Genomic DNA, 244,988 nt, shown 5'->3' with positions numbered 1-244,988 from the left:
GTGTCCATGGTTCCCCCTAGAGGGTACGATTAATTTAAACAGGTGGAATAGAGTAGGAGATGCTCTTAAGGACTATTATGAAGTTTTTGGTCCAAAAAAGGTTCCTGTAACTGCTTTTTCATATTGAACTTTAATCTCTGAGCTGCTGGCACAACGTCACGCAGATCCCCAGCTTGCGGAGACGCTTGCCCAGGGTGAGGCTGCGTTAGCTGCCTCCTGCAATTATACTCCGCCACCACCAGTCTTATCTAAGGCACCCAGCCCTCCCAGCTCTGTCGTCCTTGAGATCCCGGAGCCTATTCAAGATGGCGATGTGCCGACACTCCCTTTGTCTGGAGACCACGAGGGTCCTCAAAATGGCGCCGCCACGGCCCCTCCTCCATACCGCCCTATTTACCCTGACCTTTCCAGTGGCCAAGAAGTTGATTGGTCACAATTAGCAGAAGAGGCTGCCCAAAGCCATCCCCACCGGGATTTATGGCCCTCTTCCCAAGGGCACTCGTGGGTTAATTCTTGGACGCGGCAGCACAATATTAAAAGGGTTACAAGTTGTTCCAGGAGTCATAGATAACGACTATACTGGCGAAATTGTTGTCATGGCATCCTCTATCTCTGGCCTAGTTTCCATTAGCCAAGGACAACGTATTGCTCAGTTGGTGCTGCTGCCTTTAGTTCAAACTTCTAATGCAGCTGTGGCTTCCTACAGGGGAAATTCTTCCCTTGGATCCTCAGATATATATTGGGCTCAATTCATTTCCAAAGATAAACCCCTTATGTCTTTATTGCTTAATGGGAAAAGTTTCTCAGGGCTCATAGATACAGGTGCTGATGTAACAGTCATTAGAAAGGAGGACTGGCCTCCCACATGGCCCTTAGAAACCACTATGACGCATTTACAAGGGATTGGACAATCTAAAAATCCACAACGTAGTGCCAGTCTACTTACCTGGAATGATAGTGAAAACAATCAGGGGCACATACAGCCCTATATTATAGAAGGGCTACCCCTTAACTTGTGGGGCAGAGATTTGCTAACTCAAATGGGAATGATGATGGGCAGTCCCAATGCTGTAGTCACCAAACAAATGCTCACTCAGGGCTTCCTTCCTAATCAAGGTTTAGGCAAACGAGGCTCAGGCATTAAAGTGCCTATTTCCCCAACTCCAAACCCCTCTAAAGCAGGCCTAGGCCATTTTCAATAGGGGTCATTGACCTTCCTGCGGCCCATGCAAAAGAGATTACTTGGTTATCAGACAAACCTGTTTGGGTCGATCAGTGGCCCCTTACCTCTAAAAAGCTCGCAGCTGCACAGCAGCTGATACAGGACCAGTTAGATGCGGGCCACATTGTCCCCAGTGATTCCCCTTGGAACACACCCATCTTTGTTATTCGGAAAAAGTCAGGGAAATGGAGGCTGCTACAAGACCTTAGGGCAGTAAATAAGACCATGGTCTTAATGGGACATCTGCAGCCAGGACTCCCTTCACCCAGTGCCATTCCTCTGGGATTTTTTAAAATTGTCATTGATCTTAAAGATTGCTTTTTTTCTATTCCCTTACATCCAAATCCAAAATACAATCAGCCCACTACAAATCCTGTTACTACTGTTCAAATAACTACAGTAAGTCCCTCAGCCATAACAGTTTCTCAAGCTCCGCTACACCAGACAGATCATGTACCTGCCCCTCAATATTCACATTCTAACCTATTCAGTTTGATTAAAGGAGCATACATGGCTTTAAATCATACCCAACCTGATCTCACCCAATCATGTTGGTTATGCTTGGCTGCTCCTCCCCCATATTATGAAGGAAAGGCCCTCAATTTAACCTTTATCAGTTCTTCTAGCTCATCTGCCTGTGACTGGAACAATCACCACAAGCTGACTCTCCCTGATGTCTCAGGTAGAGAAACTTGTCTTGGGGATTCCAGCCGTCCACCAGCACTGGCAGCACAACTCTGTGCCCAGCTTCATTCCAATTCAAGCCAAATAATTACCTCATTCCACCCCCAGGAACGTCTTGGGCCTGCAATTTTGGCCTATCACCCTGTATAGCAACTGCTGTTTTTAACAAGTCTACAGATTTTTGTGTTCTTGTACAGGTTCTTCCACGCATAACCTTCCACCCAGGAGACTACTACCTCCAGGCATCGCAGACCAGCTATATATCTAAAAGAAAACCTGTGACATTCACCTTAGCTGTGTTACTAGGGTTAGGAGTAGCAACGGGAATAGGGACAGGGACCACAGCTCTAGTGTTGGGAGATAAGCATCTAGCTCAATTACAGGCAGCAGTGGATCAGGATTTAAAAGAAATAGAAGCATCTGTGACAGCTCTACAGGCGTCCCTGACGTCTCTATCTGAGGTAGTCCTGCAAAATAAAAGAGGACTAGACCTCCTGTTTATGAAGGAGGGTGGCTTATGTGCAGCCCTCAAGGAAGAGTGTTGTTTTTATGCTGACCACTCGGGAGTGGTCAAAGAGTCCATGAATAAACTGAGAGAGCACCTCGAAGAGAGAGAAAAGGAGCGCATCGGAGCAACCACCTTCTCCTCCATGTGGGAGGATCTCTCCCCTTACATTGCCCCCCTCTTGGGACCCCTAGCTGCCTTGCTGTTGCTGCTTACTGTAGGACTTTGTGTTTTCCAGAGGATCATAACACTCATTAATAACATTAATAACAAGGTTGACACATTTATGGCAAAGCCCATTCAGGTATATTACCATCGGTTGGAAATGGCAGAACAACAAACTTATCGGGAAAATTCACCCACTGACGGCCCACATGATGCTGTGGCCCAGACGCCCTGAGGCACTGGACAGGCAGTCAGAGACGGGCAACTAGGACACATATGTAATGCCAATCAGCCACCTAAGACAGGTCCAGGACCAACAGCTGTCCTGCAGGCCCATGACGGGTAAGGCTCGATTGGGTTCATATGAGGAGTCCTTGACCCAAGGCAGGCGCTGTCCTCCCAGGGCCTGCCATGTTCCAAAAAATATATATAATAATAAGGGAGGAGATGTAGGGAGCGGTTTTAAATAGCTGCTGCTGCCCTGCCCCTCCTGCCTGAGGGCATTTTGTGTGTCAGCCTACATTTCCCATGATCCTCCCCTTGCCTGCAATGCACATGACAAGCAAACTTCCTGTTTCAGCCTGCCTACATTACCCATAATCCTCTCCTGCTTACATCATATATCCGGATATGATGATGACCTATCAGATTAAGCCTTCTTCCTGCCTATGGCCCGCCCCCACCCTATATAAGTTGTAACCATTTTGAAAATAAACGAGACTCGATTGGAATCTCATCCTGTCTCCATCTCTCTTTTCTCTTGTCCTGCCCCCATCCCCGATCCCCTCTCCAGGTTGAGACCCATAGATTGGTCCACAGGCCGGATCACACTCCGTTAGTAAAATTGCATTCTAACCCCAAATTTTACTTACTTAAATGATTCTATTAGGTCCAGGAGGCAAAATATCTTCGTTTCATATATTATAACTTTAACCTTACAGTGGAAGACAGTGGGAAAATCAGACTCGCTTTCAGCTCTGTTGGACCACAGCACTGTCCCCAAAGTTCCATGGGCCAGACTGTTTTGGGAGAGTTTTACATCATCAGGAATGAAATAAAGAGGGCAAAAGAGAGGTAGGTACAAATGTGGGGGTAGAACATTTTTTAGAGCAGTACTGTGATCGTGGCACTGTGCTAAACCCTTTGCACATAATCTTACCCTCATTAATGCTCTTACCAAGTTCTAAGAAAGGTATTGCTGGCGATGTTCCCAATGTTGTATAGTTAGTGAGGGATCCTGGTCTGACTTCAAAGACATATTCCTTCCAGAGCACAATGCTAGAATCTTGAGAATCCCCTCACTTAGTTTTTCTTATTGGTACATTTTAGGTAGACATAAAGACCAAATTCATCAGAGGGACTTTGTACTTACACATGACGTATCTTGCTGTTTATTTTTCTTCCTATTCCCTTCCCTTTGATGTAAATGAATTAAACTCTCAACCTCCTAGATGTCTAAAACGTCAAGTTTGTGTTCTCTAGAACTGAGGAGTGAATTCTAGGAAGAACTGATGGAGAGAAAGAAAGCTTCTGTCTGAGAGTGACAGAAGGGGGACTGCAAAGTAGGTTGCCCCACAATCTTGAGAAGTTTAAAGCCATTAACTGACTTGTATTTGGGTTATAAATTTTTATAGTATTTTGTAGTATCCCTGTCCAAGAATCACCTGTAACAATAAAAAAGAGAAGTAAAAAAAAGAAATCATTCCCCTCAGAAAATTCCTGTTAACACTTTAGAGAGACCCTCTTGGCCATTTCTCTGCATATGCACAGAAAACATAGGTACATATATATGTATTTTAACACACAAGTGGGACACTGTCTGTGCGTTTGAACCCTACTCACTCAACAGTATACTTCCTTTTGGGTGAATAAAGATCTACGATCCTAACAACCAGTATTCTATTATATACAATTACTCATTTACTCTAGCCTACATTAGACAATTCTTTTATTTATTTATTTATTTGGTACTGGGGATTGAACTCAGGATCTTGTGCTTGCCAGGCAGGCACTCACCGCTAAACTAAATCCCCACCCCCTCTTTAATTTTTTTATGTTTTAAGCAAAATATGTTGTCTGTTTGCTGTCATGGGATTATTCAATTCTGTTTTAAAGGAAAAAGGGGTACGTACAATTTGTGTTAAGGATAATGCGTAAACAAACATCTTGTGAGATAGGCAGAACTCTTTTGAATTAGTGGATGTATAAGATATGTAACAAGTCTCATTGATTTGGGAAAGTGGTACATATATGAATCATTTCTTGATCATTTTTGATCCTTTTCCTGTTACCTCTCCCTTGCCGATCCTTTTGCCTACTTCAAATACAAAATCCTATCATGTTTCCTTTATTTTATATTTTGAGATAGGCAAAATTCTTAAGCTATATCAAGTGTAGATCTGACAGAGAGGACAAATGGATTACATGTAAAAAGTATGGACTAAACAAGAATGCTATCTAAGGGAAGATGAAAAATGCCAAGCAGTAAGGTACAGATGATGTTCCCTTCACACAGACAGCTACGCCAGCTCTCACGTGGCCAGCCACTAGTGACTCCCTTTCTCTTCTCTTCCAGAAACAGGCTAAAGCATGGCCCTCGGCAGGCCACGCTGCAGGCACACTTCGGACAGAATAAGTGGATGTTGGCTCTAAACCCTGTTGAATCATTCTCCCCTTTTTTCAATTTCAACTGTGGTTCTCATGGCAAAACTGCCAAAAGTCAAGGCTTATGGAACACAGAGGACATGATGACACTGTAGCACAGGCTTCTGGTAATGTGGTCCTCTCCGCACCTCTGGGCCCTGTTCCAATGTGTTCTCCTTCACCCTACTTTCCAGCTTCTTTTAAGTGGTCAACTGCGTACTTGGAGCATCCTAATCTGCACTGTGAGGTTTCTCTGATAGTGCAGTGGAGGTTACCACTGCACTAAGGTAATGCCTGTGTCACTTTGTTGTGCACAGGTCTTCACATAGATGTGCAAATATTTCCTAGAAATTATTCTCCCGATATCATTTTTTTTTTTTTTTTATTGTTACCGGGGATTGAACTCATGACCACCTGCTTGCAAGGCAGGTGCTTGCGCCGCTGAGCTAAATCCCCAGCCCATCATTTGTTTTTTTTTTGTCTGGCATTTTCCTCACTACAAAAGCTCTTGTTAGCTGGGTGTGGTGGCTCACACCTGTAATCCCAGCACTCAGGAGGCTAAGGCAGGAGGATTGCTTCGGGTTCAAGACCAGCCTGGGCTACAAAATGAGCTCAAGACCAGCTTGAACTACACAATGAGAGCCTGTATCACAAAGACAAAAAACAAAAAGAAAAAAACCTTCTTGTTTTAGGATATATACATATATGCCTCAGGTAATTTCTTTAGTTGAAATTTACTCCGGGTAAAGTTTTTGTTTGGTGTTTTCTTTCTTAGTTAAGGAGCTTGGGTAACACAATCACTATTATTACTCCTCATCTGCTATTCATCGAAACCCAAGACCACATTCCCGAGTGCTTCCCTAGGTTCTTCTAGATGAAGTCCTGTGCCTGGCCCACACTTTCCCTGCTTTCATAGCACCTCAGTGTCACTTTCTTAACAAGAACTTCCCTGGAGTTGCAGATCACTCTGCATGTCCCTAAAATATGTTCAATCAGCTCTTCTGAGTAGCACCTATACACATTGTAATTTTATAAGCCAAGGTTTCCTGTCAGATGTCCCTTTTTGAGTGAAAAATGAAAAAGCACATGGCATAAACTGGTATTATACTTTTACTGTAATCCTAACACACACTAATTAGTACCCAGATTTGATTACAGATAATTTTTAAAGGTATCAGGGCCTCTATCTCATCTCCCATGGAGAAGTAAAACCAAAAAATACTTTGTCAAAAAATGTCTGTATCTGTACTGAGATTTCAGTATAGCAACATAACATCATGGAAAGGATAGCTTGGAATAAAGTGTTTTGTGGTAAAATTATAGTCAGGGTATATTAAATATTAATATGATCAATATATGCTCCACAATTGTTTTGGAAACAGCTCAGGGGCAATATAAAACCAGGGGCAGTCTAAAACCTTAGGATTAGTGGTACTTGTTTTCAACTTCCTACTTTAAAATTGTGTTGATGTAACAAAGGTGTAGAACATACGGATGAAAGAACATGGATGCAGAACAACAGCATAAAACTTTCTAATGTCAGAAACACAATTTATAAAGTACATTTATTTGACTTTATGTTAGAATATATTTGGCGTTACTATTATGGTCTTTTATGGAATTCAAGGAAATGGAACTCCAGCAATCAAAGAAATAGAACTAAAATGTTTTAAATCCATTTTTACATGGCAGTAGGGAACTCTGTATCACTGAAAACACAATTGTTTTTAATGGAATCAAGTATTGCTAATATGGCTAATGTATGATTGAGTATTTTAATGTAGCCCTTTCTCAGTTTCGTTCTGGAACTGACCATTGCTAGTCTTTTCTTTTTTAAAGCCATTTTATAGCATTCCTACAATATGAATCCAAGTACTAGGCATTTAGTGATGTGGGTATTTCAGAACTCATGTTTTGAGAACTGATTTAATATAACCAACTAAGCTTTGTAAATTCCCTCTTTGTTTTCTTATTTCATAATGCTTTCCTCATTCTCTTTCCTATTCAATCCTATCAGCTTTCACATTCGACTCAAGTCATGCTGCCGAGAAAGGCTTGGCCTCTGACTACTCCAGGTATTTTCTGAGCCCCTAGAAGAGTTAGTTATTTTACAAAACACTTGGAATGTTACATATGAATAATCATGATGCAGTATTATAGTATTTTAAATGAAGCAACATGATTGAATATGCTTCAATATTTTAAAAATACTGATGTAGTATTTTGAGATCTGTGACTCAGAGGTCTAGCTTTATTTCAATGTTGACTTTAATAGTTATCATACATGGAAACCTATGGAATTTCTTAAATTCAAGAGAAAGATATCAAAAAGTATACTTATAATTATGTTATCAATTTTGTAAGAGTCATCAATATGGGCAAAAGATTTTGCAGACATTTTGTTAAAATTCAGTAAACTTACATCTTCCCTGGCCAATCAGTCTCATAACCTAACCATAAAAGTATTGTATTTGTTAAGAAGGTATTTTTAGGGGGCTGAGGGTTTAGCTCAGCGGCATAAGCACCTGCCTTGCAAGCAGGCAGCCGTGAGTTCAATCCGTGGTACCAATAAAAAAAAGAAGGTATTTTTAAACAGGTAATATATTTATATGTTACAATATTCAGGTGTGAAAAAATGAAGTCTCCTTTGTACCTCTGTTTTTGCTCATGGTTCTGCCAGCTCTACTCACACATGGGCATTTAGAAGATGTCTATATTATTTTCTGACTCATTTTATATTTACTTCAATACTGAATGCAGAAAGATATAAATGTCCTATGCTGTCCTGTATCCCTATCTTGTTTGATGGGAATTTAATTAGTTACTGCTTAATATGATGACTACAGTTATAATAATAATGTTTATGGGTCAAAGAGTACTCAAAACTACTCTTACATTTTACATAATCCCTTCAATTTTTGTTTTCAAAATCACTGACTTCTAGCAAGGCGCTGGAGCTTATGTAAGCCTCAGTATTGCAACCATCTGCTCTTAGACCTTCGGGTTCACCCCTGGGAGGCTAAACAGCTGATGCCTCCTTTAGTATCATTTTAGGCAATCAATGATAATGGCGGCTTTTCAGCTAAACAAAATTTAGTCAGATTAACATTTGCAATATTAACAAGGCAAGTACATTAGTCACGGTAGCATAAGTAAGGCACTACTAATTGTTAAATTCCTGCATTTCAGAAGTTTAATATGGTAGTTTATTTTTGGCTCATATTAAAGTCTGAGTTACTCATCTCACTAATGAAAACAACTGAAACGATAAACTCAGCAGATTGCATCCAATTATCAAATTCAAATATAGTCATTGGCTAAATTAAAAAAAAATTATCAGAGACATATTCTCCTCTCAACAGCAAGGTGACACACAGGAAATACTTCATAGTTAGTGCTCTCAGACATCCCCGAAATCTCACAGATATGGCTCACCGGTGGACTAATATGGCCGAGGCACACACAAAGTTGTTTTATGATCTAAGAAGTTTACCTACACTTTCAAGGCTTTTTTGCATACCCTTATAATCCATCTGAGCCAAACTACTTCCAGCCTTGATCTCTGTGTCACTGACTTTGGATCTCACATATCCAACTTAAACCCGCATACAAAATGTTACACATTTTATCTATTTCCTTGGCCAACTGCCTCTTGTTGGTTGTACTTGTAGGAGTGTGCCCTCTACATGTATCTCCACAACCCTAAGAAGGATGCCCCACTCAGCTGGATTGAGCCTCCACCATGAGCCATTTTCTAATGTTTCAAGAGTCAGTGTGAATTAAGATTTAGAATCAATTCACATAACCCTAGGGAGCCTTAGGTTACTCTATGCCTTAGGTTAATCTACGTTGATCCATATAACAACTAGTTTTAGGTATGGTATTTTGGGTAATCTTACATTCCCAGGGTCTAGACCACAGTAGGTACTCTTCTGTATTATTGGTTGATGGCTAAACTTCTAATAGATATTAAAAACTAATGGGTTGATCTAAAAGACACTGCACTTTCTAATGCCAGAGCCAACTGTAGAAAGGCATTCATTAAACATATAGACATTTATTCACTAGTAAGAACATAACTTGTGACTAGTAAGATCCCTAATTGCTTTAGTAATTTAGTTTAATATCCAAAGATTGTTTTAGAGAAATTCTTTAGGTAGGTGTTGGTAGGTCCGGCAGGAAAATCCTCCAGAAAGGACCTATCATCTGTCCTTCTACCATGCAAGAACTTTTTCCTATTCTTAGGAAACAGATGAAATTAAAAAGACCGGACTGAGGTTTATCTGGACACTTCACCAGAGACTGCCCCTCTGCACTGAGAAATGTCTTTGCCTAACTTATTAATGTCTAATGTTTTAGAAATCTTACTTTCTTATGACTTTAATAATTATTTTGATAAATGGGAGATAAAATTCATCTGTTTTAATCCTAATTCTGCTGACTACATTACTACATTTAACTGGAGTTACTACATAACTACATTATACTCGCCCACATAGGGAGAGTATAAACTGGTAAATTCACAACCAACTCTAAGTCTCTGGCATATAAAATGTCAAGGCTTAAGGCTTATTCTGGCCCTTATTGTTTTATGTAATCTGGGATTACTTAAAAATATAAACAAATGAGTTCAAAAGTGGGTCTTGACTTAATGATACATTTTTTTCTTCAAGTGTGTTTCTTCTCATAAGATGCCAAGACACTTCCTATGAGAGATACTCCACAGACATAGACAGTGTATCTCATAATTCTATTCAGTACTTATAGAATGTGGAATGTGCCTTAAAAGAAGCAGGATGTATTTCATATGCTGAGCATAAATGACCATACTATGTTCAGCAGATACAGAGATGTTGGTTTATTCAGCTGCCAGGCTGTGGGAAGACTTCTTTACAGAGTAAATAATAAAAATGTATTCATGAGTAAGGTACCTTTATGCGCACACACACACACACACACACACACACAGAGAGAGAGAGAGAGAGAGAGAGAGGAACATAATACGGATACAAAAACATCAATATACTTTAACTTTCAGATCTCTTCCATACTTCTTCATATGCCCTTAAAAAATAAAACAAAACAGGAACACTTTCTTGTAATGAGTTAAAAATCAACTTCATACAACATCTACATAGGAACAGTTTCTGTTATACTAACAGTATGGTATAGTTTCAGGTCAATAATTTCAAAAAGAAACTTCTTTTTTCTATACACCACAGTTTCTTCCTTTTCCCTTAAGACAAAACAACTAAAATACTCACCAGAAATACTCTCTTAAATTATAAACAGTCTTTTCTCTCCTTACACTTACTGTATATTTACAGATTTGTGATTCCACACTGCTTTTTTGATTCCATCTTATATATAGCATGCAATTATGTAAATAGGAAAAAATAAAACTAAAATAAAGAAGATATCTGATATGCTTTTAACAATCTGTTTTCTGATTCCCATTAGATGCCAAGTTATTCAGAATCACACAGGATTTATATTTTATCAGGGTATGTGAGACAATTTAATATTTTCATGCATTTTGTTTTATATATGTTGTTTCTAGGCACTGATTTTTATATATGTTAACTCATTTAAATAAACATTGCAAGATTTATTATAAGGGAACATACTGTTCCTCGGTCAGGCAGAAGAAAATCAAAAGCTAATCTCCTGAGAGACACAATGCCATTTAAACTCTAACTTCAGGTTGAGTTAGGCCAAGATTTTCTATAGAACCTTTCTAACTTTAAAGAACCATTTGTCATGGATGTAGAAAAGGGTATAAATTTCTGTCTTAGGAAACACTATATACATGGAATATTTTAATCTTCTGGTAGTTAATACTCAAAGCATGAGTTCTCTCTTAATCGTTTTCCATTCACCTTTTGAAATGTATTTGGTTCTTGCAAAACCCTGGGTGCCAAGACCCAGGAAATACATTCTTTACAGAACAGGATTCTGTTTAAACCCAAGGGATGACCTTACAAGCCAGTCTTGCTGAAGCCAGCCAGGTCTATAATACAGAATGTTCATGCTGTAACTGCAGGTTTTAGAGTAATGTAGGCTAGATTTAAGGCTTGATTTCCCTCTTCAAAAGAAACAGGAACTCTAGACTTTCCTAAACCTAGGAAAATATATAAGTGTAAATTCATACTTCTATCATTGTCTTTTCTGTAATGATCCAATTTCAGTATCTCCCTAGAAATGAACGTCAGAAAAGATTGTGCTCAGAAAGATTTTTGTGGGGGGTAGCCAACTTATTGCTTTCTATGGTTGAGCCCTACCTCTGTAATAGTTGTGTTGGTTGAGTAATAAAAAGAGTGATAGCCTACTTTTCCCTTATCATTAATTATCAGATGTCTAGTTGAAGTATATTCAGATAGGAAGAGCAAATTGGGGTAGGGAGAGTACCTAGTGTGGAGAATATTTAACTTATCTTTTAAAATATGGGCTCTTTTGCTTACTTCCTGGCAGCTTCATTTTATCCAGAGTTGGTCAGAAGGCATGTTTACAACGCACATTTTCTGTAGCTGAATTATCAAGCTCTTGGGTATATACTCAATATATGGCAGTATTTCTCTTGTCGGCGCATGGCATGGTCTGGTTGAAAACGCATAAGTTTTTCAATTATAGACTGTACAGTTTAACCCTTTCTTTTCTTTTCTTTTTTGGTACAGAGGATTGAACTCACAACTTTGCACTTGCCAGGCAGGCGCTTATGCCACTGAACTAAATCCCTGGCCCTTTATCCCTTTCTTAATTAGTAGCGTCAGAATATACCAGAACAAATGATGATCTTTATAGCGATGCAGTTAGGAGTCTGTTAGCTATCTTCTGGAAGCCAGTGCAGGAGTAAGTAGCATCAATAGGTTGTTTCCTAATCAATTTAGTTAGCCAGTCACAGCAACGACAACAGGTGAGTCTGGAACCTGGTCTAAGTATTCAGGTATGGGAGTAGCTTTACTCAATATTTGGCTTCATTGTTGGGTGGCAAGTTGCAGTGCTCCACTTAGAACAGCACAACCTCTAGAGAAGGCCAGGGCCTCTAAGGCATATTTGAAAAGGTGAGATTGGAGCAAAATTGAGAGGGGGTCAGTCAGGAATTGGTTCCGGTTAGGAACACCAGAGGATCAATGGAAGACTCTTAGACCTATGTCTTGGAAGTATGTGGACTGGTGTACTTGGAGCCAAGATATAACCAAGAGTTATGATTTAGGGTTTTGAAGCTATAGAGTGTTTTAAAAGGCCCTTCACTTGCCAGACAAGATGCTTTCAAGGTATGTTGCTAGGTTGGGTGCTATGGGTTCTTCTTCAGAGGAATCTCATTCTCCAGAACAGACAACATTTATGTGCCAAGGAATTTTCTTCCTCTGATTCACTTTCTGATTCTGTTAAGCAGTCAGGAAAAGGAGTTCTAGGACCTATTAGAATAAAACAGCGAGGAAGCAGAAAGAGTTAATAGTCTAAGCTAGCAGAACACGGATTAATACTGATAAATAGAAATGAGAAGTGAAAAATCATTCACCAAAATTAATTTGTCTGAGTCCATTACCCAGAGTCTATAAAATATACTTCAGGCCCATATCACTGCATAGTTCATCAAGAATATGTTGCACACTCTTCATTTAAAAAGAAAACATCTTAGTCCTCAGGACTAGTTCAGAGTGTAAAGTGTTAGTGACTTAACAGTGGTACAAGTCAGGGAGTATCACCTTCAAATCCTGGCTACTCAAGGAGAAGGTTCTTCACCTAGGCACTGGCTCAACTGGTAATGATACTATAAAGAGACACTTGGTACCCTCTGTTTCACTGGTAGTGATAATATGCTACTTGGTCACATAAAGAGCTCAGCAGTTGCTTGTTTGCCTGTTGGTGTACCAACTTTTGTGCAGTGGGTTAAAGAAGTCTGATGCACAAGGATACGATGTTTTTCCAGTGATTTAGTGGTTGGACTATCTAGAAATGTAACTTTCACCTATGAATAAGACTGGAGACATAACTAAAGCCTGAAACCACTACGTCAGATTACTGTCCATTCAACCCTAGGGTAGTCAACAGTACAGATGCTGAACAGAAAGCCTTATAGATCCTCCTCTACTTATATTGTAAGTCTAGGTCAATGGTCCTGTTAGGAATGGTTCTTACAATCACAAAAGTGGGTAAGAGTCTGGGACTGGGTCAGCTCATTTTTAAGTATGCAGTTCTCACCCAGAAAATTATTTCTGCAAAAGCAGACCTGTTATGCCCAAAACTCTAAATAAGGTTATAAGGTTATCATTTTACCTCTAGAGATGTGCTTGTGGGAATGTTAGGACTAGATGTTAGCATTCCTGCTGGGATCTCAGACATTGTAGTCATATACCCAATTTTATATGAGCTGTTCTAGAACAAGAAAAAAAATGCATGAAAACTGAATGATTGCTTCTAAGCATAAAACATTCATTTCAATCTAGAGGCAAAGAAAAGGCTCATTTTACTTGTAAAATGGTAAATATTCCTTAACAGAAACCAATAGTACTCTAAAGAAAAAGGAATGTTATCAACAGGTAAAGTTTATCTTAGAAAGACTAGCTCAAGTTCAGAAAATTTAAGCTTTAAAAATTCTTAAAATTTTTATTTTAAAAAGATTAAGACAAAAGAGGACAGAACAAAGCAGATCAGAATAGAACAATATAAGCAACACTAAGCTTTTAAAATTAAAGGAGAAAAAAAGGATAACTTTAATCTTTCATAGTTACTGTGAACACTGTTTTGTTTGTTTGTGGGGTGGGGGTTTGAATCCAGGGCCTGCACACTCACAGAACCCAGTGCTGTGATTACAAGGACACATACCACTACACAAGGCTTCCTGATAAATACTTACACATGCTTGAAAAGAACAAAACAAAACACCTCTACCATGCGAGAAAGAGATCCTTTCCAACTTTGTAAAGCTCATCTACCTTAAACTTGAAGCAATATGATCCTAAATGAAATTAGATATAGTCCCTTTAAAAGTGAAATTAGGTAAGGATGACCACAATGATTCAATACTGTCTGATATGGTACTGTACTGAAAATCCCAGTCAATGTGACAAATAAATGACAGCGGTATGAATTTATGCTCTCAACTTCTGTACCAGGAATTCTAAGTAGGAAATATATACCTTGCCAAAGGAAAAACAAAAAATCTCCAAAGCTACAGAAAATATAGCAACTAATCATATAAGATCTGGTAAGATGTATAAGATTAGAAATATTTCATGCTCCTGGATGGAATACATATAAAGGTACCAACTTTCTCTAAATTGTACAATAAAAAATTTAAAGAACTCTATACTTGAGCTTTATAGTTTATATGGTAGGAATACAATTCTACACACAAACCAACTGTTTAAACTCAAGGATAAAGGGAATTCTTGACTTTCAAATAGTAAGACCTATTATAAAAACCACAAGAATTAAAATAGGGTGAAATTAGCAGAACAAATAATCCAATAGAACACAGCAGAGCTTAGAAAGTCACATATAGTTTGAGAATATAGTACAAAATAAGGTTGGTACATATGGGAGGAAATTGCCATGTCTACATTTATTGGTGCTATTATTGGATACATATAGATGAAGAAAATTTAAATTTTATACCTATATAATGTCATGTATAAAGGAGAAGGGATACAGTAGAATGGTTAAAACTTCAAGTTACTCAAACATAATATAGTAGAATACCTTTATGACTTCAGTTCAGGGAAAGACTCCTTTAAAAAATGCATGACCAAAAAATGATTAGTAACACGAAAATTAATAACTTCTGGACTGACTGACCTAAAGATTATCTTTTTTAAAAAACTAATTACAAACCAATTTTGTAAGAAGATAGCAACTTCATAGGGTTAGGCTATCGCTTAGTGGAACAGAACTTGCCTAGCAAATGTGAGGCCTGCCCTAGGTTTGATTTTCAGCACTGCAAAGAAAAACTATGTAGCAATTGCAATAAAAAATGAAGGACAAGAATATCTAATTAACAGAGAAAATCTATGATCACAGTATGCTATCAGTTGATAAAAATGAGAAAGCTAGGAAAGTATTAATGAGTTCCCTTTAGGAACTGACAATGCTGATGGGAATGTACACAGTGGAAACAAGTATGAAAAGAATCTGGTAGCAGTACCTAGCTGAACTATCTTTTCGTCATAATCTAAGATTCTGAGCGTAGGGCAAACAAATTCTTCATAAGAACAACATATAGTAGGATACACTTTCAAGCTTCATCAGTGATAATTAAGAGAAGTACTCTATGTTTCCATTAGTGGAAAAGACAATAGATAAAATGTGGATAGAAGCAAATCAGAAGAAAAAGTAGCAACATGGTCAGACTTTAGGGTATAACACTAAAATCAAATACAAGTAGTGCTACATGGCCTTTATGGGTGGTTTCTGATCAGGAAATTTCTTCTAATGAATATTTTCTGGTTTCCATGCATTCTATTTATATATTTCAGTTCCTAGCACAATGTTTGGCTTGTACTAGGAGGGATCTTTAAGTATATCTGAAAAAATTCATGAGAGAATGATTAAGGCCCACAGTAAATAACTACACTACGTTTAAACCATATTGTTTAAGGAGAGTAGTCCCAAATTATATTCTGATGATTTAATAATATGCTACACAAAGACAAGTGAAACAATTTTTAAAGTAAAATCAACAAAGATGATGCTATGATAGCAAAACAAAGGAAATTGCTAATAACTTTGTAAATTATGAATATAAACATTTTTAATTTCAGCTTTCAAGATTACATGGTTTAACTGGAAAAGCACATACTAGCCTGTGTCACACATAGAAAAGTTTTTATTTTTTTCCAAATCATGAGAACAGGTTGGTTTTTAATTATTTTGTCCTCTTATATTTTATTGTTTTCATTTTAACCAGGTTGCAGCTGCAAAATTAACTTGTTACACTTCAGTCATGATGTTACTCAAAGCACTCTTTAAAAGTCTTATTTTACTTTTAAAATCAACAATAAAGTCTAGTGATAGGCACACATAAATTCTAGACATATGACATAACAGTAAGTCGAATGTTTTTCTTTTTTTACATTCCAGGTATGTCATTTTCCCACACCAGAACAATCACATTTACTCTATATACTTAGATGTATAAGTTAACTTTACAGAATGGCAGCTTTGAAATTTTGGAAATTGACAACCCTAAATTTGACAATTCTTCAGTTATTTCTTGAAGTTCGACAAGAAGAGGAATAAATTCACTCCCACAATCACTATCATTTATCTTTCCATTCCACAACATTAAAAGCAAAAATCAAGAATCAAACAAATTTTTTAGCCATGAGATGTTTAAATTTAATTCAGCGTCTTCCAAGTTAAGAAAAATATAGTTAGGCTGACCTCTAGTGGCCAGATGACTCATCCTTTAGCAACTGACAAAGTACTATGAAGTTTCTCATTGGTGGGTGAGATAGCCAAAAAAATATAGTAAAGAAATAATTCTATTTGTAATTTAGTAACATAGCAGATGTAGTAAGCACCTAAAGCATATAAAGAGGAGCAGTTAAAGCCCAGAAAAATGAGAAATACGTCACCAAATATGTGACTTTACATTAAAAAATGATACATTTGGAGGTTCTCAAAATATGAATAGTTCTGTGCTGCTCAATACTACGATGATTACTAGCCATATATATCATTGAACACTTGAAATGTGGCTAGTGTAAATAACATCTACTTTACAAGACTTGAGAAAAAGAATATGTAAATTATTTCAATTTATACACATTGTTTACATGCTGAAACATTCTGAGCATATTTGGTTAAAAAATAATGCTCTTTCTATATTTCTCTTTCACCAGAACTTTCTAGGCATTCCACTTTATAGTGTTACTATAAATGTTACCAGTTTATTACATATATTCTCAGACTTTTATGCTTTTGCTCTGGTAGATTAACCTGAATTCACCTTTTGGTCTTTTCTGAAATTAGACATTTTAAATCCAAAACTACAGACAATCAAATGCTATCATGTCCATAATTTTAGCATTTGAATACCTACACAATTCCAGAAACTAGGAAGACGAAACAAAGAGAATTATGGCACATTTATCCGACAGAAGCCTACAATAAACTGTCTGGACCTCAGTTAGTTGATCTTAAGACTGAAGCAGGGTGTGATGGCACCCTCCTGTAATGTCAGCACTATGGAAGGCTAAATTAAGAGGACAGCAAGTTTGAACCCAGCCTGGATAACTTAGGGAGTTAAAATAACAACAGGCTGGGGATATAACTCAGAGTAAAGGCGTTTAGTTCATTCTCCAGTGTTAACACCAAAAATAAATAAATACTGAAGTTATCTTACGGAGTTGTTTGTAAAGATTAAATAAAAGTTCTTGGAATGGTGTCTGGCAAATAAGAGCCAACCAGGAATAAATTACTATCCCATGTAAGTATGAATAAATCTAAAAACCCTTATTATCTGAAATCAACTGTGCTTATGATTATTTAAACAGTATAATTTATTCATTTAGAACTTTATTCAGATAGCTACTATATAAACATTTGTATAGTGAAAATTAACAGTAAATATTAACAGTAAATCAACCTGCGTGGCAACATAATTTGAAAAGAAAAAGGTGTGGTTTTTGGTTTTGTTTTCTTTTTTTTTAAGGTGTGCAGTTTTGCAATGTCTTATTTTTTGAGCTGGTGGTGATACAGAGTGTAGCTGGAGGAAAAAGTAGCTTCCCTCCACTCACCTCTTTCGTTGGGTTATAAACCGATGTAACACATTAAACAGAGAGAAACAGCATATTTACTCGTGTTCTTAGAAAAAGTACACAAAGCTAGAAGGACGGTGAGATAACAGAAACTTACATTCCAAACTGAACAGCAGAAAGGAATCGAGCCTTGGGGCTTCGGGCCCTGGGGTTTCTGCGGCAGCAGCTGTGATTTGACATACGAAAGGGTCAGGAGAGGAAGTGTATGGTGAATAAAACTTGATAGGTCACGCAGCTAAGATGCCCAGCAGCAAAAACTGTCTGGGAGCAGCCCTCTTCCTGATACAGACACTTTACTAATGCAGATTTTTTTTCATGTCTGTAAACGTCTTCTACAAAACGTCAGCTTTTCACAGGAACGCTTGTGTTTTCAGGTTTTCAAAACAGCCAGCCCAATTTATGCCAAATATGTATCTTTCGGGGTGTCAGATTCTGGAGTGGTGTGTGCTGAGCCTCAACAACGTTCGTTTTGATCAGAGAATTTCATATTTCATAAAAAATTTCAAGACTTAGTTCTTAGTCTTATTTCAGCGACGACCCTGAAAACTCTTCCACTCTCTATTTCCGTCTTTGTTTACTACAAGCGTCTGCATACATGCCTGCAGAGCAGGGATGCAGAACTGGCATATTCAGAACCAACTGCAGCAAAATTCAATTGCACTTTTTTGCTCAGCAGTTCCCAGGCCGCCCTTCAGGGCGGGGCCGAAGGCCATCTCCACCAGAACTGGGAAAGGACCCCGCCGCAGGCCTCGCTCCCGCTTCTCCACGCCTCCCCAAGCCTGTCCTTCCTCTCAGGATCTTCCGCCCTTGTCCCTCCAGCTGGAGCAGAGATTTTTCCCTCAGTATATTTTCTGCTCTCACCAGGAAGGATTCTTTCCGCGTTTTCACCTCCCACCCAGCGGTGCAACTCTGTCACATCTAGCGCCTGCAGCCCTGTCCCGAACTTAGTGCCTCTTCTCCTGGATGACTTCACTTCCGGCTTTAGCACAGCCACTTCCTACCGGGAAACAAACAATTTGACGCAGCCTACGCGCATGCGCTCAAACAGCGGGGTCTGATAGGGGCGGAGCCCTCTCTTCCCGCTTCGGCTCCCGGGCTTTTGCGAAGTTCTCGCGGCATTTCCTTCTCTTGCGAGAATTGTTTGAAAGCTTTGGCGGTAGCCTAGTCGTGCAGGCGCCAGGGCGGTCTCCCAGGATTTTGCGGAGACTGGGGACCTGGGCTTTGGGGCGATTCCCAGTGCTCATCCAGGCGCCATGGGAGCAGAGAAGAAGCTGCTGCCGGTCAAGGAGGCCTTTCGCCTGTCTCAGCAAGCACACCAGAACCAGGCGAAGCTGGTGGTGGCGCTGAGCCGCACCTACCGCACGGTAGGCCCAGGTGCAGGCCCCCCGGGGAGCCCTTCGGGGCTGGCTATTTAGCGACCTGAGGTTTGCGCTCCCCGCGGCGGTGCGGGTAGTTAACTCTCAGGCCGTGGCAAACTCTAGCCGAGTAGTCACCGAGCGCGGAGCCCGAGAACGCGCAGTTAGCGGAGATTTCCCCTCGGGTCTCCGCCCACAGCCCAAGAGCCAGCTGTCACCTTATTCCTTCTTTGTCCCACTGTTACCAGTTAGCAAATCCAGTTACCAAATATCTAATTGGTCACTAACACCTGGCCCTTCCTGTTCGGGTAAATGCTCTGTGAAGGTAGCCGCGGGAAGAATGGGATGAAATGTGGGCAAGATACATTATCTTACTGTAAAAGAAGACGGTATTGATTTTGAGGTGTTCTGAAGGAGCGTACTTTTATTACACTGACACTAAAGGCAAACTGAGAATTCAGACATCTAGAACGGTGGAAGGAATCCTCATCGCCGAAATACGTGCTTGTGTACATCAGAAGGAGTGAATAATAACCTGGAGAGAAATTCGTGTGGACTTATTTATTTGTCTCCCTTTTACCTGGTTTGGATAATTTGGGAGTTTATTAGTGCAGTTTGTGAGGTTTGTTTTGTCTTTCAGGCGGATGATAAAGCAGTTTTTCATGAAGAGTTCGTACGTTGCCTTAAATATGCGATGGTGATCTATAAGCGTGAACCAGCGGTGGAGAGGGTCATAGAATTTGCAGCAAAGTTTGTTACTTCATTTCATCAGTCTGATGTGGAAGACGATGAGGATGAGAAAGATGGTGGCATTTTAAATTATTTGTTTACTTTTCTCTTAAAGGTACTGTGAAAAGTTCCATGAAATGTCTGAATGTTTTATAGGAAATCTTTACGTGTCGTTAAATTGAAAGGTGGGCTTTATCAGCATTAAACTTTTGATGGTCTCTTTAAGCCAGTTCTCAAGTTGTAAATGAGTTATTTTAGAAAAGTTCCTACAAAGAGGAATATGTTTTTGTAACTTAGCAAATACTCTTTTCAGACTGAGACTATAAAGATATATTTAGTATGTATATGCAGAGTTCAAGTGATAGTATGTAGTCATGTGATGTTATTGGGACTTCTGATTTTTTTTTTTTTTAAGCATCATGAAGCAAACAGCAGTGGAGTCAGATTTAGAGTCTGCCAGCTCATAAACAAACTTTTGGGAAGTATGCCAGAAAATGCCATGATTGATGATGATTTGTTTGATAAAATTAATGAAGCCATGCTAATAAGATTGAAAGATAAGGTTCCAAATGTGAGGACACAAGCAGTTCATGCTCTTTCACGACTTCAGGATCCCAAAGATGATGAATGCTCCGTGATTAATGGTGAGTGTAGCTTTCTAAACCTCTTCAGTTTTGTTGATTTTGTTAACTTCTTAGTAGTTGAATGCTTTGTTATGAACTATATATATTGATGAGTATAATACCCATGTAACAATCATCCAACTTAAAAAATACTGTTCATTATCAGTCTGCCTTGCATCTCATCCCATTGCATCCCTGCTCTTATAGGTAACTGTTACCTTGACTTTGGAATTAATTATTCTCTTCTTTATTAAGGTTTGGTTTACTATTTTATTATTTTAATGTTAGTTGTCCCTTTAGTTGTTTCCGGTTACTTTGCTACTTAAAACTGTTATTACCAATTTTCTTACTATGTGGTTATGTTATTGGATTATGTATTTACTAAAAAGGTTTATAGATTTTTTTATTATCAAGTGTTTGTGCATAATTATATGTGTTATGCTTTTTTATCAACTGCAAGTGCTTTGAATTTGCTTAGACCAGAATCACCACAAATATGAGTAATGCATTGCTATGTGATGTTGCTGCAGCTGTCACTACATAATAGAACCTTTCAACTCCATTATAATTTTATGGGTCCACTGTTATATGCAGGCATGGTTGTTTCTGTATGATGCCTGTTAGTGTGTTTTGGCCATGTTCCCATTAAGCTTTTATTTTAAGATAGTTTTAATTGCTATTTTGGAGTTTTTATATATTCTGAAAGGAAATCCTTGGGTATTAATGAGTTATAGCTCTCTTGCTGCTTTAGATGCTCATTGTTTTATTCAGATTATGTATGTATTGGGCGTCTTGTTGAACAGAAATGCTAATGTCAAGAGTTATTTTACCTGTGGGGTAAAAAAGGCAGTCAAACTTTTCTGTAGGTGCAAGGTATATTTTGGATATTCTTACGTTTTACTTTTTCCTTTTCTTCTGTTACCAGTTTTGTAATCAGTTTTGATGGTTTAAGTAGTTGATATTTTGGAGTATTGAACGACAGTAATGTATGTGTGAAGTAGTGAGCACATCCTAGATAAAAGTGCAGACAGTGTGACAAGTTCAGGTAAATATTTAATGGCATGCAGTGGGTATAAACTGCCCATGATAGTAAACTTTTTTGGACTATGAGGATTGGTTTCAGTTTTAGCCTTCATTCCCAGTCTGCTAATTTTTCATTCTGTTCTTAAGGAAGTTTGTGAAAATATTTTTTAGCTAAAGATTTAAAGTATGAGTAAAACACGATATCTTTATCATTTTAAAATATCTAAGCATGGACTGTTTTAACTTTTAAGAAGTTCTTTAGTACTAAAAGGTATTACTCTATTTTTAGCATATATTACTTTGATTGAAAATGATTCAAATCCAGAAGTAAGGCGGGCAGTATTATCATGCATTGCACCATCAGCAAAGACTTTGCCAAAAATTGTAGGGCGCACCAAGGATGTAAAAGAGGCTGTAAGAAAGCTGGCTTATCAGGTAAGTAAGTCCAGCATATTGTATAGGCATATTCTTAAAAGATAAGAAACCATTTTCCTAATTCTTGAAATACATTTAGCATATAGTAATAACTTCTTCACTTAAGATTACTGTGGGGAATATAGGTAATTTAAGTAAAACTTTATTTATTAAACATATTCACAGGTATTAATTTTTTTCCAGAGAACCCTATTTTATTTGTTTTTTTAAATTTTTAAATTTAGTTTTATTGGTACATTTTAGAATATACAATGATTACAGTCATCAGAAGGAATTTATACCTGTGCATAATATATCTTGATTCTTTTTTCCCCAATCCCCTCTTCTCCCTTCAACCACTCTTCCCTTGCTTATTTATAAAAGCTTTGAGTCCATTTTTTTCCTTTTGCTTTTTCCTTCTTTCCTTTTCCCCTCTTCCCTCCCTTGGTCTCCTTCCCATTTGAACATTTCCTATTTCCCAATATCTGTTATACTTTTTTTTTGAGACAGGGTCTTGCTATGTACTTTAGGTTGGCCTTGAACTGTTTAGCCCAGGCTAGTCTCGAACTTGGGGTGTTCCTCCTATATCTGCCTCCCAGTGCTGGGATTACAGGTGTGCGCCACCATGCCCCACCTCTAATCTACATTTTGGTCTTTATTTACTCTTGATTTCTCACACCAAAAAAGCAGTGTGATATTTAAAATGTGTGTGTGATTTATTTCCCAGAAATGTCTCAAGTTTATCCCCTTTTGCAGAATAGTACTCTATTGTATTTTTTTAAAAAGTATCTTCTTTATCCATTCATCAGTTGATAGGCATTTGGGCTGTTTCCAAGATTAAGGTGGCGCAAACTGTGCTGCTATAAAAATGGGTGTGCATATATCGATGTAGTATGCTTTCAGTTCTTTCTAAAAGATAGCAAGAAAGGGAATAGCTGGGTCAAGTGAAATTTGTTTTAGTTTTTTGAGGGGCCTCCAAACTGATTTTCACAGTGATTGCACCAATGTACACTCCTACCAACAATGGAGATGGTTCCTTTTTTCTCAAGCCCCAGCAGCATTTGTTATTGGTTGATTTCTTGGTAATAGCCATTCTCTCTGGAGTGAGATGAAATCTCAGTATTTTTTTTAATATTGTTTTAATTTGCATCTCAAATGACCAATGATGTTGAACATTTTTTGATATATTTGTTGTTTTTACTTCATCAGATTGGGTCTTTAAGTTTGGGGGAATCTGGTTTTGTTTTTTTTTTTTTTAGTTCTTTATAAATTCTAGATATTAGTCCTTTGACAGATATTGACTTATTTGCATATTCTGGTTAATTGTCTTAAGTGCTATATTATTAGGTAAAAAATAAATTGTATTGATTTAATGACCATGTTTTTATTTTTTAAGATTTTAGCTGAAAAGGTTCATATGAAAGCTATGTCCATTGCTCAAAGAGTAATGCTTCTTCAACAAGGTCTTAATGACAGATCAGGTAAAATGTACATCTTTATATACAAAGTTTAGTAGATTTTCAAGTTGTATTAAGCCTGTGATTCCCATGGTTGGTGAAACTCATCTTGATGTATTATATAGAAAGGACCTCAGGAGATTAAGGATCTTGGTATTTTGAAGAAGCAGAGCTTATTTCTTTCACCTTCCTGTTTCACAGATGGAGAAACTATACTTAAGCCTACGGAGCTAATCTGCTTATAGGAATGATACAGGATTCCCATGGGAAGGCCAAGATGTCTCATTTTGCTATAGTAACGAGACTAACTTGAGTTGAAAACATTGTCAGAGCACTAATAAGGAGAAAGACCTTATATCTAAGAATAAGATTTGTTCAATGATTGTTTATAATCTTTTGTGATTTATTATTGCAGATAGCAATGGGGTAGTAAATGAAGCCAGACATTATATGATCTGGGCTAACACCTGAACCGAGGGGAGAGGGAATACAAAGACTTTTGTATGCTATTGCAGTACTTGAGTATTTAGTGCTAAACCCCTTACATTTATTTGGAAGTGAGTGTCACTGTCACTTTTGCAAAACAATTGCCTGATTGCTTTGAAACTTAGCAAATTTGGTACTTGCTTCATTTGTGAAAATTTTGTCCCAGCGCTTGTCTTTTGCTTGGTACTTGATGTATATGGATTACCTTGTGACTGCTTGCTACCCTCTCCAGCCATACAGTTTGGTACTCATCCTTTTTGGTACTCGTGGTGCCACCTCCTGGAACCAATTAGCAATAGAGTACCAAAGTGCCACTATCTTGTTTTTTTTTGTTTGTTTTTTAATCTAATATGCTTTGTTCTCCCTCTTAATCTCTATTGTGGATATATATCAATTTTATGTTATTATTGATCTAAAAAAGTTAATTAAAATAGATAAAAGACAGGAAATGAATGCCTACCAAGGCCTTTGCTTAGCTATTTCAAATGACTCAACAGATGCTGTTAAACAAGCAGTGCAGAAACATCTTCTCCAGGGCTGGTTGAATTTTACCGAAGGAAATATTTTGGAATTGCTTCATCGATTGGATGTGGAAAATTCTTCTGAAGTGGCAGTCTCAGTTCTCAATACTTTATTCTCAACAACTCCTTTCAGTGAACTGGTGGGAGTCTGTAAGAAAGATGATAACAGGTACATAAGGGATTCATTATTTTAATGGAGCTATTGGTGTACTTCTGCATTTAAAGTTAGTTTTTCCTCCCTGATGTAATCAATGATGTGAGGCAGAGACCACCAAGCTTGCCTAAAAGCAACATGGTGTGGAATTTATTGTGCCTGGTTGCAGGGAGACAAAGGGTGAAAAGGCCATCTGTAGGGAGCAAAGAGAAGTGGGCTTTTCTTATAGGGCTTCAAAGAAGACAGGGGACATTGGGAAGAAAGGTCTTAGTAAACATCAGGAGTCAAAGTCCTCTAGATGTCTTATGCCTGGGGGGCAAAGTCCTTGAGCTGGTTGGTGTAAATGTTTGGGTGTCTTCAGATGCCTGGGTGTTTGAAGGATTCATTGATCCATCTTCTCTCTTATGCCATCTTGTATTTGTTGAGAGCGCCAGTGTTGAGCTGTGAACAGTGTCTCTGCTGGTAGACAGGTTGGGTATTGGCAGAGTCACGTTGGAATCGAGCTTTACACCCAATAATTCAGATTATAACAGTATCTTGTGTCTACTCCTCTTTTGTTTACTCTGATTTTTCCCCTTGTTCTGCCCTTCCCTCGTTAAGAACTCATTACTTTATCATGATAGCTAACTTTAGCTATTTCTCTCTCTGTCATAAACTTTTTTACATTAGCCTACTATGAAAAAACTTCACCTCTAATGTGTGTTTGCTCATTTGAGTTGTTCCCTTTTCCTTTTTGTAATTTAAAAAATTTTTAAAGTTCTGTTTTCCTTCTGGTCTGAGTTTTTTCATTTCTGTTTGTGTGGGTAGTGTAATTTGTAATTGAAAGAATAGTGGTTATAAATTAAATCTGCTTATTTTAATTTTTTTTTCAGTTTTTAAGCAGGATATACATATTGTTTTCACTTATTCTTTTTTTTAAATGAAGGAAATTAATTCCACTGGAAACATTAACTCCTGAAATGGCTTTGTATTGGCGCACTCTTTGTGAATATTTGAAATCAAGAGGAGATGAAGGTGAAGAATATTTAGAGCAGATTTTGCCTGAGCCTGTAATATTTGTAGAATATTTACAGAGGTAAAATTGTTTTCTTTTGGTTTGAACTGTGCTTGTGTTGCTCTGTGTGTCCTTCTCTTAGTGGCCTCATCAAAGTCATGTCTGTTTGGGGAAACTTTTTTCTTTTGACCTGTAGAGATAAATGAGTGTGTGCAGTAAGTTTCCGGGGTACCCTGTGCTGGTCAGTCCACTGAAGAAAGCGAAGTCAGCATGTCGAGGATTGTTTCTTCAAAACCGTGAAGACATAATTTTGAACATTTCTCTATAAATACTGATGTGTGTTGCTTTCTGAAATTGGCTAGTAAACTTTTCCTGTGTCAGACAGTAATTATAAACTAGAAACCACCCAAAAGATAATACAAGTTTGTGAAATTGGCATTTTCTCACTTTTTTGAAGAAAGTATAATTATGGAATACTTGTACTTATTATTACTACTGTTTTAAGCAAAAGGAGTTACCTAGGCATGATGAGCAGACTAGATTTGAATGACTAATTGAATACTTGGACACAAATTCAGAACTTTATAAATGGAGAATGTAATCCGGGCATTAAAATTACTTGTGAGTTTGAGAGACATAAATAATGCACCTTTTGAAATTTTTCAGTCGAAAATTGGAATCAATGGGAATACATTTCTAAAATTCTTTTAATTTGTCATTGTTTGTTTATAAAAGTTTATTACAACAGGATAGAAATTACATGCAATTATATGTATTTAGACTAATATGAACTGGGGAAGATTCTTTGCTAATCTCAAGGCAGGAATCAGCTCCTGTTTGGTGTTTCTTAGTCGATTCTGCTTTTTGCTTGTTTCAGTTTCATCCAGAGCATTCCAGTAATTAATGAAGAACAGAGATGTGATTTTTCCTACCTTGGAAATTTGATGACAAAAGAATTCATAGGTCAGCAGTTGATTTTAATTATCAAATCTTTGGATACCAGCGAAGAAGGAGGAAAGTATGTCTAAATGTTAATGTTTAATTTTCTGATTTCTTTCCTGTATTTAAATATAGTTTTGTTGCAATACAATTGAATGTATTTGTCCTAGCTCTCTAAAGTGCTGTGAAGATTTTTTGTTGCACTTTCCTTCTGTGTGTGTGTTGGGGGGCTGTGAACATGCACATATAGTCGTGTCACTTTGGTCACTCTGTAACAAGATACGTTCTGAGAAACCTGTTTAGGAAATTGTATCAATGTGTGAACATCATCATAGTGTGTAATATTTACACGCATCCGGATGATGTAGGCCAGTAGTTTGTTGTGGTTTCTAGGTGCAGTCAAGAGACTTCACACATACAAGATGTCGAGGCTGTGGCCAGTATAACACGGGATAGTGTTTTGTAGTAAATATTTCTTTCAATAAGTCAGAAGTATATTGTAGTGATAAAAAGTGTAGTATTGCAAATACATTAAACCGATAGCATAGCCATTTGTTATCATAATCAAATATTACATACTGTACACAGCTATCTGTGCTGCACTTTGATATGAGTGATGGTACAGTAGGTTTGTTTCCCGTGTCACCAGAGACTAATGCACTGAGCCACCTTACTATGGCTATTATATCACTAGGCATTAAGTATTTTTAGCTCTACTAATCTTACAGGGCTACCATCATACATATAGTTTTAGTGTCTGAAAAATAACATTTGATGGCAATGTATATTATATGTCTAATTCTAGTTCATTTTTCTATAATATATCAAACTACCAAGTTTTTAGTCAAAAATCTTTCTGTATGTCAGAGAGCTTTAAGGTTTGATTTCTCTCTGGCATTTTGTTGTTTTATTACATTGATTTCCTAAAGACCATAGGATGGTTTATAACATATTTTTGGAGAACATGAATGTTTTATATAGTCTATACTTAGATTTTCTTGCCTGTTATGCTGAACATAAAGAAAATACTGAGACAAATGTAAGGCTCCAGGGTAAGTGAAATGTTAGGAATAAAACATGTTCTGTCAAATGATACTTAAATGATCCTTTTAACTGTAGGAAACGGCTGCTGACTATTTTGCAGGACATTTTGACTCTGCCTACAACCCCAGTATCCCTAGTTTCATTTCTTGTTGAGCGACTTCTGCATATTATTATAGATGATAATAAGAGGACACAAAGTGTAAGTACTTTTCCTTGCTGCTGATAAAGAGATTTTGGTTAATGACATTGAAGATTATATTAACTTCTCTTTAAAACTTTCTGATTTGTCTTCTCCTCTTGTCTAACAAATCTTAAAGTTTTTAAAACAACTCTTATCTCTAGGTTGGACTCAGACACACACATTCTGTCACACATGCACATTTTAAAAATATCGTCCTTCTAGTGTGCCCTGCACTGTGTTGAATCAGTTTCAAATGGAGCCAGTTTGGGAGGAGGTGAGAGACAGATGAGGCACCGAGCGCTAGACTTCTAAAGCTGGGTCAAGTTCACATATCTGGATTTGAAATCCTCTTGGTGCTTTCTGACTTGGTGACTTTGTACAAGTTATCTAGTTTTTACTCATCTGTAAAATAAGAATGATACTTGTCCTTTTTTTTTTTTTTTTTGGTACCAAAAATGGAACTCAGGACTTTATACTTTCCAGGCAGACACTTGTGCTGCTGAGCTATATCCCCAGCCCAATACCTACCTTGCAATGTTCAGTGATGTAATAATGCTTATAAAATGCTTGATAAATACAGAAATAAATTTTATTTACTACAATACTATTTCCAAAAGTGTAAATTTTTTTCTGAGTTAGCAAAAGGGACGAATTTGAGTTCTTGTTTTAAAGTCATGTAGTTTGAATTGCCAGTTAATTTAGAAGTCATCTCTTCCAACTTTTACACATATATCTGTTCTACAAAATCCCAGGTAATGATTTTCCGGCATCTGCTTCTGTACTTGCATCTGGAATGTAGCCTTTTCCTGAACCAGCCGACTCAAGTTCAAATGGCTCTGAAAGAAAAGCCATTCTTTGTGCTGTCTTTCTGCCTTGTGTACCCAGAGAGAAGTAGGATATTCTGCATTCCTGTATTTAATTTTCATGGAGCTGAACAAAGGAGGAATTGAGAAGTTTAGGCAAAGACTTTTAATTTATCGTGTCTAATCTTAAGCATAATAATGGATTTTTCTTTTCTTTTTTTTCAAATTTCATATATGAGAGCTAATTTGTCTCCTATGTCTATGTGCCTGTTTCCCTTCACATAGTTTTAGTTTTTGATCAGGTGTATTGCTCAGAGATTTTTCTAAAATTAATCTAGCAAACAAGAATATAAGCTACTTTAATCTATATGTTGCTGTTTTTTTAATATATAGTAGATTCTGCTTAGAGTTTTAAATAGCAGTTTGGCATTATTGATGATATAGGATATCAATTAAACCTTGTACTCTGAATTATAACTTCCCAGGTTACAGAAATTATCTCAGAGATTCGAGCACCCATTGTTACTGTCGGTGTTAATAATGACCCATCTGATGTGAGAAAGAAAGAACTCAAGGTATTCTTTTTCTAAATTAAAGAAATACTTGAGTAATGTAGTAGTGCAAGTCTGTTTCTTCTTGATACGTAGTTTTCAAATGTCCTTACGAAACCAATTTATTAAGTATTAATTATGAGAGTATTTAAAGTGTTACCAGATTATGTCAGTCTGCAAGATTTGCTGATACACATACAAAGATTTACACCTTTGTATGTGTCTGACTGCTTAAATTCTAAGTCTTTAAATTATGACATTCTCTTGAGTTTGCTACAGGTTTTCATACTAACATTTTTATTTGGTGTTGATCAACTTGTATCTTTTCTTAGATAGCTGAAATAAAAGTTAAACTTATTGAAGCAAAGGAAGCTTTGGAAAATTGCATTATTTTACAAGATTTTAATCAGGCATCAAAATTAAAAGAAGAAATAAATGCATTAGAAGACGCCAAAATAAATCTGTTGAAAGAAACAGAGCAACCTGAAATTAAAGAAGTCCAAATAGAGAAGGTATAATTTTTTTATGTTAAATCTCAACTGCTAATCTCAGCTAAATCCTATGTTCGTTAACCCATAAAAATTTCAGAATATAATATATTTATTTTGGAGGAATTTTTTAACAAGTTGAATTAAAATAAAAATATTTTTTCCATTTTTTGGAATTTGAAAGGCCTTAATTAAATTTTATAGTTAGATTTTATTTGTTCCCTTGTCATGGTGTTTACTTGAATCAGAAGTCTTTCTCCCTTGCCAGGGAAACTAACCTTCTAGGCATTTACTTCTGTATTTTGTTTGTTTGTTGGCTTTCTGCTTTTGTGTACTTGGGTGTTCTACCACTGAGCTACACCCCCAGCTCTTTTTATGTTTGATTTTGAAACATGATCTTGCTTAGTTTCCTAGGCACAGCTCAAACTTAAATATTCCTGCCATGTCATCCGGAGTACCTGGGATTACAGGCACATTCTGTTGTGCTCTGTTGTTTGTTTCATAGATTAATTTTGCCTTATGTTTTTAATTAGCTTAGGAGATTTGTTATTTTTATTGAAAAAATGTCTAGTAACATTTAAGGCTTTTTGATAGTCCTTTTTTATAAACCTCAGTTGTTTGATGAATGTCTTTTTTTTTTTTTTTTTTCTTTCATACTGGGACTCAAACTTAGGACAGGTGCTGTGCCTCTGAGCTATATCCCCAGCCTGATAAATATCTCTTAAGTGGATTCTTCAAGCTTATTTTAACATAAAGTAGAATGATTTCAATGTATTTGATACTAACTTTAATTCAAATTTTTTAGACTCTTACCTCCGTAGGGAACATTTTTTATTATTTTACTTTTGATTTGAGGAATGCTGATTAGACTTTTTTCATAAAGAGAATGCTGACTAGGAAAGTTTACTGTGTAAGAGAGTTTAGTAAGTTGTATCCTTGACTTCTTTGGCCATAAGTACCCTAACACTTCACCTTCCCAATGAAAATGACTAGATTCATTTTCATAGCTAGTAGCTTAATCTTTTTATTTGCAAAAAATCTGGATTATTATGGACCTTTAAATTTGGGAGACAAATTTAAAGCATTAACAGGGAATATAATATGAAAAATAACAAACTGGAAATCCAAGTGAGGAAAATATCAGGAAATGGGGTCTATTATAATTAATAGCTGTTTTACTTGTCTTTCTTTGATCATTTGTGTGTCTGTTTTATTTAAGGCCTATAATTATTATAGTACAATTATAGCAGAGGATAGTGGATACTGTGATCATGATCAGAGAAATACAGAAATTTTATGTCAGAGTATCTAAGCCAGGCATAGTGTTGTTTCAACCAGAGACCTGGATAAAGATAATAGTATATTTTAGTATACTTATATATATATAGTAGTATATTTAGTAGTATATTTTAGTAGTTTAAGGACGTTTTTCCTGTGGTAATCACTCCTTCAAATACTTATAAATGTAGATTAATCAGATTCTTTCTGTAACTATATCAGGAGGTACTATGTAATATTTATTTTAAAAGGGTATCATAGAGGGCAGGGGTTCTAGCTCAGTGGCACGGTCCCTGCCAATTTGCGAGGTCATAAGTTCGATTTCTGGTATCAAAGACAAAACACAACAAGCAAATAGACAAACCAATAAATAAAAGGGTATGTTACTTATCCGAAATATACTGATAGTAAAATGGTAGAGTTAGGATTCAAACTTAAGTAGCAGCTCTAGATTGGTAACTAATACGCTCTTGGTTATCACTCCTTAATGAATTATTTATGGAAATGTTGTAGACAAATGGAATGACAGTGTGTGATGGCAGACTTAGAGTACATGTTATGTTTTAAAACTATGAATTACGTGATCACTGAATTGTGTGGGAAAGGTGTAAGTGGTAAATTTGGAGAAAAATGGGAGCTGTGATAAGCTTATATACACAATATTAAAGAACTTGTGCTTTGCTCAAGGTTCTCAGTAAACCTCTACTATTTTAAGTGATAGAATAAGAACTCTGTCTTAGAATAATCATTGTCATTCAGGAAGTGGATTGAGTGTGATAAAGGAGTAGACAGGCACCATAATTGGAAGACCTAACGGTAAAGTAGATTCAAAATGATGCCAGTGTGAACAAGCTGGCAGTAGAAAAGAAAGCTGTGGAAGGAACTACAATTTGCACGGCATTTGGGAGTTTGTAATAGGGCAAGGAGAGATCAGGATTGTGTCCTGCATCTTTCAGACAGCTGCATAGATGGTGGCACTTTAAGAAAATTGTGGGGGAGGAAGAGAGATGTGGGTACAGTGAGTTCAGATCCCTTCGGACGTGATGAGTGTGAGGAGCTTGTGGAACCTCCAAGAGGAAGTGCCTTCTAGTCGGTGTGTGTGTGTGAATCGGAAATGTGGGAAGTAGCAGGGCTGGCATTTATATGATAAACGATGGTGTGTGTGTGGCTAGGTAGGTTCACAGGGGATTCATATAAAGTGACAGTATGCTCTAGACAAAGCCCTTGGAAGGCAGACATGAGGAGAAGGCAGAAAACACTCTTACTCATGTTAACTTTTGTTTGTCCCTGTAGAATGATGCTGAAACACTGCAGAAGTGCCTTATCTTGTGCTATGAACTATTGAAGCAAATGTCCATTTCAACTGGTATAGGGGCAACTATGAATGAGCTCATTGAGTCTTTGGTACGTTGGTAGCCTTTGAAGCTTTATTGTCCACCCCTCCCCATTAGTTTGTAAGTAATATATTCATTAGGGTTCAAAAGAGGAAAAGACTATTTTAAACATCCAAAAATATAAATAATAAAATGAAATACAATGCTGTTTCATATCATGAGGATTAAATAAGGTAACACATTTTAGGGATCTAGTACTTAAATTATAATCGTTTCTTGGAGGGGTTATGTAATCCAGCCTGGCTTTGAACTCACGGGGATCTTAGCCTCTGCTGGGATTACAGGCGTGTGCCCTTATACCTGGCTGTAATTTATGGGTTTTTTTTTTAATTACTTTACATTACAAAGATATCAGAATATTTTGATTCTTTGAGGAGCAAGAGGAGAAACTGAAAAATACTAGGAATATTTTAAGTACTGAAATCTTGCTTAGTAGAAGGACTAGAAGAAGGTGATATTGTGATCTCAGAAAGGAGTTTATTGTCCTCTCCACTCCCTCTGGAGCTGGAACCCATCTTCATTCTTATGCTCTTGAACATAGGAACTCAGGCTATTTCTGCCATGGATTTTAAAGGGCGGTTGTATAGCCATATGTAAATTTGTAATAACATGACATCACCTATTCATGGAGGATGACTCGATCTGATATTTGAGTAGATATTTGCTATGTGAAAAAGGGAAGAATGTTTAATACTAGCCATGCATAGCCATTAGTTGAGATGTGCCACAGGAATGACTTTTAAAGATTTTAATACAGATAATAGAATGTAAATTTCCTTTTAAGTGTTTCCTAATGACTGCTTGTTACAGTAGTCATATTTTGATTATGTTGGACTCTGTAAAATATCAATAAATGAGAATCCAATGTTGCTTTCAACTTTTTTCTTGGTACTTTAATGTGGCTGTTGGAATGATTAAAATGGTACGTGGTTCCCATTTGTGGCTACTGTTCTTTCAGTTGGATGGTATGAAAGGGAGGCCTCAAAACCAGAGCAGCTAGGAGAAGGAGCAGCGTGGGATGGGGGGAAATGCTGCATGGTGAGGGCCAGGATAGCTCACATTAGGGAGTTCATCTTGTTCTGTAAGCTTCAGGGCTCCACTGAGTTATTTTAACAGGTATGCTGGGTATCCATGATCTGACTCTGCTATTATCTGTTTGAAAAATGTAATATTTACCTTTTAAAGGAAAATGATTTCTTTGAGTTACTGGACAGTATGGAAATGAGACAGATTGATAAAATCACATACAGGTTAACATTTTGACCATGACTTCAACATACTCTGCTGAATTTCTTGCCCTGATTGCAAATTATTTTAACTTCTAATTTGTTTTAGATTCTTCCAGCCAGGGATTTTGCTCAGTGGCATAAGCACCTGCCTGGCAAGTGCTAGGTCATGAGTTTGATCCCCAGTACAAAAATAAATAAATAAATAAATAAATAAATAAATAAATAAATAAAAAAGTTCTATTGTTTTAGATTCTTCCTGGAGTAGTAAGTATCCATCCTGTAATAAGAAATTTGGCTGTTTTATGCTTGGGATGCTGTGGACTACAAAATCAGGATTTTGCAAGTAAACACTTCGTGTTACTATTACAGGTAGGATTTACTTTATGGCAAAATCTCAATTATATTTCCTGAAATGCTCTGTATCTATGGAGATAGTGCTAAGAATTTATTCTGAGGCTCAATGATGACTGTAATCTTTAGGTACTCAAATTTTCTTTTGATTTCTTTTTTTTTTTTAACTTTTTATCGGTACCGGGGATCAAACTCATGACTGCCTACTTGTAAGGCAGGTACTTATGCTGCTGAGCTAAATCCCTTATGAAAAAATGTTTTCATAAAGTGAAGTGCTAATTTAGCATATTTTATTTATGTAGCACATATTTATTGAGTGCATGTTATGTGTGTCAAGTGCCTGCACTGTTCTAGTCTTAGAGAATGTATGACAGGCTGCAAAAAAAAAAAAAAAAAAAAAATAAGGTGAGAGTTGTGCTAACTGAACTTATATTCTAGTAGGGGAAACACACTGACTGTTAAATAAGTATGCAGTATCTCAGATGAAGAAAAATAAAGCAGAGAAGAAGAATAGGGGCTGAGAAGAGGTGCTAGGGAGTAGTAAATTGAGGGCCTCAATTTTAATTTGACACTGGCTCCATACCATAGTGAGGTGAAAAGTGAACTGTAATGGTGTGTTTAAAAAGCAAAGATAGACTGCACAACATAGAGAGTAACAATAGGGAAAAGAACCTGCAGGATGTCCTTGTCTTCTGGGAACTTAAAGACTGTAAAGGTATTAATTTCGGCTATGACTGAGGTGGGAAGAAATTGAAAGGAGGTTTGTTATGGTCTGACTGAGTATAATGTTAATATATATCCGGAAAGGGTTGTAGACCTCTTCTGTAAAGGACCTGAGAATAATTTTAGATTTTGTAGAACGTAAATCTATAACCCATAAGCTATTTTGTTGTAGTGTGAAAACAGTCATGGATTGTGCATAAGTGAATTTAAATTTCATGTGATTTCCACGTGTAATGAAATTTTTTAACCATTTGAAAATATGTGCAAAAATAGATGACCCTTGTGTCATAGTTGCGGATCCTGAGTGTAAAGTATAGAAAAATAAATATAAAGCAGGGAAGCTAATGAGGAGGGTATTCGATAAGCCAGGGAAGAGGATGATGGCTTGGACTGAGGCTATGTTTATCAGGAATATGAGAAGGTGGTATATTTAGGCAGGATTCTCTAGAAACCTAGAATCAATCACAAATACATATATGCTAAACACCCACACATGCACAAACACGTGGTGTGATCAGAAATTACAGTGAACATTTAAATAAAAATGTATGAAAAATAGTGAAAAAGACACACTGCCAAATGAAGATGATATATTTGTATAGTGAGAAGAACCCAATAGAAAGGAAAAAATAATAGAGGATGAAAAGGTAGTTGCTGCAGTGTTATTCTCAAGTAGAAAAGTAAAATTTACAGAGATTAGAGGTGGACAATTCACTACAACTAAGGAAATGGCATAGAACTGCTTCAAAGGATATTTAAATTCACTTGACCTTTGAAGTACAGTTATTGAATTGTGATCCTTTTAAGTTTTGCTTAGCAATAAGTGCACTGGTCATTTCAGAATGAAAAATTGCAATCCGAACGTAATCTTAAAGAGGTCCCTGGAGGATACTGGACTTACTCACCGGAGACTCTTCTTTCCTCCTTGACTAAGTGACCTGGATGCTGTTTAGTTTCCTCTAGTGATTAAGACTTGTTAAAAGCAAGCTGATATCAGCGTTCTTCTCAAGACCATTACACAACTTGGCTTTTTTAAAAATCAAACTAGTCAATAAAGAATTAAAATATACTATTTATTTAGACCACTGCTATCTCTAAACTTTTAAACTTGCATGTCTACAAAGATAGGTGGAAGATTGGATTTGACTGTTAATGTTTGAAAAAAATTTTTATAAGTTAAAAATATTTGTGAGATATGTCAGATTCAAATGTAGGAAAAACTAGTACGTGAAATTCATTGACATTTTATATATTCTTTTGGATTCTAAATTTTATTTTTATTTGGCCCCTCAAAATGGGTCCATGATCAAAAGAAGTCTACCATTAAAGAGAGAGTAAGTGAGTTATCTTTATAAAAATATTTTCACAGCTGTTATTAGAAGATTTTAGATCTGAGAAAAGTAGCTGTCTTTTGGGGTATGAAAAATTTTGCTAACCTTCATTATAAAAATTGCTTTAAGAAATGTCTAAATACTTTATAGGCAGGCAGAGTAAGTTATTTCATTTAAAAAATTTTATGAGTTCAATGTTGAGGGCTATTGCTGCTCAGTTAGGGACAAAAGTAAGAGCAAGGAAAGCTGAGTTGCTACCAAGATAGTAGCATACTTGGAATTTCTAAAGCACACTCATGAAAATATGTTGTTATAGGAATTTGGCTTTGATAGATTTATATATTTTTGTCCTCAGAAAATATGTATTAGGTATACTCCTGAAATTTTCTTTAAAGTTTTCAAAATTTCAAGCATATTTTACTAATTTGACCAACTTACAATAGGTGATTTTTATTCATTTTTATAGACCAGGTTATAAACCCAAGTTATATTTTAGTAACTAAAATTTAATTGCATTATACAATACAGTTAATATTTCATAACAGAAATATTGGGCTCTCTATATTTTCTTTCATGACTTGACATTTGACTTACATAAACTGCTGGGTTGTGTGGGTCACTACAGTTCCAATTGTTACAGTACAAATGAAATTTAATTGTACCAAAAAGATTTAGTTATACTTCTGAGAAGTGTTTTCTGTTGACTTGACACTGTCATTGAAATTTGACTGAGAAAAATGAAGCTATATCTTCATTTTACTTAGAGAAAACAGAATTATTACACTAAAATTTTTTCTGGTTGGGAATGTCTCCATTAGGTTTTGCAAATTGACGATGTCACAATAAAAATAAGTGCTTTAAAGGCAATCTTTGACCAGCTGATGGCATTTGGGATTGAACCATTTAAAGCTAACAAAGTGCAGATCTTGCCCTGTGAGGGTACAGAACCAAACAGTGATGATGAGCAAGAATCAGCAGAAGTTGAAGAGACTGCTACTGCTAAGAATGTTCTGAAACTCCTCTCTGATTTCTTAGATAGTGAGGTAAGAAATAATCCAAATCCTGATTATTAGATGTTATTTGCAGCATGTGTTTATGATCTTTATATTGATATTTTTCATACTGAAGTTTAAACTTGGGACATTTTTTTAAGTTTGACTTTTTAATATCTTAAATCTCAACTTTCACTTCTAACAGCAAATTTCTCACTATCAAAAGATGATGTGTGATTTAGAGACTTTAAATTTTTTACCTGAATTTTAAGAAATGGTTCAAAGTAATTTTACATTGAGTTGGTGGAAGGTATGAGGTAGAATGTGGGGTTAGATATTTCTCCTCAGGCTATTTTGTGTTGTTGTTCATTTGTCTTTTTGAGACAGGGTCTCGCTTTGCAGTTCAGGCTGGCCTTGAGCTCACTTTGTAGCCCAGGCTGGTCTTGAACTCACAATGATCTTCCTGTCTCAGCCTCCCAAGCGTTAGGATTAGGTGTGCACTACCACAACCAGCTTCTCTGACTGTTCTTAAATTAAAATTTTTAACATATATGAGCAATTAACCAACAATTTTTTATACCAATTTTTTATTGAAGTGAAATTAATATAATAAAATTAATAATTTTAAAGTGAACCCTTGCCATTTAATCCTCTCACCATGCAGGGCAATTATCTCCAATTTTAAAAGCCTTCCTTTTCTCAGAGAAACTCCTCACACCAGCCCTTGATAATAGTCTGTACTTTGTCTAAAAAATAGCACTACTATGCATGTTTCTATAAACAGAATCACAATGTGTAACCTTTAGTGTTTTCAAGGCTATCCACATCTTCTCAGTATCTCATTCCTTGTGAGAGCTGAATAGTATTCCACTTTGCCTGTTTATTGTGTATTTGACTATCTGTTCATCCAGTCATCCATTGAAAGACATGTGTGCCGCTGTGAGTGGCACTGCTGTGAACATGCATGCTCATGTATTTAAGAACCGATTTTCGATTCTTCAGGGTATATGGAGATTGGGTTGCTAGGTCATATGGTGATTCTGAGAACCTACCGAACTTTTCTACAGCATCTGAGCTATTTCACAGAACCACTTTCAGTTTCTCCATATCTCTGGCAATACTTATTTTCTATAAAAACAGTAGCTATTGTAGTGTATGTGAAATGGTGACTTTGTTGTGTTGATTTGCATGTCTCTAATGACTGGCAATGTTGAATGTCTTTTCATCTACTTGGCCATTTGTATATCCTGTTGAAATATCTGTATAAGTTTTTTGCCTATTTTTTAATTTGGTTATTTTTAGGAACTTCTTTATGTGTATGTATAGTGGTCTCTAACAGCTACTTAGATAATGTGCAAATATTTTCTGTATTTTTTGTGGTCTTTTAACTTTCTTAATAATGTCCTTTGTTTTAGTCACTTTGCTTGCAGAGACACAGTACCTAACATCCACAACTTAAAGGGGAAAGTTTAGTATCAGAGCTTACCTGAAGGTTCTAGCAGGGATGCAGCTATTCCTATACCCTTGATGGGGTGACCGTCCTCTTCCACTGAGCACCAAGCAGCTTTGGAGGGACACACATGGCACCGTGAGGTAGGAAGGGGACACTCCCTTGCCAGTCACATCAGCCAAATCAACCCTGGTGATCCACGGGATGCCTGATTTCACAGCTAGATACATATCCAGAAAATGTATTTTGGTTCATGTTTTTAGTCCATAGTTGGCTACCCCAAGGCTGGAAGGCATCATGTGTCTGGGAGAGGAAAGCTGCTCACCTCATGGCTGGCAGGAAGCAGAGCGCAAAGGGGGGCGTGGGGAGCGAGCCATCCCCTTCCAGGCTGCGACTCTGCCGCCTGATACCTTCTGTCAGACTCCACCTGGTCACAGCCAGTCAGCTGTGCCAGTCCCGGAATTCAGTCACCTTCTGAGAGGTCTGTCTGTGAGTGCAGGACACTTTGGAGGAGCATCTAGGTATAAACCATCATGTCCTTAGATAGCTAAAATTTTAAATTTTGATGAAAACTGATTTATGTATTTTTCCTTTGTTGCTTGTGCTTTTGATAGTTTAGAAAGGATGCATTGCCAAATTCAGATCAAGATTTATCCCCTGTGTTTTCTTGTCAAAGTTTAGTGGTTTTACTTGTTATATTTAGGCTATTGGTGCATTTTCAGTAGATATTTAAATATATGGTGTAAGATAGAGATCCAGTTTCATTATTTTGCCTGTGGACATTGGTCTCAGCACTGTGCATTGAAGAGACTGTTGGGTATTCTTATTGAGAATTCTTTAGCTTTAGAGGTATAGGTTATATTTTAATACTGTTGTTAGGCTTTTATTTTCTTATTGATGTCCCCTACTTTCTTTGAGGTAGTGAAGTTTTCAAGCTGTTATCATAGAGCCTGTGAGACTATTATATGGTATCTGTAATTTGTTTTTGTAACTTTTTTATCAATATCTATTGTCCTTTGTATCTTGTAAGAGTTTGACTGCAAAATGGCAGAATTGATTTCTTGTAATTTCTTAAAATTTAAATGAATTGAGTGCAACAGAAAGGTCAGACATAAAAACAAAATGAACAAAAAAACAAGTTGCAACCATTTTGTGTCTACCATAAACTCACTTTAGATCCACACACAAAAGGGTTGAAAGTGAAAATGCCCTAGGCAAATAGTATCCAAAAAGAGCTGAGCAACTCCTTGTTTAGACAGTATTAGACAAACATCCGCGATTTTGAGTTGTTATTCATGTGTTATCTTAAGTTTCTGTTAGGATTGTCCGGTTTCATAGTCTTATTCATAATGCCAAGGTGGGAAACTCTTGAACATTCAAACTACTTCATAGTAAGTGAACGATCTTTGTTTTGTTAGTAGCTAGTAAGTTAAATTTCTTTCTGGCTAGATTCTCTTTTATTATTTTTTATCATTTCTGAAAACTCTGTAGACATCCTTGCTGGGTGTGGTGACATCCACCTGTAATCGCAGCACTCAGGAGACTGAGGCAGGAGCATCACCACGTGTGTGAGGCCAGCTTGGGCTCCATAGTGAGTTTAAGGCCAGCAAGACCCTGTCTCAAACAAAACAAAACAAAACAAAACCAGCCAAAAAACTTTTAGGCTTCTTTGACTCTCTTTTGGGCCTTACATCACAATTTTTCTCATGCTTTTAAGACTTGTAGTTCTTTCTGGATACAAATTCTTTAACTCCTGGTATCAGGAAGTATATCATAGTTAGGAGTGTAAACTTGTGGACTTGTGTTCTCATTGCATTGGTTTGCTCACCTGTAAAAAAGGCACAGTGATAGCTAGTGCTGATTTAGTATCATCTTGCTTTGAAGTCCCATCAAGCTTTTATTCTTCTGTCTCCATCTGTCTTAACAGGTTGTATCTTATTGGATTTTATTATATGTGATAATATAAGCAAAAACTTTTATAGAGATTATACAGAAACCATTGTTCATTTTCTGATAGTTGGTTCTAAATACCCTGTAACACTGTCATTCTCTTGAATGGGTTTACATTGTCTTGGTATGTTTGGTGCTACACTATACGAAGTTATACTCAAAGATTTCAAGGAAAGAGACACTATGGTAACTACTTTTATGTCAGGATATCTTGTGGTGAAACACTATTTTGCTTAAATGGTTATGCTTTGACCTATGCTGTTTTGTTATGCCCTCTTTTATCTCAATCTCCTTTTTCTTATTTACTTTTTTATTTTTTATCTTTTTAATTAAGGAAAAAATAAAAAAAGCAGGATACATTAGAGTAACCCACTTTGATTTCCTATTAACTTGATTTGAAACCCTGTATAACCCTCACCATCTTGCTTTGACTGACTTTCCTCTATTCTGCTTTGCTTGATAGTACCAAGTTCGAAAGTATAGGCAAAACTGTGAAGACAATAGGATTCATTATGACACCCATTCCGGTTGACTATTATCTTCTTTTAAAGTCCTGTAATGTCTCCAATGTTTTGGTTTTATTCTTTACTGTTTTGTTCAATTTTATTTTAACTGATGATATAGGCAATTCTTTTTAAGATAGCAAGAGGCAGTATGGTAACCATTGTTGATCACTTTGTATTTTGTTTTTACATTATGTATTATGTCCATCCTTTTGATTTGACTGACTCTGTTATGTTATGTCACATTTGGTTTTACTCTCTTCAAAAAAAGTAATAAGAACTGTGGGAGTAATAAAACTCAAAATGTGTAATTGTCATTGTACAAAAGAAAGGAAAAGGAAGTGCTCTAAAGAATATAACTGCATGTATATTTAAGTGTATAAGATAGATGACCATATTACTGAGTTTTGTTGGATCATTGAACAAAACTGTTTCCAGTCTCACTGTTTGAAAGTCCACTTTATATGCTTTAATTTTGTAACTTGAACAACTATTTCTAAGATAACAATATGTAATTTATTAACTGGTGATTTCCTGTTTATTTTTTCTGAAATTCTGTATAACTTGTACCCTTTTTCTGTTTTTTTTTTTTTTTCTTTTTCTCCTTAAATAAAAAAAAAAAAAAAGAAAGAAAGAAATCAAAAAGGCACAGTGGTGACTGTTCAGTCAGCGGATGTGCCCACCACCGCCTGAATGGGTTGGTGTGTGGGAAGCACATAGCAGTGCTCTTACCTGCTACAGTTTTGAGTCTGGAAAAAGTTTTTGAGCTAGCTCTTATGTTTGCTCATCCCAGTGTTTTTATTTCTCTCCCTAACTGAAACTTGCCTCTCATTCTGTAATCTCTAGTGATAACTTTCCTGAACTGTCACTTAAATCTTGTGTCCTTGCCTTTTCAAAACTTTCAGAGGCCCTATACTGTAACACATTAAGCTTGAATTTTTTAACCTAATTTTCAGGGTCTGTAATCTGATTACCATGCAAACTTATATTCTATCACAATATATGTGTTGAGGCTTTACTGTGCGGATGGCACTTCTAAAGAGCTTTATGCGTATCAGTTCTGCCTTGTGTAAGTCATGTGACAAGTCCTTTTGTTACTCTCTTTCTGTATGAAAAACTTAAAGCACAGAAGTTAACATGAACAGGATTATGCAGCTAGGATGTGCCAAACACTACTGCTGTTGCATTTAGAAAATATTGTTTTGATTTTTGGTTTCCCAACATTTGTAAAAAGCTTTTATGTTTCTAAAGTTTTCTTGGCTGGACTGATTTGTTTAAAGTCATTAGTTGGGCTGTGAAGGAAAATCTTTTCACATGCCTTTAACAAATTCATAATGAGTGATTTTTTGGTTCATTTAAAAATACTGTAGAACAGTAGGAGCTGGGAGTTTAGCTCAGTGGCACAAGCGCCTGCTTGGCAAGCACGAGGTCCTGAGTTCAATCCCTGGTACCTAAATAAGATAAATAAATAAAGTTGTGATGGGTTTCTTTAAATAAACAAATAAATAAATCTACTTTCTATTTAAAAAATACTATAGAACAGGCTACCTTGTGAGACCTAATAGGAAAATACAGATAAAAAATTCTGTTTGGTGAATGTCATCTCTACTAGGTGTCTGAACTCAGGACAGGGGCTGCAGAAGGCCTGGCCAAGCTGATGCTGTCCGGGGTGCTGGTCAGTAGCAGGATTCTTTCTCGTCTGATTTTGCTGTGGTACAATCCTGTGACAGAAGAGGATGTTCGACTTCGGCATTGCCTCGGGGTGTTCTTCCCCGTGTTTGCTTACACAAGCAGGTGAGCGGTCACGTGGGTGTGATTTGAGGTTCTGTATCTGTAATACCCATTTTTGGGACTCTTTCTTTAGTCAATAAATAGTGACATGAGAAAAACTTCCGTAGAGGGCTGGGGATTTAGCTCAGTGATATAAGCGCCTGCCCTGTAAGGGTGAGGTAAGTTCAATTCCTGGTACAAAAAAAAAAAAAGAAAGAAAGAAAGAAAAACTTATACAGATTTACTTACCTACACAAAATTTACTCTATCTTGGTGGGATGAATACTATACATAATATTTTTTAGTCTTGCGCTTTTCTCTCCTCTGATAATATTCTGCCAATATACTTTCAAACTATTCAATAGGACAAATCAGGAGTGCTTTGAAGAAGCCTTTCTTCCAACTCTGCAAACCTTAGCCAACGCTCCTGCGTCGTCCCCTTTAGCTGATGTAGATATCATCAATGTTGCTGAACTGCTCGTAGATCTAACAAGACCAAGCGGATTAAATCCTCAGGCCAAGAATTGCCAAGATTATCAGGTAGATGAGTATGTTAGCTTGTGGACAGTAAAGATAATAACTGTATACCAACCACAGTTGCTTTTTGTAGAATAATCGTTCTTACAGATTGTTTGAAATAATGAAGAGCCACCTTTTGGTTTTGAGACTTTAGTCTATATAGTGGTTTGTAACACACAATACAAAAGAAGAAAAAGATCATTGCAGAAATATGAAAAAACTATTAAAATAGAAGTAGTCAATTCTTACATTTTTGCTGAGAAATTATTACAAATTCCTCACCTTCTCTATCCCCTTCCTACCCCCCTAGTCCTGGCTATTAATCACTGTGTAATCCTGGACTGAGTTTTCAAATATTGATTTACCTGTGATGCTGCCAATAAAAGAAGGGACAATTCAAAGAATAGAACTTGAACCAAACATATTTTTGAAGAAGAAAAGTCAACTGCAGACTGCCTCATAAAATAAGCTGGATTCGAAAAACCCTTAATTTGGTGAAATTTCCTACCAGTTTTTGAATTTAATGGATTATTAATGATGTCAGATGCCTATTAGAGTTGGAAATACTGATTCCTACTGTTTATGTGATATTTAGTAACTGTATACTCTTCACAGTATTACATGCTATTGGGAAGATAAAATGAAAGATATGTGGCAGGATATGGTGAAGGTCATTATAGCTACCAACTGCTTTAGTTCTTTGGAGAAGGGCTAGACAGTGTGATAAGCACAGCGTTAACAATTTTAAAACTCATTGTGAGTAAAGTTCTCTTGGGCCTGGCTGAGCTATAAGAAATAGTTGGGTAGAAAGAAAAGATGTGTAAGTACAATAGTAAATGCAGATGGTTATGCAAATCTTGTTTTAAGGGTAAGGTAGAGAATTTGGATTTGGCCTTATTTCAGTGACTAACTAAGTATAGGATGAAAAACTACTTAGTAGGAAGATTAGATTAGTGGTCAGGGATGGTATGATCTGAATTGATGAGAAAAAAAGGAGAAAGTATTCATAAAGCAGTTAAATTAGATGTATGATTAGGAGATAAAAGCTTATAGTAAAAGGAGTTGTAGAAAGTAGTATAAATGGAAAAAATATAAATTAATATAGTTTCAAAAAAAGTTATGGGTACGAGAGCTTAAAGGAAAGAGATCAAGATGCAAGGGCATTATTGAAAGGGTCCAAGCAAACTGTTAGGACTTCATAGGACTTGGTCTGGGGACACTGTCATGATCGGCTTCATGGAGTGAGAGAAGTAGGCTGGTGACAGAACCAAGTCACCCAGGGCTCCTGCTGTGCAAGCAGAGCAGAAGCCTGTGCTCATCTACAGGGACTTTGAGACTTGGGATGTTCTCCAAAGTCATTTAGATGGAAGCAGCTGAACCACTGCAGCTGTGCACTGGATGTGGCCTGAAGCTGTGGGGAGGAGGTGTGGTCTTAAGCAGTGCCTCTCATATCGGCCTGGATCCGTTCTGCTGCTGGGAACTTTGAGCGCTAAGCTCGAAGCCACTGGGAAACCCCCTGGCTTAAAAGGGTGGATCTGGGCTCTGTCATGGTATTCACGAGAATGCAAAGAGGAATTTCTTTTGGGAGTGGAGGAGATGTTAAATTTGGTTTTAGACATTTGTGTTTGGGATTAGATGTGTAGAATTGCATTCATAGCATTTTCAGTTTACAAAGATTTTCTCTTGAAATTTCTAGGCCTTAACGGTACATGATAACTTGGCTATAAAAATTTGCAATGAGATCTTAACAAGCCCATCCTCACCAGAAATTCGGGTCTATACAAAAGCTTTGAGTTCCTTAGAACTCAGCAGCAATCTTGGAAGAGATCTTCTGGTTTTACTGAATGAGATTTTGGAGGTAAAGTAGTTTCTTATTACTGTTAACCTGCTTGGGTTTATATTGATCAAATAATTAAATGGTTGCATTACATTATACATGTCAGAATATTGTGGTTTTTTATTTGAAGTATTTTCTTCATAAATCTCTCATGAAGTGTAAGAATATTTTTAAACAATTCCATATTGATGTGAACTTTCTCGAACTTTGTTTTTAAACAGCAAGTGAAAGATAGGACATGCCTGAGAGCTTTGGAGAAAGTCAAGAGTCACTTAGAAAAAGGAAATGAAGTTGGTGACCAGTCCCTAGCATCCCAGGATGCCAGCACAACTGTTTTTCAGAATGAAGATGGTAATGACACACTGACCTGAATATCTTTTCCATCATTACAGAAATACACTTTTTTTCCTCCTTTAATGTGTTTGGGTTCAGGAATCGTGGAAATCTTTTCAAATTAATCCTCTTGGAAAGTATTACTGCTGTGTTTATTCTGCTTGTCAAGTTTTATTGCATCCATTTGTGACCACATAGCCACCTTGTCAGTTTTGTTTTTGCTGCTATACACACATTTTTGGGGGGGGGATAGTGGCTTAGGTGAGCCACTGTTAATAGGGCTATTTGCCATTTAGATGAAAAGATTACCTAAAACGCAGTGGTAACTCAGTTTATGAACTTAATTTGTTTTTGCACTCTGGAGAAATAGCTGCATCTGTGTCTGTGTAGACAAGATGGCTGGGGTCAAGTTTGTCCACCAATGCGGAGTTGGTCAACAGAAGCAAAATTTTGCTGAATGTTTTGTCTTTAAACCGAATGAATTGTTTGCAAACAAGTGTTCATGAGCCAACATATTACTTTCATAAGACTGTCTTCCAGTTACGTTGTTGTATTATTTCCTTTAATAGAAGAGAATAAAGAGGTATATATGACTCCCCTTAAAGGCATAAAAGCAACCCAAGGATCAAAATCCACTCAGCAAAAGACTAACAGAGGTATGTGGATTGACCCCTTAAAACTTTAACTTTGTCTTCTGGTGAAAAACATTTTACCTGTAAGTTTTCTTTTGTTTCCTTAGAGATAAAAATTTGTTAATGTCTTAGGTATCCTTAACTTTCTTTTTAATTGTTTCACTTGGTAAGTTTGTGATTTATGTCTAAAGATTATAAAATCAGTATTGGTCTAAAGTGCTTTTGATTGACAGAAATATACAAAAGATCATATTGTAAAGGACAATTATATTGAGTTAGTAATAGTTCTATATTATCATGTCTTTTTCTTAATTTATTTTACTAAGCATTTTCCATCTTTTCTCTTCCTGGGATCTTTTTGTTTTCTTTTGCCATCGTTTTTTATATTTTCCTATCTTAATTTATTTCTCAAGGGATATCCAACAATATAGGATTTGTTGGAATAAAGTAAATGTTTACTAATAATGGATCACTTGGAAAAAATCTGAAATTCAAGATTTTTTTATTGTTTTATTATTTACTTGTTACAAAAGCAGTACATGCTCATTACAGAAGAATCAGAAAGTACATCCAAGCAAACTACTATGAAGAACACTAAAAATCCCACCCAGTGAGCCAACCACAATTTTAATATTTGAAAAATATTGAAGATCTTTTCTACACAGATTTAAATTTTTTTCTAAAATGGAATCCGACCATAAAATTGTTTTATAAGCAATCAGTTATTTAAACATCAGTTATTAGATATTGCTCCAAATTATTCCCATATTGTTGGATGCCTTCTTAGGGATAAATGTGTTACTAAAAGTAAATCGGTAAGGAACATCACAGGCCAGGTTTTGTCTTACTATATAAATTTCTAGCAAGTGGAATGTTTACAACTCCCAGTATACAAAGGTTCTAGTTTTTAGACTGAAATATATTTTAGAACCCATATTTGAATTGGCTAAGAAGATATTTAAATATTTTACACGAAGCCAGTGTCTTGCTGATTAAATTTCTATTCCAAAGGGGGCAGGTGGTGCAAGCCTATAGTCCCATTAGCTCAGGAGGCTGAGGCAGGAGTTGGGGCTGAGGCAGGAGTTGGGGCTGAGCCCCGTGTGAGATCCTGTCTTAAAAAACTGAAGTAAATAAAGTCCTATTTCATGACCTGTTCATGAACTTAACCTACCTTTCTAACCATAGTTTTCATTAATCTGTCCATATACATTGTACTCTAGTCATAATAATGGTTCTTTTTCATCTAACATGTTTTCCATAAGCTCTGTCCCCAGATGCATTCATTGAACTAAAACTTCTGCTTAGTAACTTGCCTGTAGTATTTTCCCTTGTCTATTATTAGTGCTTAACAAAATCATGTACATTTTAATCTTGCTTGTATTCTTTTCTTCTATATTGATAGTGATAATTGGCATCAAGGTGTCTGGTAATAGGAAATGGGCTGAGAATTGTATTGCAAAAAGGAATTGGGGAACTTGGAAACTACCTTGAAAACCATAAACCACTGATAATAGGTTTCCATAATTGTACTGTCTTTAAGGGCGGAGAAGAGTGACGACAGCATCTCGGACAAGCAGGAGGCGGCAGACTGCGGAAGCTAACTCCGAGGGGTATGCTGTGTCTAGAGAGAGAAAGAAGCCTGTCTTTTCTTTGTGTCAAGTAGTAGAAAACATTTTAATTTTCTTCTGTGAGAGAAGCTCAGTATATAACAAGACAGTAAACATGAGAAGCTGTGACTTTGATACAGTGTCTTAAACTCCATTTGTGTATCAAGAGCATTGTCTTTTATGGCTTGTGTGCTTCTGCCTACTGGCATAGCCTGTAGTATCACTCTTTAGTGTGTTCTCTCAATTTTTATTTCCATGTATTTTCCTAGTTACATGTGATTCCTTGAATTAGCAGACTTGATTTAGATAACGTTAGAGTCCTCTGCGTTTACTGTAACAGAACAGTTATATCTATCCTTTGCATATATTTGTGGTTTGTGTGATAGTCTTTATTTTGGGTTTCTGTCAATTAAGCCATTGTTGGTACTAAAAGTTTGTAGTTGTCTTGCATTCATCAGTTCATTGGTAAAGTTGTGTATATTTTTACTACATATCTTTAGGTTAAGTCTGCTCAACTTTATAAGGTTCATTACAGACATTTAGTGTTTCATTTCCCTGTATAACAGATTTCAATAGCATATAAAAAATCAGCTAGGGTTCGAGTGGCTCATGTTGGGTCACCAGGGTATTCTGGTTATTGTTTGAGATTTTAGTTGAAGTTCTATGGAGTCTGGCTATCAATTACACTCTGACAGACTGTCAGAAACAGAACATTTTATTTATAAACAAATGGGTTTTAAAGCTCTCATCTAAATGATGTATTTTCAACATCTGTTTAGTGATCGTGAGGTTCCAGAACCAGAATCCGAAATGAGGAGAAGATTACCAAGACGAGCCAAGACAGCAACAATAGAAAAAAGTAAACTGAACCTCGCACAATTTCTCAACGAAGACATAAGTTAGGAGAATGGAGGTGGGGTCTTTTAAATTTATGTTCATTTCTTTGCTTTAATAAAGTTATACTTGTATCCAAATAAGAAAAAGCCTGGTTCTTTCTAAGATTCTGCGGCAGGGTCAGCTGACTTGGGGCTGCACTCAGTGAAGCCCGAGGACATCATTTTGCAGTGTAATCTAAAGTCACTGCCTCAGCAACACAGATTTGCTTTACCAGAATGCTTGGCTTCCTGTGAAGTCATGGCGCTATGAAAACTTCTAAGTGAAAGTAGCTAGCAGCTTGCATTTGAGAAGCTTACACTTAGCGGATCCAACATAGATGGAAATGCTTCCAAACACACTTTGACATTTCGGGGGAAAATGGAGCATCACAAACTGGCCAGAAGAAACTTAGGACCAGTGAGAAGAGCTAATGTACTGAACCAAAGTGCTTATTATCGAAGCTGAAGAGTTATCTGACACTTGTTTTTGGTATGGCTATCTATATGGGTTTCTTTTCTAAAATACTTGTGTTTAGAACCCACTGTTTGTGAATGTTACTGAGCCAGAGACTCATCCACATACAAATCAAACTGCTTTCTGGTTTTGGCATAACAAAACAAATATTTTATTTACACGAAAAATAACAGTGGGAAGTGAAGTGTTAATATTGTAACTTGGGAGTACTTTTTCTCCTCTATCAGTTTCATTTATTATCTTTTGAATCCCTCTGATTACCTTTCCTCTTTATTATTTAGAGTGGAAGTGTCTTAACATGGATTTGTTTTATTTAATTGTGCTTCTTCAGATTTACTGACTAGATGTTATTAAGGTGATGTTCTAAGATGGAGCCAAAGTAATATTGCTGGTTTTTAGAACCAAATTGCTATATTATTTACATATATGTGCTTTGTAGAACTCGGAAATCTAAAGGCAGTAAAAATTTCAAAGCAAGAATGCTTACTAAGCAAAAGGAAAAGGCAGATACGGTAATGATAGAAATCACCGATTGTTACTCATTTGGTTGGCTGTTTCTTTTTCTGTGCTTCAAATTCTGTATATCTTTTGTCAAATCCCTGCCATTTAAAAAATAACTTTTGGGAGGGAGTAGGAAGAAAGGAGGATGGAAACGGTATATAAAATGTGCTATGAGTCTTTAGACACAATAAAATTCCATTTGCACGTGGCCAAGCTATGCAAAAGGACAAGCCACATTCATATGTGGACCCCTATACCGAAGCTTGCTTTCTCTGGCAGAGAAAAATGAATTTAAGCACCAAACTTAGTATTTTCACTATTCAAAACCTAGACAAAATCACATAGCCATTGCTGAAGATATGCTGTACACTATTAAAGAATATTAACCTGTTTCTAAATTATCCCTTTAAACTTTAAAATAATTGGCTAAAATGCAATAAAACCAATAAATGTAAATCCATTTACTATTCATTCCGAATTGGTAACTTACGGCCACCAGTGTTGTTACAGAACTACCCAGAGTGGCACAGCTTTGCTGAGGGTAAACATGCACCCGGGCCTCTGCGCTCACAGCTGTGCAGAGAGCGGACCACCTCCAGTCTGTCCAGTCCAGTGCGTGGAGACATGCTATCTGACGATGAGTTACTGTTGATCTATACATATATAACTTTGAAGATACGCACTTCCAAGAGATACCTTTGTCTTTTTACCAGTTTGCTTCGAGGTAGTTGGTATCCACCTGTTAGACAACTGTTCATGGGTCAGGTCACCATCACAAGTCTTTACAATGCTACTTTCTAGGTTACATGATGTGTTGTATATTGAAACTGCACAGAAGAAAAATGGGACAGTTATGTATTTAAACTTAGAGCATAAAAGTACACAAAATACTAAGAGAAACATCAAAGTCTACTGCAGAATTCCACAATGGTCGTGTATAACGTAAAAAAATACAAAGAATATAATAAAAAGGAGTAATGCTCATGATTTAATATAAAGACATCACAGGACTAGAAATATTTCAAGATCAATTGGTAAATGCTTATTCAGAAAGAATATTCACATACAAAATAAGAACTGCAATCTATTTGTCTTCACTTTTGAGATTTTGGTTATGAACTGTACAGCTCGCTAGGGATGCTGCTGTCAAATTCAGATTCCATTCAATGGGATGATTAAGGCACATCTTAATTGGGCTCAAAGGGCAACTTGCTGTGTTCCCATCAGACAAATTCAGTTTCTCATCAGTTTTCATTTGTAGCATGCTGAAAAAAAAAGTATATGGCATTTTAGTTTTACTTCAATTTCAAAGAAATTATCAACCTTGTAAAAGAAAATTCAGTAGTACTATTTAGACCTCTAAACATAGTAGATAAAGCATTTGTCATCCTGAAGGTACAGTTTGATCTCTTCTTACTGTAAGAACACAGTGACCTACGCCATGTGGAAGCGGGGAGCCGCATTCACTCACGGCAGAGAACATCTCAGCGTAAATGAGTGACATTGGCACCCATGAGGAGAGACACTTAGCCTACTGGCAAGATCCAGCCCTTGTTCCGTAATGCTCCAGTACCAGAGCCATTTGGAAAACCAAGCGTACTGAATGCTTCTACATCCTAAGCACCTTTACATGTTCACTGGACAATGAGAGGTACACGTAATGAGCGAAAGCAGTCTCAGAGTTAAAACACCCAGATCCTGAGGTCCTATTGTCTGTGGTCTGGAGTGCGAGGTATAATCCTTGATTTCTCTCTTCCAGCTTGTCTACTAATCCTCTGACGAGGCTGATAAATGGTCCGTTTAGTTGGTGGCCAGCTTGTCAGAGGAATCCCCGTGGCATCCATGGTTCTGGCTGCCTGCTTCAAAGAACATTCAAAGGTGCGGGCTTGGTTGGTCAGATCTCTTCAATCGAAGCGCAGAGCGTGAATCTCTTGTGCAGACAGCTCGTGGACACAGTCCCATCTGCAAAATGTTGCTTCCACCTGGGAACCTTGCCCTTCGCTTGTTTAACCAAACTTGTTTCAAGGATTGACCCAAATTTCACAACATCTTGATCATGTTCTTGGTATATAGTAAAACATTGTAAACTTGATTGTAAACTTCTGGGTTCTCAACTATTATTTGATAACCGGTCACTGACTTGAATGAAAAGGTTAATATTCTTGTATCTCTGGGAATAACATAGTAGCTGCTCACCTAAAATTCAGTAAACAGAAATGATGAGACATCTGGAATGGCACAACCCTTCAGAAGCAGAAACTTGAAAATCGGAAGGGTAGCAAGTCCCCCTTGGGTTTAATGCTCATGTGATCCCTAGTCTTCAGTAGGAGGCTTCTGAACGGTTCACTTTCCTGTTCATTTGATGTTAACTCTGGCTAGCTGTCTGGTCTGCATCCCTAATGTTTCTCGTACAGCGGCCTGTGTATGAATTCTCCCATCAGAAACGAGGGCACTGAGGCGCCCGCGTGTAAGTGGCTCGGTAGAGGTGGGCGGCAGCAAGGTCCGGACTGCAGTAACACTGCGATTCGTCCTGGCAGCATCAGCCAGCGGATCCCTTTGGCACCCCGCTAACCAGCCCTTTCCCAGGGGCACCGCCAGCTTTCTCACGGTCTCTCCTGACAGTCCTAAGCTCACAGAATGATGTGGCTGAAGTTTGCATCACTAGACACTAGGCAAAATGACAAAATGTGAGTTGGCTTATTCCTCATCAAAGTAGTTAAAAGAGATGTGAGATTACTAGGAAAGCAAATTATATCAACATGAGACCAGTCATTTAAAATATATTTTTGTGTCAAAAATGTTGATTTCTGGAAAATTTTATTTTTACAGCTAGACTGAGGTCTTCAGGGAACTCAAGTTTTTGTTTTTATAGAAAGCAAAACTCGAAGCAGCATTTGCTTTCCTATAAAGACTGTTAGTTATATTTATTTTTTAGGAAAAAGCACTTGATAAACATTTTTGTGAAATCATGGCAACCATTAAGTACACCATAATCAAAATAGGTTACCAGGTAAGCATATCAAGTATTAAAAAGAACACAAAACAACAAACATTTCATCTGAAAATAGTAAGTACTACATTTCCCTTTCAGTATGTATACATTTTAGTACCGGGAATCAAACTCAGGACCTCAGATTTTCCAGGCAGGCACTGTGCCACTGAGCTCTATCCTCGGCTCTCCCATTCAATATTTAAGGCAGTTCTTTAAAAATGTTAACTTCCAGCTTGGGGTCCTTTAAAAATGGGGTCCTTTAATTCCAGCTTGGCAGTTCTTTAAAAATGTTAACTTCCAGCTTGGGGTCCACAGACCTCAGGGATGGACACAACTGCACATACATATAGGAAGAAAATAATCAGTATTTATTTATTTTTGCAACAGGGTCTCACTGTGTAACGCAGGCTGGCCTCATACTCAAGGTAGTCCTCCTGCCTCAGCCTCCTGAGTGCTGAGAAGACAGGTGTGTGGCACCAGGCCTAGCTAAAGTATCAGTTTTGAAAGAACTAAATGTTACTGTTAATGTACAGATTAACATGTTTAATTCATATGCACTTAAACAAGTAAGCTGGGGCATTATGGATCTGTAGAAAATTAACAATAAGAGCTGTTTCGTGTGGGGCGGGAATCAAAGGTGTTAGAACATTGGGACTAGAAGACATTTTTTTTGGCCTTTTGTTTAAAAGAGGGAGGCTAACGTACAGAACACAAACCTGCTCTTTTTCGGGATATCCTAAGTCCAGATGTATGTGGACTGGAAGTGGAACCTGATTCTCTGATTAGCAATTAAGAGGACCTCTCCAGAGTCAGTGAAATGAACAGCATGCCATAAGTACTTCCGCCACACAAGATGAGGAAGGTTAGGCCATGATTTCAAAGTTTGCAATCTATAGAGGAAATGTTAGTAAGTATTCCTTCACATTTGTAAGTTCAAACTTAGTAGTTAGGTTAATGTTATATACATATGGTATATATTGATTCTCAGTGAAAGATTAATGTTTCTCCCTTTTGCTTAACAATATTTTTGTCTTTTCCATGTTTTAAAGTTGGTAATACATTTAACAAAATTGCCACAATCTGTACAAATGTTACCAGGAAAGGAGGTCTACCATCGCTCATCCCTCTTCTGAACAACCTCTTGTCACTCTCATCTGCACACACACTGTGTATTTTGACTATCTCCTTCCCCTACCCACTTCTGTATACGTAAGTTCTGTATGCATCTTTTTAGAAAATGTACTTTAGGTATTGTTATGTATCTGTACAATGAGTATTTCTAACAGCTACAGAAAATTCTCCATGGCTATATCAAAATGTATCCCAGTCTCCATGGATAGAGCAGCTATTTTAATCTTTTCTTTAAAAAAGCAACGATATAGCTGGGCATGTAACACACACTTGTAATCTCAGCACTTGGGAGGCTGAGGCAGGAGGACTGCCTAAAGTCTGAGGCCAGCCTGAGCTACAAACTGAGTTCAAGGCCAGCCTGTTCTACAAAGCAAGACCCTGTCTCAAAAAACAAATCACAAAGAAGCTAAATATGTCCAATGTTTACTAATGTGTCAGTATACCTGTAAAGTTGATGTATCCAATAGTTGACTCAAAATGTTCTTTAATGATTTTGACAGATACAGTAGTTTCCTTATTTGTAGCAGGACACAGGTTACAGAATCTAGTGTACTCTAAAACTTTATATAGACTTATGACTTTTGTGCAGTAAGTACAGGAAGAGGTGAACAGCAGCTCTGTGAAGCAGAGCTGTTACAGTGGTAACAGCATGGACGTCTACCTGACTAAGGGCGGGGCGCATAGGCGGTGCGTGCACCAAAGGGGAGCTGGGCGCCTGGGCGCCACAGGGCTGGAGTGAGACTTCACTCACCCTCGGAGGGGCTTGCAACTCAGCGCTTAGCACTGCTCCCTTCTGAACGATTCCATATTATTTCGTGGGGCCACAAATGACTCTGGGTAACAAACTGCAAAGCAAAACCGTGGCTGGAGTGTGACCACTGCATTACCAACAAGGCAGCATTTTACACTGACCAATGAATGACGTGTGAAAATGTTCTTGTGCTCTAACCAGTAAAGGAGAATAATAAAAGTTGCAGATTGTTGAAAATCTGTGGGGTTAAAAAAAGTGGCTAATATTGTTTTATTCACATTTCTCTTAAAATGGCCACCCGTCACTCACTTCTTTTTGGTAGTGGTACCGAGTGCAGGCCCTGTGCATGCTAGGGAAGCATTCTGCCACTGAACTACATCTCCAGACTTATTTCACTCGTTCATTCACCCACTCACTCATGCATTCATTCTTCATTTTGACACAGCACTTCATTAAACTGCCCAGGCTGGCATCAAACTTGTGATCTTCCTGCCTCAGCCTCCCAAGGCACTGAGATTATAGGCATGCCCCACTGTATCCGGCTTTTTCTGTGTTCTTTGCCAGTTGGGATGATGATCCTTTCCTTGTTATGTAGTTGCAAAAATTAATCCTTTGTTCTATTCTGTTTTGCAATCCCACTCCCTCCTATCCAGACCAGCTTGTTAGTACATACTTCATTTCTGCTTATGGTAATTTTGAACACATTCTAAATATTATGGCATCAGATGTACCAATCTTTCACTTCATGATTTTATGTCATGATTAGAAAGCAAATATACCATATTTATGTGAGAAAGAGTATTCAGCTATTTATATCCTGAATTGAGATGAACAGTCAGCAGTAGGGCTGGTAAACACAATGCTACTTGATAGTAAAAAGGGAATTACGATACAGCTGACCTCGTTTTGATGATATTAACCTTAATATCCTCTAGTCTCTCTTCCTTCACCTGTAGGAAAAACATGGGAGACTGTTTCCCTGCTGACCTTACAGCATTGTCATGATACAAGAAAAGCCAGTCAATATGCTTTACACCCAAGGAACTGTGTATAAACACAGGGCTATGGAGCCTTGCACAGTGTGCGGAGGGGAGGAAGATGTGCAGGCACAGCCGCCTGCCACACTGGGCTTTCCTGTCCTTATCACACTAGGCACCCTAGCGGAGGGTGCTGGTAACGCAGGCAGGAGAGATGGCAAATGGTGCCCAGAGGCCCAGGGCCGTTCTCAGCTCTCCTGCTTCCACCTTCTGAGGGGAAGCTGGTTGAGTACACACATCTGTAGCGGACAGAAGGGGGACACCTGGAGGTCACATGAATCCAATTATCATTAGCTACTTGAAGTGATTACTAATTCCAATTTTAACAAAAAATGCAAGTTTAATGTGTCTAGCTAATAACTGATGTTCTACTTATCACTGAAGATATGTGATGGCTCATTTCTGTCACCAGAGACAGTAAACTTCAATGTTAGCTAATTTGCAAGAAAACAAATTTTGATATGATCCACACAGGTCTGAAAACATCACTTGCAGAAGAACTGCTACATATCAGGAATTGTACTAAAAAGCCTCTTAAAAATATAACCTCATTCAAGCACCTAAGCACCACCTACTGAACACCAAGAACTAAAATGACTTACCAATCACACAACCAGTAAGCGGAGGCCTTTAGGGTCTATAGCATGTCACTGTGTGCCTCCTAACCCCTGGGTTGTGATCCTGTCATGATGCCTCATGAAAAGACCATGTGAGATGTGGGCAAGTGTGCAGCATAAAGTATAAGACAAAATCCTAAGGGCCACAGCCATAACCCCAGCCAAGAGAGCCACGTGCTTAGCGTTTGTGGGTTTTCCACACCAATAGCTAAAAGGAGCTGCTGCTTCAGTTGTTAAGGCCAAAAGAACAGTTGTAACGTCGACTAACATTTTGGGTCAGGAGGTTTCAGGGCACACCAGTCCCTCCTCAAAGGGAGAAGCAAGTCACCATGTTACATGCACGGATGAAGTGGACTTGGGCTCAGGATGTGCAGAGTAGTTACCGTGATGTAAATGGCACTGTTACATCTGAATTCATCTATTTAACTCTAAGTTCTAGATGGTGATTTACTTTTCTAGGGAAGTGTCTTCTACATGTTGAACCAGTAGAAATTTGCTGAATAAAAATATATCTTAGCTCTGTTCTGTAGACTGTGGTCCACAAACCGATCCAAATACAGTAAGGTTGTTAAACATACAAAGCGGGATCGTGGGAAGCAACTCCAGTGACTCCCTTTGAATCCAAAACAATTGCTGTGACTTTGATTACTTGGAGACTCATTTCCTGATACTGATATGTGAAAGGCTGGCTAGAGTATTTCTTTCTCTCTTCAATTGGCTCTAAGCATTGCAAATAAGGCTAGCCGAGGTGCTAATGTGCAAAGTCTGGCCATCAGACAGTCCTGTTTCCTCGCTTGGAGCTCTCCGCAATGCAGGATTGAGCTGGCGAGATGTAGAGCAATTGGCTCCGGGAATGTCAGCTGGGTGAGCCTCAAGAGGATATGACTCCTCAGGGCACAAGAGTTTGCACATCAGAAACCGAAGCAACAGCTCCCCAAAACAATTCCACTGTTACCTTAATCAGGTTATGTAAACTGATGCTTCTGCATGTCTTTATCTCTGCAAATTACAGAGATGCCATCCTTACACCTGGCCAGCCAGCTCGTTATGCAGTAATCCCTGACATCCTCACTATCACTCATCCCTGAGTGACCTGCCCCCCCCCCTTTCTTCACAAGAGAATAAATGCTGGGAAAGGCCTAGGATCGAGGCCTTTGGCCACATGTCCTCATGGGAAATGGACTTGCGTCCCCTTAACTTGGAATATGTCTTGGTGTCTTTACTCTCACTGTGGGTTGCATTGGTGGTGGTAGATTAAAATTGACCGGCTGGGATTCCAATAACGTCTCATTGGGATTACAAATATAACTTTTTACATTGTGAGCAAAGCTAAAAAGAAGATTACAATACAAAACTCTTTTATTTAGGTTTACAATACGGGATGAGGGGGAACTTCCACAAAGTGGACAGGTAAATTCCCAGTAACAAGTTAGAAAAACGGTCACTGATTTGCTGGACTATGGCAAGCGAGCCTTCAGTTCTACGGGTGGCGGTGCGGATCCAGCAGGCTCTCCCTCCTCCTGCAGTCCTCTAACCAAGGCCTACCTGAGAAGGTGTGTGCTGGTGTCGACAAGGGCTGCAGTGCACTAAGCAAACAGGTCAAAGGTATTCATAAACTACACAAGTAAAAACGAACGCAGTACATGTAAAAGGAGTGTGCAAGGCCCGAGGGACTCCAGAGAAGGGAAAGATCTATGCTTACAGGCTGGGGAGGCCAGAGGAGTAACACTTGAAATGGGCCTTCAGTAAAGGATGAAGCTTTTCATAAACGGGCTGAGGGTTTACAAACCTGAGTTCTGATTCTGAATCTAGCTAAATACACATTCCTTAACCTTTTTTAGGCTTCGATTTAACTGGAGAACAAAGATAATAGAAGCTGCCACTTTAGACTAAATGTGATTATTTTGTCAGTTTAACTGGCATAGAGAATAACATGCATGTAACATTTCTGACCCACTGACTGGATTTTAATACAGTCTCAATAAATGAGTCTATGGGAGTATTAACAAAAAACAATCACAGAACGGCACAAGTGCTTTTACTAGAAATAAAATACGGCAGATATATATAGAGCCTATTTCTGCAGTATCTACCATTTAGACAGTTTGCATATTTGTATACAGCTAATAATTTGTGTAGACAAATGATGTAATAAATTTTAATCTCTGGGCTTATAGAGGGTCAGATGTAAAAGGCCATTAGGATCTAGCCAGGTAAACAAAGTTGCCTTTGTGACTACGAATGCTTAAATTTGAGTAAATTTTTCTCTTCTTGGCAAACTGCTAAGCGATTACAGTTTTTTTTCCTTTCTTTTTAAAAATTTGATTTAACCTCCATTTTTAAAGACAGACACAATCAGGATACTGAATTTGAAGACTCAGTAGATTAAGCAGGTTATATATTTTTCTCTGACTTATGATTATTTGAAGGAGTAGAAAAAGAATCCTTAGAAGCCCATTAGACCTGGAGTAGAATTCATGCCATGGTCAAACAAATGGTTTGCCTCCTAGGGCGCATGTGCCAAAAGCTCACGCCCACTTAACAGTCTTAACAGAACATCTCAGAGGCAGGGCCTAGAGGTAGCCAGGGGGTCATGACTGCCTTAGGGAGGGCTGGTGCCAGTCTGCACGTGGGCTGGGTCTCGGAGGAGTGTTCTGGTCAGAGCAGGTTGCTATATAGTAGTAATGGTGGAACTGTGCACAGTAGCCTGTGTGCAGTGGGGCTGTATCCTGTATCGCTGCAAGTTGTAAAAGAGGCCCGATCACTACTGTTATCAAGGTTGGCTCCTCCCCAGTCTACCTCTCTCCCTCCTTTCTTCTCTCTGTCTCTTTCTCTCTGTGTCTCTCTCTCGTGTATGCTCCCACCTGAGTAGAAATCCGTGCTGCCATCAAGGTACCAACCCTCCAGAACTGCAAAGTAAAAGCCTCTCTTCTTTACAGACTATTCAGCTTCAGGCATTTTGTTAGTTACACAAAATGGACTATGGCAAACCTAGATTTGTAATTTGCTTTGGCTAGTTTTAGGAAAATTTTACATTAAATTTCAATATAAATACAGATGTGGTGGTGTACATCTGTAATCCTAGCACTTGGGTGGCTGAGGCAGGAAGATCACCATGAGTTTGAGGCTACCCTGGTCTACAAAGTGAGTTCAAGCCCAGCCCAAACTGCATAGTGAAACTTTGTCTCAAAAAATGTCATCCCCCCAAAAAATTTCAATTTAAAGATACAAAAATTGGTACAGAAACCCATATATATACTTAGTATGTACCTGGCAACTGATGTGACTAGTAGGGTAAACCATGATAATCAGGAATTCACAAGAAAACATCATAAATGGAAAAACAGTTTAGATCAAGGGCACAAAACCAGTCATTTCCAGAAGTCAATGAATAGTTTGCACTGCTATGCAATGTAGAAATGACCCTTGGCCAGAAGCACTTTTCCTGAGCTGTTTAATGAACTTGTGTATTAAATTAGTGTAGCAAGCTGACTTGTGTCTCAAGTAGTATGACAAGTATTCCAGTACCCAACAGGTATGTAACTCAGCTACATTTATAAAAAAGAATGAAGTAAATTTTACCAATGTAAATGTAAAGCAATTAGCAACTGATACTTTTAGTACCAACCAGTAGTAGACGCCCAAGAACCTGAGTTGACTTGCGAGCATTTTGGATCCTGTTCCCATCTTCCTTCTTAGCAGTAGATGAATGATGGTCACACTTTTTATTTCTTGTTTGGACATGTCGTCTGCAGTAAACTGATCACACTAATTACTCCAGTTCTTCACTCATCCCTAAAATTCACCTCCTTTGGCCTAACTGTACTATTCTGCTTTACCATGTGATGGGCTTTAGCCAGAGGGCTGTCAGCATACGTGATAAAAGCTGAAGCCTGGAAACTGCTTAGGCTGACTTGCCGGGTTGAGGTGAGAAGCGCCTGACCATCTGGCAGCCAGCTAACACCCAGACAGTGAGGGAGCACAGACAGAATCAACACCCAAACCCTAACTGCCAGCCACAGACTCTCAAATAGAACAAATGCTCATTTAAGGTAAAAAGTTTTGCAAGTCTTAAGTCAGTATGGTTGGAGGGATAAGTAACCGACTGGCCAGCGTCAAGTGGATCCTCATCATGATGTTCGAACAAGGGCAAGATCTCAATCTTTTTTTTTTTTTTTTGTCATTTTCGTTTTTATCGGTACCAGGGATCGAACTCATGACCGCACACTTGCAAGGAAGGCGCTTATGCCATTGAGCTAAATCCCCAGCCCCAAGATCTCAATCTTGAACAAGCCTTCCATCTTCTTTAAATTTAATAGAGCTAGATTAATGAGTCACCCTACACTTGTTTTTTTTTTTCCTTACCTTCACACTCCTTAAAACTACAGGCTGCTTCTAGCTGAAGCTCAATGAAAATGGCACTTACTGAAATCACCAGTGCAGACACAGTGAAAAACTCCATGATCTTTAGTTCTTAATCATTCAATCCTGCTGCCACTTCCTTTGCTGTGGACTTGTGTCCCTCCACCCCTCCCATCTGCTATCTGTCGGGGCTATCACTCCCCATGTGACTGTATTTGGACAGGGCCTTTAGGAGGTAATTAAGGTAAAGACCTAAGGGTGGAACTTTAATCTGACAGGCCTGGAGTCCTCTGAGGAGCAGCAGACACCAGTGTCCTCGGCCATCTCGGGACAGTGAGAAGGCAGCTCTTCAGCGTGCCAGGACGAGAACCACCACCAGAAACGAGACTGCTGGTCCCTGGTCTTTTACTTTCCAGCCTGCAGAACTAAGAAAACCACTTTTGGGCTTAACCATCCTGTCTCTGGTATTTGTTGCAGCAGAGCAGCACAGATACCTTGTTTCTTCACACTCACTTCTGCCTCACCACCGGCTTTCCTTGGTCTTTTCCACTGCAAGTCACTCTACTCTATAAACGCAGGAATTTTTCACGGACATCCCAGGCATTAGCTGCTTATTCTTTCCTGCCTTTAAAGGGCAGTAATCTCCACCCAAGATTTTGTGGTCAGCGAGCTTTACCCTGGACATCTTAACTCCAGCCACAGTTTGTGCATTACTTCCTCATGAAGGATTTCCCCAACCAAATGTGACGTGCACACCACTCCCCGAAACTCCTCCTACCATCCAGCATCATGGATGCAGAACTCGTCACTGTTTCAGGGTTTTTATTTAGTTTTTCTCTCCCACTGGTATAAGAGCTTGACCCTCATTGCTTTTGTTCAGCATTTTTCTCCAATACTTAGTACATAAAAAAAAGATGAGTACAGCTGGGAGTGGTGGTACACAGCTGTAATCCTAGCCCTTGCAAGGGTGAGGCAAGGGATTCCAAATTCAAGCCTAACCTGGGCAATTTAGCAAGATTCTCTCTCAAAATCAAAACAAAACAGGGCAAATTCTTGTTGAAAGAATAAACCTAGAATTCCTGCTTTGGGCCATGATGAAGTAAAAGCAGCTGTATTGATTCTTTTTTTTTTTTTTTTTTTGCCTTTTTGAGATGAGTGTCACTATGCAGTTCAGATTGGTTTTGAACTCACTTTATAACCCATGCTGACTTCCTGCTTCAGCCTCTTAAGTGCTGGGATCAAAGCAATGTGCCACCACATCTGGCAACCCTGTTACTTTTTTAAAAAGAAAAAACCAGCCTACTTTTCTTTTTTGGGCATTTTTTAATGTTTTGAAACAGGGTCTTGCTAAGGAGCTGAGTTGTTGAGGCTGGGGGTAAACATGTGACCCTTCTGCTGCACCATCCAGCGAGGCGGGACGGCAGGCCTGCACCACCAGGCCAGCTTGAAATGGTTTTATGACATGAGGCAGGCAGTGCACAGTAAACAATGAAGACAGGACAAGATCAAAGTCCTAAAAACTGTTCTGGCTGTCCACAGGCAGAGTTTCTGGGCTGCATCATATGGAAGAAAGCCAAGAGGCCTGGAAGTATTACTGGGCTGCAGAGACACAGTGGAGAGTCAGGAAATGCAAGGGGACTAAATTAGCGGGGCTGAGTACAGAAGAGAAGTGGACAAGAGGGGCTGGCCAGCAATGCAGGCTCCAGAGGGCTCTCAAGTCTGAAAGCAAAGCTGCCCTATGGCCAGTGCATGAGTGCTTCTCATTGATGTGCAAAGACCAGTGAAAAGGACCACTTAGAAAATCCCTAAAAAGTATGTAAAACTGGATGTCCTTTTTGTCCCCACCAGCCGGAATGGCAAGTCCTCCCAAACACATGGGATGTTTAGAAGGGCCGTCAAGTGACTGTGAGTTGCCTTCCTAGTGGTACCAAAATAGCCCGAGAGTGGGTTATTACTGACATGTGGGGCCAGATAATTCTTGTTGTGGAGGACTGTTGTGGGCATTACTGAGAGTTAAACAGCCTTCCTACTTCTACCCACTACATGCCAGTAGCACTTCCTAAATATGACAGCGATTAATGTCTTCATACATTACTAATATCCTCTGTGGAACAAAATCATTGCTCTCTCAGAACCATGGCCTTTGGTGTACACCTGTAACCCCAGCACTCGGAAGCTGAGACAGGAGGATTGCCACAAGTTCAAGGCCAGCCTGGCCTACACAGTGAGTTTATGATCAGTAGAAACGACACAGGGAGATCCTGTCTGAAAAAAAAAAAAAAAAAACCCACAGTGCTAGAAGTCTTGAAAAAATGTAAGTATTGGTCAGTAAGCTAAGAACATCTAAAATACTTAAACACGGCATGCAACAACATGGTCTCCCACCCCAAATCACCAAGCATGCCAAAGGTAGGAAAATGTCCACAGTGAGAAGAAAAAACAAATGTAAGAGATAACACACATTATTAAATTAGTGTATGAGCATGTCGCAGCTATCTTTTTTATTTTTGAAGTTTATTTGTCTATGTAGTTATTTTGCAGCGCTGGAGATTAAACCCTGTTTTAAATGTACTCTACAAGTTCAAGAAGTTGAAAAAGCATAAGCATGATGGGAAAAGTATTATAGGTACAAAGACTACATTTATGAAAGGCAAAGTATCCTAGATATTGCCAAATGCATATCAATGTAAAAGAAATTATTAATGATCATGAAACTATAGGATTAGTACTATCCAAAGTGAAATAAAGAGAAAAAAAATTTGAACAAACATGAATAGAGTACTGGTGACTTTTCCAAGATATTGAATGAACCCTAAGCAGAGAAAATATGAAGGCCACCATACCAAGTCCTTTAACATCAAACTACTGATGGCCAGTGATAAAAATCTTAAAAGCATCCAAAGGAAAAAAATACCACACAAATACAAGATCAAATATAAGGATGATGGCAAATTTTACTTCAGAAACAAAGCAAGCTGCAAGATATCTTTAAAGTACTGAAACAAAAGGGGCCATATTCAAGAAAAATATGTTTCAAAAACAAAAGAGAGCCTGGGCATGGTGGCACATTCCTGTAATCCCAATGCTTGGAGGCTGAGGCAGGAAGATCACTTTGATTTCAAGGCTAGCCTGGACTGTTTCAAAAAACAAAACAAATAAACAAAGAAAAACAAAACAAAGATTCTTTCAGACATGCAAGGGCAAACTAAACACAAGCAGACCTGTCCTATAGGAATCCTAAAGGAAGCTACTAAAGGAAATAACTTTGTATGGAAATCTGGATACCTACAAATTACAGACCACCACAACCGTTAAATTCATAAAAAACTCAGAATTTTCCTAGTTTTAAAGTCTCCTTGAAAGTTAACTGACTGGGAGCCATAGTGTGAGTATGGCTCAGTATGTCCCTCAGGTGCTCATGAGCTGAAGTTTGGTCTTGGGGTAGCCGTGTCAAGGTGGTTGAATCCTTACCTATTGGGAGCTAGTATTTGGGTCACTGGGGTGCCTTTGGAAGGGATAAATGTGGTCTCATAGGACCCCAGTCAATGCTCACAAGAGTAATCTGTTACCCTGCAAGTGTCCCCCAAACACTTGACCTCTCTGAGTTTCCTTTTTCCCTTTCTGCCATGCTGTGACCGAGCCACAGGGACCTTTATCACAGGCTGAACAGAGGGAGCTGGCCAAGCTTAAGCTTTCAGTCTTTAAAACTAGCCTAATAAATCTGTTCCTTTCAAAGTATCCAGCTTCTAGTATGGCCTTATAGCATCAGAACTTGAACTAATCCGCTGTGTAAACCACAAATAGCAACAAGGGTTTATAATTACAGTAGATGAAATGTGTGACAACAGCACAAAGCTTTGGAGAAATGAGACAGAAATGTTCAGTATTAAAAGTCTTTAAGCCATGCATGAAGTGGCACAGCATTACGTGGAGGTGGATCCTGACAACTAATGGTGTGCAGTGTAAACCTCATAAAAAAAACTGTTTTTTGGAAAGCAAATTAAGAAACTAAGCAGAATAGTAAAATATACTCCAAAGGAAGGCAGTAAAAGAGAAAAAGGAGGCAAAAAATAGGATACACAGAAAATGGAAAAGACTGATTTAAATATAACCACATTGGCTGACTTAAATAGACCTGCATAAATAGTATTAAATAAGTGATTTAGTAAAAGCCAAGATTATTAGACTAGATAAAAAGCCAGCCTCAGTTATATGCTACTCAAAAGAAACTCCTTTTAAATATAAAGGTAAAATCTGGTTAAAAATAAAGTTATCAGAAAAGTTACATCATTGTAACACTAGTGAAAAACTGGAATAACTATCATAGTATCAGATAAAGTAAGATTTCAGAGTAAGGCACTTTTCCAGGGACAAAGAAGTTTGTTTCACAATAAAAAAGAAATCAATTCATTAAAAATACATAAGAGGGGGCTGGAGATTTAGCTCAGCAGCATAAGCGCCTGCCTTGCAAGCAGGCAGTCGTGAGTTCCATCCCCGGTACCGATAAAAAGGAAAAAGACAAAAAAACAAAAACAAAAACAAAACTTGTTAAAAAAAATACATAAGAGTTGTAATTAGGTATGTGCCCAATGAGAAAGTTTCAAAATATATGTCAGTTACATGTGACAGAAGTGAAAGGATAAACAGAAAAAACCAGTCACAGCTGTAGATTTGGAAGTGCTTCTTTCATGCACAGATGAAAGCACACTGAAACCCAGCACCAAGACAGACTTCAGCGTCACTGACCACACTGAGCTCCCGGCTCCTCACCGGACGCCTCACTGCACAGCTGCAGCCAGCACATCATTTTGAGGAAAACAAAGAACATTCATTAAGATTCAGATAGATTCTGGGATATAAAATAAATCTTAGCCAGTTAAAAAAAGACAATTCATATAATGTGTATTTTATAACCACAATTAAGTCAGAAACCAGTAACAGAAAGCTATCTGGGAAATGATCAGATATTTTGAAATTAACACAACTCCAAATAATCCATAGGTTAAATCAGAAGTTGCAAGAGAAATAATATTTTAAATTTAATACAAACGAAAACATAGCAGAGCAAAACTTGTGAAATATACCTAGTGTTGAGAGGGAAACATTATACTAACACTTGTAAAGAATTAATCTGCTACCACACTTTATACACCGGTTCTCAAGGTGTGGTCCCTGTAGCAGCAGCTTAGGTAACACTCGGGTCCCCCCACACCTACGGAAGTCAAACTCTAGGTGAGGACCTAGAGGACCTCCTGGAACAGGCCATTCTGGGGGTTCTGATGCACAATGCAGTTTGTGAGCTACTCTAAGAAAGTACAGCAGTTCTCATCGAGGCCACTAGGCCTATGCCTTCAGTCTTGCCCATTCATTTATCTGCCACAATTAGAGATCCTTTAGAACAATCTGAAGATGCAGGGGATCATCCTTAATCACTTCCAGTTCCACTCTTTTGAGTGCAGTAGAAGTGCACTGACAGCACACACGCTTCTCGGCATTACTGGTAAAGGCTACCTGCTATGTTCCTTTACTTCCCCCTGGTTCTCACTGTGTTTGTTGTCACTTCTTTATATCTTGATTTTATACACACAGGCCAGGTATCACCTCTCTAACCTGCCAAGATCACACTTCAGCATTTTTTCATATGTAGTTGGCTTCTCCTGGTAAGTCATTGCTATCCTACTGGCTCTCTGCCACTTTGTCTAGTTAATTCCCTTTTACTCTTTACAGCTCAGCTTGATGGGTGTTTCTCTAAAGAAGTCTTTCTTCACTTTCCTAACTTGATCAAAATGTCCCTATAATAAATTCTCAGAACATCAAATATCAATTGAGAACATACTAGATTTGTGGAATTAATTACTCCATGTCTGTCTCTCCAAGTAAACCACCAGGGCAGTAATCACATCCACCCCTTTCCATGTGTTCAACACAATGCCTCATACACAGGAAGCAAACACTGCTGAAAGCATACATCAACAGAATGCAGAGATACAGCATTTTAAAATTTAGTTTTCTTTGTAGATCACAGAAACTAAGTAAGAAACATGAATTTTCCAGGTTGCCTAGAACTGGGGGCAAGGGGAAAAAAAGCCAAGCTTCAGTTTAAAATAAAAAGAAAAGAAATGAAAAAAAAAAAGACAAGATGAAATCATTTAGACACCTACCCTTCCTCTTTTTTATTGGTAATTAGCCTACAGGTAAATTCACTAATGTTTTGATAACCACAGAATACTCAGATCCACAATGAGGAAAACTGTTTATTGTCTAGGAAAGAAATAGTAAGCAGGAGAGCTGAACTAGGAATTTTTAATTCTTAAGTGAGGAGACAGAAAAGGAGACCAGTGTGTTAACATGTGCCGGTAGTTTCATCTACTTGGGAGGCTGAGGCAGGAGGATAAATTACACCTGCGACACCCTATTTCAAACAATGAAATAAACAAATACACAAACAAAGAGAACAAAGAAAATCAAAGAAAAAACAAAGAAAGACCTTAAGGCAGGTGTAAAGTAATGAAATCAATTTCCAACAGGTAGCAGCAGCTAGCTAATGAAGAGAAGACAACCCTTGAACTTACCTCAGACAGAAAAAGCAGATTTGGAGGCTGCAGGGAGAGAATAAAGATTTACAAAATGGAATAAATCTCACACTTAAGGCTTCCAGCACCACTCTACTGGATAAAAATTACTGTTCCATAGTAACAAAACAAAATGACATGGAAGACAGCTCTTGTATTGGGACAGACAGCAGATCAGGCATGAGGATAAGCAGGCTAGAATGATCTTAATCTATTTTTAAACAGCCAATAAATTTTTCTAGCCATATCAAATAAAAATTGATCTGATATGTACACTGGATAGCAAACTTTTTTTTGCAAAGAGCTACATAGTAAATATTTTAGATTTTATAAACTTTATGGCCTCTGTTGCAGCTATAGGATTTAGCTTCTACAGTACAAATATAACAATAGACTATGCATATGAACGAGCACTGCAGTGCTCAAATAAAACTTTATTTACAAAACAGGCCATGAGCCAGATCATTCAATTCACATTAATTCTACATTTGAAAATAATTCTGTTTTTTATAGTCGCTAGTATGGTGGAAAAAATCAAATTATCTTTCAAGTTATGTTGCCAAAGTAAAAACAACTTGAAGTAATGTTTTTGAAGCTTCTTGTGTTTCTTAATACAATAAAATCGTATTTGTTGAATAAACTGAATGGATTGTCTATGAAATTAGCAAAACAGAATACCCTGAAACTCAGCAATGACTGACAATGCAATGGGATATGGCATATTCAAGAAAAATTCTAAGAAAAATACATCAAGAACAAAGACTATCAAAGTAGTTTTATATTTTAAAAGTTTTGGCAAAAGTTACAAATTCTTCAAAACAAAACTTTTACTCAGTTCCTAAAAAAACTGGAATAAAAAATTCAGTAATAAAGCAGGCTTTAATTAAAATACGTAATTTCATTAGAATACTTTTAATTTTATTTATGACACTGGCACTAGCAAATTGGCAGTATGAGGCCCATATAGAAAGGAATATGTCAATGAATAAATTTTTACATTTAAATATCTTTCATTCACCTACTTCTGACCAAATTAAGACTAAGAATATAAACTTGAGAAGACATTGATCTTACACTGTCCCATACCCATAGTTGAATGCTTTCTCATGGTTTGTACTGCAGATGGTAAGATTCCAGAACTGATGGCTAACATAGCTCACTCTTTCTTAATATGAAAAACTCTAATAAGCAAAAATAAAACAGTGATCAGAATGATAATTTTTGGGTTAACAGGTTATGTTAATGGGGAATGTTAACAAAGCCCTTATAATTTTGAATTCCTTAATTTATATAACAGGATCAAATTTAGTATATAAATTAAACTTTTACAGTCATTATTTTTTTTCTGGAGATAGCACAATAAATATAAAGAAACTCTAGCAGGCAATTATACAAAGCAGAGTTTCTAATTATGTTACCGAAACCGTTCTATGTGCTACACAAAAGGTCTGGGAAATACAATTTAACATGCCACTGGGCCACTGTGACTCCGTAAGAGCAGGACACAGAACTGGTTTCAGAGCCTGTGCAGACCCAGCATAGGGCGGGGCAGGGCGGACGGCAAGTACTCCTTAGGAGCCCTCTCTGGAGTGTTTGTGTAGCACTCTAGATTAAATGACTGTGAATCATCGGGAAATGTTTTTCTACCAAAATTAAATTTAGAATATCATCTCTGTGCTTCAGTTTCCTCGTTAAACTATAATTATGTTGAATAAAACACATTAAGGAACTCTAAATTTCAATGATGTCTGAGAACATTCTGTGCGACAGGCTGCTTCAGCCATAGAAATTTAAGAGAACATCTTGTGTTCAGTGTTCAGAAAGTGTGGCAAAATGTTCATAAGAAGGAACAAGGAGGATATGTGGTCAGGTAGTCAAGAAAAATCACCCATCAGTTATAAACCTGTGTGAAAAGCCAGAATTCTGAATAGAAAATAATGGATACTCCGTCATTTTTGAGGACAGAATACAAAAGAGGAGAAGCTGACATATTTAGAATCTGACTTTAAAGTGTCAACAGAATTGTGTGCATTTATGAGAAAATTTAGTATTTTAGGATAAGCACTGTTAATCAACAGTGCTTTAAGTCTATATTTGATTAATCTTAAAAATTTCCTCATAGTGTTTAGATCAGTTTATCTCCAGATATTAATCGGGCGTTTAATTGCTCTGGGAACTCAAAAAGTACTGATACAGTATTTAAAAGTCTATATTACTTTCAGCATTCACACTCCATTTTAGGCCAATATTATCTCAATTTCTTCACACACACTACTGCCAAATCTGCTTTTTGTAGTAGCACTAGGAAAGATTATCTAAAGCTCAACTCTGACCGTACGTACAGCTTCTTACTATTCACAAAATTAAGGATACATTCTTGTTTTTGATCTCTGTCTTTCTATAACCACATGGTGAAACCAAATACTATTAAACCTAGTAGTTTACATCCTGAGATAAAGTCACACCGCTAATCTATCCTGTATTTTCTGAGATAAGTATTTCAAACCTAATACACATTACCCGGTACCCAATTCTACTATATCACTCTAAGATCACCTCTTAATTCACAGAAAATGAGCCCCACTACCTCTGTTTTCTGTTAATTATTGATTTGCATTGCCATTTATTATTTGCATCACTCTCATGTTAGGAGAAAAGTGAATCTTTGGGCCAAGACCAATCTCGTAATGCTCCAGATCCTAAACCTGGGAATCTACTCAGAGGCTGTACTCTTATCCACTGCTGGACATCTGTTTTGTACATTCACCTTTTACTCTTTAGGGCTGCTTTCCACTGACATCTAAACATTTCTGTAAATCTACCTTAAATTCCAATGTACGCTTAACTATTTTTCTATCTCTTCATCTTTTAGCCATTTATAGTTTTCTGTGCTAATTTTTTTCCTTTCTTCTTCCTCCAGTACTCACTTATCACTGAACTAGACTCGGGCTCTACTGTCCACTAGAGTTGCTTTCTCTCAAATCATGAAAACAACCTCATTTTAAATTCAGTGAAACTATTTCAGGGCTTATTTTCATTACTTTCTTAGCAACAATCTACACTCTTCCCCCATGCTGGGGATACAACCCAAGGCCCGTGCATGGTGCTACACAAGCGCTCTCCTTCTGAGCCGCACACCCAGCCCTGTCCTCCCTTGCTGAAATATTTCCCTGCAGCACTCTCTCCAAGGTTTCTTCTTTGACCTCTTGACCACTCATCAGTTTTCCAGTGCTCACCTTTTCTTTTCCTTGTATCTTTGGGGCTCTGAGATTCTAGGATTTTTCAGTCATACACTAAATACTATGTCCCAGTCTTATGACATCAGTTATTTGCCAACTCCTCAGTCTGCACCTCAGCTCAAGCCTCGTTCCTTAGCAAGAGACCTAAATTGCCTAACTGCACAGTAAATGTCCTTTTTATATACCCTAGTAGACATCTCCAATCCCTTATGACTAGAACTGAATCTTCTCAGAATGTTCTCTTGTATCTCAGCAATGTTGATGTTCCCAGACATTCAAGGTAAAACCTGGATGTTATCTTTCATTTTTCTACCCTCCAAGATACTGATTTTAATTAACACATCTTTCTATTCATTATTCTTAAAACTAGGGCTTAAAACCTTTTTCATCAACAGATGTTGCTATAATTTGGGCCACACTTTCCTCAGTAGCTTTATCTTTTACCATTTTCTACCACCAACACTGCTAACCCATGAATCCTATTTTACATATCAGTTTTTATAAACCACTCAGTGCGCCAAGTTTACTCTCTCATCACCCACACTTTCTACTATGCAGCTAGCTCTGCCTGAAACTCTTCTACCAGCTTCCAATATCTGAGCACCCTTTAACTCTTGGCTTATTTATGACAATGTAGGAAACTTTGCCTAATTCCCTAAATCTGAATTCATTTTTCCTATGTAACCACAATTCACGTCCCTCTCATTATGACACTCATTCTTCTACTGGGATTCCTGTTCTATTCCCCATGAGATGGTAAGCTCTGTAAGGATAAAAACCATAGCTTGAACCACTGTGTTCCCTTACAGTACACGATATCCTGCGTAAGACATAAAATATACTGTATTTATTGAATAAATACATGTCATAGGTCTTCTTTTCTCACTTAGAGGGAAAGGGAACTTTCTGACTCTTCCACAGTGACCAACAGGACGTTGCAGGAATTCATTAAATATTTGTTGAATTAATAATAAGATGAAATTGCATTTTTCTTCCTCCTTTCCATCTTTACACTTGATACAGAGCAGTACAAATTTAATTAAATAGAAAATTAAAAATGTTTACACTATATCCATGTATATAAATGTACACTGTAGTATCAAATTTACAAAACATTCATGGTAGAAATAAAACTTTTCACCAGTAGCAATATTTCAAAATTCGTAAGTACACTGTCATAGGCACTTTTACTGGAAAATTACTGTGTCTTCAGTCCTAATTATTCTATGAAGAAAAACACATATGAAACTAATAATGAATTTTAGTGTCATTTCAAAAGGGTAAAAAGAAGTATGGAATACTAAGAATAATGAAAAAAACATGACACCATAAGGAAACACTTAAAAATCAGATAAATATAACAAATACTGCCATAAAAACAACTTTATAAAAATAATGTCTGTTGATAAAAAACAATGTTAAAAATAAAGAAGGAAAGTTATCAGTAAAAGATAAATAAAATTTTAAGCAGAGCAGGAAGTAGCACTAGTAATTTTTAAAATGACAAAGATAAAAAACATTCTTCATATGCAACTAAAATTTCTTTAAATACCCAAACATGATTTTAAAATTTGAAAAAGTAATAATTAGCCTCCTTTTAACGTTTCTAGGATGATTTCATATTAAGTGGGAGTGAAGAGACAGTAAAATAAATTTTACGTTTAAAATACGGTTCTGTTGTACAATGAATTAATGCAAATTTTCTTTGATAAACTATAAGCACATGAAATGAGCATGATATAAAGAATTGAAGGAAACTTTACTTTTACTCTTCATAAAACACATACATATTTTTAAGGTAAGTTATAAATAAAAAAAAATCATTATCAGGATTTTTCTACCTTCTTTTCCTAACACAGTATTTGTTGAGCTGTATTGAGGACCAAAAAACAAAGATAATTCCTTTTAGGTTTGATTCATATTTTATAAGAAGATTCTACTCTGTCTTTAAATTTTTAATCTTTAATATTTAAAATTTTAATCATTATAAGCTAGTTATTACTGAAATAGGTATTTTAAAGTTATTCAGTTAAGCAATTGAATTTTAGGGGCCATAAAAAATCAGTGACCTTTTAAAGCTCTAGAATTTAATTATTGCATTTAAGTTTTTAATATGAGAACTGGTATTGATTTTAGCTCCTACACATCCTTTTTAAAATGTAACAAAACCAAACCCATTACTTCTCAAAGGACACCCCAAAGATTACAATGTAACAATGCAGCCATATGATAAAATATTCTTAAGTTTCCAAATGCAACCTGGCACTCTTTCATCAGAAGTAGTCAGGAAGCCCTCTCACACTCCTAAAAATCCTGTATTGTCTAGCACCCATTAATAAGCAGAAATGTAAAGGGCTATCCTGGGACTCAGAATGTCTGTATCATATTTTTGCTAGATTCCAAACTGTAACAGTTTCTTTGCAATGTCACATCAGTGTAACTGAATGAAGCACATAAAATGCTTATGTGCATTTTCAATTTAGCATTGCTCTTTCAATAACACATATGTGACTCTTTGTTTTGCTAGGCTATGAAAAAGAATTTTTATCTATTTGTGGAAATGAGCTCAATGTCTGATAGGAAAAAAACTCAAATTTGCTGATTTATTGGAAAAAACATCATTACACCACTTTTCAAATAAGCAAGGTCTTCAAGTAGGTTCAGTACAGTACCAAATGGCATAACATCATGATGGTGAATGGGAGACTGATTCCTTATGATTGTAATGGTATGGCCCTTATCAGTGAGAAAGCCCTTACTCTTTCTTGCATGGCCTCACAGTTATCATTTATCAAGAGAATAAATATGTATTAGCATGTAATATGGTAAATTTGTAGTTACACAGTCATATTTATCCAACTGTCTTTTGATTTTATATTAATCTGTTAATGTAAGAGTAGATAATATAACATATTAATGATACATATTTTAAAAACTTTCTATGCCTTTACTAAACATATTTTTAATGTGCTTGAAATTCTAGACACATTGTGGGGAAGGGGGAGTGCACTGGTACGTTTAGCAGCACCTAAGTTCACGAGTTTCATACTAGGTGCCAAGAAATCATATTTTAGAAATAAAACTTAACCAGTTGTTTCTTTTCTATTTGCTTATTCTTTACTCAAGGCACCTACAATGAAACTTTAAAATTAATTAGAGAAAAACTTACCTAGTTGGGATTTTGAAAAATAGTTTGCCATTTGTCCACTGTTGCAAGACTGCCGTTTATGTCTTTTTGTTGACAATTCTGTGGTCTTCCATGGTGGTCTTTTTCTTTTGTTCAGTTTGTTAAGAACTTCAGAACTATCAGAAGGATTCTTGTCAAAGTTTACACATTTGCTTAGCTTATTACCGCCAAGTTGATCAGAAAATTTAATGGTTGAAGCATTATTTGATCTACCATTTTCTATTTCTTTAGTTTGCTTTTCAAGAGAATTTTGCCTAGCAGAATGAGATCTTAAAGTAAGATACTTTGATCCTTCTATATGTGTATGAAGATTACTTCCACTGTCAACAGATTCAGGAGAGTAAATGATTGTATTTAGCTTAAAAGTATTTCTGTGTTCAAGATAGTTGATCTTCCTCAAAAATATTCTACAGTCTTTTAAGGTTTTTGACCTCCAGTTATTTGGATATACATTTCCTAGTTTTGGTCCCTTTTCAAAATCTTTTTGGCTGCAATTTATTCCGTTCTCCTTCACTTCTGACTTAAATTTATTTTCTACACTACTATGTGTTTTGAAGTCAGGTACTGCCACCCTGTCTTGAAAAAAGTCACCCTTGATCGCAGGTGGGAAAGTACAATTGTTACCTCCTGTGGTTTTTCCATGGAGTGGAATATCAGCATTTGCTTCCCCTTCAGTCTTACTTAAAAATTGGTTCTGGCAGAAACACCTTAAATTCCTCCTTTTGGAGTTCAAATCAACTCTTCCATGGTTGTGTAGTTTTCCCTCTCTTCTCCATCTTTCATGGTGCAACCTCTTAAACTCAGTCCTTTTCAACCTAGCTAGTGTTAAATTACTTTTCACATTTAAGAGTGGAGAGCTAACCATTTTATGCAGTATGTGCAATTTCCCTGCTGATTTCGAAGGAGAAGAGAGTGCAAATTTTTTAAAGTGCTTTCTGAATGGGCTGGTACTAAAATCACAATACTTGGCCCCTAACTTAATTCCCTTGGTATTTATTACTTCCAAAGGGTTTCGAGCATTTGCTTTTCTAACTAGTGAGAGAGACTGTGTTTCTGTTGTTTGCATAAACCAGGTACAAAGTTCATTCAAATCATACTTTTTTTGAAAAAGCATTTTAACAGGTGAAACTTCAAGTTCCAAAAGACAAGTTTCCAAAGGGTTTTCTATTTTAAAATTATCATTTTCAATGTATTTTTTATGATCAAAATTCTCAGCTTCATCTCCACTCACTTTCACCCAAGCATTTGTTATTTGCTCAAATCTATTGTTTAATTCCTCTAATAAGGAATCTTTTGAAGCAGAAGTAGCCCACCATCTAAGCAAAGGGTTTGATGATATTATAGGGTCCAAAGATACTTCAGAAATGGGTTTTAATTTGTTATCTTCCAAACACTTTTTTGTGTTCGTTGGATGGGTAGGACCTGAGGTATCTTTGGAAGCTATTCTTGACTGCCTATATTTTTTCTTTAGGCTTTTGCCTTTTCTCAAATGCAACTTGTATGATTTATGAAGCAGAGAATTCCTATAAATAAGTGAACTAGAAGACGTTAATGAATGTAAGAAGTGTAGAGATCGTTTTCTGTCCCTGACAGAATGTCTCAAAGGTACAGTAGCAACCATACTTTTTGATCCATTTTTTAAAATATCAGCTTCAGTGTGCCTTGTTTTATCCACCTTACTGCATTGTTGATCATACTTTTCTTCAGAGAGAGTTTTTTCTAATGTATTTTCCTGTTCTAAAGGAGGTAAACAGCTGCTAATACTTACTTCTCTTTCCTGAGGAGAAATTTTATTAATAGTCACAGATATGCCAGATATTTTCACTTTTGCAGGTCTACCAGGCTTTCTAATTATTGCTGAAGGCTTCTGATTTGGTTGTGTAATGTTCTTGGAAGGCTGAAGTATCACAGACTTGTTCCTGACAGGTCTAACATAGTCAAAGCTAGATCTCAAGCTCTCACATTCAGTGGTCAAGCTAGACTCTGTATTTATTCTTTGATCTGAGTCAATTTCATATTCTCTAAGGCTTCTGAGACCACTATATTCAGCTGAAAAATCAGCAACATTGTTTAAAGATGTAATATTACTGTTTACATTTCCTTCAGATACATGCCTTTTAGTTCTTCTTGATCTTCCGAAAATCACAGTCACTATAATACTTCTCTTATAAACACCTTCTTTTGCTTCTGATATAAGAATGTCTCGGTTTTTCTTTCCAGCACAAAAGGACTCATTTTGGCAAATGGAGAGGTCTGCTTGATCAGTTTTACGTTTTGGTGGTCTTCCAATTGGTCGTTTAATCTGCTTCACAACTTGAGGGCCTAATTTTTTAGGTCTTCCTGGTTTTCTTTTAAAAGATGAGTCAACAGCATTGCTTGAATTTTCCAGAGGTTCTTGTGGCTTATCATTATTCAAATCATCTGTAAACAATGTGGAAGATTCCACAGTTTCTTTTGCACAGGTAAATTTGTTCAGTTCTCCATGAAATGTGTCAGTATCATGATTAAAACTGTAACTTTCAGAGTTGGCATTTGGAGTACCATTTGTTTCTCTTTTTTTTCCAGTTACACGATGGGTTGCACTTTTTTCAGAAGGATGACCAACATTTGGTTGAGAAGTACCAACTGAAGTTAAAGTATACTTGATTCCTTCACTGTTTTTAATCTCAGATAAAAACATAAGTTTGACAGGACTAGAATAGTTAGAAAAAGAGCTGTCACTACTTCTGTATTTTGTTGGTACACTTTCAACACTGGCAATTAAACTACCTGACTCTAAAATAGATGACTTTTTCAAATTATCAAGTCTTTTGTTATTTGAATCCGTAGTAGGCATCAAAGGATTTTTGGTAATGCCGCTTGGTTTGGCCTCAGATTTTAATAAGCCTTGCTCTTTATTTATTCTACTTAAAGTGAGACTCATATTTCTCTCAGTGGTTTCATATTTCCCATCAATTTCTACCAACTTATTGGATGCTTTATACCCTTCTGGTATTGGCTGATTATTCCAAGATGTTTTGGTCTTATGTATTGTGTCTTCCAAACGCTCCACAACAACTTGAAGCTTAGAATTCATTGCAATTTTGTTTAGGTCTATATTCTGTGGGCTTTCACTTCGAGCATTTTTCACTGGCTCTTTATTTTGTGTGGATTGAGATACTCTTTTTGCTTTAGGTGATTTTTTAAAAGCACAATTATTTGTCACATATACAGAATACCATCCTGGAGGTACAATATTTCGTTTAGTTCTACTCAAAAGTCCAGGAACGTTATTTCTCAAAGGGGTTTGAATTTCCTCTAATTTTGGATTGTCCCTATTATCTTTCAAATTTTTTATTCCAGCTGCCAATTTCCCTTGAAATTTTATGTTCATTTTCTCAGGAGAAGTTGTTTTCAAGTTTTCTGGAAATTCATTAAAAGCCAAGTTAGTTTCTAAACTATTCAAAGGTAGTTGCAATGATTGTAATGCGTAATTTGGTGAAAATGTTTCTGCATGATTTTTATCTTGAAAGCTTTTAGAACTCTGTAAAGATGGTTCCTGGCAATGAGGAAATTCTTCCTGATCTGATGAAAATAATGCATCATTACGCACCAATTTCCTTGAGTTTTTTTCAGAGTATTTTTTTCTTACAAAATTTTCATCAAAACTAGCTAGTTCTCTTTTTATCTGCAAGGACTGCCTTCTAATCACAGGTGAATCAGGAGAGTTATGCAGTGCAAATAAGGTTTGTTGACGCTTTTGAAATCTTGTCTGAATAATTTTATTTTCTATCTTTTTATCATGCTGACTCAGTAATTCCATAAAACTATAATCACTGGCCTTTGCGTTATGCAGGAGAGATGTTATTAAATCTCCCAATTTAAAATCATTAGCTGCGGTATAATCATTGCTAGATAATTTTACAAGGTTTGCCATGTCTGTGGTTTCTATTGATTTTAATTTTTCATTAATGCGATCCATTAAATCTTGAAAAATCACAGTAGCTTCACCTTTTTCATGAGTTGTAGTACAATTACTACTGGCATCTGACAGCAAAGCATCAGAGTTACTGGACTTTTCAGTTTTATGTATTTTGTCGTCTTCATCACTATAATTGCTGCTTATTTCTGCTGGTGTTAGAGATGGAGGCTGGTTAGTAGTTGTTTCAAATGTGTTATTTTCTAAGGTTGAAAACTCTGAGATGACATCTTTCAATTTTTCAAATCCTTCAGTCTGTACAGGTGACAACGGAGGGGGTGAGGGACTGCGAGATCTACAAACATCATTAAGACTCATTGAAAGAGCACATACTTCCCCTGACAAAAGCGGACTCGGAAAGGGTGATTTTGTAGAGTCAATGTTTGGTAACAGTTGAGAAGAGCACCTATGAGAATTATAACAGTTTGCAATCCCTCTATTCATTACTGTCTTAATGTGTTCAATAGTTACAGAATGGCAAGACAAACAAAGTAATTCTTTAATACAGACTGGCAGAGGCACTAAAACAGTACTTTGTTTTTCATTTTCTAAACACCCTCTTTCTGCCAGTCTATATTCACAACTACAGAATAGAACATGTATATCATCTTCAAACAGGGGCTTTTGAGAGTCTGAAGACACAGCACATGAAGCATTACAACAGCAAAGAGAAGTAGCATTCTGCTCCTGGACTAGAAATTTCAACATAGCCAAAACTTGTTGCTGGTGATGTATGCACAAAGACTCCAAAACTTTGCTTAATGCTGATTTTCCTTTTTCCATTTTAGTAGCTTCCTCTGATTTTGCATCAACAGTTGAACTAAAAATAAAAATCAAACAAAAAATGAATTACAGCAAAAATAGCATGATACGGGGTTATAATTTTGACAGTGTCTGAACACAAGACATTTTGATAATGCTGGACTCCTGACTCCTACAGAGCTGCAATAATGACAGAGGATTGATTATATTTACAAACGGACAGTATTTGGTGTTTTGGACATATTAAGTTAATGTTTGGTGGAAAATGCTTCAGAAGGAGTTAAAATTTTTGTAAAGTAGGTATTTTATTTACTTTAAAAACTATTAGTTCATGTTAGTCCAAATAAGGAAATAAAATATAGGAGTAAAATCTTTTAAGTATTTTTAAATAGCAAAATGAAATTATTAATAAAGAAAGCTCTGTGTAGTGACAAGGAAAATTAAAGAATTTAGATTTCATAAAAATAATAGAGTATCTTTTTTGAGATTAAGCTGCAGGCATTTTTACCTAAGATGAAAATAAAGAAACGGAAGCTATTTAAACATTAAATTTATTTTTGATTGATTTTAAATACTAAAGTAATTATAGGGAAACTGCAGATATTACTTACCTAATTATTAAATTTCAAATGCTGGAAAAAGCCCCACTGCAGAAACTAATGTATATCTAAGACTCAGGATTGTATTCACCATACAATAGTCTACAGAAAAATTTTAATTTGATATCAGCAGCAAGAAGAATAAAATATATTAAAAGAATTCTGTTTCAGAAAAGTATCTGTTTTAATTAAACATATCACCAAACTCTGTACATGAAAATAGCCTTTCACTTATGAATTACCACATTTATTGTTAATTAGTTCCTGTTTGTGGAAATTTTATTTAAGACTGGAAGTGGGCTATATTGATTATGAATTGAAACTGAATTTATGCTTGTGTATTATTAAAAATTACAGGATTTTTCTTTTAAAACAAAATGGAGAATTTTTATTTTGCTCCCTGAAATTATTATAACTTATTTCACAGTTAATGCTCAATATTTCACTTTTTATAAAAAATTGGTTTAGTAAAAATACCAAAATGAATTTTGAATATCTGATCAAAACTCTTCTTAAAAACACAACTTTACTACTTTTTACCAGTATTTCAGTAAAAGTAGCATGTGATGTGACATTAAAAGTCTATCAAAGTGAGGTGAAATCAGAATATTAAATTCACTGCCACCTCTAGAGAGATGAAACACATGACCTCAATATGCTTTCCTTTCTGTAAATTTTGCAACAGTGGGGAATGTAAAATGGTAGTACTGACTCACAGAATTCAGATCACAAAGTTAAAAAAAGCAACAACAAAAATAACCAAACTACAGACTAAACAAAGGCAAGAGGAAATGATAAGTATCAAACATTAAAATACACTCTTTTTCCAGCAGATTAAATTTTTACATAAGCAAAAGAAAATCCAAAATATTAGACAGACACACTTAGGCAGATTTAAAAGTAATATTATGGTCTATTGAACATATTTGCTTACTAATAATTAATGAAAATTTATGTTTCTTGGAAAAATGTTACAATGTATTTTAAAGATTTATACTCTTTCATCACAGTTCCTAAAATGCTCAAAGGCATTTTTTCTGTTAATAAAGTCAGGGATAAAGTAGAAAAAATCAGAGGCAGAGGATATAGCTCAGTGGTAATTGTGCATACTTGACACTCTGTTCTGTCTCCAACAACAAAAGTAAATGAGCCTATTAAAATGGAAATAAGCAACTTGTGTCAAATAATCTGAAAAAAATTTATGTAACTTCCATTTGATCAACACTGATGAAAAACACTGATTTTTCTATCCCTTTTCTGACAAATTTCCAAGGAAATTTATACTTAAATTTATTACATTTATTGATGGAGTTGCAAAAATATCACAGTGGCCAGTGATCTCATCTAATGTTATGTGAAGAACAACTTAAGGTACCAGTTTTGTATTCAGGTATTAGATTATTTCTGTATCAGGGTAGAGAACTAAGTTTTCAAATTTGAGAACTCTATGATATACTTGTTTGGCTTTGAGTCTTCCTTTACCTTACTTCTTGCATGCCAAAGTCTCAAAGAAAAACCTAATACACATGTAAACTGAAAACATGTCTCCAGTCTAATTATCAAGAGATTAAAGATCTTAAAATTATACTTTTTATACATCTCGTGTTTGTTATAGATGTTAAATTTTTACTAACCCTTTTGCTTCATTTATAAACCGAAACATTCTGGCTATTTTTTGGAAGTTACTATTCATTTTTTTCCATTAGAAGTTTGTTGAAATATTTCTTCAGAAATAATTTTTAATACTAATTTTAATCAAACTTCCTACAGGAAATCAAAGAAGTCAGTGTAGTCAGGTTCTTCTCTTTTCTTTTTTTATCTTTTACTGAATGAGTAAATCAATCACACACCAACAGTGTTGTAAATTTAAGTGCAAAAGCATTGAAGTGCTTTACTACAAATTACAACCTAGAAACACATTAACTGAACAATTAAATTCATACAATCAGATTTAGATATTTAACAACACAAAGTAGAAACAGAATTACAGTACATTTACAACACAAGACAGATACATGAATTCATTAGAAAATATTGTAATAAATAATTCATGAATTATAGTGCAATTGATTTATGCATAAATATAACTAATTGCCTAACAATCAGTTTATATTAACAAAATCTGTCAAAATCAAGGCAGCCACAGAGTTTTACTAAATTACTGCGACAATGGAAATACTGCAATTAAAAAACAAATACAGGTATTTGTACTGTAAACAACTAAAAAAAATCAGTCTCACTAAAGTTAGTATACAATTTAATATAAAATTGTCATTAGCTACCAGAAATGGTTTTAAACAACTTTACTGAGCAGTAGTTTTCTAAAAACAGAGGCACTGTTTTTTCTTTTCCTTTTTTATTTTAAATATAAAATATTCGAGGAACATTCAAATAAGTGGAAAGCACACAAGGGTTGCTTTCACCTTCATTAAAAGTCTGCTGAAATGGGATTTTTCAGAAAATTCTCAATTAAATAGTAACTGGTAACTAAATTTATAAAGTACTTTGAAAGTTTAACATAAAGAATATCTTAATAGAACCATGGGGGAGAAGGGGAACCCATAAATTTCCCTGCCTTTCCTAGTTTGTGTAATCAAAAAGTTAACTCAATAATAGAAACATTTTGTTTCTTTTAAAAGTTATGGGTTGATCATTACTTATAAACTATCAAAAAATATTTTTAATTTACTATTTCTGACCAAAAATAAATAATACAAGTACTAAAATGCTGCAAATTAACTATAATATTACCTATAAAACTACTGATCACTGTGAAGTCAATAGCAAAATGATCCCTGATTTATGAATCCTGTAAAGTTTTTGGTCAGGTCATCTTTTAAATGATATAAAAGTGTTCTGTAAGTTTCCCTTTACTATAAACTTCTCAATCAATTTATTAATGTAAATATAGTGTGAGGAATAAAAAAGCTCAATACAATATAAATATTATGTAATGTGTTCGAGCCCCCAAAATTTTGCAAGTAAAATTCTGTATAAAGAGGTCAATACAATTGTTTTGAAACATTAACTTTGTTTTTCAATGGGGGAGGGGGAAATATATTAAATAATCCAAGTTCTGGCCCTCACAAAATATGGCTTAATTCTTTAAAAAGAAAGATGACCCTGACATCTGCTGTTTTGTAATCTATTATGTATATTTTATTGGGGATGGGGGGAGCTAGAGAATTCATACCCTAGTATGCAGATTAACTTTTAACAGCTGAAAAATTTTCAGTACAGATCTTAGAGATCAAATAAAAGCTTGGTTTTGTATATTCTCACTGTTTAATTTCTTTAACTACATGTAAGCAGTTTTTAAATAGCTGAAAATCTTTTTACTATTACATGTATATATGATCATTAAATACATACAAACACAAGTGTAGAAACACAAGTATTTGACAAGGTGCACTTATTTCTCAATTTCAGCCGTAAGAATTTCTTTTGGGCATAGAAAAACTGGATTAGAAAAATGATTAGAACCTGAATTTTAACAGAGAAAAGGGGGCACTGGGAGAATTCTGAATATATAAAGCAAACCCCCATTGTTTATATGGAGGCACGTGCTTTAGAACATTTTACCACTAAAACTGCATACTCAAATTCAACATGAATACTCTGACCCATATTTTAAAACTGCTATATAAAAATTACTGGTCTCTCTTATGAGTCTAGTAAAAGTTAAAATGCACTGCCCAGCTTCTAACTACCCAATTAGAGAGTTTACATTACTGAAAGTTCAAAACAGCTTCAGTAAATCAGCTTCATCTGTAAATCTATTCAAGACCCTGAACGAACTGCAAATTTGGTTATTAGCAAAATGATAATGTATCGCCCACCAAAATGAAATCTGTAATTCATTTTGATAAACTGAAAATGTTTTGAAATGTCACAGCAGCAAATATTAAAGTTACACTGAGGTTTTTCAATAGTAGGAGTGTGTCACAATCCTTAAAATTTAAAGTAGTCATAACATCAACTAACCAGCACATTTAAACCAAAATTATCATTCTCAAACTTTTTCTGTGCACATTATAAACATGCTCTAAGTTGCATTCCAACTTTCTTTTCTAACCTTACACATTAGCTTATTTTTCAAATGAAAAGCAAAATTAAATTATTTTAATAATTAAATTTAAATTACTTTTTATTCTTAGTATTCCATCTTATATTTAAAGATTCTATAGCTGCTGGGGTTAATTAACTGTGTCAGTTTTTTTTTAAAAGCATAAACCTTATAAACCCCAACTTTACGCTAAATCAACTATTAAATGATAAATATTAAATTTCATTATACATATCCTTTAAGGTTTTCTTTTCTATTCCTGGTATATGCACTTGAGTGCATTTTGTATTTCATAGAATGTACTGTAGTGTATTAATACTGTATATATTAATTTTTCTTAGTAAGGAGATAGCTATTTAAACTTTGATTGGTTCTTTGACATACTTCTAATAAGTATGTTATGTAAAATGTTTATAAACTATTAATGTCATATTTCCATTATAAGATGGTTCCACTGAATGGCTAGAATGTTTTTTCACCAATAAAAATGTTTCACTTTACAAGTACTTGTTTTCCCACGCTTTATGCTATTGACTACTAAAGAAAACCTGAATCTTTTCACCTATTTATACAAGGATTAAATACAAACTACCAGAATTAAGTAAGCAACTATATAATTCTGTCCACAGTGAAAACCCTGAATAAAACTTTTTTTAAAAGGCATGTAAGTGGTTTTTGAACTGTAAAATTTCATGTCTCCTGTCAAGGTGAGCGTCTGTAATTCCCACACGTGTGTATGTAGACACACAAACACACACTTGTGTACATACACACAAAAGCGCACGTGCGCGCGCGCACACACACACATACACACACACACACGCGCGCATTTCCCTAACAAATAATCTACACAGGCTTGCTACTGTTCTTGCAGCTGCCAGTCCCTGAATCTGTCATATTATATAACCCAGTGTCTGGTAATCGGAGTTTCTTCTTCGGAGGAGTCTTCAGTGTTCCAGATCTTTCTTTCACCTTGTATTCTAAAGTGCTGTGAGGTACCCCATAAATTCCTTGTGCTTTGGAAACACTCATTTTTCCACTCATTACCATTGCAATAGCCTCTTCCATTATTTCATGATCATACTGCCGATAGCGGCCACGTTTTTTCCTGGGCTGCTTATTATCTTTTCGATCCAATCCATCTTCAGTATTTTCAGAGGCTGCATCAACTGTTCCATTTTTAGAATTAAGACACAAAGGAGAGAGGTCCCCATGTAGAAAGTATGAGTCAACACTTGAATGAGTTACAGGCCCAGAATATTCTATCTTGTTCTGTTTCGGGAGTATATTTTTCAGTTTTTGGAGAGCTGATCCTTCTAGGACTGAAGAGGTTTTGGAAACTTGATACATAACGTCCAGCAGACCAGAACCATCAGGATGTGATTTTGAAACAGAACTTACACGTAGTTGAGGAATTTTTAACTGTACAGTAGGATTTGAAGTTTCATATTGAAGGCTTTCATTTTTTTCTTTAAATTGAGTAACCATTTTCTGTAGAGTTAACTGATGGAGGTAACTGGAAGCTGTTGGGAATTTTAATTCTGAGGTTTCAAGTAGATTGAGTTTACTTTTTTCTGTGCGCTCTGCTTGAGCTCTTGCCCACAAGGCTACTTTTTGTAGTACTGCACAAGTTTCTTTACTGTCTTTATATGAGTAACTATCATTGAAATCTCGAGTTTTGTTTTTAAAAGATGCAGGCTTCCCTGCTGGTAAGGCTTCTAAGTGGAGAAGTAAAGTTTTTTGAGGTATGCCATAAAGTATGCCTGCTTTATTTATGTCCAGTGCTCCAGACTGAATGTCTTTCAAAGCTTTTGAGAGCAAACCATCTGCAAACTCAGCACTTCTTTCCACATAGTCCTCTCTGTTTCTGTGTAGTCTCCTGGATGGATGGAATGAAACGATGGTAAACTGATGCATGAGAGACTCTCACACAGCTATGGAAGGGGAGGGTCCACTCCTTTATTATACTCCTTGCTTAGGTAACATCACTGCTTATGACACTTTTAAGTCTGTGAGATGTAGTAGTTACTCCTTATCAAAGCAAATGCTACAGTCCTGGTAGGACAATCGTGTCAATGGTACGGTGGCCTCAACGGGCAGACCTTCCAAGAACATAAAATCCTAACTCAGTATTTGTAAAAATATTCTCATGATGCTAATTCCTCTGAAAGATGCTTGCAGAGCAACACTTATAATTTTTATTTGTACATTTAGAGTTCCATTATAAAAAAAATACCCAAATCCTAAAGGAGTTTTTGTTAGTAGAAACGTGACGTTACCGCTAAACAAGTAATAAAAGAGTCAACCCATTTAAAGGAAATTTGTAGCAGCAAGAATATTTCCAAACACAAACATCCCACATTTCCACAAAACTAATTTTCCTCTAGAAAAAAACTTAAAATCTGAAATGGACTGTATTTGAACACAATAATTTCACTTTAGATAATATAAAAGTTATTTCTGTTTTGGAAGCATCACTGTAATTTTCAGTTTCCAGACAGAAAGCTTACTGTACTTTGTAACTCAAATCCTACTGAAGCCTTTCTTGATCAAGTTATGCTCTACAAGTCAGATTTAAATATGACAAAAAAGCTTTGTATGTAGTTAATGGGAAGATGTAAAAGTCACAAAAAAAAAATCCAAAAATTCAACAGAACAGCATTTCACTAGTAATTATTTATTTAAATTAATTTAATGATTGCTTTTCAAAATATCAAAGGGCTTTGTGGTGATTACTAGATATATTAAATTGTTTGCCACCACATCTAAGTACAATGAAAACTAGCTTTAAGAATTAGTAAGTACAGTACTTTTAGAATCTGTTCGCTGATTTTAAAAATTAAGTGTTTAGATTACATAGCTCCCTTAAAATCTCTACCTGAATAGTTAAAATTCTCTTACTCGTCCTGCTTCTTAGTTTGTATTCTATGATTAAGTTGGTAGTTCATTTTAGTAACAAGAACTAAAGTTTGGTGATTGTTCTGATAACTTTTCTTTAACAGAAAGAATAAAACAGAAAGAGAAAGGACAAATGAAAGGTATGAGAGAGACACACTATGAGTGAAAAAATTTAGGAGGAAAACTACATTTGTTGTTACTATGCAGAATAGCAGAGTTCTCTGTAGAGATAATTTCATATTAATATTAACTTATATTTCCTAGATATTGCTTACCCAGCCATTGAATTTTCAGAAGAAGGATCACATATGGATGACTCTTCAGATTTTATGCTGGTTTTCTTTGTAGAGAGATCTAACACTCCATCCCCTATAATTTTTGCAAGAGAAAAAACTTTATATTTGTAACAAATAGGCATCCCTTACATTTTTACCATTTCATATTTTACTTATCTACTAGTTTATGATCTAAGAATTAACACTTGTATTTGATATGTGGCCATTATCTATTCATTATAAATGATTTTAATAACAGGACATGACTGGGAAGGCACTACATAGGAAAACAAGATCGGGGAGTGAGAGCTGGGAATGCCAGATGACTTGAAGAAACTTAGTAAGACTATAAAATATAAAATCTGTTTTAGAATCAACTGTGGGTCACCTCTTCCATTGTTCAATAGTGAAGAGCCATAAACTATTCATCCAAGATTGTTTTCCACTCAAGGTTGCACAGATTATGCTTGAGTAAGTAGAGGAGATGCAAATTGTACAAAACCATAGAAATGTGATGATGAGTAAAATAACTGAATGACTAGTATTTGGCTAGCACTAACAATATATGGCACATATACTTTAGGCAAAGTGCTAACTTTTTAACCAATATATTTTCTAGAATTTTGTGTAAAATTGCATCATTTTAAATTGTTGAAATGTCCAATCATTTAATCTTTGCCGATTTAATATATTGCAGCTATGCCTTTGACTTGGTGAAATTACTTATAATGACATAACTTTAGGAAAAAATAACCTGTTATATAGCTGCTCTTAAGTATTTGTATTTAAAATGAAGTTATTTTAATACTATTATAATGTTGGGTTTATATAAAACTACAGTGATTTACACATTATTAACCTGACATGCTTCAGGATGAAAAACAACTATGAATTTATAACCCAGCACTACATAATACTATGTCTTCACTATTAACTCAAAAATTGAAAATTTTGTTACAAGAAAGTATGTTTTTTAAAATTTTATTTAAAGAGAAAAAAACAGTAAAAGGGTACAAGTAAGAAAATATGTTTAAAAATACGTTAAAATTTAACTGGGTCAAAAACTGGGCTTTATTTTAATCATGTTAATTCATGTAACACTTTAAGAAACCCATGAATATATAGTGGAAAAAATAAAATATCCTATCCATAACCTATGTAGAATTAGTAATAATATGAGTGCTTACAACTATAGATGAGGCATTATTTTAAGCATTTAGAAAAGCAGCACTAAAAACAATCATATAAAGTATTCTCATGGTGCTTAGGATCAGTGAGATAATTCATACAACACTATAGCCTCTAATTACGATAATGCTACTCAGAAAAATAATGTGCAGTAAACAGATAACATAGTGAAGGTGGAACTGACAAGTCTGCTGCTTTATTAAATGTTATCAATGTAGGACTCTCTGATTGAAGAAGAGTCCTGAACAAGCTGAGAGTTACCAACCAACCAGACATGTCGGAAAAGGCTTCTAAAAAGAACAGTTTGTGCAAAGACTATGAATCATGGCATATGACTATCAATACTCAGTATGGAACCACGTGTGGAATGCTGGAGGACAGCAAAGAGATTACAGTGACTGGAGTAGTATAAATCAGGGTAAGAGTGTGATGACATCAGACATACTGTAAGAAGAATCAAATAGGGCAATCTGGACATGGTGGAAACTTTGAATTTTATTTTCAGGGAAACTGGAAGTCACTGAAGGGTTCTGAGCAAAAGACTGACATTTTTGTTTTTTGTTTTTGGTACCAGGGATTAAACTCACAACCTTGTACTTGCCAGGCAGGCACTTATGCCACTGAGCTAAATCCCCGGCCCACATTTTAATTTTTTAAAAAGGTCAGTCTGCTGTGCAAAGAATGGACTACAATGGGTTAAAAGGATAGGGCAGGGAAGCCTGTTGAGAAAGTGCTGTTTCTTCTTATCTCTGGCATTTCACACATTCACTTGGTCTTTCTAGAAGCTCTTTACTGCCATTCCTTCTGACCTTCATGGTCTTAATTCTAATTCTCACCAAATCTTCCTCATTGTTCAGTCATTCAGGATACACTTGGACCTAAGCTGATGTTCTTATGCTAGCAACATTCACCGCATTATTTAACATTTAGGCAGGGTGTATATAGTTGCCTACATGTTACCAGTGTTAGGTGCAGACTGTAAGCTGCGTAAAGGCAGGGATCATGTCTACTTTATTCACTGATATATCTTCCATGTGCTTAGGATAGTGCCGGGTGCACAACAAATATTCAACAAATATTTGTTAAATTTTGAAGAAATAAAACAAATTCAATAGTGATTAGAGTGTCTAGATCAGAAGGTTAAAAGGGGAAACTGGAGAGGTGAAGAATCTGGAGTGTAGTATTTTTAAAAATTGCTAAAGTGAGGCTGGGGGTTTAGTTCAACGGTGTAAATACCTGCTTGACAAACGCGAGGTCATGGGTTCAATCCCTGGCACACACACACAAAAAAACAAAAATGAAAAAAACCCCACAGCTGTCAAACCATTTTTTGGCTGGGGATTTAGTTCAGTGGCATAAGCGCCTGCCTTGTAAGCACGTGGTCATGAGTTCGATCTCCAGTTTAAAAAAAATAAAAGAGAGTAAGTTATAAAAATTGCTAAAGTATCATGCTCCAGTTTATTCATCCTGCTTATTTTTGTAGTTAGTCTTCAACTCATCTCAAATCTTGTATTTCTTATGTAACTATGTGAAGTTCTTCTCTCAAGCTGCATTAACATCATTTCCTCTGCCTAGAGGAGTGATGCCAAACCTTTTAGAGCTTTCACTGATAACAGCCTACTATGGCACACATGTCATAGGTTCACCTCCACTGGCCTAGAATATTGTTTTCACCTATTTGACTTGCTGAACATACTCATCTTAAAGACTCAGATGCTACCCCCCACCGTCCTATATTATCTATGAGATATACGGATATATACATACACACACATATATATATGTATATATATATATATATATATATATATTTTTTTTTTCCTCCCATGAGACTGAATCTTTTCTTTTCATACCAGGAATCGAACTAATGACCCTGCACTTGCCAGGCAGGTGCTTATGCCACTGAGCTAAACCCCCGGTTCAATTCTTTTTTTTTGTACTGGGGGTTGAAATGAATTTCTTAAGGTCAAGTATCTTGACTTACTCATTTGTAGCACATTAAACAGTGTTAAAATGCTAGAGCTTACTAAAAGAAATGTCTTCTCTATGCTTTACTATCACTCTGCTATCCTTCAAACAATTAAAATTTTATTTACTTCAAGCAATTGCTAACTATAATCATCAGTATGCACTAAATTTGATATTGTTCATGTTTTACATACAACTTACAGCATGTAAAATACTTCTGTTTGTAATTCTTAGTCAAAGTTTAGAGTAAAAGAAATTAACCAGTATCTAAATTCTTCCATATTTTCCATGTGTACAACCAATATCTAATTAAATAATGAAAAGAAGTACAGGGAACACTGTATTTTTCTCATTTATACAAACTGTGTAAAACAGGCTATAGTTTCCTTGATAAGGCAATAAATTTCCTGTCTGTTCTGAAGCATTGTCACACATAGTTCAGGATGAGCTAGACATAAGTCACTTTCAGTGGTTGAGAGACCTATCCAGATCCGGCCTATGTTTCTGATGCTTTCACTTTAGGAAGCCTAAATGATAAGCCCAGTATGCAGTCTCTTCTCCATACCTATACTACCTGTATTAGGATTTGGTAACCACATTCATATATGACAATCTACATTTGGTGAAAATGCAAAATGTACAACAAATTTCTGTCATGTTAAATATTTATATAGCACAGTAATCATAGCAAACATTTATATAGTAAATATTTACATAGTAAACACAAGATATATAAATATGTAATAGTCCTAACATGCATTAAAGGTTTTTAGGTAAATTTTAGTAACCTGTAAAAAATATCTCCTTTTATTAGTGGTATTACTACTTACACAAACGATTTTGTTGATATCATGATTCTTTTCTTTTTAAAATTACAAATCTTGTAGTTCAAGAGTTGAAAATATTGGGGCTGGGGATTTAGCTCAGCGGCATAAGTACCTGCTTGCAAGCAGGCAGTCGTGAGTTCGATCCCCAGTAAAAACAAAAAAGAAAAAAAAAAAAAGAGTTGAAAATATCAAGAGTTACCTCTAGAATTGAGGCAATTAGAAAAGCAAAGGAAATGAAAAGGAGAGAGACAGCTTAAGAAGGACAGAGAAAAAGAAAGATGAAAGGGTAAAGAGTATATTCTTCATTGTGCTGGTGATTTATAAGAGCTGAATAGTGATTACAACTATCTGTGCTAGGTCTTACAAAATGGAGTGATCATAACTAAGCTACTTTATATGTATTTATTTACAAAGTATTAATAATTTACTCAGTAGCTAAAAACTAAGCACCTATTATGTTCTTATAGGGTTGGTGATCTAAAACAAGTAGAAAGGGGGATAGGATTATTTTATTTTTACCACACTGCAATCTCTGCATCCTCCCTTATTTTTTCATGTATTGGTAGATACTTAAATTGTTTTAGTTTTCTGCTATTACAAACCATGCTGAAATGCACGTCCTTCTAAATGCTTTCTGGTGTTCATGTTATAAGGATCTCTAATACATACACCTAGAAGCCTAAGTGCTAGATGCTGAAATTTGTACTTTGAACTTTAGCAGACACCTCCAAATTTCAGGAATAAGAGTGTCTTTAGCATGCTATTTATGTACATTTTAAAAGTATACGTGTATACTCACATGTACAAACTTTGCTTACAGATAGTGTCAATGATTGCTCCTAAGGAAAATGAAAGGATAAAAGAGATCCTAAGAGATCTTTAGTTTCTTAAGATAGTACAAATCAGAAGTAAATATGATTGAATGACACTTTAATTCCAGGTGACTGGTATGCACACAATTATTATGGTATACTTTACTGTGTTTGAAAATTTAATGCATCATTGTTATCATTTTACTGATTGCAGGTAGAACAATCAATATTATAATTTAATTATTTCTGAGCATAATATAGAATACTATTGCATAATATTCAGAATTAAAAATAGGCCAGTATAAATCTTTCAATAAGGCCAGGTAATTTTATATGTAACACTACCACAGATAACTTTAAAAGTGAACTGGTATTTAAAAAATTGAAGCCATGATCAAACTGAACACTTTCCTGAGTATCAACAGTTTTGTTTTTTGGCTAAAATTAAGATTTCAATTATTTCATTTACAAACTATCTCTTCTGAATTTCCATGCAAATTTCTGATAAAGAACCCATTCAAAAGGACAACCACAATTCTCATAATATAGAATTGTTTCCACTCCTCCGAGAACATCATTCCTTTTCATTTTTTACTGGCCTTTTGTCTATTCTCAAAGTTAGGCTCTGTTCTCTCCTGGCCTGGCTAATTCTACACATCCTTCAGCCTCACCTCTGTAAAGAAAGTTTTTAATTCTTCTTTTGCCTTCTTTTTCAATACTAAGCATCCTTTACATTCTTCTACTCTACATTTATATCATATTATTATTGGTCTAGTAAGTCCCATAGTGCCTTAAGGGAGTTAATAACTATGCTTGGAGTCTACATAAGATTTATATTTAAGTATAATTTGATATTACTCACAATACTCATTTTCCTAAGCAAGGGACTGACAGGAACAAACCCTTTATTGACTCATTAGTGCCTTGTTAAACTCAGTAACAGAATAATTAGCACGTAGTAAATCCTACTAAAAACTTTGAAATTAAAAGTCAAGGTTGGCATCTATCTGAAAAACACAGCTTTATACAAAAACCCTTTTAAAGTAAAAGAGGCCAAGAGTAATTTTTAGTTATCAATTTCCATATTTGTTAGATTTTAACAAATATTTTTCTACAGAAATGTCAAGATTAATGACTATTAATTCCTTTTATATGAGTATTAAATGTGTTAAATACATTCATTATTAATTCCTCTCAATACTACTAATTTTCAGTTGCTACACAAGGCAAATCATGTGCTAGCTATGTAGTAACTATGAACATGAGTTCAAATGGGTGAAGCTCTGTTACTTATCAACATTAAACATAAATACTATAAGATTCAGTACAGGAAGGCCAGTAAATATTCATTAAAGCGAAAATACCACATATATTTTATGTAGTCTGTTCAAAATAAAAGTATTTCAAATTGAATTCCATACACTAAAATAATCACGATACTTCAATCACAATCACTACTGAACATTGCATATTGTTTCATACAAAATCATATTAAAAGTATTAAATATCTTATTGCTCTTTCCATCTTCTGAACACTTATCTATTGCTTGAAATGAATCTTCTTTTTTTTAGTCCCTCAAAGCATTATTTTATTCACTCTTTGTCTTTTTGTAAATTTTTATTACTGTTCTTGCTATGATAGTCCTATGGTTTCAATTGTTAATCGCACACATTCAACTAATTGTTAGAAATTAGTAACTTACATGAAATCTAATATATAACACTATTTTTTCTAGTGTCAAGTGTGCAAAGCACTACTTGTAACTCGTTTAGTTCTCACAATTCTAATGTAAGTTTTATTAATTTGTAAATTTTAATGACAAACTAAAATTGAAGGAGTTAATTAAATTGCACAAAGGCAAAGCTCTAAGCTTTGAAAATGGCATTCATAATCTAAAATCTGTATTAACTAAAATTCTAGTTTATATATTTTTAAAAGACAGACTATAATGTTGATAATAAATCTGGCTTATCAAGTACTACTAGTAGGAATTCACTGTTTCCAGGTATCTGTTAATATTTAACCAGGAAATAATTTCACGTTCAAAGATACAGCACATTTCATCATCACAAATAATTAAATTTTCTGAAAATCCTGCATACTAAAAGATTAAACTACAGCACTACCACTTGCTTGAGAATTAGACTTAACATACTCATTAAAGGAATAAAACATAACATGCAAATGCTATAATAATGTTTTAGAAAGTACAATAAAAACCAACAGAAACGTGAAACATGTTAAAAAAATCAAAATGTGGGAATGCACAAAATGAGAATAGTAATTGGCTGTTAAACTTTAAGCAATTAAAATATGAAAGTGTGAGAGAAAAGGTAGCATCTCCCAAGAATTGGCCATGCTGGGACTTGGAAGACCAACCAAGAAGTCAGCCAGCCAGCCTTCCTGGTAAGCTGTGCAAGCCATGCACGTTCCAGGGAAAGAAAAGTCAGTACTTCCCTTGAGCCTACTGGTGCAGGGGCTGAGAATCAAACACCGTCCACCTCTGTCCCCCACTCCTAGCCCCTTAGCAACCCGAGATGATTCTGAGGACAGCCAGAGTTGATAGCAACTAAGGCACATAAAGCAATTAACTGCTTGTATTGTGGGTTGATTATGCAGGTCTGGGGCCAGAGGTCTGAGCATTTCTTGGGAGGATGACAGTACGCAATATAGCAAATATGGGGGATTTCCTTCTTCTCTATGAAGTCTAATATCGTTTTCACTGTTTTGCTTTGTTCTAATTGTTTTGTTTTATTCAATATTCTGTTTGACTGGTTTTATAGTGTTTTGTTTTTGGTTTGTTTCTGCCATACCTGATGGAATGGACAACTATTGTGAAGATAACAAGGTATGCTACGATAGCTATTATTGTCTTGCTCTGAAGTTCTACACCAATTTTGCTGCATTGTCTTGATTGGCTTTGTTCTGTCTTGTTTTGTTGGATTTTACTATCTTTAAAATAAGAAAAAAAAAAGTGTATTTGTGCAAGCCTACTTGCATGCATTTACATATCTATATCTTTGTATATCTATCTACACACACACACATATTCTTCTCTGTATTCTACAAGTTTCTTATAATGAGTATATATTAATAATGCCCCAACTTACCAGGAAAAAAAACCTACCAAACTGTGTAGGCATTTCCTTAGTTTTAGCCTACTTTTAATTTTTTTAAATGTTATTAGTTTAACTATGATGTTTCAGTCACAGGAGAAACAATCAATACAATTTAGGAGTTGCATATTAATCAAACCTGAAAACTGACTTTTCCTTCCCACATGTCTGCCTTCCATAAGCATTTTTTACTTTTAAAGGCAGTCATTTCTTTCCTAATGTGCTTTACTTTGGGCACATATATAGCTGAAATCTGATGAAATTCATTCTTTTATTATTTATTGATAATAATAAGCAACAATATAAATCAGAATAAATGCTTATTGAGAATTTAAGAGTTTAAAACTCACAATGACAAATTAGGATAATGTGACTGGTGAAATTAACACAAGGTTTCAATATTTTCATCAATGTGATTTAAGAATTTCATTACAGTAATACATTCTTCTTCACCTTTTCTTGCAAATACTGAACTAAATTAAGGTTTTAAAAGATTTGAAATCAGTATCACTGAAAAATAAAAGCACATCATCTTTTAACTTTTACATCATACTACTTTACTCTCTCTATTCAAGTGGTTTATCTACTTCAAAACAGAGATGTATATTTATTCAAATAATTTATTGGGGGAAAATTTTTTGACTATACGTTTGGTCATCTTTATGTTCATGAAAACGACTCATTTCTAAAATTAAATACAATGTGATCCTTTCACAAAATAAAATACAATTCATCTAAGTATATCAATTTAAGCATTAAAATGATTTTGTGGAAAAAAACACATTAACATAAGATTTTTAAAAAATCTTACTTTGAAAAAAACAGGTTATCCATGATGATCTAATGTAGAACTGTCAGGCAGGCACTGGGGAGAATGGAATATATGTATGCACATGTAGACAACCAAAAAATAAATGGCAGAGATTGAAAAGAGAAGTAGTTGCAGATAAATCTGGATGGATGAAGAATTGTAACTGCTGTTCTTCATTTTCTTGTTTCCTAGTTTTTCCTGTTATAGTCTAATAGCTGGTTTATATTTATGTTGAAATTTCTTCTACTGAATTTAAAATGTCTTATTTTTGCAGTATTGGTGATTGAACTGAAAGCCTTAGCACTGAGCTGTATTTCCAGCTGTTTTAATTTTTTTCTTTTAAGTTTTGAGACAGGGTCTCAGCTAATATCTAAGTTGGCCTAGTTAGGCTCAAATTTTTGATCCTCTTGGCTAACCTTCTCAGACTGCCTGTGTCCAGAGGCCTGTATCATCAGGTACAAGTCAAAACATTATATTTACAGTTGGGTTATGCTCAACTAGGATAAAAATATACAATATCTGTATGATGCTTGATTCTTAGCATCATTTGCAGTAGCCTTTCTCCCAGTTTAAAAAATAATGACACTGATTGTTTAAAGAAGATCATGAGTTCTACTGATGTCTTAAAATTATGGTTTTCTGTAGTGTAATTTACTTTTATTCAATCTCATAATTCGGATAAACTTCCAATTCAGCTCTAAAGTAAGTACCAGTTGTAAGATTTTAAATGTTATTATCTTTTATTTTCGATTCTTAAAAATCACTGTAGAGTTCAAAATCTTTTATGTTAATTATATCTACTGAATCTTACCATCAGAAATTAAACTGAAACATTTAAAATACTCAGAACAATAATTCTATAAATGTTAACATTCACAAAAATACTTATGAAAACCGCTTTTAAAATAAAATTACGTCTCATTTAGTTTTGCAGATTTCTTTAATTTCCATACAGCTGGTCTCTGTTGATTTCTAAATTTAATATGCTGAAATACCAGATACCATTTCATTTAGTGACTCCACTACACTCTTGTGTGTATGTATAATTGCTGGTATGATTCCCTGAGTACACATACAATTTTAATATTTACTTATCCTATATAAGGACAGTACCAGTTTGTGTTCTCACTAGCACTGCATGAGAATGTCTGTTTCATAACAGTTTCAACAAAGTACTTTATGAAATGTGAATGCTTACCAGTTTGAAGGGCATGAACCATGTAAGAGTGCAGTTGAACTTGTTTCCTGATGTTGAAAGGCTTTTAAAATTTCTTTTCAAAGGAACTAACAATATAATTACGTGTATTTTTGCATCAGGCTGTCAAGTTTTTACTTTTATTTTTTAAAATGCATATATTAGTCCTTCATTTTGTAACATAAATTGTGAACGCTTTTCCCAGACTGCTAATATCCACTGATTTTTCTAATGCTGTTTTCATTTGTATTGTACACCAGGTTTTAAAATTTTTATCACTGGAATTTATTCTTCCTTTATTGTTAAAGTGACATTGTAGCCAAGACAGAAATAAAGAAAGGGAGCAAGGCTTCGAAGCATGAATATCTAACAGCAGACTAACCCAGCTAAAGGAATCAACAAAAATTAAGATCCTCAAGTGCAAGGCATTTGGCAAGCATCAGAAATAGACGGGTGACACCCACCAACTAAGACAGGAAGAAACAGAAAGCACAAAGTCCAGAGGTAGGCAGGGAATGTCTTAGCAGAGCCTGATAAGTCATGAAAAGGAATTTAAATTTTGTTCTTGAAGTAACAGAAAACTAACAGTTCTTAGTATAGAAGAGTAGCCTTACAGTTAGATAGAAATCATGAACTCTTGAGTGTTACTGAACAGTAGAATAACAAATAACAATTATGTACTGCAAATCTCAGAAAGCTAGAAGAAAGAATTTTGAATATTTTCACCATAAGTAATGATAAATATTTGAGGACACAGATTTTTTTAACCTGATTTAAACACTGGACAATGTATACAGGCATTAAGATATCACATAGTATCCCATTAATATGTACAACTTTTGTGTTTTTATATATTGGTCAAAATTAATAAAAGAAAAAATGTAATGACAGAACAGTAGCTTTACTCTCTTCAGCTCTAGCTTGAGAACAACATTTGGCGCATTGGTATCTTCAAGGTTATGGTGAGGCAAATATGAAACTTGTCTCCTTGGAGGAGACAATTACAAGAGAAAAGCAAAAACTTACATGGTTAATGGCTATTTATTTTAATCTAGCACAAATGAGGGGGCAAATGGGATGGCTATAAAGGACACAAATATATTCTTCTTTTTTTATTCATGTGCCTAATTAAGTTATTCAAGTGACATTTCATATGGAAACACTTATGGACCTTCTGAATTTAAAGTGCACAACTGTTTTATAATGTTATTCTTAATAAAGAAAAAAAATTTAGCTTATATATACTGTAACAACTATATTTCTTGACACTTTATAGTCTGGCTTTATGGGAAAAGCTTTGAATAGTTTCTTGATTTTTAAGTGACCAGTCCAGCCTTCGTTTAGTTCCTTAACTATATCTGATTCAGTATACTCTTTTGAGTTAATGCTTCTTTTACCTAAAATGCACTGTCCTCTTCCCACCATATCTTTATAAGGAGGACTCAGTTTCAGCTCAAATTCACTTCAGCAAAACTTTCCTGACTGCTTTACCTAAAATAATTTCCCACTTATTCTTAACATCCTTCCTGTTGATCCTTTCATAAAGTTGCAGGCAGCTTGATAGACATACTTTAAAAAAAAAAGCTTTTGAAAATCAAAAATACAATGTCAGTAAAATAGATGCCCAAATATGAGATTAAATACTGATTAAAACAGCTTGAGAGAATTAGTGATTTGGAAAATATTTCTAAACAAATTAAAAAGCATATATCACAATGAGACAAATTACAAAAATTTATGAGACATGGAAGACAGAACGAGAAGATTCAATGCTTCACTCAAAGAATTTTGATAAGTGATAAAGTGAAAGGCTTATGTAAAATGATGAGTTGAAAACTTACCACAACTGCTATAAGACATTTATTAGTTATATACATTATAATACTCTTTAATCCAAAGGAGAATCTGGGGACTCTATTACCCCTTAATTAAAATTGTTTTTCTAATGGTGGGGATCCATAGGGATGGATCCCCTATTTGTGGGCAACCAAATGCCCTGGATCTGTTTACTGAAGAGCAAGCACATCCTCCTCTGCGATTTATAATGACCTCTCTCATACTAGCATTGGTAATATTCGACCAATTTCTGGGCTTGCTAGTCTATTTACTGATTTGCAACTGATAACAGCACCCTGTTATAGTAATCACAATTGATAGGTTTTAAAGAAAGTTCCTTAGTACTTTGGGTTATTGTTGGCTCTGTAAGTTTTCCTTGTAAATTTTTTTTTTTTTTTTTTGTACTGAGGATCAAATTGAATCCATGCTTGCCAGGTAGGCACTTATTCTGCTGAGCTAAATCCCCAACCTTCCTTGTAAATTTTAAGTTCAACAAGTCATAATTATCAATAAACTCTAACAGAATGTGACTGCAGTCAAGCTGAATTGCAAGCACATTAAAAGTAAACAGTCATCTTTTGATCTTCCCATTTATTTAAATTATGAACATTTATTTTGGAAGTCTACCTTTCTATCCTTCAATAGTTACACAAATTTTTCCATAAGGTATTACACAGTTTACTCATTTCACTCAAGATTTTTTTCCCCCGGATTGCTGTTGTTTTTAAAAGCTGAATTTAAATTGAGGGGTTAAGAACCTCAAAATATGTTTAAAATTGGTGACTATGTGCATTTTTTGTCTTATTCTTTACTAAATCAAGTTACAACATTTTTGTAGTGGAAGTATCGATCTATTCCTTGGTTGGTATCTTTGGACTCTTCAACACCTAGATTTGCAAAAAACAAATCTCTATCAGTCTCTGACATTCAGTTATAACAGCACCAAACAGACTGTAAGATTACTCACTGGGATTACAGATTATAATTTAATTTGAATTAAGAAACTCACAAAATGAAAAACTGGCTTAAATGAGAATTATTTGAATATTACAGAGTAAAAACGACATGAAAAATGCTAGGCACTACAAATAACCACAAAAAAGACTGAACTACTACTGACATCTTTATTAACTATAAGGCAAGAATAGTAAAATTGGGCCAGAAAAAAATTTAATTCTTAAGAAATGTATTTAAAATATGCACATACACATTGTTATCACTGTCAATGAAAGATTTACACAGTATGTAGAGTACTGTGTATTAAGGCAATAGCAGTAAAGCCATCAAGATTAGTAAGAGATTTAAAAACTATTTTAAATGCTTATTTAAAACCTGAAATTTTTAAGTTGTAGAAGAATCATACATCTTAGGGAATATATACACAGATACAAACATGTCCAAAGTTATGTGGCTTCCTTGAGTTTTAGTAAGCTAATCTGAGAAACTAGCTGTACCATGGCAGAATGGTTTTATGAAATAAAATCAGATCTTGTCACTCTATTTCAAATGGTCTTAGCAATTTCTTTTTTCTTTCTTTCTTTCTTTTTTTTTTTGATACCAGGGATTGAACTCGTGACCTCAGACTTGCCAGGCAGGCTGAGCTTGCCAGGCTGAGCCAAATCCCCGGCCCAGTCTTAGCAATTTCTTGTGGGCCCAGCAAAGTAAAACTCCTTAACCTTTTACGATTTTTCTCATAACCTGGTCCCTATATATTTCTTTGGCTTCATCTATCACTATTTCTCTCTTGTCCTCCTTATCACAAATCATATTACACTAAATGATTTCTACTCTAAAGATCACTGAAATCATGACAATTTATCAGATTAACAAGTATCATTATTCTTTCCAACCTCAGGATGTTCAGTTACAGACTTTGCCCAGATTTTAATAATTTAAATATTTTAAGTTACTTATTTTGTTTTTACTAGAATCCAGGGTACCACTTAATTTCACAGAACCAAAGAATCTAAGTGATCACTTTTTTGGTACCTGGAACCAACTCAGAATCTTGTGTTGCCAGGCAGGTGCTGTGCTGCTGAACTATATATCCTGGCCCTCACTTATATTTACTTTAAACTGTCATATCTCCTAAGTACTTAGCTGATGCTTCAGAACACCTCGAATAATGAGGCAACCAGGGAATTTTTCCCCCTTTCCATTTTTAAGAAACGTCTGAGTCCTGAAAATATTCTTTCTTATATTGATCTGAAATTTATTTTTCTCTTTTAACTACTGAATTCTACTTATTGGATCATTCAGAAGAGGTTCAGTCCTAGTTTAGTGTAACAACCATACAAATATTTAAAATTTGCTATCATTTTCCTTATGAGGTTTTCTTTTTTTGTGGTGTTAAAGAATAGGAGGTGAATAATATGGATTGACGAGGTGTTCTAGTACCTTTAATGAGTCTGTTAATTTATATTCAATTCTCATGTTGTTCTAATGAGTGTAAAGCTCTGATACATAGTTATGTATAAAAGAAGCTTAGGTGGTAGAACTGAGATTTTTGCACAAGTTTGTCATGTACCAAAACCTATGTTCTAGTCAATTTGTTTTCATTAGTACATATTTCCAGCACATAACTTTTACAATAATCTCAGAGACTGGGTACATGCACTTCCTACATGTAGTCACTTTAGAACTGTATACCACCTCTCTAAAAGAGGAGGAAAGATAAATAAGTATAAAGCAGGGATAGCAAATAAAGTTATAAAAATCCTCTGCTTTTTCTGTATACTGGTATTTTCTTTCCTTAAGTCTTACAGGATAATGATCTTTGGTATTTTTGTCTTTTCATCTAATTATTTTCTTAATACTTCTTAGACATTTCCACATAAACTCATGTAATCTAAAATTAAGAAATAAAGGCAAATTATTTCCATATGTCAGATATTCCATTTTTATTTGTTTTACACACTGTAAAGACTATCATCTTTAAACTCTGACTAGTATACTAGTAGAAGTGACCCCACCTTCTAGGTTCGATTCTTCTTCTTCTTATTTTTTTTTTTTTTTTGGTGGTACTGGGGATTGAACTTAAGGCCTTTGTACAAAGGCACATCTCTACCCACTTTTGTTTTCTATTTAGTGGCAGCATCCTGCTTAGTCTCTAAATTGCCTGAGCTGGGCTGGAACTTTCAATTTTCCCGTCTCAGCCTCTTGGAGTGCTGGGATTACAGGCCTGTACCACTATCCTGGCTCTAGGATCAAATTTAGTACTAACTTTTTACAACTTCAAAGATTTGAAACAATCCTCCTTTTTTTTTTTCTTTACAGAATACTTTTTTTTTTTTTTTTTGTCTTTTTGCTTTTTATCGGTACCAGGGATCGAACCCACGACTGCCTGCTTGCAAGGCAGGCGCTTATGCTGCTGAGCTAAATCTCCAGCCCTTGAATACTTACTTATTTTTTGTGAAAATAAATATCTCCCCCAACACATACTTAAAAGGCTCTGCGCTTGTCTTAAAAATATTCCTTCTGCTTTTCCTGTTAAGGCACAGTTCTCCATTCCAACATATCCTATCTCATTCAATTCCAACATACATTTTATCATTCCAGTTTCTTTTTAAAAACACTTCTGTATAATTAACTACATGATTGCATTAGATTTATCACATGTATTAATTCCTCTTTTTCCAATTATATCACAAATAATTGGATGATAAGTCATTTTTTTTTCTTATCTAAGTACAAAACACTGAACATTTAATGTTTTCAGCTGTCCACTGTAAAAAGTAGTTCTCAGAAACATCTTTTTACTTATATCTTACCATGTTTAGTGAAAGAAGATAAAAGTAACTCAAATTTTCCTTTAGAAACAATTAAAAATGAAATACAAATTCTAAACTTTATGTCCATATTACATAAAGTAATAGTACTTTTAAGTTTCCCTGTGAATACAACTTAAATATAGTTACATATTTTAAAACATAAAATTATATATTACACATACACACACACACACACACACACACAAAATCTTACCTTGCTGAGTATTTTGTTCTTGCATTCGATTCACAGTGAGGTCTAAGGGGCCTTCCTGCTCTTCCTGAAGGGAGTTTTCTGCTTGATTCATTTGAATACTTTTACATATGAGATTTGGTCCAATTGAACCATTTCTATTCTCTTGAATTTTACCACTTTTGGAAATGTACTCAATTGCAAACTGACGTATCATCTTTTTCATTAATTCCTGAGCAACTAGGGGAATGTTAGGATCACAGTTCTGAGGAAGATCTAGGGAAGAAATAATATGATAATCATTAAAAAAGAAAAATGCAAAGTACTATTATTTAAACGTTTAAAAACTTACAAATTATTAGTAATGTTTGAAGTCTCTTAGCATCAGCCAACAATTGCCAATAGTTTCTGGGACTTAGTGACAGAAACCTTATACATTTAGTTTTATGATTACATATCTCCCCAAAACATGGTTTATCTACTCATTTTGTTCAGTCTTTGCCACAAACTGAACTACAGATTAAAAAAAAATCACAAAAACAAAACAGACATTTCACTAATATTCAGCATGTATGTGCTAATATTTCCTATAAAGTGGCATTATTATTATTACTGAATGTCTTAATCCCCCCAAAATGTTGATCAGTATTAGTGTTAACACAGTACTTGTTTAAAGTAATTGTTTAAAGTACTTGTTTAAATGATCTGAAGGGAAATCTTTCTAACTAGCATCTATAATTACAGATCCACGACTCTAACAGTAACAAGGAACTGAAAATGTACAATTTAAGAAAAGGAAAGGCACAAACCTACCCCCAGCACCACCACCTCTACATTTGGTGACAAAGTGTGACCTAACCAGAGCGAGCCTATAGTAGTCCTGTATAAATATTAATAAATTTGATCATAGATCATTGTCTCAGATATGTTTTAGATATTACATAACAAACATTATATAACCTCTGTCAAATCAAGTTAAGTTTCACTCCTGATAAACATCAGAGAGAATGACTACAGGCCTATAACAAAAGAAACCTTTTAACCTTCACTTTTATTCTTCAGCAAGAAGCTGGATGGGAAGAACATGGTTTCTTTTTGGCACTGGACTAAAGACCTAGCTACAGTTGGGAATCTTAGCCATTTTTACATACATATCTGCTCCATGTTCTAGTCTCTCTACTCATTAATATAAAAACAGTTTCAGAAATTGTAGTAAGGCCTGCTTACAGAATGTCATAAGGATTATAAAAGGTTGCAGTTTAAAACACTGAATACTGTATCAAGCATATTAACACTTCAGTAAATGTTAGCTATTATCAGAGGTTATAGTGGAAATCATAACAGAAGCAAAAAGATGCAGACTGAGTAGTTACATTTTATTTAAATCACAAAATGGCAAATAAGCATTAACTACATCAATAACTGGGATATTAAAAAATCATAACATGTAAGCCACTGTGAGATTTTGGGGGGGCTCAGAATAAATAGTATTGTTAAAGCATTCTAAGTAAAGTGAAATATTCCAATAAGTTTCCACATAGTACAGAGGAATTCTAAATATATGAGGTATGATACAAAAATTATCTGTAAATTTAAAAAGCTACCATAAAAGATATGTTGCCATTAACTCCTCAAAATACTACTTATTTTGAATACATATATCACATTGTTCTTGCAACTTCATGAAAGCCATCCTGGAAGTCCTTTTATGAGTATCTTTAGCTACGGTGTCTGGCTATCTTAATGTCTTGAATCAACAAAAATGTTTATCTTTCAAGGTCAAAATGACCTTGAAGAAGAGCCAGAAGTGACATGACGTCAGAAGTGACACGGTGGATGATGTTTACTGGATGGCACTTGGTACAGCATTTTTCATCATTATCTCCTAAAGACATTCCCAAAAGAGGATTTCAGAAAGAATGAAGGAAGAACTATGGGATATGTGTCTTTGAAGCAAGAGACAAGAATCTGTGAGGGATTAATAGTAATGTGTCTTTGACAGTCGTAAGTTGTTTTTTAAAAACAAGCACACCTTTGTTTTGATCAGACACTGTACACTATTTCTTAGTTACTATCCTTGGGAATCTTCAAAGGCTTCTACAAATACTCTTTTCAACTACATTTTACTTTACACTATGTGTTTAAAGGAAATAATGGCTTTACTTTTAAGCATTTAGGTAATTGTCCTGCCATTTCTGATTAACAGTATCATTGCATTAGTTAAAAATGACTGAATTTGTCAGAAAAAGAAGAGCCGTGATTAAATCTTATTAACCATTTTATGGCTAGAGTTAATTTCAGACTGAATGTAAAGCTAAATTAAGCTCTTTTATATTCACCTATTTACAGTTGATCCCTTTTATGCTATACTTTGGAATTAGGTCCACATATGAGAAGAAAAAAGGAGACAAAGACAATGCTGCTCAGTTGCTAATTAGTAGTAAGTCTCATACATCACTTGTAAAATCTGTTATAACTAAATAAAAGCAAATGAAAACTATTCAGGTTATAAAGAGATTGTTATAAAATGATGTAGGTAATTTTTTAAAATTTTACGAGGCTGGACAAGCAGCATAAAGGGAGAATGTGGTTATTTGTGGACACTTACCATTTTATATAAGGGTCTTGGCAGCATACACAGATTTTATTACCTGTGCATTTGTGCAAGTAGATTAGGAAGTAATGATCATAAAAACTGAGGGGAAAATGTTATTCGTATAGGAAGGAAAGAATGCTGCCACATGGAAATGAAGAAGACAGATTTACTTATTTTTGTCTATTTTTCCTTTTCAACACTGAATTATTTAAAAGCATTAATTAGTGTGACAGCCAGCTTCAAGATGGTCTTTAATGACTCCTAGGCCTCCTGGTCTGAGACAGGTGTGCAGCCCATTCCCTGCTATTATCTATCGTGGGGAGTCTGTGTGACCAATATTACACTGTGCAAGTATGCTACTTCTAGAACTAGGTAAAATGACTAAGATTCCCATCATGCATACTGCTGAGCACTGCTTTTCTGTCATTTCTATTCTGTCCCTCAATCCTTTCTCATAATTTCTTTTTTCCCCTTTATTCTCCTGTCCCTCCCTTTTCCTCCCCACTCAATTGAGGAAGCCCAACTGTAAGGAACCTCATAGCTAGGCTTACATGGAAAGGTACATAGAAAGGCTTCCTGACAGCAGCCAAACCAGTGAGGCTAGAAGTTTAAACTCAGCTAATCCCTGGATTGCCTTCTTCTTTATAAGAAAATGAACAAAACCATCCAGCTGAGCCATCTTCAGAGTTGTGAATCACACAAAATATGAGATAATAAATGTTTGTGTAAAACATTTTACAGATAATTTGTAATATAGTAGGTAATTAAAACAGATTTTGATACAGATTTGTGGGAATCTGCTGTAACAAAAGCCTCAGATACAGGAATGGTTTAGAACCAGTGAGGCTTTGGGGATAGAATTAATGAAAGCCTGAAATAACTAGAGAAAGCCGTGAACAGAAAACTCACACACTTTAAGAAAGCTGTAGAGTAAAAACTGGTAGAAAAAATTTAGAAACTCAAGAGTAAACTATATAATGGTTATAATGTAGGAAGTGTCATACTACTGTTTTGTATAGTAATTTGAAAAGTAGAAAATGTGCCTAATGAATTGGTGATCCTTCTAGGCAATTTTCAAAAATACGAAAGCTGCTCACTGGTTTCTTATTGCTAACTATAGTAAAATGCAAAAAGAGATAAACTACAGGAAGAAATGCTTAAAAATATAGCAGGCCTTGGTTGTTCCAAAAATTCAGGCCATACAGAAGAAAGGGTTATTTATAAAAGAGCAAATTAGATAACTAGAAAAATAGCTGGTTGGTTTTCCTCAAATTTGATGCTGTTAATATAAGTTTCCTGTGAGTTGTTGATTTTCATTTGTTGGTTTTGGTCTTTTCTTGGTGGGGAAATAGGATGGTATTTTTCCATTAAAATGAAGAACACTGGGAATTAACCAAAGACTTAACAAATTTTCAGGAAATGTTGACTCACAAAAATTAGCTAGGATAGATATATGGTATTTCAAACATTTGTGTGTTTCCACTCTCCCTTCCCAACACACAGAACGTAATAAAGACAAAGTTTTAAGGTTCTGGATATATGAGGAAATCTATGCCTAATCACTAACTGGCCATGAAGCTATCTAAGAAGAGAAGTCAGTAGAAAAATAATAAAAAGAATGCCAACTTTATAACATTACCTCTGAAAAGTACCTAAACAAACAGTATCTACAATAAATTTGGTGTGGAAAATCATCTCATATCATTACATTACATTATTTCAAATATTCAGGCTTTAGAAAAAAGATCCAGATTTTAAAAAAAAATTTCTGGGTCATATAAAGAAACATTTATGACCCCAACATGGGGGAAAGAGCCAATGAGAAATGTCTCTGGGGAAATTCAGACGTTGGACTTAATAGGCAAAACCTTGAAAAAGCCACTTCAAAGGAGTCGGAAGAACAAAAGGAAATCATGCATAAAGAACTACACAAAAGCATAAGTAAAATCTCTCTCCAAACAGAAAATATAAACAAACAAGTTATTTTTTAAAAAAGAACCATACAGAAATTCGGGAGCCACAAAATGCACCAAATGAAAGTTCACTAAGATTAATACAAGAACAGATATAAGATGATCAAAGAATCAATGAATCTCAAGGTAAGTTTACAGAAATTATTCAGTCTGAGGAGAAAAAGGAAAGAGGAAGGAATAAAAAGAGGCAAACAGAGCTTCATAGACATGTGGATGCAATCAAGTGTCCCAATATTTGCAAATGATAGTTCCAGAAGGAAAGAAGATTTAAAAAACCACTATTTCAAAAAATAAAATGCCCCCAAAATTTAGCTATACATTAAGATCCTTTGTCAATTAAGATCCTTTGTCAATACAGACAAAGGGATACACACTGAGAGATTTGTATTTAGATGTACCTTGATGAAACCTCCAGACACTAAAAACAGAGCAAATCTTCAATGCAACAAAAAATAAATCAAATCATCATCCAAACAATCTTCAATAACATTAAAAGACAACTTCACATTAGAAACCACGGAGGCCAGAAGACAGTGGAACAGTATATTCGAAGTACCACAACAAAAAGATTGATAACCTAAGAATCTGATACTCAGAAAAATTATTTTTTAAGAACAATGTAGAGAATAAAAATTAGGCTTTGGAGAAAGATTATGACAAAGTAGAAACAGTTTTTAGGCTCTCCACCACTGAAAATGAGACAACTAAAACAGCAACTCAGCAAGGTAGTAAAGGGTTAAATACTACACACAGAGGCGTTAGGGATGGGAGAACCTCAGAGATTCAGATTTCCAGGCCCGAGGGCTGGAAGGATCGTTTTTGTGCTGAACCTGTGCCCACAATGGCAGTCCAGAGCCACAGCAATGTGAGGACAGATACAGAGGGAAAGACTTGGGAGGGCTGGGGGCAGGAAAGCAGATAAGGGGGTGTGGGTAGGGGTAGCAAAAGGAGTCTGAATTTATCTGATCTCAGAGTTTTCTACTAAGCAGATGTTCCAGAACTGTCCAGCAATTATCAGTGGAGCTGTAGCAGGAAGGCATCTTGTGAGAATTATGCTTGAGCCTGTTGCTTAGGAAAACACAGCCCTTGTATTTTTCTTTCTCCTGAACTCACAAGTATTGCCTTGGTGTTCTGGCTAGTTTGCCTTGTGACTAAATATGGAATACTACTGAAGCAGGTCCATTTCAAAATATACACAGTGAAACTCAGGTCAGCTCCATAATAGTGGAGCTTTCCAGCCATTTGGGACTGATAGCTCCAATGACTGCAAGAGGAATAACTGGAGCTAAGCAAATGCAATGAGGTACATGGGATCTGGATGATGTAAAGGATGAAATGTGGGTGGCTGACCACATGGGACGGACCTACGGTGGTCCTCCAACCCAAGGCAGTAGGGTGTCTGCTGAGCAGGCCTCCCTCAAAAACAAACAAACAAACATCAATCCAAACAAACCTGGGATTCGCAGGGCTGTCAGAAGTTCAAGTCAAGTTCTGTGTCAAGAGGCCACTGAACCAAGCTGTCTGGAGTAAACCCAGAAAGGAAATGTAACATTCCATGCAACATTGTAGTTGGTGAGCAAAGAGCTGGGAATCACTTCAACTATCATGGGCCCCAAAACTATGCAGTTGGCAGCCAAGAAAGCAGCACAAAAGAAGGATGGTACAACTAACTCACAACCCTTCTGCCCATAAGAGCTATAAAACACAAGAAAATGTGAACACAAGTACAGACTGGTATTAGGTAGTAAACATCCCCAGTTGGACACCTGTTCCACTACCTCAGAAGAGACAGTTCTTTCATTATTAATATCTCTGTGGACACTGATTTTCTTTTAAAAATATTTCCTGATTAGTGGATATACAATTTTTTTCTTCTGATTTCTATTTAATTGGTATTTAAGATTTTTTAAATAACAGGTCTATCAAACTAAAATCTGTGCACCACGTAATTTACAAACTTAAAGATTCAGTAGATTTTACCACACTGATAGAGTTGTACAACCATGACCATAAATTTAGATAATTTTTGTTATCCCCAAAGCACTACCCATTAGCTATCACCTCCCAAACTCTGCCCCATATCTAGCCAATACTCAATACTTCTAATAATCCAATTATTTAAATTACTCCCTTTTTATTTTCTAATTTTCATTTTATTTTTCATTCTTTTTAAAATTTCTATTTAAACGTATTTTAAATTTTGTCCATTTCTGCCCTCAAGTTAGTACCTTCACAGTAACCGATTCCAATGACATCAAAATAGAGGAAGTATCAAAGAATTCAAAAGAATTATAAAAATAATCAGAAAAAGCACAGTAATACAAACATAGAAGAGATAAGGATGTAACACAACACATGAAAGAATAGCTTGATAAAATATTAGGGAGTCTCAAATAAACAGAAAACATGAAAATGAAAAGTTCAGTGAGCCAAAATAAAACATTCAGTGATGAAGCAAAAGACAATCTTAGGTCTTGATAAAGGTGACAAGTTACTTCATTTAGATAGCAATAAAGAAAAAAATAAAATTATAAAAAAGTAAGACATATGGTATATGGTTTAAAAACAATGTGAGGTGTCTTGAGAACACAAGAGATGCTTGAAATGCAAACTTAAAGGGATACAAAAACTGATTCACTGAAATAATAGCAAAACAAATTTACAAATCTTAAGAAAGATACAGACATGCAGGTACAGAAAATATTTAGAGCCACAATCAGATGTGACAGAGAAGAACCTTCCCATGTCCTATTATAAGTTAAAATGTGGAGAGAACACAGAGCAAACAGATGAAACCAAAAGCTGTAAAAGAAAAATTTCAGATATTTTATAAGGGTAGATATATCAAAATATTATCAGGTTTCTCAGCAGAAACTTTAAAGGCCACAAGGCCATAGAATAATATTCAAGCTCTAAAAGAAAATAATTACCTGTCTAGATTAATATATCTAGCAAAACTACCATTTAAATCTCTCTCTCTCTCTCTCTTTTTTTTTTTTAAAAACATGGAATTGAACTCAGGACTTATGCTTGCCAGGCAGGTGCTGTGTCATTGAGCTATAATCCCAGGCCCTAAAACTGTCCTTTAGAATTAAGGTAGAAATAAAAATTTTCTAAACAAAATAAAACTTAAAGAGAATTTATGACTACTAAGCTGGTACTTCTCAAAGTAAAGGAACACTATACATAGATAAAGAATCAAATAATACATTTGTATTAGGAAAAAAAACCAAACATCACAAAAATAATGAAACTGTAGGAATTAAGGATGTATCTTTCAATAATGTAAATAATCTTAGTTTTCCAATTAAGACATATATTAGCGAAATGGATTAAAAAATAAGGTCCCCATATGCAATCTACAAGAAACACTCACCCACAAAGATTTAAACCCAAAGAGACATTTTATACAAATTGAATTAGAAAACAAACAGGAATTATATCCAATGAATAACTGAAGTCAAAATTAAGAGACGAAGAAGGTCACTACATGCTAGCAATAAGATACAATGATAGAAAACATATATGCACCAAATGTTGAAACAGCCAATTTCACAAAATAAACATTATTGAGAATAAAGGGATATATAAATGTCAATACAATTATAGCAGTTTACCTGAAAATCCCACTTTCTACACAGATATGTCATCCAAACACAAAATCCACAAAGAAACATTCGATGTAAACTACACACAACAGACAAAATAGTCTGAAAAGGTATCTACAGAATATTCCATTCCATAGCAGTGGAATATAATTTTTTCCAGCAGTTCACAAAACTTTTCCCAAAGTAGACTGTGTCTTAGGTCACAAAGCAAGTCTTAAATGCCACAAACAAACAATGAAATAATCTTACATCATATCTTATCAAGAATAAAACTAAAGACCAGTAATAGTGAACAACAAAATTACAAAAATACAGTAACGAATAATATGATTTTGAACAATCAGAATGAAATGATAATGGAAATATAACATACCAACATCTGTGGGATACAGAAAAAGCAATTCTCTCTTTTTTTTTTATTATCACTACCAGGGATCGAACTCACGACCACGTGCTTGCAAGGCAGGCGCTTATGCAGCTGAGCTAAATCCCCAGCCCAACAAGGCAATTCTCAAAGGAAAATTTATAAGCTCTTTGTGTCTACATTTAAAAATCTGAGAACTCTCAAATAACCTGATGATGTAACTCAAAGATTTAAAAAAATAATAACAAATCAAACACAAAACCCATAGAACAAAGAAATAATAAAGATCAGACGTGAAATTGCAATAATACAAAGGATCGATTAAAGGAACAGTTGGTTTTTTGACAAGATAAACAAGATTTGATAACCTCTTAACTAAACTAGCCACAATAACAGCCAGGTTATTTAGAAACAAGAAAGGTGATACTACAGCAGTATCATGGAGACTCAAAGAACTCATGAACCTCATAAAAAAAACTTACACTTTTATTAAACTTACAATTGGAAAAATCTGGAAGAAATGGAAAAATTTCTAGATACAACCTACAAAACTTGTAGTCAGAGGATATTAATAAACCTAATCAGGATAATGAAAAGCAGGGAGATGAAGAAGTAATGTTTTCTAACAAAGAAAATTCCAGGACTGGATGGATTTACTGTGGAATTATACCAGAACTTTAAAAAAGAACTGGTATCAGTACTCCTCAAATTATTTCATGAAACAGAAAGAGGAAGGATACTTCCAAATTCATTTTATGAAACCAGTACCATCCTTATGCCAAAACCAGAACAAAAACAAAAAAAACTATAGACCAATATCCATGATGAACAGAGACGCAAAAGTTCTCAATAAGATTCCTGCAACTATAATCCAACAACATATTATAAAAAGCATACACTTTAATCAAGTTAGTTTCACTAAAGGGATGCAAGGGCTCAACATGTACAAATCAATAAACATAACACATCACATAAAATCAGAGATAAAAATAATATGATAAATTCAACAAATGCAGAAAAAGTCTTAGATAAAATTCAACACCCTTTCATGATAAAAACTCTAAAAAAGCAAAGAATAAAAGAATTCTATTTCAATACAATTAAAGATATGACAAACACAGTTAACTGAAAGCACTTCATATCAAATCAGGAATGAGACAAGGATTCTACTCTCACCACTTCTGTTTAATACAGTGTTGGAAGATTCAGCAATTGTCATTCTACAAGAGAAACACAAGGGATACAGATAAGAGGAAGTCAAATTATCTCTACTTGCAGATGATATGAGTCTTTAAAGATCCTAAAAACTCTACCAGAAGACTTTTAGATTTACAGTAATAAACTCAGAAAAGTAGCAGGTTAGAAAGGCAGTAACAAAAATCAATAGTTTTTTCATATGCCAATAGTGAACCTACTGGGAAAGAAAGCAGAAAACAGTTCTATTCACAATAGCTTAAAAAATAAAATAAAATATTTAGGTATAAGCCCAATCAACTAGACAAAGGACCTCTATACTGAAAACTATGGAATATTAAAAAAAGAAATTGAAGATGATACTAGAAGATGAAAAGAGCTCCTATGCTGATGGACTGGCAGAATTCATGTTGTTAAAATGGCCACATTTCCCAAAACGAACTATTCGATGCAATCCTTATCAAGACACCAATGCCATTCTTCATAGAACTTGGAAAAAACAATCTTAAAGTTCATATGGAAGCACAAAAGGCCTAGATTAGCCAAACAATCCTGAGCAAAAAAGCTCAGTGCTGGAGAGAGCACAATGCCCATATTCAAATAATAGTAATATAAACAGTCATAGTAATGAAAACAGGATGATACTAGCATAAAAATACACAGACCAGTGGACAGGATAGAAGACCCAGAAACCAAAATTCACTCAACTACAGCCATCTGATATTTGAAAAAGAGGCCAAAAATATGTTGGACAAGACAGCCATTAACAAATAGTGCTAGGAAAACTGAGCATCTATGCACAGAGGATTAGAAGTAGATCTTCAATCCTTACCATGTACAAAAATTAATTTTAAATGGATTAAAGTCCTAGGTATAAGATCTAAAACTTTGAGACTCTTAAACACAAGGGACAGCCAAAGACTTTCTGAATAAGAATTTCAATTCCTTAGGCAATAAGAGCAAGAATTAAGAAGTGGGATTACATCAGTTTAAAAGATTGTTGCATGGCAAAGGAAACAACAAAACTAAAGAGGTAAGATATAGAATGGGGGAAATCTCCACTATCTACTCTTCCAACAGCAGATTAGTATCTAGAACATATTAAAAAACTCAAAATACTTGGCACTAAAAACACAAGCAGCCCAATCACTAAATGGGAAAATGAGTTGAACAGACACTCTCCACAAGAAGAAAAGCCAGTAAGTACGGGCATACGGGAAAGAACACCAGGAAGTAAGTCAAAACAAGTATTTTTGCCTCAAAATTATAATTTTTTACAACTTTTCTTCTCGCCTATTTAATTTATAAAGTAAATGCATAAAGCAATAAGCATGCATATTTTAGTGGATATATAATATACAAATTAAAATAGATGAAATGACACATAAGTAGGTTAAGGAATGAAGAGGTTCAGGAACAAAGATTTTGTGAAATTAAGCTGGAATTAATTCAATGAAGATTATTATAAATAAAGATGTTAATTATAATTCCCAGGGCAATCACCAAGAAAATAACTGAAAAAACACAGTAAAGAAACAACAAAGGAATTAGATAAATAGATTAAACATTTCTAGTAAGGCAAAGAGTATCAGATTTAAAAACTTGATCATCACTATCAAAAGCATACTTTAACTCCAGTGACTCAAATAGGTTTCAAGAATGATAAGAATGACAGTATGAAAACAGTAAGCAAAACAATGCTAGAAAGTGAGATCATTTTATAATAAGGTTCAAGTGATCAAGAAGATTTAAACATATATATATATATATATATATATATATATATATATCACACCCACACACACATCTAGTAACAGCACAAAAATGTATGAAGGAAAAAAACTGAAGGAAGAGATACAATATTCAAGAATAACAGAAACGAATACTTTTAACTCTAGATATTAAAACAAAACCAGACAAAATCAATATGGAATACTTGAACGCTACCATTAATAGCTCAGACATATACTGAATACTTGTTATGGTTTATACATTGTGTCAACTTGAGAAGTCTAGAAATTTAACTAAGGGATTCAGCAGCTCTATATTCTGGGGTGTAAGGGAGAAGTCTTTACCATTCTAGGATACTGCTCACTGTTGATTTGGGAAGGTCAGAGTTTAACTAAGTGATTTAGCAGGGGGGCTAGGACCTTAGTTTGAAACATTTCAGTCTGTGCAGGAGCAGGGTACCAGATGGTGTGAGTGCTACACTCACCCCAGGGGAGCAGCCTGCATACCATAAAAGGCAAATGAGGATGAGCTGAATGCTAGTTCTTTGGAGGAGTTCATCTTGGTCTTCAGCTTGGATATCATCTCCTGGCTTCTGGTACAGTCAGACTGGCTTCTGCCTGGGACTCTTCAGTTTTCATGTAGAGTCTTCAGCTGTCTGTCACAGATTCTTCAGTGTTCCGTGGCAGATCCACAGGCCTCCTGATACAGACTTACACAGGACACTGCAGTAAGTTCCAGCCCTTGGGCTGGATCCTTCAGCCTCCAGCGAGTACATATTCCCTGCACTCTCCCACATCTGACTTTGTGGCTCACCACTGGAAGCCAATCTTATAATTTCTTATATATCTGCATATCTTGTATTGTATCTGTTTCTTTAAGTAAACCCTGATATAATACTCCAATAACTGTGGAATATAGATTTTTCTCAAGTGCACGTGGAAATTCTCCATGACAAGCTGTGAGGATCCAAAACAAAACACAAGAAATAAAAAAGTAAAAAAAACCAAAACAAACCTCAATCCCCCACTTCAATCAAAATGAAAGGATTCTAAGTATGTTTTCCAATACTAATGAAACAAAGCTACACACCAACAACAGAAAGAAATTTGGAAAACTTACAAATGGATATAAAAGCATATTTCTAAACATCCTAAGTGTCTTTTAAAGATAGAGTCATAAAGAATATTAGACAACAGAAAAGGTAAGTGAAAATAAACAATAACAAGACAATCTACCAAGAGGTATAAGATGGAACTAAGTTAATCCTTGGAAAGCAATCTACAGCTGTAAACACCTCTATTAGAAAAAGAAAAAAAAATCAAACTGATAATATTAACTTTCCACTTTAAAATAACACAAATGAAGAACTAAACCTGAAACAACTAAAAATAAACAAAAGGCTAGAGAACAAATAAAAAATTAGAGGTTAGAGAAATCAACGAAACTAGAATATAAGATTTTATATCTTATTTATTCTCTCATTTTCTTATAGTAGAAAGATAATATGGTACTTAGACATGTGAGTTATTTATTTCACTTGTAAGTCTGGTCTCAAATAGCACCCATTTACTGATAAAAGCATCAATGTGATCCTCCTTTACAGCTAAGTAGTACTCTGTTGTATAAAAATACACATCCTTTCTATCCATTCCACAGCTGATGGGCATTTAGGTTGTTTCCAAGATTTGGCTATTACGAATTGTGCTGCTTATAAACATGGTGACATATTTCACTGTGGTATACTTTCAGTTCTTCTGGGAATATGCCTAGAAGTGGAATAGCTGGGTCAAATGAGACTTCCAATCCCAGCTTTTTGAGGAATCTCCAGACTGACCTCCACAGTGGCTGCACCAGTCTACTCGCACCAATGGTGTAGAAGAGTTCCTTTTCCCCCATAGTCTCTCCAGCATTTGTTATTGGTGGTTTTCTTGATCTTGGTCATTCTTTCTGGAGTCAGATGGAATGTCAGTGTGGTTTTAATCTGCATTTCTTTAATGACCAACCATGCTGAACATTTTTTCATGTATTTATTTGTCATTTGTATTTTTTCAGCTGAGAAGTGCATCTCAGATGCCTGATATTGGATTAGGTCTTTGAATTTCAGGACTTGATTTTAAAAAAAATTCTTTATATGTTCTAGACAGAAGTCCTTTGTCTGAGGGACAGTTGACTAAAATTTTTTCCCAATTCGTGGGTTTCCTTTTCACTCTGTTGGAGATTTCTTTTCACAATCAAAATCTTTTTAATAAGATGAAATCCCAGATGCTGATTCTGGGAAGTACTTCCTGTGCAATTTGATTTTTGTTTATGGATTTTCTACCTACCCCTATGTCTTCAAAATTTCTACCTACTTTGTCCTACAGAAGATTTCATGTCTCTGTTTTAATATTTAGATCTTTGATCCATTTTGACTTTAGTTTACTTCATGGTGATAGGCATGGGTCGGTCTAGTTTTAGTTTTCAGCATATGGAAGTCAGCACTTCCAGTACCACTTAGCACCACTTATTAAAGAGGATATCTTTCTTCCACGTTTGGCCACTTTGTTAAAGAGTGGCTGAGTGTGTTTGTACTTGTGGTTGTATCTTCTAATCTACTCCACTAACCTTCAAGTCTGGTTTTATTCCAGTAGCTTTGTAGTATAATTTCAAGCCAGGGATTGTGATGTGTCTCCTGCCTTGCCTCTGTTGCCCAGAATTGCCTTTGCTCTTCTAGGTGTCTTTTGATTCCTCATGAATAAGAGTTATTTCTCTAGATCTGTGAGGTATTGTAATGGTATTTTCATCGGAACTGCATTAAATCTGTCTAACAATTTTAGGAGAATAGCCATTTTAATAATGTTTGTTCTTCCTATCCATGAACAAGGTATGTCTTTCCATTTTCTGAGATCCTCTTCCATTTTATTTTTCATAGTAGTGTAATTTTTACTGAATAGATCTTTTACTTTCTTTGTTTAGTTGATTTCTTCATTAGATCGATTACTTCGTTAGACTGATTTCATTTTTTTGGATGCTACTGTGAAAGGTGTGGTTTCTTATTTCTCTCTCAGTGTGTTTTTCTGTTTGTATACAGGAATGCTATTGATTTTTCAGTGTTGACTTCGTATTCAGCTACATTACTGAATTTGGTTATTATACCCAGGAGTCTTTTGATGGGAGTTTTGGGGGTCTTCTATGTAGGGTATCATGTCATCTGCAAATAATGATAATTATTTCTTTCCTGTCCTTATTCCTTTTAGTTCTCTCTTGTCTAATTTCTCTAGCTAATGTTTGCTGCACTATAGTGGACATCCTTGTCTTGTTCCTGATTTTAGAGTGAAAGCTTTCAGGTTTTGACCATTTAATATGATGCTGGCTGTTTGGTTTGTCATAGATGGCATTTATCAGTTTGCAGTAAAGACCATCTATTCTGATTTTCAGTAGGGTTCTTACCATGAATGAGTGTTGGACTTTATCAAAAGCTTTTTCTGCATCTATTGAAATGAACATGTGGTTCTTATCTTTGGTCCTACTGATATGGTGAACCATCCCTGCATTCCTGGGATGAATCTCACTTGGTTGTGATGTATAATCTTCTTGATGACTTGCTGCATTCTGTTTGCCAGTATTTTTATTGAGAATTTTTGCATCTATGTTCATTAGGGAGATTGGCCTGTAGTGCTCTTTTTTGGTTGGGTTTTTCCCATAGTTTTGGTATTAGGGTAATACTTACTTCAGGGAATGAGCTAGGGAGAACTGCTTCTTTTTCAGTTTCACTGAAGAGTTTTAGGAGGGTTGGCATTAAGTCCTCCTTGAATTTCTTGTAGAATTCAGCTGTGAACCCATCAGGATACAGGCTTTTTTTTGGTAAGGTCCTAATTAATTTTCAGTTTCATTAACTGATATTGGGTTATTCAGCAGTTTTCCATCTTCTTGATCCAGCTTTGGTAATTCATGTTTCTAGGAATCTGTCCATTTCTCCTATGTTATCAAACCTATGAGAGTAAAGGTTTTCAAAGTAGGTACTGATGATCTTCTGTATTTCTACCGGGTCTTTAGTGATTTCATCCTTTTCATTCCTTATTGCATGATTTTGAGTTTTTCTTTCATTTTTTAATGTTGGCTAGGGGCTTATCAATTCTAGTTATTCCTTCAAATAACCAACTTCTTGATTCATTAATTCTGTGTATTGTTTCCTTAGATTCTTATTGTATTAATTTCTGCTCTAATCTTTATAATTTCCTCTTTCTTTTGGCTCTGGGTTGACTTGTTCTTTTTCTAGATGTTTGAGGTTTGTTTTCTTTCCGTTTTCCTGATGTGGGAATTCGCTGCAGTAAATTTCTCTCTGAGGACTGCTTTCATTGCATCCCATAAGTCCCGGTAAGATCTATTTGTATTTTCACTTGCTTTTAGACACTGTTTAATTTCTTCTTCAACTTTCTCCATGACTCATTGATTTTTCAGGAGTGTATTATTGAATTTCCATGTGTTTATGGAGTTCTGAAGTTTCTTTTGTAGTTAATTTCCAGTTTTATGGCACTATGATCAGATAATAAGCATGTTATAACTTTGATTCTTTTGTATTTACTCAAGCATACTTGATGGGTAAGAATATGGTCTATTTTAGAGAATGTCCCATGTGAAGCTGACAAGAAATGTATATTCTGATGTTTTTGGATGGAATACTCTGTATATGTCCACTAAGTCCATTTGTTCACAAGTTTGAATCCGTTCTGCTCTTTGTTGATTTTTTGTCTAGCTGATCTGTCTCTCTGTGTCAATGGGATGTTAAGTTCTCCTGTTACAATTGTTATTGCTTATTTGATTTTTCATTTCCATTAATGTTTTATATAGCTAGGTGCTCCCATATTTGGTGCATATATATTTAAGACTGTTATCTCTTCCTCTTGAAGTTTTCCCCTAAGGAGTATGAAGTGACCTTATTTTCTCTTCTGATCATTCTTGGTTTGAAGTTCACATTGTCTGCAAACAGAACAGATACCCCTGCTTTGTTTGAGTTCCTACTGCATGATGTATTGTTCTTCATTCTTTGACTTTTAAGTCTATGAATTTCCTTTTGGGCTAGATGGTATTCTTGGATATAGCATATGTTTGGATACTGTTTCTTGATACATTCTGCCTGTCTGTTTTAATGGGTGAATGGAGGCCATTTACATTAATGGTTAAAACTGATATACATTGGCTTGTTTTTGTCATGCTATTTTTCTGCTGTAGGGTCTTTACCTTTCTCCTCTGTTTGCCCTGCTTGTTTTTTTTTTCTGTTGGTGTTCCTGAAGTTGTAGTTATTTTTATGTCTATCTAGAATACCTTTCAGTATTCTCTGTAGGGTTGGTTTGGTGGTCATGAAGTTCTTCAGCTGTTCTTTGTCATGGAAGTATCTTATTTCTCCATCAGTTTTGAAGGAAAGTTTTGTAGGGTATATCAATCTGGGTTGGCGGTCATTTTCCGTTAGGATTTGAAATACTTCACTTCATGCTCTTCTTGACTTGACTGCTTGTGTTAAGAAGTCTGCAGTGATTCTGACGGGCTTTTCCTAGGTGATTTGTTTCTTTTCTCTAATAGCTTTTAATATTGTATTCTTATGCCAAATTTCTGGGATGTTATTATATGTCTAGGTATAGATTTGTTTTGGTTATGGTTAGTTGGAGTTCTATATGCATCACTTATTTGTGTGTCAGTTTCCTTTCCCATGTTTGGGAAATTTTCAGCTATTACTTCTGTAAATAAGTCTTTCTATATCATTTGTATTGTCACCTTCATTTACATCTATCAATCTTAGTTTTTTTTACATCATCTTGCAACTATTGAATTGTTGTGTCCTGATTCCTTGTTAATTTTTAAAATATCTTTCCTGTTTACTAGTTGCAATCTCTTCTTTGAGTTCTGAAAGTCTATTTTCACATTCATTGAGGCAGTTTTGCCAACTCTCAATGTAATTTTTGATTTCCTGGATATCTCTTTGAATGTGTTTCAATGCATTCTAATTCTTTCTTATATTGTTCATTTAAGACTTCCATCATTTTGCAATGCTCCTCTATTTTTATAATTATGTCTTCTTTATATGTATTTAGCATTTCTTTCATTATGTTTATCATTTCGTGTTTTACTTGGGAGATTATTTCTGCTATGAGTTCCTTTATAGCTTCATGGAGGTGTTTCTTTACTTCATTGCTATCATTTCAGAAGTTTCAGGTGTATGGCTTACACTTTCTTCTATGTGCATCTCTCCTAGGCTTTTTGGGATGGACTGGAGGTTTGAAACTGCATTCTGCTCTTTCATTTTGTCATTTTCCTGTATTTCCCTGAGGCAGCTGAATGCAAAGTCTCAGTTGTTTCCTGGGTTGAAGATGGCTGTCTATTCTGCAGGGAGCTTCCTCAGTTGAGTGGGGATTTTTAGGCAGGCCTTACTGGGTTCGTAGTGGCACTTTAAGGCTCCCTGAATTAGGAGAGTAAGCTTGGCAGACCTCCAGCATACCCCATGTGGCTCACAGAAGCTCCTGGCTGCTTGAGGTTGCTGGGCAGGGCTCTATAAGATTCTGAGTGGTGTACCAGGGCTGTATAGCCAAGTGTAATTTTCTGTGCACGCTTTCAACTCACACCACACAGCCCCCTGAAGTTCCCCAGCTGCTTGGGATCACTAGGCAGGGCCCAACCAGCCACATACCAAAGGTCCCCAACTGTTTGGAGACGCTAGACAGGGCTCTCCCAGGTTCTGAGTGAGGCACTATGGTTGCATGGCCAGGTAGAGTTCTCTGTGCAGGCCTGCAGCTTGTGCCACTTTTCCTAAAATAACTTATTAAACAGTATTTATCAAGTGTTCTGAAATGCTGCCACATTATTTATAAACTTGGTATATTCCTTGATGAGTATGCTTATCTATTCAGGTGTCAGGACTAGTTTTAATTATAGAGGTTCTAATAGCCAGATGATCTGGTACCAACTTTTTATTTGGTCTTTCTCCTTTTTATTGGTACTGGGGATTGAACTCACGACTGCCTGCTTGCAAGGCAGGCACTTATGCCACTGAGCTAAATCCCCAGCCCACCAACTGGTTTTTAAAAAATAAAAATCTCTATTAGGAAAAAGGAAGTTGACATTAATGTACTAGTCACTGTAGGAAAATAAAAAGATTTAACTCACCTATTAAAGATGTTCAAAGTGTTCACAAAGCAAGAAACAGTTAAGCACAACTAAAAAAATGATATGAAAAGGCTAAAAGGGAAGATCAGCGGTATAACAGGAAAATAAAGTATGTTCAATTAAATTTCTAATGTCAGCCAGGGTGGATATAACTTTTTTTCATGCACAGGTTAAAAACAAATGAACAAGCAAACAAACATAAAACAAAGTAGGCTACTTTCTAATGTTAAAGAATACAACTCACAATGTGGCTATAACATTTATTAGTACCCTCTATGTTAATATATCAAGTAACATAGGAACACCATCAGAGATGAGAAATGATAGCAAATCCAGAGAGACAAAGATTTAACATGTCACTTTTACTCTAAGTGAAATGGATCTAAAATAAGTCACAAGTACAGAGTATTTTTACATATGTGAATACAAAAATGCTAAATAGAATTCTGCACTACATGAAGAAAGAAATGAATTATGGTCAAGTGAGATTTATTCCAATCCAGAGTTCAGTTTTAGGAAATCCATTAATATAATTCACATGTTAATTAAGAAGGTACCAAAAGTGAAGTTCATCTTTACCAATGCTAAGGTAAGATCTCTGACATACCAGAATGTGTTTCTGATAAAAAAAAAAAAAGAACTCAAATGAAACAGGAATTCAGTTTTTTCCTTATCATGATAAATTACATATATCCCCAGTTTAAATAAACGTAATACTTAATGCAGAAACAGTAGCAGGAGTCCTACTAAAATTAAAAGAGGACATTATTGTTCTCTGTCTCTGTCAACATTGTGCTGGAAGTTTAGGCTTCTTCAATTAAGCAAGAGAAAACTGTTTTAGATGCACAAGAACTGGAAAAGAAGAAACAGAACTAGTTCTATTTACAAATGCTAACAAAAAACCCAGAGAACTGATGTTACTCAAAAAATAAAATAATTCACTACAGTGTCAGAATAAAATGGACTATGTAGTTTCAAATATTTAATTCCTTAAAAGTTTCCTGGTTATAGTTTTCATAATAGTGTTCTGTGTATTTTTAGAAGAATGATTTTTTAAAAAAAACAGTTAACAAGGAAATACAGCACTGTCTAGCAACTATATAGATTTGTCTTCGTTTTTGTGCGCAGTACTAGGGATTAAATTCACACATGCTAGGAAAGCGCTATACTACTGAGCTATATCCTCAACCTGAAGGGTGATTAATTTTTATTTTTTCTAGATTGAACCCCTGGCCTTCTGTATACTAGGCAAGCACTCTTCCACTGAGCTGTATCTCCAGCCCCTTGTAGATTTCCTTAATGTCTGGTTTAATGGAAGACTATCACACATACTTCTGTATTCAATCCATTTGAGAATTTATTTTAATGACTGAATATGATGAAAATGTAGGGTTTCAAAGAGAACAGTTGGTAAAGAGAAGTATACTGTAATATGTAATACCCTTTCAGGTATGGATGGCTACTCTTGGTAGAAGTATGTTAAAAAATAGTTGCAAAGTAGAGTCTAAAATCATATCATTGAAGATTTCATAATTTGAAATCTTTAAAATATCTTACACTAATATTCTTTCATCTAACAGTATGAATCTTTAACCCATGCATGATTTTTGGTATTATCTATTGGTCTTCTAGAAAATGTTTCACTGTGATACACACATTTTCCTAAAGTGAAAGTCTGTATATATTGTAGATCTATAAGTTTATGATGGCAAAGTCTTCCATAATTATAACTTCTACTGGAAAAGTTGAATTTTATCACTGGAAATAAATAAAATCAGTGATTGTACCACAGGACACAAGGTGACTTAATTCTTGATAAAAAGAGAGGGTTATTGTTAGACTGTAATTAAAGTCTAAATAACAACAGCTTACCTGTCAATTAAGTAAAAATGGTACGTAAGAAAAAGATGCTAGTTCAGTACAAAACTTTAAAAAAACAATCAGCCAAATGCTTTCCCTTAAAACAAGGTAATTCCACATAAAAGAGACATTATTTTACGAATATTGGCATTTTATTGCACAGAACAGCTTTTTTAAAAATTCCTTTACCAAAGGCACATTTAAAAAGTAGAATGCTCATTTTTACAATGTGTACGCTGGGGTGAAAAACATGAGGACTACTAGATTTGGTTTATTGCTACTGGCTTGATTCATCATAGGGTGCCAATAATTTTAAGCAACATCAGAGGCCTCTACAGTCAAGGTATAAGAGGGCCCACCACTGCTTGAGTTGGTGGCAAATGTTGGTGTCAACAACATAATGCTAGTTTTACCAGGAAGCAGAATGCGAGAGTTGTGAGTTCAGGGAGGCTTCCACTCATATTTCTAAGGATGACCTAGAAGGCCACTAACAGGCAGTGTTTGAAGCTGTGGAATTGAAGAAGCTAATGGTGTAGTGGAGACCCCAGAAAGTGAGATACTAGGAACATGGGATGTCTGCTGAGAAAAACTGCAGGTTGTGAGTGAATCCAGTCCATGAGAAAGGTCATCTGAACTGCAACCAGCAAGACTGCAAGAGTGGGACAATGCAAGACCTTTGGAACTCACAATTTACTACCACGGGCCCCACCTACAGGATTTAAAGTTTGCCTTGCTAGGTTTTGGTCTTGGACTGGTCTGACTCTTTTCTAACCTCCATTTGGAGGGGGAATATTTTACTTGTGCTATTGTACCTTGGGATTATGTAATCTTTTCATTTTACACAGGTCCACAACTAAGAGTTTGCTTTGGGTCTCAAAAGAGACTTGGACTTCAATTTTACAAATTTCTGGGACTGTTCATACTTTGGGGAAAGGATATTGTGTTTTCAATTGGCCACAATACAGCTGTATTATATTAGATGGTGTTACAAACTTGTGTTTAAGGATTAAGCATGTTTTAAGAAGATATGTTTGGGTCTCAAATTGACAATTTGGCAGATGTGATGGTAAAGCCTGATTGTGTGAACTTGATTTGTTTAGAAGCTGCTTAGGGAACTGGCAGAGAACAACTCCTTGGTGTGTCTGGTTCAGTCAAAGAGGCATGACCCTGGGTACTATGCATCTCCTTCATCTCTGGTGCTGTTTCCCTGCTCTGTGTCCTGGCTGCCATGAACTAGGTAGGTTTATTTTGCCACATTATTCTGCCATGTTTCTGCCCTAAGGCTAGCTGACCATGAATTGAACCCCTTAAAATGTGAGTCAAAATAAACCTCTCTTCCTTTAAGAGGGTATTGGATACTGTGCCCAGTGATAGGAAAGTGAGTAATACAATAACAAAAGAGAAAATTTAAGAGGGCTTGGGTTTGGTAATGAATTTTTAGATACAGCAAGAAAAGGGTGATTCAATGGAGGAAAGTTGCTACAAATGAATTTGTTTATTACTAGTGAGAATACAAAATGAGAAGCTACTTTAGAACAGTCTGCCAGTTTCTTACTAAGTTAAAGACAATCTTACCATATGTTCCTGCCATTACACTCCTAGATATTTACCAAGGCTGAAAACCTATATCCATAAGAAATTTGTGTTTGTAACAGTTTTATTCATAACACCTTAAATTGGAAGCAATCAGATGTTCTTCAGTGGGTAAATGAATAAGCAAACTGTGAGACATTCATAGCATGGTGTACAGTATTACTCAGCAATATAAAGAAATGAACTGATAAGTCATAAAAAATATGGTGATACCTTAAATGCGTATTAATAAGTAAATGAAGTGAATCTGAAAAGTTAAATATTATATCATTCCAGCTATATGACATTCTGGAAGACATGACTATGAAGTCAATAAAAAGACAAGTATTTGTCAAGAGTCAGGGGTATAGTGGTGGGCAGCATAAACAGATCAAGTACAAGGAATTTTAGGACAGCAATACTGTGTCTGATGGTGTGATGGTGCATTAGGCAAAACCTGTAAATGTGTATTTGCAAATAAACTAATTCTAATGTAAACTATGAGCTGCAATTAATAATTTATCAATATTGGTTTATCAGTTGAAGCAAACATTAACATACCAATGAAAAATATTAGTAATAGATGAAACTAGACGACAGAATGTGGAAACACTTTGTATTTTCTGTTCAATTTTTCTATAAACTCAAATCTCTGGAAATTAATTTAAAAAATAAAAGGACGAAAAAATCGTATTAATGAAAATCCACAATATGATTTCAATTTTTCCTTTAAAAAACATTCAGTAGATGGCACCAGAGATCTTCAGAATAAGGAAGATAAGATGCACTGTGCTCTTCCTGTTTAGTTTGGATGTTATATGTAGAGACTTTTTATTCATTAGTGAATATGACGGGTGCTAAGAAAGGTGTGTTACAGATAACTAAAGTCAACTGCAAGTTATACATTCTATATTTAGGTGGATAATCTTGGGGATGTAGGAATGTATATCTGAAGAACTATGGCGCAAGAGTAATTCTACATTACAGATAAATAAAAAGGTGGTATATTAAGTTTTAAAAAACAAATTTCAGTTTGCATTTTTACAACTACACAGACCTTCTATTTGACATTTTCTGACTACTAGTAAGCAAAAGTGTTTCATTAGTAAATTGTCTTTCTCCATTTACTAAAAACGTTCACTAACCATGCCATCAAGGTATTTCAAAATTTATTTTCTCTTCAAGTTGTGACAGAATAAAGTACTATTTTCTAAAAAACAGAGTGAAACACATTGATCACCTACCAAGTAACTAATCACTCACTCACTGGCATTCCAACTGACATAACAAGCAGTTTTACAGAGAAAAAAATGAAGTCTTAACTTACAAAAAACAAGTTTTGCCTCTACCTTTTAAATTTAGGTCACTTAAAGGTGGTCTTACATTGGTATCCAATTGTTAAGCATTTTACCCTTTGATGAAGACTCACTATTACATATGGCCACATGGGTATGAAAAGGAGGAGGAAATCAAAGTAGTAGAGAAAAATATATTCTTATTCATCTACATTTACACTTGATCTTAGCTGAAAAGTCAAGAAGTGATTCATCTACATTTACAATTAGATTCTCAGAAAGCAGATTATCATGATGGCAGTACTGAAATAACAGAAATCAACCATACTAACCATTAATTATCATTATAGGCTCAGGTTTTAACTTTTTCCTTCCATGAAAAAGTACAACAATTCCAAATGTATTAACCAGTGAACTTTTAGAACATACATTAACTTAGTTGAAGAAAAATAAAACAAAGAATGACATTCAATGTACCATAATTTAAAAAGGAACCTTGATAAGTGAATCCCCTAACAGTCTATTAAACATTCATGAGTAATACAAAAAATGGCAACTGATAAATCTGCCTGCTCAAAAATAAATGTTTTAATTTTCAATTATAACCATAGGCTATTTATCCAAACCTTGGGAAATATACCTTAATATTACATTATAAAAGATTATTATATATATAATGATTTCCTATCTTTATATTTTAATTTCCTATTTTTAATTCAAAGACATGGCAATAAGATGTGAGTAGCTTGGACTGTCAAATTTTATGAGTAACAGTAATAACAACTTGATGTGAATGAAAAGAAAACTTCTGTTTGCTTTACTTCCTTACTACAGATAAATTTGTGAAATATAAAGGCTCCTCAATGTGTTAGAATTAGTTTCTGGACTGTTGTCCAGTTACAGGACAATTATAATTCTAATTTACCATATTTTAGATAAGATAAAATCCAAACTCACTGTAAAGGAGCAAACAAAAACCCAGGAAGATCAAGTCAGACACAGTGACAGACCTTACAGCAACAGCTTCCTACCTGCCCGATCAGCATCCTTTCTATTAGATCATGGTAGTCCTCCTAAGAAGAACACTAGCACAAGTATCATACATCTTATTCAACCCTATTTGGGTCCTAGTTCACACACAGTCTGAAGAACAGGTAGAGAAAACAAGAGTATTGTAGAATGAAAACCTACTTGGTTCCTAGTTTTTTGAAAGCAAGACATTTATTTAAAAATTTATCTGAAATTATTTCATTCCTGAGGTCAGACAGAGTTCAAACAAAGGAAGATCTGTACTTTATGCTAAGATAATTTTGATACATCAACTTCCTTATTACACAGGTGTTTCTAATTCTGGTCTTGACAATTTTGAAAAGTCACAGTGACTGAAAAAGTCTATTTTTCTTTAGTTGGGATAGTGTAACAACTTAGTTTACTTACAAAAGATCATTTCAGTTTCCCCTAACTCTGAAGGTCTCTTCACCTACATAATTTTGTAGAAGGTTCCCTATCACTAGCAGCTGAGGTATACAGAGTAGTTACCTCCTATCTATGGGAGATATACTCCAAAATCCCTAGTATATGCCTAAAACTGCAGCTAGTAGTACCAAACTCCATATATCCTGTTTTTTTCCCCTATGGATGCATACTCATGATTAAGCTTATCAGTCACAGTAAGATATTGACAGCATAACTAATTAAATAGGTCTATTACTATTTATTGCAACAAAAGTTATCTAAAACTTAAAATTTTTTCATTTCTATTACTTTCTATTGAATATTCGCAGACCATGATTGACACAGCAGACTAAAGTCATGAAACATGGAACTACAGATAAGGGGACTGATGTACAATAAGGTAGACAGGTTATACTGAACAAATACATTTTAGGGACTAATATGTTTAGTATTCATGGGTTACATTATTTTGCAATTTAAAAATTATAGAATTTTACCTGATGTAATTTATAAGATTAAAAGAACTGTAACATGGCATTTATTAGCTGTTATAATCCTCTTGAACAATTCAGAGATATTTATCTTCAGTTTAGGTTGAGTGTCTATTTTTGTTACTGCCAAAATAACATTACTCTGGGATAACATTTCTATTCTTTTTTGTTAGTACATATTTGCAGTGAATAATGTTTAAATTCCTTGTGTGAAGCTGGTGCCTGTACCTAACATGTCTTAATTCCTTTTTTCATCCCTTCTCTTTCACTCCCTTCCTGCCCTCTCTCCATCTCTTGATCCTTTTCTCTTGATCTTTAGTAGAAAGATCTATCTAACTACTTTCTATTATCTATCATTCACTGTGTTATTTATAATTTGGGCTTCTCACATAAGAGAAACTGTGATATTTTAAACTTGTGTGTCCGATTTAGTACACTTACATTACAGTCTCAAAGTATATCCATTTTCCTATAAATGACTCACGTTTTTCTTTCTTTCTGGCAGAGTAAGTACTCCACTGTGTGTAAATACCATATTTTTTCATAATTCTCTAAAGAAAATACTGTACATTAACAACTGTGACACTCAGGAAACCAAAGGGAAAATAGCAGCACATAGCCTTGTCCTAACAACTAAAAGATCTATCTATTTAAGCAATATAAAAAGGATACTAATACAAAGTTACCATATTAATTATCAACTTACCTACCGATAAGTTAGTTGCACATTTTTTAAGCGTAATTCAGTAAAACAAAGAATACCTACAAGTCAAGCATGGCAGCATCCTCCTTGAAATCTCAGCACTGCAGAGGCCGAGGCAGGAGGATCACTGAAAGTTTGAAACCAGCCTATGCTACAAAGTGAGCTCAAGGCCAGCCTGAACTGCCCAGCAAGACTCTGTCTCAAAAACAAAACACACAAACGAACACCCTACAAATCAATGACAGTAAATCACCCTACTAAAAGTAGTTAAATAATTGATTTCATCATATCCTCTGAAAACACACATAAACTGTTTACATGAACTTGAGAAAGTACTCAACACTATCAGTCATCAGAAGAATGCAATATAAAGCAAAGAGAAATACCATTTCATGCTCACTAGTCTAGTGGAGCAACTGAAATTCTCATGCATTTTACTAAGGAGACTAAAATGACAAACTTTAGACAATGGTTTGACAATATGCAATATATCTTAACTACATAATAATCTTAAGACTCAACATTCTACTCCTAGGCGTTTTCCAGAAGAACACAAACTTACCCCAGAAGAGTTGTACATGCCATTAAAAGGCTTATTTATTAATAATCCTTGTTAATTAATGAATTCAGGGGGAGTAGTACAGATGAAAAATGACTTTTGCACTTTAATTCTAGGTAAGATGATGTATTAGCTACTTTTCTTGTTGCTGGGACAAAATGACAGCCACAATTGAAAGAAGGAAAAATTTATTTTGGCTTATAATTTATAGAGGTTTTAGTTGTCTGGTTTTAAGGCAGGGCAGTGAGGCAGAGAGAAACAACTCAAGAGCATGGTAGCATGAAGTACCCTAGTGACTCAACTCCTCCAACCAGGAGTCACCTCCCAACGTAACATTTAGCAACAAACTCATCAGTGGAAAAATCCAATGATGAATCTCCCATGATATAATCACCTCCAAAAAGCTACATTTTGATTGTATACAGTTTTGGAGGGAGGGTAGTCAAGATATAAACAGTAACAGATGCAGTCAATAGTACTAATTAATGGGAAACAAAGAAAAGCAGGTGTTTACAAGGAAAATAACTTTTAGATTTACTGTGTTTAAACTTCTCCCCACAATGCATACAAGGAGATGTTCAGACATTGGAATTGGAATAAGGTCTGTTATGGTTTAGATCTAAAGTATACCCCAAATGTTTCACGTGTTTGGAAGGTGATTAAACCATGGAAGCACTACACTCATCAGCAGGTTCATTCATTGATGGATTTAGTAGCTGAGAATGTGAGTGAGTGAATGAGTGAGGTGTGTATCTTCATGTGTTACAAGGTAGCACCTGGTTGCAGATGCATCACTCACCGCAGGCATCACCTGGAAGGCTGCATTCTGTTTCCAGTTCCTCCCTTCTCTCTACTTCCTGGCTACCATGGAGGGAAAGCTTTTGCACAGTGCCATTTCTGCACTGAAGTCAGCCTACCATTGACGGGGCCCCAAATAAATCTCTCTTCCTTTAAATTATGAGTATCATTTTGTTGCTGTAATGGGAAAGCTGACTAATACAAGAACATTCATTAATTATTTACACAAAGAGAACTTACTGAAAACAGGAGAGGGAATAAATATGTGTTTATATAAATCCTAAGGATATTACGTTGAGGTACAACATCCTGGGGAAAACGTGAAGGTCAAATTGTAAAAGAGTCAGCATTGTTAAACACTTTTATGCAAAGACTCTTTGGTATTGTGGTAAAGCTGGTGGGCTCTTCAGAATCATGTTTTTTTTTTTTAATAAATCCATGATTATACAAGAAACCCATTGTACTGAAATACAGTGTCAATTTTTTTAAAACTGAAAAATAGTATTAGAAATAGTAATATACAGAATTCTTTCTTAATGTACTAAAATATATCCAGTAGTAAGTCAACATCTGTGATAACTTAAGTAAACAGTATTTTAAGATGTGACATAAAAAATACTTATGACACCCATTACTGGGAGATTCATCATTGAATTTTTCCATTGATGAGTTTGTTGCTAAATGTTACGTTGGGAGGTGACTCCTGGTTGGAGGAGTTGAGTCACTAGGGTACTCCATGCTACCATGCTCTTGAGTTGTTTCTCTCTGCCTCACAATCACTGTGATTTTTTGTCTACGTTTACTGTACAGGTAAAGGAAATATTAAATTTTAACTCACTGATAATGATAATAAAAATTACTTTTTTTCCCATTCAAATTCATTAATACATGAAATGCTACTCAGGAACTTTCTGGGGGAGTATGTAGATCCCTTTCTTAAGAACCTCTGAGCTAGGAAGTAAAATTATAGAGACATATAAATTAGACTGACTATAATGGGAATGATAACAGCAAAGTAGTATATGCTAATTTTATATTGCAATGACAAAATACTATTTTTTGCTTCATTTTTTTACAACTGTGAGATGGAAAAGAGTGTTCAAAAAACAGCTTAGTAAGCAAAGTAAGGTACAAAAAGATTCATAAGTTTCCAATATCTTCAGAAAAAGAAAACATAGCTTTAAAAATGTACCCTGATCAGAAATCACTGATAACCACTACCTACTGACGATACAATCTTATATCCATGTAACCCAGACACTCCACTCCCATGCTGCTTCATTCAATGACATTTCTTACACAGTGTACTGACACATTATACTATGACAAGTTCAGAACAGATGAACACTGGTGCAAATTCTTTTTAGTGTGGCCTAACTGCTACCTTAGATATATAAGAAACATTTCACGAAGGAACATAATGAATGAAGCATTTTCCTCCTACAGGGACACAGAGAGGCAATTTGCTTTAGGCATATGAGTTCTGTGCTCATATCTCTACACAACCATCTGTGTTGTAGAGGAAATGCAAGTAGAAATTATTTGTAATGTCAAGCCATTTCCCATGAGGAGCTCTCTGTTTCCCTGCCTCCTTTGAAGCTATGTCATTTAATTTAGGTAGCATCAGTCTCTGACACAACAATGTAGCTGTTTATGTAATGTCTCATTCCTTTCCTATCATAGCTACCTTCAACAAAGTTTAGAAGTCACTGACCACTGACTGTGAGGAATTACAGCAGGGAGTGCCATACTAACTCCAGCAAACATAACACTCAAAAGAAACCCACAACTTTAGATGAGTTTTAGATCTACTATAGCTGGGGTACTACTAGAAAAATAGAAACGAAGTAAAAATGTTAAAAAGCCCTCTATCAAAGAAAACCTAGAGCAGTAACAGAATGAGACCCATTAGAGGCAAAAAGTTTATTTCCAATCAGTTAGATTTGATAAGGGCTGCTATAGATTGCTACAGACTTTAAACATACTCTTCTCTCATCATAATAAGACCATGTAGAATATCTAAATGCTCAATAAGGTAAAATAAGGAGTGAAGCTTAATACTTCATTTTCCCCAAAATAAGATTGAGTGAATAAAGCTCTACCGCCAAAATAAGCTTGTTAAGATCATCAGCCAGATGGACACATTTAGTATATTCATTGCAACACATGTTGGATATATCAAATTATAATATAAATAATATTGACATTAATACTTAAATGATCATATAAATTATAATTAAATATATATAAATATCTACACAGAAACCTTTGAACAAGAAATGCCTATGTAACAAATGAACTCAATACTTTCTGCCAAATGAGCAATAAGTGTACAAACACAATGCACGAACAGTATGTGCACTTGATAGCGGAGGTGGCTGTGCCTAATGTGAGTCTTTATAATTCTGTATGTTGTATGTTATAATGAATGTATTTAATAGATGTGTGAAATAAAGACACATTTTCTGAATTTTATTGGCTGCAAGTTTTTGTTGCTTTTGTGCTGACCATCATTCTTAGCTGTCATCACTACTGTTACCACTCCTGTTTTGTAAGTCTTCAATTAACACTTGTTTTAATGGAAACTTTGTGAAACCTGGCCTCACGAGGTCACGACTTAGATGAAGAACTCATGAGATAAAAATCAATGACTATGAGCAGGCTACATGAACAAGAAGTACAGTTAAGAACAGTTCTATTGCTGAATGTGAGAGACTAAGGCCTATGGTTCTAGAGGAAAAGGAGTCAAAAGATATTCAGGCTGGAATCTGGGACGTTATGATTATGTTCCTAAAAATAACATAGGTATATTTGAATAAATGTAGATTTCTATACACAAATGTAGATTTTTGTACATAAACAAATGTAGATTGAAGTATAAGAAAAAAGATATAACTAGAAAACAAGTACAACTGCATCTTTTGGAGCAAACATTAAATGTAAGATCTGGTCTAATTTTTGGAGAATCACAATATTCAACTAAGTGCTATTACTGCTTTCTTGCCTATTGAATATCAATTATGAAGACACTTCCAAACACTGTTTTCTTATCTTTATCATCTTTAATTTTAGTTTTGTGTTGTTGTCTTTTTGTACCAGGGATCGAACTCATGACCTCGCACTTGCCAGGCAGGCGCTTATGCCACTGAGCTAACTCCCCAGCCCCACCTTCAATTTTAAATGGCATGAAACTCTTAGACAAAATGAAAATAAATTACTGGTAACATGTATTTTTTAAAACCTGTTTAACCTAGAAAACAGAAGATGGCTATAAAAGAACAGAGTTACATTACAACTAAAGAACACCTTTACTTTTTAACGAGTGAAGTTACTAAAAATCAGTTATCAACTTTAAACTCATCTAGGTATGACAGCACATACCTGAATTCCTAGCTATTTGCAGATGAGACGGGAGGATTTCTTGGACCCAGAATTTACAGCTAGCCTACAGTATTTTGAGACCTCCTTTCTTGAAAAAAAAAAAATCAACACAGTATAACCATTTTTTCAATGTAATAAAAGAGAAAGAATGTATATATTCTGCTCTCAACCTAGTGTCAAAGTCTATAATGTAAATTAGATAATATATTTTTTGAAGGAGTAACTTAAGGCTCATTCTATCTTTAATTTCAACACTCCTAAGGAGAGTACTACTGTAATAGGCCTGTGTTTTCCTTAAATATTATGTCTTATGTACTTGGTGATCTACAATGGTAGTACAACATGGTAATTCAATAAACATTTCAAAATGACTCCTTTTTTTTGTTGTTCTGGGAATTGAACTGAGGGCCTCGCACTTGCGAGACAGGTAGTTGAGCTATACACCCCTGCCACAGAATGATTCTTCACTCTTCAAAGGAACAGAGACTGCATTAGCAACAGTTGAACAATAAGGTAACCGTAAAATTTATAGTTCATAGAAAAACAAGAAAAAAGCCTATTCTTTTAGTTTTTCGTATTTTACAGATCATATTCACTGAAGGGAGTTACTGGAGAAAAAACCGGTTTTTTTTTTTTTAAACTGGAAGGCTTATTAGCTATTAGCTTATTAGCTATTAGCTTATTAGCTATTTTCCAGTGCTGGGAAGAATGAACACTTTACACATTGCTTTCAAATGTTACATATTAGTTATTTCACTACTCAACATACACTACAAAACATAATATAAAATCAAAGGGAGAGGAGAGGACATGGTCTCCCTGAAGCCTCTTTTTATTCCTGGACTTCATGATCTCAATAGCCCTTGCAGAATGAGAAATCTGGTAAGTAATAATACAATGAGCAAAGAATCCTAACAGCTTTACCCTATTTGACATTTTAGGATGGGGGGAAGGTTAAGCAAATAAAAGCATTATTAACATAATGGAAGTCTGTAAGAATAAAATACATCTTTAGAGCAGAGTTTGTCAAACTTTATTGAACATTTACCTCAGGAGTTAACAAAAGTCAGAATCCTCCTTAAATTCATATTTATGAAATGTAACAGTGATCTTACTCTTATGAGCCAAACATCTTAAGCACAGTACATAATTGGAGGAAGATTCATCAATGTCATAATCTTTCAAAACCTTATTTATTTTGTAAGACTTATTTTAGATTAAAAAATATAGTAGAATATGTAAATTGACTTAACTAGGCCACAGCACACTTTAAACGCAAATCAAAGATGAAAATGCCATAATATACCTCACTTCTTCGAAGAACTGAACTTTTACTCTCCTTTCCTCAGGGTACTAGCCTTCTTTATGTGTGACCAGGGTCATGTAATATACAAAAATAGTAAAGTGGCATTGTTAGCCTGTCAATAAGTATCATTAAAATCTAGCTAGTTTCCAATTTTTTATTTATAAATTTCTTAAAACTGAATTTCAGCGTACACAAAATATTCAAAAACAGCACAGGAGCTTTTATATATCCACCCAAAGCTTCTCTTAACGTTAACACTCATTATAATCACAGTAAAATTATTAACACTGACAAAACACCATTAACTACACTATGTTTTTACAATTCACTAGTATTGCACTATTATCTTTATTCTTGTTTAGAATCCAAACCAGATGCTGTATTACATCAAGCTGTCATGTTTCCTTCATCTATAATCAGTAAAAATTAGTCCTTCCTTGTTTTACATGACCCTGACATTTTTGATGCATACTGTATAATTATTTGGTACAGTGTTTCTTAAATATGTACCTGTTGCTTTTAGTTTAAGGTTAGCCATTTTCATTTAGAATATTATAGAAGTGTTATGCCTTTTTCCATGTACCATAAAATGCAGTATTAGATAAGTCAGATTATTACTGTTGCTCTTAACCATGATCACTGTTTTAACCTGGTTATACTGGATTTCGCTACAGAAAATTTACTATTTTTCTCTATAAATACTTTTATAGATGAGTAACTTTTAGACTGTGCAAATATCCTGTTTCTCATGAAAACTGTGCCACTTATTTTAGTGGCAAATGATTACTGTGATGTTCTCATGGTGATTTTTATTTCCCTCATTCCTCCTATATTCTGTAAGCTCAGAAAACTTCTATAGAAAGAGCTCTTATTCCTTATTTATTCATTCACTTACACATTGTCAATATGAAAACAGGGATATTATTCTATGGGCTATATTGCAATTCTATGGTTAGTTTGATGTTCCAATTATTGCAACTTTGTTACTGTTCCCTCCTCCCCATCCTTTTTTGAACACTTACTTTTTGGCAATTTAAAATACTGCCAGTTCATCCTGTATTTTTCCAGCTTAAGCCATGGCAAAATTACTTCTCTTCAAGAAAGTATGGTTCAACGTACTAGAGACTCCTTATTTTATAAAGGATACCTATCAATATAAGTAGACATTCTGTACATCAGTGAATACCTTGTGCAACTTCTGACCATATTTACTCACTATTTTAGAGAACACTTGTCTCAGTGTGTTGCAATACCAAAATATCTTACATTGGGTAACCAACAACAGAAATTTATTTCTCATAGTTCTGGAGACTGGGAATCTATAAAGCCTTTAATGAAATAAAATAAGTATGCTGTGAATATAGTATAAAAGTAGACAAACAAAATATTAAATGGTAGCAATAATTCATAATTAGATGTAAACTAAAAATGATGACATGGTAAGTTATAAAACTAATCAAGTACATTTCACAATCATAATGTTTGAACATTTAATCACATTTTCTGCTAGAATCCTAAGCTCCTTCTCTCTTTGGTAAATAAGCAGAAAGAAGTAAACTACCTCTTAGGTTCCAAAGTGGCTTAGGAATAGGTAATTCTTTAAAATAGAATTATAATGATATCATATTGCCAAATGATGTGAGAGAAATTTATGTTAGAGCAATGTAACAGAATATTACTTCTATAAAAATCGCATTTAAAGTAATCTTGAAACAAAGAATCACTTTTAAAATTATGATAAGACAAAATTTCAACCTATTATAAAAAGTTGAAATGCTATGCTGCTTCATCGCTGGCATGTAATTCAAGTGTTTTTTTCTTTTTTCACTAGGATGCATCATCCACTACACCACAGTACTGTAAATAAAGAAAAATATCAAGAAAAAAATAGCTGACCCAGCAACATACCAAACCTCATCATTTTTAATGCCATTCAGGGCATACAAAATACTTCACTCTTAACAGTCAACTTAGTCATATAGTTAAATGACCAAAGAGAAATACAATTTTAAGAATTGTGGACTATACTTAAAGATGGATTACTTATAAGGGCAATCAAAATTTTCTTTATGCTTTAAGTACAGTTTTAAATAAGTGAGGTAAGAGATTTGTCAAAAGTAGTTTTATTCTAGACTTATCTAACAACTTTCTATTTCTAGGTAAATAATGAGAGCTACTAATTTTAAAGTATGCAAATTAGTAAATGTGGTTGTTTAGGCACCATTTAAAGTACCGTGAAGAGAATAAAAGTTTAAAGAGGTAAAATATGAAAAGAAAAAATCGGAGAAAGTCAGACCTCTTAATATATAGAAGGCTCCACTCATAAATGTGAAGGAGATCTAGAGATAGAAGGAGGGAGAAACATAAAATAAAAAACAGGAGGATGTGTATAGGTTACATGCAAGTATTATGCCATTATATATAAGATATCTGACTACCCATGGACATATGAATTTACAGGGATCTTAGAACTAATCTCCCATGGATATAAAGGGATGGCTGTACATCACATATTGAAAAGTATATTTTATTGATTTTTGTTTTATAGCTTTGACTAAAATTTCATTCAAAACAAATTCATAAAAAAGAAACTGAAAATAGCACCTAAAATAGATAAAAGAAAAAAAAAACATTTTGTAGAGTTAAAACTATCCCTTAAAATATCTCAAGTAACACTTAAATATGGTCTACACAATATTTAAAGTTTACAGATCTCATAAATTATTGTGTTATGAAACATATTTTCTCTCTCTTTCTTTTTTGAGACAGGGTCTTGCTATGCAATTCAGGCTGGCCTTGAACTCACTTTGTACCCCAGGCTGGTCTCAAATTCACAACAATCCCCCTGCCTCGGCCTCCCAAGTGCTGGGATTACAGGCATGCACCACCATGACAGTTCTTGAAACACATTTTTTAAGACACAGGAATTCCATTCTATATGCGGAGATGGTTATAGTATATAAGGCATACATAAACCAAAGCTATTAAAAGAACAATAAACTTACTCATCTCCTGTATCATGGTTTCTATGGAGCAGGTTGTAATCTAGTACACCGTGGACAGATGCCTACACAATACAGGGTTTTATTTATTGTTATATTCTCTTTTTGGCAGGATGCATAAAGTTCATGTTTTGTATTACGTATGTAATGTTTTAAGAAATCTAAGAAGAAAACCTTCACTTTTACCTGGTGGTACTAAACAGAAAAATAGAAAAAGGATGAGAGAAGACTAAATATTTTTTTCTTGAAAGTCAAATTGAATTCATAAAGGAGGAAATTAAGAGTGAAAAACTGTATGTATAGTGTGCTTTTGTAGTTGATACTAAGCAAAATAAAGTAAAACTTTTTCAAGTGGGAATAACGGGTTTGTTTTTAAAATAAAACTAGTGATAAAGGGCCATAGCAAAGTCAAGAAAATATAAACGGCCATATATTCAATTAAAAATTTATTTTTAAAAGGAATTTTATGGACCTGCTGGATTGCCTTATCAACAAGCACTTGGTGCTAGTCGTCAAATTGAGATATGGGCTATTTACATGAGGATTCTAGATGCAGAACAGGGTCTTCAGATTTTTTTAGAAAATGGGAAAGGAAAAATTCATTCAACATTTTATTGAGCAAAAATTTGTGTGCTAAGTACTAGAAAAATGTGATAGTAGCCCCAGAAGAAAAGAATCTAACAGGAAAGGGGAATGTAGGACTAGAAGTAAAAAAAAAAAAAAAAAAAAAAAAAAAAACAAACTTAAATTTCCAACATTATTTATACATGTAGCCACCTTTGAAATTCTGAATTATAGTTGGAAGAAAACCTTAAGTAGACAGAAATAAAAACTTGACAAGTCAGGACTAATGACACAGACTTTTCTGTAAACAGCAAGGGTTTAAAACTTCCGATTATCCAAGGGTGTGCATAAAATTAAGAGGAGGCTGAGAACTGAGCCTTAAAAGAAAACAGCATTTAAGAGCTGAAAGAATAAGAAATCTCACTTTAGCCCCACTTTATATCAATGAAAAGAGAAAAGGAAACAATGTTTAGAGGAATAAAAGCAATGTGTAGAGGAATAAAAGCTATGGCTAAAGCTATTTGGTGAAAGCCAGTGGAAAATATCACGAGAGAGTGAGGAGTGCTCTACAAAGTCAAGAAGCCCAAGGGCTGCAACGGTGCCCTTGGGTTTTGAAATTAAAGGCACAGTGGACACTTGGTACAGGCTGTGGGGGAAGGAAGTGGCTCACGCATCCAGAATCTATTTATCTCATCCCAATTTCCTTTTTTGGGGATTTAGTTTCTAAATAGAGAGCACCATTAAAAAACACAATTACCTCATCAGACAACTCTACTGACTTTTACATAATTGACTTATTTGGGGATATTCACTTCCTAGAACTAGTTTTGTCTTTTTACTACCTGTGGTAAGACATGGAAGAGGCCAGATTCATCCTCTCACTGCTTTAGTGGTGCTAAGAATGGGCAGTAAAGATCTTACATTCAGCCAAGTGAATGATTCCTCTCAGGACATGAAAAAATAAGTATGTTAAAGAAAAATTATTTATCATAATACATCCTTGGATGAGATTCCTCTGTATTCCCAGGTTCCTTCTTACATGCCAAGCTCGGTCCTGTAACTGCCCAACAACTTTGAAAACCCTCAATATTCAATAGCCTCTTGATAACTCTCTTTTTCCTTAACTACTATGTAAAATTAGTAACTCTGAATAAAGAACTATGATTCAGGACCTATTCATTGTTCCTTGCTTCTTCTACTAGGAAAATTCTGCTCAACTGTTTGTTGCAAAACCTGTTCTTGGAACAATACACCTTATTTCTAGCTCTCATTTTAAGTAAGATTATTTGGATTTTTTTTTTTGTAGTTCTGCAAAAATTTCTCAAATGCTATTTAGTTATTTTTTATGTTTTTTTAATTAAGGGGAAAATTAAAAAAAATTAGCAGGATATATTATAGTAACTTTTTGATTTCCTATTAACTTGATTTGAAGTCCTGTAATACTTGTTTTGACTGATTAGACTCTGTTCTGTTCTGTATGATAGTATCAAGTATGAGGGTATAGGCAACTACTTTGAAGGCAATAAGATTCACTAAGATGCCCATTCTGGTTTGACTATTATCTCCTTTGGAAGTCCTGTAACGTTTACAATGTTTAAGTTTTATTCGTCTTGTTCTCTACTGTTTTGTTCAACTTTATAATACCTGATGAGATAGACAATTCTTTTTAAGGAAGCAAGAGGCATTATGGTAACCACTGTTGATAACCTTGTACTCTGTTTTTACATCATGTACTATGTCTATCCCTGGTTTTGACTGACAGCTTGGTTTTGCCATATTTGACTTTATTCTCTTCCCCCCCCCAAAAAGTAATAAGAACTAAGGAGTAATAAAACCCAAAATGTGTAAATTTTGTTGTAAAAAAGAGAGGGGAAAAAAAGTGCTCTAAAGGATACAACTGCAAAGTGTGTTTAGGGGTGTTAAATAGCTGACCATATTAATGTTTTTGGTTGGATCACTGAACACAACTGTTTGCAGTTTCTCTGTTTGAATGTCCACTTTGTATGCTTTGATACTGTGACTTGAGCAACTATCTCTAAGATGATAATGTGTAATCTATTAACTGGTGATTTCTTACTGTTTTTTTTTTTTTTTTGTAGTTCTGTATTACTTGTACCCTTACAGCACTTTGTTTTGTTTTTTCTCTTTTTCCTTTTAAATAAAATTAAAAAAAATTTCTCAAATGCATAGAATAATCACAATGTATTACAGTATACATTGTATTACAATACAGGCAGTGATTCAGGGAAAGTTTTAAGGAAGTCTAGAAATATTTGAGAAATTTAAGAACTACAAACTATATAATTTGAAGACTGAGTGGAGCAATTTCTGCTCATAGTGAACCTGTAGTAGTATTTGCTAGAAAAATTCAAAAACTGCTGACAAGAAATGTTTAAATCACCAAACACATTTCCAATATTTATGAAAAAGATATAGGTTTTATGCTGTATGAGGAAATGGTACCTCCATGCTTTTTAGACAAAAAAGAATGCTGTATGACATGATGTTCAAAGATAGCTCAAGACTGCTATTTAAATGGACATGGCAGAGATGACAGTAGACAAAAGCCTTTGTTGGTGTACCACTGTGAAAACTCCAGCACACTCAAGATAATGCTAAAGAGGCTTGTTTCAGGATGTTCAAATCATAAAGATGGACACAAAGAGGCAGTCACGATGTGAAGAATTATTTATTCTTTAGGAGTTATCAAAGTGCATATAAAGAAGGAAAACCTTCCACATAAGGCTGTCCTAGTAACAATAAATGCTCATATAAACCTTTTTCTAGTTGTTTTTGAATATAATATTTGAAGGTTTTTTGCCTATCAGTTAAATTTCAAAGCAGCTGTAAGTAACAGAAATATCACAGACTTCAAGCTTATTACTATAGAATATCTAATGCAGTGCTAATGCATTTGACAATCCTTTGATATAAGATTTATGAAAAGAGTTCTGATAAGGTATTGTAAGTGAGCTACGCTTGGACATCAGTATTATAATAAACAATTTTTTTAAAAAAGAAAAGGTCTTGCTACATACTGTAGGCTGGCCTTGAACTCACTATGTAGCCCAGGCTGGTCTCAAACTCATGATAATCTTCCTGCCTCACTCTCTGAGATTATAGGCATGGGCCACCACACTCAGCTATCACAATAAAAAATTAGAAAAAATGGAGTATAAAAGAATCTAGCATTATTTTTGTAAACTTCAGGAGCTAAAGAAAATGTTGACTATAAAACTAAAGCCTTACACCTTGATAAAGGAGGCTGGATTTAATAAAGTAAATAATGAAAATATGAAATAGCCATAAACAATCCAGTGAAAAATGTATGATTAAGAAAATTTTTCAATTTGATGCTCAAAGTTAGCCAAGTAAAGATTACGATGTCAACAATATTTCACAAAATCTTTAAAAGAAATTTTGGATTTTGCAGATGAAATGGTACTTGTTACAAATGATTTTTTACTGTGATATAAAAAGACCTGTCCCATTAAAAAATAAAATTGCTAGCAGAGTCTTAGGTGATAGTAAATGAAAAACTATAGGTAAAGGAAACTTAAACAGTGAACTGGCTGGTTTCTTGTTGTTTTGTTTTTCATCTCATTTCTTTTACTGGCTTCAACTGATGTTTCAGAGTTCATTTGATAGCCTGAGCAGGAGCGAACCTCAGGTATTTACTACACTTCACTACTTCCCTTTTTGTATCACTTTATTCACCAACAAAGATTAACAAGAACTGTGTAAAGTCTCTCCCTGCTAACCACTAAATTTCACTTAGGCAACTCTCCAAACCTTTAACACTGCTTTCTTTTGGTGAGTACTACTGGCAATCATTAATTCCATCATTCGTTTACATTTCAGTACACATTCCTTGGTTAAACCAATTAACTGCTCTCTTTTGTGTTTATAAAGGAACAGAGATGAATAATCCTTAACGTCTTCACTGGCTTGAACCACCAGTGGTACATGTATGACTGTATATACACAGGGACAGCCTGTGTCACTGGTGGTGCAAATTGATCTCATCAGTTTTATCAAAATCTTTATTAATGAAACTAATAAAAAGTCTTCAATGAATTGAATTCAGTTGCTTGAAATTAAATAATTACTGCCTAAATACAAATATTATTCATTCCAATTAAAATTATTTCAATAAGCAACAAATTCATTCATTAAATTTATTTATATTTGTGAATTTCTTTAAAACATTTTATACAGTAAGAAGGCTGATCTGTGCAGAATGTGCGAAATATCCAAATACATTTGGCATTTTTTGCAGCCACAGAAGCATCCAATTTTTCAGGTAATTTTCAGTAACATTTTCTACATCACTTGTGTGCGTTTCTTGCTTCTATAAAGTGAGTGTTCTTTTGAGTAATCTGCACCCATGGCATTTCGACAAGGGTTGTTTATCATTAATTCTCTAAATTTTAACATGGAAATACTGTAAGTATCCCTTGAAGGTATGTATAACATACATTTAAAGTTGTTATACCACAAATTAGCTATATCACAATTTTTTATACCATTCTACTGTTTTAAGGAAATATAATATAATGACATCTGGTCTGCTAAATCACGCCTTTCCTTTCATTACTGTGATCAAAGACGAGATCAGATTTTATGCTTCCAGGTTTTCCTATCAGTGTACATGTATGATATTTACAAGTTGTTAACATATATTAGCCCACTTAACAGATTTTATACCAAAACAATATGATTGGTCATTGTCTTTGCTTATACTAGTAAAATTTTTTAATCTGGCTGTATTATGCTACAAAGAAAATCTCATTTTGTGAAAGTTCTTGTGCTGGGGTATTATAGAACAATATGTGCATATAATGTGTGGGGTTCAATAAGCTGTTCATTCATTAATTTCAAAACAACATAAAAAGAATGCCTGTGCATCGAAGGGTTTGCACTTTTTCCATTATAGACATCTAAACCATAGTCATAATCATTAGTAAACATAATTTATGTAATTTTATACTGTGTTTATGTCATTTTCCTTTGATGTATTGGTGAAAAACAGAGACATCCTTCCCACAAAATAATACTTTCACCTATCACTGCATTTTTCTAATCTTATACAAATTTTATTTTTCTTTAAAAATGAACCACCTATATAGTGATTTACAAGTTTAAAGAAGTACATATAAGTATAGATGGCAAGCACTATGAACTAATTTCTTCTCATTAATTGATAAAAAAAAAAAAAACAGAGAAAAGCCCTTAGTATTCACACAGTTAACACTTGAGATTTCTGCCTAAGTAAGGAGCTCTGAGAGTCCATGGCATGATAACTTATGGTTTCCCGAGGTGCCAAGCTGAACATACTCAGAGATAACTACTTCTTAAACTAGGTCATAATCCTGACTGCATTCTTAAATGCACTAATGATTTCTTCCATGATTTTTCTAAATTGATTCAAGGATTCTTCAGTTCTCAAAGTAAACACTTCAAAACAGACAAAAAATGATCATACTGCATGACATTTTTATACACCTGTTGGCATACTTATTTTCAGACCAATAAAATCTAGTATCTGGTAATGGTACCAGCACCATAACAGATTCCCAGCACTGCTGTTTTTTTTTTCACTTTGCAACAGTCACATTACATGGCATATTTGTTTCAACTACAATTCTGAGGACATTATCAGATATGAATAATTTATTCAATGCAAAAAGATCACTGCAATTCATATTTCTAATTAGAAATTTTACAATTCGTAGTTCCTTATGCTCTTGTTCTATGTTTCCTTGTATCATTGGCTGCCATTCTGCCTCTTGTTCATCCAAATTCATATCCAAACCCACACTATGTTCCTGAATGTACTAGCCACAAGATTACATTCATCTAACTCTAATGCATTTTTACCTGAAGAGTAATAGGATGTGATCTTTTCTTCTAATGAGATATTATTACACATTCATCTAATAAATCATCCATTTTCTGCATCTGACATGCTAATGGAAAAAAATTTCACAGAATTCAAATACTTGTAAAATTGAAAAGCAAGCAAATTATAATACAAAATTATATATTCTTACAAAAGAAAATGCCAAACAAAAATGAGAAAAACTACCAAGAACAAAAACAAAAATAATGAAATAAAAATTTACCACTGAGCTTAATAATAATCTAGCTATCAAATAACAATGACTTTTTGTTTTAGCATCTTATATTAACAAAAGGGCATAGACAGGTTAGTTATACAGCATCAGATGGTCAAATTCAAATCAAAGGCACCCGGCAGCAAGACACAGGAATTAAGGTTCTGCTATGAATGTGTTATCCTTTTCCTGCTTTAAAATGCTATCATTTTAGAGTAACTGTTAAAGGAGAACTATTCTAAATAAGTGAAAAATGGAAATGACAATCACCTCCACGTGCCCAGTCAATAATCTAGAAAATCAGATATTTAATTACTGAAATGTACTTCCCTTAAATTTTCTAGTTTGCTACTTGAACATTTTTTAGTCTCTTTGCTCAAATTTCATCTGACTACCTTTTATAAAATTACAAGCAACACTTCCATTCTAGCATTCTATGTGCTCCTCTCTCTTTGTTGTCCCCATGACACTATCTATATAAATATTCATGTTAGTATGTCTATGTGTGTATATACCATAAATAGAATTTACTTGCTTATCATCTTCCTGGTCTTACTAGAATACAAATGTTTACAAGGATAGGGATCTTTTTTTCTTTGTTCAGTGTAGAGCACTCAGTATGTAGTAGGAGCTTTTTGAATATGACTAGAAATAGACCAGAAATTTATTTTGTGAAGCCAAATGGACTTGCCTTACTTAGCAGATTGGATGGCAAACATATGCTAATAAAAAAGCAAAAAATAAAAGAACCTGTAAGTTAATACTAAGCAGTCTTGATTCTTCTGTTAACCTCTACATAAAAAAAGTGTTCCTTCCTGTTTAGTAGATGACTACATATGTAGTATTTTATGTAGATGACTACATATAATATAATATAGTTGGTTAGGTATTCATTTCTCTGTCTGCCATGTTAGAGACAGAGTTAAGAAAGAAAATTACCTGAAGACATGTGATCATTCAAAACATAGAGCCCAAAACAGAATTACATCTTTTTTTCAATAATCAAGCCAACATTTTTCCCTTTCATATACTAGATTACACTTTTCCCAATGAATTAGAATATGAAAAGAAATTATTTGTAATAAGGAAGTATAAGTATAAAGTGAAAGGACCAATTTCTTCCCCCAGATTTTTAAAAATATTTACTTCAAAATGTATTACAAAACGGGGCAAGGCAGTACCTGTAATCCCAGCACTGGGGAGGCTAAGGCAGGAAGATCACTGTGAGTCTGAGACCAGCCTGGGCTACACAGTGAACAAAAGACCCGCCTGAACTACATAATGAGACCCTATCTAAAACAAACAAATAAACAAAAATAAAATCAGGACTATGTAAAACCCCTGAAGAATGAGTAAACATTATTGAAAGAAATTTAGAAACCACTTATAGTGTAGTATTGTACTTCTACAAGGATTTTGTACAGATATTTTTGTGAAGATCTATGTGAACTGTGTGTATCAATCTGATTAAGAATCACCCAGCTAAATTAGATCAGCATAGTTCTGGGTGTGAAGAGAATAACTGGAATAAAAAAGAAACAAAGAGGAAAGGCTGCTTTTGGTTCTTTAAAGGAGCTCCAGCCTTCACCTTCACTTTGGATGTCATCTCTTGCCTTCTACTGCAGACTCTTCGGCCTCCTGATAAGTGAGCTCCAGGCCTTCAACTGGACCCTTCGGATGTCTAGTGCACAAACAATCTTTTTGTACTTTTCCACACCTGACTCTGTGGACAGTCACTGTAAGCCAATCTTGCAAATTCTCATATATTTGTATATCTTGCATTAAATGTTTCTCTAGTAAGCACTGATTGATAAATAGATTTTGGTACCAAGAAAGGTGCACTACTTTCCCTTTGAAAAACAGTACTTGACCAGCTACTGGGTGTTAATAGACAGAGTGATTATCATGCGATCTGCATTGTTTATTGAGTATTATCCGATCCACCAAGTTATAAAACTGGAAGTGAACAGCAACTGGAAGTGAGACCAGCCTGGGCAGTTCATCATTAAATGGAAATAGTACAATGGTGACCACTCCAAAGCAGGGTCAGAATACATAACTAAGTTACATGAAGAAATTGTCCATATGCCCATGGCTCTTACTCCTGCTCTTATTGCCTTCCGTCTTCCAGCATCTATCTATGGCCTCATGGAGTGTACTGTATGATCAGCTGTCAGAGGAAGAGCGGGCTACGCCTAGTATACAGATGGTTCTGCACGTCATGCAGGAACCACCCGCTAGTGGATAGTTGTAGCATTACAGCCACTTTCCAGGACATCCCTGAAGGACAGTAGTGAAGACAAATCTTCACAGTAGGAAGGACTTCAGGGAGTATACCTGGTAATACGTTTTGCCTGGAAGGAAAAATACGATGTGTAATGTATATTGACTTTTATGGACTGTAGTCAACAGTACAGCTGGACAGTTAGGAACTTGGAAGGAACATAACAGAAAATTGGTGTCAAAGATATTTGGGAAAGAAGTATATAGCCCTCTCCAAATAGGAAAGGGATGTAAAAATATTTGTATTCCATTTAAATCCTCAAGAAAAAGTAACCTCAGCCGCAAAAGAGGACTTTAGCAATCAAATGGACAGGATGACTCATTCTATAGGTTGCAGTCAACCTCTTTCATCAACCACCTGTCACTGTCCAGTGGATGGCTGCTCATGAACAGAGTGACCATGGTGGGAGGAATGGAGGTTCTACATGGGCTCAGCAACATGGATTCCCACTCACCAAGGCTCATCTGGTTATAGCCAGTGCTGAATGCCCAATATGCCAGCAGCAGAGGCCAACACTGAGTCCACAGTATGATACCATTTCCTGGGGTGATGAGCCTGTGACCTGGTGGCACATTGATTTTATTGGACTACTTCCACTACAGAAAGGACAGTGCTTTGTCCTTATTGACACAGACATTACTCTGGATATGGATTTGCCCTCACCGCATGTAACACTTTTGCCAAAACTATCACCTGTGGAATTACAGAATGTTTCATCCACCATCATGGAATTCCACACAGCACTGCCTCCGACAAAGAAAAACACTTTACAACCAAAGAAGTGAGACAATGGCTCACGCTCATAGAATTCACTATCTTACCATTTTCCTCATCATTCAGAAGCAACTGGAATGACAGAAAGGTAGAATGATCTCTTGGAGACACATCATAGTATAAGATAGGTGACAATAGCTTGCAGGACTGGGGTTCTTCAGAAGGTTGTATATGCTTTGAATCAGGGTCCACTTTACGGCACTGTGTCTCCAACAGCCAGAATTCACAGGTCAGGAATCAATGGACAGAAACAAGAATGGTACCACTCAACATTACCTGTAATAATCCACTAGCAAAAGTTTTGCTTCCTGTTCCTGTAACCTTACACTCTGTTGGGTTATAAGTATTAATTCCACAGATAGGAAACTTTGTATCAGGCAGCACAAAAATGGAATCATTGAACCAGAAGCTAAGACTTTCCATGTCATTTTGATCATCTCATACCTCTGAGTAAATAAGCTAAAATGGGAGCTTTAGTGTTGATAGGTGAATAACCCAGATTATCAAGGTGAAACTGGATTATTAACTTTACAATGCAAGAAAAGAGGAATATATTTGGAATACAGCAGAGCCTTTAGGGTTGCATCCTGATATTGCCACACTGTGTTACTAAGGTTAATGAGGAACTACAATAACCCAATCTAGGCAGGATGACAAACAGTCCAGAACCTTCAGGAATGGAGGTATAGGTGACCCCACCTGGGAAAGAATCAAGACCTACTAAGGTGCCTGCTAAAGGCCAAGGGAATATAGAATACATAAAAGAAGAAAGTAGTTTTAAATACTGGTTATGATCCCATATCAGTCACAGAAATGATTATTGTCTCCTAATATGCTTCTTATATAGTATAATGTTGACAGACTTAATATTGGTTCTAAAATACTATTAAATCTGTGTTCAGGTAATGAAAATGATAGGAGTAAGCATCACCCAAAGCAAACTTGCCTTCTACTCTGGGAGTAAAGTTGTACATTCCATTCATATGCAGGATAGTTGTAACATGTCAGGTGTAATTATGAACCTGTCTTTATTCATGGAGACTATAGTTTAAGGAAATGTGCCTGGTTGTCAAGTTAGAGAAGGATTTCATTAACTGTGTCAACTTGAGTAAGAACTGCCTAACTAAAGTGGGAACAGCACAGTTTGGGTGTGGCTGAAAGGGTTAATTGAAGACAGAAGACCCACCCTTGGTGTGAGTAGAAGCAACCCCTTGAATGGAATAATAGGGAAATGAAGAAGAAACGCTTGTTTCTGTTTCTTTGGAGAAGCTCCAATCTTCATCTTCACCTTTTTTCTCTTGGCTTCCAGTATAAACCCTTTGGCCTTCCAATGCAGACACTTTCGCCTCACAAAGGACACTACAGTGAGCTCTAGACCTTCAACTGGAGACTTTGAATCTCCAGTGCAGACTTTGGATCTCCAGTGCACAGACAGCCCTTTTGTACTTTTTAAACACCCGACTCTGTGGCAGGCCACTGTCAACCAATCTGGTAAATTTCTATATATTTGTATATATTGTATTAAATCTGTTTCTGTAGTGTACTGACTTATAGTAGCTACAATAACACTAAAAAGATAAATCTGTGGACAGGCAATCATGATTTGAAAACACTGCTTTTGATTTTTAAAACATTTGTTTTCCAAAAGGATTAAATGCTGATTAAATTTTCAGTATATTAATATACTGAGAATTAATTATACCAACTACTAGTCTAGATAGTAGAGATACTATCAAAATAGCTAAAAATTTCTTCCTAATCAGTTCTTATATTCTCAAACAGGCAGGTAACAGATTTTAAAAGGGAGAACTGGGAGAATTTTAAAAAAATGTAAATTCGAATAACACAAAAAGAGAATGAGTGAATGAGTTACCACAAGTAGAATGGTCAGGGCACGGCTTGATTAGGACAGAAGTAACATCTGATGACGTGAAGGAATGAATAATGCTTGTTGTGGAAACAGGATTACAGGCAGAGGTAGGAACAAGGTACAAGACCTTGAGAAGAGAATAAGAGTGTACATTTGCAGGACAGCAAAATGCCAGTGTATTTTCAAAAGAAGGAACAGCAATGAGTGATCAAAGAAGAGGGAGAACTAGCTTGCACACAGTGCTTGGAAGATTTTACTCTAAGTGACACGCAAAGCAAGGGAAAGGTTTTTGAGAAAAACCATCTGTCAACGAGAGGGAAAAGTGGAAACTCAAAGACCACATAGGACCCTCTTTAGTAGTATAAGCCAGATATGATGGGCCTTTTGGATTAGGGCTAGCAGTGGAAATGATGACAGATGTCAGATTTAAGAATGATTTAAAGGCTGGATATGTTGGGTGTGGGGTATAAAAGACACTGAGAAATCAAGAAATGCTCCTAGCTTTTGGGCCTGATCAACTGTGTCACAAATGATACTTTTTATTAAGATGGGAATGAGGTAGGGTAAGGGATTAAAATCAAATATTCCGTTTTGTACAGGCAATTCCAACATGTCTATTAGATATTTTAACAACACATATCAAATAGGTAGTTAGAAATAATATAAAGATAAGGAAAAGTCAGAATTACTTTTAATATTTAAGTATTAGCATACACATGATAATCAAAGCCACTGGACTGAATGAGACTATCAAGTGAATGAAGGCATGTCATGAAAGAAGACAGTTTAGAACTAACTTCTCCAACTCTTTAACATTTAAAGGTAAAGCAAAAACTGGCAAGGAGCAATGTGAGGGAAGTACTTATCAGAAAAGAGAAAAAAAATCACAATGACATAATTTCTCAAAATGAAAGAAAACAAGCCATTAACTTTTTCAAATGATGGTGTACGGCTGAATAAGAGGAACATTTTGAAAACAGTAAGATGAAAACACCAATGAAACTGAAAACAAATTTTAGTGGTATAGGAGGGAAGAAAGTCTAGGATGGGCTGAAAAGAGGAGTTCAGATGGTAAAAGTATACGCAATGACAAATATTTATTAAAAACCTATTGTATGTACAATAGGTCCTTAAAACATAATAGTTAAATGAAACAAAAATTTTGATTCTTTACAGTGCTTATAATCTAGAAGGAGATAGACAATAAGCAAATAATAGAATGTAATTATGCTTTTAACATAAGGGGGGGAGTTTTTGTTTTTGGATGCTTAAAAGAGATATATAAAATAACTACCTGTAAGATGGGAAATTTGCAAGGTAAGTCTTAGTCATCATGACTGGGTATTTCATTCTGGTCAATTTCAGCTCTTACAGGGCAAGTATACAATAAATGAGAATTGGATTAACGCACAGGTAGGGTTTTGAGAGACAAAAATGAAAAAGGGAGAGAGAAAAGAATGTAACTTTTTGTCATATGCAAAGTACTCAGTGATCAAGCACAGTATCTGAGCTGAATAAAGAGAAAAGTCATATGGAGACTAAGGAAAAGCAATGTGGTCAAAATGTTACACGTTACAATAAAGCAAAGAAAAAAAAAGGAATGAAAGTATTGGACTGTGACTGTAGTCAGAAAAAGCAAGGGTGAAATTAGATTTAGGAGGATTAAAGATCTAAGGAAGATCAAGGAATGAAGGTAGAGTAGAATAGAGGAAAATATTTCATATAAAAAGACAAGTAACTAAGAGACCAGGTATTAAATGTAACAGCTATGTAGAACTTAAAGTCACCATGAACTCTGATAAGAATATATTTGGGAGGAAGACAGTAAAAGGTTTGGTTAGAGGTCTGCAACATGGCAATACTGAAGGATATCTCAGTGTTTTGAGTGAGGAGGGCACATAAATGACTGGGAAGTCACCTTAAAGATTCTGGAGGATGCCTGTTAGTTTTATCACTGTTATATAAAACAAGGAATTAAAAACAATCAGCAGTGAGATGAATATAGAAATATGCTTTGTAATATATAGGTTTCAGTAATAGCATAAAGGAAACGAAGAGATGAATTTTGCTAATGAAAGATTGTAAGTTCCTAAAGACACAATAGAATATGGGTGTTTGCAGAGAGACAGGAACTGGGTAGAATCAGGGGAATAAAAAATATGGCAAGTAAGAAACTGAATGACAATTACAACTTGGAAGTTTTCCTTTAATCCTTTCTAATCTCTTCTGGATGGTGCTACAAGTGAAAGGGTGATTTTTTTTAAGAAAACAGAAGTCTTAAATCCAATTCTAATATTGAGTATTTTTAGAATTTGATTAGTATTCTACAGATATATGGTAAAGCAAGTTGAAAAATTTTTCATCAATACCTTGGAACACAACTCATAGTGGTATGTGAGTCATTTTAATTGCAAAAACACACAGGTCTAAGCAAGTTTTAGAACAAGAGTGCTAAAAGGGATAGTCATAAAAAAGAAATTCAAAGTACGATCACAATAATATTATAAATGTGGAAAGGGGCATTAAGATCTAAATGAATCCTATCAAATTTATACAGCCATTTACTGATACTTACATTTAGAGAAAAGCAACTTAAAAGATTAGTGCTGCCTGTTTCCAATAAATATTTCGTCAGTCATAAAACAGTTGGCAGCAAACTGAATTAACATTTATTTAATTCTATAATATAATGCTTAAACATTAAGAATTTGAACAGAAAAAAAGCCTGAGTTCAGAAAAGGGATGGAAAATTTTGCATATAAACCTAATTATCAATTTAAGAGGAAAGGACTGATTAATAGAGCTTTAAAATAACTCCATCAAATCCAACAATATCATTGGAAAACATAGCATGTCATTAGAACAGTAGTTACCTAATTGCTAAGGGTATGCAGAAGCAAAACGTAAAGCAGGAAAGACATTCTGGAAAAGAATGGTTTCACTTTATTATATATTAGTATACATATCTGTAAAATTCAGTCAAGGCCAGTAGCTTTAATTTAAAAATAAAAGTGAGACATCTTCCTGAATCACAAGCCAGTTACTTACATACTTCAGACGAAAGACAAGGTAAAGCTAAAAGCCAAAATAAACTTTTTTGCATTTCATGAAGATAACTTTGTATAAAGCATTTTATATTTATAGACCTATGCTCATCCATATTCAAAACATACCAATTGATATTCATCCTATATATGGTACACCTTAAGTACAATGTAAAACAAGTACATGCTAAATAATTCACTTTAAAAAAAGTTTTGTATGAATTCATTGTTTGTGAAGATATGGATAACTATTTGGAAGAAAACAAGAGACAATATGATAGACAATGAAGATCTCCGGTTGTCTTGCTTTGAAATCTCTGTCTCTTACATTGTTTTCTTATGATCTGTTTTGTTCTGTTTAATTTTACCCTCTTTAAAATAAAATAAAAAAATAATAAAAAGAAACATGATGTACTAATACAATAAATATTTGGAGAAACTGAAAAATATAGTTTTATCTTACTATTTAGTGAAACTGAAAGATAACTAGTTTATCTTAGTAATAATTAATTCATTAAAAAATATTTAGTGAAGACACATACGTTCCAGATACTGAGGATTCTGCAATAGACCAAGTGACATTTCTATTCTCATGTTCTATGTAAGGAGCACCACAGTTTTTTTTTTTGCTTTTTTTTTTCCTATGCTCAGTAGAAAGCAGTTTCCATTCTCCACTATTTACAGCCTAGGATTAGAATTATTTGGACTAGGTAGAATAGAGAGAATTACACAGAATTACCTTTGAGATTTCATTCTATTTGAGTACTCTACTTATTTTGGGGTTAACTCCTAAAAGGATTCAATTTTGAAACATTTACTGAAGTAGAGAATACGCAAATCTAGTCAAAATTTCACAGAATATTTTTCTCCATGTTATATATTTAATCCTGAGAAAGTATTTTTAAACTAATTACAATGAACTGTATCTAAACATCTTCCAGTCCAAAGGCTAAGGCCAGGGACATTTATAAACTCTATTATTAAATATTACTATACGGAAATTAATCATTAAAAAACAAAACAAAAACAAAAAACCAGTTCAAATAAACAAAAGAAAGAAAGAAAGAAAGCCATACGATATGCACAAGTTATCTCACAATTTCTCTCTATTCTGCCTAGTCCAAATAATTCTTATCCGAGGTTGTAAATATTAGAGAATGGAAACTGCTTTCTACCGAGCATTAAAAACAAAAACCAAAAAGCACCTATGGTGCTCCTTACACAGAATTGCTTTCATCTTAATTTTTCTTGAAATGTTTGTAAGACAGAATTAAAAGTCATGCTACAGTATTTAATTTCACTAAACTTCATTGCCCCTACCAGTTAACAGAACAGTAACAATGCCTACCTCTTAATATAGTTTTAAAGTTAAATGAGATAAGGCATAAAAAAGGTCTTACTGCTTCATCACCACTAGTGATATCAATGATCATCATTACTCCAGGTTAGGAACATTCTTAGTAACAACAGCTTAAATGTAAGCTCAGTACAGTCTCAAAAATCACAAACACAACAAACAAGCTACAATAGAAAATCAAAATATTTCTTTATCCAAAATTCCTAAAAATGGCTGAATTTGGAGAAATTTCAGAATGCAAAACCTTCATTAACAAGATGCTTTATCAATATTCTATCTACTACTTCAAAGATTTAGAATATTTTGCCTTTTAGAACATACTTCTTGCCTTTTATTTTATTAGAATGGAGTGGAGTTTGACTAGAATTCAAAAGATAAAAAAACAACCCAGGTAGTGGAGTTAAGACCATTCTAGCCCTAGCCTGATCAGATCATATTGGAAATCTCTAAAATGACTCTATTTAAAGAAAATGAACAGCAATTTTTTTTTTTAAAGAAAGAAAAGAAGCTAAGGACCTGGGGATATGGGTCAATGATAAAGTACTTGCCTAACATGCAAGAGTCCCTACATTTAATCCCTCACACCACACACAAGTACGCACACATGCACAAAAATGGGGGCATGAAAATCCTTGTAATCTAATGGAAAGCTCTTTATGTTTAACTAAATCTGGAAAATAAAGATGAACTACAAATAAAGGAAAGAACAAAGTCCTGAAATAAAGTAAAAACATTAACAGGACTCTTTAAAAACTCTTTAAATCTCAAAAGATTATCAGGAAAACCAAAAAATCTTCAAATGCAGAGGTCACATATCCAACACTCACCCAACCACTGGAAGGAGATCTCTTGGACACCCAGAAGCTTGAATCAGCTGAAATAGTACCAAGTTTTTACTGATTACTCTTAACAGGGAAACGGCGCACAGGCTAACTCCATACTATCAAAAATTAAAGGAAATTATTATACATAATTCTAGTTATTATTATTAAAAACAATTAAAAGGAAAAAGGACTGAGGAATGAGTTCCAAGGTAAATGAAACTTACTGTGTGTCTATATGTAAATGTGTGTATTTCCTCCAGCTTAGTCATGTAAGTGTGAAAAATATAGTGATAAAACAAAGATTCCCTAACTTAAATCTTAAGCCATGTAAGATATTTCAATACTGGTTGAATATAAAACATTTTAAGAAAAAAATTGTCTTCTGCAATTAATGCAAACTTCCCAACACAGAGTACTTTAGTAACACATAGGAAAAAGTTTATAGTCTCTTGTACTTGAAAAAAAATTCTTCTTAACCTTAGGCCTTTGAATTGTCCTAATGATTCTATTCAGAGGACTCATATTTCAAAACATGAAAGAACTCATATTGCTTAACATTAAAGCAAACTATAGAAAAGATTCTCGAAAATGAAGAGTACTTTCAATATTATTAAAACATTGAAGTTATCAATTTAACAGAAATATTTGAGGGCATCTAATTTTAAAGAATAAAACAGAGCCACCACCTACATGAGAATATAATGTTTTCTTAATCTTGAGAAGATGAGGGACAGTATTATATTCCCTAAGAGAAACCATAAACTTACTCCAAAGATTTATGGGGTAGAAAATAAAAAGACATTGTATTACTACAGAAAAAACTAAAAACAAAAAGTAGAAGATTCTGTATTTTTCCCAAATAACTAAAAGAGTATAAAAACTACTTCCTAATGAATGTATGTCAAGAGAACAAGTAAAACAACATGAATTTGGTTTCAACAGTTTAGGACAGACAAGTAAAAAAAAAATTAAGTGTCAAGAAAGAATTCCAACGATTTATTAAAATAATGTGCCAGGCAAATATACTCCAACATGGCTGATATTTAACTGTAGAGATAAGTTTGTGATATAACACTCCTATAATTTATTGAACACTTAATTCTTGAACCATGAGAATAGCAATAAAATAAGGAAATCCAGAATATGTATAAAGTATTTTAAAAGGTACCTAGAGTAATGGAGGAAAATGTATGATAAAGTCAGAAAAAGCTGTAAGAATAAAATGCCAAAAAGGAATGCCTAAATACAATACTAACACTACACTGATTTGGAATCTTACTGTTATTAAAAATATAACCAGAAAGTAAAGATACAGAATGAATTAAGACCATAGTACAGACTGACATATAAAAAATCTTGACTGATGTATATACAAGACTCTTGTCTGAGGAAAAATTCAAACAGTTAAAAGTTTCTATTGTGAAATTTAAACAACAAAGCACACCACTGTATTACCTTTCTTTCGAAAGAGTGCATTTAGATAATTTTCTGCTTGGCATTCAATCTTATCAGTGTTGGACTGGCCCTGAGATGATAATTCCTCTGTTGGTGTTGACTGTGAAGAATCAAGAGATGGTATACAATCCTAAAATTATAAAAAAAATGCAACATATGAAATGAAACCTAAAACTTTTTAAAAATTGCAAAAATTAACTTTGTAAATTCACATTTTTTACCTCATAAATTATATCAAATTATATCAAAGGAACATAAAATTTTGTACAACAGTCAGGAAAAAAGAAATTAAGTTCTGAAAGAGGTCCCAAATTCCTGATTTTTTAGCAGTTTAGGTTATTTCCAAGATCTGCTATTACAAATTGTGCTGCTATAAACATGGGTGCACATATATCACTGTGATATGATGTTTTCAATTCTTCTGGGATAAAAAAAAGATGTGGTATTTTTATACAATGGAATACTACTCAACTATACAGAATGATCACACTGAGATCTTTATAAGTAAGTGGATGCATGCAACTTGAGACCATACTCGTAAGTGAAATAAATCAAACTCACATGTGTAAATACCATATTCATTTCATTTCATTACACATAATATAATACATAGTTTTAAAAAAAGAAGAGCGGTTGAAACATAAAATATATGGCTGAATCAATTCACTATATGGTATGCTAGTACAGTAATTCTATCAGAGTTTTAACAATAAAGTACATATATTTACTCACTAATCTGTACAAAATCAGTAGATTCTCAAGTTTTCATTTCTTCACAGTTCTCACAGCAGTGGGTAAGAAATCTGAGTATCCTACCATACAAGTTGCTGGTTGTATAGTTTATGTCCTATATCCAGTAGGTATTCATACAGGAAATATTTATGAAAGCCAAAAGACATCAAGAGTAAGTGAAAGGCTAAAAATTAGCAGCACATTTTCCCCTTAGTAGAGATTCCTAAGAAATCAGATTGTAGGGTAATCTCAGCCCAAGCAAGGCCTCTAATCTCATCCTATATACCTAAATACCAAAATGACTTCAAATAAATTCATAAGCCAGGAAAATAAGAACTAAATATGAAATGAGCAGAGAAGATGAGTACTTCTTTGGGTTTTTCACCTGCAAATTAAACTAAACTAAATTTTGGACTTTTAGTATAAACTTTTATGTATTTCTTTCACCTAGCAAAATCACGTATTTAAACTTTTGATGGTGAGTCACAAATTTTCAGGACAAATTAAGTTAAAAAAAGAATTCCATTATGATTGTGCAATTAGTTTAAAAATAATTTCATGGCACTAAAACTTACACTGACTGCTTCTCTCTGTAGGTTACAAAATGAACATTTTTCATCCATAGACCAGTCAGTCAGCTCTTCTGGTTCACAGTCTTTAAAAGAGGGAAAAATATTCATTAAATACACTAACTTTATTATAATCAATAAAAATTCCCACTCTCCACAGCAATGGTGAAAGGACAAAAAACAAAACAAAATAACAACCACCAAAAAAGACCCCATTAGCTACTAACGGTAAGGAGAGGAGTCTAACTTTAAATTCCTGATGTCTAGAAAAAAAGAGAAGGCCATTAAAAGACTACTACAATTTTACACTATTATGAGACAAAACAGCAAGAACAATTGAACTGGTTACAAATTAATAGCTCTCCAACAAGAGAGTGGCATATCACCTAGCTTTCTGGAATATTCCATTTATCATGTTAGATAATTTTATTTTTATTTCACAGTGAAGGAAATCAGAATAAAGAAGGTGATATGGAGAGGAAAGGACAAAATTTTGTACCTCATGAAAGATAACATAAAACAGAAAAGTGAAAGTAAGGACCAGGCAAGCCCCACAAATTTGACAAAACAGGTATCTATAAAACAAGCAGTAATTCATAGAACAAAAGTCAGATCAGACTTTTATTACATTTTTAAAAACTTTATTACAAAAATTAAGAGTAAAAATCTGGTCAAAAATAAGAGATATTATTTGATATCAAGTATGGATTATTTTTTCAATAATTAGATTATAAAAGGATTACATGTTAGATTATAAAAGGATTATATGTTAGATTATAAAAGGATTCCTTATAATCTAACAGCTGTACTGTATTAGAAAGTTTCTGGAGAACAAAAGCATTTTCTACTAAAATAAATTTTTGAAAAATGTAACAACATTGTCATTTTAACTATACTTAGTAGAGACACTACTTTTCAAATTACTCCTTCAGCAGAGTGTCACTTCAATATTTTCCCAAATACATTCATATTCAGAACTTCAAAATCTTTATCATCTGAGACAGTTACACTGTGTCTGATTTGAAAAATGCTGGTGTGCCTCAGATATTTTCTTTAATGCTTCTAAAATACACAATGCAGTTGAATATATTCCTCTGCTAAGCAGAAACAAAGCCTACTTGTTTTTAAACATAGTGAAAAAACAGTACTAGTTAGCATCCCCTGCATTAACCCAAATACACAGAATAGGTCATTTGTTGATCGTACAAAAACTGTAGTGCCATCTCCATTTTGACAATGGTATACAAATAATACTGATATTTACATGAATTGGTAAGGGCAAGAAATGGGAACACAAGATACAGAACAGAGTAACAGAGAATGAAATCTGAAGTCTCTGAAAGTCTGGAACATTATGTAGTTGAAATAACTTAACCACAATGGTTTTTGTTTTAATTGCCTTATGTGTAAGATGAGGGCCATATCACATAACTCACTTGTATATCTAATGAAAAAATATGGAAATATATGGTACAAAGTATAAAATATAATTAGCTGGGCATGATAGCATATGCCTATAATCCCAGCACTCTAGGAAGCTGAGGCAGGTGTATCAAAGTTCAAGCTTACCTTGAGCAACTTTGTAATTTATCAAGACCCTGCCTCAAAATAAAATATATAAAAGGGCTGGGAATATAGGTCAATACAAAGGCTCTTGATTCAATCTCCAGTACCATAAGGCCTAACTAAACCATAATGCATAGGCTAGGTATTAACCAGGTAAAATTACCAGTGATTACTTTTTAACCTTTATTTTGTACATTGTTTTGTAAATCTTTTTATTTTGTATTTTAAAAACAAAACAAAACAAAACAAAACAAAAAAACAGGATAAAAATACAGAATTTCAAAAAACCCCAGGAAATTAACACTAATATATTGCATACTGCTATCTTGAAAATAGTTGCTCAGATGATAAGATTTAGGCATAAAAAATGATTGAACAATTGGACAATTAAAACACAACTGTTTTTGATGAACAGACAGTAACACTATCTTGTATGTATATATATATATATATATATATATATATATATACACAAAACCATATATACATATATATATACATACCCACATATATATATGTATAAATATATATATATACATGTATTATCTTTTTCCTATTTTCTTTTCTCTTTTCCCCTATCTCAGTTGTTCTTTCCTTTTGAGTACTTTCTCTTCCTTTCCCAATATCTATTGTACATTTTGGATGTTATTCAATCTTTTTCTTTTTAACACTAGGGAGACAATACAGTAGTCACACATGCAAGTCTGATTCAGTTCACTTATGAGTATGGTATCTAGTTGTACCCATTTACCTATAAAAACCTCAAGTTTATTCTTTATTATAGTAAGTAATACTCTACTGTTTTATATGTTTTTAACACAATTTGCAGGAGACATAATTTTAATAGAATATCTGATCATGCAAATTGATTACTTCCCTATAAACAACTCTGCAAATCAAATTTTAAATAATCTATATGGTTAAAAAAGAGATATTTTTTAATCCATTCCTCAGTTGATGTGCATTTAGGTTATTTCCAAGATCTGCTATTACAAATTGTGGTGCTATAAACATGGGTGCACATATATCACTGTGATATGATGTTTTCAATTCTTCTGGGATAAAAAAAGATATTCCATTATACAATGGAATACTACTCAACTATACAGAATGATCACACTGAGATCTTTATAAGTAAGTGGATGCATGCAACTTGAGACCATACTCGTAAGTGAAATAAATCAAACTCACCTGTGTAAATACCATATTGTCTCCCTAGTGTAAGAAAAGGTCAGAGTACATAAAATACGAAATCCTCACTAAATATGGTGCAAGGGTAAGAATCTGCTCAAAGGAAAAAAAATAATACTTCAGAGAAAAGGAGGAAAAAGAAAAAGGGAAAAGAAAAAATATCTAAATTTGTATAAACAGGATAGCTAAGATGATTGTGATACAAATTCTATAAGTTCATAGAACAAAGCAGTTAACATTCATAGGACTGGAACAATTTTGTATGTTTGTGTCTGGTGACCTGAGGAACTCTTGAAGCTTATTATGTAAAATAGCAACCTTACTTCTGTTCCTACCACCTTGTTTTAAAAGCCTATATTGTCATTGTTTTGGGCTCTTTGATATTGTTATTTGTCTTTGTTTATTTTTCTAGTAATCTGTTTTATTTTCTTTTTCTCTCTAATGCAGAAAGGATAGGTTTACATGTAGAGGTTTATACATGCCTAGAACTTCTAAACAGTTTATGAGAATCGATTATATTATGTGTAACGAAATGAACAGCTACTTGGAAGAAAAAGAGACATTATGGTATCTACTGCTGATTCCGTATCATCATGCTGTGAAATCTAGTCTTTGTTCAGAGTGGCTTTAGTCTGTTTTGTATTGCTTAATTTTAACATATATGAAGGTATGGACAGCTATTTGGAAGAGAACAAGAGACATCGCAGCCATTTTTAATTTTCCTATTGCCTGGTTTTAAAGGCCTATAGTGCCTTCATTACTCTGTTCTGATTAGTTTTATACTATTTTGTTTTGGATGAATTCATTGTATGTAAAGATATAGATAACTATTTAGAAGAATACAAGAGATATTATGGTAGCCCCTGTAGATTTCCTGTTGTCTTGCTTTGAAATCTGTTTGTCTTGCTTTGTCACTTACATTGTTTTGTTTCTGATCTGGTTTGTTCTATTTTGTTATGTTTACCTTTTTTAAAATAAAAAATTTAAATTTAAAATTAAAAAAAGAGGTACTTATTACAGAACTGTAGGTCTGCATATATATGTTGTTTTGAACATTTTATACACTTGACAGAACAGATTCATACATACACGTTCTTTGTACACAGGATCATGAAGTGTCTATTACTAGAAAAGTGGAGCTCTCTAACAATGAAAGGAATCAAGGAGAAGTGTGCCTTGCAAGTTGAGTATTTCTGCTAGTTCACTTCCTTTTCCTCTCACTCAGTATGAGAACTTGTCCCAGATAGCTATGACTCCTTCAGCCTGGAACTTGTAATCATGTGAGAAGCTATGAATCTTATCCAGTCTGTAGGCCAGCTGACTCAGATCACCTGTGCTACACATTTTGGAGTTCTTATGCAGCAGTGTAGCAAAAATGTGACTCATATGTCAAGACACAATTTTGATAGGTCAAGAAAATCATAATAATTTTTTTAAACATAGCCTCATGAAAGAAATATATGGTAAGTATATGAAAAATACTTGGCAGACCTAGTTTAGGGTTATTTTAAATTTGTTGCTAAGTTTAGTTATGTTCCAGTAATAAATATGTTGACAGTGATTTTAAATCAGTTAAGACAATTACTAGTTGTAAGAGAAAGATCAAAGTATACTGAGATTGTCACTTCTTTATTTCAGTAAGAGCTCTTCAAGACAACATAAATTTAAATAAATACATAGCTAAATAAATGGCACTGAATGATCAACTGAATAGAGGCTATTAAATTCTGCTCTGTTCAAAAGTGTATAGCTTTGCTTACAAATATTTAATAATTACTCTTTCTACAAAATTTTTGCTTTTAAGTCAAATAAATGATAGGGGAATACTTTTTTTCCTCTTCTCCAATTATCTTTTCATGTAATTAAAATACATAATTTATTTCTCAAGAAACTGACAACAAATCAGATTTATCTTTAAAACAAGTTATCTTCTTTCTTAAAATGTTAATGCATACTGTTAAGTCTAAAGGTTAAATAATGTACTTAGAAACAGACATTAATAAAAAGGCAATGTCACAATGAAAGCTGATAGTAAATAACAGACAAAGGTCAATCTTTCCTTTGGCTGTTCACTGGTATTTGGCTATACCACTGGCTATTCACTCTAGTTAAATCTGGCTCAAAGCATCTTATCTAATCTATCTCAGAAAGTTAACAGACTAAAATCTAAGAACCTTAGTACTGAACCGTGGGTTTTTCTACATACTAGATGTGGCCTCAGCAATTTCCTTGGTTTCATTATCCTCACTTGTAAAATGAAAATAATAGCTACATCTTAAACTAGTAAAATTAAATAAAACTACATACAGCATTATTTCAAAAGATATTCTTTGGGGCTGGGGATTTAGCTCAGTGGCATAAGTGCCTGCCTTGCAAGCAGGCGATCGTGAGTTCAATCCCTGGTACTGATGAAAAAGACCAAAAAAAAAAAAAAATTCTTTGCATTATTCTTCTAAATAATCCCACTTCCTTGAAATGTTTTCTTTTCTTTCTTTCTTCTTCTTTTTTTTTTTTTTGTGGAATCAGGGATCAAACTCACAACCTTGCGCTTGCCAAGCAGGTGCTTATGGCACTGAGCTAAATCTCAGCCTCTGAAATGTTTTATTTAGAGTTCTCATGGATAAATCCAAGAAGGATGAAAAAGAGTATTAACCTAGATTTTTCATGAAGATCATGGAACACCGGTCCTAAGTATGTTCATTTGTAAGAAAAATTTTCAACAGTAGATCATGCAATTCAAAATAATTTTTCATATTACATACAATGAAAACTTCTTAACTATATTGAAAAGGAAAAATTATTCACAATCCTATCATCCAGAGAAAATGAATATCATATGCTATGTATCTTCCTTATATTCTACACATTTTTTAAAAATGGTCAGTTGGCTGTTTGGAAAGATAAGTAAAATTGATAAATATTTGGCTAGGCTAATTAGGGAAAAGAAAAAAGAAAAGAAAAAGCACAAATTTGTAATATCAGAAAAGAAAAATGGGTTATCATTACTTATCATATAGACATTAAAAGTTATTCTCTTTTCTTATCATGAATTACGTCCAAAAATTTGGTAACTTGATGAGAATGGACCAATTCTTCATAAGACATAAGCTACCAAGTCTCAAAAAAGGAAAAACAGATGAGCAACAGGCCCTTTAAGGAGGAATTAAATAAAAAATTATCTTCCAAAAAAGAGAGCATGGGACTAGATGATTTTTCTTTAAATTAGTCTGCCAAAAAATGTATACACACTTCAGCACTTTGCAGAACTAATAAATATCTGGAAGCTAATGACCACCACTTTGAGCTCCTCCTGTACTTGCAGAGGTTAAAGGTAACTTGTATTAATGCCATAATGCTTTGATGAACTTAATATTTAAAAAATTTACACAACTTTTTTATTTTCCTGATGTATAATTTTTGTTAATGGATTCTGTATTTCAAAAAACAAAGCGGAAGAAATATTTCTCACTCATTCTATGATTCTATCAGTATCCAAATACCAAAATCTGATCAGATATCTCACCCAAGATGAGACACAGATGGTGAATATATATATATGAAAAGATGCTTAATATCAAATGTCTTTAAAAGTTACAAAATAAAAATAATCATCACATATCTAAAGGGATGGCTAAAATTTAAAACACTGACTTGACCAAATGCTGGTGAGGATGTGAAGCAAAAAGGGGGTCTCATTCAGTGCTGGTATAAATTCAAATGATACAGCTACTTTTGAAGAAAGTTGGCAGTTTCTAACAAACCTAATCTTTCTATATGATCTAGCAATGGTATTCCCAGATATTAATTCAAATAAGCTAAAAACTTTTGTCTACCCAAAAACTTTTATAAGAATGTTTTGGTTTTTTACCACAATGTCTTTGTTTTCTTCAAAATAGCTGTGCATACCATCAGACGTAATAAACTTGAGTACAGTACAACAGAATAAAAACAATCAAAACAACGAAAGCCTTAAAGCATCACAGGACTTCAGAACCAGATAATAGGAAATCAACAATGGTCACCATAATATATCTTGTTATCTTCAAAATAGCTGCCTCTACCATCAGACATAGTAAAATCAAACAAGACAGAATAAAACCAAACCTAACAAAACAATGAAAATGATACAGGAATTCAAAACAAGATAATAGGAAATTAACAATGGTTACTACCTTCCCTTTTTAGAGGTTTCTTCCCCTATCACTTTCACAATATCTACTATACATTTTGGATCCTACTAACTTCTTCAGTTTTTTATGCTAGGGAGATGACACAATGTTCACCCATATGAGTCTGACCCGTTTTATCCATGAGCGTGATCTCAAGCCATCCTTATATCTACAAGAGCCTCGGGATTATTCTTCTTTATAACTGAATAGCTTTCCATTGTATAAAAATACTGTATCTTTCTTATCCATTCTGTCACTGATGCACATACTATCCTTTTTTTTCCTGGTTTCTTGTTGCATACAACATTGTTTTCTTTCCTTTGACTTCCAGTCTATGAATTTCCTTTTGAGTCAAATATGTTTCTTGTACACAACATGTTGATGGAACTTGCTTCTTGACCCTCTCTGTGTTTTTTACTGGCTCAATTGAGGCCATCTACATTAATGGTTACAACTGGCATGCACTGGCTCATCTCTGCCATGCTATCCTGCTGCTGCCGCCCCTCCCCAACACCCAGACTTTTCCCCTCCATTCAACTGCCTGCCCTGTTTGGTGATCCCCCTCTGCTACTGTTCCTGGAACTCTGGTCATCTTTATCTCTCTCTAGAATATCCTTCAGCACTCTTTGTAGGGCTGATTTTGTTGGTCATGAATTCTTTCAATTGTTCCTTATCATGGATATCTTATTTTTCCATCAATTTTGAAAGACAGTTTGCCTCAGCGTACATCAATCTGGGTTGGAAGTTGTTTTCTTTCAGGATTTGAAATACTGTACTCCAAGTTCTTCACTTTGTGTTGGGAAGTTTGCTGTGATTCTGATGTTGTTATTTTTTTTTAATAGGTGATCTGTTTGTTTTCTCTAATAGCTTTTAATATTCTTGTACTGAATTTCTAGGATCTTGATTATTGTACGTCTTGGGTGTAGATTTATTTTAGTTATGGCTAGTTGGGAGTTCTATGTCTTGCATACCTATATGCCAAGTTTGGAAGGTTCTGTGCCATTATTCTGTAAATTGTCTTTTTATGTCATTTGTGTTGGCCCCTGCTTTTTCACTGATACCTATCACAGTTAAATTATTTTTCTTTGCATCATCTTACAGCTGTTGAATTGTTATTGTCTGATTCCTTATTTTTAAGAGATCTTTTCTTTCTTGATTGCTAGCTGTGATCCTGTCTGTCTTAAAGGGCTGAAAGTCTATCTTCAGATTCTTTCCAGTGGTTTTGCCAGCTGTTGGTTGACTTTTAAATTTCCTATTACTTTGATTCCGTTTCATACATTGTAATTCCCTCCTACATTTTCCATTCAAGGTTTCCAGCATTTTCCTATGCTTCTCTCTTTTATCCATGTCTTCTTTAGATATGCTCAACAATTCTTTCATTATATTTGTGATTTTTTTCTTTTGCCTGAGTTATTATTTCTGATGTTACTTTTATAGCCTCATGAAGTTGTTTCTTACTTCAGTTGCTATCCTTTTAGAGATTTCAGGTGTATGGCATTCATTTTCTTCCACATCTATATCTCTCAGACTTGTTCTGTATAGGCTGGAAGTCTAAGATTGCCTTTTGACCCTCTGTCCTGACGTTTTCCTGGGTTCCTCCTGAGAAGTTGGTTTTGAGGTTTCTGGCACTTCCTGCACTGACTGCCCCTCCATCATGTAGGGGAATGGGCCAGGCACCTGGGTTTCTCTGAACCCAGGTTCCTGGGAGGCAATGGGACATAGGACAGGCTTCTCCAGATCCATGCAGCTACACTGAGGCTTCCCCAACAGCCATGAGTGTGTGGTGGTGGGGATGCTGCTTCTCTCAGCCTTCAGGTCTACATCGGGACTCCCCTGATGACAGCAGCTGAACAGGGGTGCCTTTGTCTGATTCTCCCAGCCCATGTTGGTTGCCTGTGGAGAGCAAGCATCTACAATGGTGGCCTGTGGGTGCACAAGGCATATATGACTGTTTCTTCCTGCCCACGCTGGTTACCTGAGGGAAGCAAGTGTCCTGATGGTGCAGGCATGCGGGGGTTGGTCTGGCTGTTTCTCCTTATCTCTGCTGTCTGCTCACAAGAAGCAAGCGTCTTGATGGAAGCAGGTATGTAGGGGCCTACGAATGTTTATACAAACTTCATAATTTTCAAAACTTGAAAATGATCAAGTATCTTTCAGCAGATGAATGGCTACACACACTATAGTACATTCATACAAGGTAAGTATTTTTAGCTATAAAAAGAAAAGTGGTACCAAGTTATAAAAAGACAAAGATCATTAAGTGTACATTGCTAAGTGAAAGAAGTAAATCTGAAAAAGTTACATACTATGATTCCAACTATATGACTTCTAGAAAAGACAAAACTTTAGAAACAGTAAAAAACCCAAGGATGTTTCCCAAGGATAGGGGAAAAGGAAAGGAATGAATAGGTCAAATACAGATTTTGAGGCAGTAATACCATTATGTGTGGTACTATAATGGTGAATATATGACACTGTGCATTTGGAAAACTCAAACTACACAATACACAACGAATGGATCTAATTTAAACTACAGACTCTTGGTAATAATGAATACTGATTCAACAAAAGATGATAAACCAGAGGAATCGAATTATATAAGAACTCTACTTTCTGTTCTATTTTTTCTGTAAATTTAAAACTGCTAATATATTGATTTTTAAAATTAGCATGACATTGTATATTGTATATTTAGACTTATTTATTTCTAAATAATCTTTAACATATATGTTGAGTTCTTTAGAGTGTTACAATTCATTTAACTAATATCCTATGCCAAATAACCAATCTCGGTATTATAAAGACTGTGATGAATATACTCAAAATAAAGTCTCTATCCCATAAAACACATTAATATTAATATACATAAGACCTAATATAATTTATGTAACAATAAAACAGTGCTAACTTCTCTGGTTTTCATTATATAGTTGTCAATTCACATCAGAAAATTATGAAACCCTTCCTCCTTGCCAAAACAAGAAACTGGTTTACTAACAAGACACAAGAAAAGATTAACTGAAGTAAAAAATAAGAATAAATTTTTGCTTAAAAAGTCCTATGAAGGCAGGAGAAGTGTCCTTGAGAGCAGATGGAAGATGAAAGATGGAGAAAAGCCTAGATCAGGGGAACGTCTCTGAGAACACATAAATCTGTGAAACATTCAAACCTTTATTAACATTCATACCTTCTTTGGAGACCTTACTCCAAAAGAAAGAATAGTTAATGCTTTCTTCAAAAGAGTAAAGAATCATAAGACAGATCAAAGATAGAAGAGTAGGACAACAAATTAAAAATTAATAGTATCCAAAAACATCTTTCAAAACTATTCAATTTGGAGCTAGTTTTGAGTTGAATTCACAAAGTAAAATATAAACCTCTCAAGACTAGTATATATAGTAAAAGTTCCAATTAACCTACTGCATACTAGTGTTGACTTTTAATGTGATAATGATGTAATCTGGAATATTTTTTTCTAAAGAAAACAGTAGCATGCTTGTAAACTAAATGTTTATTTAATGTAAATTTATTTAAATACTATGTATTACATCTAATTAAAAATAATTCATAGTTTTATTTTAGAATCTTTTAGTAGCCAATTTGTTGGGTTCCTGAGTTGCTGTAAGTAACAACAGCTCTGATCTCTACTGATCTATCTAAAAAGATACTTTATTTTATTACTACCTACAGATTTTATACAGGGAAATATACCTATAGTATTCCTATACTTATAGACTTTTAAATTTTTGTTAGTACATGTTTTAGTATAGAATGATGAGGAGTTAGTACACATTTAAATTCTTTATCCCCTCTCCCTCACTTACCCCTATCTTCCTCTATCTCTTGGTCCTCTTCCCTTTTACAAAGTATCTATTCTCCAGTTTCCTATTATCTATCTTTTGTTTTCTTCTTACTTATAGGCATTTTTAATAAAAAGTATTATGGCTGTTTCGAGATGTCTCTTGAAAATCTCATGGGGTCTTCAGGTGGGGCTTCTTCAGAGGTAGCTGGATCTAGAATGCGACACTGGAATTGTTTCATGGTGCAATGCTCGGATAAAGGGCACTAGGATTAAAAGTGCAAGTATTACCCACCATAAGTAGCTTGGATAAGATATACAGGATAGAATGAGCTATATTCATCTTGTTTGCTTTGCTACTTTATGTGTGCCATAAACTGTTTCTCCTCTGCCATGCCAACCTGCCTTGGAGGCAACCAATTACAGACTGAAATATCTACAAATTGTGAGCTAGATAAACCTTTTCCCACTTAACTTTGGGTATCAGGTATTTTGTCTCATCAACAAGAGAAAGAAAGAATCTGGTACACAGACAAGTGGGGTTATTGCTGTGACTATACCTGACCATGTGGTTCAGGAAACTTTAGAAATGGTTGTGGGAAGAGCTTGGAAAGGTTTGGAGATGATAGCTGAAGAAGCAATCTCATAATACTTTAAACTGTACTCAACAGAGGGGATTCCATTCAGAGCTCAGAAGACTAGAGGGCTGATAGAAGTTCTGCTGGTAAAGACCAGGATACGGAAGTGTCTGCTGGGAAGGACTTCATTGGCTGTTTGACTCCACACAATGTGTGTTATGCCTTTGCAGAAAATTTGCTCATGTGTAGAGACTTTGCTTGAGACTGAGATTAAGGGCAGTGAACTAATAAATCTGGCAGAAGAAATTTTAAGACAGTCTAATGTTCAGGTGATAGTATAGCTACTATTGGGGTCTTTCAACCAGATTTATGTTGACAATCAGGAGCAAAGAGCCCAACAGAATGATTTAAAAAAAAAACAAAAAAACAACTGTCAATCTGGCCAGGAAACACCAGTAAAGTTGTGGACTGCAAAGACAGAGCAAAGGGAAAATTGGTTGCCAAAAAGACTAGCAATAAGTCAGGTATTTCACAAAAGGAAAACAAAAAGATGTCCTAAGGATATCACAACCAGCAGCAGGATTCCACCCTTCACTGTCTTAGAACTGCAAAATGTGAAAGACTTGGCTTTGAGAAGAGAGCTCTGGGCTACCATGTTCCACAATGGCAGCAGCCTAGGGAAGCTGTTCCTTGGAACTGGTCATAGGCACTCAATGTCTCCAGCCAAGAAAGAAGTCTAGATATTTCTCCAACTGGCAGCTGATCTTGGTATCATTTACATGGTGCTGGTATTAGGTGCATGTAGAATGCAAGAGTCATGAGGTCAGAAAAAGGCCTAGGAGGCCAGGCAGTATACCTAAGAGGGCCATGCATGAAGCTGTGAATGTTAAGATGAAGGTGCAATACAGACTCCAGAAATTTGGAGAAGCCAGGAACATAAACTGAGGAAAACTACACGGAGGGAGCAGTGCCAGCTTCAAAGACAAGCCATAGGAGATACAACCACTGGTAGTGCCACAGGGGCAGAGCCACTTAAGCCCTTTGGGTTTCCCAATTTGCCACAGATTCCCAGATGTCTTAGTTACTTTTCTTGACACTGAAACAAAATACCTAATGCCCAAAGTTTAAAGGAAGAAAGGTTTACTTAGTTCACAGTTTGTAGACGTTTCAATGAATCATCAGCTCACTCTGAGGCAGGGCAGCACATAGCAGAGGGACAACAGTTCATGGAATCAGAAAACAATAAAAGCAAGCCAGGAAAGGAAGGGTCAAATCTCTTTTCTCCTTCCATCCAGACTCTGGGATTAGGGTAGTGCCAATCCAATCAGTAGACTGATTCACAATCGTTCACCTTTAATCCTAGCACACTTATTCTTAGCATTGCATCACAAATCCATACATTCTTGATTTAGTCACCTCCAAAAAACTCTATGCTACAAGAAGCCCGGGGTGGGGGGCACATCGAGACACAAAGTATAACACTAGGCATGCTAGAAGCAACACTGTGAGATATAATTTTTGTCCTGCCTGATTTTGGTCTTGCTTTGTGCCCAATCCTTACTACCCTGATCATTTTTAACTTCTGGAATGGAAATGCCTATCTTGTACCACTGAATGTTAGAAGTATTTACCTTTCTTTATTTTTGTACCACGACTTGCAGTGAAGAGTATCTGCAATCTCAGAAGAGATTTGGGACCTGGACTTTTCACAATTACCAAAATTGTTAGGGTTTTGGCAAATCTTGGACATGGACTAAATGTCTTTTGCATAAAGTGACACAAATGAGTCTTTGGGAGGCCAGAGCGGAATGTTATGGTTGTGTTTAGAGGTTCCCCCAAAACCTCATGCAGTCATAGGTGGGCTTTTTCAGAAATGGCTGGTTATAAAGTATGACACTGGAATTGCTAGGATCAAGGGCACTAGGATTAAGAATATGAGCATTATCTACCATAAGTTGCCTGTGTAAGATATAAGCGATAAAATAAAACAGTCATTTTGTTTGCTTTGCTACCTTCTGTGTGCCATGAACTGTTTCTCCTCTGTGATGCTCATCTGCCATGCCAAATATAGACTGAAATATCTACAAACTGTGAGCGAAATAAACCTTTCCCACCTTAATTTTGGGCATCAGACATTTTGTCTCAGGAACAAGAAAAGTAACTAAGAATACTAAATACTAAATACTAAATAAATACTTGCATAAGGGGCTGGAGATTTAGCTCAGCAGCATAAGCACCTGCCTTGCAAGCAGGCAGTCATGAGTTCGATCCCCAGTACCGATAAAAAGGAAAAAGACAAACAAACAAACAAACAAACAAACAAAAAACCCAAAAAAACCCCTTGCATAATGAAATCATGTATAGTCAATCAAAATGGTGATCTAAAATTTTATACAGTATACCCAAATGACCTATTAATGTAGAAATACAGTAGGAAAAAAGTGTATATATTGGTGCATAAAGTAGACACTATTTTATTTAAAGACTACATATATCGAAACAGATTTTAAATTTGTAAGAAATGTAAACAGAGGTCATCACTGAGTAGTTACGGGATTTAGGGCTATTTTCTTATGGTTTTTATATTTTATAATTTTGCAAAATGAACCTGGGTCACCTGTATATAAAGAGATAATAATCTCTGAGATTAGAGGTGTAGTTCAGTAACAAAGCACTTGCCTAGCACGCACGAGGCCTTGAGTTCAATCCTCAGCACTGCAAAGAAAGAAAAAAGGAATGAAGGAGGAAGGAGGAGGGATGACCTAAAAGTAAAAAACAGTCACTTATTTTCTTAGGACATTCTGCCTTTTGAACAAAACTAATTTCTGAAGAAAAATAAAAACACACACAAACAACTATGTGAACAAAGCGAGAGAAACCAGAGACTAAAGGGTCACAAATTTTAAGTTGAATTACCAAAATGCAATTAAATTAAACATGTACTTCTAACTGAATGTGGAAAGAAAAAGGAAAGAAAGGATGGAAGAAGAAAAATACACAGGTTAAATTTTTTTTTTTTTTTTGATACCAGAGATTGAACTCACAACCTTGCACTTGCCAGGCAGGTGCTTACGCCGCTGAGCTAAATTCCTGGCAGGTTAAATTTTTGATTCTTTAGATTCTTCCTTTGTTCATCCATAACCTAAGCTGAGAAACTAGTAAAACTATAATTAGCAGCGCTTATAAGTACATTAAATAAAAACAATTCAATACAAAACTATGTTAAAATAAGAAAAGACCAAAATGAAGAGATTTAAGAAAAAAGCTCTCTTTAGCCATAAAAATGTTAAAATACCGAAACAGGCACATTTTGAAGTCATTTTCCTTAAAGCTGTGTTCTACACATGTATCATTTATCTAACTAAATACTGGTGAGTAAGATAGGCATCTTTCAAACACATTTTCTGCTCTATGATTGATTTCCAACCAAACTGGGCAGAAAACTATTCATATCACCATTCATGATCACTCTGTATACTAAAAGAGAAGAACCGTAAGATCTTAAAATATTAGGAGGATGTAAGGCAGGAAAGTACATTGTACTAGTGTTAACACATAAAACTGACCAGATATAGTATTTAGAAATAATTCAATCAAAAATCAAAACTGGCATTATTTACTCTGTAAAATGAATTATACTATAAACTTCCAGATACATCTACAAAAATGCTCTCTCCTAGTGCTCTATGTTTTTAAGTACACAATAAAACAGCTAATCTATGGTATCACAGAAATTGTATCACAGATCAAAGAGGTGATAATAAACGTTACACAACATCAAACTCGTAACAGAGATGGTATTTCTCAGAGTGGCAACCAAAGGTCCAGACTGCCTATATCACGTGCAAGAGGAGATCATAGCTACATGTCTGTAACCTACATGGGTATGCAGCAATGAGGAACTCAAACGACTTTAACGGGTTATTTTAGAAATGTGAGGACTGACTAGGTTCTTAGGAAAACAAAGTCATATATCATGTCCTCTGAAATACCTCAAAGATCTTAAACCCACTGGTGATACATCAAAGATAACTCATAGGTGCTTTAAAAACTAGATGGGAAAGACTAAAAAATTATTTTATCCCTATATAGCTGGTAAGATGCTACCCTTGTCCCCAAAATAGTTTAAGAAAACATGAGGTTGTATGTGAAATAATGTGATTATAAATATGAAAACTGCGATAAAATTAAACTCCTTTATAGTTCTATAATTTTATAAAGTTGGGAAAAGTTCAACCCGCCATTGTTGTATTATTATATACATAATATGGTCAATATCACTGAAATGTCATGGAAAAAATACACATGGTTCCTATTTTACTCAGCATAGATCTCCCTTTCTAATATTCATAAGAGTCTTAGTGGGGAAAGTACAAAGTGTGCTTTTTTTTTTCCTGGTTTTTTTTTTTTTTTTTTTTTGAGACAAGGTTTTGCTTATGTAATCTTAATTTGAACTCACTATTATAGCCTAGGCTGTTCTAGAGCTCATGGTGATTCTCCTGTCTTAGCCTCCCCCAAGTGCTGGTATACAGGCATGCATCACCACACCCTGCTAAAGTGTACTTTTTTACATTTCCCATATTTAAAATTATTTATGTTTGATACCGAGGAAAAAACAAATTTACATGAAAAAAGAAACTAAAATTGTCCATAATGCATACTTCAAATATAACTATGAACATTGTAGTGTATTTTCTTTCAAGTACATTTTCAATAAAAACATATATCTTTTACTTTTTCATTTTAACATAAACAGGGTAAGTATATAGTATGCATACTATATACTTCCTTCCCTTCAGTCTAATATTCTTACATGTTATTAACTACTGCATAATAATGGCTGCATGTGTTTCAATTATGAACATAATTAAACAGTTTAATACACAATAGTAAAAAAGAAATGGAAACAACCTTAGCACTATGATGAGCAACCTTATATATCTTCTGCATGTGTATCTGATTATTTCCTTGAGATTCTAAAACTGTGCAAGTATGTTTTCAGACTTCATTTAGAAGTCCGTACCAGGAATACATAAGGTATCTTAAACTGTAGTATCCTAAAAACACCTTGAAAACCTTTAGTTTTCATCATTAAAAAATCACTTTCAATACGATGGAAACTTTTTTTTCTAGTGAGTTACAGTAAAATATGGTGAGCATATAAGGAAACACTAAGTATGATGTAACACTTTGGGAACATAATCTGATACTAAAATAACAAATGGTACTGATTTTAAAATTTATACAAGAATTATTAAGAAAATCTTACAAAATGACAGAAGTAAACAATCATGATTTTTGGCATATATGAAAAAAGTGATTGGCACAGTTTAAAAACAAATTTACAAAATGGTGACATTAACAATGAGTAAATGCTTACAGTTATTTTTTAGCTACTACAGTAGTTGAAAATAAAAGTAGGACATACCCAATAAGAAATATAATATATTCCTGTTAAGTTTAAAAGTTTTTTTCTATTATTAATCATTATCAGCATCATTAATACCAGTATTACTACTGAGGGTACATCTCCTTTGATCAATAGAAAAAAGGTTCCACACATTTTTGAAAGTATGCCAGTGAAGAGCTAAGTATATAGATTAGAAATATGTCACCCTTACAGGCTTATGACTTTGCAAAAGATCAGAAAAATAAAAAAAAATTAATCTTCTGCCTTAATCAATATCCAAAAATTGTTTTATAGCAACTTTAGCTCTTCGGACCTTAGAAAAAATTTTGAGAAAAATATAATGAAAAGTCAATGTATAAATTCACTTAGTCATAGATTCTCCTTTCCAGTAATCACAATGTGCAGCTAAGAACAAAGACTATAAACAATAAGAAAAAAAACTGAAGGGATAGCTTTTTAGAAGACATTTGATTGAATGTTCATTTAATTTGATTTTGTTAACACAACTGCCATTTATTTGTTTGAGAGAGGGTCTCACTATGTAGTTTAGGCTGGCTTGAACTCACCATCTTTTATTTGTTACATGGGACAGGAGGTTACAATTACAATAAAATTTTTAAATTTACCTTCAAATAAACTGAGGTCTCTTCGTAGCCGTGGTCCATAAAGCCCTTCTAAAATACTCTCAAAACCTGTGTTTTTAAACAGAGAGAAGAGGATTAACTAATGGAAAAGTTTCACAGGAAGCTTCACAGGAGTTAAAAACTACAAACTGTGTATTAACTAGCAAATTATTAGCATACTATAAGCATTTAATTAATCTGGTACATAACATACAACATAATAAAACAATCACACAACCATCATAAATTACATGATTGTAAAGAAAATATGCAAATATAAATATTCACTACTGTTATGACATAGATACAAATATCCCCCAAAGATTTGTGTGTCAAAGGCTTGATTTCTAGCGTAGTAATATTCAGAAATGGGACCTAGAAATTTGAATGGATCATGTGGCTACTAACCACACTGTTTATATCTCGGTGTCTCCAGAAGTATCCTGCACTCTTAAGCAGAGCTCCTGAAATGTGACTGAATCATAAGGACACTATAGCTAAATCTGATGTTAGGAGGATGGGCCTTGTCAGAAAAGGTGAGTCAAAGGGAATGTGACCTGGAAAGATTTATCTCCTTTCTCAGCTCCCTTCTTACCTCTCTGCTTTCTGGCAACCATGACATGGGCTGCTCTTCCTCCACTATATTGTACCCCTCTTGCCATACTGCCCTGCCTTGGAGCCAGTCATCTATGGATTAAAAATTTGAGCCAAAATAAACTTCTCCTCTTTTAAATTGTATGTATTGTGCTCCAGTGACCACAAAGTGAGTAAGACAATAGGTGAATGGACCATTAGGAAGAGGGACCTAGCTGAAGGGAGTGGGTCACAAGAGTGCAGTGTTGGAAACTATACCTTGTCCCTGGTTTATTCTTTCTGTCTCTCTCTGCAACCTGACTGCCAACAGGTAAGTCTCTCTGCTCTACCATATGTTCACCATGATGTGCAATCTCAACACAGGCCCAGGAGCAATACTCCAAGTGATCATGAACTAAAACCTCTGAGACTCCGATCCAAAAGAAATCTTTCCTTGTTTGTTATTTTCAGGTATTTTGTCACAATGACAACTAACCATGAAACTACTAAAGCAAGCATATATGCTACTTAGAAATATTCTTGGGTTAACATAGTTAAGAACCACATAATGATGTAGTAAATTAACTCCATAGATACCTGTCCCACAACACTGTAACTGAGCTGAAAGATTCCTATAGACTAGTATTTTTAATGTATGCATCTTTTCAATGTTATGATCTATTTAGACATACAAGTATTTATCAATGTGCTACACTTGCCTATAATATTCAGTAATATACAGGTTTAGAGCTTGGGAGCCACAGGCGATACCATTTAGATTTGTATAAGAACTCTGCATGTGTCTGCAAACACTGAAATTGCCCAACAGTACATTTCTCAGGATGTATCTCTGCTGCTAAGGATGAGTGAGTGATTGTATTATGACCAAATTTCTTATGTAGTAATGCTGTAGAGAGAAGAATCTTACAGAAGGTATGTATTAGAATACTATTTATATTTGTTTAATAATGTTTAGAAACAGCACCTTTAATCTCAATTACAAGAATAACTGAGTGGCTAGGAGAGATTCCTGATGAGAAAAGTGTGATATAAAACTTAAACCTACTAAAAAAAAAAAAAACCTTAAACCTACTTGTAAAAATTCAAATAAAACAATTTGCTCATTGCTATGGACTGTTTTCAATTTTAAAGAAAAACATTACTGAAAATCTTGTCAAGTTAACAAAAACCCTAGTTTATTAATGCACTAACTATTCTAATTCCTGGGCATAGTAACTTTAAGATTTTATAATTTTCCTTTTTTTAAATATCATTTACATCATATTCAATTTCAAGGAGCTATAAACTATATGGAGTTTTGAGGGAGGGGTGGAGGGCCCATGATGACAAAATAATTAGAAAACCAACAAAATGAACTAATCTAAGTATGTACACATCAGGGAGGAAAAAACTAAAGATGGCAATGACAGACCCTAATGAAAGAAAAAGGAGACTTTCTCAGTGATACTCCTAAATAACAAATCATTAAAAATAATTATAGGATCCTTTAAAAAACATTTAACGTATCCAAAATTTCTTAACATCTCTGGGATTTACCTTAAAATCAATGTGTTATAGTGAAAAAGTGGCAACATTTTCCATATAATACAACATAAACTAGTGATGCATATTGCAACTGACAAAGTCTTACACTTGACTGAGTAAGGTAGTTATCAAGGTATTTGGTTAGTAAGTACTTAATAAAATATCTGTGACACTGAGTTTTGCAAAAATATCTGTAAAATATTGCCTTAATACTAGCTTTCATGAATGGAAATTTTAGGTAGAAGAGGAACTTTTAAGAATGCTACAGAAGAAAGTTTTATACTGGATAAACACTCAAGACATAAACATCAAAATTCTCTTTCTGTTGTCCTAGTTCTATTTCGCTATGATCAGTGTGTTTCAAAAACATTGCTGCAACTCTCTATTTTAGGATGTTAGCCTGTAGTATACGGGACAAAATGTATGCCTCTACCTATATAAGGTTACTGAAATAAAACAGTTCACGTCTCCTTGATTTACACCTGAAGAGGAAAAAACAAACAGCTAATACTTTTGTTCTGAGGTGTGATTGAAAAATACAGTGAATGCTTAAAATTTAAAAATTTATTACAGTAAAACACACAATGCCATTAATTACGCTCAAAACATCCACCCTTGCTTCAATCATTCTTGCCACTTTCTGTAGCAGTTCTGAAAGTTCTCTTTCATTAGTTTCCCTGATGTGGCTCCCTCAATACATTCAACACATACACAATCTTTAACTCTGAGAAGAGCCAGGAATCCAGTGCCAGATGTGATCAAAAAGGTGGATAAGGACACACTGTAGTGTTTTTACTTGGAAAAAACCTGCTGTGCCAGAATCAATGTATTACATGAACATAGGCATGATGGAGTATGAAATCATTTGTCCATTCCTCAGGCCATTTTCTACATAAATCATTTCTTAAATAATAAACTCTCATAATATTCAGAGTTCCTTGAAGTATTTCTGGGTAAAATTCAGCTCAAGTGATTCCATTAGTTCACCTTGATTTTGGATCTTGCCTAACATTTTTTTTTTCACATGAAAACTGAGTGCTTTCCATTTGGAGGTCAACATTTAGTTTAGTATCACAGCCATAGACCAAAATTTCGTCTCCCATGAAGATATTTCTTAGAAAGCTGGAATCTGAAATTATACAACTGTGCAACTCCAATGAAATATGCTATTCAGAATCCATGATTTATGTTATACTTTAAAATACATATTCTCACCATCATAGCTTACAACTGGGACACACTGAAGCTGAAATTTGTCACACACTGTTACTGAGGTTTACTGCTTCTTGCTGTTTGTAATGAAGATCCACGCCCCTTTCTGTTTGATGGGATTTTACAGTAGCAATCCCAGTATTTGGTTTTAATCACATCTTATATTGTTTCTTAATTCCTCCGAAGATAACATTAAGATCTTACATATATCCTGGTAAACCTATATTCATACTGCAGTGCTGACACTGGTATAATTATTATCTTTAGTTAAAAACTTTGTTTCCTGCAAATTTTTAGAGTAGCAATGGTATCTGCATATTGACTTTGCATGGAGTAACTCTCTAATTATAATCTATCTGTAGGTTCCTGGAGATTCTGTGCTTATACATGCATATTCTCTGTCAGTAATAATTTCAATTTTTTTCCTTTGTAAATATTTGTTTTCTTTTTTCTTCTTACCTTACTGCTTTGGTGGACCTCCATTATGAAGTACAAAAGGAGTGGTGATAGTGTGCAGCCTTGATTTATATTCAATCTAAGTGGGAAAGCATTCAAAGTATCAATATTAAGTACAGTATTTCATGTATGCTTCTAAACTAAATACCTCATCAGATTAAGAAACTATTTTAAAATCTAGTTTGTGTGGAATTTTTCTTTAAACGATGACTGGATGTTGAATTTTATCTGATTCTGAAATCTACTACAATAATCATGATATTTTTCTTTTTAAATCCCTTAATACAGTGACTTTCACTGCTAGATAGCTAATGTTAAACTAACCTGCTTCCATTCCCAGGAAAACAAATTATCCTGTAGTATTCCTAAAGTTTTGCCAGGTTTATCATTCCACTATTTTCTCTAAAGTCTTTGCACCTATGTTCATCATTGAAACTGGACTATACAAAAGCTTCTCATATACCTGTCAAATTTTGATATTAAATGTGTAACAATGCTCCTTTTCCCCCTTGGACTCTAGAAAGATATAACAGTTATAACTCTGTTATATATAACTCTTAAAATGAGTGGCAATGCTCCTCTTACTCTGGAGTTCCAGAAAAAAATATGAAATGAATGATTTTTCTACTTGAGTAAGTTCAAGAAATGCAAGTAGCTCATTGCAGCAAAAGTCTTTTGAAGTATCTCCTATTAATCCTTTTATATTAACTTTCAAAGGACTATTAAAATATTCCATTTGTTATATTATTCTGAAAACTTGTTCATGTGAACTTTTTCAATCTATTTTTACATAGTTTTTATTATATGCTTTTATCCAGTGTTAACAGCATCCAAAATCTGTTTTTCATTCCTTATTGTTCTCTTTTTGTTCCCCCAATGAAGCTCATTAGAAGTTTCTCAATTTTGTTTCCAGGACTGTACTTTAAAGGGATTCCTTTTGATTTCTTGATTTTTCTTTACTGGTTTGTTCTCTTATTATGTAGTTTCTACTCCAGCTCTAATTCTATTGTTCTAATTTGTTCTAATTTCTCTAATTCTGGAGATGACAGTGTACATACTAACATTCAGCCTTTCTTTTTTAATATGCACACATAATGCTATACATTTCTACCTAAACAATACTCCTGTAAGTTGAACACTACAATTTTTAATATAGTATTTTCTTTATTATTCAAAATATTTTCTAGTTTTCAAAATGACTTTTGTTCTGATCATGGGTTTTGGGAAGCCTCTTTTTTAACTTTCAAATACAAAAGGATAGTTTATCCCTCTTTAAAATAGATTTTAACTTCACTGCATTGTAGTCAAAATATCCAATATAATCAGTTTTCTTGCAATTTTTTGAAGTTGTTTTTATGGTCAATATGCACAATTTTTGAAAATTCTCTAAATATGTTTAAAAAGAATATCATCCTGAAGTTGCTAAATACACACACAGTGCTTTATATTGATTCATTAGAATAACATGTTAATCATGCTTTTAAAGTTATCTACATTCTTAATTCACTTTTAAAATGTCTACTAATTGTTGAGAAAAGTAATGCAAAGTCTTCCATTAAATTATGGTTTTGTTTCTTATCTTTTTAGTTTTGAGAATTTTTGCTTTATATGTTCTGAGATTATGTCATTAATGGTTACAATTTCATAACTATTATATCTTTCTGGAAAATAAAACCTTTTATAATTATGAGGTGACCTGTTCTATTTTATGCAATGCTTTTGTTATTAGACCATATGGCTTTACATTATATAACCCGAGAATATTTAAAATTATTTTCCCATGGTGTACTTTCTTCAATTATTTCTTTATAACTTTTCTGCCTTATTAACAGCATAAAGGATTTCTAAATTTACAAATTTTTTGTCAGAATTAAGTTAATAGCTATTAATGTAATTAGGATTAAATCCACTTGTGTTTTCTCTCCTTTTGAAACTTTAGAGTTGAATGAATACTTACCATGCTATTTTGTTCCTTTTATGAACCCAATTTTTATTCTTTTTATGGTTAACTCAGTGTGAAAATCTCATTTTAGTTGTTGTAGTATCAGCCCATTAAAGTATAAGATAACTATTGAAATTGTGGGTATACATCTACCATCTTGTCATTTTTTTTTTTTTTTTTGACTATGTTCTTCTCTAAAACCCTATCTTGCAACATTCTTTTGGGTTAAGTAGTTTTTAGTATTTACATTTTATTGCCACTACTGAGTTATTAACTATATATCCTTTAGTTTAAATGCCTACACTATGATTTAAGTTTCATTTTAATTTTTCACAATCTACTTTCAAATACTGTAGTACCACAGATTCCATTCCATTCTATGTCATATATCTATTATAAATTCCTCCGTACATTATTTTCACATTAAAGTATTATTTTAACACATTAAATGTCTTTTACATCTACTCACATATTTCCCATAGGTCACCTTTGTCTTCCTGTGTATAGATCTTAGGCCTCAACTATTGCTTTCAATATTTATTGTATGACAAGTTTGCTACCAGTGAATTCTTTCAGTTACCTTTCTGAAAAAAAATTTATTTCCTTTTATAAAAACACTTTGAGTGCAAAATTCTAAATTCACTCAAATTTTTTTTGTTTCAGTGCATTAAAGATGTGATTATATGCTTTAATGATTTATATGGCTGCTGATTTAACTATACTCTTTCTTTCCTTTGTTACTCTGTAGTAACATGTAGAGGATCAAAGTGCCTTGAAGACCTCATTTGTTTTGTTTTTGCTTTTTTTTTTTTTTAATACCAGGGATTAAAGTCATGACTTTGCATTTGCTAGGCAGGTGCTTAAGCCACTGAGCTAAATTTCCAGCCCTGGAGACCCACATTTGGTGACATAAAATTTCTCTGGCTGCTTTAAGGTATCACTGACTTTTCAGCAATTTGATTATTATATGCCTTAGTATAGTTTAGTGTATACTGGGATAAGGCGAGCTAACTGAATCTGTAGTGTTACAATTTTCATAAAGTTTGAAAAAAAATTTTGTGGCTCCCTTTTGTTCTGGGATTCTAATTATATATTTGTTAGGAAACATAATATTGTCAACAGGCTCTGTACATGTCCTTCAAAGTTCTTTTTCTATCTATGCATGATTTTAGGTAGTTATTTTTAAAACTCATCTTTTTTCCTCAAACGTTGACATATGTACACATAGCACAGTACTCATAAAACCACTGCCATTAATTAAAAGTAACAAATACTTTCAACAATCTTAAAAGTTTTCTCATGCTTGTTTTTAATTCAGTTTTTTCATTCACAACCCCAGGCAATACTCATATACTTCTGATCACTAACAGAGTAGTTTGAGGTTTGTAGACTATCACTAAAATTAAAACTTACAGCAAAACTCTGTTTTTGTTTCTTTTTGGTGGGGATGCTAATTAAGTGAATGATTTGGGGGCATTAACTATTCTCTTGTCAATTTTCACTGGTTTCTTCTTTCCCACTACATCCCATTAAAAGGACATACCATGTTGATCTCTTTAGAAGTTGGGAGACAGTGTCTTTTCACTTCTCTTCTGCAAATAATGAAACTGCAGGATTACATGTAGGTTTATGCTTGACTTTTCAAGAAACCAAACTGTTCTCCAAAGCTATGGTATAAAAATCATTTTACCTTCCTACTATTTGCCATTCGCATATGAAAGTTACTACGACTAATTCACAACCTCACCACTACTTGGGGTGCCTTGTTTTTGTTTCTTTTTCCTTCTTTTAACAAAATCATTCTAATCATGAAAAAAACTATTGAATATCTTATTTCATTGTGAAGCTAATTTACATTTTTTGTTGTCTTTTTACATGATTAATACCATCTAGATAGCTCTGCTCTAATCTTTTGCACAGTCTGACGTCAGTAGAGTGCGAGACCTTCTTTTGTTTTTTAACGTATTTTGAATATAACTCCTTGTCTGAAATATCTTGTGTGTTTTACTTCACTTTGCAGATATGCCAGAAATTAAAGAATTGTGGCAGCAATTTCACATCGAGCAAGGCTATTAGTGCCACTTTTCTAATAGCATATACATACTTTGGTCATTATATTTCTGTATCTGTTATGGTGACCTGGAAATTTTTTGATGTTAACACTATCATTGTTTCAAAGACATCACAAATCACTCATAAGACAGTGAACAAATGTTTTTTGGGTGACTTGTTGACCTGGTCCTTTGACTATCATCCTCTGCTATGGTCTCCTACTCCCTAAGATACAACAAAACTGAAATTAGGCCAATTAACCACCTTCTAATGGCCTCCTTATGTTCAAAACAAAGGAAGAGTTGCATATCTCTCATTTTAAATAAAAAGCAAAAATGACTAATTCAGTGAAAAAGGCACAGATATCAAAAGCTGACACAAGATAAAAACGGCTTCTTGGGCGAGTAAGCCAATTTAGGAATGCAAAGGAAAGTTTCTGAAGAAAATAGAAAGTGTTACTGCAATGTCTGAACAAACAGTAAGAAAGTGGAACACCAAACCGCTGCCATGGAGAAAGTGTTAGTGGTCTGCAGAGATCAAACTAGCCACAACATTCTCAACAATCCAAAAGAGGCACTTACTATTTCCAATTCTGTAAAGGCTTAGAGAGGTAAGGAAGCTGCAGAAGAAATATCTGAAGCAGTGGTTGATTTATGACGTTTAAGGATAAAAATGCAAGGTGAAGCTAATAATTGATAATGCAAAAGTGTTAACAATTTATCTAGATGATCTAGTTATGATAACTGATGACTGGCTAAATTAAACATGGCATTTCAATGTACATAAAATAGTTTTCTCCTAGAAGATGATGCCATGTAAGACTTAGATAACAGAGAGAAGTCAGTACCTTGGCTTCAAAGCTTCAACGGTCAGGCTAACTCCCTTATTAGGGGCTAAGATAGGTAGTGAGTTTAAATTGAAGCTTAATTGTATTCTAAATGTCTTAGATCCTATAAGACGTATACCAGTATATTCAATCTGTACTTTCACACTAGAATAACAAATACTAGATGACAGTACATGAGTTTACAACAATGCTTACTGAATATTTTAACCCATTGTTGAAACCCACTATTGCTTAAAAAAGAAAAAAAAAGATTTCTGATTTATTAATAAACTGTCACACAAGAGCTTCGGTGAAGTACAATAATACTAATGCCACTTTCACATCTGCTAAGCAACATCCTTTCTGCAGCCAAAAGATCACAGAATTATTTTTGTTTCCAAATCCTATTATTTAAGAGATATATCTCTTAAGGTTATTTCTGTCATAGCAATTTCTCTGATGGGTCTATACAAGTATATTATAAATGTTCTGAAAAAGATTCAGCATCCTAGATGCCATTAAGAACATTTGGAATTCATGGGAAAAGGTTAAAACACCAACATTAACAGGAGTTTGAAAGAAAGTAGATTCCAACCTCCACGGATGTTTGAGGGGTTCAAGACTTCAGTGAAGGAAATAACTATATTGTGGAAATATACACTAGAAGTGGAGAATGAAGGTGAGATTAACTTGCTGCCATTTCATCAAACTTTTGTGTTTGAGGAGTTTTTTTTTTTTTTTTTAAATGTATGAGCAAAGTAGTTACTCAGAAACAAACTACTTTTGGTGAAGATACTACCCAACATTGTGAAATGATGACAACAAAAGATTAGAATATTGCATAAACTTAGGGGATAAAGCAGTGGCAAGGTCTGAGAGTACCACCTAGAATTCTGAAGTTCTGCAAAGGATAAAATGCTGTCAAATAGCATCACATGTCATAGCAAAATCCTTCATGAATGGAATAATCAAAGCAGCAAATTCACTGGATTTTAAGAAACTGCCAGTTACCCACACTCTCAGCAAATACCCATTAACATGTCAGTCAACAGCCATTAATGTGAAGGCAAGATCTTCTACCTGCAAAAGGATTATGACTTGCTGAAAGCTTAGTAGATGCATTAGCATTTTTAGTAATTTTAGCAGTTTTAGCAATAAAATATTTTTAGTTGTGTACATTTTAGAAGACATAATGTGAATACATATTTAACAGATTACAAAGAGTATAAACAACTTACATGCACTGGGCAACTAAACACTTCATGACCTACACATTTTAGAAGACATAATGTAAATGCATATTTTACAGATTACAGAGTATAAACAACTTACATGCACTGGGCAACTAAACACTTCATGACCTACTTTATTATGGTGGTCTCACAATGAACACACAGTATTTAAGTACAGCTATAAACATGTTATATAGTTATAAACATGTCCTCTTAAGAGTTTGCCATTTTGTTTCCTTCACCGTTATCTTCAAAAGAATAAAAGCATAGATTCCGATGAAACCTACTTAACCACAAATGGTCACCAGAACTGGTAAAAGACATATTTGTCCAACACATGAAATTCGTATTTTGTAGTACTCTATTACTGAGATTTGGTATACTGTATTTTCTTTTTTTGGTACCAGGAGTCAAATTCTTCTGACTACTTTTTAAAAAATTTTTTGGTACTGGAGATCAAACTCACGACCTAGCACTTGCCAGGCAGGCAATTATGCCCCTGAGCTAAATCCCCAGCTCTTCTGGCTACTTTTCTTTGGGATTCTTAGGCTTTCAAAATTCCAGTCAGTTTTATGAATTCTAAATTATCTACTTCATCCACAGCAAACATCCCTCATTATGGCTTTTTATTTTGTCTCATACCTAAGATTTTAAAATTTAGTTTTAATGTGCTAAAATCAAACTTTTTTGTATTATATTTTTTCCTACATAAGAAAAATGAACGTCAAACATAAGTCACTTTATGTCTGTGAGTACACTTGGTTTTCATATGCAGTACTTTAATCCATCAGAATTCATTTTTTAATGACTAGTATAAAGAAAATCAAATTTATCTCAAGCACCATTCTAACTCAGTTAGTAGGCCATCTTTATTACCCAGGAAATTCCAAACAGAATGGAGGCCTTTTCATTATATTTTAGAAAATGTAATATTTAAATGTTATATAAAATGTTTATACAATAATATAGTTAAGGGTTTTTTGAGATAAAAATTACATAAAATTCACTTACTCTGTATCTCTATTGGTTTGCCTTTCCTTATATATTAGCAGAATCACAGCATACATGGTGTGGTCAAAAAATACAGTGAATATATATTTTTAAAAATTTTTAAACTAAAACATACACTATTAATGTCTCCCTAAATACTCTCCCTTCACTTCAAACACTTCAGTTCTGTTACTACTCAAGCAGTTATGAAAGTCTTCCTTTGCATCTTTAGCTGCACTATCATGGATTCCTGATATCCTGAATCAATTCAAAACCTTCCATGATCATTTTGAGCTTGGAGAAGAGTGAAAGAGGTCATGATGCCAGATCTAAGAAACAAGGTGGATGAGGACACACCCCAATATTTTTATGAGCCTGTCTTTCCATTGTATGATACTTGGCAAGCAGTGGCATTCACTGATTTTTGATCAAATTTGAAAATAAAAGCCTCATGAAAAGGCACTTCAGAAGTGCTTCAGAAAGTAGCAAAAATGATAAGAGACGTGTGGTCAAAACAAATAAGATTAATGGCAATGTGTCTTTTACTGTACTAATTTTTTAAACTTAAAAATGTTCACTGCATATTTTGGTCAACACTTGCATGAGCTTTCTTGTAGCTGGATTCTTTCATTGGGTATAATATCTTTGAAGTTCATCCATATTGTAACATATATTGTATTAGTATTTCAATCCTTGTTATTCACGGGTCATTTGTTTGTCAATTTGCCAATTAACAGAATGTATTGCTGATTCACTTTTTTGATATTGTGAACAATGCTACCATGAACATTTGTATCCACGTCTTTATAAAGAATGTGTTTTCTTTTCTACCTGGTAGTAACACAGAAAGAGGACTGGTAGGCCATGTGTTACATATGTTTAATGTTTTCAAAAAGTGCTAAATATTTCCCAAAGTGGTTGCATCACTTTATATTCTCATCATAGATGCTCCACACCCTTACCAACACTTGTCTTCTTTTTGATTATAGGGATTCTAGGGGGTGCCGAGTGCTATCTCGTTTCCCTAGTGACAATGATACTGAGCATCTTTTCATGTGCTATTATTGGTAATCTACGTATTTTTTGGTAAAATGTATATTCAGACCATGTTAGTTTTTAGTTGCCTTTTATTACTGACTTGTAAAAGTTCTTTTGAGTAAAAATACTTATGAAAAGTATTATCTATCTGTAAATATTTTCTTCAAGCCTGTGAACTATCTTTTTAATTACAACTTCTATCCAATATATCTTTTTTAAAAAAAAATTTTTGTGAGTCTGTTTTTAGGCTTCTACCTAAAACAGATTATCATTCCCATTCTAACAAAAAGGCTAGAGGGCTGTAAATGGAGCTCAGTGATAGAGTATTTGACTAGCATGTGCAAGCCCCTGGGCTCAATGACCAGAATGGAAGGGAATGAAGGAGAGAAGGAAGAAAGGAGGGAAAGAATGAGGAAGAGAAAGAAGGAAAGAGGAGCTAGATAATCTACAAAAATATTACTTTTCTCCAACTTCTTTGAAAGTTGAGTTTATTGGCCAATCCAGTAATTTAAAAATATATGGAAAAAGTAAGTGCCTCTGAGGAAAGATCAGACATGAAAACTGACTCATACACTGAAGGTGGCAGGGCTACCATGCAAGTGTGTAAGAATTCAACTAAACTTTTAAGCAAATTGCTAACAGAAACAAGTGTGCACTAGTGTGATAGTGTGAGAGTATGGAATACTTGGACACTGCAGATAACCATTCATGGACTCTTTTTCCACAGAGTCGACCAACTGCTAATGACAAAGAGTAACAGAACAGAAGAGACTGGAGAAAAGTCTATCTTTGTAATAAAAGTCTGAAAGAAAAGAGAGAAGGTCATTGTGGGAAGAGCAGAAAGCCCTGATTGATTCCTGACCCTTAAGAAACAAAAGCTCCTAGTGTAAGAAATTGAAAAAGTAAGATCCAAAAGGTACAATGGATATTGTGAAAGTGAAAGAGCACTGCCAAAAGGAAAAAAAATAACTGGGATGTGGGAAAGGAGAAAAAAAGGAAGAGGAAAAAAATATATACATACACACACACAAGATAGCTAAAATAACTGTACTACTCATTCTATTAGTTCATTGAAAAGAACAGTGCTTATACTGTTTGATCAATTTTAAGGTAAACTTCTTTTTTTTAAATACTGGGGATCAAACTCAGAACCTCGTACTTGCTGAGCAGATGCCTGCACCGCTGAGCTAAATCTTGGCCTTTGTTTGATCAATTTTGCATGCCTATATCTGGTAATCTGAGCAACTATTTTGAATACAACAGTATATAATATAATAGCCATTGTTAATTTCCTATCATCTTGTTTTGAAATTCTGTATTTTTTATTCTCTTAAAAAAAAAAAAAAAAAAAAAGCAAAAGCTTTATGCCCATTGTCACAGAGAGGCAAATCTTCACTCACAGAATACAACTCAATCACACCTATTGTGACTCAAATAAGTGGGGGGAAAGTCCTTCTATCCCTGAAGGAGAATGAGAAAATGTCCCAGACTTAGATGGCCCCTACACCACAGAAAAGAGTAGGGTATCTAGGAACACCTATCCCCCAGTATCCACCAACACAAAGTCTGCCTAAAGCTGAGGATGAGTGGGGGAAACTCCCTCCCAGCTTCACTACCTAGCTTGTTACTCGGAGTAGCGAGCAATCATATTCTACATCTGGTGAAGACAAAACCGTGGCAAGATTTCCCTATAAGAGGAAGACTAAAGAGAGAAGACTGAAGATGAAGATGAAACAAGAACACAGAGGGAAAACTCCTAAAAGAAACAAACCCCATTCCAAGTACAACACCAGAGCTGGTTGGTTGGTTCTGAGGCTGTGAACCCAGGGATTTCATAGTAAGCTAGAACTCTAGACCATTTTAACATTTTTATTTTGAGACAAGGTCTCCCACTAAGTCAAAGATGGTGATTGAAGGTATTTGAAGGTAACTATGGTAACAGCAAAACCCAAATCCAGCTTAGCTCCCTAGTAGACAGATTTGATTCCCTATTAGTAAATGCTTAGCAAAAGAAGAATTTCCAGGCATAAATGCTATTTACTTCAGAGCTTGATGTTTTAATACTATGTCCAACAATCATTCAAAAATTACAAACACACACACACAAATCAAGAAAAAAAAAAAACCACCATCACAAAACAAATTTATAAACCCTTACTCAGACATGACACAAAAGATAAAAATATCTGAAAGGTGCTTTAAAATAGGTATGTTTAATATGTTAAATATTTCAGTAGCGAAAAGTGAGTAATACACAGATACAGGTAGGGAACGTCAATAGATAGAAACTGTAATCAAGTCAAGTGGAAATTCTAGAAATAAAAATACAGTAACAGGAACAAAGACTTCTTTCAAGGGTTTTTCAATAGTATACATAGCTAAAGAAAGAGTTTTAAAGGTAGATCAGTAGAATGTTTTCAAATCGAAGCAAAGAAGGAGGAAGGAGAGAAGGAGGGGAAAGAAAAGAGGAAGAGTTGAAGGAGAGAGGGAAGGAGGAGATGAAAATTAAAAATGTCCAAGAACCAGGAGACAAAAATCAAATTATTATCTAACATATAAGTAACTGCATTCCTGAAAGGAAAAGTGAAAAAGAAAGGAATGGAATGTTGCAAATGAAAGATTAAGAAACCAAATCCAAAAATTTCAGAAAATGAACAAAAACATTTTTTTCAAAATACACAGAGGGAAAAAAATACATAACTTACACAGACAAACACAAAGAAATGTAGCACCTTTCACATCCCAAATTATGTAAGCCAGAACACAATGGAGTGGTATGTTTATGTGAGTGCCAAAAGAAACAAATTGAACTCACAATTCAATGCCCAGCAAAAGTATTTTTCAAAAATAAAGCAAAATATATTTCAAACCAACAGTAACTAAGAAAATTTATTATCAACTGATACACACTCCAAAAATTGTTAAAGGAAATACTTCAGGAACAAAAACTATATTACCACACAGCAGATATTAGGATCTTTAGAAATAAAGATTTATGAAAAATAGTAGAGATGAAGGTGAAAAAAGATGACTGTTGAAGGCAAAAAACAGTTATAATACATATTTACAACATATGTAAAACTTTTGTAAGTCATTGATCAGGTAAGTCTGGACTCAGATTATATTAAAAACTCTTAAAACTCTGCATTAAGATAAGCACCAACCCAAATTTTAAAAGAGGGAGGATACCTGATAAGCGGCTGTGGTGTGGCAGGCTGCAGCCCCTCCAGGGGGAGAACCACCAGCGACTCCTGAGATCTGTGCCATGTTGGAACTTAGGGCACTGGGAAACCAAGCAACCAGCTCGCCTCCCCGGTAAGCAATAGTGAGCCTACCAGTGCATGGGCTCAGAGTCAAACATCCCACTTCCCCTGCCCCGTTAGCAAATGGGAACCAGAGATCTGAGCATCTCTTGGGAGGTTGACCATATGCAATACAGCAAATAAGGGGGATTTCCTTCTACCATCTCTTTGAAGGCAAATATTTTTACTACTGTTTTGCTTTATTCTGATTAATGGTACTGCTCTATTCAATACTGTTTAATAAGTTCTATAATGTTATTTCATTTTATTTTGCTATACGTGATTGAAAGAACAACTATTGTGAAGATAATGAGATATACTGTGATATCTATTACTGTTATCCGGGTAACCTGCTGTGAAGGTCTGTACCAATTTCAGTACACTGTCTCAATTGGCTTTGTTCTGTCTTGTTCTGTTGTATTTTACTATCTTCAAAATAATAAAAAAAAAAGAGGGGAGAGATGGTAGCAAAAGATTTGAAAAGAAAAAGACTTGAAAAGACATATCCTCAATTAAAGACATATGGATAACAAATAACCACACAAATAGATGCCATATTTATCTTGCTATGCAAATTAAAACCCTAATAAAATACTACCCAATTATCACAATGGCTTAAAACAAACTGCTAATAGTATGTGCTGATAAAAATAAGGAACAACTGGAATGCTCATGAATTGGCTGGAATGCAGAACGAAAAAGTTTGGCAATTTCTGGATTAAAAATATACTACCCCATGATCCAACAACCCCATCCCTAAACGTACAGTATACCAAGTGAAATAACTATGTTTACACAAAAAACGTCTATACAAATGTTACCATAGTTTCATTCATAATCATTCCAAACTTGAAATAACAGTGTCCCTCAACTAATGAGTACACAAACAAACTAGGTATAATGTACTACTACTCTACAGTAAAAAGGAACAAATTACCTATATATGCAACAATATGGATGTATCTCAAATGCAAATTGCTAAGTGAAGAAAGCAAGATTCAAATTATGTTAAGTATATGTACCTGTCCTCTAAGATGAATGTAAACATCATGTACTGCAAACATGTACTAATAAAAATAATTCCCTGTAAAAAATACATCCTGTATGATTTCATTTGATTAAAAAAAAAAAAAGAGCAAAACCATTAGGACAAAGGTCATCCATAAATGCCAATGCCTGTATACCTATCACCACACACAGAACAACTTTTGGAGATGATGGAACTGTTCTATAACTTGGTTGTTGAGGAGCTGCATTCCCAACTATCAGAACTCATAAAAATATACTCTGAAAGTCATATCTTAATAATTCTTGCCAATTGGTTTATCAAAAGAAAAGAAATATGAAGGTTATTACTGAGAATTAAATGAAATATGAGGTTAGAATTTTTGATGCATTATTCTCAATATCTTAAGTCACTTTCTATTCACTGGGAAAAAATGCAAAATACCCAAACTTTAAAAGAAGTATGGTTTATTTTGGCTTATGACTTTAGCCCATGGTCGCTTGGCTCCAAGATAGAAAGGTCATGGTAGTAAAGGCCTGCTGCAAATGAAAGCTGCTCATGTAAGGTGCAGAGAGCTCAGAGGAGGAAATACTTTTCCAGCTCACACCCTACACTGACCTATGTCTTCTGACCAGGTCCCATTTCCCAATAGCATCTCAACGGTTGAGGACTCCTCCCTCATCACCCTTCCAAAAGCCCCACCTCTGAACATGAAAGGCTTTTGAGAACATTCCAGATCTGAACCATAACATCAACAACAAGGAAGTTCAGAAATAATGTCAGGATTTAACTTAAAGATGGGAGACTAAAACTCAGGGTCAAAAGCATCAGTGATATAGAAAGATTAAAAAAAAGAATTTTTTTGTGATCCTGGGGATTGACCTTAGGGCTTCATGGATGCACATTCTCCACCACTGAGCTACCCTACATTCCTGACCAAGAAAAAGGCTTTCAGCATGCTCACAGAATATTAAAATTTCTACAATCCTAAAACATTAATAGCCTTTAGTATGGAGCACAATGATTAATAGTAAAGGCATAATACAGAGTACACACAGAAAACTACCCTTCCCTCAAAAAAGTTTTAGAGGAGTAATGTATTAAGTTCACAAGTATATAGTTTATAAAAAGAGTTAATAACAGGTGTTTCTAATTCTTTTCAGATAGGTAAAATCAATTATTTTCCTGTATTTAAATCAGAGGACAATTAGAAGAAATGCCAATTTTTAAAAACAATCAAAGATTAATAAAATTATTTCTTAAGTTAGCCCTGTATTTTCTAGCACAACTCCTCTTACCACTAGTTAATCTTCCACTTCAACTAGATGGTATGATCCTATCTCTACTTCTCAAACACACTGCACATTCTTTTTTGTCCTTGTAGGCCTCCACTTGTTCTTCTTCATGACTTTTGCCTTCCTCAAATCCTGTATCTTCTGTGAACTCTAAAATCCGTTGTACCTATTATGCTAATTTATACCACAGAATTTAATATCCAAACCAAACCAAAGAATCCTTCCAGGTCACCCACCCCAAGTGTTGGTAAATTCAAATGAGTTCAGAAAAATGAATATTGAAAATCATACCTTTTACAACATTTGAATGCTAGGGATCAGAGAATACCATTTATCATCCAAATTTATTTCATTAAGCCTCATATTGCAATAGGATAGATTAACAAACTCCAATTGAAACCAAAATCATAATTTAAAAACAAGAACAAAACCACCAAACCACCTTTTTATTCTGTTGTTCTATTTTCTTTTCTTTGTTTTTTTGAGACAGGGTCTTGCCATGTAGTTCAGGCTAGCTTTGAACACATTATATAGCTGAGGCGGGCTTTGAAAGTAATGATCCTCCTGCCTCAGCCTCCCTAGAGCTGGGATTGCAGACGTATGCCACCATACCTGGCCCCAAAAAACCCCTTTTTCACAAGGGTCTGAGGATTTAGCTCAGAGGCATAAGCACGTGTCTGGCAAGCACAAGATTGAGTTCAATCCTAGGTACCAAAAAAACCAAAAACCAAAAAACAAAAAAAACAAAAACAACCTTTACAAAAAAAGCAACTAGACCTCTGGTGTGGAAAATACAGCCATCATATCTATTATAAAACAAACAGGTCAGAAATAATGTGTCTTTTGTCCCTTTCCTAGGACTGAAGACCGGCCCTGGACAAAAATCTGAAGCCTTTCTTCCAACTCAAATCCAGTTTTATTGTGTTCTCCTATTTGCCCACTAATAACATTTCTAAAGCCATAAATTCTGCTGAAAATATGGTGCCCCCACCTTCATCCCCCCACAGAAATATAGGTGGATTTCCCATTGCAGAAGTGAACCATATCTAGTGACAGCGAGACACAGGGAGTAGTAGATAGAGCAGTGTAGAGGTGAAACTTGCTGAAAATCAGTAGTCATACTATAAACTTCAGAATAAGTACCACATTGATATTTTCTGGATTCCTCACTATCCTTATCACAGTGCTAATGGTTAAAGTTGACTAACTTTCTGTTTTCATAATGAAAGTACAATTGATACAATGTTTTTCTATCTATAAATTTACTATTTACCCTTACACAGTTTCTTAAATTGCTAAATTCTATTTTAAAGTGTGATTTAAACATATATAATTATCATTCAAGTGGCACATCTGGTAACTTTTACCTATATACTAAAAAGATTCAGACAATTCTTTATTTTTTTCTTTCTGGTACTTTCTGGTACTGAGGATTGAACTCACGACCTCACACTTGCCAGGCAGGCGCTTATGCTGCTGATGGCCCCTTCAGACAATTCTTAATGTCACAATTGCTTAATAAAGTACTTCTTCAGTCAACAGTGAAAAAAGAAATCCATTTAAATATCTGATATTAAATTCTGGTATACTGATGCAATACATTCAATACATATTAAACTATGACTTTATACAAAATGTTAATACTTTGTATTTGTTATAATTAACACTGATTCCTGTATTTAAATGCAACAGACACTATACCAAAAGCAACAATTTGGATTTTAAGGTTGGAGGGAATTAGGAAAAGATACTGTCAGGAAGTTTTCCAAAAATGATAATACTCAAGTAGAATCTTAATGGAAGAATATGAATTAGCTAGGCAAAATAAAGAACAGCACATTACACATTTAGAAAAGGAAAGTCAGTGTATATAAGTCACAGAGAACAGAAAACAGTACATTCAAGACAGTAGGACCAGCAGAACTTTTGTTTTGTCTTTTTGAGACAGGGACTCACTATGCAGTTCAGGCTGGCCTTGAGCTCACTTTGTAGCCCAGGCTGGTCTCCAACTTGCAATGATCCTCCTGCCTCAGCCTCCAGAGTGCTGGGATTACAGGCATGAGCCACCACACCCAGCTTGTCCAGCAGAACTTTTATACTGGCAAAAGTGTTCTGAATTGTATTGACCAATATGGTAGGCAGGGAACTGAATATTTATTTTGTTTAATTAAACAACCATGTCCAAAAAATTGAAAAAAAATATGTGAAAGAAGGACAATATAAAAGGCTGTAGAAATCGGTAGTTACGGATTCTGCAGGACATACCACACTTTGCCAAGTACTCTAATCTCACTACCAATCTCAACCTTTTTAAATAAAAATCTATTTTGTACCCCAGATATTCAAAGAGTTGTCCTTTAGCCAAAATACACTCTAATACCATTCATATTCCCAAAACATGTCTAGAAACTGCTTGCCCATTCTGAAAATCTTATCTAAGAAATACAGTTTCATTTAAATTTTGTCTCATTTAGATTTTGTTTTGTTTTGGGTACCAGGAATTGAACTGATGACCTTGTGCTTGCCAGACAGGCGCTTATGCCACTGAGCTATATCTCCAAGTCCCTAAAGTTTCATTTAATTTAATTGAGCTTTACACTCAACTAGACTCGTTGTTACAAGCTTTTATATTAATTATTTATAGGATGCCCCATATTTCCTTTGGAGCACTGATCATAATTCTAATGAGTCAAATGTAAGTTTTAAAATCTTTCCAACTTGTCAATTATTCATTTAATAAATATTTTCATGTTCTAGCAAATGTTCTAGATTCTAGGGATATACCAGGAAGAGACAATTCTGATTTGAACTCAAAACTTGGGAAAAGGAGAATAGTTAACATTTTTATTTGATACATGCCGCAAAACTATATAAGCTCCAAGAATGCAGAGGATATATCATCTTGATTTTTATGCTAGCCTCAGGACCTGTCCCATGTTAGGCTTTCACATATTGGTAGAATAAATGGTTGAGGGAAAAATTTCACTCTAAGGTCTAAAATAGTCACTCTCAAGTAACTTTTGCAGTGTAATCCAATTTGTAGGTTAAAAACTGGCTATCACTAGTAACTGTCTTCACATCATGTAGCTTTCAGAAATTTAATCATTTTTTACATCTTTTCTTGCTTAGTGTTTTTTCTACTTATTTAATTTCAGTGTGACCAGAACTTCCCCCTTAATCAGTATGTTACTATCCTGTTCAGTCTTTTTTTTCTAGTGAGAATATATTAGATATATTTTCTTCTATGAGGACTGTGCAGTGTCTATATTAATAAAAGTATCTCTATTACTCAGCTCAAAATGTCAAAAAGAAAGTAATAGCACTGATACGCCTTATTTTATACAAATCTAGTAGTTAAAAAACAGATGTAAGCAGATATGAAACGACCCAAATCTGGGATGAATAATATGCTTTTAAAAGGTTTGCTGACTTTTTTTTTTTTTTTTTTGTACAGGGCATTGAACTCACAACTTTGCACTTGCCAGGTAGGCGCTTACACCACAGGCTCTGATGACCATTTTAAATTATTTTTTAAAAAACTAAATGTATATCTCTTATAAAAGATATCTAAAAATCTTTTGCTACATTGAAATCACTTATAGGACAAAGACTCAATGCATTATAAAAGACTGAGATGAAAATATAAACCTTCAGGACGGAGTAAGGGAATAGGACTGGCAAATGACAGGTGGAAATTTCATCTGTCCTATTTTATTCTAAGATAGACAGTACTTGGGTAGATATTACATTATGTGTACACTTTTTGGAAGCATGATGTAATTAATACATTGAAACAAACTTCTATAATTCCAAACGAGAAGTTTTTTTTACCTTAAACGTCCACTTCTGTTACACACCTCTACCAGCAATGCAGAAAATTTAAGATTTACTATCTCTCTGATCACCAAGATTCTTATAATGGATAGCAGAATCATTGCTCTAATCAACTCATCATTTGGAAGACAAGACTATATACTAACTTTACTTTAAACTCTTCAATGGATCTCTAGCACATTTGAAGATAATTACAATGTTCTAACATAGCATACATGGCCTTCTGTGATCTAACCCCTGCTTATTCTCTAACCTCTTTTTCTATCATTGCATCATAAGCAAACTACATGACACTTTTCAATTAACCCATTGTTGTTTACACATCTAAGCTTTTGTGCATACATATATGTCATTTATCTATCTTTGTTCACCTACCCAGTATCCTGTTTTCCAAATCAACCTAAAACATTTTCTTTTATCTTTATCACCAGGTGAACAACTATTTAATCACGTTAAGCAACATGTTGTTCACATATAAAATATACAAACCTGGTGCACAATTACTGTCTAAATGGTATCTAACTCAAAGCCTTCTTTAATCTCATTTTTTAGAACTTACTGTTACTACTACATTATTTAACTATGTTTATACATTAGTTTGATTCATATTTTGAAACTCTTTTTTGCTAAACTGTTTAGCTCCTCTCACAATGTAAACAATGTATTGTTTTCTGGGTCTGTCACAGTGATTCACCTGATAAATGTAGTTGAATTTTATGGTTGATAAGATTTTGCTGAAGCAATTTTTAAGGCCCTACATGGGTAGGAGATAGGAAGTTAGGGAAAAAGAGTCAGTCTTTGTTGATTAAAATTTTAACTCACTTTTGATACAATTCATAAAATTCTTGTCTTGGTTCCAAATGTCTTTTGGCAATTTCTAAAACTTGAGAGCATCTCTGAAGGATAAATATTAAATTTACTATAAGTAAGGCTATTAAAATGTGTTATTAAATGTGTTTGGACCAAGGTCCAAAGTATTTCACAAAATAGTTGTGTAGTAGAATGAATATACAAAATCAAACATAGATGCCTGTCACGTTCGAATTTTAAGGTAACTTTGCAGGGAGTAATTAAGCATAGGGCTCAATATTAGTTTATGGTTCGGTTTTATAACACTGAAAAGGCAAATGTATATAAAATTCATTCACTCAATCATTACTTCAGTTTTGGTGTCAGGAAGACAAGATAGGACAACACATGGCTTTTCTTTGGATAGCATATGCATGCATACAAACACATACATGCACTTCCAACCTGATGAGAAACAAGCAAGCAAGCAAGCACTTACTATAACTATGATAGGAAGGAAAGTAGTATCAGTATAACACACTTGGAGCAGCTAAGATGAATTTTAGAAAAAAGAGAAATCAAGTTAGCTAAAATAAAATGTAAATATATCCAAGACCCAAAATTAAAAACATGTATACAACATGTAACAATGTTCATCATATTATTTCTAATAATGCACATTGGAAACAACCCAAATATCCTTCAAAAAAAAGATGATATAGCTACATACTGGATTGTCATACAGCACTGAGAATGAAACACAGTACCTACAGGTAGCATATGAATGAATGAATGAATGAGTGAATGATATAAATAATGCTGATATAAAAATCTAGTAACAAAAGACTACATACTATATTATTACATTTAAACAAAATTTCTCAAACCAGGTAAAATCAACCTATTGCAGGAAGAAGCCAGACTACTATCCACATTTGGGAAGACTGGCAGAAAATAGTATTTGGAAAGGACTATCAAGGAACTTCTAGGGGTTTCTAATTTTTTCTCTGGTAGTATAGTATATGAGAGTATATTTACTCTGTTCACTGAGTATAATTTTATGGTCACATACTTTTCTCTCTCTCTCTCTCTCTCTCTCTCTATATATATATATATATATATATATATTTTTTTTTTTTTACTTTAAAGAGGGTAAAACAAAACAGAACAAAGCAGATCAGAAGAAAACAATGTAAGTGAAACAGATTTCAAAGCAAGACAACAGGAGATTATCAGTGGCTACCATAATGTCTCTTGTTTTCTTCTAAATAGTTGTCTGTATCTTCACAATGAATTCACACAAAACAAAATAGTATAAAACTGACCAACAGTTTTATAGGTATTATAGACCTTCAAAACCAGACAATAGGAAAATCAACAATGGCTGCCACAATGTCTCTTGTTCTCTTCAAAACAGCTGTTCATACCTTTATGTATGCTGAAATTAAATACAAAATAGACTAAAAACACTTTGAACAAAGAATAAAAGCATTACTGGATTTCTCAACATGATGATAGGAAATCAGCACTGGATAACATAATGTCTGTTTTTCTTCAAAGCAGCTGTTCATTTCATCAAACAAATACAACTGATTCTCGTAAACGGTTTAAAAGTTCTAGGCATGTATAAGCCTCTATATGGAACCTTTCTGCATTAGAGGGAAAAACAAAACAAATTACTAGAAAAACAAGAAACAAAAAAGACAAATAAATTAACAATAGCAAAGAACTCAAAACAATACAGGCCTTCAAAACAGGGTGGTAGGAACACAACTAAGTTTGTAATTTTACAGAGTGAGCTTCAAAAGAGTTCCTCAGATCACCAGACAGACATACAATTGTTCCAATCCTATGTTCTGTTTTGTTCCAACAACTAATAGAATTTGCAGTCCAATCATCTTAGCTGTACTGTGTGTCTATACAAATGTAGATGCTTTTTCTTTTCCCTTCTTTTTTCCGCACTTTCCCTGAGGTATTATTTTTCTTCCCCTTTGAGCAGATTCTTATCCTTTCACCATACTTATTGAGGATTTTGTATCTGATGTACTCTTACCATTTCTTACACTAGGGAGACGATATGGTATTTACACATGTGAGTTTCATTTATTTCACTTGTAAGTGTGGTCTTAAATTACATCCATTGGCTTATAAATATCTCAATGTGATCATTATTTATAGCTAAGTAGTATTCCATTGTATAAAAGTACCACATCTTTTTTGATCTATTCCTCAGTTGATGGTATTTAGGTCATTTCCAAGATCTGGCTATTATAAATTGTGCTGCTATAAACATGGGTGCACATATATCATTGGGATATACTTTAAATTCTTCTGAGAATATGCCCAGACGTAGAATAGCTGGGTCAAATGGAACATCAAACCCCAGCTTTTTGAGGACCTGCAGACTGACCTTCACAGTGGCTGTACCAGTCTACACTCCCATCAACAGTGCAAGGTTCCTTTTCCCCCACAGCCTCTCCAGCATTTGATGTTGGTAGTCTTCTTTATCCCCACCATTCTTTCTGGAGTGAGATGGAATCTCAGTGTGGTTTTAATTTGCATTTCTCTAATGACCAATGATACTGAACATTTTCCATGTATTTATTTGCCATTTGTATTCCTTTATCAGAGAATTGTGTATTCATCTCAGATGCCCATTTTTAGATTGGGTCTTTGAATTTCAGGGTTCTAATTTTTAAAAAAATTCTTTGTATGTTCTAGACAGAAGTCCTTTGTCTGAGGGACAGTTTGACTAAGATTCTTTCCCAATTCGTAGGTTTTCTTTTCACTCTGTTGGAAATTTCTTTTCACATGCAAAACCTTTTTAATAAGATGAAATCCCAGATGCTGATCCTGGGAAGTACTTCCAGTGCAATTTGAGTTTTGTTCATAGATTCTCTGCCTACCCCTATGTCTTCAAGATTTCTACCTACTTAGTCTTACAGAAGATTTCATGTTTCTGTTTTAACATTTAGATCTCTGGTCCATTTTGACTTTTGTTTTCTTCATGGTGATAGGCATGGGTCTAGTTTTAGTTTTCAGCATATGGAAAGTCAGTTTTTCCAGTACCACTTAGCACCACTTATTAAGGCTATCTTTCTTCCAGTGAACGTTTGGCCTCTTTGTTAAAGATATGATGGCTGAGTGTGGTTGTATCTTCTAACCTATTCCACTAACCTTCAAGTCTGGTTTTATTCCAGTACCATGCTGATTTTATTCCAGTAGCTTTGTATTAAAATTTCAAGCCAGGGATTGTGATGCCTCCTGCTTTGCCTCTGTAGACCAGAACTGCCTTTGCTCTTCTAGGTATCTTCTGATTCTCCATGAATTTTAAGAATTATTTCTCTAGATCTGTGAAGTATGCTAATGGTATTTTCATTGGAATTGCATTAAATCTATGTAACAATTTTAGGAGAATAGCCATTTTAACAATGTTTGTTCTTCCTATCCATGAACAAAGAATATCTTTTCATTTTCTGAGGTCTTCTTCAATTTCTTTTTTAGGGTATTATAATTTTCCCTGAATAAATCTTTTACTTCTTTTGTTAGAATTGGTTCTTAACTATTTCATTTTTTTTAATCTATTGTGAAGGGTGTGGCTTCTCTTACTTCTCTCTCAGTGAGTTGTTTGTGTGGGAATGCTATTGATTTTTGAGTGCTGATTTTGTATCTAGCTACATTACTCAATTTAATTACTATACCTAGGACTTTGAATGTATTTATTATACATAGGGGTGTTTTATGTACCGTATCATGTCAACTGCAAATAATGATAATTTAACTGCTTCTTTTCCTAACCATTACTCCCTTTATTTCTCTCTCTTGCCTAAATGCTCTGGCTAGTATTTCCAGCACTATATTGAATAGGAGTAGTGATAATGGACGTCCCTGGATTTTAGAGTAAAAGCTTTCAGTTTCTGGCCATTTAATATTATGCTGGCTGTTGGTCTGTCATAGATAGCTTTTATCAGATTGAGATGCAGACCATCTATTCTGATTTTCAGTAGGCTTCTTATCATGAATAAGTGTTGGATCTTATCAAAAGCTTTTTCTGCATCTAAAGAAATGATCATGTGATTCTTATTTTTGGATCTATTGATATGGTGGATTATATTTACTGATTTGTGTATGTTGAACCATCCTTGCATTCCTGGGATCAGTTCCACTTGGTTGTGGTGCATAATCTTCTTGATGACTTGCTGCATTTGCCTGTATTTTATTGAGAATTTCTGCATCAATGTTTATTAGGGAGTTTGGCCTATAGTTCTCTTTTTTGGTTAGGTCTTTCTCTGGTTTTGGTATTAGGGTAATACTTGCTACCAGGAGTGAATTATGGAGAATTGCTTCCCTTTCTGTTTCATTGAAGAGTTTGAGGAGTGTCAGCATTAAGTCTTCTTTGAATTTGTTGTAGAATTCTGCAGTGAATCCATCAGGACCTGGGCTTTTCTTTGTTGGTAATCTTTTAATTACATTTTCCATTTCATTAGAAATTGGGTTATTCAGCAGTTTTGTATCTTCTTGATCCAGCTTTGGTAATTTATGTGTTTTTAGGAATCTATTTCTTCTGTGTTATCAAACCTATGAGAGTAGAGGTCTTCAAAGTAGGTACTGATGATCTTCTGTATTTCCACAGGGTCTATAGAGATTTCATTTCTTATTGAATGAATTTGAGTTTTTTCTTTCATTTTTAAAATAAGGTTGGCTAGTGGCTTATCAATTTTATTTATTCTTTCAAAGAACCAACTATTTGATTCTTTGTATTATTTTCTTAGTCTCCATTGCATTGATTTTTTCTCTGATCTTTATAATTTTCTCCCTTCTTTTGGTTTTGGGCTTGATTTGCTCTTCTTAACATCAGGTTATTTGTGTTTGTTCTATTTTCCTGATGTGGAAATTCACTGCAACAAATTTTCCTGAGGACTGTTTTCATTGCATCCCACAGGTTCCAGTAAGTTGTATTTGTATTTTCATTTGCTTGTAGATATTGTTTAATTTCTTTTATTTCTTCTGTGACCCACTGATTGCTCAGGAGTGTATTACTCAATTTCCATTTGTGGAATTTCTGCAGTTTCTTTTGTCATTAATATCTGTTTCATGGTGCTATGATCCAATTACATGCATGGGATAATTTCAATAGTTTTGTATTTACTTAAGCATGTTCCATGGGCTAGTATATTGCCTATTTTAGAGAATTTTCCATGTGCTGCTGAGAAGAATGTATATTCTGTTGTTGGAACACACTGTAATGCCCACTAAGTCCATTTGTTCACAGGTGTGATTCAGTTCTGTTATTTCTTTGCTGATTTTCTGTCCAGTTGATCTGTCTCTTTGTGTCAATGGTGTGTTAAGGTCTCCCATTATAACTGTGTTATTGCCTATTTGACTTTTCATTTCTTTTTTGGTTCCTGTTCCACGAAGTATTGTTTTCCATCCTTTGACTATTCAGTCTGTGAATTTTCTTTAGGGTTAGACTGGTTTCTTGTACACAGCCTATGGTTGGATGTTGTTTCTTGATCCATTCTGCCAGTCTGTTTCAATTGGTGAACTGAGGCCATTTACATTAATGGTTATAACACATATATATATTGGTTTATTTTTGACATGTTATCTTTCTGCTGTTGATTCTTTACCTTTCCCCTCTGGTTAATTATTTGCCTTGATTAGTGGTTTGTTTTCCTATGTCTATCTAGAATGTATTTCAGTATTCTTTGCAGCCTTGGTTTGGTGGTCATGAAGTTCTTCAGCTGTTCTTTGTTGTGGAAGTATCTTATTTCTCCATCAATTTTGAAAGACAGTTTTTCACGGTACATCAATCTAGGTTGGAAATCATCTTCCTTTAGTATTTGAAATTCTTCACTCCATGCTCTTCCTGACTTCATTGTTTGTGTTGAGAGAAGTCTCCTATAATTCTGATAGGCTTTCCTTTATAGGTGATCTGTCTCTTTGAACAGCTTTTAATATTGTGTTCTAATGCTGGATTTCTGGGATGTTGATTATTATATGGCTAGGTATAGTTTTATTTTAGTTATGACTATTTGGAGTTCTACATGTTTCACTTGCCTGTATCTCAGTTTGGGAACTCTCATGTTTGGGAAATTTTCAGCTATTACTTCTGTAAATAGCCTCTTGATATCATTTGTATTGTCACTTTTTTCATTTATAGCTATCAATCTTATGTTATTTTTCTTTGCATCATCTTGCAGCTATTGAATTGTTATTTCCTGATGTCTGTTATTTTAAAAAGATCTTTCTTTTCTTGTTCACTAGCTGCCATCTTGTCTTCAAGGTCTGAAAGTCTATCTTAACTTTCACTGAGGCAGTTTTGCCAGCTTTCAACAGAATTTTTGATTTCCTGGATATCTCTTTGAATCTATTTCATGTATTCTGTTTGTTTCTTACATTGTTCACTCAAGGTTTCCATCTTTTTGCATTGTTCCTCTAATTTTTTAACTATGTCTTCTTTAGATGTGTTCGGCATTTCTTTCATTACACTTACCATTTCTTCTTTTACCTGGGAGATTATTTCTGATCTGAGTTCCTTTATGGCTTCCCAGAGTTCTTTAGTTCAGTTGCTGTCATTTCAGGAATTTCAGATATGTGGCTTACATTTTCTTCTATGTCCATGTCTCCTAGGTCTGCTTGGGATGGGCTGGAGGTTTAAGATTGCATTTTGCTCTTTCGTTTTGGCATCTTCCTATATTCCCTTAGGCAAGCTGAAGCAAGGTCTCAGTTGTTTCTTGGGTTGAGGATATCTATCCCTACTGCAGGGAGTTTCCCCAGTTGAGTGGAGGTTGTTACAACTTACCAAGTGGCTCCCAGACACTCAGAGTGGCTGGGCAGGGCCAAAATAGGCCCGGGAGAACCTTCCCATGGGTTCTCTGGTGATCGGACACTGGACAGGGCCCTACCAGTCTCGGAGTGAGTGATGTGCCAAGGCTTCCTGGTGGGATGGAAATCACTGCACGCACTTTCAGCTCACAAAATGGAGCACAGGTGGCTCCAGACCACTTGGGGGTCACTGGGCAGGGCCATTTTCCTATATTCATCCCTGTGGGATAGAAATCACTGGGCGTACTCTTGGCTCTCGAGGCCAAGCGCAGGCAGCTCCAGGCCACTCAGGGGTCACTGGGCTGGGCATAAATGGGCCCGGAGGGATCTTCTAGTGGGTCCTCCAGTGATGGGAGACGTTGGGTGGAGACCTACCAGTCCCTAAGCGTGGCACCAAGGGTTCCCCGTGGGATAGAAATCGCTGCATACATTTTCAACTTGCGAGGCAGAGTGCAGGCTGCAGAGTGCGGGCCTTTATATATGTCTATATATTATATATGTATTTCAAAACTTCAAAAAGGCAGCAATGGAATAGAAGCTACTATAATCAAGAACTAGGAAACAAATCTCCAAAAACCTAGAGGCTCGAAGGTTAAGGATTTGAAAAGTTTGAGTGGGACTGTAAAATGTTTAAAGCAATAGTGATATACAAACTTCCTTTGAGGATTAAAGGATTTACTACATGTAAAGCCCACATCTGTTATAATAAAAATGTTAACTATAATCAATAAATGTTAGTTATTATTATGCTTACTAGAGTACTACTAATGTGCTATTGATACAGCTGTCTGATCAGTTGTGCTTGGAATACAAAAACAAAAATGCTAAGGCAGTGCAGTGGAGGCTCAAGTTATGCTGGGCTTTCAAAACTATTTTAAATTTAGACTTTATCCAAAGTAACAGCGAACCAGGGTAATTTCTGCACAAATGTAAATTCTACCTTCATATTTACTAGAAAATAGTTGGCCAGCCAGTTAGCCTCTATGGGTCTTGGTTTTCTGATCTGTAAAATGAAGATAAAAATCACACTATTTCATTTGTGAAAATTAGTATGAAAATATACAAAAGCACTTAACAGTGTCTAACACAAGTTAAACATTCAATAAATAATAGCTATTATTATTTCAAAGGGTATTCTACAAAATCTGTAAAACTATATATTACTATGTAATTTTTAGACCTAGAAGTGATTAATTAATGAGAAAATGAGTAGTCCAATGACATTTAAGTACTGAATTTGTTTTAATTTACAACAATCATATAGGAAGTTTTATGTAAAAACTTTTATTTTCTCAATCACTTAAGAGTAAACCTAAATGACATTTCATCATTCTTCAGTTTTTAAATTATTTCCTTACAAAGGCACTGTCCTACAAAAACCACCATCAAAATCAGGAAATTAACAATGACACATCATGTTCACTGCTATTAGTATACCGCGGCTCTAGACCTCTTCTCACTAAGTAGCACAGATACACACACACACAAACACAATAAATACACAAGGTCTCACACAAACACCTCATTTCCAACTCAACACTAAGGATAGCTTTCCAGCTTTTTCTACTTCCATATTTGCAACTACCATCTCAGACAAGAAGAAATCTGGCTCCCATAATTCTTAACATTTCTCTGATTAGTCTCCTTGTATATAACCCTCACTGTGGCTATCCCTCATTTCCCACATTGACACACTCTTCATCCCTCCTAGTACTAACAGCTTACCCCCGGGGCCATGTGTATACTCTGATCCTGTCAAAGACGCCTATTCCACATACCTAGTACTTCTCCTCCAAGAATATTCCTTAACCTGTTCAGATTTTGATATCTTGTATTGCACTGATTCTCTACTGAGATACTTCCTACCCAAACCTCGGGCCCTGAACAATGCACGTAACAATGACACATTATGCCAGCGTTATCTATGTGTCACCACTGACACACTGCACTGAAAGACCTCCATGCACTATCTTTTTCTTAACCCATCTGAGTCTCAACACACCCACATAAGGTGGTAATAATACACAGATACCCTCCTACTCCTCTGCTACCTGTGAGGGCTTTGACAGCTACAAGCTCTCCTCATCCTCTTGTTCCAGTCTGGGGCTGGGACCAACAGACCCTCCACACCAAAGCACACTTCTTAGTGGATACTAAACTCAACCTACTTAGGCTCTGATATCCTGCAACAGTATATCCTCGTATGCAAATATGTTCCTTATGCTCACAATTACAAAAACCCAAGTGAATATCCTCCTCACTCCATCATGCTCTGACACCCTACTCATTATATGACATGGCTCTGCCTCCCTCACACTTCACACAGTGCAGACACTGACTCCATTTGGTCCCACTTGATAGGTTTTAGAACTGAATTATTCAGAAAGGGAAAAGAAAGAAACATGGAAGAACAAATGATATTTTTAAAAATAAATGCCAGTAAATAAACTGTGTTAAGCATCTATAATCGGAGCTAATTAAAATGATAACCCATTTGTCAGTATCAGTGAGGGCCCACTACAGATATTAATACCTGCAGAAGCCGAAGTTCCTATATAAAATGGCATAGCATTTACACATAGCTTGTGCATGTCCTCTTGTATACTTCAAATCATTTCTAGAATACTAATAATACCTGATGCATCATAATGCTATGCAAAGAGTTGTTACAGTGTATTACTTAGCAAATAATGACCAAAAAATAGCTCACACATGTTCAGTGCAGATAAAAATTTTTCCCCAAACTTTTCACTCTAATTGGTTGAATCTGTGAATATAAAATCCATGAAAAGATAGAGATGGCCAAATGTATCTTAGTGTTTTATTATTTTATCCTAATTTCTTCTAAATTTTAAAAAGTCTATTGAAAACTATTACACAAAAGGAAGATCTATATATTTCAGCTAACCATGCATTTTTTAAGTATCCTATATAGGCCTGTGGAAAAAAATCTAATTAATTTTAAAGATCTACTGATTTTGCATTGAATTTTAAAAATACAGTTGTTCCAATACTGGCATTTTTAAAAACTCCAGAATATGCAATTTTGATGTGTTTTCATTAATTTGGTTCTGGTACATTTATCCATAGACAAAGTCTCCCTAGTTCCTGGTTTTTATGAGGAAATACACTCCTCTACCACAGTCTGTGTCTCTCTTCACCCCTACACAACTAAAGTAAATTATCTGAAGATTTTTGAATGAGTAACTGAGCAGACAGAGCTAACTCAGTTCTGTTCCTGTCACCCTTAGGAGACAGCTATTTAGGGAAAACAAAACTTCAGAGAGATCACATTGAACTGTGCTTCTGTAGGATGCCTAGGACTGGATAGGTAAGTCTGTCTATACTAGCCCATGAGACTATTTCTCTCTAATGTGGCTTCTACTAGTAACAAATAGTATGTCAGCTTTAATCTTTCTCTTTGTTTTATTTCCCTATTTCTCAAGTTGTTGAAAGTCTAGAAAGAAAAGGTACCGTCTCAGCAAACTCTGGTAATCCAATGTCTTAATTAAAATATTGCAGTGATGACTGCTCATTTTCCCAGTTTTGACTGAAAAGGGCTGTTTCAATTTCAGCTTCTTAAACTACTACAAACAAAAACCCTTCAAACCTGAACCAACAACAGATGTTCCAAATCAAAATAAACTGACTTACCTGTTCATGGTTATTATCTATTAAAACATCAAAGGCTGATAATTTCTCCTATAAGTGATCTTTCTAGAAGGAAGGAATTATGAAACAATCATTCATACTTCTAGTCCTACTTTCTACTCTCACTCTATACTCCCAAGGTAAAACAGTGCTGAATACTTTCAGAATATATCATTATTTCTACTTGGATGTCCTCGTGTATACTCTCCCTCTTTTCTCTACACCCTACCTTTCTGCTACATCCTTTAACTTTGAGATCAGTGAACAATAGCCTGCAAGTCAGATCTAGATCTATCTATTTCTGAAAATATATTTTACTGGAAGAAAGTCATGTTCATTCATTTAGAGACTGCGTTGGCACTGCAACAGCAGAAAAGAGTACTTGCAAGAGACACCAGTGGCCCTTGGGAAGTGAACTGTCCAAGGAGAATACTGACAAAATCATGTTACACCATGCCTCTTTATATTGTGTCTAGGACTGGAAGGCTAAGTGAGCCCTGTGCCTGCCCACCTGACTATACCTTTAACTTAACTAAACCTAAAATATTCACTAATCAGCCCTGACAGAATTTGCTGTACCTATTTGCACTCTGAAGCCTACTCTTTTTGGATCCTTCAAGACAAAGTTGTTTCCTCCTATCTTTCCATTATATTACACTAAGTCTAATCCTTACCATGTCTAATGATTATAAAATCTTTAAAATAAAGATATAAATCCAAATCTAGTGCAAACAGTAGATTTTTTGACCTTTACACAGTTTTTCTCTCATATAACAGCTCCCACAAAAACTTCACAATCTTGGGGGAAGTGCTGTGAAAGAAGCTTTTGACATTTTCTCTATTCTTCGGTCTTCACAAAGAATACAAAACTGGTATTTATAACAACATCCCAATAGTTGGTCCTAGTGAAATAATGTTTTAAAAGTCTTTTTTCATAGGCAGCCAACCCTCTTGAGCACTCTGCTTCACTGGTATGGAGCTTCCTTGTGCTTTGGCACAATCCTGTCTGGTAGGTTAACTCCAAATCAGGGAACTAGAGAGTAAAGAGATACAATTCCTATTTTTGGCCCCAGTTCTGAGTCAAGTTCTTCAATGTAACTTTACCATTAAAAAACTAGTATTTTGATACTTGATTTCTAAAATCTACTGCAAGTTCAAAACTTAGGAAGAAACATAATTATATCCCAATCAACTGATTCAAGATATGTGATGATTTACTGACAACAGTAAATTAATTTTTTAAAGAAAGATTCACTTAAAATGGTATCACACAATATGCTATACATATCATAACTTAATGATTAGCTTGACTGGAAATACTTTTTGAAGACAAAAAGGTAAATTTGGAACTCACATGTTTGCAATTTGAACCAAGACTACCTTATTTCTTTATTCAATATACTACTTGCCTCAATTTTCTCTAACAGCTCTCAGCTCAAATTGAGCACATAAAGAACCATAGATATCACAAATTCAGAAAAGTATTCTTCATCTTACTTAGTACTATGAATTATATTTCCCATCTAAAAAACAACATCCCTACATTCCATGCTTCCAACTACTGCTGCAAGTACCTGTTATTCCTCAAAACACAGCTCCTCTTCCAGGACTGGAGACTGAGCCCAGAGCTTTTGGTGTGCCAGGCAAACACACTACCACTAAGCTACACTGCTGCTTTTGGAAGCAGAGTCCTGCTAAACTGCCCAGGTTGGCCGACTAGCTCAGCTTTCCAAATAGCTGGGATTAAGTGTATGCCGTCAAATCTGAGGAAATATGATTCTTAAATTAGTGATCTACTAGAAATGTAACTTGAACAGATCACAATAATTTACTTTTGAACCTCCAAAAATATGATTATTTACATCATAAAATTCATTTACTTGGTCACCTAGAACTCCATGTTCACCAGTCAACATACACTTCCCTACTCCACCTAGGTACCTGACATCTCAGCATCTAAGGATCCTTCTTACTGTAAAGGTTTTTTTCTCCTCTTGCATATGGTGACAGCACTCCCTTCTCATTTTCTATTTAGTCAAAGGCATTGTTTTCCAGTATAGAAGTTCAGCACCATTACTTTAAGGTTCCTCTTCCACTATACAAGGATTTAAACATTTTTTTTTTTTTTAGGTATGGCACTGAATCTTCCTTTCGGCGTACATGATATGATTAAAAGGATACTCAAAAATTTGGAGCAATAGGCATTAAAGAAAAGCATATGAAAAAACTGGGTTGTTTACAGAAGACAGTAGAGACAAACAGTAGAGAAACAAGAAACAGTCTGATAAGACTATGACCACCTAGTTGAATATGGTCACAAGTCTTTAACTGATAAAAAAAAAGGGGGGGAGATGTAGCAAAACAGCTATTTCAAACAATTTATAGTACATTTTAAATTACATGGGAAGATACTAAAATCAGCATTGCAGATAATATCTGAATTTATCTCCATGCTAGCTGCATCAAAACTGAATCCAAGAGATATTGTAAAAGTAGTAACTTGGCAACAGCTTAAAAAGTGAAATAAGAAAATAAAAATAAATTTAGTAAAAAAAAAAGTAACAAATACATATAACATGATAGGACTGCTAACACTTATGGGAAAACTATGAAATGGGATGTGATACAGAAAAATGATGTCTCACTTTAAGTTTTATTTTCTAACAAACACAAAAATTCTTAAAAATTTTATTTAGTTTTAATTAAGAACAAAGTGCTATTCTAATGCAAAGATGGCATTATTTTGTTAGTTTTCTAGCACTTGCAGTTCTGGACCATTCATATTTTTCTATGTAAATTCTGTTGTGCATAACAACTTCTGAAAGGGCTACTGTATTATAGATTCAGCGCTAGGTACAGACTCTAATAAAGTTAAGTCTCAAAATTCTGGACCTATGACTTTGGTACTGTTATGTACCAGTCAGTCATGAGTACTAGTTACCTACACAGATAAGCCTTGACTCACAATATCCTGATCAGCTTCACCTGAAATGTGTTTAGAACACTTATAATACCCAACAGTTGGGCAAATCATAAATCATAAAGCCTATTCTATATTAAAAGGTTATTTCGTGTAATATATTGTATATAGTGTAGAGTATCAATTTTTTTTTGTCTTTTTCATTTTTTACCGGTACCAGGGATCAAACTCACGACTACCTGCTTGCAAGGCAGGCACTTATGCCACTGAGCTAAATCCCCAGCCCCGAGTATCAATTGTTTACCCTCATGAATATGTGGCTGGCTAAGAGCTGTGGCTGTCATGCCTGGCATCTTGAGAATATCACACCATGTATCTAGCCAGAGAAAAGATCAAAATTAAAAATTTCAATAGAGTCTCCTCAGTGTATCATTTTATACTATTACAAAAGAAAAAATCTAAATAAATTGGACTATCATAAATTAGAGATCATTTGTGTACCAAAGGAAAGAGTACTATTAAAAAGAACAATGTAAGAACCATGCACACACACAAAGTTGGATGTTTCACTGAAAGTCTAGACTGCTGATGATGAGCCCATGTTATGCATGCTACCATGGGCACACAGAGCTCCCTGCTGGCATACAAATCAAGTCACCCCAGCATTGCTCCAGCAGCCAAGCATCAGATAACAGTGCAGGTAGAGGCTATGCACAAGCTCGAAAAGGAATAGCAGCATCAGGTGATGACGTCACAAGCCATGATTCAGTAGTGCCTCATCTGAGCTTTTTGCATGACTGGTCAGAACATAAGTGGGTTTTGAGTAGCAGTTTCAACACTCAGTCTCTGAAAGATTCACCACTGATAAACTAGATGAATGAGGAAGAGCCACTATATCTATCTTGCAGGTAGAAGTCAGGAAAATAGGGTCACACAATGTCAACTTACGTGCACAGCTAATAGGGAAGGGAGCACCTAGCATTCACCCCAGGGAAGCTGCATGGGTGCAAAGAGGCTTCTATGTGGATTAATGTTAAAATGTTAATGATGCAGCAATAAGGCTATATTATGTTAATCTTCAGGCAATATCTTACAGCTATAAAAATATAAATTTGCATCATGCTTGGTCTCAAACATGGCTCAACTTGCAAGTGTAAAAAAATCCAGAAGTACACAAAATTTCAAAATTTACATGCCTCATTCATCAATATGCCTGTTATACAAAGAAAGCTGGAGATATGTCTTAGCCATTTGTTATGGCTTATATCTAGATGGGCACCATGTACTCATAGATGGGATTTTCAGAGCCAACTGGATCTAAGGTGTGTGAAACTGGGATTAAGAGTGTGTGGCACTAAATTAGTCCACCGATTAGCACCTTCCTGGATGTGAATAATGGGAAGGCCCACTCTGGGCGCAGACAGTACCAATCAGAAGGCAGATAACCTGAATGAGATAAATGGGAAAAGGAGAGGTGCTTAGCTGCTTGTGGCCTGTCTGTTCTGCCATGGACTGTTTCTCCTCTGGGAGGCCTCTTCTGCCACGTAACCTTACCCTGGAGCCAGTCAGCTATGGACTGAAACCTTCACAGACTATGAGCCAAAATAAACCTTCCTTCTTTTAACTTGTCAGGTATTTTGTTCCAGCAACAAGAAAAGTAACCAAGACACCATTCAATCACTCATAAGTGCCACAAATTCCATTTGTTTAATGCATGCCATTAAGTGGTACCACAGTTTACATCTTTAAGGAATAATGTATCTGCTAATGCTTGAAAAACTTTGTGATCAAAGTTTTTTGGTAGCTGACCCATCCGAATCAGTACTCATCAATCCAGATTTCTAAGATTTACATATCAGCAGAAATAGCCAAAGGAGAAGTTAATAGTAAAATAAAAGAACAGGAGGCAACAAACAGTCAGAAAGAAGGATCAAGTTGATTAAAATAAGAGTAATATTTATATAGCTGGTTTGTCTTGGTTCACATAGGGCAAAGTTTCATGCTAGTAATTTTCTGGAGAATAGTTCATGCCTGTATTTTGTACTATGAACAACTGCTGTGAATTTAACAACATGCAACATGGTGATTATTCTTATTCTCCTACTACCCTATTTAAAAACTTTTATTATTTCTCACTTTTTTTGTTTAAAAAAAATGAAAGAGTAGATACCAAAAAAAAAAAAAAAAAAGATTCAAAGTAGATGTAGTCTGATAACAGATTTAAAAAAAAAATGAAATGAAACTATTTCTTATATTCAGCTACCATGCAGGCAAAATACTTCTTGAAATGTAGAAAGACACTGAATGCCATTTGGTCTCTTTAAATAAAAAGCCATTTTTATTTATTTAAACTTTATGATTCTAAAACTGTAATTCTATTACAGTTTGGAGTAGTGTGATATGCAGATTATTCAGTGCCTTACTCTTTTTTCCTCTAATATACCCATGACCTGTTTTATTATGTATCAGCATTCCTACCAGAATCTACGGGCAAAAAATTTAAATAATCTCTAAAAGCACAAGTAACGTTTACTGAATGCTTTCTACATGGAAGACTCAGATTAAGATATACTGACACAACAGAAATAACTAAAGTTCAGTAAATCAGAACAGTTATTTATACTGTAAGTATAATACTTAATACTAGGATTCAAATACAAGCAAGTCTTGCGCCAAAGCCTATGTTGTCCTTTACTGTCCAAATAAAAGATCTGGGAAAAGATAAAAAAGCGCTATAGTTTGGGTTACTATCAAGAGATTTTAAGGGAAGTGATACCTTAGTACTTGTTATGGTTTGTGTCTGGATGTTTCCCCCAAAGCCTCATTTGGTCATGGGGGGCTTTCAAAGGCAGCTGAATCTAGTCTGTGATCTTCATTGTCTAGTGCTGGGACTGGCGGTTTGAGTGCTGCACTTGCCCTGGGGCGGGTAACCTTCACACAATATCAGGGAGGGAAAGAGGCTTGCTCCTCCCTTGCACTTTCACCCTTTTGTTCTTGATACTTCTATCTTCTGCTGCTTGAAGTGTTGCCCCTGTGCCCTGCCACCCTACCTAGGAGCCAGCAGATTATGGATGAAAGCTCCACAAACTGTGAGCTAAATAAATCTTTCCTTCCTTTATTTTGGGTGTTTTGTCTCAGCAACAAGAGAAAAGTAACCAAGATAGCACTCAAATCACCCAATGATGCGGCCATTTTCCGTATGTGGCGATAAAGCACTACTGAAACGTAGCTAGTCCAAACTGAAATGTGCGATAAATGTAAAATACGCAATTGTGAAAATTTAATATTAAGAATATAAGCCAATTCATTAATAATTTTTTTGTGGGTCAATGTTAAAAGATAATATTTTGAGTACATAAGATTAATAAAATGGGTTTTCTAATGTGACTACCAAAATATTTATAATCACACATTTGGCTCCCATTATATTCCTACTGAACACAACATTATACAAGAGAGACACCAGAGTTTATAGAATGATTCTAATCCAATCTTTGTCACTTTGTTACCATAGGAAAAATCATTAGATTATCAGTTTTTATTTTAGAAAAAATAAGAGTTTAAAATCACTCTGGAAACCTAGTACACAGATTTCTGTTCCTGTATTTGTCACATTCCCATCAGTGGGATAAAATATTCAGTGCCCACAACTTAAAGTAGGAGAGGTTTATTTGGCTCACAGTTTTAGACAGCTCAGTCCACTGATGGTTGGCTCAAGACAGAGGCATGATAGAATACACAACCCATGACAGCCAGCAAACAGAAAAGAAAAAGGGAGAAGCCAGAGCAGAATATACCCTTCCAAGTCATGATCCCAGTAATCTACTTCCTCTAACTAGGCCCTATCTCCTAACAACGCACTCAGGCATGTACTCATATGGATTAATCCAATGATGAGTAGGGCACATCACCTTGACACAATGACCTTCCAAAAACCTTACCTCTGAACATATGAGATTTTTGGAAGTCATTTTAGATCTAAACCATAACAGTGCCTAAATTTATTTTCCACTAAAAAATATAGAGGTGACCACCTTGGAGAAATGACTGACACAAGAGATGGGACAGGTAAAGTACATGAACCTGGAACATCCTGTTGTTGTAAAAACAAAAACAAAATTCACACACTTAATAAGGTTCCCATCAACAAAATCTGACATAATTTGAGACTCAAATAACTGAATAACTAAACAATAAATAATGGAGAAGATTACAGATGTCAACTTCTAACAACTACAGAAAGAATAAAGTTAGATAATCATTGATGGATGCTACACCTTTTGGGAGAAATTTTGGTGGGACTATGACAACATTCTGTTCTTCAAAGTATATGTCTATAAACTGAATATTAATTACAAAGAAGCAAATAGCTTTTAGGGAGAAATACATTTTAATTTTCAAAGGTGACATCATTGGGACAAACCAACATCATGAGCCTAACGATATGATGTACTGAGAAGAGCAGACTATCTCTTCAAGTGAAATTTCTGCCAAACCTATAGTCAACCTAATTGTGAGGAAATAAATTCAAATTGAGGGACAGGCTACAAAACAATTGTCCTATACTTTTCAAAAATGCCAACATCCAGAAATAGGCGAGGGAATATTGCCCAAAAACCGCCCCCCAAAACAACAAACAAACAAACAAAAAACTAAGTATGATCAAATGTAGTGCACAGTCTTAGAGTGGATAATGAATTAGGAGTAGGGTGTGAAGATTTTAGACTAAATAAATGAACAGACAAAATCTGAAGATGGATCATAAACTAGATAGTAATATGTCAATACTAAATCTGTTGATTTTAAATTTCTACACTGGTTAGATAAAACGAAGTCCTTATTTTTAGAAAAATACACACTGAAAAGATAGGAGTAAACAGGTAGGATGTCTTCAAATTACTCTCAAATTGTTCAAAAATATGTATATGAAAATAGAGCAAGAATGATAAATCAAATATAACAAAATATAAAACAACGTGGATTATGGTGAACATGGTTAAAGGGATATAGAAATTCCTTATACTATTTTTACATTTTTGTAAGGTGAAAATTACATCAAAATATTTTTTTTAAAAGAATTTCCCTACCAGGGCAGGAGATTTAGCTTAGTGGTACAAGTGCCTGCCTGGTGAACCTGAGTTCCACCCCCAGTACAAAAAAAAGCCTATCACTAAGTTTTTAAAAAATTGGCTTTTCTCTCCTAATAGGCCATAGAAGGCAGATATTTTAAAATGTACTAATGTATTTTTTTACTTTGTTTTTATAATTCATCAGATAGCAATTATACTTTTAATTAGATCCAGGATTGTATCTATTACTCTTCAATATCATTTTGAGTGCTAACCATAAGCACTCAAAACAGTTGTAAAATGAGTGCACTCAAAATTAAGGCATAGTTTAGGATTACAGAAAAAATAAAATTACAAAAAGCACTTAATTGTAAATAGAGCTACAAAACTAGAAACTAGAGAAACAAAACTAGAAAAAAAGAGTTTCTCCAATTAAAACAAAAGCCAAGAATGAATAAGACAACTAACGAGTCAAAAATCTGAAACAGGTTCTATAAATATGGATATGGTAAACATCTTTTTTATATGAAATATTTTCATCTTTTCAACCAAGTGCAGTATTAAGTAGTCATTCACAACTAAAACAACATTCTTCCGGATAAAATTTGAGTGTAAATTATCCAGTTATATATATCCAAAATGAATCCAATTAAAGAGTTAAGCTAAGAACTGGGATTCCAAATTTCACTAGGGTCCCAGTACTAATTTGCTGTACAATCTTGACACACTACCTACAATTTCCATATCTCACTTAAAAGTAAGACTTCTTCATTTTCATTTTGTTCCAGAAAAGCAAAAAGGGTGTTACCTTATAAAAATGATTCCATGCAGTAAGAACACTGAATAGTCAATACAGAAACACACACCTTATAATGCTCACATATACAGATACACAAAGAGAAAGAAAAAGAACATGGTTATTTTGTAAATATGTTTACAAAGTATAAATGCAAGCATATTAATTCCAAAGGTGACTTAAAATAATTATACCAAGTACATTTTTGTATAATCACACCATAAACATGACAGGACACCAAAAAACAACAAGTACAAACCCTGTTTAAAACGATTTTATTATAACAAGGATCTTAATAGCCCTCTTGATTAGAATTGTGAGACATAATTCTCAAATAAAGCTAAAACCCAGGAAAAACGTATTTTCACGTACAGTACAATATAATTATGTATTATATTAAAATGTTACGGCTTTCACATTAGACATGCAGTATAAACTCACTTTTAAATGTCTTCCAAAACTACTTGAATAGTATCTAAGTAGGCAACACGAAAAGATAACCTAGTTCCTTTTTCCATCAAATTCTATTACTTTTAATTTTGTTTCACCTAATTAAAATTTGACTTTTTCAAACTTAAGTGTATTTTATGATACAAAGCTATACTTAATATGTTTAAATAAGGCAAGAAAAACAAAACTCAAAATATTCTAAAACAAAAATTCACCCAATATGCTTGAGTTACTGTGTACCCTGGAAAAAATTTAACATAGTAATAGCACAAGGCAGTAGTGTAATGCTGTCATCTATCTGATTCTATCCAATGAACACAGCAATTTCTAAATAGGTTTTGCAGAAAAAACTTTAAGAAATTACAAAAATAGGTCCATTTTGTATTCAAGAAAGACAAATATCAAGCACCTGGTATAAAGAATACTGTAAGGCTTTTTAAAAACACTTCATGAACTAAAGTCATTTATGAGTAATTAACTAAAGCCTTTTCCGTAACTTTTCCTTAGACAAGGCCAAAATACATTTCATAAAAGTAAAACAGTAAATGGCACAAACATCACTTAAATGCCCTTAACTGGAGCAACTTTCCGTTTTTGTACCTTTTTTCTCTATTCACTGTATTCTGTAGGGCACATTTTCAAACTGAAGTTGTTCCTAGTTTAATCTACCACGATCTCCTTGTCACTATTGAAACAAGAAAGATCTTCAGAAGCAAACTAAACAAAACTCAGAGGGGTGGGGCAGGGAGAAGGGGCGCGAGGTGGCGCCAAGAACAGAGAAAAACAAGGTAAAGAGAGTTGTTTCCTTAAGGCTCTAAGGTTACTTCCCAACTCCAAAGGCTCTAAGGTTACTCCCCAACTCCAAGATTCACTCGCAGAGGGTAGAGCAAGCTGATGCTCCGTCCACTCCTTGCACAATACAGTTTCCCTTTCCACTGCTCCCCAGGAACAGCTGCCTCCCCAAACTGCACCGCACAAACACCCTGCCGAACCCCGCCGCCAGACCAACCTGCTGGACAGGGGCTCCGGGCCGACGAGTGCCCCCTGGAAAGTACGCGCGCCAGGAAGCCCACAGCCAGGCTGGGAGTCCCACGTCTCCCGCCACCCGGCACGCACCACAGTAAGAGCCCCAAGTCCAGAAGTTTGAAGCAAAACCAGTCAGTCCCCACCGCAAGGAAGACAGGATCGCAACGGGGCTGAGAGGTGGAGAGGGCGAAGTGTCCGCGCGCAGGGAAGGTCCATCACCTGACAGCCAGAGGACCAGAGCCTACCGGGCATTCGCGAACAGGGGCCGGGAAGGTGCCGCTGCCATGGCAACGCCCCCCCATCCGTCCAGACTTCCAAAGAGGGAGGAAGAACTTCAAATCCCAACCGTCAGCGCTCGAGCGGCTCCTTCTTAAAGGGGTATGCACCACACCGCCGCCGCCGCCGCCTAGCGCGAGAGGGCAGAGTAGGGCGCCCCCCGCCCCTCGGGCGACGCCCCCCGCCGCCCCTCGGCCCCCTGCCTCTCGCCCGCGGCCCCGGCCCCGCGAGCGCCTGAGTGTCCCCCGGGCACTGGTTCCCGGGAGCCCGGCCGCGTCTGCCACTCGGCCCCCGGCGGGGCGAAGGGGGTGTGTGTTCTCCGGTGGAGGCGCGTAGCTGCCTGTTTCCCCGCCGCCGGCCGCGGGTTCCGCTGCGCCCGGCCGCTCCCTGCTCCTGCCCGGCGACCGCGGGTGCCGAGGAGTTGCGGGGCCCGGCGAGCGCACGGCCGGCTTCCCGGGGGCTCGGCGAGCGGATCCGAACCAACAGTTCTCGGGGAGACCCTGGAGCCGGGCAGGCGGGCGACACAGAGCGGACCGCGCCAGCAGAGTCCCCGAGACAAAAGGCGAGCGCCGGGGCCGCCGCTCCCATCGCGCTCCCAGCCGGACCGACCCGAGCCGGAGCCGAACTGAAGCCTCAGACACAAACTCCTCGGGCTGTAGCAGCTGTCGCCGCGCGCAGTCCGGGGCCCCGGCCCGTGTCTCTCTTACCTACACAGTGCATGAGGCGGTGGCGCCAAGAGTCGAGTTCCCGCCGGAATCCTCTCCTCTCCGCCGCGCACCGAGGGCTCCTACACTGAGCGGCGGCGGCGGCAGCAGCGGCGGCGGCGGCAGCGGCCATTCTCTCTCTTCCCTTGTCCATCTGCGTCCCGCGTCACGCGCCCTCATTTACATACGAGCGGCGCAGGCACGAGGCAGGGGCGCGAGCCCTCGGCGCGAGCCCCGGAGCGCGCGCCCCCCGGAGGGGGGTTGATTGACACGTGTCACTACCTTCCCTCGGCCCTTCCCTCCCCCTCCCACCGCTCCCTCGAGGAGAGGCGGGGAGAGAGCGCGAGGAGAAGGAAGCAACCTGCCGCTTCCGCTGACCCCGCCTCCCCAGCCACTCCCCCCCCCCTCCCCCCGAGTTTACTCTTGCAAGCCATACTGCTCCTGCAGCCCGCGAAAACCCTGAGCGGGAGCGAAAGACCCAGAGCCGGCCAGGAACCCGCGTGCTAAGGGAGCGCACTGGCAACGCCTCCCTTCTGCCGTGGCGACGGGTTCTGGCCACCCGGAAACTTCATGTCCCATGCCCCTTTGCGCCCTAATTCCCAAGTGGAGCATGGGGCTGTCAAGCGGTGCACGCTGGGTATTGTAGTCCAGCAGCGGGGCGCGCTCTCCAGTCTTTGCACGCTGGGTGAGGTGCTCCAGAGGTGAGCTGAGACTGTGTGCTGTCCGCCTAGCCCTGTCCTACCCCGCAGCTTTAGCTTCCACAGTGCCGCGAAAGAAGAGTCCAGGGTTCGCCTCGTGTTTTAAGCACTGGAAACTTTTCCAGGTCCCTGTCATCTCGCCACTCTCCTCGGAAAGAGCGGGTCAGTCATTTGGCTGCATGTCAGGTAACTTTAAGGAACACACAGTGACTTCAGTTTTCCAGGTGAAGAGATCTCGGAAAACGAGAAATTTGCAAGGATTAGGGAAAAGATGTGCTTTTCAAAGGAAAATAATTTTTTTTTTTTTTATGGAGGCTCGGGTATAGCTGGTTGGAAACTTCAGAAGTGAAATTTTTTATGCTACACGAGATGTAGTCTTAGAGGACAGAGACATAACTCAGACTGCTGTGCCTTCGCATGTCCGATAGTTCCACCCTGTGCGCCTACATTTGCACGGCATGGACTTTAGCACTTTTCAGTTATTAGGGAATGAAGTCTGTGTTATGCTGGAAAAAATACCTGGAAGAAGGGTGATCTTTGGGTTAAATAACATCTTCAATTACACTTTTACTTTATGCCACAGCAATTGTGCATTTACTGTATTTCTGTAAGTTACAAGGGGCCAAGCTGCAGCTAAGCCCTTAGTGAAGTTTGCCGAGAAGTGCTGCGTACTTCTGCGTACTGGGGATTTATGCACCAGACTGAGAGAAATATGTTTGAATTCTTCGTGGAAACTTGTTAAGTCTTGAGTTATATACCATCGTCCCTGTGTTGTATCTTGTCTTTATCCGACATCTTTCCTAAGACCCCCATGAGAAAATATTTCATTGTTCACCATTACCTGAGTAGTGAAGAGAAAATATCACATCTTCATAAAGTTAGTTTTTAAGTGAAGTTTCAAATCGTCTAGACTGGTTACAGTTGAAAGCAGATTAAAATCACTTATTGTAAGTGCTTTTGGAACTGTCGGTAGTAGATGGTTTCAGTTACGAATTAGACTCAGAATTGTCTTTGTAGCATCATGTTTGTAATAATCTACATTAGTTAGAATAGAACAGGTTATGGTGCAGTAACAAAAATCCAAAAATCTTAGGGGCCTTAAAAATAATAAACCAAACTCATTTTCTGCTTATCCATATCTTGTGTAGTGAGGGAGTTCATTCCAGCAACTGAATTCCTAGGGTGGTGCTTTGGCTAAATCTTGTCCCTGGTTTGGTAGGTAGAAGGAAAATCCAAAATGGTAAACTGATTTTTCCTAAAAGTGAATGAGCCAATTTTACCTATATTTCCATATTGACCAAAGCAAATCATATAGTTATGACTGTCTTCACGGAGTAGAAAATGTATAATTCTAAGAATTTCCCGGAAAAAAAAGATGTATTGGTGAGTAGCACCAAATCTTATTGCAATCTATCCTTCTAGTCATGGATTTACAGTTCACTTTTTTTATAATACAAAGTACATTCACTTCTTTCCCATGCGAGACAATTCAAAAGGTCTGTTTAGTAAGGCATTAATATTAAAGTCTGGCATCATTGGGTGATGCTTAGTCGTCTGTATATTAAAACTGGTTAAAACTTATCTTGTTATGGAGATTTAAGAAGGCATAGTATCTGTCCTCCCCACTTACACACACACAGATACACATGCACACACACTCACACTCAGAACCAACATACAGTAGTGAGATGGGGCAAAGCAACTTTAATATTTTAGTTCATACAGAATACCAGAGACTGGCTGATTTATAAAGAACAGAAATTTATTTCTCACAGTTCTGGAGTCTGAAAAATCTAAAACAATGGTGCTGGCATCTGGCAAGAGACATCATGTCATGCAGAAAGGCAAAGAGGGCAAGAAATTTAAAGAGAGCAGAACCCACCTCCCCTTTTATAACAAACACACTCCAGAGACAACAAATCCATTTACTCCACTCTGAAGGCCTACTCACTTCTCACTATTTTTTTGGTGAGACATACTCAAAACAATAAGGTAAACACTGCTACTTAGAAAAAGGGAAAATAAGAGATGTATATCAGATATTTACCAGATGTTTTACCATAGTTAACATCAGTTTCCAACTTTGCAGCCTCCAACAAGTTTCTCGGCTGGGATTGCTAATGCTGGGTACTGCAAAATCTAGTTTGGACTCATCCACTACACCTGTAAAGTTATGGCTACATATTTTAAATTTTTGCTTATAATTCTGTAACCTTCTGGTACCAATTTCCACATTAGAATGGCCCAGTTTCAAAAACTTAAAATCTCAGTGGTTTAAATACAAAGTTTGTTTCTCACTACACTGTCTGTCAGTGTGAAAGTAAGTGGGGAGAACTGTTCCTTGTCCATTCAGGACCAGGCCTTGTGCAGCTCAGTCATCTAGAAACTCTCCAGTCACTGTGACAAGAGAAAGATGATGCAGAATCATGGTCCAGTGCTTATGGCCTCCAAAGAAGACATAGTTCCGTGGATGAAGCAAATTATAAGACCAGGTCTAGTTTTAAGAAAATGATATGCTAGCAAACTACCCCAAAACTCAGTAGTTTAATATAGCAACTATTATATGATACTATAGAATGATAATTTGTGCTAGAATCAATGGACATTTCTGCAGGCTTCTTGAGCTCACTTGGGTGTTCGTGGTTACCTGCTTGTCAGCTAGACAACTCTTATTTCTGAAGGTTAGCTGACTGTCAGCTGGGACAACACAGCCCAGTATTCCTCATCCTCAAGAGGTTAGGCTTCTTCATATTGTGGTTACCACAAGTCCACAAGCAGTAAGAGATCAAGCCCTAATCCTTAAGTGTTTTTCAAGTGTCGGATTGGGTCATATCTGCAGAAGTCCCAGTCGCTAATTGGCTAAAGCAAATCACATAACCATGCCTGTAGTCAATATGGGGAAATAGATTCTTCTTCTTCTCAGAAGGATCTGCATGTTACCTTGCAAATGAGTATAGATAGAGGCAATGACATAACTTGTAACCACTTTTACTGCCTATTGCAGTTGGGAAAATGCAATATTATCATATTCTCTTAAAGAAGAAGAAATAGAAATATAAACAGAACTAATGACTATAAAATTTCTAGAATTTCTCAGAGGAAAAATGAAAAACATAAAGGGAGTTAACATTGGAATTCAGTTGCATTTAAAAAATAAAGAACTTTTCATGGAAACTATGACAGCATAGGATAATCACTTCACAAACATACAAATAGGAATTTAGCTGATAAATCATTTCATTCTAATCATCTAGTACTGAGCTAGTTATTTAATTTGTTTCTAAGTTTTATTTATTTGTTTTTATTTGAGATATCTGTTAACTCAGAGAAAAAAAGAGAATCATATCCAAGTTTGTTTCCTGCACCAAAAAAGGTTACAAGGGATTTGAATATAACAACAGATATATGGTAAGAAATGTTAATATGCTTCACAAAGATGGTTTTGCTCTGCTATCTACATCCTGTATGTGTTATATCTCTTGTTTATTGCTGTGTAACATACCAATCCATACCATAGTGCTTAAAAGAACTATTTGTTATTACTCTCAAGTCAGGATATCTGTTCTGCCCATATGGCAAGGTTCTACATATCTTGACTGGGATTGCTAATACTGGGAACTAAAGAGCTAAGCTGGCCTCATGTTAGTATGGTGGGCAGTTTGGTTCTCTGTGTGCTGGGGAAATAGGAATAACTCTTCATAGAGTCATGTGTCTTTTATCCAGAAGATAGCTAGAGTTTGCTTATTTACGTAGTGGCAGCATGTGAGGCACGACAGGGTAAATACTGTGTCAGTGCTTTTCTTATTTGTGTAGTGTTTGCTTGCTAGTATCCTCTTGGCCAAAGCAAATCACAAAGATAAGCCAAAAGCCTCAGTGGTTGGTTACTAATTGTTTTAGTCACTTTCTCTCCTGGTGTAACACAGCACCTGATGCCCACAATTTAAAGGAGAAGAGGTTTATTTTGGCTCCTGTTTTCAGTTCATAGTCTGCTGGCTCAGAGGAAGAAAGGCAAAGTGGAAGATCCTGGGTAAAGGAAAATTGCTTATAATATCGATCCAGCCAGTGCAAGGAGGAGCCAGGAAGGAAAAAGTGCACTTCCAGGTCACACTCTCAGGAACCAGCCATTTCTGACCTAACCCACCTCCTAATAGTAAGTCAGCTATAGTGGCTCCATGGTCCAATCCTATTCTGAAAGCCTCACCTATAAATATATGAGAGCTTTTGGGAACAGTCTATTGTTTTTAAAGCAAAACAGAAAAAAGGGTAGAAATAATACAGAATTTTTAGAAAAATAACAGTAAGAAATTGAACAGTGTTGATCTAAACCATAGAACTAACAAATGGCTACAGAAAGATATGAACAAATTGGGGGTCATTATTACAATGCAGCTACTATAAACGTACAAGTTCAGCTATCCACTGAAAAACTAAGCAAGTGTAGAATTCTTATACCAAGAGTAAACTGCCAGGCAAATTAATATTTTATTGATTTGACCATTTAGTAGTCAATTCTTGTGATTGAAGGTATGTTTTAGGAGAACATGTTATAAAATTACAAAAGTCTGAGTAGTTGGAAATACATTTCTACAGCAGAAAACTATAAAATAACATAGGAATAAGACTGGAGTCAAGCTTTTGAGGCATTAATCCAAAATAAAAGTTATTCTTTTGCTTTATAATAAAGATTTAAAAATCCGATATATTAGTAGTATTGTAAAATAACTATTCAGCTATAAATTATCAACATAAAACACAAAAGTACCTTTTACAATTTAATAAACTTGAAACACTTTTGTATGCGCTAGATATTTACAACTATGAAGTAGAGATGTCTTAATTAACTATAAAAAGTTTTATAACACAAGAAACCGTCCTTTGAGTATCTGCCTTAAAAGTTGCATTGTACTATACTTCCTTTACTTTTGAATTATAAGAATGCATTTCACTGATCAAAAATGGAAATATCGGGCACCTTGACTTGATCGTTATATATAGTATACATGTATTGAATTATCACACAGCCCCATAAATTTGTACAATAAAATTATAATCTAAAAAAAAATAAGATAAATTGGTTAACCATTTATCTATGGCATGGAACATATCTCCCTTACAGAAAATTTCAGGCACATAATCATAATATCCTAAATTTCATGCAAGTGTTTTAGATTCACCCAGGCTCATGAGCCAAAGATTTCTCAGCATCCTTTTTTCATTTTGAAGACTTATAGACAGTATCACAATACATGTATACATACTGGTACATTTACTTTCAGTTTTGTAGTTACATATTAGAGACACCTAAAAGAGACAATGATTTTATCTTCTTGATGCCATTCCAAATATCATCAATACTTTTTTTTACATTTTATAAAAACAAAGATGAAATTTCACAAGAGAGAATAATCATTAAGCAAACAGAAATAGAATGATGATGCACTTATTTCTTAGATTATGCTGCATACCTATCTTTTCCAACACTATTCCTAACATACATACAAATGGACATATAGCTTCCTCAGTTATGCCATTCATCTCATGGTAGAATCTCATGTTTTTGTTCTTTATGTTCTTTGTTTATTTTAACTAATTCATATTTTTAAAACTTACTGTTATATGCTGTTAGTGTTTTTATAATAAATATATAGAGTTGGACATAGTTTTTATTGTAGTAAGAAGGCACAGACCTTAAAATGTCAGGATGGCTAACACATAAATTAGGGACAGCATGTTTTCCAGGTTTTTTAAAAATAAAATCATAAACCTCTGGGCTTGGCACTTGAACTTAATACCATTTGCCATCTACTTTCTCTTTCATCCACCATGATAATAGGATCTTCTCTATCTCTACTCTTTTTGTGCCTATTTGAGATCACTCCCAAGACCTAATGGATTATTATCACTTTCATTTTCAGCCTTTTAATAAAATTTTAATGTATTAGAGTTTCAATGATGTCAATTTGATCCAATTTAATCCAATTGCCTGGTTCAGTATCAAAGTCAAGTAAAAATGTCATCTGTAGCACCTAGACTATTACAGTTTACCAGAAATATAATTATCTAGGTCAACCCTCTAATTCTGCAGATAGGGAAATTGGGGCCTAAAGATGATAAGAAGTGTATGTGAGTCACACAGGTTATGAGTAGTGTACCTAGATTAAAGTTCAATTTCTTGATTCTTTGTGTTATTCTTCATGCTGTAAGAGGTATCAGTTGTCTGATACTTGCATATATTAATTTATTTACTACAATCTTAAATATAAATATTTTTATATTATTATCCTCATATCAGGCAAACTGAAACATAACTTGTCTCAGAGAAGTTAAATAATGTATCCAGTATCATCCAGGTAGTTAGCAATACAATTAGAATTTGACCCTCTGTCCGTCCAAATGTAGCCGCTACTTTTCTTTAGAGAACAGAAAAGAAGATGATAAAGCTGCCTAATGCAACCAAACATTTAAAAACCTAAGTGTTTCCTGATTTCTGGTATGAATCCTTATCTTTAGGAGAAGATAGTGACACAGAAAAGAGTTACAAAAAATCATGGTTCCTCAGAATTTTATCTGTTATTTTACTGCTCCCCAGCCTGACATTCCATGCTGTCTTACTCACATGAGGCCTCTTCAGTACTTCTCAATTAAATGATGACTGCATTGTATGCTCTTAAAGTACTTTGTTCACACTTATTCTCATGGTCCTTATGTTTTTTCTGTGTACTATAATTATTTTTGGACATACTCTTCCTTTCTACAGCCTTGTAGGTTGCAAAGCCAAGCTATGGATATTATTTACCTTCTCTATATAGTAGAATTCTATACTTGGTTGATATACAAAGATACATTTGTTTAATTAAATAAAAGAATAACAAATTATGATTTTAAAAAAACATGGAAGATGTAGAATGTTTTCACCATCAACCACCACTGTCTTTAGGCTATCCTCCTAAACCCAGGCTTGGTTTGTGTCCCTGCCATCAACTCAGTGATAGAAGGTGGCACATATGTGGTGATACTGGTGGTGGTAGAGGGGATGCAGTTGAACCTAGACTCTCATGGAGCTACAGCTCTAACCCTTTCATTTTTTTTCTTTGAGACATTGTCTCTTTCACTTGCTACATGATCCCAGGCTGGACTTAAAAGTTGCTATCTTTCTGTATCAGCTTCTCAGAATGCTGAGATTATAGGCACATGTCACCATACTCATCTCAGGGACTATATTTTAAAACAAGAAATTAACTTCTTTTGGCCTTTCTGTATGTTAAAACTTCTCATACACCTAATTCATAATGTCTTATATGAGTAAAGTATGTTCTTTAACTTGTCAGAATGCCATGGAGAAGCAGAATAAGAACAATTTATGAATTTGATCATTGTTTTTCATGCTGTTGACGTGATTTGGCCTTCAGTTTCAACAAATGGAAAATATTTATTTGATATAAAAATAGTGTAAGATGCCAATGTTTTATGATAAAGAGGTCAAGTAATAAAACTCTGAAATAAAACCTATTGTATAGAGGTATATTTTAACCTTTCACCATAGAAAATGTTTATTTAAATTCTGAAATCTGATAATAACCCATATTAATATTCTCCTAGATAATACATGTAAAATAAAGATAGATGTTAGAAAAGCTTTTATACTTTTAGTTCCTTTTAACTTAGTCAAAATTAGATAATACTTGAAGATTAACATTATAATGATAAAATTAAATTATAACTAATAATTATTTGGACAACACTGCAAGGTAAAAAACAATCTAATATTATCTTATCATAGGTTTTCAAATCAGTGGGCAAAAAGTACCTGATTTTTTTCTTATTCATGAGTTACTAAGCTCAAAATATAAAACTTGAAGGGAAAAAATCTAAATATATTTTGAGTTTCTCACATATGAGAAACCATATATTTAACCTTCTGAAGGAGGTAGACTTTGTGAAGATGGAAAGAGGATCTGGGATGGGGAAGTGGATAGGAAAGGGAAAGGGAAGTAAAAATGATTACGATGTAATATATATGTGCACCAATTTCCCAACATGATTGTAAACACTATGTATTCCAAACATACACCAATAAAATATATAAGAAAGAAACCTAAATATAAAACTTTGTAACTATTTTAAATATGATTGGTCTTCCCCATTCTCTGTTTCTCCATTGTTCCCAGGAAACAGAACAATTGTAAAACTGAAAAATGAGAAGAGCTGAGAGCCTGGCTAAAGTATTGCAATAGAGCTGCAGAGAACCACCTCCTCTTCCAGTCTTCATCTGCTTTACATGCAGCCAGACATTTTTATCTCAACTTTGGCAGGAAATTTATTCTATAGAAAAATTGGGCAGAAGGCTTAGGAATTTGAGGACATTCAACATAATATTTGTTGAAGGCTAACATAGTCAGAATGCAGATTGTGACATGGAAGTAGACTGAATTTACCCCACCTTGTTTCAGGAGCCCTTATAACTTTTCAGCAGGAAACTGGAAGATACTTCTGAAGAAAAACTCAAAAGTTGTAACAAAAAGCACACAGACACTGACTTTTGAATGTCCCTCTGATGAGAAGCTGGCCTTCTGCCTGATTACTCTTCACTAAAGCCCACTTGCCATCAAAACTGGCTCACACAGAGCTTCCTATAAACATTTGAGAGCTTTTCTTGTAAATATGCATTGACATTTGTGGAAAACATCCATCTTGAAAGACAGACAGAAAGAACAAAAAACAGATGAAAAGAATTCATGGAAAAACAGATTACAAGGTATAGAAAACTTCCATTATAGTTAATATCTGCAAAGACATAGGAGAACATATTACATCACTAAAACAAGATTTACTTTGAAACAAGGTATAGAACAGAGGACAATGGTAAATTAAGAAAGAGCTCTTGAAATTTAAAAATGTCAGATGAAATTAAAACAAAATTTAAAAGAAGTATTAAGAAATGAAGATGAGATTCCCTTAAAGCAGTGCTTCAAAGAACACAGAAACATCACAGGAAGTAAGAAAATTTCAAGATCAATCCAGAAAGTCCAATGTTTGATTAGCATGAGTTTCAGAGAGAGTAAACAAACTGATAGTGTGTTTTCAAAGAAATAATGAAAGAAAAACTGCCCAAACTGAGAGAAATGAGCCTTAGGGTTAGGTTATTTCATTGTAAGCCATATAATAATGAAATCTGAGGACTCCAGAAATAATGAGAAGGTTCTAGAAACTTTAAGAGTGTGAGATATAGATGATGGTAATGAATAATGAATCAAAAGAGCATTGTGACTTTTCAACAGATGACAATAATGTTATCAAAAGCATGACTGAAAATGATCTCCAATCTAAAATTCTGAAACGTGTCAAACTATCAGTTGTGCAAATGGAATGAATTTTCAGGCTTGCAGAACTTCAAACTGATGACTGCCTTTGTATCACTGTTCAGTATACTCCTGGGAGATAATGTTTCCTTGTATCAAAGAGGGCAAGTGGTCTAGGAAATAAGAATTTAACACAAAAGTAAGATTAAACACATTTCCTGAACTGAAGATGGGGCAGACACAGATAAAAGCTGACAGCAGACTCAGAAAGTAGCAAGTCTAAATACAAGAAGGATAATGGAGGGATCCATCCAAGAAATAGAAATTATGCAACAGGTTTGACCTGTGTGGAATAGAAAATTCTGGGGGGCTATGGAGGGGAACAAGAATTATTAACAATAGATACAAAAGTAATTTAGAAAATAGATCTTAATGTCTGTGACCTCTCATTTTTATATTCTTTTCTGCCTATGAGGGTAACTGGTACAGAAGGATCTCAATGCTTGCTGAGTATGTAGTGAAATGAATGCATGACTGACTGATATTTTTAGTAAATTTTGTACTTTTCTCTATCATTACCCAATGCAGTTACTTGATCATATTAACAATATGATCTTAACAATGTGTATTAAATAGTATGAATGTAAATTTTCTACTTAATCCTATGTTAACTCCTTTACATTAATCATAATTCTTAGTTCTGAAGAGGAATTAAAATTTGTGTGACTAAAGATGGGAATTCATTACAATTTTGTAAGAGGTGTTCAGAGTAGTTGTAGACTTAGTCCCCCAGACTTGCAACACCCCTTTATAAATAATTACTCAAAATCCCTGAGCTGATTCAGATTCTTAAGCCAATTATTATGTTCCAAGGAAATGGAATATTCTGATGGGATAGGCTTGAGTTACATACTCAACTCTGTTAATTTTGGGTCAGCTTCATTTAAACTGCATTAACTCAAAATCAAGAGCAAGTTCATTTTACAGAGAAATACCAGTGCCTTGTTACCAGAAAAAGGGAATATAGATACAGAGGCAAAAATAAAAAGTAATTTCATTGAAAAAAACCACCTACCTTACCCTTATCAGAAAGACAAACGTCTAGAGAGAAATAGATATTGTCAGTGGGTAGGTAATATTTTTATATCTATGCTAAGCACTAAGGCTTAACATCAGATGACAGTGGGGCGGTATATTCAAAATTGTAACTGAAAAAGACCTTCAGCCTAGAATTCTGAAATGTGTCAAACTATCAGTCAGTTCTGCAGAGTGTCCTCCAGACCTTTCCAAATAGAAAATTGCATCAAGAATACATGTTAAATGTGACTTCATATGTCCTTATATTTCATCCTGAACACTCTGACTTCTTGGCGTGGTAAATTGTATATCAATACCTTTCAATAGAATTATATTGTAAAACTCAATGGGACTTAAAATTTTCTAGTAGCCACTTTTCAAAAGTGAAAGTGTAATTGATGTTAAGAATAAACTTTACTTAATTCCACGTATCTAACATACTAATATTTCAACATATAATTATATAAAACTTACTCATGAATTATTTTTGTATTTTTTCCCTGTAGTCCTTGAAATTCTGTATGTGCTTTACGCTTGCAGCAGATCCCAATTCAGATTAGGCACGTTTTATAATCATAGTGGGTAGAGGGGATCCTATTGGCTGAGCAGATATGAAATGTGAAAGCTGTTTTATACTACTAAGTGGTCCTCTTTTCTTTCTTAAAAGCCTTCCCTTTTCATTCTACTCATCTTTCTTCCTCCAGTCAGATGGCACAGTGCTAATGCATTCAGAGTCTTACAGTTTTTAAAAGGGAATAAGAATAAACATTCATATATTTTCTACTTTTCAAGAATAAGAGTTGAAATAAAATGGCAACTCACACTAGTGCTTTCATTTAGTATAAGTTAAAGCAATATGAAACAGATGATCACATCTTGATGACAATTATGGTACTACTTGGCAGGAATAAGTGAAGAAAGAATTTGGCTTGGTAGCATTAAATAGCTGTCCAGATAGAGTCTACAAAGAATAGGAACAGCAAAAAGAATCAAGTTACCCATGTGCAGCTAATGAAATAGTTGCATCATGGTGCTAGGGGAATCTCAGATGCTAAGATAGAGCACCTATGAGCACATCTTAATTCTTCAAAGAAGTTTGGTTTGCACACACTCATGTTTGAGAGTAAATCCTCAGATGTTCTCTCTCTTTTTTTTTGCACTTTTAAAGAACAGACTTTTTCTATTATGAATCCTGAGATCCAAGAGTTTATATTGGCACTTTGAGAATTATGTAAAACTTATTGCCGAAGCAGCATTTTGATTTAGAGCACTAATTTTCAAGCACTTCTTAAGAAAAGATTTTAAAAATACTCTAAAATAAAAAGTGCTCCAAAATGTCAAGTACTTTGGGATGGATTTTGCATGACTTTCTCAGTTCAAACAAAACTGCAGTATATGTTAAAATGTGAGATAGTTCTATTTTGCAGATTTACTATGATTAGAATTTATATACAACTATAAAGTCCTGTTTGTTTTCACAGACATAATTTAAACAACTTGCATTTGTATAAATTGAGTGATTTAATTTTACAATGTCAGTATTTAAAATATATACTCTATCATACAATGTATCTTTTAAATGGAAAAGGAATACCTCACATAAATTCTGTATCAGCAAATATTTTGGGTACATAATGTTGGTCAAGTAAAAGTGAGATTGATGTTAAGAATAAATTTTACTTAATTCCACGTATCTAATATACTATCATTTCAACATATAAACATAAAACTTATTCATGAATTATTTTGTACTATATATTATTTTACACTATATATTGGGTCTTTAGTGAAAAGATACAGAATCTGTGATCTGGTATATGTCCGTAGTTTTTTATTTTTTAAAACAAAACATTTATAGACTTTTTTCTAGTAACTCACTTTCTCTGGCTTTAATGATGAGTCCTTCTTCTAGTCCCAGTTTATCTGCTTCCTATAGAATCAACTCCATCACTGGCTATAAGTTTTCAGGTGCATCAAGACTTTCTGATGAAAAAAATTACATTTCCCAGGGTATAGTGATTGAGTAGAATATATGCACAGTAGCTACTCAAAATCATGAAACACATAGGATTTACGAAGAGACCATTTCTGTTTTCCATTAAGAGATAGATAGCTATCTTGTGATTATCTCAAGTGTTTTGTTACACTACTGCAAAACTGACTGGAACAGCAAGAGACAGATCCCTCATAGCTTTTCCCAACTTCAGGATCAACTTTTAAAATATGACAGGATGATTCAAATATTTTAAACATGAGAGTGACATGGTCGTATTTTTAATTAAGACAATGTTCTTTAGATATGTTATAGGATGGATGAGAGGAGAAGAAAAACATTTACAAGTCTCTACAATTCCCCAGTCCAATGATAATAAGATTTGGAAATACAGCAGGGATAGTAAGAAGGAAAAGAAAAGCTGAAATGTTTTTTACTTTATTAAATTGGAGTTTAATTATGTTTAATCAAAGTAATGTGTATCATTTAAGAATATGGCAGTACACAGTGGTTTATAGTGAAAAAATAACCTATGTCTTCTTCAAGTCTAATCCTGTTCACCAGAGTAAAGTACTGTTAGCTTTTCAAACTTTCAATATTAATAACTATTCTGTGGTCATCCAGGGCTGCCATATTTAGCTGTACTCTGAATAACTTGTACAATTGCATCTGGCAGCTTCCAATTGGCTCCATGCCTCTAAATAACATGTATTTACCATTATTTCTTTCAATTTCAGAAATTATCAAACTACCTACTCTTTCTTTCTTGTTGACTTCAGTATAATTATATCACTATTTCTATGCATTTAAAAACACAGTTGTGACATGTAGGGCAGTGCATGCCTATAATGCTAGCACAATGAGAAGCTGAGGCAGGAGGATCACAAGTTTGCACTTAGCATGGGGGAAATTTAGCAGTTTAATGAGGCCCTATCTCAAAAAATAAAATAAAAGTGCTGAGGATGTAGCTTAGTGAAAATACCCTGGACTCAGTCTACAGTATTTCAAAGGAAAGAAAAAAAAAAAACCAAACAGTTGACTACTATGGTCCTCTTACCCTGAAACTCCTATGTTGAAGCCCTGAGCCTCAGAACTTCACAATGTGACTGTTTTTAGAAATAAATCTCTTGAATTGATGCATAAATTAAAATGTGGTCATTAGAATGGGCCCTAATCCAATATGGCTGGTGTCTTTATAAGAAGAGGAATTTGAACATGCAGAGTGTGAGCTCACAGAGAAAACAACATGGGAGAACACAGTGAAAGAGCAATCTCCAAGTCAGAGAGAAGATGCCTTAGAGTAAAACCAACATCTACCAACACCTTGATCTTGAAGTTCTAGCCCCAGAACTTTGAGGAAGTGAATTTCTGCTGTTTAAGCTCTGAAATTTGTGGTAGTTGTTATAGCAGTTCTAGCGGACTAATACAGCAATTACAATGTAAAAGAGACATAGTACACTTTCATTACTTCTTAATAAAACATTGATGACTTATTTGAGGGTCAATTTATCAAGATGAAGATTCTTTTTTAAAAAATCACTCTTTCCATTTGCTCTTTTTTTACCATTTTAATTTTCACTTTTCATCCTCTTCACATTGTTTGACCACATTTAAATCTTCTATGCTTTATCTATAGATTGATCCCAAAAACTGATAATCAATACAAGTTTTCTATGCCAGTGATTATCTCACTGAATAGCCACTAGCCTTTCTCCCATGTGTTTGTAGTACTATCATTCAGGATCCATTCTGCTTCTTATTCATCCATCATATTTTCATGGTTGTCTCTTACATTGGCGTAACTTTTTCCAAACTATTCTGATGTTTTTACTTTGACAAATACGTTTTTAATATCCATATGTATGTTCCAGTATAATGACTAGTTCTTTTTAATAGCATCTCATTTTTACTTTATGTTATGTTTCCTTTCAAAGATGCCTGAGGATAGTCAGTAATTTTTTATTTTTTATATTTTAAAGGTGCTACGGATCAAACTCAGGGCTTCCCACATACTAGGCAAGTCCTCCATCATTGAGCTATATTCTCAATTCAAATTTTTTTTGAAGTTCTCTTTCCTGAATTGTTTCCTTGGGGATATTATTTTCTATTTGTTTATCTTACCTCCCATTTTCATGGTTACAGTTTCCTGAAATGACTGGTGATCCTTAGTGACATCTTTATATTTAATAATGAGAAATTATAAAAATTTGTTGGAAATATTTCCACAGATGGAATGTGTTAGATTTCTGTCATTTGTAACAAATACTTGAGATAATTACCTTACAAAAAGGAATGGTTTATTTTGGCTTACATTTTGGGAGGGTTTTAGTCTGTGATTGGTTGGCCTCATTGCTTTGGGTCTGTCCCAGAACATATAATGGAATGTGGGGCCGAGACCACTTCATTTCTGGAAATTAAAAGAGTGAGTAAGGGGCCAGGTACCACAATCTCTGCTAAGATATGTCCCTCTTCCAGTGACCCAAAGACCTCCCACTCAGCTTCTCCTCTTAAATGTCCTACCACCTCCCAATAGCATAGCACCATAGCTAGAAATCAAACCTTTAGCACATGGACCTTTGGGAGAAATTCAAGATCTAAACTACAGCACTAGGATTTTAATTAGCAATGTGTACTTTTAAGTGGGCTGGTGACCCAGAATGTGAGGGTTTTGCTATTAATTAGTTATTGTTGTAATTATGCTCTATCTCATTTATCTTCCAATCCTGTCTCTATCAATGATAGCAAATGTCTCTTCATTTCTCTGTATATGTCTACCTTTCTCTCTTTCTTTCAACTTGATGGACCCAGTGTTAGGTAGACTTGGTTCTGGACTATACCTCAGATGTGTATGTGCTCCACAGGTTTTGTTCTGGGATCTGTGGCTACTTGAAGCTTTCATCCTGAAGGTGGAAGAATTGCACAAGGGCAAGCAAAATGACATAAATCTTTAAAAATATCTCTTTAATCACATTGGTTCACATTCCATTGGTTCAGTCAAGTCATACAGACAATTCAAAAGTCATTGAAGCGCAATTCATATTCTGCCCATAAGAAACCCTGACAAAGATTACAAGAAGGGAGGAAGAATTTTGAACTAATTGTACACTCTACCAACGGTGCCAGTGGCTGTACTTAACTGCTATAGTTTTACCCAGATTATTTGATTAAACCCTTTAGAAAGGAGCATTGCTTTTTTGTTTTTCTACCCAAATACCAGCCTTTTCTTACAAATCATATTCATTTAAGAAAAGGAACTGTGTATACAGAACAATAAATGTCTCTCCTAGTGCTTCAAATAATGCAAGCACTCAATAAATACTTGACTGCACAAGTATATTAATGAAAGAATAAATAGAAAGAAACTAGTTTTCTAGTTCCCCTTAATAGAAACAAAAAAAGAGTACTTAGAAGGATCTGAAAGTTTTGGAAAGACTCATCTTTTTTTTTTCTCCTCAAATAGTTGAGACAGTTCAGAGTCATGTGTGAAAGTACATTTTACCTATCCTGTATTTATTCTCCTATTAACTAGAGAGGTTTATTGAGTATATTCAATTTTCAACATTAAAGGGTATAGAAGACTAACCTCAAATTAATTCTTTCATTAAAAAGTACTACAAAGGCTATATTATGAAGGAAATTTGCTTGAAGCTTTCATTGCATGGCTGTTTCAAAACTTTTAACAGAAAAAAATTTCATATTGTCAAACTTTAAAAAATAAATGTGTACCCCCTCCATTGTGAGCCAGTGGACACCTGGTTGGGGGCTGGGGGGGGGCGGAGCTAGAATAGAAACCCTCCTCTTGCCCCCATGAGCCTGCCTGCACGTGGACCAAAAGAGAAAAGCAAATACTTCCCACCTGCAGGCAGCCAGCAAATTCAGAGGAACGCAGATTGAAATGACGGCCATTGAAGTAAAAAAAACAACCTAAAACTTGTAAAGTTTGACTGGCTTTGCAGGCCTAAAGCTGGTGATCTGAGTGACTCTAGAGAATAACAATATGCAATAGAGTAACTATGGTGGATTCCCTACTGTTTTAGTTTTGAAATCTGGTATCGGGTTCTCACTCTTGTGTGTTGTTTCATTTTATTGTTCTATTTTATTCTGTTTAAAATAATTAAAAAATTGTATATGAGCAACCTCACTATAAAACAAAAAAATCCCAGCCTAAAACAGATGGAAAAGTTTCATCACAAAAGTGACTTTTTCCTGTTTGTTGAATTACACTTACTGGCTTCAGTGTAAGCCTATATTTGCAAGCACTCCAAAATTATAAAGTATTTGCCCATTAATTCTCTTTTCTAAAAATTTTGAATATAATTAGCTAGTAAGTTTTATTTAGAAAAAATTGCTTTGGTTAAGTGTTTGGCAAAAAGTGAAAAATAAAACATTTGGGCCAACTTCATGGGTTTCATGCATGCAATAAGATCAAATCAATGTCCACTCCAATAACCTTGATTTTTCCTAATTATTAAATGATGAGTTTGATATTCAATATTCTCAGTAATGTTAATGGACTACAGGCTTATCTTACAATAGTGGTATGTCCACTCTAAAATGTATGGTTTGGCTTCGCCTCTTACTCTGTTGAAATATTTTCCTTTGTCTGTTGGTGGGAGACTATTGTTGGAGGATCAATGAAACTGATATTCACATCTTGGCCTGAATATACCTTATTAACTGTGACTGTACCATATTAACTGTTTGCCGTTAATATCTTTGCATTTCCCTTGGTATTTTTTCTCAGAATGCCTGTTTAGAGAGGTTGAAAGAGCTTATGTAAAGGTGAAGAAAGTTTTGGTTGTCACAGATTGTTTCAGGTTCAGGGAGTCGCTATTCTTGAGAGCTGGGATCTTAGAAATAGGCTCATTATTCAGTAAATGCCAGAGCATATTTGTGACAGTTTTTAGTATTAGTCTCTGGATTTTGGAAGGGAAGGGTAGTTCTGTTGTGTTCTTTTTTGTTGTTGTTGTTTTGTTTTGTTTTGGTACTAGGGATTGAACTCATGACCTCATGCTTGCCAGGTAAGTGCTTATGCTGCCAAGCTATATCTCTAGCCCTAAGAAAGAGTAGCTCTCTGAAGTATGGTCACAAGGGATTCTTTCTAGGCTTAGAAAGTGAGTCCACAGTATAATTTTGTGGAAACTCCTTGCCTTTTGTGCCAGTCAATTATTATTGGTTCCATAGTGAGGACAACCTCTCTCCACCAATTTACTGACATTCTGCTTTGCAGTAGCATACTTGTCTTCAACTAGAGAGAAAAGATGATGTGAAAGAAAAGGAAATTGCTACATCGATAACAGACGGGGTATTCTGTCTGTCTGTCTCTGCTTTATCGGCTACACCTGATAAGCGAGGTAGTATTAAGAATCTGTGCTAACTTTCTAGGGCTTTCCTTTTCCTAACTAAGTACCATAAGTTGAGTGCTAAAAAGAAGACAAATATGTCAGCCCACAGTCTGGAGGTCCTAAACCAGAAAGCAAGTCATTAACAAGGCCATTCTTCATTCTGAAGAAGAGTTCCTCCTTGCCTCTTCCTGGTTCCTGGTGCTTTGCTGGTACCCTGGAGATCCTTGGTGTGCCGACATATAGCTCCAATCAATCCCTGCTTTTATTATCACTTGGAATTTTCCATGTGTGTCTCTGTCTTCCCGTAACGTTCTTTATAAAAATATTTTAATATTTTAAAATTAAGTTTATTGGTACATTTTAGATATATGTAATCACATTCATCATAGGGAATTTGTATCTGTACATGGTATATTTTGATTTCTCTATTCCCTCTCCTCCTAAGTTACAAATCTTTGTTTCCATTGTACTCTTTTTTAAAATCACTTTTCCCCTTTTCCCTGTCTTGCTTTCCTACTCCCCCATTCTAGTTATTTTTTCCTTTTGAACAATATCTTCCCATTTCACAATATCTCCTGTGCATTTTGATCCTTCTTATATCAGGGAGACAATGTGATATTTACATTATGTGAGTCTGATATATTTCACTGAAGGATATGGTCTTAAGTTGCATCCATTTACCTACAAATGCCTCAAATTTAGCCTTCTTTATGGCCAAGTAGAACTCCATATATATATATATATATATATATATATATATATATATATATCTCCCACATTCCCACATTTTCTTTACTTATTCTTGGTTGACGGGCATTTGGATTGTTTCCACAATTAAGCTCTTACACAATTAAGCTATTATAAATTGTGCTGCTGTAAACATAGGTTTGCATATACATGTGTGGTATGTTGTTTTTAATATCCAAAAGGGAAATAGGTGGGTCAAATTTGAACTTCTAATTTTCTGATGAATTTTCATACGGCTCTCCACGCTGGTTTTAACAGTCTGCACTCCTACCAACAGTGGAGAAGAATCCCCTTTTCATAGCTCCATAGCCCCTCCAACATTTATTACTGGTTGGCAGCCATTCTTTCTCTGGTGAGATGTAATCTCAGCATTGTCTTAATTTGCATCTCTCTAACAACCAGTGATGTTGAACATTTTTTCATATACTTACTTGCCATTTGTATTTCTTCATCTGAGACATGTGTATTCGTCTCAGATGCCTACTTTTATATTGGGTCTAGAAATTTGGAGAGTCTGATTTTTCTCAGTTCTTTATATGAAGAACCTTTTAATTTGACTAATTACATCTGCATTGAGTCTATTTCCAAGTAAGTCCATGCTCTGTGGTCTAGGGTTAGGACTTCAACATGTGTTTTTTAATAGAACACTATCAACTGATAGCACAGTGTAAAACATAGGGTGGAATAAAGAACAGAAATGGATCTATTCAGGAAAGGACCTTGACTAACCTATAAGTAGTGTGTGAGAATGAAAAAAGATACATTTTCCTGGGTGGACATGTACCAGAGTTCAGAGCTGGACAGCAGAAAATGAGCTGGTTAATGAGCTGCCATTTTAGGTGTTGAAATACACAACAAATATTAAAATCCTTGCATAGAAATTTTATTAGAATAGATAAAGTGATCAATGCAAAATATAAGTGACCAATAAAGAGTCTTAATACATATAAATGCATACAGGTGATGATGGTGCTATAAGATCATAGCAGTGGGAGGAATTAGGAAATAAAATGACTTTGATAATTAGGTGTTATTGTGGAGACATGGACCATCCCTTTAAAGTATTATGTGGCCAGAGTGGGACCTGGTAGAAAGACTCAGGTCACTGGGAACATGACCCGGAAGGGTATAATCTTGTTCCCACCTTCTCCTTTTTCTGTCTCTGCTTGACCACCATGGTGTAAGGAGCTTTCCTTTGCCATGTCCTTTTACCATGCTTTTTCTGTGTTGGAGCCTGCTGAATATGGACTAAACTCAAACTGTGGGCCAAAGTAAACTTCTCATAGTTCAAGTTGAAGATGTCAGGTATTTTGTCCCAGGAATGGGAAAGTTACTGATGCAATAACTGTGGAAGTCAGAGCTGTAAGATGACTCCCAAGATTTGTGGTTTCTGGTGTAGACATGTTCTTCCAGTTATTCTGTCCAACACGAATTTAAATGCCTCTTATTGTTAAGGGATTTTGCAGATGTAAGTCCCAAATCAGTTAGTTTCAAAAGTAATATTACCTAGATATATCTGACCTAATCAAATGATCCTAAATCGAACCTAGACTCTTTGTGAAAAAAGATCTGAGATGTGAGCAGAATTCCCTGTGAGGAAGATTCTTTGTTGACTGTGAAGATGGAAAGCCTCCAGCAAGTAAGAATGGCCTTGATCTGATAGCCAGTCAGCAAATATGAATCTTAGTTCTACATCCACAAGAGCCTGAATTTCACCAACACCTCCATAAGCTTAGAAGATTCTTCCCCAGAGCCTCCTGAAAGAAGATCAGTGCATTCATTTTAGTTCTGAGATCCTTAGCTGAGAACTCATTCATATCATGGACTTCTGACCTTCAGAATTATGAGCTAATAAATGGTTGTTGTTTTAGGCTATAAAGTTTGTTGTGATTTGTTATGCAGCAATAGGAAAGTGATATGAAGAATCACTCTCTGTAATACATCATAATAATCTCCATAAGTATTGGTGCTTTAAATGCAAGGAATGACATCATAAAACTGACTGATTTCAGCATTAAGGAGCCTTTCTTTAATTTTTTATGATGTAATATTAGTTTGAAAAAGGAATACATGTAATATATATGCAAGATATGATGCTTGCATAAACACTAAATTAAATAAACACTAAATTTAATAGATTTCCAGTATTGTTGAAGTTATGTTCTTTTAGGATGCTTTCCTTCTTTTTCTGGAGTTCCCCTTGTCTATTTCATTTGAATAAACTATTCTGAAGCTTGTATTAGTAAAAATGCTATACATACTTCTATTCTTAGACAATATACCATTCAACTTTGATTTTTTTTTAATTTTATAGAATATTACATTCTATGTAGCTTCCTATGACCTATTTTTTTCCTACTTAGGTTATATTTTTAACATTTTATTCTTATTATGGCCTATATCTTTGGTTCATTTAATTTTAAAACCATCATGTCAATATATTACAATTTATCAAATCTTCTGTTACTGCTCATTTTGTTTATTTTCATTACTTTTATTATTACGAATAATACTTCTTTGAATATCCTTGTACAAGTTTCCTTGTTTCTCTAGAATACATACCGGGTTAAATTGCTGGATTGTAGGCATGTGCATTCAACTTTATAATATAATGTTCAATCATCTTTTAAAGCAATTATGTCAAACTAAAATCTCACAACTAGCATTTTGCAATATTTCTGAATTTCTGCTTATTTGCTAGTTATATCTGGTGCCTCAATTTAGTCTTACTTAATATTTCTTTCAATTAATATTGGACAAACGTCATTTTCATATTTTGAATTATTTTTAAGTAAATGATTGTATCTTACATATATTTCTCTACTGAGTTATTTGACTTTTTCTTATTGATTTACAGACATTATTGATGTATTCTAGATACTAATATTTTTTTGATTATTTGTATTACACTTATCCTTACCAGTTTATGGTTTGACTTTTCACTTTGTTGAGGCTATTATGGGTTGAATGTTGGCATGTGTTCCCCACTCCTTCCCCTCACTCATATGTTGAAGCTCTAACTGCCAATATGTTGGCATTTGGAGATGGAGCCTTTGAGATCTAATTAAAATTAGTTAAGGTAGTGGTGGTGTGGCCCCAGGACAAGATTAGTAATTGTGTTCTTAAAAGTCATATAAGAAAACTAGTTCCCCCTGTATCTATCAGCCTACCTCTCTGCCATCAGCAAGAAGAGAATCATCTAGATATCCTTCAAAGTCATGACAGTCCCAATGGTTTTCTTTACAAAATTTTAAAGTTTTATTATCATAGATATGTCCTTAACCAATTAGAATTTGACTTTTGTGTATTACATAAGTAGAGATTCAATTGTTCTTTATTTTTTTCCACATGAATAACAAGTTGTCTCAGACTCATTTGTTACTAAGCCTATTCTTCTAATTACTGTAGAATTGTTTCTGACAGTTACCAAGATCCCATACCTGCATAGGTTTGGTTTTTGGCACATTATTTTGCTCTATTCCGTATCTTAATGAGAACTATAATAAATATTTATATCTGACAGGGCAATTTCCTGCACTTTACTTTTCTTTTGGGTCTTTGCTGTTTTCAGAACTTCCTTTTGCTATATAAATCTTAGAATCAGGTTGTTAAATTTCTAAGAAAAATATGTTAAAGTTTAAACTTGTTGCTATAAAAATGTTTAGTGTATGTAAAAATAAAGAGAATTTTGTATCAAATATATAAATGTATCAATGAACATTTAATAGTTAATGTTATTAATATCAATATTTTTCATGTCACATGTCTAGCTTTTCTTTGAAGAGCTATTTTAAAGCAAGCTGTCTTAACATTTTTCTCATATATTTCCAGAAAGCATTTTTGAAAGGGGTAGGGGCATTTTCTTGTATATCCAAGATTCCATATTATGTCAAACAAGATTAAAGGTATTATCTGATATAATTTAATATCCAGCCAATATTAAAAATTCTCTAATTTCCCCTCTTTTTCTATAGTTGATCTGTTAATACCTAAGATACAAATAAGACCTTCACATTGTATTTGGTCGTTGTGTTTCTTACATATCTCTTACTGTGGGCAGTCCCTCTATTGTTTGTGTCAATGACTTCTTAAAGAACTTGGTCAACTGTTTTATAGAGTGGCCTATATTTTGAATCCATGTTTAATTTTATCTTTTATCTTATTTTCTGCCTAAATTTCATAAGATTATTATACATATGTATGGTTTTATTACTTTCAGGGATGCTAACAAAAATCATACAAATTGAGAGAGGTGACAAGGCAGATGGGAAGACTACAGCAAAAAGTTTGTGTTTGGACTGATGCCACATGATGAGACGTGCATGTATAACACAGCACAGACTTATAGGGAGACTGTAATGATACAGGAAACTAAGAAAGTTCAATGAGACTGATGCCTGGCCTCTCTGTTTAGAAATAGTTCTAGTAGAGGAGGTAATCTAAAATAAATACTACCAAAGGGAAAATTATGAATGTCATAATATATGCTATGCAAATGAAGTAGGAGATTAGGGCTGGAGCAAACTGGACAGCTAACTGAGTGGAATGTGTCAAAGGTCATAAAAACCCTGAGGTTATGCCTCAGTCTTATAGTTAAACACTTTGGACCAAGCTGAAGGATGTTATTTTCAGTAAGTTTTGATAGGACAACTGTCCCAATGCTTTATTTTCATGAGAAGAGCCCAACCTAGAAATAGTTTTGCATATAGAAGACTCCTTTTCTTTTTCCTCAGGGCCTGTGTGAATCTGTTCACCAGCTTCCTCTCTCCCTCTTTTCCATCTTTCAAAAATATATGTATCTGTTGCCTTTTCTGTGCACTGTTCAGTTCTTTATTCAAGAACTTGGAAAGAGTCCCCATAGGACCCACTATGTGGTGACTCTAAAGAGCAGGCACACTGTCTGTGGGTAGAATAGGGGGACTAAAGTTATTTAAGGTGTAGTGAAATAATGATATATACATTTTGGTGACTGTGTGTGTGTGTATAATTAAAGGGAACAATCTGGAGGTAAAGAGACTTGGAAGAATATTATTGGAGTGTTCCAAATGTGTTCTAATTGAATAGCTGAACTAAAACTGGGACAGCGTAGTTTTCAGAGAAAAATATGAATTTGGAAGATACTGAGGACAAGTAAACTCTAGAACTTGTAGAACCATCTGACTGTCAGCTTTCTGGATTAAGCTGTCCATCTCTATTATTTGCAATGGAAACATCCCTTCCATTCATAACAGTAAGAATTAAATGGAACCCCACATCATTGGCCAATTCAGAATCATTACAGAGAAGGCTGCTTTCCAGTTGAGTAACTTAGATAGGCCCTAGTACATCATATCGGAAGTTCAGAAAGATCAGTTTCAGAAATGTATCATGCAGGTTAATACCTCAGGAAATGATTAGCTCATTTAAGGAAGAATTGTACAGTTCATTTTGAAGAAAACCCGGTACAAACCCATGGAACAAAATGTGAGGAATAAAGGGAGGAGACCTAAGTTATGGCCAGAGTATTAAGATAAAAAGCAAAAGAGAATAGTGGTGAAGGAGGCTTCTGGTGATCTGCTAGCTGTCTTTGGCATTGCTTATAGATGCACCCTCCTTGTGTCTTTCCATCATCTTTTTTCTATATGTACTTCTCTTTCCATGGGACTTTGTTTTTTTATAAGGCCAGTCATACTGGGTGAGAGGCTTACCCTTCTCCATTATAATTTCCTTTTAATATCTCAATCAGTTACATGCAATACCTTATTTCCAAATAAGTTTACATCCCAAGGTATTGGGAGTTCAGGACTTCATATAAATTGGGGATGTGATTCAACGCATAGTTGATAGTTTGAAACCACAATGTGAAAAGCCTTGGATGACATTTGAAATGGTTTTGTTTTTCCCATGGGAAAATTTTGGAATTTTTAAGAACAGAACAATGATGCTTCAGAAAAAAATTTGATGACATCTAGTGTTTTACCAGTCAGAGTTGTGATTTAAAAGTAACTTACACTTAAAAGTAGTTTGGGGAGGCAGAATATGAGAGTACTTAGAACTTACATATGGAAAGCTTTGAGAATCAAACTTAGGTTCTCTCTGGATTAAGTCCATTCTAGTAGGGTAGAGTGCATTTTTCTACAGGGTAGAAGGCATTATTCTTCTAGCAGGATATTCTACAGAACTGTCATGATACATCACTCAAACTGTATTAGAGATAGCCATGTTTAGTGTTTGTATTCTGCCTGATCAAGATTTGTATTATAAGGCAAAGCCTGATAATTCTTTTCCTAGGTTATGGATCTGCTTTACAGATTTGCATTCACATTGACTAACAGACCCAGAAGTGATGAAGAGGTAGGGTAAGCATCTAAAACACTGGAGTACAGTTACTAAAAGAGCAAATGCTCACAACAGAAGTATAAATGGAGAAACTGAGGGAAAACCATTGTAGAGTTGATTTTGAAAATGCCGTCTGTAGTGAAAGGGATGCTATGAGGAATGTTTTGATAGCACCCCCAAACTGATTGATGAGGGCAGAACATGAGAGATTTGAAGGTGGTGACAGAAGCAAAGTAGTCAATAGGGGAAGCTGGTTTCATAAGAAGTTACAGAAAACCTTTTTGGTTTCAGAAGCTTATCATTTGAGTGCTCTTCATTCTTTAGAAGCATCCCGAAATAGGAAGGCAGGGTTCTACTATGATTATTAATTTTATGTGACAACTTGCCTGGATAATATTCGAATCATTGGTTAAACATTATTCTTGTATATTTCACTGAGGGTGTTTCTCTGACATTAACATTTGAATCACTGAACTGAATAAATCAGATTATCCCCACCAAAGTGCTTGGCCCTCTTCCAAGCTGTTGAGGGCCTGAAAAGAGCAAAGAAACAGAAGGAGAGTGAATTTTTTTTGTTTTACTTTGTGACTGTATGAGCTGGGAAACTGGTCTTTTCTCACCTTCATATTGGGGCTGACACTATTAAAATTTCTGGTTTCCAGGCTGTCAAACTCATCTGTAATTATATCACTGGATTTCTTAGGTCTCTAGCTTAAGACAGTAGATTATACGATTTCCAAACTTACTAATATGAGTATGTGCTTCTGTGTGTGTGTGTATGTGAAGTGATATCTCTTATTGGTTGTGTTTCTCTGGAGAGCCTTGACTTAAAAATCTGTCTTCTACCATGGGAGACAAAAGTGTATGTTCAGAAAGAGATACTTTTTCTCTAAGCATTTATATATATAGGTATGTGACCCAGGCTGGGCACAACAGATTCTCTCACCTGAAATTTTGATCTTTGAGGGAGTAATGGAAAAAGCCAATGGGTAGAAGAGATTATTATTTGTGGCAGAGTTAAGACTCTAGCAGCATGAGGGTATTTAATGGGGATGACTCAATGACACATCCCCAGCAGCCTGGGTCTGTTGTGATATTGTGGCTGTATCTTGTATAAACTTGGTTCTTCCTGTTCTTTGAGGTTGATTCTCCAGCCTTCCCATTGATCCTCTGAGCTAACTGACATAGCCTTACAATCAAATCATTTTCTACTTGAGAGTCTGTTTCTTTTGTTTGGAAAGATTGACTCTGATATACAGAAGTTACAGTGGGGTCAACAGTGACTGGCATTTGAGTCATGATGAGTGAAAGCAAATAGCATGACGATCACACAGATATGTCCAGAATTAGTTAGATAAATGCAAAGAATACATGAAAGGGGGGTCAAGAGTGAAGGTAGATTTGGTTGTTATCCACGTAGGTGTGATCAAGAGATGAATTTCTAGGAAGAGAAAGTATGAATAGATTAAAAAATGGCAAAGGCTAATCTTTAGATTATTTCACAGAGAGAGAATGGAAGAAATAAGTGAATGAGTATTTAAATGTGGGCAGATGGACAAAATAACTCAATGATAAAGATATTAAGAAAATAAAGAAGCATCTCTGGAAAAATGGTGGGGGTAGCGAGTAGCAGAGAAAGGTACTCTCCAATATTTGGTGTCCAGACACTGGAATATAGGAACATGAGGAACAGAAGGAGGGAAATAGGTCTCTGGGACCCAGGAAAGATCTGAATTGAGAATTAAAGCCCATGGGAGAGCAAAGAGAGGAAACTTCAACAAAGAAAGAAGGAGGGGCATTTTCTCCCAGAAGATAGACTTACTGCAAGTGAGAGGCTGCTTGAGTCTGCAGATGCTTGGCGACTGCTGATGACCCCAGAGGTCTCCATGGAGAAGCACAGCGGTAGCATTGAAGAGTTCTCTCCCAACAAGGCTGTCCTTGTTGGGAATTTGCTTAAGACAAGGAGATTGGCTGGGAGACATTTTGGAGAGAGGTTCACTGAGCTTGGGACTTGGAGTGGCAGCTGAGTCCACCTGGTGGCTCCCAGCTGAGTATAAGAACACAGGGTCCTGGAAACTGCTGTGGCTGGGTGGG

At 35.1% G+C, this 244,988-nt stretch overlaps 3 protein-coding genes across 25 annotated transcripts; 1 reads left to right on the top strand and 2 right to left on the bottom strand.

The window, feature by feature from the left end:
- Positions 1-10,062: 10,062 nt before the first annotated feature.
- Positions 10,063-19,227, bottom strand: Dcaf16 (DDB1 and CUL4 associated factor 16). The gene is given in 6 exon segments (XM_063230351.1): positions 10,063-12,124; positions 12,127-12,346; positions 12,537-12,637; positions 18,081-18,149; positions 18,845-18,980; positions 19,030-19,227. Coding segments are annotated over 6 exon segments (834 nt in total). The 3' UTR covers positions 10,063-12,014.
- Ncapg (non-SMC condensin I complex subunit G) lies at positions 19,091-48,627 on the top strand. 2 transcript variants are annotated; one of them, XM_063230119.1, is made up of 21 exons: positions 19,095-19,347; positions 19,979-20,182; positions 20,483-20,711; positions 22,003-22,148; positions 23,524-23,608; positions 24,568-24,760; positions 25,671-25,820; positions 26,617-26,757; positions 27,798-27,921; positions 29,192-29,281; positions 29,590-29,769; positions 32,317-32,427; positions 33,896-34,015; positions 36,870-37,094; positions 42,559-42,740; positions 43,082-43,256; positions 44,932-45,093; positions 45,294-45,423; positions 45,975-46,061; positions 47,578-47,647; positions 48,424-48,627. In XM_063230119.1, the coding sequence occupies exons 1-21, from the start codon at positions 19,237-19,239 to the stop codon at positions 48,545-48,547; spliced, it is 3,039 nt and encodes a 1,012-aa protein (XP_063086189.1). In that variant the 5' UTR covers positions 19,095-19,236; the 3' UTR covers positions 48,548-48,627. The 2 variants fall into 2 exon arrangements, with proteins under 2 accessions (XP_063086188.1, XP_063086189.1); XM_063230118.1 differs by lacking the exon at positions 48,424-48,627 and having other exon boundaries at positions 19,091-19,347; positions 47,578-47,792.
- On the bottom strand, positions 46,523-217,750 carry Lcorl (ligand dependent nuclear receptor corepressor like). Of its 22 annotated transcripts, none has more exons than XM_013147333.3 (8): positions 217,421-217,732; positions 173,609-173,674; positions 156,276-156,355; positions 154,969-155,098; positions 101,680-101,931; positions 85,942-86,035; positions 50,563-50,760; positions 46,523-50,322 (listed from the first exon to the last, which is right to left on the bottom strand). In XM_013147333.3, the coding sequence occupies exons 1-7, from the start codon at positions 217,569-217,571 to the stop codon at positions 50,580-50,582; spliced, it is 954 nt and encodes a 317-aa protein (XP_013002787.1). In that variant the 5' UTR covers positions 217,572-217,732; the 3' UTR covers positions 46,523-50,322; positions 50,563-50,579. The 22 variants fall into 22 exon arrangements, with proteins under 22 accessions (XP_013002787.1, XP_003465090.1, XP_063086167.1 ...); XM_063230097.1 differs by lacking the exon at positions 46,523-50,322 and adding an exon at positions 73,366-78,161 and having other exon boundaries at positions 50,573-50,760; positions 217,421-217,742; XM_063230110.1 differs by lacking the exon at positions 46,523-50,322 and adding an exon at positions 90,724-90,763 and having other exon boundaries at positions 50,573-50,760.
- Positions 217,751-244,988: the final 27,238 nt, after the last annotated feature.

Source organism: Cavia porcellus, unplaced genomic scaffold, assembly GCF_034190915.1.
Source record: "Cavia porcellus strain 051 isolate PalLab524CR breed Dunkin Hartley unplaced genomic scaffold, mCavPor4.1 scaffold_18, whole genome shotgun sequence".
In the NCBI taxonomy this organism is placed as follows: Eukaryota; Metazoa; Chordata; class Mammalia; order Rodentia; family Caviidae; genus Cavia; species Cavia porcellus.
Note: the sequence above shows the minus strand (reverse complement) of the source record. Positions and strands in the feature narration are given on the sequence as shown.

What these genes read in the sequence shown, in the direction of transcription:
- Ncapg (XM_063230118.1), top strand. Translation starts at nt 19,237, where the DNA reads ATGGGAGCAGAGAAGAAGCTGCTGCCGGTCAAGGAGGCCTTTCGCCTG. An exon ending in ATGAGCTCATTGAGTCTTTG is followed by an intron (nt 32,428 to 33,895) that starts GTACGTTGGTAG and finishes CTATTGTTTTAG; the next exon opens with ATTCTTCCTGGAGTAGTAAG. An exon ending in TACTGAATGAGATTTTGGAG is followed by an intron (nt 45,094 to 45,293) that starts GTAAAGTAGTTT and finishes GTTTTTAAACAG; the next exon opens with CAAGTGAAAGATAGGACATG.
- Lcorl (XM_013147330.3), bottom strand. Translation starts at nt 217,571, where the DNA reads ATGGACAAGGGAAGAGAGAGAATGGCCGCTGCCGCCGCCGCCGCTGCT. An exon ending in CCGCCTCATGCACTGTGTAG is followed by an intron (nt 173,675 to 217,420) that starts GTAAGAGAGACA and finishes TTAAAAACACAG; the next exon opens with GTTTTGAGAGTATTTTAGAA. An exon ending in AGACCTCAGTTTATTTGAAG is followed by an intron (nt 156,356 to 173,608) that starts GTAAATTTAAAA and finishes CCTCTTTTAAAG; the next exon opens with ACTGTGAACCAGAAGAGCTG.